This window comes from Eretmochelys imbricata, chromosome 2 (genome assembly GCF_965152235.1).
Source record: "Eretmochelys imbricata isolate rEreImb1 chromosome 2, rEreImb1.hap1, whole genome shotgun sequence".
NCBI lineage: Eukaryota > Metazoa > Chordata > Testudines > Cheloniidae > Eretmochelys > Eretmochelys imbricata.
This window is the reverse complement of record NC_135573.1, coordinates 205,018,939-205,273,680: the sequence shown is the minus strand read 5'-3', so window position 1 is coordinate 205,273,680 and position 254,742 is coordinate 205,018,939. Positions and strand designations below refer to the sequence as shown.

Sequence of the window (254,742 nt, the reverse complement as noted above, 5' to 3'; positions counted from 1 at the left end):
TGAACAAGAAAAAGTTTATCAACCACACATTTGTTTTATTTTTTTCTTTAAAATAGCTAGATAGATTCTTCTTCGGATAGTTTTAAATGACCTTTTTACATCAAATTCTGGATTTTTCTCCTTAAGAAACATTTGGCTGCAACATTGGTATAGTAATAAAACATCAAGACAGAGGAATGTCAGTGCCACATCAGCCAGGAATGTTGGCACAACGCTTCATGTCACCGTATCTTTGTGGAAAGATCAGGTCACTGGCCATTTGTCTCAGCAGATATAGGACTTCATAATGATGCTTTGATCACAATTGGCTACATTCACGTTCATCTCTAAATGTTGTGTATCTGACAATTACTCTTAGTGGAGTACATAATACTGAGGCACAATAGCGAATCTATACGTAAGTTTGTAATAAGGTTCCATTATAGGTTTTATATTTAGGTACACACCCCTATAACTTTGACTAGATACAATTGGTTTGGCCTCAATGTTACATTTACTCTGAAGGCTAAATATGCAGGATGTTTTTTGTCTTTTTTTTTAAATGGAAAAACGTTAAGAAATTCATACACTTTTTAAAATTAAGATCATTAATAAAATGTTTATCACAATTTCTTTCTGTCCCTCTGGCACCAAAATGGCTTATTACCCATTCAAGCTTTCCACACAGTTAAATTTCTTTGAACTCATGCAAAGGTCATACATATATGAAGGAGAGAGGTTATGACTAGTGCTGGGGAAAAAATTTCAGCCAAAATTTTTTTCCCTGAAAAGTGCATTGATTGAAACATTTCACAAATGCATGTCAATTTTGATTATTTCAAAGAAAAAGGGAAAAAAATGTAGGAAATGTCTAACTGGGAGTTCATTTTAACTGAACCATTTTTTGGGCTAGATTCACAATACCAAGGAGGAGGTGATAATAGTGGTGCCCCCCACACTGTAGTTAGGGAACTCAGTAACCTGGGATGTTGGAGACCCAGATTTGAAATCCGCTCTGGAGTGAGGACTGGAATCCAGGTTTTCTCCCTTCTCATCCCAGGTGAGTGTCCTTATCTCTTGGCTATAGAGTGTTCTGGGGGTGGGTCTTTCTCAGTCTCTCCTGTTGAAGTTCATTGTGGGTGAGGAAGGGTGTGTGAAAGAGAATGTCTTTATAGCCTGGTGGTTAGGGGACCCACTGCCAGGACACCCAGGTTCCAGTCCCTGGTCCGATAAATATTTACACAAGTGGAACAACTTCAACAGGAAAGACCAAGAGCCATTGCCTATAAACCAAGAGCCATATGGCCTCACCAGAAAGAGGAGAAACCTGGATCCAAACTCTTGCTCCTGGGCAGGGATTCACACTGGATTCTCCCACATACCAGATGGCACTCCTACCTTGGTTTTGTGCATGCCAGAGGTGCCTAAGCCTTTTGTGAATAGAGCATTGTGCTTTTATCCTAAAAAACAGTTTTAAATAGCCAAAAATCAAAAAGAAACATTTCATTTGTCAAGCAAAATGTTTTGTTTAAGCTGAAACAAATTTTCTTCTAACTTTTCAATTAGCTGAAAATTAAAAAAAAAACAAAAAAACACACCCCACATTCAGTTCAGGTCAACCTGAAACAGAAACTTTTTGGAAATGCTATCAAATCAGTCAGTTATTTGCACAGCTCTAGTTATGACTAAGGTATTAGGCATTCCGATGCATCTAACGCTAATGTTAGAGAGAATATAGGAGTGGTTTGCCCTCTGGTGGTCGGTCAGTAGTCCTTATACACTGTTTATAATTACTCCTTCATGGCTGTGAAATAACTTTTTTTTCTTTCCTGTAAATCTCTCTCCTGCCCCACAAACATCATTCCACTTGTTTACTAATTAGCTGCTTCATTTAAGTCACTCAGAGTTTTGGAGGAATGTAGTAAACTTCGGCTCCAGCTACACACAAATTGCATTGATTTCTAACAGGTTTCAGAGTAACAGCCGTGTTAGTCTGTATTCGCAAAAAGAAAAGGAGTACTTGTGGCACCTTAGAGACTAACCAATTTATTTGAGCATAAGCTTTCGTGAGCTACAGCTCACTTCATCGGATCCGATGAAGTGAGCTGTAGCTCACGAAAGCTTATGCTCAAATAAATTGGTTAGTCTCTAAGGTGCCACAAGTACTCCTTTTCTTTTTATTGATTTCTAAATGGTTTTAGGTAAAATCAGAGGGGTCCGTAGAGCCCAAATTGGAGCACTCAAGTTGTCAGCAACCCATTAGAATGGGAAGGTTTCCTCTGGTGGGCACAGACAAGGCTCTCACATTGTAAGCAGGTGGTAGTGATTCATTCCAGACCTGTCAGGTAACCCCAAAAAGTGTCACAGTTGGAGACTCAGAAAAACATCTGATTGTTTGGAATAGTCTTCACATTTTGAGGCTGCCTCCCCACAGTGCTCTCTTCTGTGAGCTTCTGGCATAATCGCTCTCTTCCCTCATCCACATCTCTCCTACTGCAGTCTTCTGTAATAGCTGAAGTCAAAATATCATCACAAGGCTCAGAAAAGCCTGGCAACTTCTCTACTGGACCTCCAGTGTTGGTCAAGGCACCCTAGACTAACAGGGGCTGGAATCCTTAACAAGGTCTTTTAAAAGCTATACATGTTCAAGGCATTGGTGCATACTGATCTTTACAATGGCCTTTTGATGTGGGAAGTACAGTTCCTCCCTTGCTCTGAACAGTGTATACAGAGAGTGTATATAGTCTATACTAAAAACCAAACTCCAGGAGGGGCATTGTAAGGAACAGGCATCAGAATATAAACCTCAGCCTAAGTCTTCCTCCCCACTTTAACTGTTTGAAGTAAGTGCTTTCTGAACAACTATCCTCTCTGCCCCATAAAGACAAGCTGATCCTTTTTTAGCCTGGTCAGAGCTAACAAGAACCACCTACAAGCATGAGTAGTAACTTATTCTGCATCTTCATGCAGGGTTTAGGCTCAATCTTGGAGTAGCTGACCAGAGGAGCTCTGCATTCCTATGCAGAATTCTAGGAACTCTCAGCTTATTGTGACAAATATATGGTGACGTGTATGTCCCTGAACACAAAGGATGTCTATTTCAGGGTCTGTCCTGATGCCCCAGACAGCTCTGTAAGAAGTAGCATTTTGTCCCCAACTGAGCTGCTGAAGTTAACAGGAGACTGCCAAGAGCCTGTGTACCTCAGCAACCACCTAACATCAGGCCAGCCATGTCAGGCCACCCTTCCTCTGCTACTCAAAGAGTAATGGGTCCAGCTGCAATGGAAAAAAAAAGCCCTCAGAAATCTGTGTGTTTAAGAATCAATAATCCTTACTATCTCACTCTGTAAAAGACAAAGGGACTTGCCCAAGGTCACAAAGGGTAGCTGGGCAGAGTCAGGAACAGATCTCCTTAGCCTGGCTACACGAGTTTAGTCATAAGGTCATCCTTTCACCTATGGCACCATAAGGCTATGTCTACAGTACACACCATCTTCAGCAGCATGTAGGGTATCCGCAGCCACTCGCCACAGTGAAAAGCGGGCTGTGCCCATACTGCCAGGGGTCGCTACACGTCAGTGAAAGGCTCTGAAAGGCGGGAGACAGTGGAGTGGGAAAAGCTTAGCACCAACCTTTCCCCACAGACAGAGCCTTTCTCTGCAACAGGGAAGAGCTCCAATGGCAGGGAGCTGGCAGAAGTCTTTGACAGCTGCTTCCCCGCCACTGGGGCCTTTCCTCACTGCTGGAGTCTTTTCCTTCCACAGGGCAAGGCTCCAGCAGCAGGGGGACAGTGGGACACACCTCAGCTGTAGACAGGAAAGGCTGAGTAGAGCACCCTGTAGGGTATATACTTGAGTACACAGGGTTCAGGGTTTACTGGCCTAAGCAATGCCTCACCCTCTACACTGCTCCTTTAACCCATGCCTGACTACTAGAGTACGTAGGCTACATTGCTGGCTTCTTTCAGTTGCATGTAGAGTAAGACTCACACAACTGTTCACAAACAAAGTTCCTTCCTCAAGTTCTCCTGGTCACTAGAAATCCCTCTGGTAGGCAAAGCTACCTGTCCCCTGCCGCCTTCTCCTTCCTTCCCCAGCCTGTCCCCCTCTCCCCCAAACCCTCCCCACTTCTCTCTCTGCAAACTCCCCCTCTTCTGCACACACACCCCCCCCCCCCCCCCCCCAGTACTGCAACGCCACCAGCCCTCTGGCGCCCACCCTGCTGCTGCATTCTCCCCAACACGCCTCCGCCGCTCCTGCTGCACCCTCGCCGGCTCAATAACCCGACCCCCTCCAGCAGCCCCCGGCTGTGGCAGGCTGCGGGCCCCTGCAATGCTCACGGGAGCGGCAAATCCATCCACCATCCAACCCCCCGCAAGAAGGGGGTGAACGCCGCTGCTCCCTTCCCGGCTCCCGGCGTGCAGAGCCGGCCGCTCCCACCCGCCGCAGCACTCACCAGTCCCCTCCCGGCTGTGGGGGGGAGAAACCCCGCTCACACGCACCCCGCGGACAGTCTCCGCCAATCACAGCCCGAGCAACACCCTGAGGGAGGGGAGGCAAGAAGGTAGCAGCCAGCACCCGCTTTAAACAGATGACCCCAACCTACCCCCTGCTCTTGCAGGTCGCATCCAGCAGGGAGCAGCAGGGCCGCAGGGTCCTATAGCAAACAGGCAGGGTCACAAACGTGTAAACGAATCTGTGTATTTGCCCCCCATTTTATTTGGGGCTGTAATTCTGCTGAGTGCCTTGGGAGCTGGGGGGGGGGGGGGGAACGTGCAATGCAAGGGGAGCCGTTCTGCACTGCACAACATGTTTGTGTTTTGCTACTCCATAGGAAAATGGAGGCCCGTCTGTTTTCATCCTGGTGGTTGAAGAGTTATTATGCCAACTTTTCATGCACTGCTTTGCCAGGAACCGGTCACTTCCCCTTTTTAGTTCTTAAAGGAACCGCACTGGAAAGAACTGAACAGCTGATATGTCCGCAAATATGTAGATTTTCAAAGACCAGTTAAAAATCATATCGTGTTTTTTTTTTTACCACAACTTTGTGCTCACAATAAGACCAATATTATTGCAAATGAAAAAACAATTAAATTCAAGCTTACTTTAACACTTAATCTGTTTACCTTTCTGTTTCCCCCAACTTGAAATATAAAAATGTCTTCATTAGTTTCACTCTAATTTAGTCACTTTGCTTACAGTGACATACATGTGAGCAGGAGCTCACAGCAGTTGAGAGCTAGCACTTCTGAAATACAAAATAAATATTTTGTGATGTTTCACTTGAACAAATGTAACCCTTCTGGCAAGTGATTAATGGAAGCAAAAAGGGCCACATTCAATAGCTCTAGGGCACCTCTTGGCAAATAATCCATCCACTTATCACTCAGAAACCTGAGAAAACTAAACAATCTCTTCCTGGGTGCTCTTAACAGGCAGAACTTCCCCCACTCTAAAAGGCACCAAGACTTGTGTCTGAGGCTCACACAAGGAAATCTTTATAAACTTGAGAAAACACAGCAATAGAATATATATGAAAATAAAAAGTAAAATTAACCCCCCTCTCTCAGTAAACTTCGGCAACTCCCTTCCCTCCTGCCAGTGAGAATGCCCACAGGTAATACTCCCTTGACAACACACTTCACCCATCCAACAAACCCACCTGTGGTTGGGAATCAGTGAGTTGCAGTAAACCAAGTGTCTTTTTAAAGTTCTGTCTCCATCCAAGAAACTGCTTGTCTGGCACCAACACCTAACCCAGTTTAGTGATTCAGCTTTATTAAGGTGATGGGTGGGTGATGCCTCAGAAAAGTTCTGTTGTTGTCCTGTATGTCGTCTCGCACTATGAACTCCTCTGCAATGGCTCTCACAGCAAAGTCCTCAGTCTGCATTGTCTCTGGCAGCAAGATCCTCAGGGGAGGGGAGCAAAGAGTTCTTATCACCCTGGAGTAGAGCACTTGCTGCTTGGAAATGATCTCTTTGCCACAAAGTAAGGGGTCTTTCCCCCTCTGAGAGCCCACTACCCCAGAAAATGCGAGTCATAGAATATCAGGGTTGGAAGGGACCTCAGGAGGTCATCTAGTCCAACCCCCTGCTCAAAGCAGGACTAATCCCCAATTTTTGCCCCAGATCCCTAAATGGTCCCCTCAATGATTGAACTCAGAACCCTGTGTTTAGCAGGCCACTGCTCAAACCACTGAGCTATCCCTCCCCAAATCCAAGGGATAGTTATGGTGACTCATTCTCCTTTGGAGCTTCTGGCCATAGGGCTTACACAAGAAAATACCAGGCAGAAATAGAAACTTGAAGGAAATCCCACAACTTGTCAAGTCAGTCTGCAGTTTAGGAGTTCTTCTGGCCTTCTCACTGATGGTGAGTTGTCACACAGCAGCATCCATTGGAAATGGATTTACCGTCTCCGACTAGCTAAGAGACTGGAGTCCATCCTTGCTGCTACTGCTGACTTGTCCTTGATAATACAAGGCTGTTGCAGCAACAGCATTTCAATGTCCCTGGGCCTGAACGTATTATCCCTTAAGACAACTACAGAATACAGTAGCTTGCATTTACAATCACATCACCCTTTATTGTGCTCATTCCACTGGCTTCCCATAGCTCAAGTTTAAGGACTTGGTCCTTTATTTTAAGGTGCTCTGATATCATGGCCTGGGCCCAGGATAGGTAAAAGATCACTTTACACTCTGTCCTTGGCAGCTCCCAATAACTGACACAATAGAATTGTCTAGTGCAAAGATGAATCTCACCTCTGCTGCAAATAGAGCCTTTTAAGGGCAGGTATGGGACTGTGGAACTCATTCAATGGGAACTAAGCACTACCTCAGAACTCACCACTATTTGGTACAGATCTTCTTTTACCATGACTTCACAAAAACAGAACAGAATATTACCTTAAAACACACAAATTTCCTCAGGAGGAGGGGTATGGAGAAGGAACCGTACATGGCAAGTGTCAGGCACTTAGTTTAACTCATTCTTAAAAGATGCTTAGATATTATATGAGCATAAGCTTTCATGAGCTACACAGCTCACTTCATCGGATGCATCCGATGAAGTGAGCTGTAGCTCACAAAAGCTTATGCTCAAATAAATTTGTTAGTCTCTAAGGTGCCACAAGTACTCCTTTTCTTTTTGCGGATACAGACTAACACGGCTGCTACTCTGAAACCTGACATTAGATATTATAGTGATGGATATACGATAAGAGCCTGAACTGAACAAAAAGTAAAAGATCATTTTGGAAAGAAAATGGAGGAAAGTGTACAGCTAATTTAGGAATCTGGTCAGAACTGTCCTGATCATCCCTGTGTTACTATTTCTCGTTGACTCACTCTGTAAACAACAGCTCCACCGGCAATTACAAAACACATACAATGCTTGTTATTTAGAATGGAGTGGAAGGTTATCCCACCATATTTACTAACTTCCCACCTCAGTACTGCAGCCACATTTGTTTAAATACAAACTATAGTTTTTAGCATCCATTGTATTTTAATACATTATCACAGGGACACAGAAAAAAAACTAGATGGGAAAGGAGAAAGTGTGTGTTTAACAGCCGAGACTGTTATTGTGAGTTGTTTAGCTATTGCTTGAAGGGTAAGTTTGACAATAATTGAAAGCTAAAAGCTACTGACCGCTTGATGTAAGAACCACACTTCTCTAAAATGTTACCCTAACCCAATGAATTTATTGGATTTTGCACTGCAGCTTCTATAAAGTATTGTTACACATCAACAGTGGGGCCTGTTTCACTGTAGGAGGAACACTGCTCTGAGGCATATTGAAAATAGAACACCTAAAAATTGCTACAGTCTAGAGTGTATTGCAATTGTAGGGTAATTGCTTTGGTGAAAAACAAGGTCAATATTTTATGTCTCATTGAAAAGCAGTACTAGTATACTATTCAAAATTAAAAACAGCAACAACTTATATTTAGCTCTGATTCAGAGTTTTGGTTGCTTTAAGCTTCCTGTGACTGGATTGGCTGGTTCTTGAGCATCCTGGACAACAACTGTGTTAAATTTCTTAATACCACATTGGTCCTTTCCTGATAATCCTCCTGGGTCTTGCCTAGTTCTTTCTCAAAGACCAAAATGAGATGGAAAATTTCATTGTCCTCTGTGACCAAATTCACCCATGTATTCACATGCTACATGCTATTCTCTTTGTACAAAATACGCCTTGTGAGGTATCATTTGAAAAGTAATAACTCACTGTCAGTAATATCAGGGTGAAATATGTACAGCAACATTGTATGTAAAGTTAGGAACATAAGCTGAAATTATGACTGAAATGTATTTACCAGACAGGTTTGGGGAAGGGGTAAACCTGTTTCTCCAAGACAAAGGACAAGATGATGCATCCAGCCACATGTCATCAAAGTTGATTGGCAATCACCAGTCAAGTGACCGTCCTTTGGCAATGGAAGGAAGAAGGAACAGATCAATCTGTGTAAGCAGAGTCTGGATGAGCTCTCCCCTGACATCTTCTGGTGAGCTGTGGAAAAGAAGACTTCAGAATCTGATCTCGTTTGCATGGACACACCCACCCTGCCTAGGTGCTCAGCATGATGGGACTGCTTTCCCAAATGATCACTTGTGGCTGGTGTTGGATTCCCAGTCTCCTTGTTATTGGGGCAGGAATAATAAAGCATTGATATCCTTGTTGTGTGAACTGAGGGCAGCAGAACTGTACCTGGCATACCCCAAAAGGGGGGACTCACCCTCAACTGAATAGCACTTGCTAGGCAGGGGACATGAATTCACAAGCCCAATGAGTTGAGTGAGGGTGGGTTTTGTTTAGGGTTTTAGATGCTATTGTATGGCCAGACTTTGGCAAACCAGTAAAGTGCCTGAAACCACTATGGCTTATTGCTAAAAGCAGCAAAGTCAGCAGGCCTAGCTTAACCGAGGGGAAGGAGGTTTTCGGGTGCCACAGAGAGGACAGCTTGACCCCATGTCCTTCCTGATAAGAATTTTGTTGAAGTTGCTGATACATGCATCTTAGAAGAGCAGGATGTGCCCCAGGAATGTCTGTTGGGGCCTCAAGGCTGCAAACTCTGGAAAAACCCACACCTAGTTAATTGACAATCAGAAGGAACCTCTCACTTGACCAATGAAACTGCTTACTTAACAAGTTTGTTTTAAGGAACATGTCATTCTATTACTAATGTATAAATAAGGGGGAAAAGTTTGAGGTAGGGGGACTCTTCAGGACTGGACTCTCCCTCTAGATGCATCTTGTGTTCCCCACTAGCAGATGGGCTGCCATTGTGCCACTCGAGAGCCACACTCAGCTTTGGTAATTATCAAGGGTTGGGGGTGTTTTACTAACCTGTTGCAGGTGTGTATAAGTGCTTGAGACTAAGTAAAGTTTAGCTTTAAGTGAAAGCACTCTTGTGTTGTCCTGTTTGTGCCAGCCATCTATCAGTTGGATGGCCATGTCTCCCCTGATTTATTTCCTGACACCACCTCACACAGAGTAAAAATTACCAAGAGCTTTGGGTTGAAAGAACCCTGGGTAACACTATTTGATCTGGGCCTTTTTCATAGTATAATAAAAGAGCTAATTTAGATTCAATTGAGAGTCTTGTTACATGGTGTAGAGCTGAAATCACTGATATTTAGGTTTAGATCTTCTTTGGGACAGTGTCTATATTGTAAGAGACTGCCTAGTGTGTACCAGCAGTGAGGGTCTCCCACTAACAGCTGAAATCACTGAGAGCTGTGGTAAAGAGGGGAGGGGAGCTGAAGATATCTTGGCAAGTGGGTAGCTGGTGGAGAGGTGTGGCAAGCAGCTAGCAGTGTGGCTGGCAGAGAGATGTGACCAGCAGGGTGGCTGGTGGACACCCATGGCAAGCGACTAGCAGAGAAGCTGGTGGAGAGGGCCAGAGCAGAGCCCTGTAGAGATGTGGCAATCTGCTGTAGGGGCGACGAGCAAGTGCCTGAGCAGTGTAGAGTGTAAGGTACCTCCTTACACCCCCACCCCCACCTTCCAGACAGAGTGGGAGGTGAACTCTGCGGATGAGCCTCTGAACTCTGGGGCTGCACTGGCGAAATATAGCAACTGTGAGTGGGGTACAGAGAAGGGACGGACACATTAAAAGGACTTCTGGGTTGCTGGACTTAAGACCCTGAAGGGAAAAGGACACTGCCCAACTTACTTGGGGGTGGGTCTTTTGCTCATGGTTTGTGTTTATGAGCCCTAGTTGCAGTGTTTTCTCAAATGAATGCTGAGTTAATTCCGTCCTTTTATTAAAAGTTTTTGCTACGCTGTCTCTGTGCTTGCAAGAGGGGAAGTATTGCCTCCTAGAGGTGCGCAGGGGGTGGTATGTAATTGTCCCAGGTGACTGGGTGGGGGCTTCAGCTGGTTTTGTGTTGTATTGTTGAAAATGAACCCCTAGATACTGAACCCAGCCCTTGTTGCTGGCTTCACCTGGCAGAAAGGTCACATCTGCATTTTAGCAAACAACACCATAGAACTTCTTTCACTAAGAAACTCCATGTCTCCATCCTCGCAGCTGGAAGGAACTGTATCTAGGGGTAACCCTCAGGAAAATGCATTTCAAAGAGTGAGTGGACTATAAAAGTGAGGGGCAAAAGCAGCTCACTGTTATCGTTTTTCTCTTCCAGTTTCTCTCTCTCTCCTAAGAAGACAAAGGAACCATCCTTTTGACTTTGGGAGGGATCCCAATATGAAAATTGGATTAGCAGTGTTTCTGGGAACATGTGGTAAGGATTTTATGTTGAACCAAGTCTAGTTTGTTAAGTTTTAGCTACTAAAAGTGTTTTATCTTTATTTCTCTTGTAACCATATCTCACCTTACTGCCTTATACTTGTACTCACTTAAAATCTCTCTCTTTGTAGTTAAACTTGTTTTATTCTTTAATCTAAATGAATCCAGTGTTGTGTTTAAACTGAATTGTTTGGTAACTCCAATTAAAGTAGCAAACAGGGCCAAAGGACCTCTAATACCTGAACTGTCCAGGAGAGGACTGGACAGTTCAAAACACACTTTTTTGGGGGAAATCTGGGACTGAGAGTGTGTTGGGATCACCCTGCAAGTGGTAACCAAGGCTGAGGGAAGCCAGAGTGTGACTGGAGTGATACTCGTAGGTTGCAGCTATCCATAGACACTCAGGGTGTGACCTGCATGCTGTTTAGTCCAGGTTGAGAGCTACAGCAGCAAAGCATTGTGAGGCACCCAAGGTTGCAGGGTAGGTGGTGACACAACCCCTTGCTAATCTAAATTGCACCACACAAAGTAATGCCCTCCTTCTGTCTAGTCCACATTCATCCCTTTGTATGTTCAAACATCATATATCGTCATGGCCTCTCTATTTCCAATCTACAGCGAAAAGCTTGACTCTCTCAGTACATAGCCAGAGGTTACCCAACGTCACTAAAACTTTATTGGCCCTGGGCTTGGCTTGGTTTGGTTTGAATAGTATTGCTGAGTTTGGCCAAACAGGTGCCTTGCTTAGGTCATCCATGAGCAAGGTGGGATTTCTTCTCCTACATTGCCGGGGTAGAAGAAACCTTATTTTCTGTTCTGGTGGATCTTCCTCATCTTTGGTTTCCTATGTGTTGTCATTTGGGCTTGCTTGGATTGTTTATTCCTTTATTCCAGCCCAGAAAGCCATAACCAGTTCTTATGCAAGAACACTTCCTTTATGGGATATCATATCCAAAACCAACGAAACCATTTGCACCATGTGCTTTGGTATAGGGCATGGAATCTCCTAGACATATCTGTCCATTTTACTGCTCTTTCCTTTAGATTTTCAGGGGTAACACACCCAGATCAAGTCCCTGGACCAAAATGGGTCACATGACCCTGTATTGATGCTTCTTCTGGAGAAGGAATTCTTCTCTTATGTGCTTACAGGCAAAAAACATGCATTTTATTCAATGGGGTTCCATCAAATTATCCTCCAATAGCCATCTGTCTGACAACAGCTTTCTGATGCCCATAGTTCTCTCCAAACACTTGAACAGCAGGCATGCACCTTTTACCTATCTTGGTGATGGTATATCAGACAATGGAAAGTGCACATCCTGGACTCATGATTCTCCTGCATTAACAGATAAAGCTGCATCTCCATTGTGTCCTGTGAAGTTCTAATGCTTCACTATCACTGTAGTAATCATTGGAAGATCCCATTTACAAGGAAATACAATAGTCCAATTAATTGGATGTCCTCGTCCCTTAGGGAATCATTTTTACAACTGAGTTGAATGTTAATGTTCAGCATTCCATATTCTAAAAGTGTCAAAAGATCCATCGAATAATCTCAGTAGCTACTCCTCTGATGCCATGATAGAGATAAATATTAATTTGTGGGATATAAATACAAGCAGTTGCCCTACAAAAACCACTAAAAATAATGTAAAATCCATCTCAGCATCCCATGTACAATAAATCCATGCACAGATAATGATATAATGATAATGTGAAATACCTAGTCAAATATCCAGTTAAAATTCATTTAATTTTGTACTTACAGGCACCTAAGGACAAATCAGTTAAGACAGTTTTGATAAAGGCTGCTTGTGACAGAAACATTCATTTATCTTTAGATGCCTATATGTATAAATTAAATAAGCATTTACTGATATTAATTTGCCTGCATATGGGTTTGACTGTTCATTAGCATCTGAGGTGACTTGCTCATAAATGCAGTGTGCACAAGGCAGTATACTAGATGAGAAGGTTTTCTATCCAGCCTGACTACGGATGTAATTGGTCATATGCTAGCAAGATTGATAACTAAACATCCACTCCTGCTCCAAAGAGTTAGCCACTGATATCAAAAGGAGCAGGATTTGGCCCTGTATCATAAAGAAAAAAAGAATTCAAGACTCATTTAGTCACTAATGCCCTGCTTTCCCCATATTACAGACAAACAATATAAAAGATAATTTTAACATGGGGAAAGAACATTTCATTTTATCAGAACAAAAAAAAATAAGGACTCTAATTTCTTTTTCATCATGAAAACATAGTCACCATTGATATTCATAAGAGTTAAGAAGCCTAGGGATAGGAAAATGGATCCCTGATTGTGGTAAAATGTTTTAAGAAAATTCTCTGGAGCTTTATAATAACCACAGAAAGTGTGTATTCTTCTTTTCCAGTGGGAGGGGAGTTTGTTCTGCATCCACAAAGAGTCCTAGAACATTAGTCTTGATATACTATATATTATCAACTTAGAGTTTGTAGGACAGAATCACTTCACAATCACATTTATAATCCCCCTCCTTCCAGCTCATGAAGTGTCAATGTTATTTACACACAGCCTTTTTATTTACAGCCTTTTTATGTATTTTATGTTTAACTTAATGTGCAATTTCAGGATCACGTCATTTGAGGCACTCACCTCTAACAAATTTTACTAGAATTTGCATTTTACTAAATACTTTTGATTGTTTCAGAATGTCAGCATGATAGTGAGTGCTGGGGTATGTTCATTCTTTAACAGCACTAAGTTGGTGTATATTATTTTTGATTATCCACCGAGAAGTATTTTTATTGAAAAAACCAACACTGAGTATTTTGACCTTTGAGAACCAGGAACATTTGTCCTTCCCAATTTATTTTATCTTCCCACTAGTACATAAAACTATATTAATGTTGCCTTGTGGCATCACAATTTTTATTGTGTTACAGTGAGAGAGAAACCATGGGTAAAATTTTGGCCTCATTGAAGTCAATGGCAAAACTCCCATTGACTTCAGTGGAGCCAGGATTTCACACTCTAAATAATTAGGGACAAATCTGGCAAACTCCTGTAGAGACAGATCCTTTGAGGAGCTGAGCATGCCCAACTGGAATTTAGGATGTTCAGCTGGTACTTGGTTTATTGCAGGATGTTGCACAAGTGAAGTTTTTCCTGAGTAAAAAATCCTGACTCTCAGGATTTGATATATGGTCAGGATTTTAAAAAAAACCATAATAAAACAAAAACTGGAAGACCTTTATAGCCTATAGGATTTCTATTTAAGTATGTTCAAATTCAGGTACTCTATTGTACATACCTTATTTAAGATGCTGAAGTTAAGCCAATGCATAATTTTAAGTTCAAGTGGTCCCATTATAAACAAATCAATTGCATAAATCAATATGCAAAATTATTTTAAAGACAGCCTTTCACAATGGGGCAGATCTACGAGAGAACATTTGTTTAAAATAAAAACATGAACAGCAGCTTTCTTCTGTAGTAATTTTCTGTATCTCCCTTGCTATTGTTGCAGCTATTTGTGTCTCATTACGAAAATTCTACCCCACAGCCAGAGCTGGGAGAAATTATTCTTGAGCATTTACTTCTAAATAGACACTTTGTCGTCTGTGCACATTTAATGGCCAAAAGCAAATTAAAAGTGCCGTAAAGTTTTGGTTTTGCTAACATTTGCAGAAAGTAAATTTCAAGACTTGCTGAAATAAAATGTCTTTTGGGCAGAAGCAGAATTAATTTGTAAAGGTTTATTCCATGTGACTTAGGTAGCCAATCATACTATTTGACTGTTGAATTGTGCATATTTTAAGGAATATTTGTAGTGAACAGTTGGCAAACAAATCCATAGACTAAAATTTGTTTGCAAAAAGAATACAGTGAGTAAATTGGAATAGCAAATAAATTAATAAAAATCTTAGTATGTTTGCAGACAATTCACAAACAGGAAGAAAGCTATAATGACTGAACAGTTCACCCAACTCTGCTGTCAAACAAGCGCCTTCTCCTGTTATAATGAGAGCATAAAGCAGAGGCTTTGATATCACTGTATTGTCATGGTAATTGTGATGCCATGAATTCAGCATGATGACTTCACCGTTGGTTCAAGTAGGAGGAAATTATGGATTGTGGGAGAAAGGCTTAATTTAAATGTCAGTATAGATAATTGGCCAAAGGTCAAGAAAAGTTATGCATAACACATGACATGTAAATGTATTGCATTATTTAAGTGTGATCTATCTGAAAATTTTCCCACATAAAAATCCCTTTTCAGTATCACTGTGCAACATATTTCACGGTTAGTGTGCTTAGCACTATCAAGAGAATTAAAACCTTTCAGAAATGGAGACTGAATGGCATGAAGTATTGCACCTCCCCTCCCCACACAGACCATAATGTACAGTGATGGTATTGTTTTTGACAATCTTAGCAGAAAGCCTAGGACTAATTGGACATACAAACTCCTCTCTCACACCAAGATGTGGTCCTTTCAGGTCAGAAACAAGGTACATTGGAAGGGTGGTGTGGGGAAAATTGTATTTTCCCTGTTCATGATGTACTGGTCTGATTCTGTTCTGTGGAAAAACAGAAGACTTCACTACTCAGAGTTATTAATGTTCATAAACAGTATGTGTGAAATCCTGGCTCCAATGAAGTCAATGGCAAAACTCCCACTCAGTGGAGTAGGATTTCACCCTAAGTGCCCGATCTAACCCTCATTAAAATAATTGATTGATGATTTATAAATATTGTTCATGTATCACTTAGTCACTTTATAAAATTACATAAAATATTTTTTGAATCAGTCGTTTGTATGATATTTTTCACTTAGGCCCTGATTCAGCAAGAACCTTAGCATGTGTCCCATTGTAAGTACACAAGTAGTCCCATTGAGGCATGTGCTTAAGTATCTTGTTGAACAGGAGCCGTAGGCCCAGATCCTCAAAGATATTTAGGTACCTGACTTCCATTGATCCCTTTGAAGATCTGGCCTTAGTTTGCTTTAAGGGCTTCATCTCTGGTCTAAGTTCTTGCAGAGAAAGAGCTCTATTTTTTTGTGATAAAGGAGCCACCTTCAAATCAATTTGAATTTTAAAAATTATGTTTACTTGAATGGGACTTTTACAGATGAAATGACAGTAGGATGGAGCCAATCTGAAAGCTGTTACAGTACTTGTAATTAGAGCCTTCTTTGGGAAGAAGTAAAAAATAGCATGAAAATTAACTTTTTTTCCTGCTTGTCATCAAAAATTTTTGACAAAAATGTTTTGACTCCTTCTACTCATAATAATGTATTTGGTGCCAGTATATCAAAATGCTTTAATTATTAATATTGGTTTTGTCGTAGTGCCCAAGAACCTTAATCCAGGATTAGAGAGCCCCATTGTGCTAACTGCTGTACAAACAAACAACACAAGGACAGTCCTTGCCCCAAAGAGCCCACAATCTAAGATTAAGTCAAAACATGACTTGTAAATAAAGAGGAAAAAAAGAGAAGACATATGGGAGAACATGGTTATGAGAGGTGGGAGTGCATGGAGTATACAAACCCCATACTGGGGCAGATGGGGTTAAAGACAGTGCTAGGTCCAGGAAACCCATACACCAAGGATGCAACCCAGCTCAGAAGGGGGGAGGTTGGGGAGGACCGACCTACTCTGAAAGCTTGTGACAAGGGTGCTGAAGAAGCCTCCAGGAGGGAGTAAGACTATAAACTGAGCCTGGCTGGGGCTGCTGGTTTGGTTATCCTTTCTCTTTCTTCTCACCTTATCTGGGACTGAGAGCAGGGAGAGAGAAGCAGCAGTAGGAAATGATGCAGGGAGAGTAACTCAGAAGGCACCTCTGGGGGCCAGATACTGTTGACCCTCCTAGAGTCCTGGGTCAGAGCCAGTGGAGTGGGTAGGCCTGGCCTCCACTTCCACTGCCCCCACTGCAGAAGGGACTCAACCCACTTGTCCTTCTCACTGCACCTCTGATTAAAGGGGGACCAGAACTGTAAGACCAATCCACCAGGAGGGGATACTAGGTGTGCTAACCACAAAGACACCTCACCCCCTAAGGTCTCCATTACAAATAGAAGAAAGATGTGGGTGTATTAGTTGATCACTGGATGACTATGAGCCACCAATGTGATGCGTCTCTAAAAAAGGCTCATGCAGTCAGGCAAGGTATTTCCACTAGAGAAATGGCAGTGTTAGTGTACCATTATACAAGGAATTGGTGAGATCTCATCTGTAATACTATGTGCAGTTCTGGTCTCCCATGTTTAAGAAAAATGAATTCAAACTGGAACAGGTGCAGAGAAGGGCTACTAGGATGATCCAAGGAATGGAAAACCTGTCTTATGGGATGAGACTCAAAGAGCTTGGCTTTTTCAGCCTAACCAAAAGAAGGCTGAGGGGAGATATGATTGCGTTTTATAAATACATCAGAGGGATACTAGGGAGGGAGATTTCAGAGTAACAGCCGTGTTAGTCTGTATTCGCAAAAAGAAAAGGAGTACTTGTGGCACCTTAGAGACTAACCAATTTATTTGAGCATGAGCTTTCGTGAGCCACAGCTCACTTCATCAGATGCATACCGTGGAAGGGAGGGAGAGGAGTTATTAAAGTTAAGTGCCAATGTGGCTACAAGACCAAGTGGATATAAACTGTCCATCAACAAGTTTATGCTTGAAATTAGATGAAGGTTTCTAACCATCAGAGAAGTAAAGTTCTGGAACAGCCTTCCAAGGGGAGCAGTGGGGCTTCAAGTCTGAGCTTGATGAGTGTTTGGAGGGGATGGTATGATGAGACTGCCTATGATGAAGAGGCCCTGTGCTTTGGGGGGCCCCATGGCGGCCACCCTGAATTGCTTTACCCTAGGGACGGCTCTGTGTGTGTGTGTGTGTGCGTCGTGTGGGGGGTGCTAGGCTGGCCGGGGGGGCGGGTTTAGGGTGTGGGGGGCCAGGCTGGCCCGGGAAGTTAGCGGGAGGCCTGGTGCTGGCAGCAGGGGTTGGGCCCACACTCAGCAGCAGCAGTGACCCCAACCTGTCTCACTCCACCCCGCCCGCTCCCTGCATTGCTCAGGGGAGGGGGAGGAAGCCAGAAAGAGGTGGAGCAGAGGCAGTGCAGGGGCTTGGGGGAAGGGGTGGGGTGGGGGTGGGGCCTGGGGCGGAATGGGGGGATTGTCCCGGGCCCCACAGCCCCCCAGAGACAGCCCTGCCGCCTATAATGGCATGTAGCCAATCTAAGACTGCTAGCAGCAAATATCTCCAATGGCTGTTGTCATAAATATAAAGGGAAGGGTAAACCACTTTAAAATCCCTCCTGGACAGAGGAAAAATCCTCTCACCTGTAAAGGGTTAAGAAGCTAAAGGTAACCTCGCTGGCACCTGACCAAAATGACCAATGAGGAGACAAGATACTTTCAAAAGCTGGGAGGAGGGAGAAAAACAAAGGATCTGTGTTTGTCTGTGTGATGCTTTTGCAGGGGACAGAACAGGAATGGAGTCTTAGAACTTAGTAAGTAATCTAGCTAGGTATGTATTAGATTATGATTTCTTTAAATGGCTGAGAAAATAGCTGTGCTGAATAGAATGACTATTCCTGTCTGTGTGTCTTTTTTGTAACTTAAGGTTTTGCCTAGAGGGATACTCTATGTTTTGAATCTAATTACCCTGTAAGGATTTACCATCCTGATTTTACAGAGGTGATTCTTTTTTACTTCTATTAAAAGTCATCTTGTAAGAAAACTGAATGCTTTTTTCATTTTTCGAAGATCCAAGGGTTTGGGTCTATGGTCACCTATGCAAATTGGTGAGGATTTTTACCAAACCTTCCCCAGGAAGTGGGGTGCAAGGGTGGGAGGATTTGGGGGTGAAAGACATTTCCAAACTACGTTTTCCTGGGAACCCAGATAAAGTTTGGTGGTGGCAGTGGAAGTCCAAGGGCAAAGGGTAAAATAGTTTGTACCTTGGGGAAGTTTTAACCTAAGCTGGTAAAAGTAAGCTTAGGAGGTTTTCATGCAGGTCCCCACATCTGTACCCTAGAGATCAGAGTGGGGAAGGAACCTTGACAGCTGTTGATGGGACACTAGCTGGGGAGGACTCTGAGTTACTACAGAGAATTCTTTCCCCTTCCTTTGCAGCATGGGGTACAGATCACTTGAAAGTTTAAACTGGTGTAAATGGTAGATTCTCTGTAACTTAAAGTCTTTAAATCATGATTTGAGGACTTCAGTAACTCAGCCAGAGGTTAGAAATCTATTACAGGAGTGGGTGGGTGAGGTTCTGTGGCCTGCAACATGCAGGAGGTCAGACTAGATGATCCTGATGGCTCCTTCTGGCCTTAAAGTCTGTAAGTCTGAGTCTACAAGTGGTCTCTATAGTCACAAGTGGTAGTCAGATCAATAATGTCAAATGGTACTGGCGGAGTTAGTAGTTATCTAATATCTCTAGGCTTGCCTTCAATTAGAGGAGGAGGGACAAAAATAGAAGTTCACTGATTCTTTATTTTTGGAAAGGAGACAGAGAGACTGTTTCATCACACAGAGTCCTGAACTGCATCTAGAGCTGCTGCTGTAAGCTACTGTGACTCACATAATTAATTCATACCTGAATACAGTATGCATCTGCTGTTTACTGATGTTTTAGTGCATTTTACTCATTAAAGCTTGTGCTCATAATGAGTAAAACTTCAAATTTCTGCACAATATACAAATGTTGGTTATATATTACTTATGAAGGTCTCTTCCTCATTCCCCACACATTATTCAACCTTTGATGTTATGTATTTCCTGCCTTTCATGTTAGGCAATATAAACATCAAAAGATGGATTAGTGTTTTATGTCTTTGACAACACTCAATCATTGTGTCAAATGCCACACTCTTCTTATTCAGAGTGTTTATATTTTTATTCCTATAAGCAAATCAGTTGGCCAAACTTTTTATTATTAGTTGTATAACCGGACCCAAACATTTTTAAGTTAGGCAAAATATTTACCCTCAGCCTGAGATTGTGGGTCAGGATTCATTCTGGGAGAAACTTGTTTAGCTAGGTTATGAAAACTCCAGTTGTTAATGTATATTATGTCATTGCTACTTTGCTATAATAACTTCAGTGGATTAGATTCAGCTAGGGTAAATCTGGGTTCTACCAGCACAATATCACATTCTAGTCTCCTGTAATTAGAAAGGATCCCATGGATATGGCTGCATAGGTGCAAAGTGGCTTGCCCCGGAGGCCATCATAGCCCAAAATGGGAGAAGGAGGTGAGGGAGAGAGGCCAGGGCTGCCTTGATCCAACACATCCTCTTCACCCTCTGTTGCCAGTCAGTCCTGTGGGACCCCTTAGAAAGTAAACAGCTTCCCTCTCACAGAAACCCAAAAGAAGGAAGATGACAATTCAAGTACTTGGTTTCTTTGGGTGAATTGTCTGGGGTTCAGGGGGCCAGGTTCACATAGGGATTCATAACTTGTACCTCTTTGCACCTTCATTGGTAAATCCAGTCCAGCTTCAAGATTATCACAGTATTAAAGGGTGGAATTTTACCTACCTAGCTAATAACTTATTTCCTTTTAATCCATGCCTGTATGACTGTAGACATTGTTTTTGGCAACTCTAAATAAAGGAGATCTTTTGGTGGAGCAATAAGAGATAAGCTCAAATAAGAGGCCTTTGAGTTGGCAATAAAATTGTCTACTTTGTACAAATTACTGTAAGAGCTAGTTAGTGTTAAATATATGATAAGCTTTATTGTCAAAAGGGAAGAAAACAATGTAGGCTGTTGAGGAAAAGAGATTCTTGCCCCTCTCCTTTGTGTGACAGTAGCACTTCAAAAGCTGAAGTCAGGATGTGGCCTGTTGTCTGGGTACTCCCCAAACATAGGCCCTGATCCTACAAACACATATGTGCATAATTGTATTTACATGAGGGGTTCCACTAAAGTCCGTGGAACTATCCATAGGGGCTAAGTCATGGATGTCTGCAGGATTGGTACCATAAAAAGAAAGAGAGCCCCTATTCCAAAGAGTTTATAATTAGGGCTGGGCAGAAAATGGTTTTCCCAACCCACAAGAACTTTTGAATTTTTTTTCCTGTCCTGAATCAGGACAAAAAGTTTAAATCTCAAAAAAATCTAGTGAATTGACAAACCAAAACCAAATCAAAAACACAGATGGGTCAATTGAAATGTTTTGATTTTGAAACAGTGCATTTTGATTTTGGCCTCTTTTCTTTTATTGGTATTAAAAATTATAGTTCTAAACTAACTAATTTGAACAAAAAAAATGAAATTATTCATTGACAATTTCTAAGTTTTTTGAGCAGGAAAACTTATTGAAACTGACCCTTTCCTATTAACAGTTTCAGTTTTGACAAATAGGTATTTTTCAGCAAAAAACTTTGAGAATTTCCAAACAATATCTGTTTATAATTCTGCAATTGAATCCACATGGTTGAACCTCTGCACCTATGGGTCGTACTATTTAAATAATCTCTGATAAATCCTGGCAGACTTTGTACTACACAGATTGCAGTATAAACCTTTGAGACTCTTTTATTTTTCCCCTTTTGTTTGCAAACACAAAGTCAATTAACAATAAAAACCATTGTTAACATTAAGTTAAGGTTGCTTGGTGTGGAGCTCAAAAGCTTGTCTTTCACCAAAATAAATTGGTCAATAAAAGATATTAACTCACCCACCTTGTCTCTCTCAATTAAATAATGGTACAGAAATTCTTGGAATTTAATCATTGACTTCAATGAAAGCAGAGTATGGCCAATACTGAATGCTTCAAGAAATCCCACCTGTGTGGAAAATAAGCTTTCAGGTCATCTTCATGCATAATACATAAGCAAAAAAGGTTGATCTTTTTCTATTGCAGGTCACTATTAATGTTGATGATAGTGTCTCTGTAACAGGCTTTATTGCTGAGTAACCCTAAATTGACAAGCTGAAACCCTTTATAAAGATGCAGAGTAAATTAGTACCCTCATACTGGCAGGTGGCTTCATTTAGCTCCAATCAGGATGGGAGTGGGAACTTTTATCAGGATCAGAGAGTACTAGGATACAGGAAGTATGGATATATGGAAAATTTAGGCATAGTCCATCTCAAGATGAAAGATTAGATTGATGTTTATGTTTTGTTGCAGTTATCTGAGTACCTGATAAACCAAAACTCAGGAATGGTTAATTTTGGACTATATTCAGTGTATGCATACTGTGGAGCAGGATGGAATCTGCTTACATGCTCTTTAAAATAACATTTGGAACTGTACTGTAGAACACAGAATACATTTTGCACTTCTGGGTTTTTTTTTAAGTTTGTGTCTCCTTTGATCTAATACTTTCTAAATGTCACGGTCTTACATACTCTTTTCCATTGAATAAAGAGATTATCATGTCTTGGAGTGTGAAATAGCTCTTTTAATCTATTGGACATTTCCCTGAACTGTATTAATTTAATTTTGAACATTGTTGGAATGGATATGACATAGCCTCACATCTGCTGTATCACAAATTTCAACAATTTCTTCACCTTCAAAATCACAGTATTTCATAACCAGTTCTGTCAAGTCTCATTGATTTTGGAGAGAGACTCCCTCATTTGAGTTATTTTTGAAGACAGTTACTGGAGTATTTCGTTCTTATAAGAAATGACTTTGCTGTGTATCTCTCAATGAGACCTTTACAATCCCACTTTTTAAAAAATGTAACTCTTTCCTCACTTACATTTAAACCTGGACAAATAATGTATTATTAATTGGCAATTTTAAATTTTGTTCTTTGCAAAGTGTTTGAACAAATTATGAATTTCTTGAATTAATTCATTATTTTAATTATTTGCCTAATTATGCTTAGTCTATAGCTCATCAATGAGCAATTCATCATGAAGATTAAAATCCAAGTTGTCTTGACTTCTTTTTTCGTCTGGCAAAAGTAGAACAATGAAAGGAACAACATGACTGCATTTGGATCCTAAGATCTCTTATCCAGTCTAGAGCAGAGGGGGTACTCATGTGAATGGCTCCAACACCTCCAGGATGAGCATAAATTGGGCAATCATCCGGGATGTGTCCAACAGTTTGCCACATACCACAGTTCGATGATTCCCTCACTTTCGATCTATGAAGTAAGTGTGAGCTTACTGTTGGGTGCGGATACGGATTAGAGCTCTCTGTATACACCAGGGGGAGGAGAAGTCCGACACTTGCACATTTGGGTCATCAATTAGATTTTTGTTTGGTATGTCAGCAGCCGCCCCAGGCTTCAGATCATCTTCTGTGAACATGCTTATCTTCCACAAGGAGGGCTGTGAGATGACACCAGAAAGGTCTTCTTGATTTTAGCTGGTGGTGAGGGGGTGTTCCAGGTCATGGTGGGGGAGGAGATGATAGCCTGCTTGCGGTCTCCCCTGCTACGTGCGTAAGCACAACAAATGTCATCAAAGTGGCAACCAAATGTCTGGAAAAGGCCTTCTGGTCAGCAAAGCAATGACAAAAATGGTTGTCTTGACTGAACACAGATCACATGTAACTCTCTCTTCCCAGACTGGAATCTTAGAATAAGATTTCTGGTGTGATTACTCACAGATAAAGAAAAAAAAGTTCACTTTCCATTAATATTCTCCAACATCTGCTTAAAATGTATTAGTTTCATTAACATTCCTGTAAGTAAACCTGATCACTAGAATATTCACAGAAAGTAAATATTAATTGTATGTGAACACAGACAGTGCAAATTGATTTATAATTGTGAACAAATATTCAGAGGAAACTGTGGTGTCCTTCCAGCTCTATTCAAATTGCTACAGTTTGGGAACCCTGTATAATTCACTATTACTTTCTTTCTGGATGGGAAATTTGTAAGACTACCTCTCTGTGTCTCAGCTACTCCCTTGTAGTGCAGGTTCTGTTAATTGGGTGGGGGGAGGCAGGCAGACACTGGATCAGAAGACAAAGCGTGAAGGGAGAAGGACACCAGAATATAAGCGAGGAGTAGATACCATTGCAAAGCACTATGCATCCCTTCAGTGAACACCATTATAATCTTGATATTTACCAGTCCTATACCATGACTTCTCAAACTGGGGTCATAATCCCCTGGGGGTTGAAAACAGGTGTCAAGAGTGCACAAGAACCTCTCCCTTCTCATTTTACTCTCGGACTTTAAATTTTACATTGTGAGACACCAGCAACCAAAATGTTTGACAAATAACCAAAATGTGGAACACCTATATTTTATGTGTAACACCATAATTTACAGATTATAATTTACAGATTATAATGGTTTGTAATAATAAAACCTGCTTTAAAGTTTGTTTTCTCACTGTGTGGATTAAATAAACCAGTTTATATATATATATATATATATATATACATACACAGAGTGAGAGAGAGAGAACTGGAAATAAAAATTCTATCACATGCAACCAGAAAGCTCCCTTACATGGATCATCAGCAGAGTTTGAAAGCTGAATTTTCAGATCCCTAGCTCAGACCACTACCATTATAGGAATGACCATTATTGGTTATGTGGTCTAGCTACTCGTGGCTGGAGGTTGACAAACATTTTGCCAGAAGTCACACAACTATTCAGAAGAAAGTTGTAGGATATTGGAGTTCTGGTTCCTCTCCCTGACTCTGGGACGGGGATGTGATATAATTATTAGAGGATTTTGAAAGCACATATATTGGGCACCTTCATTCTGAAAGCTAGTATGGCCTGGAGGATAAGACGTGTGTGTTATGTGAGAAATTTGAACTCTAGTCCTAACTCTGCTTGAAAAGACAACTGCTCTGTTTATATGATGGAGGAGGCCTTCTCATATCCATTCTATGAATACAAGGACTTGGTAAGTAATAAGGTCTGTGAAATGCATGGAAATTTAAAGAGTAGCTAGAATAGATGAGATCTGAACTCATGATTTCCTTTTAGCTCAATGGATTTTTCTTTAGGCTATAGAGTATTTGGCTAAGAAGTCTCTCTCTCTCCAGATGTAGAATACTGCCTGCCTCCCTAGTGCTGCAAAATAGGCAGCACGATCCAACCAAATATGGAATATGCTGCAAAATCCAATATATGTGAGAGGTCTGGAAAAGGGGTTTGGGGAAAATGGTTGAGAACCACTGTTCTATCCCATGATATTTAGGGTATTTCCTATGCTTAGGATGGGTGACACTATACTAAATGTAACTGCCACAGGCAATCGATTTTAATGGTACCCACTGGATTGTGTTCTGTACAGATGGAAAGAGAAAGGAAAGGTGTCAGTAAACACAAAACAATGAAAGACAAAGGGGGCAGAGAAGGAAGAGTTTTGTAAGAGGAAAGAAAGTCAGGCACCTTGAAGAAAGGTAAGACAAACACTAGGCAGGAGGAGAGAGAGGGAAAGAAACAGAAAAAGGAAAACATTTGCTCCACGTTTGGAATCTCACTGAAGTCACCCAGGGTGTCTGGATTGTATTGTCTGGCTCTAGTTACAACGGGGGAGCTGACAGACAAGGTGATGGCAGCTCAGGGCGGGCGCGGGGGAAGGGGAGAAAGACTCCAAGCCAACGCGCTCTGCAGGAGCTTAGCAGATACAACTGCTACGTGAGCCACCCGGGAACAAAGACGATCCTTAATCGCCGCCGCCCCTGGCGGGTCTTCCCGTGTCCCCGGCTGGAGCAGTGAGTGCTCAACAGGCACCACCCTGCCCGCTCCTGCACTGGGCAGGGCTGGGGAAGCGCGTCCCGGCTCCCCCCGGCAGGCAGAAGGTGGCCCGCGTTTGGCACCTAGAGGAAGGAGCCGCCCAGTGCCAGGCAGCGGCAGGAGTATCGGCAGCGGGCGCTGGCTGCTTCCCCGGGCTTCCTTCCCGCCTCGGGCTGCGCGCCTCAGACCCACCCTGCCTCAGCCAGGGGCTGTCAGCCCGGCTCCGCGCTCCTTCCTTTGTGTGCGCGAGGGGGGCTGAGGCGGAGGCGGAGGAGGGGGCGTGGGGCTGCGCCCGGCTGTCAGCGCTGCCCGGCAGGAGGCGGAGGCGCGGGGCGGGCGGGACGGAGCTGGCGGGGGCGGCTCTGGGCACGGCCACCAGGGAACTCCCCGCGCCCCAGGCGGAGAGGAGGCAACTGGAAGCGCCGCGGGGCCTTTTCCCTGCCCCGCTGCCGAGCGGCGTCTGCACGCAGCAGCAGCAGCAGAGCCCTGCGACGCCTGAGCGGCGCGCAGCCAAGCCACCGGCCGCAGCTCGCTCGCTGGCCGAACAGGAAGCGCTGCCCCGGCGGCGGCGGCGGCGGCTGCTTCGCACGGTGCGGCGCCCGCACTTGGCAATGGGTTGGGGACAGCGGCGGCAGCCGGGCAGCAGCAGCAGCAGACGCCGGAGTAGCAGCGGGGCTAGGAGCTAAGGGGCGAGGAGGAGGGAGGATGGCAGCGTCCAGTAACTCCAGTTTGTCCGGCTCCTCGGTTTCCTCCGGTAAGTTTCTCTCCCCGCATCCCCGGGTTCGTTTGCTCGGCAGGAACCTCCCCCTCGCCCGGCAGCCCCCCGGTGCTGCTGCTTTGCGGCGCTTCCATGCCGCTGTTGCCTTAGTTTGTTTTCGTTTGCTAGGGCGAGCGTGTGTCTATGTCTCCCGCCCCGGCAATCTCCTGCCTGCCAGCCGAAGGGGGGAGCGGGGTGGGGAGGCGGCTGCTGCTGCGGGCGGTGTTTTCCTTTCACTTCGCAGGCGGCGAAGGGAAACGGGGGAAGAGCGGGATAGAGACACACGTTGGTCCTGGCTGGCTGCCGCGGTGCTGCGGGCAGAGCGACGGCGCCTCCCGCGGGTAGCGCGGCCGTGTGACAAGTCAGGTAGCCCCCGCAATCCTCCAGCGGGGATGGGACGCTGCGCCCGAGAGTAAAGGGGCAGCGAAGGGGCCTCCGGCTCCGGCCTCGCCGCGGTTTGTTTCAAGACTCCGCGGTTGTTCCGAGCCAGGGACATACCTGCGCTTGGGCACTCGCCGTGCAACAGGGACTAGTCAGGTCAGCTCCCTGCCCAGGCAGCGGGGTCGATGGGGCCACATTGGCAGCCCCTCTTAGTGGGCTTTTTCGCGTCCCTGTGAGCCGGGGGTGACGGGAATGGGGTAGGACTTCCCCGATCTCCTCGTGGGCTGGTGGTAATGCCTTGGGATTACTGTGAAAGGCGGATTTGTCATTATTTCTTTACAGTGTGGTTGTGCCCGGCAGGGCGTCGGCGGGTCTGAAATGCAGAGGAATACAAAAGTCCTTGCCCCAAAGAGTTTGCAATATGCAAATTACCAACTGAGACTTTTAAGAGTCGGGTTGCTTCTTTCTTGGAGTTCATGGGTTCTCAACCTTGGAGGTTGGGAAAAGGTTTCAGAAGATCATGACACCCCCCCTCCACCAGCCTTTTTTAATGGCTAGATGGGGGGGGGGTGTCTTTGAAACTTTTTTCTCTTGTGACATGGAGTCATGGCTTGGGAAGGTTGTGATCCACTGCTGTAGTTGATCATTTGGACTAGTGAAGTAGCAGAAGAACTGAGAATGATACAAAAGTAGTATCATTGCTTCTTTAAGTATGACAGTTTGCTAATCACAACAGCATATCTGGAAAATAATTCCTTCATACTTTCTTCTCAGCTCATTGAATCTTTATAATGACAAATCTTTAAATTATGGTTGACAAGAAATTGGAAATAAATCACGTCATGATAACTAAGAGAGAGAAACGTTTAGGGGTAAATGTACTCACTGTACTTGTGGTTTGGTGCTTATGCTCTTTACTCCAAAATATTTTGAAAACCAGAGCCAAAATTCAAGCACTTATTCTAACCATGAGAGAGATTTTCCAAAGACAGGAAATTTATTGAGCATGTAAGCTCTTCAGGACAGGGACTGTCTTCTGCTCTGCGTTTGTGCAGAGCCTAGCACAATGGGGCCCAGTTCTTGTTAACCATTAGGCACTACCTTAATAAACATGATTAATAATAACAAAGTCATCAATTATTGGGAGTGGACCAAAGCCACACTGACTGAATTGGCCTTCAACACTGGTTCTCCACTTGTAAGGTAATTCCCTTCTCTTCATGTGCTGATATATATTTGTGCCTGTATCTGCAATTTTCACTCCATGCATCTGAAGAAGTGGGTTTTTTACCCATGAAAGCTTATGCCCAAATAAATCTGTTAGTCTTTAAGGTGCCACCGGACTTCCTGTTGTTTTTAAAGTCATTAAAATAATCAAGCTGTTTTCATTCTACTGATAACTATAAATATTTAGCAATAAATAAACGTAATTATGATGGTAAACATGACAATTGTATTCCTGTGATATGTAAAGATGGACTAGTGTGTAGTATGTATCTACATGATATACATCACCACTTTCATAAAATAATTTACTACCTTTCACTTTTACACCTTAAAACTTTAGGTCGTTATTTTTTGTGGTTATAGTTTTAACTAAAAGATTTTTTCTGTCTTCTTTTTTTTTAAAAAAAAAGGTTCCTACATACAGTAAAGTGTTCAATATTAGCAGCACCGTCATATCTGACTGTGTGGAGCCACATTTTGGCTGTCTGTGGTTTCAGTTCTCAGAACTCAGCAAGTCTTAGAGCACTTTTTTAATGTCATCTAACCACATATGTTTGGTTTTAACTTTATTCCAACAGAATTATATTTGACTTCAACTTACCAAGATGAAGTCTTGCAAATGATATATAATTATTATTCTACACAGCGGAAGTGGGCAGGTTATGTTATATTTTACTAATCTTAGAGGAAGTGTGGTCTAGTGGTGATAGCAGAATGCTAGGGGATAAGACTCCTAGCTCTACCAGTGACTTGCTGTTTGACCTTAAGTGAGTCATATACCATCTCTGTAGCTTGGTTACCTAGCTCTAAAATAAATATATACACTAACCTACCTCACAGGAAAGTTCAAAGTGTAAATAAATTAGTGTTTTTGAGATTTACCCTAGTACTAGGATAAAATATATGTGCAATTATAGGTGAATCAGTGTTTGTCTACATTAGGGATTTTCCTGTTGGTTGTTGAACTGGTGCAACCCTCCTGAGTAGATGTGCTGTGCCAGATGGATACCAGATTCTGGCCAACTTCCGAATAGTTGTTCGGCTGGGGAGAGGGCTTAAGTAGCTTCCTTTCCCCAGCACCCCTAAATGATGGGTGCGCTGCAATCTCCATCCAAGAATTTGTCCAGCCTGGGCTGTGAGAGCACGCAAGCAAGGGCTGGCCAAAATCTGATCCATGAGGAATAGAAATATTGCATGTTTACAGAGTAATAATAGTGGAAATTACTGCTAGAAGGACAGATGGGAAGATAAGTTTGCCTTTTTAACATAAATTTTGATGGGACAATTTCCTGCTTTTCTGACCTGCACTTCTTAGAACATTGCTAGTTCTGTTCCTCAGTGGGTGCCAAACTCTGGGTACAAAGCTTATATTATAAAGAGATATCAAGTTGAGCATGGCTCTGTTGTAGAGATAACGTAGTTTATGTTCAGCTCTGAGGAAAAAAGTACTTTATACCCACCAGCTCTCAAAAGCCTAAGGACACATGACTGCACTTGACCATCTGCAGTGTAACATTTTCTCTTTCCTATACCTCCATTGCTTGTTAGAGAGGAGAAGTGTATAATAATGGCTCAAGTATGTTTTGTTTGAAGAAGCTGTGAAAGAATTTTACTGTTTTGACATTTTGCGAGCCCTGTTATGTTTTCTGATCTATTCTGTTAGCTTCTATCAACTTAATTGGGAGTTGCTGGTCAAAAACATAATTTGGGTCTTCTTTAAACAGTCAAACAGTCATTTTAAACATGCTTTACAAACATTAATAAATTAATACTCACAACACTACAGTTGTTTTACCAATGGGGAAACTGAGCTAGAGTGGCATAACCAGGGCTGCAGAGGGATGTAGTTTTAGAGCCGTAGTTAGAACTCAGAAGTTCTTTGTTCCTAGTCTTTTGCTTTAATAATTAGAGAAACCCCCCCCCCTCACAGATTGGTCTCCTGTATTATCCTCTAATATTGGTCTCCTGTAGCACTACTGTCATGTTACTAATTATAGTCTCAATATTGTTAGATACTTGCTTGGGGCCTGATCCAACTACTACTGAAGTTAATAGGAGTCTTTACATTGACTTCAGTGGGAACTGGATCAAGCTTTAATGCAAAAGAGTGGGTGGAAATGGAGACTATTTGTGCTGTATTTCCTCAAGTGTTATGTCACTAGGATCTGAGAATTATAGATGCTGTTCTTTAGGTCAATTTTTTGAAAGTACCTAAGTCCCATTGAAAGTTAATGTGACTTATGCACTTTTGAAAATGTGGATTATTAGTCACAAAAGACAACATTTTCAAAACCATTTGAGGTAAACGGTACCGAGCTATGTGAAAAGGAGGAGGTAGTGGTATTAAGCAGTTCCAGTCAATATTCTTTTCTGGAGCCTTGGTGGATCTGCACAGCATATGGAATGTCGAAATTACAATTACTTCCATCGTGAATGTCTTCCTAGCTTCCCAGCAAATCTCCCATTCAAAGCACCCAGGTGAACCGCTGCTTTACACCATTCCCACTCCTGTACCTGCTCTCCTCAGGAGTGCTGATTCAGCCATCATCAGCACCTTTTCTTCCCCTTATCACACCATCCCCTTCTTAGGCTGGCTCCCACTTCTACGCTTCAACCTCCATTCTCTCCTGCTCACTCTTTGCTCCCACTCATGGGTCTGCATCTCATCTTACTAACCCCTACTCTAACTCCTGGTCTTCCCCTCCCAACTCAGCATTCCCCTCCTCCCCCCATAGTGACACAAACCATCCACACCTCCCACTTCAATTCTCAGTACTATCCTTCCTGCTCTCCCCCAGTCGTACAGGTGGCTGAAGCTTTGTTTATAACTGATGAAGTGCAGGCTCCATTCTCACTTTCTGTGGGACATAATTTCCATGGTGTGTGAGCATCAGGTGAAGAGAACTCTCTGTTTCCTTTTCCCAGTGGGCTTCCACTCTTCTGTATTTGATCACACATGGATCCCGTCCCAGAAGAATATTTTGTACTCTTTGTCACTTATCAGCAAGAGGGTATTGCCAGCAAGAGGCTCAGCCATGTTAATTTTAATAACTTTTATTAAAATACAGTTGATATGTTTAAAAATGTTTCTCATTCTGTGTATATTCAGAATGCTGTTCTGAACAAAACTGGTTATACTTTCCTTTTTTGAAAAGAATGGATAAATTTAGCTTGTTTCTTTTCTTATTTAAAATACTAGTCTTAAAAAAAATTAATTATCCATCCTGAAGTTTGGAATAAATATCTTAAAGTTTCATTGGCCAGTGGTCCTTCATTAATCAACAATGAAATGTATGATTTATAAAAACAATTCTAAAAAACAATTATAAAAACAATAATAAATCTAAAAGGGTCAAAGGCTATTTTTATAAGTGAACTGATATATTTTGTATAAAGACAATCTGATTGCAGACGAGATGGTGTTACATATAGTGTGTATTGTGAAAAGGTGTGCAGGAAAGACTTAGCACATAAAGAAAAATATCAGGCAATTCCACTAACTTAACAAGGTCAAAATAAAATATTAAAGAATAATGACTCCCTGGGGGACCATGAAGATGCTAAGACGTGAAATAGGCATATATTGTAAAAATGAAAGTCAACATAAGCTGATTTTAATTAAGATGCTAGCAAGTGAAAAGAAATGAAGTTGGTATTGAACACAGATTCAGCAAGATTTTAATAGGGAAAAAGATTAGTGAGTGAATGTAGGTTTATTCTTAGTGATGTAATAGAGATAGTGTTATGAAAATGGAACATGAAAATTGGATATTCTGCTGATAAAGTGCTACTTTTGATTGTAAAATGGGTAGTAAAATTCATTTTCCCCCTTTTCTCCATGCAGTGCTTCTGCTAACTGTAGGGTTTAATCTTGACCTTAAGCTTAGAAGTCATTTGTCATCTGTGTTTGAGGAGACTGATGAACCTATAATTCAAGAAAAAATACAATAAAAATTCAAAAGAAAAAAGGCCTAAGTGTCTAACATGATCTAATGACAAATCTAAAATTTACTTACTAACTGTATTGATTGCTGACTACTGAGGATTAATATTAATTAGGTAACTGTTACAAGAACCTCTGCATTAGAATTTAGTTTGTATTTATTTGCTGCATAGAAAAAGTCCATTTTTCTTCTTGATCGACTTGTCTCAAAGACATATGTTTAGAATCAGACATCCAATGTTTCACCCTGTCGTTATGGTGATCACTTTGGATCCCTGTTAAATTGACGAGGTTCTTACCTTCTGTTTGGTGCTAAGGAGGTTTAGATGTGCCTGAACGCCCAGGAGATTAAAAGGGACTCTTGAGAGTGAGACCTTCTGCACTATCTCATACATGGTTTTGCCCATGCTGTTTTTCAAAAGGATTTTTTTTTTCAGTAAACCGGTTTATGTCAGTCTTAAACTGTAATATTTTAGCTAAAGATTTAGTTAGAAAACATGTTAATTGTTTAAAACAATTGTTTTAAACAAACAAAAACGTTCCTTATTCTGAAGGGCAATGATGACAATATTTTTCTTTCTGCTCTTTATGCACTGGCAGAAAATATTCTCATGCTGGGGGGCCAGTCTGTTGTTCCTCCGTGTCTCTTGCTTTGTAGAAGAGAAGAACTAGGAAAATTATATCTTCAGGAGAACTATATATTAAGAAATGCCACATAAATATTGAACAAAAAAGCTTTTGTTGCAGAAAAATGTAACCGGATTTGTACTAGAAGCTATAAATCTATCATTTCGTATACATCACTTTCTGTACAGGTGTATTCACAATTCATCTGAGAATTATATACAGCAGCTAGCGTAAATGCATACTTTTAGCTTCTATGAATAATAATCCATTCTTGCACTCTTTTTCTGACCTTTGATTTTGAGAATATAAATTTGAGTTTTGCATTTAGAGATGGTTGTTACTAACTAAGAATCATGCATAGTTCAGCAACAATAGTTTCATCACCTTGTTTTACTCAGCAATAATCCAGTTCCTGAGGTGGGAGAATTAGCAGTTTATTCCTGGTACAAGGGAATTAGTGTTGCAGTACAGTGCTACAGTAACATTGGTGTGCTTTAAGGTTTGCAGATAATACATTAGTACGTGACAATATGGACTCCTGCCTTTGGTAAGGTAAATATACAATAGAAAAGTTTTTAAAATTTAGGAGAATTTGAAGGTGTAGGGTGCTGTCTCAATATTATTTTTTAATAAAATCAATACAGTAAGATTATCCTCAGAACAGACCATTTTTTCATTGAGCTGATATCAGACATTCTGATTCTCTTTGGTCAAGATGGCTTACTTGTAGCATAATAACTGATAATATAACACATGCTAGTTGAGCGCCTGTCTAATTATAGGGAGTAATCAATAAATCAAATGCCAATCCCTGTTACTCTGTGTCAAGTCAGATTTCTTCACGTCAGTCTCTAAGATATTACAAAGTATTTTCATGTTGTTGTTGCACCTTGCCATCTCCTCAGCTCCCATTTAAGCACTGATGTTCTTAACTCCTAGAAATTGTGGTAAAATACAATTCTGTGTTTTGCTACCAAAAGAAGGAAATGGAATGGTGGAAATGGTATAGAACACCATTTTCTGACCCTCATTTGCCACCTTATGTGGCTTTCTTAAGGAAAGGCATGCTCAGCTGAGCTGCTGGAAGTAAACTACGTTTCTGGTTTAAAAAAAATGACTTGTTGATCATGCCAGTCACTCACCAGTGGACTAATTTGAAAATCCAAAAACACTTAGGTCCCTCTCCTGCAAATACTTACGCGTATGTTTAACTTCACTCATATAAGTAGTCCCATTGAAGTCCATTTAATGTAAATTCCTTAATACTGCACCTTACTGAGCATTGTGAAAAGGAAGGAAGGCTGAAAGATGGAAGACTGGTGAGAATAGGTGGGCGGTAAAATTGATTGGTTGCTCTTAATTGAATATTTCTGTGGCTTTCAGTATGTGTGTGTTTTTAAATTGAAGTATTTTGCCTGAGAATAATGTATATGAGTCTTATGTAACTAAAAGCAACCAGTAAGCCAATAAACTAGCAAAATATCTCTTTTTGAGGAGATTTTGATAATCTTTATTCTCTCTGTCATTTAAGCTTTAAAAATTCTGATGTCAGTTGTGGTATGGAGAAGAGTGAGTGTATGTGTAAAAGAAAAGCCTGTGTTTCTCATGACATATTTGACGTTTAACCTTCCAACTGATGCCAGCAGCAAGTGATCTACGGTAAATCTATCAAAGATGGAATTTTCTGTGTAACTGTTTATAAAAAAAAAAAAAGGTCTTGTATATGTTCTGATCAAAGCAGTGTGCTTGTGTATCAATCACTTTTGTTATTTCAACTTTAAACATATTTTTATCTGCGTATTTAATGTAGGTTGCAGTGTAAGAATGAATTAGGAAATTACAATATTTTGACATATTGAAAGATTATTTGGTTACTCATTTGGGCTCTTTTCAAGGCACATAAGGGAACAGAACAACACTTATCTTGCAGACATGCTGAGAGGGATCAAGTGAAGGGCAGAGACCGCTGTAGAGTATGTTTCCTGGCGTTGTGTGGTTCTTATGCAGCACTTCTCCTGCAGAGATGCAATGTAGGAGGCATGGTCTGCTGGAAAGTGATGGGATTCAGTCACTTCAATGTGGAAAGTTTCCCTTGTAAAGACATGGAATTTGCTGAAATATTTTTCTGCTGCTCTGAGCAGTACTGAATCAACCTGAAAGCCAAATGGACCACTTCAGAGATGTCATATGTGCGCAACTGACGGGGGAAGACAGTAGTAGCACAGTGACAAGCCAGCCATTTTCAGCATTTGCAAGGTGTCCAGGTGACAGGAGAAAACAATTTGTTTATCTGTATACTGCTGAAGTTCTGCAGGATTTCCATTTTGATTTCCTGCAAGTTTCAGGCCTGTTGCGGGGATATGAGGCTATGCCTCCTGTCACTTCTGCACATCCAGCATGCCAGTCTCACTAAAGGGAGCATGCAATGAATCCTTAAGAGCACTGATTGTCTTTCAGATGAAACCTGCACAATTGTGCCTCTGTGTGTAGGAAGGGGAGGATATATCCTTGTTACTATTTTTAAATAAATGTAATCATATGTAACATATTTTTGCAAACTTTATTATGCTCTACTGATAGTTTAAAAGGCCACAGATATACTGCAATATTTTCACTTGATATTAATGTAGGATCAAATTCTGTCTTCCATAATGGCACAGAGGTACATGACAATGGAAGATTATTTATGCCTGTATTCTGGCTGGCAGTGCCCCCCGCACCACCCACATACATATTATTCCAGTTAGCAGGGCCGGGCACGTGGGGGGGGCAAGCAGGGGCACAGAGCTCCTCCAGCCCTGGGGCCGTGGCAGGGGCACAGAACGTGCCCCTCAAAAAGTGGTCAAATATAAATTCCTGCACATATCCCTGCCAGTCAGGAACAAATATAATCTGTGTGTTGTGTAAAGTGCGTAGTTGCTATTGCCGGGTCAGGTAGCATGCACATACAACAAATGGGCAAACCCTGCCATGATATAGTCAACAGACCCTGAAATATGGAAAAAGGTTCTTGGGATTGAAATGTGGGATTTAGAAGTTCTGTCTTGCAGATCACACAACATACTTTGTAGTATAAACAATACTATAGTATGTAATATAGAATAGCCTTGTGGTTAAAGTAGGGGCTCAGGAGTGCTCCGCTCCCTCTTCCTAACTCTGCAACTCACTTTGTGTGCCCTTGAAAAAGTTACTTAACCTCTCTCTGCCTCCATTTCAACCTGAAGTGTAGAAAAAATCATAATAGGCCCCTCCAAATAATGATATATGCTTACAAATAATTAAATAACATCTGTTTATTTATTTTCACTCACATTTAAGTGCACTCAAGTGACTTTTTCAAGCTTTTTCCTGCAACCATGAGGGCTAAAAACTTACATGAAAATTTCTGCTTTCATTTTAAAAATACAGTAATTACAGGATTTCTTGTAATCACAGCTGGGACTTTAAGAAAAATGCTAAATATTGTAAGACCTGTAGTAAAAATCATGGGAGTTGCCAATACCTCATTTACTCCTCTGTAAAATTATATTTACATATTTCACAGAGGTGCTGTGAAGCTTATTAATTGTTTGTAAAGTTATTTTGGTGAAAAACCCTATATGAGTGCACATTGTTAGGGCCTGACCTGTAAGGTGTTGAGTTTCTTCTGCTCCCAATGAGGCTGAAGTGGTAACTCAGTTGTTTGTAGGATTGGGAACATATTTATCTATTTTTATACAATCACCATCATAATAGTATCTACTGTTGTTAAGGGCCAAATTATTATAGGTTTTATGGTGAACCAAAAAGGGAATACTGGTACATAACACATTCAGTATTTCTTGTATTCGCACCATGTGGATGAAGAATAAACCAGTTCCTCTAATGATGCATTTTCAAGAATTATGCACAACATTTAAATTATACATAATTTGTATAAATGTTTGCTTACTGAAAAAGCAGGTTCTTTTTTTTCCCATTTCCAGGCAGGCAGACTGAGATGATGGACAGCTTTTAGTGACATGCTATTTTTATTCTACAGTTGTTTTATTTTGAAATTCGAAACCTCTGGTTAGGTTGGTTTTGCTGCTCAAACCAGTTACTGGGGAAATTAAAGTATAGTGCATCCTATAATGTCTTTACATAAATTTGACTCTAATGAAGATTCAGTATTTTGATTCCAAGCTTCCTCTAGCAATGAAAATACGAATTTGACGTATCAGTGGATAGTGTAATTTTTCATTCAGCTCAGTGGATAACAGTAAATGATTGGACATGATTTAAACAAGGATGGCTGCCTTGGATAAAACTTTAAAGCTTTGGATCAAGAATGCTTGAGGCTAGGAGAAAAATTAAAGACATGGAAATGGTGATAGAAGGGCATGCTTCCCCCCACTTTTCTTTTTGCCTGAATACTACGAATAGTTCTAAAGGTGGAATACCTTTGAGAAATCAAACAGATGAACTGGAAAACAATCTAGATTACTAAATGTCAGGTTAGTTGGAGTCCAAGAAATTATGTAGAAAAAGAGAGTGTGATTTTATTTAATGCAATAGGAAGGTGAGAATACATAATTTTCAATTCCCTTTACAAAGTGGTGTGGTGAGTCAGACAACAATATTTAAAAGAGGTAGATTTATAGTTTTTAAATTATAGACTCTGGTCACCAGTTTAGTAGCAGCTGAGTATATGTGAATAAGAGAGAGAGAGAGTGAAGTCTTAAGCCTAAATATACACACTGATTAATATATTACTAAATGTGTTAGTGTAGTCACATGACCTTGTGCTCTGATTCCATCAGATCTTGCTGGGTGAGTATGTGAGTGGGAGACTTCCAAAGAACACCTAACAGCTGCAGGAAATGGTGCTGGTAGTTTAGTATGTACTCTTCTTCCCTCTGATTGAACCAGCATCAGAGTGTAGTGTTAAGGGGTACTGATCTGCTGGAGGAAGATGTGTTCTTTTGAATGAGATTTTAAAGAGATTTAAGAATCCTATAGCACTCTTGAAAGAGTAGAGGGTTATAATTCGGTGTCCTTCAAAATTCCAACTCAAGCAATTATACTCTGCTTGTTTAAATTCCACTTGAGAAGGCAGAGGGAATAGGTATTCTTCACAAACTGTTGTGTAGTGTTGATGTGCACTGCTAACATTGTTGATGTTGCATTGTTTTAACTCAGAAGTGCCTGTATTTAAATGCTGGATTAAGTGATCCAGTATCGCCAACTCCTAGTGTGGTGTTTTTGTTTTGTTTTTTTATTGCAGATTCTCCTCATAAGATTAGCTTTAAAATGAATGCTTTCATGCAACCAAACTTGGTTTGTTTTCAGCCATTTTTTTTCCTCCATTCACTTCTTTATCCTCCTCCCAGTGAAAGACCACTCAATACCTTGCTAGACTCTGATGGCACAGATTCTGATTTCAGTTATACTAATGTAAGCCTGGAGTAACGTCACTGAGATAACTACTTATAATCTGATGCTGACATTCCTTGATCAGATTTTTTCTGATAGACATTTCAGAACATATTAGTTGCTTGGTATCTATTCCAGGTAGTTTGATGCTATTAATTTCTGACACTGTTAAAGTACCACGTGGAGTGACAGCTGCTGAGGTAACTACTTGTGGTTCTTTTACTCTTTGAAAAGCAAAATATTGTAGACATGCAAAATCTTTGCAAATGAGCAAGGACATATGGGTCTGAATTTTGCATATTTTCCTTGTTTTAACAAAAGTATATTCATGGGGGAATATTATCTCATTTGTGGATATTGAGTTAACAAAAATATTTTTGGAACTTTTTTGCATATCTGTAATATTTTTGTTAGCTTCTGAATAATATTTTCTTTCCAACTCCCCTACCTTGCCATATGGAATAGAACTTTGAGAAATATGCTTCCAGTCAGAGGAGCTCTCTGATAAACTCTGTAGATACCTCAGTTTACTATATCGCATAATTGTCTTAGAACCTTCATAGTCTATGTAAATACAGGCATTGGCCCTCATTTGATCTTGCTTACACTTGAATAAAACCGAGGTAAATCCTTGGAAGTCCACAAATGAAGTAAGTGAAATCCACTTAGTCATGTCTAAATACTGGTAACATCATAGCAGAATTTTCAGAAGCCTTCTTGATCCATCGCTAACTTTGCGCACTCAGCAGCTGACCTCCCAGTGATCTGCTGCACACCATCTATCCATCTCCTTGCTGGTCATCCCCTTACTATGATGTCCCACCACTGTTCTTTTCCCGATAACATTAATCAGGTGTATAGATGAAAATAACCTCATGTGATCAACATGCATAAGTTTGTACCTGTTGATTTCCAAGAACAAAGTCTGCTTCATGCCAATATTTCTAATATAAGTATTGGTCGTCTTTTTCCATCCAGAGGATACAAGAGTCTTCACTAACTTCACATCTTAAATGCATTAATTTCCCAAGATTCACATTCATAAGTTGCTATGGAAAAAATTAAGCTTTTCACCAGTTGAACCCATGTACCTTTCAAGATGGCACAGTTTTTCCACACTTTCGTATGGGAGGCTATGGCTGAGTGAGCCATCCCCAGTCATCTTCTGATTTCTTTGGAGCAGGCTTCTTGGTTGTGTTTTGTCCAAAAACTACAAAAGGGAAAAACTAGTATATGTGATATCAGGCTCCAGATCACTTTACAGAAAAATTGGGTGAGAGGGAGTTATTTTAAAGCCAAACACACATTTGACCAGTCTATCATGACCCCCAAAAATCAAATATATAGTCTTCAAAATTTATACTCCAGGAGCCAAGTTCTCTTTTGGGAACTTCATTTGAGTTAACAGACCTACTCCAATACTCCTGTTTCTCCCCTGAGGGCAAAAAAAAAAAAAAAAAAGCCAAGTGAGACTTAGGCCTGATATAATTTTCTTTCAAATCAATGAATCTTTCTACTGGGACTTCAGTGGGAGTTGGATAAGGCTCTTAGTTGCATTCTTGTGAGCATAAGTTTTATGTATGCTATCATTAACTAGGTCACCTTGTACTAACCTAATTGGCTTTTATATTCTTTCAGTGTGACACATGGGTTAGGTTAGATGGAAAATGTCTAGGCTAATCTTTAAATAAATGCACAACCAATTACCCATTTTACTTTTGAGTGTCAAACCCTTGTATACTTTTGTTTCAAAATGTATTTGAACAGAAATATTTAGACGATGTGTTATAATCTATGGGTTACATATGATGAGTCTTTATTTTATTTCTTGTTTTGCCATTGACGTTATATATGACTGTGGCCAAATCACAGTTGCTCCCCTTTTAGTGATTTGGTTCCTTGAACTGTAAATCTGAGTAGAAGATCTTGGTTAGATAATTGTGTTTTTCTATTGAGGTTCCCTAGCAATAGCACACTGTGACAGTCTGATTCTTATTTACACTCCGGTTCCTTTACATCACTCTGGCAGTGAAAAGGTGCCTTAAAGCCATTGTTATAATTTCTTACTTCACACTGCCAGAATGGTGGAAAGGGGCATCCATGTAAATGAGAATTAGGTCCCACATGTTTAATTTAAATGAGAATTAGTAGTCTGTTGTATACAATATATACTCTATCTCTGTGTTGAGTTTTCCTTTGGACGCTTTTGATTTTTCTTTCATTAAAATATTCAGGGAAACATCAACTCTCTGTATGCGGTGAGCTGTATGGAGCAGTTTGGACTTGGTGCACTACTGGCGAGTGGGGGAAGGAGTGTGCTCCCACACCTTGCATCTCTAAGCCAAAGACCAGGCTCGGTCCTGGTCTTGCACTCCCTGCCTGTGTCAGTGCTTGTCATCCAAAAGTGGTATTGAGAGGCAGACCGGAATGCAGTTCTAACTAGCAAAGCTGGCCCAGCACAGTGCACCTGTAAAATGAGATTGCAGACATTACATTTTCCCTGCTTTCCAAAGCAATTGTGCAGACAGTGCCCCTCTGTGTGCTACTGCCAGAACCCCATTTTCCACCCATGAATTGTGGCTAAAAGCCATAGGCTATATTTTGTGTGACAATGGATTTACTTAAATACCAGTTTTCAAAGGTTTTACTGGTTCTGCCCGTATTCCCCATTTTATACGTACACAATTTCCAGTCCGTAGAAACATTTAGTGTGTGTCCACTATTGACGAGGATAGAGTTGGAGAGTTTAGCAGAAAGAATAATTTGTACATGTAGGAATCGGGAAATCAAACCAGAGTTTTTCAGATTCTAAACTAGCAATATTATGAGAGACTCCAGAGGAAGCCTTCAGTAAATTCATATCCTGTCTAGTTAGCGCCTTTTAAAAAGTGTCGATGTGTAACAGTGTGTTCACAGAGCCACGCAGTCTCGTGGTTGGTGTGCCTGACTTTCAGTCCCTTGCTTCCCTGGCTGAGATGCCTCAGTCCCTAAGGAGGTGTGGAAGGGGAATTCTTCATCTCCACTGCGTCCCAGCCCAGGGCCCTTTGTGAAGCAATGCCAGTAGGGTCTTCATAGCAGAGTCTATGTCCGCTGCCCTATGCTAATTCCTATCTGTCTCTTAAGTTTGGGGCATGGCCCCCATAGTCGAAACAGTCTGTAGTGGCTTGCTTGAGTACCGTCTCCTTGTGGACATTTTGCAGCATTCTGTTGCGGCCTCCGGCCCCTCTGGGTGAGTTGGACATAAGATTAGAGAGGCTTAACCCTGCAATGTTTCTAAAGTTAAATCAGACAGTTCACTCACTGCTGGGTGCTCCTCAGTCTCCTCAGCAGTCTACCTGGGTCAGGGATGCAGTGCTTTTCCCCAGTGGCTGGCCGGTATCTTGTGATAGCTCCCTCCGTACATAAGGGGAGCAAGTCCTGCCTCTTCACCAGTCAGCCCAGAACTGAGCCAGGTTTTCTCCTTTTCTTCCCCTTCCAGGCCTGGCATCGTCCGCAAGCCAGTTCTAGTCAAAAGCTAGTTTATAGCGGGGTGGAACTAGCTGGGCCCATAGGCTCTCTTTAACCATTTTCAGGTTGGTGTAAAGTTTCTCTGCTTCATCACAATATTATTATGTATTGATTTATTTTTATCAGATACTTATGGTAAATATTAAGTCCATAAATATCAATTGTAGTTAATTCTATAACCAAGCAAACTTTGCCCTCCATCCTTTGCCTCTGTAGTAATCTCCTGTAAGGAATTTATAATGGATAGACCATACAGTACATTCTGGAAATAGAAAACAAAGTTGAAGCAGGTTTTCCATTGTGAGATCTTAATTGATCTGAGGAAGAAATTGAAAAAGGTTATCCCTCAATTGCTACTCAGCAAGACAACACTACATTTGTTTGTTCTTTAAATCTAGCTAAGATTGCTTTTGTGTCCAAGCAATCTCAGAAGCTTGCTCTCGAGTTTGGTTTACTTTTAGGTCTCTGGAACTCTAAGATGATTCTATTAGTATGATAGTCTATCCTGTGTTGTTATCCTGTGTTGTTAGAAATATTATTCAGAGTTGAGTATGGGTATCGAGACTAATGTTTTTCTTGGAAGCATGAAAGACTGGCTCTTAACATACAGATTATTGCCATATTGATTGCTATGGCTTCAGCAGTCAGATCAGTGTCTATTAATAAGGGCCCTTAATCAGCGTGGCACCTACATGGTCTAAACAAGTTTGGTAAGGTATTGGAGGATTGTCATTTAAGTGCTCTAAATGTTTCCATATATACAAGCTTTTAGACATTTAAACAATTTGAGGATATTTAGATCAGGATGCATCTATTGTTTGTGTGTAGTTTATTACCTGACATTCTATAAAACAATTACTGTAGTGCTCAAAGAGAAGAAAATAGCAAGCCATTTTAAAAAAAATATTGTAATTCAGTAAAGAGAAAAATTTCTCAGGTACCAACTCATCAAAAGATTAAACTTAAAACACATTCTTTGTGAAAATCAAAATGATACCATTTAAACAGGAAGTGATTGCATAATTAATATGTACCCAGAGTCCTCTGCCATCAGATCCACCATGCTTAAAACTTCATGATTTTCCATTGTGGGCAAGAAACACACACTTTTTGAAACCTCTTTAAAACCAGAAACAATTTACCTAAAATTAAAACTTCAGCTGTCTTTACATTTCCACAATTGGTTTCCTTTCTAACTTGCATTCCCTTATAACTTTCTGAAACTTTCATCTTTGCAGCTGTTGTTCACAGAATTGGTCTTTGCCAGAATATGAATTTTGGTTTCAATGCTTTTAGAGCGCCAACCGATTCAAGGAAAAAAAGGGAAAATAATTAAATAATCATCTTAAGAATTTTGACGTTGTATAGATTAAAAGAACCTGAATTTTTCAAGCAATACCGTCGTCGTCGTCGTCTTCTTTTTTTTGGATCCATTTTGGAAACAGATGACCAAAAATTACACTGTTCTGTGAGCTATAATTTTGTTCGGAAAGTGGGAAAAAAACAAGATAATCAGAATGAGGTAATTGTAAAAAAATTGGGGTTTGTCTAATATGAGAACATACACGTACTTTTAAAACCTGTCAATAGTTCAACAAAATTTAAGTTTCTGGGTCCAAGTTGATCTGGAATGGCTTGATGGAATGAAGTGGGGCACATGCTAGGCTTTCTTTCTCAATCTGATACGTTCTCCACTTTGTTTCAGTGAGCCATTTTTCATGCTCTTGATCCCTGAAAAAAGAACTGCTTACAACAGTAGCAGGATGGACATAAAATGACCAGCTGGATTTTATAGAGAGAGGGGACGTAAGAGACCACATAGATATTAACTATTTAGGTCTTTTAGAAATAGAATTCAAAAATAAACTTAAAAAACAAAAAAAGTGAATAATGAAATGTGTTCCAGAAAACATTTTGCTAGACCAGTAAAAATAATTTCAGGGTTAGTAAACTTTCCTGGGAATTGCTTCTGGAAAATAGACAGAAAGGTTTTGATCTTGTCACCAGGCCATCTTACCCAGTCTGTGCTTGCATTTGCTGCTGTTTCAGTTTTCCCTTTTGGGTGCCTCAATAATCCCACAAAAGGCAGTCTCTGTCCAGTAAACCAAAGGTCAAAATGAAAACAAAATGCCCTTTGGTGATTGTGCCCTCTGACCAGGTCTCTCAGAATCCTGAATAAAGTCTGACACCACAACACAGTGTTCATGGTCTCATCTTTGCCATCGTCTTGGGTTTCCTCTTCAGTACTAGTCTCTTGATTCTCCTTTATCTCAGTAGCAACTCCCAGGGCTTTTCTGCCTGGAGTCTATCCCTGCTTGTTTGCATGAAGCTTCTTCCAGAGCTTTCTACCTGAAGTCTTTCTTACTCCGGAAGAGGATGCAAGACCTCCTTTCCCTGGCACTTCCACAGAGCCTTTGCCTACCTCATGACTTTGTTACCCCGATTGCTTTCCCTCAGCATCTCTCTTATGATTCAGATGCTAGATTCAAACCCATGTGTCTAGAGATGTAAAAGCTAGTTTATATACAAGAGAGAGCACACTGTCTAGTTCTGATTTAAGTTTTTTATATTTTTTCAAAAAAATTGCAATTGGAGGCAGAGACATAGGAGAAATAACATCAATGCTAACAACATTTGTGGCTAATCCAAGAAAACTGGCAAATGAAAGATGCTTTCAGTTGACTCAGTTGTCAGCAATTTCTAGACGTGCTGAGCAACTTTAGGTCCCAATGACTTCAATTTAAAATTCTTGCATTCCATGTTTGTATCTTGCGGGGGCTGTAATTTTAGCATTTTTAAACAATATTTGTTTAGTAAGATGATTAACTACTTAAGTCTTCCATTAATTTGTAAGATAGCAGCTCTTAAACAAAACAACTTCTATGGACAAGTCTGACGTTATCATATGTGTTGATTGATGTTAATGCCTTCCATACATAGTGGACATTTAATTGATAAGGAAATTAAAGCACCTCACTGACTCACTATACAGCATAAAAGGAATGTTGGGGTTAACTGCAGCCACAGTTTTACAGCATACAGCAAGATCATGCAACAGGTTAATGGGGAAGCAAGAAAGACTTGTATCTTATTTGAACTACAGAGGCGGGTTGTGAGTAGGCAGAATTTTGGGTAATTGGCAAGGATACTGCAGTTAACACCTTCTCTTGTGTAAAAAGAGTCATGAAATCTTTAGTGGTTCAAAGTGTTCTGTGCCTTTGTTTAATGTTTTGCTCAAAAGATTGACACATCCAGCAACACAGTGCCCTCTAATATCATGTTGTGACACTGGTTCAGTAACAAGTCAGAAGGAAAATACCACCTACTGAATCATCACCAATCCACGGGCACTGACTGGCTTGCCTTTTGTAATTTTCCATCCAAATGCTCACCAGGACCAACTATGATTATTTTTTGATATTTGGCAAGGTCAATGTTCATGGTGTTATGGCTGCATGAATAAGGTAGTATTAACTAGAATATTGGAGGTAAAAGTATCTAGCAAAGTACTCATCTATATAAGTGGCTCATGCTTCAAAACAGAAAATATGTATTTATAAACATTGCAGTACAGCATTTATTTCCAGGATATCAGATTGTAACCTCAACATTTGAATTAAAAGCATGGATACTCAGGCCCTGTAGTTCATAAATGTATGCAAACACACTCATATTTTGGCAAAAAATCCACTTACTGTACAGTGTAGGGTATTCCAGGGAGATTTTTTTATTACTCTGACAATCATTTGATATATATATTGGTGGAACATGTTTATTTTTTTGCAATTTCTGTAAAGTGCTGTATGGCTTTTCACTAATGTGTTGAATCTGATCATTAGACCTGTCGAAAGCTGCAAGGCTGGCCTGATGTTATCTCCCCTTAATAATGCCACCAGGGTATTACTTTGCTGCATTGTTTAGTACAGGAGACTGCTTTGCTTTTCATTTATAATTCTAGCCTTGCTAAATGTTTTGTTTTGAAGTCATGTTAGTTTTGACAGTTTCCTCTGCATTTTGAAATATCTACTAAAAGGGACAAGGTTATAATCAAATATTTTTTGGTAGCCTGTATTTTTCAGTTAATTCTTGCATGTGAACTTTTGCTTTAGTTACACTGTATGTTCAAGTGTGGTTATGGTCAGAAAGTAACAACTTAAAAATAGCACCTTCTTTCTCAGCAGATCGTTCTGTATTTCTTCAGGTCACGTCTACAGTTTTTACTGTTATTATCTGAAGTTTTATACTAACACTAGCACTAAGGAGCCAATTCAGGTACGTAAAAGTGAATTTAGGTCTGTTCTGTTTGCACTGAAAATAAAATAGTCAGCCATTGTGAAATGCAGAACCTTTGTTACTGGTGATGGTGGAAGAGGCAGAAAGAACAGAAAGCGCTTGACTTTCAGATTCCAGTTTGAGTCATCTCCTGATTTGCTTGCTGAACATATTTGATTGGGAAGTAATTAAGAATAAGTATGGATGCTTCAGTGCCATTTTAATAATAAGAGGTAAGAGTAATATTTTTATAGCCCATTGTGGGTGAAATTATGGCTTCATTGAAGTCAGTGGCAAAACTCCCATTTACTACCATGGAGCCAGGATTTCACTTAAAATGTTCAAAGAATTCTTTTAATTAATCTCACAAGTCTCCTGTAAGCTAGGTGGGTAAGTACTATTACCCTCAGTTTACAAACTGAGATAGAAAGATGAGGTGACTTGGTCAGTGCTGCACAGGAATCAGCTGTGGTGCTAGGATTATAACTCAGGACCTAATGACTCAATCTTGTGCTCATTCCTGCATACTACACTGTCTCTGACAGAGTAACTTTTCATAGTGTAAATGCATGTTTTCTGGCTTGTTTATTTTTCTTGACCTTTTCATTTTATCATGGACTTCGCTAACATTACTTTTTCTAGTTCATTTACAGCAGTTCTGTTTCTGACTAACAGATATACTCTCATCCTTTTATGGCCATAACAGAGAACACTTTTAAATCATTCTCCTTATTTAGTTGGCTGCCTTCTCTCTGCAAGATGTGAGCATCTTTATCCTTTCACTTTTGTACAGTTACATTTAACAAATGTAGTTTAATTGCTCTGGTATCACCTTTTCCATAAAACTTTATAAACTTTTGTTGTTATTGAGTAATTCATTTCTGAAAATAACTTTACTTATCTCAAATCTGTTTTCACATTGATAATAGAATACATCTACTAACTATGTGTGAATATTGGTTGAGGTACTTTCCTTCAGATAGAAATAAGAATTTACCCAATTTCTGTATATACTTATTGTTATAGTGCTGTAAATTGCAGACAATTCAGTTGTATAATGTGAAATTCATAGACATGGTTTGGTTCTACATTGTATCCTGTACAAGAGCCTCAGTTATTCTTATAACAAAGATACCCTAACACTGGTGGAAGTGGCAGTTCCATCCAGTATCTTCACTGTGCCAATGGAAACTAATAATTTATCTTTTAAAAATTCCTAATTATTTCTCCAACCTATGTCTTGCCCTACTAGCTCTGTTTTAATGTCCTACATTCTGCTCTATCAAATGTTGGGGTTTTTTTTTTTGAGCATACTGGCACATTACTGTGGTTTAATAGGTATTAATTGCTTTTTTGAGGAAGGAGGTTTAGCATATCCAAAGCTCTGAGGTACCTCTTTTTTTTTTTCCTGCTCCATGCTCAAGTCCCTGTTCTTCAGCAATCTTTCCCTCAAAGGATAAATGACCAGGGTGTCCCTTTAGAGCCAATCAGTCTTCTTGTTAATTGGCAGGAAGGTTGCTATTCAGTAAAATAAGGTACTCCCTTCTCCAGGGAAGAAACACAATGATCTGCAACAGTTCCAGATGCCTTTGGGGTGAGAGACCTGAATAAAGTTCTGAACATAGGTTTCTGTGTGTAGTACAAAATACTATTACCAAGCCATCCCTGCATGAGTCTTTCTAGCATTGTGTTTCTCACACATATAGCATGGTTGTGCTATAGTATGGAGTTTTAATTCATTATATGCAAATATGAAAAACTGAACATCCGTTATTTTCCACTAAACATTGTAATTAGAGATGTGCCAAAAGTGAAACCTTGATCCTGAACACTTTTGCGTTCTGGAGGCATTCCGATTTGAATTCCTGGATCCAAACCTGCCCCTGCCATTTTGAACCTCGTCAGATCCGAAACCAAGAACGGCCTGTCTCCTGATTCCAGTTGGGTTGCAGCCAGAATCTCATGAGAACAGCCATTTTTACAACATTTCAGCCAAAGGTAGTATAAATCTCATGAAAACAGACGATCCTGTGAGATTTCTGCCATTAAATATAGGGGAAGTCTCTCATGATAAACTGTTTTCACACGTTTTCTGCCACTCTGGGCTCTCATCTGTTAATCATAATTTGGCCTCAAACCTGAACCTTGATTTAAAACTAATACAGGTGAGTATTCAAACAACTCCCTTGTTCTATGTCTAATTTTAACTTGATGACACTACTAGCATGTTACTTTTCAAAAGGATGGGAAGAGGGAGAACAAAGTAAGAGCAGCCATGTGTGACCTGCTTTTTATATTTATAATATAATATAAAATAATTAATTCTATGACCATTCTCTTACCTCTATGGCCTCTGTAACAGACTGAGTCCTAATCATGATAATCAACCACATATGTGGAGACTGAGATGATGCTCATTGTGATAGTCTGCCTTCTCCTTTCAGCCTGGTGAATGCCACACAGAGGACCTATGTTTAAAAACTGGGAAGCACTTACCAAATCTGTGGGCTATTCCAGAGTCACATGCAAGGCTGTGAAAACCCCTGGGATTGGTACCATTTCCTTTCTTCCTTAGAATCATAGGACTGGAAGGGACCTCGAGAGGTCATCTAGTCCGATCCCCTGCACTCATGGCAGGACTAAGTATTACCTAGACCATCCCTGACAGGTGTTTGTCTAACCTGCTCTTAAAAATTCCAAGGATGGAGATTCCACAACCTTCCTAGGCAATTTATTCCAGTGCTTAACCACCCTGACATTTAGGAAGCTTTTCCTAATGTCCAGCCTAAACCTCCCTTGCTGCAATTTAAGCCCGTTGCTTCTTGTCCTATCCTCAGAGGTTAAGAAGAACAATTTTTCTCCCTCTTCCTTGTAACAACTTTTATGTACTTGAAAACTGTTATCATGTCCCCTCTCAGTCTTCTCTTTTGCAGATTAAACAAACCCAGTTTTTTCAATCTTCCCTCATAGGCCATGTTTTCTAGATCTTTAATCATTTTTGTTGCTCTTCTCTGGACTTTCTCCAGTTTGTCCACATCTTTCCTGAAATGTGGCACCCAGAACTGGACACAGTACTCCAGTTGAGGCCTAATCAGCGTGGAGTAGAGCAGAAAAATTACTTCTCATGTCTTGCTTACAACACTCCTGCTAACACATCCCAGAATGCTCTTTGCTTTTTTTGCAACTGTATTACACTGTTGACTCATATTTAGCTTGTGGTCCACTATGACCCCCAGATCCCTTTCTGCGGTACTCCTTCCTAGGCTGTCATTTCCCATTTTGTATGTATGCAACTGATTGTTCCTTCCTAAGTGGAGTACTTTGCATTTGTCCTTATTGAATTTCATCCTATTTACTTCAGACCATTTCTCCAGTTTGTCCAGATCATTTTGAATTATAATCCTATCTTCCAAAGCACTTGCAACCCCTCCCAGCTTGGTATCCTCCTCAGATTGAATTGCATTGAATACAAAATAGGAGTTTAAGTTCCTCAGTTACATTTATGCAATGCCACTGGCTATAGTAGTTTTGCATGGGCGTACAAGGGGGAAGAATTTGACCTTAACCCATATGTATTCCTCAAGATGTAGAGAAAGCATCCAGATAGGCACTGTGTTTAGATCCAGCATTCTCTCAATAGGTTCCAAAAATATTAGTCAGAATATTACAGAAGTTGATCACAGGTTTCATTTCAAAATTGTGAGTAATCATTTAAATCCAAGTGTACTTGATTTTTGTGGTGAAATTTAATATTATTGGAAAACCATTTACATTCATTCTCACTCTTTCTAAATTGTGAACGGGCCAGATGGTGCTATGCTATATATGAGGAAAGCAATAATTGCAGCTCTGAAAATGAATGACTACTTTTGGTGGCATGACACCAATTTTATATGAAAATGAGCCCCAGTTTATTGACTGAAGCATGCACAGGGAAAGAGGGGAGTGTACTTATGTCTCTGCTTCTCCCTCCTGTTATTCTTTATGTATTTTAAGAAATGTCTTATGTAAATAAGAACCATTAAAGACAGGTATTTTGTTTTCTGTTGACGTGTCAAAAAATCCTCCATCTCCTCCCAAACATTTTAGAAATCTGACAGTTTTGTTTCATTACTCCTGCTCACAAGTTGTACCTTTTGGTAATTTGGTAAAAAGTGTTGTATAGGCTACTTCTCTGCATTTTCAAGGATATAACCCCTCATCAGTGGCGACTGGTGCCCATATATAAGGGCTGAGACTGGAAATTAGATACCACCCTCTCCTCTTTTTTCCCCCTCTGCCCCAAAACAATTATTTCTGACCCCACACATGCAATCATTTCTGATCTCCCAAATAAAATCAACCAGCTAAAATATTTGCTCCCCCTGTAAAAAAAAATTCTGCTCCCCCAGCTCCTCTGCTGTAATTCCCACCTCTGGTCCTACTTAGCATGAGCAGGCACCCACCCTCTAGACTCTATTTCCTACCTCGCCAGGTGACAGGCTCCCGGTCCCCTTTAATATCTCCTCCCCATGTCACAGGTTGCTCCCGCAGGTCACAGCTTCCCGCTTCTTCCTCTTTTCTCTCCTTCATCAGAGGTCCCTAACTTCTGTCTCCTTGAAATTCAGGCTGGCCAGCTACTCACTCCGTCTGTCTCAGCTCTGCCCTGCTTAGGGTCTTAGTACTGTGCCTGAAGTAAGGGTGGAGCTCTTCCCTGAGGCTTCCCAGCCTCTTTGGGGCTTTCCTGTTTCACAGGAGCTTGGAGAGACAGGCTGTGAGCACGTGAAGCTCTCAGTCCTGCTCTGTGCTTTCAGTGGAAGGATGAGTTCTCATGGAAGTTAGGCTTCCACCAGCCCTGTCTGCCCCTGACTGCTCTCAATGGTGCATTTGTGCTGCAGTTGGGAGTGTGATTGCAGCATTTGTATGCATATCTGAGCTGGCTTTAGTCTAGCTATCTTGGGTACCAGTCGCAGCGAAGAAGTGGCAGCACAGACTTCAGCACAGGCTAGCTGCTCAAGTACGTACCCAGGGGCCATGACGGGCTTGTACAGCCTATGCTGCTGTGGCTTCACGGCTGTTGCAAGGCTAGATCAAGGCTAGCTCAGCTACTTCTACACGTGCTGCAGTCACACACTCCCCCAACTACAATGTTGACACACTGTATGGTGTTGCACTGAAGAGCTAGAATCTGCCATTTCCTAATCCTTTCCCTGACTCACCCCTCCTGTTCTAACCTTTGTGCTGTGCAAACGGAGGGAGAAAAGAAAGGTGTGTGTTTGTTTCAAGAGAGAGAAAAAGAAGAGGGGATTTAATATAGGGGACGAAGCCCTGTTCATTCCTCAGGACCAGGAACAACTGTTAGGCTATTTGATCTTCAGGATGTAACTTTCATTAGATTAACGTTAATCAAATTGGGTGAAACTGTGGAGTAACAATTTCAGTTTGGGAGAGGTTATAAGCCTTGTTTTTCATGGTTTTGCAAGTTTTATGTAAAAGCTGATTTTAAAATATATTTTATATGGAGCCCAAACAAAAGTAAAATATACTTCTAACTTGAACAACTTGACATGCATCACAAGTTGTATCTTTTTCTCTTGTTGCCTTTTTCAGAAGCTAGTCTAATTTTTAAACTATTATAATCTTAATTTGCTTGATTTAGCAGTTTGAACTACAGAACTGAACTGTGTATTGTAATGTGACCAAAGGGTAGAGTTTACTGTATGTATAGATTTGGAATACTCTGTTTTAGATGACATGGGGAAAATACTCTATATGGGACTTTTCTGTAAAGACGTCAACCTTCTGATAAAATTATTCAGGTTTATTAAGACTTTGGTCACTTGGAACCCAAGTTAAACAATCTTATCTACAGTTGAAAGGCAACACTGAAAATTTGAGCCACAGGCCTTCTGTTTGACCAGTGTCACAATGTTACATTAGCAAACAAGGGAGAAATTTGTTTTTGAGTTTTAACTTTTCAACAGGAGTTCTGCTTTTAAGGTTATTTGCTTGGCTGTATTTAGAAATATGTCATAGAGAAGATGTTTAATTGAATACTTATGAAATATATAAAACACCTACATGCTGATTTGTGATAGTGTAGATGTGTCTAATTATTGTGGGCAGAATTCAGCAGTGAAATACACTGTATAGCCAGATTACATCTGTTTTTGGCAAGTAACATTAAATTTCACTGGTGAGGCAGGTTGTGAATATGCAAAACTAGTGTTAGCTTATCTCCTCCTCCTGGTAATAATACAGTAATGCAAAGAGGTTAGGAGACATGAAGTAGCAGGAAAAGAATAATAATTAGTACTTGGCATGTTTCTGCTGAGGATCAAAGTGTTTTGTGAATATTAAGTGTTTAGGTGGCCACATTAGAAATGCTGATAAACAGTGGTATTACAGACGGAGAGACTGAGGCACAGAAATGTTCAGTGATCTATGTGAGGCAATAGAAGTGTACAGCAGAGCCAGGAATGAAACCCACATCTCCTGACTCCCACTCTGATGCCTTAACTACAAGATCAAGAAGGTGTTGCTGATTTAAGAGTGTGTGCCCACTAAAAATAATAGCTAAGCTCATGCAAAGGTGCTGTAAGGCCACCCAAACATGATCAGGGTGCAGGTAAAAGCACCCCTCCTCCACCTTCCCTCTTTCCTAAAATCTTTAAATGCACCATATCCTATAAACCATCCTCTGCAAACTCCCTCTCTCACACAGTTATATGCATATGCGCATACGCGCGCACACACACACAACAGGGACCCCACAAAGAAGCTTCTGTTTTCTAGGAAACAGGAACACCTTATCCCAGGAAACAACTATGATATATATACACTACCCATGGAGTAGATAAGCAGTAGGGCATAACTTGGGAAGCATTCTGTAAAGGTGGCTTCAGCAGCATCGTGGAGTTCAGTTTCTGACAAAGGAAGCATCAGTGGGCATGTAGATGTAGGACAGATGCATTTGCAGATGGAGATGATGAGTTGTCACCTTGCCTTGGTTGCCAGACCAATGCCATAGCTTGTTATAGCTCTGACATTTGCTATGTCAAGGCAGTGTTTTCTCTGAGGACATTGCCTCGAGTTTTTTTTCCTCTCTGTGTGTGTGTGTGTGTGTGCATGATGGCAACTCTAGCTTGCATCAGAGCTTCAAATATGAAAATTGTTGGGGTTTTTTATTCCTGCAAGTAGGAGCTGAAATATTAAAAATAATTATTGTGTGCCAGATCTCTCCCAGTAAAGGCTGCCACAGGTTTTTATTTTGTTATGAAAATAATTAGAGTTTATTAAATACCAGGTTATTGCATCTGGCAGTCTTTAGAAACTGGAGTATGATTATGCATTTTAGCATGTGTGTCTATTTGGGCTGTACAATATATTTACATGAATTTAACTGTAAGTGGAGACACCAGTTAATTCAATAAACAGACATCTCTATAAGATGCCTTAAGAGGGAATAAAGAAAACAAAGGCAGCTGTTTGTACTTATAATAATACCTTCATTGATATCAGTATTATTTTGCGTGTCCTTTATCTACATTACTAAAATTAGATTAGGCCTCCATTACTAAAATTAGACAGGTGATTCATTGAATTAGAAGTGCTTTTTCTGATCCTTAAATGAATGAAAGGGGACCTCTTTTGAGAAATCTGTAATAGTATTAAATGTTCTATATCTCATCTCCTAAAATCTTACGGATAGAATATTAACTTTGTTATATCCACCAGATTAAAGAACATATCAAAAGATGTGGATGGGACAGGATTTTCTGAACTGGAGTTCGTTGGGGAAATAAGAGACATTATTCGGATAGCCTTTGTTTTTCATGTCACACATGGAATTCTGTATTAGACTCAGTCCTGCAGTTCTTACACAGGCAAAACTTTCACTGATTTCAGAAGTTTTGTCTGTTTAGGGCTTGACCCTGCAACATGCTGAGTACTTAGGCTATTGATTTAAGTGGGACTACTCTGATGCTCAAAGTTAAACCTGTGCTTCAGTCCTTCGCTTGGTTGGTGCCAGAGTGCTCAGCAGTTGCTAGTATTGGCCTCTTCAGGTATTTCTACACCGCTGCTTTAAGCAAGCCTCCCATCCCTGGTCAACAGACTTGTGCTAGTGAGGTTAGAGCTAACATGCTAAAAATAGTCCAAGCCACAATGTCCACACTGCTAGTTTTAATACGCTAGCTCAAGTCAATCTACCTGGGCTGGGAGGGTTGCTCCCAATTGCAGTGTAGACATTAGGAACTGCAGATCTGGGTCCATTTTCAGGAATTTTACACACCCACAGGATGCATTCATTACAACAGACAATATATGTGTGATACAGTATGTGCACACGTTAGAACTTTTTTTACATAACTGTTTCTCTCCAAATGTGATTTCATAGTTGAGTCATGCCCTGATTGGCTATCTGGAACATAGATGCAGAGCTAATCCCCAGGAAAAATTTTACAGAAGAAAGGTCTTACCCCGGCATCTGTAAGGGAGCGAAGTCTCCTGTCTTAGTTTGCTGTCTCTTCCACCATGCCAAAATAAAAACAAACAGATATTTCCTTGATTCTCTCTCCATTTGCTACGACCATTGTAATGGTCACCGTTTGGTAGGTGAGTAGAGTGCATGGTCTCTTCTCGTATTTTGCTGTAAGTGTTACTCTGTTAATTGGCCTGCTGGTCATATAGGGATAGGACTAGCACTCAGTCTTCCTCCCTAGGACCAAGTGGCGTTATATTTGGCATGAGAAAGAAATTGGGTGTTCCATGGGCTTTCATGTAACTGGTCATCAAGCTTGAGCTGTGTTGCTAACAGCTCTCAAGTTATTATTTTAGCATTGTGCAATGTATACTATGTAACGCAAGCCAGCAACTTTCACGTCTGTTGCATTGCATTTTACACACTGTAAACTGTGAAACAAAAAATTTTATTTTGAAATTATATTTACAGTTCTCATGACTGAACCTTCTTTGATTGGTGGCTGTCACAGGGTGAGCTGGCCTTTATTGGGGGTTGGGCTCAGCTTCAGGAGTAACTCGAGCTAACTGTTTGTAATGAAGACCCAGCCCTACAGTTACCATCTCCTGTCACGTGAGTCTGATATTTATTGCTGCCACCTGGGGAGGTGGGCTAAACTTGGTGCAGGTGGGCTAACATTGCGTGGAGTCTGTGCAATGAGTATGCAAGCTGTGAAGACCCATCTAAGGGAGAGGCTTTGAGTTGGAGAGGAGGCGGAAAGGGGCAGGTGGATCAGATAACATGCATGCCTAGCCAACCCATCCTGTGGAGGAGTCAGAGGAATAGTGGCCACGGGGTTTGCTACATCCTGAGGCTGTAGTAGCTCTGCTAGTACTCTGTAACCTGATGTGAGGAGAACTTCATTCCCTGCTGCTGGCCCTAACAGTCAGACTAGTTAGGCTATGTGCTGAAAAGAGGATTTGCTCCTTAAGAATTATTGTTTTCCTTATTAGCACTTAAATATAGCATTTTAAATAATTAAGCCCCATAACCATATCATCATACCCATTTTATAGATGTGCTTACTGAGGCACATACCCTGTGGCCAAGGAACAAAAGTGAATCTATGGTAGAACCAAGAAAATAATCAAGGGGTGCAGATACACTTTTCCCTTACTAATGTAGTACAGATCACTAGAGACATCAGTTCTTCCTCAGAAGGCCCAGAAAAGACAGGTTTTGAATTAAAAATGTTATTTTCAAATATGATTTTCAGTTTATATGTATGTTAGGAAGCATTGCTTTCTTTCTTGGATTTGTGGGTAATATGAGTGCAGCTTTCTGTTTTAAAAGAAAAAGCACTACACTTTCTAAAATGTATGTTTCACAATATGTATTGTTGAAAAATTAATTCCATTTAACTTCATTGAAAGAAATTTGAGCATCTGATGGTGTAGTAAGTGTCTGTAGTGTAGTTCTCTTCTAAATACAGTTAAATGCAATCTTTTTTCTCTTTTTATATCTGGAAAAGTCTATGACAGTTGAACCAGGTATTTCTAAATAATCCTTTTTCACATATTAACTTAGCTGTTACAATAGACTGGACTACAATAGAAAATTTTCTAAGTTTCTATTTTATTATTATGAATTATAACTAAGATATGATGACAAAAATTACTAAATATTTCTAATGTAATAAACACTAATATTACAGGATTGTATGTATGTTAAAAGTGGGGAAGATTTATACCTTACTTTCAACATACTGCTGTTAAAGTTGCGATATATGTTTCTGTTTGTCAGTGACAATGTTCAAAATGAATAATGTCCACTGGTGAACTAGACTATACCCTTCTGATTTATAGAAGGGTAGGGTAACTCTTCCCTGGAAAAGTATTTTGAGAATATGTGTTACGTGGTACAACTGCTGCATCCCAGAAGCATGAAGTTGCTCTTTGGAAATACAGTAAATATTTGAGACTGTAATAAAAGCCATTTCAGGCAGATATGGATGAACTGTATCTAGAGCAGGGAAGAATTCCAAGAGATGCAACTTGTCCTTCTCCTTCAGTTTGAATACTGGTCAATGTAGTACATAATTATGTAAATTTTAGGGGAAAGGAGAGGTATGTTTGCCATACTTTATTATATTACATGGAAATCTGATTGCCTGGCTTGTGTACGCATGCTGAACACAGGGAACCTGTATGACAGCTTTTCATTTTGAAACATGCAGACTGTTGATCATGCTACAATACTTAGTCATGTTCATCCCTGGTATAATTGCTTTAGCTTCAGTAAGTTGCAGCAGGGATGACTTTGGTCCAGTGCACCAAATTCAGCTCTTGAATATACTCGCACAACACCACTCACTCGATCTTTGCATAAACACTAGAAAAACTTCTTGCATAAACATAAGGATCAGTAAAGATTCCACTGATGATGTCTTTACATAAGCGTTGGAAAATATTTCTGCAAATTGACTTTTTACTCTTAAAATATAGCTTTTAAAAATAGATATTTTTATTTACATTTTCCGATGCTTGGTGAAATGATAAGATGGATGCTAGATTGCTTTCCTTTAGTATCATCTAGCGCAGGAACAGATTGTAATTAACCCTTATGTTGGATGTCTGCTGGGGTGGTGTCCAGGTGGATGTTAGATGTCTATGCAGATGTCTAGGCAGGGATGGTGTCCCAAGCCTCTGTCTGCCAGAAGCTGGGAATGTGCGACGGGATGGATCACTTGGTGATTGCCTGTTTTGTTCACCCCCTCTGGGGGCACCTGGCGTTGGCCGCTGTCGGAAGACAGGATACTGAGCTAGGTGGACGTTTGGTCTGACCCACTATGGTCATTCTTATGTTGTTGTTATAAAGTGGTGGTTCTTGGTGTAAAAGGCAGGTAAAGACTCTCAGATCTAGTTTATTTTAGTAAACTTCTGTAAGTTCTGGTTCTTTGGTTCTAACTAAATTACAAAGTGTCCATGCAACCCAAGCATTGGGAGTTTGTCCATGGAGCATGGGTCTCAGGAAGAAAAACACTTAATGCTTTGCCAATTCAGTAACTGGACAGCTGTTGAAGTTAGACAGTGTAGTGATGTACTTGATTCTACATTTGTTTATCTTCCATCGCTACTTCTGCTATTGTTTAGATTTGTGTTTTTAGTTAGTCATAAAATAGTTATTTTTCCAAGCAGGATTCTTCCTTAGGGTAGAGTCTGTGATCATCCCACCATAAACATTTTGCCTATTACAGGAACATGAACAGACACACACATAAGGCAGTGTTTGACATATAGAAATCCATTTCAGCACAAAAAACTATTAAAGTCACTGAATCCCACAGGCCAAAAAACATTAAAGAATGATAAAATGTTGCATAACACTTTTAAAACCAAACCCAGGGTTTCATTTATAACTAGCATATTTGAGGCAAGGCGTTTTTCATGCTAGAACCTGCGGATAGGATTAACTGAAGAGGTAATAGCACTTGAGCAATGTACATGCTAATTTCAAAATGCTTGAAGCTCATTCCTTTTTCTTCCTTGCTAAGTCTTCTCAGCTGATTAGTGATAAATCACTTTTGAGCTGGTGCACAGGGGAGAGTGGTACAAAAGTAAATGAAAGAACTGCAGGCTGATTTACTGGCTTAGTCTGCCAACACATCTGATGCACTGCCATTAGCCACCTTGAGTCTGGAGTAAAGAGTGGCACTTGTCAATGACTTTCCAAAAGGATATGAGTTTCATTTTTCATGATGATGATCGTGGTGACAGCACAAGCAATGGAAACCAGAAGGGAAATCGAGCATTCTTTTTTGTGCCTCTTTCAAAGAGGGAAATATGATTTACAGATACTAGATGCAGTGATATTTAGTAGTTAATGAATAACTCTACATCACATGGCCTCTAATCAAAGATTGGAACTATATTTTGTAAGCAGAGATCTGGGGAGCAATCACCCAGACTGCCTTCACCCAAACTCCGTGTTACATACCTTTCTGTCTGTGAGGAGCTCTTGTGCTGTACTAAAGAATTCTTTTCCTATTTTACTGGAAAGGTCAAATCTGAATTATCTTCCTGGGCCTGAGGAAACAGATCAAAACAGAAAGCAGGAACCATTCCGTTTCCCTTGTTGGTGTTTGGCACAAACTGAGGCCCTGGAAACATGGAGGCCACTATATATGAAACTGACCCTTGGCTAGTGAAGAGGACTGGTGTCCAAGATCATCAGTGCTTTTTTCAGAGAGGTCAGCCACAATGTACTGTCCAACAGCCAGCTACTCTCAATTAGAGCTGGCCAAGATTTTTTCAGCCAAAACTTTTTTTGTTGTTGCAAATAACAAGGTATTCTGATCCTCATTTAAGCAAGTGACAAATCCTGCCAGAGCTCATGCAGTGTTGTGTTGATATCCTTTGTAATGTTCAACATTGTTAGAACACCCATTTCCAGGCAAATTGTTAATTTAATCTGCTTGTGAAATAAGGTTCCATGGCTGCAGGAGATCTTGGGAAGGTGGAGACTTGCCCACACTCATTCTCATGTTGGAAATAAGACATTTTTTTATGCTGTTTGCCGATTGTATTTTTCCCTGTCCAAGGATGAAGTTGATTGTGAAAGTAGAATTTTCATTATGTTAGTATACCATTAAGGAAGAATCCCTGCAGTTGTATGTTTTCTAATACTTTTACCAGACACTGTTGCTTTGCTGAACTAAGATATAAATATAATTTTGTTTGTGTCAGAGTTAGACTCTTCCTAAAGCTAAGATTGTTTTCAGCTAAAGATATATGAAGTCAGTTTTTAATTACATAGACAAAATTGGATCAGAGCAAATACAACATTTTTCCTTAGTTTATATTTAATATAGTACTTCTTGGAATATAGTGGCCAAATTTATTTCTAAGTTTCTTCAGCAAAGAATGTATGAAAATTTGTACCTTTCAGAGCAAAAAGTTAGTATATACTTTTATTAATGGAAGAATATTTATGTAAAAGCATGAAATAAGCAAATCATCAAAGAGTAATTAATGCCAAACTAAGAAAAATCTCCAAGGGGATAGAATGTGAAGAATTCCCAATAAAGAGAGTGGAAATCAAGTGAAGCCCAGTCTATGTGATTTCAGTTTTTAGTTATTTATACAAGTTATAGGAACTAGGCTATGCTAATAAGGAAGTCAGCCTTTGAAGTACAAAGCATATGCAAATGTAGAAACCAAAATATGGAGTTTGGAATATAATTAAATGAACAGAAGAAATATTGAGTGCAGAAATATTTGTGTGAATCCAGATGGCCCACTTTAGCTGTACAGTAAATCCTATTTAGAAGAATTATGGATTAAAAAAATAAAGTTTAGAGGTATGATTTCTCTATGTCCCAAAGCACTTTTATTCCTCTGGATTATAATTTCAGTTGTTAAAACAATATAGCAAGTTATTTCAGGTCAGGGATGGATCTAAAGGGTGGCATTGTTGCCAAATGCTGAGCTCCCTACTGCTTATATAAATTAAAGGGGTGCAACATTTGGCTTGCAACCCTTAGATCTGAGCAAGCACAGCTGGCTGGGGAGCTATTCCAAATTCATTAGCTCTGCTCCTTCCCAGCTCCTCTTCTCTTCCCATCATGAGACTGCTGCTCCTCAACATCAGTGCAGAGCCCCTTAGAGAATGAGTGAAAGAGGAGGAAGAGTGGAGGGAATAAAGAAACCAGGAGAATGGAAGAGAGAAATAGTTAGAAATATTTGGGAAAGGGGAAGAGACAGGAGGAGGAGAGAGGGGAATTGAGACACTTACAGAAAGGGAGATATAGAGAAGTGGAGGGAAGAAAGATCTGAAGATGAAAATGACTCAATGAGAGAGAGGAGAGACTAAAGGAAAAAGTCAATGAAAAAGAAAGAAATGAGATGTAATTTTAAGGCTAAAAACCTTTTATACTTGTCCCCAGAGTTCACAGTGGACCTTACTAGTTTATTTGCTTACTGAACCTTGCCTTTAAATCTGTCTGTGCTTCAGCTCAGGGTTTTTTTAAAAAGATTATTTTTCCCCGACTTAGGCCCACTCCCATACTACTTGCTCTTGTGAATAGTCCCACTGACATAAATGAATAAAGGTAGTGAGTAAATGTGAGGAAAGGTTGCAGGATTGAGCACTTAGTTTCTGATCCTGCAAACTGTTTTGCATGTGCGTAAGTGCTGCTCCCACAAGCAGTCCTATTGATGAGACTGTTCACAGGAGTGAGTGCTGTAGGATTGGGCCCTAACACTAGTAAGCATGAAAAGTCTACAAAAAATCAACTGAAGACGCTCCATAGGACTACTACTATGAGTTAAGTTATTCACCATGCACAAATGTTTGCAGCATTAGGCCCTAAGGAATGGTTCCAACTTGTCACCAGATTCTGCCATTGGATGCAAACACATGGCTTCAGTCTTCTTTAGTGGATGACACATGCAAGCACCTGATGGGAGAATTTGGTGGTAGGCTTTTAAGGTAACACCTATGTGAGGTGATTAGGCTAGTGAAGCAATAGATTTTATCTTTGGGGAGTAGTGTAGCTTCGGGGAGGAGTGGTCTTTGCAACTGGATGGCTGTGCATTGGTTTACACTGTAAAATCTTTTTTGTAAGATGGTAGAGACAAGAAAAAAATACTAAATGAAACCTTATCCTTCGGAAAAAGGATATATGAATAAAATACCTGGGCAATTTTTTAACCCTTACACTGTAAGTATGTTCCTTTTTATTTCATTTGCTCAGTAAAATCAAATCTTTAAAAACAAAATTGAAACAGATTGAGCAATAAATGTCTCACTTGCAGGTGTCTTACTAGAAATTTAGAGATATAAACCTCAAAGGGAAAAGAATCTTCAAAATGATGTCATGTTTAATGAGCTGATTACAAATATTTGACCTCCAGAAGAGTAGAAAGCTCCACATTCATAATCCTGGAAAAACTTCATAAGGTGTAACAAGAATGTAGATTTAAGAATAAAAAGCTGAATCTCAGGTACTAGCTGAACTAAATATTTAATAACACTGAGGGCAATTTTGTGCAATGTTACTATCAGAATGACTAAATTGTTCTGATTTTCATTACTAAATGTCTGCTCTGAATTCTAAGTGGTTAAACACTTTTTGAAACACGTGCTGCATTTGTTCTTTACTTCCCAGTTTAACGCTTTTGTGCTAAGGAAATTGTATAAAAGTTCACTCCCACATACTTGCAGTCCCCTTGCAGTACATTCAGTTTGTTTGCATCCTGTTTTGTTAAACAGATAATGATTAAACACATTTTCAGTGGAGTACAGGACTTTCACAGAGACTCTTACTGCTGCGCAGTGGTCTCTGAAGATCCAGTATTTTAACTCTGTTGAAAGAGATTTTAAAATGTTTCCATACTTCCTGTTGTTGACAAGTATTTGGGTTTAGTTGTTTCTTTTACTTCTAATGATTATTTTGTATCATCATATGGCCCAAAGGCCCCAGTTAGGATCCAGAATCTCTTGTGATAGGCACTGTACAAACACACAGGGAGGCACATTTCCTGCCTCAGTGAACCTGCTTTGTGCTTAGTCTCTGTCCTCAGAGATACATATGTGCACAGACAGCTTTCAGAGGCCAAAAGTGAACGCCTTGGATCCATAAACATGAACAGGCTGTGTTTAAAGGTTATGCTCCTTAGGAAATGAACTTGTCTCTGTCTGTAGTCTGATCTTCACAGACAGAGAGAGTGTGGAGTGCACAGTATGTTTTTAACTGCACACATTGAGAAAAGTTGACTGGACTATTCTCCCTCTCACAATCTGTGTATCAGTACTCTTCCGACCAAATTCTGTCCAGATGCTACAGTGCTATTTAGAATCTATTATGAAGTCAATAGGAGTTTTGGGTGCACAAGGAATATGAGATTGGGCCCTTTTGTGTTTGTTGCAAATATGAAGCATGTAAAAGTAAAGTTTAACAGGGCTTTAACTAGCAGAGTACACTTGTGGACTGAAAAGCCAGAGCCATTTCTTGATTTTTACAGCCATAATATCTAAAATGGGGTTGGAGAAGAGTTGTAGTAGTTTTGCTGGTATGAGCTTCCTACACAGTCCAAAGGCCTGGGGTTATTCCTTGGTCTTACCTTTATTGTCTGAAAGTCTCCAAACTTTAGTAAAAATAGTTTGGTGTAATTTTATAAAGCATCATGATGCTATATACATGAATAAATAACACACATATAATTACTTCTGGGGATATTTGTCTCTCAGCGTGCACTTTAAAAAAAATGTTTAAAAATATCCTGGGGAAAAATGAACTAGTGTTGACACACACTAATAAATTAGATTTTTGTGGAGAATACTTTTGTCACACAGTCTCAGTTCTTAAGATGCTCCCTGAAGCTAATAGGAAGCCAGTGTAGATCCTGGAGAACAAGTATAATATGTTCTTTGTGGTTGTTGCTGCCTATACTTGTATCACTTGGGGTTCCAGAGCAGATGTGGGAATGTTTTGCTTAGTGGATAACTCCCTTCACCAGTGGGACATATGCTTCTCTACAATACCTTCAGGATTTGTACACCAATCCACCTGCACTAGCACTGTTGTGTTCAAATGGTGCTTCGGTCAGCTAACTTTCAGCAAACATCCAGTCTCAAATAGGCACTGGGAGTGCACAGGCACAGCACCATTTAAGTCTGGTGCAAATAAAACATTTGGTGAAACATTCTAGCTCCTGCTTTATCGAGCACCAGGTGAATGGAGAGCTGGCTTAAAGAGCCAGCTAGGGATTCACCTTGGATGGGTGAATCCAAGGTGACTCCCCGGGTGGTGTAAAACTGGCACAGCCGGCTCTGTGCCACCTTTTCCTGCTACTTCCCCCATGTAGTGGACAGAAGGATGCATAACTGGACCACGCTGCTTCCAGGGGTCCTGGCCTAGTGGAATAACCCTTGCAAGGGGGGGTTCCCACTACTGCAGGATAGAACAAACCTGAGACTGCTCTAGTTTCGTCAATAAAAAGATTCACACTTTATTTTTCTTTGTGGGGGCAGTTAGTGCAGGCTTTAAATAGTAATTTAGAATTATTAAAGAGTTGAATGTTTATTATATTTATTATATCTTACCTCCTTCTCATTCTGCTAGAAAGATACTTCACAATATGCCACTATGCCTAAACCTATAGAGAATCAGGAGGTAAGAGATTGTTAAAAGAAAAGGAGTACTTGCGGCACCTTAGAGACTAACCAATTTATTTGAGCATTAGCTTTCGTGAGCTACAGCTCACCGATGAAGTGAGCTGTATCTCTCGAAAGCTCATGCTCAAATAAATTGGTTAGTCTCTAAGGTGCCACAAGTACTCCTTTTCTTTTTGCGAATACAGACTAACACGGTTGTTACTCTGAAAAGAGATTGTTAGTCACCCAATCCTGTAGAGGATAAAGCTCAGCCCACCACCTGCAGTTCGCATATTTCCAAAGTCAATAACCCAAACTCAAAGAAGAGATTGTCAGAGTCTCACTTGATATGGAGGTGAATGACTGACCGACTTTCTTACCTCGTATGTGTAGTCGTATTAGCACAATTGTAGGGCATCTTTCTGATAGGATGGGCAAAACCATGACAAATCAAATTCCTGGTGAATTGTTTTCCCTTACTGGATGATAGAGTGAAAAGTTCACTTCTCCTCCTGAGCTGAAAGCTTAAAAATACAGGTAAGTTGAACTATGATAATTTAGACAAAGCTGGGTCAAGCAAACTCTGGTTTTAGTCGCCTCATATAGTGTGGCTGAGGTAGTTGGCTTGGAGTTATTATATTAATCCCTACTTGTTATGCAGTGAAAGGAATGCTGCTTATAATAGACTGACTTCAAATTTCCTACATGTTTTCTATACAATCAGCATTTACCTTTAAGTCTATAATTTGTTCTTTAAAGTCTGTATTAAGGAAGCATGACATGACTGCACTGACTCTATGAGATTAGAAGTGCAGAGTGAGTATAAATGTATTGTGAAAGAAACCACCCAGTACACTTTGCAGACTAGTAATTAATTATTTTTTCTGTTATGCGGCCTATGCTTTAATTTACTTTGCACATGAAGGGTTTCTTTTTTTTAAGGAAGCTTGAATCTGAAGGTAATGAAGCAGTTTGCACTACAACATGATTGTTTTGAGAGATGCTCTGAAGGTTGGTACTCCCAAATTTTACCTAGTTGTCATTTATTTTTATGGTCTTGATCCAGTTTAGACCTGCCTCTAATTCTGCTGGCTTCAAAGCTTCCTGTGCCCAACCATTGCCGTGTTCTGCCCTTTCTCCTCAGGCTGCATGGCTGATTGAGACTGCTCTTTATTTATAGGTTGGAGTATCATAATGCTGATTTCTGTATTATACAGCCATTCAAGACTTCCTTTTTTCTACTGTTATGTGGCAATCAGGTTTATGAGAATGAGGTTAGGTACCCAGCTCGAATGGTCAGTGATGGTGGAAGGAAAGTACCCACTGTGATCAGAGGCCTACGTCTGTGAAGAGGGGTAGCGTCACCTACAGTATGAGAAGGAGCGACCCAAACCAACAACTTGGATAGTGGGAGAGCATTCCTATTACTTTAAGGTCTCTAAAATGTAGATAGTTTAAAACAAATATCAAATCCAAATATTATTCTCACTCAAGCAGAGTGAAATTAACTAGCAGTCCAATCTTAAATACTGGTGCTGAGCGTCAGAGATCCGAATTTTAGTGACTCTTACGGGGGGTCTGTTGCATGTGTACACAGAGTAAACCAAATGAGGAAACAAAACTTCAGGGATTGGAATGTGAGAGGAAGAATTCCAGTCTGGGGAAGAAGGGTGATGTGTGAATGGCAACCCTGGCCCAGCTCAGATAAGTGTGGGTTGGTTGGTGAAAAGTGCAGATATTGCATCCATAAACAGATGACATTATGCCTCTGGATAGGGAGGCTCAAATATATTGCGAGTGAAGTTACTGGTGCATGCAATGGGGAAATAAAAACTTAATGGAACAGTTTGCAAAAGTGAGTGATTTGGGGTGCCTCAATTTTTGGGTGACCAACATGAGACATCATAAAAGGGTCTGATTTTCAGAGTGAGAGTCCTCAGGTGTTTTTGAAAATCAGGCCCCTTTAAGGCAGAGGTCCCCAAAAGCCCGTAGAGCCTCATGGACAATTCTGAACCACCTCCAGTACTGCAGAAAGAAAGATGCAGACCAATGTCTCAGATAGGGGAGAGATCAGGATCTGGAAGAGTGCTCATTTTGAAAAGGATGGTTTTCAGCACATAGGGCTCTTGTGGGATCATGAGGTTCTCCTACAAGCTGATGGGCATTCTCAACTTCCTTTGATTTCAGTGGAAACTGAGGGTACTTAGCTTCTCCCAGCACTGAACTTTCTATGTATAAGTACAAAGATGTTTCTATTTCCTATTACAGTACTCAGATCTTCCACAGGGGTCCTAATGATAAAATACACAGTATGTCGAGCCTTTTTCCCCTTTCAGACATCTGCCGTCTTTGCCTTGTTTGACCCTTTTAAAAAAGCAATTATTTTAAAAGCCAAGAAGAGGCAACCCAGCTAAGCAAAAAATCCCTTCTGACATCTGCACTGCTGCTAACCAAGAGAACTTAGCCTTCCTCATGATGGGATCATTGCTTTCATTGATTTGCACTCAAAACTCCCATCACCTTCAATGGAAGCTTTTGCATATAGGGATTGCAAGTTCAGGTCCAAGAGTTAGCGTTAGCCTACAATAAAAACATATGCTTACTTGTTATCCATTTGTTCCTGAAATCCTTTTTCTTTGGAAGAAAACAAAATAGAAACAAATGGTAACATTATCAAAAGCACTGAGTTGGCCTAATTTAGTGCCTATTAAAAAATAAGGCCAATGTTGAGTGCTTTTGAAAATCTCACCCAAAAACACTACAATACTCAGAAAGCAAAACAGTTTTTTGGGAAAAAATGTCACTAAACTCATAGCCTAATATTGAAAAAGAATTTAGTCCTTTAAAATGCCATTGTTCAAACAATGTTGTTGCTTTTTATAAAAAGCAACAATCATTTTGTGAATTTCACTTGTGTATTTTGCCCTTCCTCTGTTGGCTCTGCAGCGTTTAACTAAAAGCTTTTCTAGCGCTGTGCTGATACTAAACAATTATGTCAGTGAACGAACAAAAGTGTTGTGTCAAGATAAGATGCTTACAGTACAAACAGAAGACACTGTTAAATAGAAATAGGTTTAGGTCCAGTTTTTAGACATGTTCACAAATATGTGAGCTGAACTTGGTACTTGAGAATGTTAAATAGGACTTTTTGACCTAAGTGATGCTATTAGATCTGGACATTCTAGTCATAGAGTTTCGTCATGATGACCTAGTCTGACCACGTGTATCACAGACCATTAAATTTCACCCAGTTACCTCTGCATTTAGCCCAATAAAGTGGTTGACTAAAGTATAACTTGTGTTTTGCTAAAGCTTATCTTCCAGAAAGGCATCCAATCTTGATTTGAAGACTGCAAGAGATGGAGAATTCACCACCTTTTTTGGTAGTTTTGTTCCAATGGATCATCACCTGCACTGTTAAACTGTGCCAGATCTCTCATTTGAATTTGGCTGGCTTGAATCCAGGCATGGGCATAAAACTGAAGCCATTCTCTACGAGATTAAAGACCCCTTTTAGTGTCTGTATTTTTCTCTCCATGAAGGTACTTAAACCCTGTAATTAAGTCACCTCTCAATCTTCTTTTTTGATAAGTTTAAAAAAAATGGCACTCTTCGAGCCTCTCTCAGTAAGGCATTCTCTCCAGCGTTCAAATAATTTTTGTGGCTCTTTTACTGCACCCTCTTTACTTTTTCATAGGGCTGTTAATCACAGTTAACTCATGCGATTAACTTAAAAAATTAATTGCGATTAATCACAGTTTTAATTGCACTGTGAAAACAGTAGAATACCAATTTAAATTTATTAAATATTTTGGATGTTTTTCTACATTTTCATATATATTGTATTCTATGTTGTAACTGAAATCAAAGTATATATTATTTTTATTACAAATATTTGCACTGTAAAATGATGAATAGTATTTTTCAATTTACCTCATACAAATACTGTAGTGTAATCTTTGTCGTGAAAGTGCAGCTTACAAATGTTGATTTTTTTTGTTACATAACTGCACTCAAAAACAAAACAATGTAAAGCTTCAGAGCCTACAAATCCACTCAGTCCTACTTCTTGTTCAGCTAATTGCTAAGACAAACAGGTTTGTTTACATTTACAGGAGATAATGCTTCTTATTTACGTCACCAGAAAGTGAGAAGAGGCATTTGCATGGCACTTTTGTAGACAGCATTGCAAGGTATTTACGTGCCAGATATGCTAAACATTCATACTCCCCTTCATGCTTCGGCCACCATTCCAGAGGACATGCTTCCATACTGCTGATGGTCATTTTTTAAAAAAATGCATTAATTAAATTTGTGACTGAACTCCTTGGGGGAGAATTGTATGTCCCTTGCTCTGTTTTACCCTCATTCTGGCACATATTTCATGTTATAGCAGTCTCGGATGATGACTCAGCACTTGTTCTTTTTAAGAACACTTTCACTGCAGATTTCACAAACCGCAAAGAAGGTACCAATGTGAGATTTCTAAAGATAGCTACAGAACTTGACCCAAGGTTTAAGAATCTGAAGTGCCTTCCAAAATCTGAGAGGGATGAGGTGTGGAGCATGCTTTCAGAAGTCTTAAAAGAGCAACACTCCGATGCGGAAACTACAGAACCTGAACCACCAAAAAAGAAAATCAACCTTCTGCTGATGGCATCTGACTCAGATAACGAAATTGAATATGTGTCGGTCTGCACTGCTTTGGATTGTTATCAAGCAGAACCCATCATCAGCATGGACACACTTCCCCTGGAATGGTGGTTGAAGCATGAATTGACATATGAATCTTTTCTTTAGTGCATTTGGCACGTAAATATCTTGCGACGCTGGCTACAACAATACTATGAGAATGCCTGTTCTCACTTTCAGGTTACATTATAAACAAGAAGGGGGCAGCATTATCTCCTGCAAATGTAAACAAGCTTGTTTGTCTGAGTGATCAGCTGAGCAAGGGGGGAGGGATATCTCAGTGGTTTGAGCATTGGCCTGCTAAACCCAAGGTTGTGAGTTCAATCCCTAAGGGGGCCATTTAGGGATCTGGGACAAAAATTGGGGATTGGCCCTGCTTTGGGGGTTGGACTAGATGACCTCCTGAGGTCCTTTCCAACTCTGATATTCTATGAACAAGAAGTAGGATTGTGTGGACTTGCAGTCTTTAAAATGTTATGTTTTATTTTTTAATGAAGGTGGTCTTTTTTACATAGTTCTACATTTGTAAATTCAACTTTCATGATAAAGAGATTGCACTACAGTACTTGTCTTAAGTGAATTGAAAAATACTATTTCTTTTGGTTTTTTTATAGTGCAAATATTTGTAAGCAAAAATAAATATAAAGTGAGCACTTTACACTTTGTATCCTGTGTTGTAACTGAAATCAATATATTTGAAAATGTACAAAACATCCAAAAATATGTAAACAAATGGTATTCTAATATTGCTTAATTGTGCAATTAATTTTTTTAATCACACGATTAATCGTGATTAATATTGTTAACTGCTTGGCAGCCCTACTTTTTCAACATCCTTTTTAAAATGCGGACACCAGGATTTGAGGCCGTATTCTAGTATTGGTCTCACCAATGCCATATATGGAGGTAAAATCACCTTCTGCTCATATTTATGACTCTCTTGTTTATTGATCCAAGGGTCACATTAGCTCTTTTTACCACAGTATCAAACTGAGAGCTCATGTTGATTTCCTTGTCCAGTATGACCCCTAAAATCCTTTTCAGAGTTATTGCTTTCAAGGGTCCAGTCTCCCAATTTTTAAGTACATCTTATATTCCTTGTTCCTAAATGTATAACTTTGAATTGGCTATATTAAAATGCAGTTTGCTTGAATGGGCCCAAGTGATCCACATTGCTTTGTATGACTGCCCTGTCCTACAACTGCCCTGTCCATTATTTACCATTTCACAAATCTTCATGTAATCTGCAGAGTTTATCAGAAGTAATTTTTATATTTGCATCCAAATCATTGTTGAAAATGTTGACTAGTATCAGGCGTAGTACTGATTCCTGCAGAACCCAACCAGAAATACTGTCACTGAATGGTGATTCCCCATTGATAACTACTTTTAGATCTGTCAGACAGTTCTTAGTCCTATTAAGGTCTCCATATTTGAATATTTTTTCCCTTTCAGTTTCATCTACATACAAACCACAGTGGAAAAAATAATTCACAGAAGAAAAAAAAAATGTCAGTACTTCTATTACAGACAGCGGAAGGGCTGGCTCTCCATTCCACTGTGACTCTTTTATTCTGCTCTGGCTATGTAAACACTCCTATCCCCATTCCTACCCAAGAGGACTCTCTGGTTGGCATACTGCCAGTAGAATAGCTCTATACTGAGTGCCTTCAAAGGTCATAGCAAAGACATATGCTAGGGTATGACTAGGGACAGAGAGGTGCAGCTGGACTGCAATTATTCTTTGCTGTGGAATGGCCTTAATTGGCCATTTCAGCAAAGTGTTAAGTTAGAACAGCCCTGAAGCTGCTATAACGTTCGTTGCAGCTGACCTGGCCCCCAGCAGGCCTAAGAATGGAGTGATGCACAAGGCTTACAGGCAATTTTGCACTTCCATGCCCTATGCCAAGCACAGCTCAGCTGGAGTGGAGAACTGGATCCAGAGAAGTAAATAAACTGCTGCTACTTTTCTGTACTTCATGCTTAATTTTCATCTGATGTGGTAACTACAGAGTTTGTGTTGGAAGATGGTCTAGTTTTACTGTGGCTTCTGTAATCTCTGTATCATGCACAATCTTACAAAGCAGCTTCTTGTGATCATGGTTCACGTGTGGCTCACAACAGATATTCATCCTCATACCTACTCAATACATTGAAAGAAGTTCCCCATGCTTTCTTCCAACAGCAGGGGGAAAAGCTCTCACTAAAGCTTTGCTAAATAGGGCTAACAGCCCATTGCATGTAATGATACATTGTTGATGATTTAGGCCCAAGAATGTGTAGTGCTGAGTCCTCAATTCCCATGGAAGTCAATAAGAGTTGAGGACCCTTCTGCATCTTTCAGGGTTTGACATTTGAACTGCAGACTGAAGCAGCATAGTCTAGTCTAGTGGATAAGGCATTAGATAGAGAGCCAGGTGACCTGGGTTCTAGTCCCAGCTTTGTTGCTGACTTGCCATGTGACCATGGGCAACCCCTTCACTTCTTTGTGCCTCTGTTTCCCTTTCCATACTTTGCCTGTCTTATTTAGAGTGTAAACTCCTTTTTTTTTTTTAAAGTGTTACATTAGCTACTATCCAGTCATATGGTACAGAGGCTGGTTATGTGCGATAGTTAGTAGTTCTACAATTTCATATTTGAGTTCCTCCAGAACTCTTGGGTGACTATCATCTGGTTTTGGTGACTTATTACTGTTTAGTTTATACGTTTGTTCTAAAACCTCTTCTGTTGACACAGCAATTTGTCTACCAAAAAGACTAGCTCTGATGTGGGGATCTCCACTACAACTTCTGCAGTCAAGACCAATGCAAAGAATTCATTTAGCTTCCCTGCAATGGCAATATCTTCCTGGAGTTAACAATTTTGTGGTCCAGTGGCCCTGCTGTCTGTTTGGCAGGCTTCCTGCTTCTAATATATTTTAAAAAATTACTGTTAGTTTTTGCATCTTTCCTAAGTTACATCTTAAATTCTTTCTTGGCCTGCCTTATTATACTTTTACATTTTACTTGCCAGAGTTTGTGATCCTTCCTATTTTCCTCATTAGGATTTACATTCAAAATTTAAACAATGCTTTTTTGCCTCTAATGGCCTTCACTATGCTGTTCTTTAGCCCTGGGGGCATTCTTTTGGTCCTCCTCCTGTCTTCTTTTTTTAATTTGGGGTATACATTTAGTCTGATCCTCTATTGTGGTGTATTGAAGTAGTCTCCATGCTGCTTGCATACGTTTTATTCTTGTGACTGCTCGTTTTAATTTCCTTCTACCTAGCATCTTCATTCTTGTGTAGTTTCCTTTTTTAAAGTTAAATGTTACTGTGATGGTTTTTTTGGAAATTTCCTCCCTATGTTTAATTACATCGTGGTCATTAACTAGAGCTGGACCGCTTGGTAATATCTCTTGGATGAGATTTTGTGCTCACTTGGGACTAAATCAAGAATTACCTCTCCCCTTGTGGGTTCCGGGACTAGTAAGCAGTCATTTATGGTGTCTAGAAATTTTCTCTCTGCATCAAGCCTTAAGATGACATCTACCCAGTTAGTATTAGGATAGTTCACATCCCCCATTAGTATTGTGTTTTTGTCTTTTTAGTTTCTCTGATCTCCCTGAGCATTTCAGCATCAATATCCCAGTCAGGTGGTCAGTAGTATATTCCTTCTGCTATAACGGGACCATGTATTGAGCTCTGTCCTTCTGTCTGTTCTCCTTCCCCAATGTAGTGGAACAAGCCAAAGGCTGATAGATACTCCTTCTACAAAAGATCCTCTCGGGAGCCACAAAAGGGAAGCTCTGCTAGGGATTCAGTAAGAGAAAAGGGGCTCAGTTTAGAAAGCTCATTGTGGTATCTGCAAGCCCACACAAGAACCAAGACTCCTCTAGACTCTGTGAGAGTGAGTCAGTCTTCCTCATCTCTTGAGAAACAAGTCAGACAATCTTCACCAACCAATGACTCTTCAGGGGTAAAATCAAATAGCCCCTGAAGAAGAAGAAAAAGAAAAACTCATAACACAAAAAAGAAATGCTTTCCGCTGCCCCCTCTATCAGATATTGCTTTATTATGCTGGCTTCTGGTTGCCAGCCCTTCCCAAACAGCAGTTAACTTGGTGGTTTCCCCAATAAGGAGGAGAGTAGCCTTCCATCCAGAATAAGCATTTTTCTGTCTGGTGCAGCTTGTTTCTAATCCTTCCTCCTCCTCGCTCAAAAGAGGGTTTTTTTTAAAGGTCACCGGCAGCCCCTAATAGGACTTAGGTGTCTCTAGTTAAACTGAGGTAACCGCTTTTCAGTTCATAGGGGAAAAGGCCTTCACCATTCTAGGGCTGTGATATACACCTGTTTTCCACTGCTCTTACAGCTGTTAGGTCTGACTTTGTCACAAGAGACAGTACTAAAGGAAATATCCTGGGCATAAATATCAATGGGCATAATCTAAATGTAACTGTACATCATAGATTCAGGTTTCAGAGTAGCAGCCGTGTTAGTCTGTATTTGCAAATAGAAAAGGAGTACTTGTGGCACCTTAGAGACTAACAAATTTATTTGAGCATAAGCTTTCGTGAGCTACAGCTCACTTCATCGGATGCATTCGTTATACATTCAGTTACTCTTGGTAGCATCTGGGGTAAATAAACTTGTTTTAAAGGATCTAAATAGGAAGTAAATGCAAAAGTGAGAATTCCAGTCTACTGGGTAGATTTAATGTTGTCTAGAAATTACATTGACATGACAGACTAGCAGCTCCAACTTTCCTGCAATTTCATGTTGGGATGTGTTTTTTTTCATTTGTTTTTGTTTGTTTTGTTTTAAATAAGCTAGTATTCATTGCTTAGAGAAAATGTACCCAGTACTGACCAAGATACCTGGTGGTACTACAACTACCTTGAGTGTTGCCAATTAAGAGTACACTGCTGAATATCTTCATTGTTCAGAACTGGTAGTGATGTTCTGCAGAAATATTTCAAATAACTAAGGAACTGAATTTTCAAACAACATGAAGAAGTTTCAGGAAATGGAAGGTTGACTGCACACGCAGAAAAAGCAAGTGCATACCAAGGTGAATGCTGGTGCACACCCTTTTTAAATCAAGCATAAGTCTGCTTTCACTTTTTGAAAATTTGGCCCTAAGGGTCTGACTCAAACTGGCAAAAAACAATAACCAGAGTAAACACTATGATTTCTATCTTTAACTTCTCAATGCTGCTACTGCACCCAATATGTTAGGGAAAGGCATTCACTGTTCACATTTATTAATGTGTTTAACTTGAATAGAGTAAGTCACATTAACACTGGAGTTTCATACTCAATTTGCTAGCCTTTGTAGAGTTAAAGTAGGCCTTTAATCTTCACTTAACATTCCCTTAACATCTGTATACTTTTGAATGAGCTGAGTCATTATCTATCAAATGTTGCTCACAAAGGAAGCTTCTTCAACTCAGGATATAGAAATTAAAACATGGTTTCCTGTCTGTGTGTCAAAAGAAGTCACTTCAATTATTTACATTTCTCTTACCATTTCCTACCTTTGTTTTAAATATGTTTGAAACTATTTTCAAACTGAATTAAGTACAGTTCTAAAGATACACTTTGAACAGAGTTATACAACAGCCAACTTTCAGTTTTTAAATATGACCCAGCTAAGTTCTTCAGTGAACATGTTGCTAGATATTTAAGGCAAAATTCTGCTATTAGAGACAGCTTGTGGAACTGTTCTGCATATTTTCCATTCTGCCTTCTTGCAGATCTACTTTTGATGTCAGTGGGTAAACTTTGCTTCCTAGGAACTGTAGAATATGCAGCAGAGATTGTACATTGTGGATTGGAAACAATTTTGCCTTTGACAAGGAACAGCAAAAAAAAAAAAAAGCGGCCTCCTTTTCCCCCCCCATTACTACATGTTAGACTCCATTCTCAGGGGATGTTACTGAACTTTCCAAATGACTATTTATGAACAGATTATTTTTTGAAAGTACTCTTATTATTTATTTTAAAAAAATCAATCTTCTTTCCTTAGCATATTGAAGACCAAATCTTGCACTGAGGTGAAATCAATTGTATTCAAATGCATATGTCTAGCCATAGAATTTAACCAAAACCTGCTACCACTGAAATCAATGGCTAAATGCTTAAATGAACAGGGTTTTGGTCCTACGAGATTCTATTCGCCATCAACATGCCTTAAATTAATTTGTGAATCTACAATACTTGTGCCATATTATATCACATCAGTATTTCAAACATGTCTAAGAACACAAATCCAGCCCTGAGCTATATAGTTACAGGGAGCGGTGCGTGTGAGAGATTGTCTATTACTCCTGTGCAAATATTGGAGCAGCATCTCTTCCTAGCAGTGTAAATGACCATTAGTGTGTCCTCTTTATATATTTATGCACAACAGTATTGCTGTCAAATCAGCCATTGTTCCAGATAACTGAAGATTTCAGTGATCTGTCCAGTGGCCATTTTACGTTTTCATTTCATGAAGGCCCACATCTTCCCTTCAATGTATAGCTAGAATATCAGACTCCGTGATGAAGAAGCAAGCAGATGGAATCTACCTCCAACCCTTTCTCACCAACACCTATCACTTCTGCAGCTCAGATGCTCCAGTAACCTCTGTGTCCTTAAGGAACCTCCCACAAAGGGATAAGTAGAGGAAGTGTCATGTAGCAGTGGATCCCTGGGAACACTTTAATCCATCCTTTATGTGTTAGTGTACAAGGAGCCACCATAGTACTGAGCTCCGTGCTGGCATATGGGAGAAACAAGCACGCACGTCATTGGTGACACTTTGCCCCCAAATCCTACCCACCACAGCACAGCAGAACCAGTCACGGCAAGGGGCTCTCCCTTCTTCCCCTCTCCCATCCCTGTGGAAGAAAGGACAGGATTTGCCCCAAGATGGCTAACATATATCAGACATTTAGTTAAATGTCAGATAATAAGGAGTAAGTAATTGATTACAGGCCTAAATTATACTACATTCAGCCCTCACAACTTGCACAACCCCAAAGCCAATGGAGATGTATGAGATGAGGTTGGGGTAAATTAGTACAGAATTTGCCTGAGTCACTAAATTACACCACCAAAGGAATAAGTGTTGCATTTTAGATAATGCCATAAAGATCCTCTGTTATCCAGTAATTGCAAAAGCCAGGTGGGTTTGTATCAATATGTAGCTACGTACTGATGTAGGCAGGTGTAAATGACGTTCCCCCTGCAAATACCTGTCAGCTTGACCTTGTTTCTCTGGCAGTTTCAAGAAGCCACGGTCACTGCTGCCTGTACTCCTCTGGAGCTTCTACCATGGAAGGGACTATTTAAAAATCCTGTGGGGTCTTTATAGGAGTCATGTTACTGATGCTGCTCAGGGAATGTACTAAGCACTGCATTCTTTGGTGGCTTCCAGTGGGCTTTCTTCCTTGGAGGCTGTCTGCCAGTGTTATACTTCAGAAGCCAACATAGACTTCAGGCTAAATTTAATTAATTATCTGCTACAGTGCAGCAGCTTTTAGAAGCATTTACACTTCCTGGCATTTTGTCCTCAGCATCTACATTTAGCAAGTCCTTGACCCACAGGGGAAGATGCTTGTTAAACAGTCTTAATCCTACTTTATCTATTTTAAATTTTTCTATAGCATCTATCTAAGTGTGCTTGAAATGAAAGAGCACAAAAGTCCAGTGCAAAAGGTGGTGTTCTCTCTCTTTCTTCAGGGGAGAAGGGTGTTGAAAATACAGTCTTCTCAAGATTTACATAATTTCAGTCAACCACTTCTGAAGGCGTATCTCAAACAGGTTATGAGAAAGCATTACTCTCCTTATCCCTGATAGCGGTATGATATATTGTTTAATCTATTTCACTGTGCACACAATGAGTACTATATATTATTATAGAATGGTAATGTAAATTGGGCCTATTACTCTGAGCTTGATTCACCACTGCACTACTCCATTTTACCCCAGTCTAACTCTTGATTTCAATGGAGTTACACTTGCATGAAACTGGAGTACCATGGTTGTAAATCAGCAGCAGGGTGCAATTTGTACCTTTTATTTAAAAGGCTGCTAATGGCATTGGATCATATTTTGATGTTTAAAAGTAAGGACTGACTCTACTTAGTGGTACTGAATGCCACTAAGCAAAAATAATGCAGCCACTTATTGATTATTCCAGGCAGAAGTTGGGGTGGAGTTCATTTTGTCTTATGCCTGGGGAGATTTTTTGAGGGATATTTATAGTGTCTTATGGGTGTGTTTTATCCTGTGGATTCTAGTGGGGGGTTGTGATTTAGCTGTTCTGTTTTAGGGAGGGAAGAACCTTTTAACTGTCTCTGATGTATTTGATTCAAATGTATTTGGTTTCAGGTTCCTTTTATTCATAACTAGATATTACTGATATTTCCATACTATTTAATATTTATTGCACCACTTTCAAGTCAAACTTTTGGCATCTTCGGTTTTCTCTCTAATGCATTTAGTGTCCCTGATATGTCATCTGCAAAAATGACAGCACAACAAATATGCACGGTTTCATTCAGTGTATCTGCTTGAAAAGAAACACGACTTATTCCTGGATTAATTCTATTACTGGGATGCCCAGAAAGAACTGTTGACCTTGACCTTTTAAAATTGTTCAATTTACCCAGTATGTCATCAGTGTGTAAAGTCTATTGCACAATTGTATTTCAGAATTATGTCTCTCAAGAAGATATCTCAAAGGTCACCTGGCACTTCTCAAAAGATTTTTCAGTGACAAGTTGTTTACAAGATAAAATACCAAAGCCATAAATGAATAATGAATAGAGAGAGACTTGAATTCATAATAATTGTGTAAAAAAAAAGTGTGTGTGTGTAAGATCTTTTTTTTGTATTTAAAAAGAAAAAAATGCATCAGATGAAAAACTGAAGTGACACACAGACATGTAGTGCAGCAAGCTGAGAATTCTGTTCTTGAATCAAAGATAATCTTCTCTTCTGCTGCAATCTCTCCTATCCCTGAAATTCTTTTCTCTTTCTTGGGTGCTTTGTCCTTGCCATGTCCATTCCCCACCTCCCTTAACTTTATGAAGAATCCTCAGGTGTCCTACAAGGGTTAAATCTTTTCTCCTTCTCTTTGGTCCTGTATTGCATCACTCCCCATTTCAGATGAGCAGGACTGAATGTAACTCGGAGGTTGTGACAGGGGACACTCACCTCCTGACTGCCTCCTGGCAGTTGTGTGTGGTATTGCAATCTTTTCCCCCACTCCTGTACTCCCTCTATAGGTTGCTGACCTCACTAGGCAGGTCTTCGGTAGCTCAGCCCACCAGCCAAGTCACAGCCTTTCTAGGATGGCCTGGAGGACCCACCTTCATTGTTCCTTTCCTGGGGCAGGGTGTGGTAGGACTATGAGGCCTCCAGCAGGAGGCCATGAAGGGCCTAGCACAATGTTTCCAAACCTTTTTTATACCAGGGACTGGCTTGCTGCCTTCCTAAACTGTGTCAGGGAAATCTCAAGGACTGGTGCTGGTCCATGGACCAGTCATTGAGAAACACTGCCTAGTGCACCCTGTCACAGAGTCCTACAATGATGTTTGTTAATCTCTTGGGGGATGGAGATTGCTGAGTGGAGGTTTAAACACCTTATGATTAAGTGGTGTTTTTCCAGGTAAATTTCTTCAGTGCATATAAGAGCTAGACTTTGAAGTTTAAATATTATTGCAGTGAATAAGTTTCTGGGTAGCAGACTTCATACTTTATTGAGGTGAATTAGAGAAATTGCTTTTCATGCATCATAACTCATTAGTAAAGGTACTGCACCTACACAAAGGTATTGGACTTCAGTAGTGTGGTACAATGAGCACTGAGGGCATTATCCAGGCCCCACTGGCATCAAAGGATTCATTGATTTCTGTGGAGCTGGACCAGGGCTTGAGAACATAACTGGAAGACAGTTGTATTGCACAGGTATAGCTGAGGGCTTAATTTGGCCTGCAGCATCTTACTACTAGAAATGATGCATGAGAAGGGAAGGTACTCAGTTGGAATTTGCAGGGCTGGTAGTTAATCTCTCTACTGGGGGATGGATAAAACTTGCTATGGAAACTGTGAGATGCAATATACAGTGAACTCCACAATACCAGTTTCAGGTCACTTGTCAGGCTAGAACCGTGCTTTAAATTTAATAGGATTGAACAGTTCTGTGAGAAGTTGCTGACATCTTTTCCAGTGTGGTGTTACATATTCTATTCAACTCCAATTTAGTCCTCTGATGGCATTAGAATCTGCTATCTAAGACAGTACATTAATGTTCATTTGTCTAATCAGTACTATACAGTAGGATCCAATAAATCTTGGTTTAGTTTAAAATCAGAAGGTGATGTTTTGAACATGAAGTTGCCATACTTTTTATTATAATATTGACGTTTAAAGGAGTAGTGCACTTCAGCCAAAAAATAAGTACGATCAAGTAGTTATTTTATTTTATTGAACAGAAGTGATGGGCTTGTTTGAAGGCATTTTAATTAATTGGTTTGTTTGACTAGTGAAAAGGCTACTTAAAGCAATATTAGCCTTCAATGTAAGGCAGATGTAGTAGGGTGAAAAGGTACAGCTCAGGGGTCTGAGGTTAAAGCCACTGAAGGTGAGCAGCCTAATGGCAATAAGTATATGTGCTGAAATGTTTGCAAGACCAGGCCCTAAGACAAACCATTTCAGCATGATGGCCAAGCACATTATTTCAAAAATATCAAGGGGCCATAATAAACAGTTAGTGGCAGATTGCCTACCCTGACTTGCTGACAGGCAGCATTAGGCAAGCAGAAACCCTATGAAAGTCTCCTACTAGGTCTTAACCCAGCATTCAATGGGCATAGATTTTGCACAGCCACCTCCTTACACCTTCCTCTGTGCAGCCCTGGTAAAGGCACAGCACCTACACAAAAGTATGGGACTTCAGTGGTGGTTGCACAGTGAGCACTGTGGGCCTGATCCAGTCTCCACTGGCATCAGTGGAACGACTCATTGATTTCAGTGGAGCTGAATCAGGGCCCGTAGGGCACTCTGGGTATTCTCAACTGGCATATGGGTCTTGAGGGAGAGTTGCCAGCTGGAGTAAATTAGAATAGCCCTGAGACTGTTCCAACATGAACCAGCACTTTGGGCAGAGAAGTAGGGTGCTTTAACTGGTTGGTAGTTCTCAGACTCTCTTTTTTTACCCTGACTCTCCAGGGTTGCCCTGTGTGGAGAGGGGAGCCATCTTCACTAGATGCTCCTCCAAGTTCAGGTACAGCCAGTTGAGCTACTGTTCTGCTCTCCTTGGGACATCCACATCCTGGCAGGGACGCAGCAAATGGAGCAGCCAGAGCTACAGTCTCTCCTCCTTTTCCCATGCAGCAGAAGACCAGCTGAGGAGCTGCTGAACAGCTGCAGCCGGGAAGGGGAAGCAGCTGTTGGGAGTGCTCCTCCTGGGGCTGCTGAGGAAGTGATGGAAGCCAGGGGTGGATGGATGAGGTGCTACCACCTACCTCCTTCCCACAGTGGTGGCCTGATTCAAAGACTTCAGTTTTAAAAAATATCAAAGGAAGGCTCATTGACAGTTCTTGTAATCAAATAACAATTTTCTTCTCCATGCAGTCACTCTCAATTGTGACAGTTTAGAGTTGTGATGGTCACTGTGGCCCTAAAATATTATTTTTATGGAATTTTATATATTTAACCCTATGTTTAAAATATTATTGAATGAGCCTTTCATTGAACATCGGGTTTTCTCCCCTTCTGTACTGAGTGGCTTGTTTTGAAAATGCTCATTATTATTAATAGCAGTAGTAATATTTATTATTGATATTACTGTAGGACCTAGAGGCCTCAACGGTAATCAGGTATCATTGTAGTATGTGTTGCACATATTCATAGTGAGAGACAATTCCTCTCCCAAAAAGTGTACAGTCTAAATAGATGGGAGAGGGAGGGAGAAAGGAAGTGTTATCTCCATTTTACAAAAGGAAAACAGAAGCACTAAAGGATTAAGTTACTAACGCAAAGTGATACAGTGTGTTTCTGGCAGAACCTGGATTTGAACCCAGATCTCTTAAATCCCAACATAGTCCCTTAACTGCAAAACCATCCTTCAAGTCTTAGTGTCAAGGTATTCCTTGTTGATAAGTTACTGGGCTTTCTTTTTTTGTGCAATTAAGGATGTGAAAAATTAGTTCAAAGCATTCAATAGTTATACAGTGATTTTACTGTTGTACAATTTATTTTGCAAATCAACTTTAAAAAGAGAGGAGAATGTACTGATTCTTTCAGCCAGTCAATTGTCAAAAATCGACTTGAACTTAATTTTTTTGTTCCAAACAGCAGCATTTAGTGTGGTATAGCTTATATCTAAACAATATTTTCAAGAATAAAAACTGAGGAACATCTTGTATGTATTCACATGAGTGTGTGTGTGTGCGTGTATATATATATATATATACACACATATATACTCTCATTGGATATTTCTCCATTTTTATTCTTAAAAAACAAAATGTAGTGTGTAACTGTTCTTCAGAGAATAATTAACAAGTTTTAAATTATTGTAGTCCCCATTGATATAGGTTCTACTTGTTAGAAAGAATATAGGTCTTGCTGCTTGATATGCATCTTTACTTAACTTAGGATGTATTGCTCCAGCAATGGTCTTTAGAGCTGTAACATCAGGGAAACTTAATTCTGTAGTTTGTGTCTGTGATTTAAGGGATAAACAACTTTTATTCTATTTTCAGCTCCAATATTAGATGTAGTTCAGCACAGCCTGAAGACTTTTAAATGTCTTTTTAATTCTGCCTGTGGAGCAGTTTACTTCACAGACTAATTGCTAATATTGTGATCCACATTTATTCAAGTTGTGCTTTAGCCACGATTGCTGAATTTTATTTCTATTTGATATGAACAAGAAGTCTTCTCATTTCTCAGAAGGGAAAATTCTTATCACAGTATTGATGTAGAAACAAGTCTTACACAGGAAGTGAATTTAAAAAGTGCTTGGTACTGCTGCTTATTCTGGGGTGCAGGTAATTTTAGATTAAGATTTCCCTAGAGAATGAATAGATTCTCATTAGCTCAGATACTGCAGTGCTCAGCAGAATCTGTGCTCATCAGCTGAATAGGCTGAGAAGTACTATTGTATTGTGGACAATTTTAATGATTACTAATACAGCAATTATTAATTTAATCTCTCACTAGAAGAGAGTGTGTGCTGTGTGGAGCAGCTGTCATTGCTATGCAAGGCTGTTGGGTGTGGCTGCAGAAACCAAATGCTTTCATTCTGGAAGGCAGAGCTCTAGATTGTGGCAGGGAAGGATCAGACAGTGGCATGTTGCAGCTTACAACAGGCTCTAGTTTCTGTTACAAAATACTTGAATACAAATAATATTATTGTTGTGTAGCGCCCCCTCTCCACCTGGTTACCTCCTTTAATGCCAATCCGCTTACAGGTTTTGATGGACAGGTCTGGGTTCTTTTGGATTCCACCACCCACTCAGCGGGGTGTATCTTCTTTCTTTTTTTCCTATGAAATTCTTTGGCGGTGCCTCCACCCCCCTCGCTCCTTCCTGGCAGGGTCACCAGGGCAGCTGGGGCGGAAAATTCTAACTACAGAGTAATCCCAATTTACTTGCCAGATAGTTGGAGACTTCCAAGAAATAACATGAGCACATAAAAATATATTCAACACAATAATTATATTAAACAGGAGACAAATATAACATAACAGGGTAAAACACAATTTTTAGGGTCACCGGTGCCCACACTGCAAATACCCGTGACTCGATGTAGCAAATGTAAAATTAGGGTCCCGTTGGTACGCGTACTTTGCTGGGGCCCTTGATGACCTATAACCACAAAATTCTTCTCTGCAGTGGTTTAGCAGCGTGGCTGACTGGGTTCAGTACAGCCCAAAGGACTCACAAGTGGGAGAAGGTGGTAAATCCATCCACATGTGTAATATGCAGCGGGTTATAAAATCCTCAAACCCTTACTCCCTGGCTTGAGGACACAGTTCAGGGAGTAAGGGGTCCCCAGAACAAATTCCCTGACTAACTAACTAAACGATGGTGCACTCACAAACTCCATGAATGATCCTCAGGTTCGAAGATGACTCTGGACTCCTCAGTCACTGCAGAGGGGCTGCTCTCTGCTGGCAGGGATCCTCCTCAGGCAGGAATCGGGCTGCGTCGGGGGTTACAGTTGTTAAATACAAGGTCTTGCAAAGAACAACACACCTGATCACCAACCCTGAGATCCTTGAGAGGAGTGTGGGAACCTGCTCATATTGATACCAATGGAGTATGGCAATTTACACAAGCTGAGGATCTGCCTCACCCACCTCCCCAAGTTGAAATAATGAACCAAACTTCTAATGTGGTTGGGGTCTAGTTCAGTAGCAAGTTACTCATTTTGCATACCCAAGAAATGGCAGTTTAATGCTAGTTACATTTTACCACTTACTCTCATTTACATCCAATTTCTGACTAATTTACATCCAGTATCTAATTTACAGCATCATTAAATCATCAGTGAGAATTTGAGTCAGACTTTGGACAGAGGTAAGTAAAATCAGTGATCAAATTAATGAGACAAATTCAGAGCTGCTTGAGCATGGAGCTGCAGAATCTGTACTGGTGGTAGGAGGAAGAAAGAGTGGCATGCTGGCTGGGTGGATATGTACAAGAGCAGAAGCTGGTGTGAGAACATTTATACCAAGGGTGATATCACTGACATCCAGGGATGCAGCAAAGGGTGTGGCTTCATGGAAATGTTCAATGGTTGGGACACAGCCAGGTAGGTCACATTCAGAGTTAGTACAAAAAGACAGCTGATACACAAAGGCTGCTGAAACTTAGGTCTGGCTATTTTTACAGGAGTCTAATAAGTGCAAAGATCTCATTCATAGCAGACATTGAACACCATTGATTCTGAATCAATCATCTATTGTTACAAAACCAGTGGGGCATTTTTTAAAAGGCAAGTGAGCAAGTGGTGTTGGATTAGTATAGCGCTCTTATTAAAATTAAAAATGGTGTTCTGTACTGTGACAGGGTCAGGCCAGATGGCTACAGGAGAGTGTTAGAAGGCAGATATATTAGTCCCAGATTAGGCAGGTCCATTTTCCCTGGGTAAGGTAACAGGGGCAGTTGCAGAACGAGAAGGAACTTGCTGGAACAAATTCAGGCAGGCAGGCTAATTAGGACACCTGGAGCCAATTAAGAAGCTACTAGACTCAATTAGGGCAGGCTGGCTAATCAGGGCACCTGAGTTTAAAAAGGACCTCACTTCAGTTTGTGGCATGCATGTGAGGAGCTGGGAGCAAGAGGCACTAGGAGCTGAGAGTGAGAAGGTATACTGCTGGAGGGCTGAGGAGTACAAGCATTGTCAGATATCAGGAGGAAGGTCCTGTGGTGAGGATAAACAAGGTGTTGGGAGGAGGCCATGGGGAAGTAGCCCAGGGAGTTGTAGCTGTCATGCAGCTGTTCCAGGAGGCACTCTGGACAGCTGCAGTCCACAGGGCCCTAGGCTGGAACCCGGGGTAGAGGGGCGGGCCCGGGTTCCCCCCAAACTTCCAACTCCTGATCAGACACAGGAGGAGTTGACCTGGACTGCGGGGTTCTACCAGAGGGGAAGGTCTCTGGGCTGTTCCCCGACCCACATGGTGGATCAGCAGAGACTGCGGGGATTGTTCTCTTTCCTTTTTCCCATGCTGGCCAGTGATGAGGTTAGCTGAGTGAACGGCAGGTTTGAGCCACTAGCAAAAATGGCCAAACTGAGGGCTGCCGTGAGTCTCTGAGGCAAGCAAATCTGCCAATAAGCGCAGGACCCACCAAGGCAGAGGAGGAACTTTGTATGTATTGCTGTACATGCATCTTTTATGGCAGACTTGTAAAACGTTACTCGTAACTTTGTATTTAGAAGGCTGGTAAACATTCAAAAGGGCTGATGCGTTAAAATAATCTAAATACCTAAATTAAATTGATCTAGCCCAGTGATTCTTAATCGGTGGTACACATACCCCTGGGGGTATGTAGAGGTCTTCCAGGGGGTAGCTCATCTAGATATTTGCCTAGTTCTTCGAGTGCTTGCTCATGTCCATTCCATATTAGGTGTGTATGTTCCCCACATGCACCGATGCCAGAAGTTTTTCCCTCAGCAGTATCTGTAGGGGACCGGCTCTGGCATGCTCTGGAGTGGCGCCCGCATGGCGCGGTATAAGGGGCACCGCCGACTCCCCCCACCCTCAGTTCCTTCTTGCTGCCAGTGATGGTGCTGGAACATCTGCTGCTTCAGCTAGCATTGATTTCTTCTCTGTTCTTGCAAACTTTGAAATCCTGTAAAATAGCTGTATATAGTTAGTCATTTTCTTAGTTACCCTTAGTAATAGTTCTCAAATTCTCTGTTAGTCCCCAACGGGACCCAGCCGAGGGTCAGAGCATGTCCTGGTCCCTAGGCTTTAAGCCCTGCAATTGCTGCAGTCTATGCCCGTCAGCGATTCACATACACAGCTGCCTAAGATGCTTAGGCAAGGAGCACATAAGTGACTAGTGCCGTTGACACCTAAAGCCCTTCAAGCAGCTCAGGAGATCTTGATGCTCCCAGTGCCGCCCTCACCTGCTCCTGCGGTAACCTGGTCTGGGGGGAAACCCACGTTAAGACCTACGTGTGTGTCCCTGTTCAGTGGAACCATTCCCCATCGAGAGAGACGTCCCACCAGTGTTCGCCCACCCGCAGCCGTCCCACCTCAGGACGGGAGAGGCAGACTGAGCAGAGCCCTCTTTGGTCCCCACACCACAGGGGCACTGATCGAGGGACTAGAGGTGTACCTCGCGGGTAGTTTGGCGGAGACCCTCTGAGGCACATGTCACCTGGCAAGAACTTTGGGACCAGCCCTGACCATCTTCAAAGGCTTGGTACCGATCCCGGTACTGATCAGGTACCAGAGACCACCCATCGCTGGGCCGTCATCACCCGTATCCAAAAGGAACGTCGCCGTACTCAGGACGATCCTCCTGGCAACCGGCTCATAGTAGCTCCTGGTCCTGCTTGGATGTAAGGTTTATTTGTCTTCCAGCCTTCAGTTGAGAGTGACCAACCACCAAGCTCTCCATGACTTCAATATGTGGCAAGCCATGGCCAAGTTCGAAGGGTGGCTCCCTGAGGCTTCCAAGAAGGAGTTCCAATCGATCCTGAATGAGGACATGAGCACAGCCAGGGTGGGCCTCCAGGCAGCGTCCAATGCCATGGACGCTGCTGCCTGCACCATGGCTTCTGCTGTCTCCATGCGGCGAGCCTCCTGGCTGCTCCTCTCTGGGTTGTCCACTGAGGCTCAGCAGTCATTGCAGGACCTGCCCTTCGACGGCCAGGCCCTATTTGCAGAGCAAACAGACAGCAAATTGCATGGCCTCAAGGACTCCCGCACCATCCTAAAAACCCTGGTCTCTACGTCCCAGCCGCGGTGCATAAGTGGTTCAAATTGCAGCAGCTGCTGAGCCAGGGGAGTCAGCCACAGCAGGACCAGCCCCATAAATGAACCAAGGGCTAAAAGCACCGCCCAAGCCACCTGCCTCCACCCTCTGCCCAGTCAGGCTCAACCCGTAATAAGCAGGGGGTCAAACGGTTGTTTTGAGGGTGCGCCCAAGGGCGACCTACCAGACTATTCCCCAGATCCATCCTTCCCTGTGTTCTCCAGCTGCCTTTCCCTCTTCCTGCCTGCCTGGAAGGCTATAACCTCAGACGAATGGGTCCTCAGCATGGTGGAACAGGGTTATGCCATCCAGTTCCTTTCTACGCCCCCTTCACACCTGCCTTCCCTATCCCTTTTCAGGGACCCCTCTCACAAGAGTCCTCGCGCAGAAGGTAAAGGGCTTACTACAGCTGGGTGCGATGGAAGAAGTTCCTCTCAAGTACAGGAACAAGAGGTTCTAGTCCCGGTACTTTTTTAATCCCAAAGGCCAAGGGCAGTCTATGGCCCGTCCTGGACCTGCGAGACCTCAACAAGTACCTAAAGAAGTAAAGTTCTGCATGGTTTCCCTGGATCCAGGAGACTGGTATGCTGCCCTTGACTTGAAGGACGCATACTTCCACATAGCGATCTTTCAAGGACACAGCTTTTTCCTCCGGTTTACAGTGGGGCCCCACCACTACCAGTTTACAGTCCTCCCATTCGGCCAGGCAACAGCACCAAGAGTGTTTATCAAGTGCATGTTGGTGGTAGTGGCTTACCTCAGGAACCGGGGTATTCAGATCTATCCATACATTGATGACTGGCTTGTCAAGGGCAGTTCCAGGTCTCAAGTCCAAAGGGATGTCATGTCATTCAGGCCATGTGCTGCTCTCTGGGCCTACTGGTAAGCAACAAAAAGTCGCATTCATGCCAGTGCAGAGGATAGAGTTCATTGGAGCAGTCCTCGACTCGATCTGCGCCAGGGCATACTTGCCACTGGAAACGTTCCACACATAGACGAACCTCATCACAGAAGTCTCCATGTTCCCTCTGCCTGCAGCCAGGGTCTGTCTGTGTCTCCTGGGTCACATGGCAACATGCACTTACGTGGTCTGCCATGCCAGGCTCCGGGTGCGGCCCCTGCAACAATGGCTGGGGATGGTCTATTACCAGTCCCGGGATCCCCTGGAAAAGATTGTTACCATTCCTAGGCTATGCTTACCTTGCTGCGATGGTGGAACGACTGCAGGACAATTCTGGAAGGGGTTCCGTTCGATAACCCCCCTCACTGCATCGAGCTGGTGTCGCACGTCTTGGACCTCGGCTTGGGTGCACATCTTGGCAACCGCCAGACACAGAATGTGGTCCCCAGAGGAGGCAAAGTTGCACATAAACGTCAAAGAGCTCCAAGCAGTCCGGCTGGCGTGCGGTGCCTTCCTGCCCCACCTGTCAGGCAAGGTGGTACAAGTCCTGACGGACAACACAGCCTTGATGTTCTACATCAACAGGTAAGGGGAAGCAAACTCGTTGACTCTCTGTCAAGAGGCACTCCATCTATGGGACTTTGGCATGAGCCACGAAATCCACCTGGAAGCTTGTCACCTTCTCGGTGTCAAGAATACATTGGCGGACCAGCTCAGCAGGGACTTCTCCTCTCACCACAAGTGGTCGCTCCATCCAGGGTAGCCTGCATGATCTTCCAAAGGTGGGGAGTTCCCCACGCGGACCTATTTGCTACCAGGCAGAACAGGAAATGCCACCGGTTTTGCTCTGGGCAAGGTCTGAGCAATGGCTCCCTCTCTGATGCTTTCCTCACATTGTGGTCAGGGAGACTGATGTACGTGTTCCCTCCAATTCCACTCATCGGCAGTGTCCTGGCAAAGATCAAGAGAGACAAAGCTCAGGTTGTCATGATTGTCCTGGCATGGCCTCACCAACATTGGTTCGGCACGCTCATGAGCTTGTCCCTGGCCCATGCCCAACCTCCCGGACCTGCTGTCACAGGACCATGGTCGGCCCCTACACTCCAACCTTGACTCCCTCCACCTCTCAGCATGGATGCTGCGTGGTTGAACCCCAAGGAACAGACCTGTTCAGAAGGAGTCCTGGGGAATAGGAAGCCCTCAACCAGACTGATTTACTTGGCCACATGGGCGAGGTTTTCCCACTGGGCATCCAAGCATGGCATCTCTCCCAGATTCCATAATGTATTTAATTTGTGTTCGTAACCAATTGACTTTAAACTAAACTGTTTTGGTAGGATGAGTCACAGGGTCTGCTGGAATTTGTAGCTTATATGCCTATCTTTTTTTAAAAAAAGCAAAACAAAACACATCTCACAGGAAGAGGGTATTTTTCTTGCTGTTAACTAAACTAAGCTTATGATCAAAAATCTGATAACCTTTTTAAATACTTACTTGGCAGTCTTTTGAGTATATGTTCAGAATGTACAAGTTTCTTTTGAGAAACAACTTTTCAGTCACAGAAGTGTTTTATTCAGCGACTCACAAGGGGAAAAACAACCAAAAAACTGTTACCATGAGAAATCGTAACTTCTGTTTTCTTTATAAAAATAAACAATTACTCTCTAACTCATTATAAAAAAGCAAAATCCAGTTGTATAGTTGAGGACCTTACTTTGAGTCCACTTTATTTAAATGTAGTCATCTACCACAGAGAATCTCTATGCATTCTAAAATAGCTAAATGCGTTACATACTTGGCCTAGATGCACCTTTTTATACTTGCAAAACAGGGAACTAGGATGTTAAACTGACTTCACACTGCATTTGCATATTCATAATGGCCAGATTCTGCCCTCACTTGCTCTCATGCATGCTACTGAAGGCAGTAGTATTACATAGGTACAACTGAGGATTGAATTCAATCCTCTGAGTCAAATTTTGGATATACTTTGGTTTGAAGTATAGTATTATATCATGCGGGTACAGAAACATTGTTCAGGCATCTCCCTTCATTATAAGAAACCAATCTAAATGAACGAATAGAGTCATTTCTGACTTTGAATTCTATGGATGATGAGCACCTTCAATTATCATTGAGTAAATGGGATTTGAAGGTTCTCAAGACCTTGCAGGATTTGTCCCTAATGACTTTGAAATACATTGTGTCATTGCTGATACAGATGAGAGTTGATCTGAAGCATTTTCTCAAGGTGACATAAATTAATTTTCACTGTGAAATTTTAGGCACGTAACTCCCATTAAACCAGTTAACATTTTGGGTAGCGCTTTGACAATGAGCTCTCTGTAGCAAGTGACTAAAACAAGAATGAATGGTGTTACAGTTCAGGGCAACTGCATCTGTATTTCCCCCTCTATGGTCCAGCAAGGGCACCCAAACTAGGGTCCCAGCTCCTCAGCTGTCATCTCTCTCAGGCAGAGACCCATGTCTCTCTCCCTTTTGACCAGGGTTTCTCCAGGATGAACAGTTCCCTGCCTACACTGTGTTATTTCCCAAAATCCTTCTGTCCTCAGAGATGTGAGGCAAGGTAATTGCCAACAGTTATAACTTACCACACATCTCTTTCTAAGCAAACACTTCTTTTCCTAAGGTGAAAACATATTAAAACAATAAAATAACCTAAATTTATGCTAATAAGCTTAGCACAGATCATCCGTGAAGTCCAGCGAGGGCTCTGATTGGTTATAGTCCTTCCAACCCTTCCCTAGGATTGGGTCCCCCCTTTGACCAGAGGTCCTGTCCATTTGCTGGATCAGAAAGCAGGCCCTGAGTCCATTTTAATTCCGGCTATTTAACCAAAAATCATTCTGGAGAATTCAGTTTGAATCTGTATATCCAAGCTTCTCTTCAGCTGGTGGTAGCTCTCTTGAGGTGTTACAATTTGAGTGCATTTGCTTAACCACCCCGCCACTTTTCTTAGAACCTGGAGGGCTCCCTTCCCCATGGAAATACATACAGTCTCTCAATAGTACATAAATACTTGCATTTTTGATATAATGAATTCCTAAAATACTTAAACTTTTTTCAATAAAATTTAACTTACTTCAGTAGGGTTTGTCAAGGATATTGTCATATCTGTCACAGATGGTTGTGAAAAGTATGAGAATATTGGTTCCTTTCAACTACACTTTCAGAAAACGTTAAATAAGTGTATTCCAAAAATTTTTCTGTTCAGTTCAGATGGCATATTGCTACATTATGATACTATAAGATCTCTTTAGCAGTAATAAAAGTGCTGTTCAGTTGTAAAAGGTTTCTGAAAGAACTACAGACTTTCATAAGGCAATTAAAATTACTACTGAGTAAGGAAACTATGGGATAAACTATGTTTTTTCCAAAAGGAAATGATGTGTAATGCTATTCCAACAATTTTCCAATATATTAGTAGTTTGATTGCTATGGTTGTATGGAAGAATGTGTATTCATATTAATGTTTTTATGACATATGTTTATATTGACCAGGATCTTATTACTGGGTTTAGGTTTAACAACAGGATACAGAAATTTTACAGGTACTATACCGGGGTGGGCAAACTACAGCCCGTGGGCTGGATCTGGCCTGTCAGGGCTTCGGATCCGGCCCACGGGATTGCCAGCCCCGTGGTGCTGTGGGGCTAAGGCAGGCTTCCTGCCTGCCCTGGCCCCGTGCCACTCCTGGAAGTGGCCAGCACCACATCCCTGCAGCCCCTGGGGGGAGAAGGGGGACAGAGGGCTCCATGCACTGCCCTCGCCTGCAGGCACCACCCCCTGCAGCTCCCGTTGGCTGGGAACAGGGAGCCACAGCCAATGGGAGCAGGGCGTGGGGGGGTAGCCACAGATGAGGGCAGCGCTTGGAGCCCTCTGCACTCCCTCCCCCAGGGGACACAGGGACATGGTGCCAGCTGCTTCTGGGAGCAGCACGGGGCCAGGGCAGGCAGGGAGCCTGCCTTAGCCCCACTGTGTGCTGCTGCCACCCCGGAGCCACTCAAGGTAAGCAGCTCTGGGTCAGAGCACCCTGCATCCCTCCTGCACCTCAGCCCCCTTCCCTGAGCCCCCTGCTACACCCCTTCCTGCTCCTCACATTCCTCCTGCTCCCCAACCCCTTGCCCTGAGTCTCTTCCTGCACACTGCACCCACACCCTGAACTCCCTCCTGCACCCAAGCCCTTGCCCCAGCCTTACATTCATGGCCCTGCATGCAATTTCCCCACCCAGATGTGGCCCTTGGGTCAAAAAGTTTGCCCACCCCTGTACTATAGGAAGACTTGTAAAATCTTCATTTCCATCTAAGAAAGTATGAAGCACGGCTCAGCTTCAGTGTTAGCTGATAATGATCAATCAAATACAAACATTAACGCCACATCAACTAATAATTAATTTAATTGGCTATCAACTTGATTGATGCACTTATACAAAATTGTACATAAAGAAGAAGAAGAATTCCATTTTAATAAAATAAAAAGGTAAAGTGTGCAGAAAGGTATTGCTAATTTAAGATTCATGAGAATTCATCTCATTTTAATAAGTTATGAGAGCACCTGCTAGAGCTTTTCTCTTCCTAACTATTACAGGCTACAGATAATAGGCTACTATTACAGCCATGTTAGTCTGTATTCGCAAAAAGAAAAGGAGGACTTGTGGCACCTTAAAGACTAACAAATTTATTTGAGCATAAGCTTTCATGAGCGATGAAGTGAGCTGTAGCTCACTTAAGCTTATGCTCAAATAAATTTGTTAGTCTCTAAGGTGTCACAAGTACTCCTTTTCTTATTACAGGCTCGTTTACAGAAGCAATTTCAATCAAAAATTACAAGATATTCCCATGCAAAAGAAAGTCAAAGGAGGACTTCCTTCTGTCAGCCTTAACTTTTTTTGTTTTTAAATCCATTAACTGTGAGGAGCGTGGGGGGTTGTACCTTTCATCTCTGAAGACCTAGGTTTGAATCCTGATTAAGCCCCCCAGTTCAAAAACGTACTTCAGCATGTGAGTAATCTCACTGAGGTCAGTTGTTTTTGCCAAGTACAGTATATTTTGTGATTGTTGCAAATTGAGTGAACAAACAGTTAAGCAAATTCACTAATTCATAATGGGTCTCCCAGTCTGTGTGAATTAGCAGATTTCTACTGTATTCTGATTACCCTAAATCTGCATTGCAGGCTTTTAAAAATATTTGTGTGTGCACATCTAAAAAATGGTAAATGGATGGGTGGGTAGGAGAGAGTAAAAGGTTCATAATCTTTGAAAAGCTGTTGGCGATCTTACACAATCCAGTTACAGGAATAGGACGACCCCATCATTTACCCTTGAATAGTAAGAAGAAAGAATGCGCCCTTGGTGAGAAAGCTGATAAAAATGACACATGGCAGACATAACAGAGCCACCAAAAGCAATGATTTGGATTTTGCTAAAGGTTAATAACTTTTCAGGGAATGTATTGGCTCCTTTGAGTCAGATAAATGGGCACTGTGTCAATTTATGAGTGCGTTTCTGGAACAGGAAATATGCTGACACTGTTTCAACAGAAACATGTCTAATTGCAATATTTCACCCTGACCATTGTGAATATTTGTTGGCATTATTGCAGTTATTTCAGTCACAAGTATTTCAAACAGTACATATAATATTTTTATAATTTGCCTTAGCATGACGGTAATTCTGTATACTGAATAGTATGAGTAGAACTTTCAAAAGCTCCTAAGTCACTTAGGATTTTAAATTCTGTGAAGATCAGTGAGACATAGGCTCCTTAGTGCCTTCGACACTTCTGAAAATGTTACCCTCTGTTCGTTCTTTCTATCCATCTATTGAGGCTTTTATAAAGTCCCTCTCACCATTAGATTCTCAGTGTTGTCTTTGACACTTATACACTGAAAGTTCAACAGTTCTCCATAAACTTTATTATTTATGCAGAAAAGCAAGTAAGATTTTTAAAAAGTAAAGAAAATATTTCTCTCTTGAAAACATTTTTACAGTCAGGTGGATATGATCATTTGAACAAACAATGCGTGCACTAACACTTCAGCAAACAGATAATCTTGCAAATCTTTTTCTGTCACAGCAGGGCCTTGTTGCCTTTCCTTCTAGTAGGTTTGTACCATTGTTACTTATTTTACTATTCAGACATTGACAGCATTTTGCTATTTGGTGCTTGGTAATTTTTATTGTTGTTGCATTTAATTCAATCACAAAATCCGTATTTTTAATCTGTTTTTTTGTGAAATACATCTGATCACTTCAGATTAAATTCCCTATAGAACTGGTTAGCAGTGTTTTATGTAAGCGAAAATACGTTTACTTTTTAAATCTGAAGCAGAAGGATGACAAAGTGAATGAGAAGGGAAAATCTAGAAAGACTGTACTTAGTAGAATGAGCCAATAAGCATGATATATACAACAGTATAATGCTAAGTTTATGGTAGGCTTAAAAGCAAAAGATACAAAATAGCTGTCATTTTATATTATTCTTATTAAAAGCTTATCGTTTCAGCATAATTACTATGCAGAATGAAACTCCACGCCTTTTGCTAGCATTTTTGACACTTTCAATTATACATTATTGCTGATTTAAAAAAAAAAAAAAAAAAGGAAACAGCACAGTAGGAAACATCTAAAGTCAGAAGGAACATGCTAATTTTTAAACTGTGCTGTAAGTAAACAGATTTGGCGCTTCTTGTTTGGTACATTAGGCTGGAGGTCAAATTCTCTAATAGCCCAAAATATAAGTTAAAGCATGTTCTCATAACTTAATTTTTAAAAAATGGCTGTTTTCTGATGAAAATGAAAGTTTTCCAATAAATCTCACAACTGCTGGTTTCTGCATGGGCATCTGTGTTCTGCATGAAACATTAAACAGTGTCTGTGACACATTGAAATCTTTCAACAGCTCCATTGCTAATTATTAACTATGGGGGGGAGTTCATTTTGCTCTTCACAACAGTCTGATTTAAGAATTCAGTGAGACTCTCATATGATTGTGTGGTTTATTCATTATTTAAAGAAAAGAACTGCCTTTCTTAAAATGCAAGTCAAATAGGATTATAACAGCTGCTTTAATGTAAGTAAAATAACCCCGCAAATGACAAAGCAAAATCTGAAAATATTACATATTTAAAATAGTTTCCAATATTACTGCAACTGGTGCAGTGATATGGTGAACTGAGGTAGTTTTGTGTGTGTATACAATTTGCCAGAGGCTCTAAAACAAACAAAAGTATAATAAGCACTCACCACCTTCTGTACTCTCATTAGGAATTTAGATAAGAAGTGAAAAATGAACATTTGTTGTTGGTAAGTAGTAAGTACACAGTGGAAAACAAATAATGCAATGATGGCTTACGTGTTGGAAAAATTTATGCAACTGTCTCCTCCTCTTCACTCCCCAGCCCCCTCCAGTCATTTGTATATTATAATTGCAATTACTTTAAAAAAAATCTGTCAATAAATAGTGTTGTTTAATCTCACTATTCTGAAAGACAGCCTTTTAGTTAGCAGTTGCATGACAAGGTAGATATATATTTAATGTGAAGAACATTGTAAACAAGAAACCATGAGTTTAATCTTCATCCTCATTTTGAATAACACATTTTTTAAAGAAAACCCCTAGATTAAATAATACACTGTTATAGTAGAACTGTATAAAATCTATCATTCATTCACAGAAAATTTATATTCAAAAGCTGAATCTTTGAGATTGAACAAAAAATTTTTAGCCCTGGTTCAAAAGACAACAGTAAAAAAACAAAAAATGGTAACCAAGAGACTGAAGGAGTGGATTGTGTGGGTTGTTAGAACTGCACACTAGCCCCAGTTATTGACCCAGTGACTCCTAATGGCCTCTTTCTTACCATTGCCCACATGTCACTGTGGTTCTCAAATTATTTGTCAGAAAAAGAGGAGGACTGAAGTTGGAGCACTGATGGCAGAAAATTCAGGTTTAGGCAGACAGAAGTACAAAGATTTTCTAAGCCTGCATTGAAGCCATGGCAAAGACAAAAAGATCCTTTTCCTCCTCTTCCATAGTAGCTGCCAAAACATGGCCAACAAGCTATTCAGGGTGACAAAACCTTGATCAGACAGATTGCCCGTATTCCGCAACAGAGCCCAGCCCTATTTGCTGGGGAAAAACTAAGATTTCAGAGTACCCAGGTTTGGACACTGCACAGAGCCACTGTTAGTTGGAATGTAGAAAGAACGATATTACTATGCCATTTATATACTTGTGAGAATGATACTGTCACTATCATTTAGACAGTATTGTCAGTTTTTAAGCAATCCTATTGACAGGACCTCTGGATAGAAATTAGATAAATTGTAGAACTATTTTGAAGTGGAACTGAAATAGTTACAGTGGATTTCTCTTCAAAGCTAAGAGGCCAGTGCACTAGAGAGTAAATCCTGATTCTATGATGATAATCAGTAGTAGTAACTGTAGAATTTAATTTTGATCCATTACCAGAAGCACTGATTTTAAACTGTCAATATCAAACTATTTGGAGGAAGTACACTGAATTCTTTTCAATACTCCTGACAAGCTCAATGGCAAGACATCTTTAAGTAAGAAATGCTTTCACTCACTACATGTCATATATGGATCTTAGCAGTTAGAGCTCTTTTCCAATGGGTCATCAGTCCTAAAGTTTAAAACAATCAAGAGTATAGCTTGATTTCCATTGGATTAGATGTACTTTGACTACACGGTGCTCGGTATTTAAACTCCCGTACACCAAAATTGAAGAGCAATAAAAAAAAGCTGATGGACTTTTTTCTGAGACTTGACAATTGATCACCATCTTTGTGAACTGCAGTAATTGATTCAGACTAAATCTAGATTAAAATAACCCTCAAATTTTCTTCTTCAACCACATTCCAATGAATAATAGGTGATGTCTTTGGTGGCATAATAAAAATCTGGTCCATGCATGGAAAAAAATGAGACTTGAAGTCCATGCATTATAGCACATACACAGTTGTGTGTCTTGCATAATTACTACAGTTGCAATAAAATAATTATTTAGGTCTATAATTTGTAGGGGTGGTGGTTGCTGCGCAAATAGAATTTGAATATGGACCTCAAGTCTTATTTTTCACAGGTTGTCCCTCATTTACCAAACATCATTTTTTAAGATGTTGGCCCTTTGTCTTTAGTTTTCTTTAATTTACAAAAAAAAAAAAACCTGGTTACATGGATCTTGTAGCTTAAAGCTGTCTAAAACCTTTCATACGCTCTTTCACTGTAAGCTTCATATTTATTCAACTGCTGCTATTCTCCTTCAGCCTTACATGAAAATATCTTTCTTAAGCAGTTTTTTATTCTATTTCTTCTTTGTGAAGACTAAAGCAAATTAACTGTAGAACTAATCTGCCGTTCCTCATTCTCATTTTCCAGTTTTCCAGTATCATTTTTATTTGACCAATTTTCTCCACTATTTTTTCTGCCTTATATGACTGAACTACTGTATATCGAGAATCCTTTGATTTGTTGAAATATTTTCTGAAGTCAGCATTCAGCATTTCTTTTGTTCTCTCTATTATCCATTTAACTAGTTCTGGATAGTTTTTTAGTTATAATAAATATTTGTCTTCCAAATTGGTCGTATTTCAAAGCCTTTGATAAGCAATATTGTTGTTAGTATTCTTTATGTGAGTATCTGTTGCCATTTCTAGTCTTTCCAGCTCTTTTTATTAAATTTATGTTCCCCCTTCTGTAGTACATTCCCAATATAATAAAGAATTCAAATAAAATCCTCTGGACATTTTTTAGTCTTTCAAAGTCAGCTTTTCTAAACTCCAAAATGTTTGTATTAGAGTTGACCCTCTGACATTTTGTGATTGTTTCACATTTCACTGGTTTTTAAGTGATGTCTAGTGTCAGCCTTATTTGTAACACAGTACTTGGCTCATTTTCTGAAATTAGGTCCCAAATACTTATTGAAAGTGTGGGTCATTCAATAAAACAGCAATAGAAAACAAGCATTTACTACCTCTAGGAATATGTCAGCACATTTATTTTTGCATATTATTATTTTTATTTATTATCCAATCAGCACCTAATTACTGTGATCAAAGCTCACCTTCCTTCAACTTGGGCACTATTTAAAAAAATGACATGAAACCTGGATTCAGTGGTCTCTCTTCAAACCACCTGCATCTATAAAAAATAGACAGAAACAAAGAATATCAAATTGTCATAAAGTAACTGAGGGGATCACCCAAAATCTGATAGACGATCTCAATATTCCAGTGATCCAAACCAGGTTTCACCTGATGGTGAAAAGTGAAGAACAACCCAGGGTATTTCACTTCACATATGAAATAAGAGGGGGGAAAATCTGCAATACGTAAGGTCTTACATTTCAAAATTTGATTGTTGATTATCTCTTGGCTTGCTTACTGTTTGTGGAGAATGGATATGACCAGTTTTCTATTCTGCTAAATAAAGGCAAAAATGAAGTAGCTAATGGTATGAGTAGCATCCATGGGGCCAGGAAACCAAAAAAGGAGTGGATTACAATAATCTAGCTTGCAAGTGATGATGGGAATTGTATGATTACAGTTAGGTACATGGGGGGAGACACTTTCCAAATAATTCAGAGATAGCAATAGATACCCTGAGCCATGTTGAGAGCAGCCTTGCATGATACCTGAATTCTGCACTGTCCTATTAGTAGTGGATTCACCCCCTATTAATGGACAGATTCTACCTGTGAATTCCATTACATGTATCCCTGAGCCAGAAACAGGAACATTGTTGCTCTGGATTGAGTTTAAACCAGATGTCCATCTCTTCCTCAAAGACCTATGCCATGAAATATCATCCATCATGGTTTGACAGTAAATAACACTGATAGTATTTACACTGTGTGAATGTTAGGCATTATTATATGAGTCATGTATACTATATGATAAGCACCTGGAGGAGCAGGATGGAACTCTGCAGTGTCATGCATTAGAGTCTCTTAGTAAAGGGACGTAGGTGCCTCTCACCACTTGCTGAGAGCTCCCACTCAGGAACATTTTCATCCACTGAGGAGTGAATCTATCCCCCTCCCCTCAGGGCCAACAGCCTGACAGATCTGACATAATCAGCAAGTGAGAAGATTGTCCTTTACATTGACTAATGTTATCGCCATACTACAAATCTGTTTGAAACTAGACTGTACCGTGTCAAGCAGTTTATAAACATTTATAGCCTTTTTTATGTATAAGAACATTACCTGATTCACTTTGCTTTTTCTGCTGCTACAGCTAACATTTATCTGTAAGCAGAGGTGATGGAACAATTTGTATTGGGAGGAGGGGGGGTTGGGTGCTGAAAGACATACTGTAAACCCTGTATATAATGGAAACCACTTCAAGCCCTGGGGTGCTGCCACACCCCCATCACCCCTAGTTCTAGTACCTGTGTCTTTCCATCTGTCCAAACTGTGTATACTTTCTCACCCAACAATTCATAGGCTTTCTTTTTCCCAGATCAATATCATAGATAAACCAATAATTGCTACCTTAATGGTTAAAGAGGTTAATGGAAAATATTGCTCAATTAGTAAAGCAGATTTTGTTCTGGGAAATGCAGAAAATTTTTAGGAAGCAAGCCGTGGAGGTGGATATAAACTCAGTAATAAAATGCATGGGGCCAGATCCTCTGCTATATTGTATGTCAGATTTTGTTTCTCCACTGACCCTGTGTATGCAAAGACCAGAGAAAAGAATAAAGTTTTTGACAAAGTATTGTATGTGATTCATGTTATTAAGTTGCATTGTGTTGAACAATATGTGAAGAACCAGTTATACAGAAGACCTGGAAAAAGAATGTATTTATAAGTGTAATCTCATAGGGAAAAATGAGTGTTTTTCTATACTTGCAAGTTTAAATAAAACTCACTGTTTTCATATTAATGTCCTCACATAATATAAAAAATAATTACCAATTATTAATGAAGTAGAAAGCTAGTTACCCTCACATTGCTCTAATATATGCACCTCTTTTGATCTGAAAGCCCTTTAAATTTGGCAGTGTTATCTACAACAGATGAAGTGGATTTATTTGAAATTCAAGTCTAGTGGACTTCATGAGCAATATATCTGCAAATTGTTGCAGGTTATTATCCCAGGCAATAACTGTGATAATTGCTAGGTTTTCTCTTTTTAAAAACAAAGTAGTTAAAAGTGGCATACTGTAGTTAATCATTAACATTGCCAGTAAACAAACTTTTTCATGGAGGTATATAAAATATGTGTATTTATAAATAGACAGGGAGAGTGAGCTGTTAAAATATAACTTAATTACATTAGCATAACTCGAGTGGGAGTTTAGTAAATATCAAATACTTTAATTAGCTTGCATCTTTTTATTTGGAAGATTAATGACACCCCTACATGAATGTTTACAGTGTTTAACAATATGACAGTTTTGTGCCAAACTAGTATACATGACCCCTTTAGAAGTAGCTGTATATTTAACTGTTAGTCTTCAAGCTGGGTAGGTTGTTGACAGTGGGGTACTTTGGGATCTCTGGATATTAAAGCATGAACCTTTAAAACATGAGCTAAAATACACAAGTCTGTTAGCCCAGGGTGTAGCAGGCTTGCCCAGTCAGTATGACACTCTGTCCTCTGCTGTTGGTGGCTGGGATATTTATATGAGCCTACTACAGCCTTTAGTTCAAGTAGTAAAGGCTCATGCCTTTAGATCTCGAAGTCTAAGGTTCAATTCCCACTTCCAACAACTTTCCTGGGGGCATCATGTAATGCTTTTGGTAACACAGAACATCAGCTTTTTGTCTCCTGTGTTGGTCTGTTCTTTGCATCAATGGATAATAATTTTAGTCTTTTACATTCAGTTGCAGTTTTTCCACTGTACATTTTTTTTATTGCTGATGCAGTTTCTGGAAAATTTGTAAATCACATTTGATTAAATGTAAGAAAATTAATTGAATCATCCATGCTGGAATCATTGGATCTGAACACATCAGAGTCCAGTCTGAGTCACACATATTTATTGGCATGTTACTTACTTTAAAGCCATGATAAATAGGTTAAAAACCTGATCTGAAATCAAATTATAATTTGTTTTATTATGCCAAGCCAAGTAAGTACTGTTTGAACTCCCTCCCTAGCTGACCAATCAAGTTAATTACTTTAAATATATTTGTGAGAAAAGGAGCTGTGTGAAAATTGGTAAGAAATTAATTCTGTCATATTTTAATAATTTGTAAAAATGATATTGAGTCCATAAGTAGTGAAAGTGATATTCTTCTCTAACATCTAGAAGTGTACTGTAAATAAACATGCAGTTCTCTTGAGAAGGAAATGGGAATATTGCTGAAAAGCTGTGGTCTCTACAGTTTGACTGAGTGGCCAATTGATTTCTTCTTCTTTTTTTAAAATTCTAGATGCTGAAGAATACCAGCCTCCAATATGGAAATCCTACTGTGAGTATATCAGAAATCAGAATAAATATCAAAATCCTCTTAAAAGAAGTTTCAATGGAAGTTGTTTTCCCTCTCTTTAAAACAATTACCTACGTCCGTTCAGCTCTTGTGAAAGTAGGTGCATTGGCAAACTGAAGTTTTCTTTTTATTCAGATAACAGATACAGTATGGGTTGCAGCAATGCAAACTCCTGCACACTCCCTCATTGATGTGATGTTCTATACAGGCCATTTCTGTGGGTGATAGTTTGATCTCCCTATCCATTCAGATTTTGTTTCGTAGCTGAGGCTGCCAAAAAGGATTCCTGTTATGGCAATGAGTTCTTCACTGAGCATACTTGCCGAGCCTGAATTGACCTGAGTGAACCAAATTTTTTTATACAGGCCACAAAGCTACCTTCAGGTGATGATTGTTTTGATCCCTAGCAATTTAATCTGGTTTTAAATTGGTGGTTTAGAAGTAAAAGGCCCAATATACTATTTTCAGTCTTCTGGACCATCCAGTTCTCCTACTTAAATATCATTTATATGAAGTGTAATGCAGAAATACGTTGTTGTATGCTACTTTTATTCCAGTTACACTGTACTATGATGTAGCACTGAGCTGAGACAAAGTAGTTGGCTTTTAAAATCTTGATTAAAATTTGATTGTAAAATTAATCATTTATTTTAAAACTTCACTGAAAATTTTAATGAAACTGTAGTGTTGTTGTTGATTACCACATCATTATCAAAATGAAAATGCGCAAAAGTACAAAGCCATGAAGTTGTGGGAACTTAAGGCACTGATTCACCAAAGTATTTAAACATGCTCATAACATGCTCATGACTTTAAGCACACAAGTAGCCCCATTGACTTGAGTTGCATACAATATTCAGTACCTTCCTGACTTCAAAGATGTCTCCTTAGAATCTTAGCGCTATGCATGAATGATCTTAGAAACATAAGAGTTGTAGCCCTGTTGATCCCAGGATATTAGAGAGACAAAGAGGGTGAAGGTACTGTCTTTTATTGGGCCAACTTCTGTTCATGAGAGAGAGACACTTTTGAGCCTACACGAAGAGCCTACACTAAGCTCTGTGTGGCTCAAAAGCTTGTCTCTCTCATCAACATAAGTTAGCCCAATAAAAGATATTACCTCACCTATCTTGTCTCTCGTACAAAAGTAATACAGCCCCAAAGTGCATTGTTTTCCACAGATTTGGTAGAATTATAAGATTATTGCTGGGAATACTTCTCCCTAAACTTGTGTTTTGCCACTGCCTTGTTTTTTCTGAGGAAAAACTAATTTGTTCTAACTTAATAGAAACTGACAATGTGATAAATTAAGCCTGAGCAAGATTATATTGACTTCAATGGAACTAACGTATGCATGCTCTAAATTGTGCACACACTTAGTAGCTTGCTGAATCGAAGCCTACATTTGCTACTTCCCCCCCTCCACTAATCAAGCTGTACTGAATTTTATTGTTTTCAGAGACAAAATCCTTCTTTTAAAAAAAAGGCAAAATTAACCATTTTGAGAGAGGTAGCCTGACTATACTTGTGAGTTCTTTAAATCAGTGATTTTTAGAGTGAAATCTTGTCCCCGTAGAAGTCAATGGAAAACTCCCGTTGACTTCAGTGGTCTCAGCCATTTTGGTGTGTGTGTGGTACAGCCTTTTTTGGAAGAGTCCGGACAGAGCATGAGCTTTTCACATCACCCCAAAACTGTATCACTTGTCTTCTGTTGATCAGATTAGCACAGTGCAGTGAAGTATTTTTTCTTAGTTTTTGTTTTCATGAAACAGCCCATGGAAACTTTTAAGCAAACATATCTAATTTACAGAGCATGATAAATAAGTTATTGTTCAGATATATTCAGAATCCAATTTTGTGGTTGACGACCAAATCATCTCAGCTTCTAAACTTCATGTCTGAATGACTCTGGAGTAATTAACACAGCCCCAACTTGCATTGTATTTAAACACAGTTGATAGTAGTATAAAATTACAAAGATTACTGTTGAGAATATTTCTCTGTAGACATATGTTTTTCATTGCAGTCTTGGTTTCTTTGAAGAAAATCTTTTTCTTTATTCCTTCCAAGAAATGGACAATATGATAAGTTAAACATCGGGAAGATTATGCCCAGTGGCGGTATTAACCTATGAAATGATCTATCACTGTGTCACATCATAGTTTTTGTTTAAATTAGTGTATGTATTTCTCTTGAAGTGTCTGTATTCATTGATATTGATCATTATTCATGTATTTGAGTTATTTTTTCCCTTTTTTTTCTATTTGTCAGAATACTACTAGAATATCCTGTATACAATTTTTAGTTTAAAATATCTTTAATTACTGAGACAAGATAGGTGAGGTAATATTGGACCAAATTCTGGTGGCAGAAGTAATGTTCAGAGCTTTGTGAAGCTCAAAACCTTGTAGCTTCCACCAACAGAAGTTGGTCCAGTAAAAGATATTACCTCACACACCTTGTCTTTCTCATATCCTAGGACAGACATGGCTGTAACACTACTGCATGCAACATTTAATTTCTGTATAAGTTTAGAGGCACTATGTTGTCTCTTGATATTTATTGACATAAATCAAGCTCCCAATCCTGCAATCTGCACCACGCTGGTGGAAGAGACCCATTTAAGTTTACACTGCTCACGTGCGTGCAGAAATCCATCCATATGGAACAGCTTGCAGGATCCAGGCCTTACTCAATGACATAGCCTAAAAGATTGTTTTAACAATATTTGGAATCACAGCTGTGTAGGTCTGCTGCAGAGAGGATGCCTATTTCTAATCTCTGAAAGGTCTTCAGTCAATGATTGTATTGTCAGAAGATGCACCAGACTCCGTTCCATCATTTTATTAGGGGATGGAGAAGACACATGATCATTACTTTGATATTACTAGTGGGAGCCCTGGTACAAGTTAGGAAGTAGCTAGAAGCCAGTGAACACTGAGCTACATCTTGGATTAAATTTCTATCTCAGTAATCAGTCAGTAAGTAAACATGTTTCCAACCGCTAAATTGTTTCTGTGTTCTGTGGCACATTAGGAAGATTATATTAAAAAATGTCTTTTCCCTTTCTGTCATTACTGAAGAAAGGAAGATAAGAACTGTAGTGTAAGCTAAACTAGTCTCCACTCTCTGTTTCATATGTGAAGCAGACAGTTATTTTTATATTTGAAGTAGAATAGGAACAATTTTTGTTTTGGCTCTCTAGCAGCACTGTAGGTGTGCTTGTCTCTTGGAGAAGAAGAGGACCCAAGTTTGTTCTATTCTTAACTTGTTCAAGATTGATATGTTCTTAGGGTATGACTACACTGCAATTATACACCTTTGGCTGGCCCATGCCAGTTGACTTGGGCTTGTGGGGCTTGGGCTATGGGACTGTTTAACTGTGTTGTAGACATTCAGTCTCAGGCTGTAGCGCAAGCTCTGGGACTCTGCCACCTTGCAGTGTCCTAGAGCCCAGTCTCCAAACTGAGCGCAAACATCTGCACTGCAATCAAACAGCCCCTTAGCCTGAGCCCTGTGAGCCTGAGTCAGCTGGCACGGGCCAGCCAGGGGATTTTAATTGCAGTATAGACACATACTTTCATTCGGGCTAGCTCTGTGACTAGTTTCAGCATTTGAAAAGATTGTCCTTGTCATGTTGGTGTTCACCACACAAGATGCAGAGGGCATATCCTAGCACCAGCAGACCCCAGTAACCAACTCCCTCTGAAACACTTACTTCCTACCCCTGAACAGCTGGCAAAGGGAGAGTAATGAGGTAGAACATCTGAGTCAATGCTCAGTCAAAAACTAAGGCTCCCTTTGTGTCATGTTCTTAAACATGTGTCTGAGACCATATCTACAGTACCACTTATTCTGGAAACACTTACGTCGCTCAGGGGTGTGAAAAAACACCCCTGAGCAACTTTAGTTTCAACGGTATAAGTGGTAGTGTGCACAGCACTATGTCGGTGGGAGAGCTTCTCCCACCACATAGCTATTGCCACTCATTGAGGTGTTTTTATTATGTTGTTTGGAGAGCTCTCTCCCATCGGCATAGAGTGCCTACATGAGCGATCTTACAGCTGCATTAGTACAGCTGTGCCTCTGTAAGCTCGCTAGTGTAGACAAGGCCTAAGTCTAAGTCAGTGAGTAATCCCACTAAAGTCAGTCAAACTACTGATATGCTTACAGGTAGGCATGTGCTCAAGCACTGCTTAAATTGAGGCCTTGCGGCATAAATCAAGGATCTTTTAAAAACTTCTCCAGAAAGGAGGCAGTGGTTTCTATAGGTCCTTAAGTAAAAGCAAAGATGCACATATTCTCTACCCATCAGAGTGTAATTGATCATTAATCTTGTATACTTTAAGAGGGGAGTCTTGAGTTCTTGACACATTACAGAATTTAAAAGGCAGCTGGAAATCAGTCACTCTTTGCCTAACAGAAGGAGGGTGAATATAAGGTTTTCAAGTGCCACCTGGGAAGGGATCTACAAATATTACACAAAACGCAGGCAGGCAGTGGTTGAGAATCCACCTTTCCTGTAGACAGGAAAATCAGCCATGCCACTGCTCAGCTGTGAGAAATTTCAGTTATGGGAGAAACCTCTTGGCTACTGTGAGCAAGCCCAAGTATAAAGAGGGAGAAACAAGAAGAGAGAGGGCTGAAGAGTTTTGGACTTCAAGGGAGCAACAACTCTCTGCCACAGGAGCAAATGTAACACCGACAGACACCAGTCGTCGTCAAACCTGCGACCTTTGGAGCTAAATACATGACCCTCTACTGTATGAGCTAAAAGCCACATGGCTCTTAGCTAAGGCTGTAGAGCCAACTCATTAATCTCTCTCTAAGTGGTCTCGGTGCCACTAGATCGGACAGAGCACCACACCCAGGAGGTGTGAGAGTTACACTAACACCAGGCTGGCTCTGAGCTTCTTAAAGGTTCCTGAGTACAAGAAAAGAAAGTACATGGGGATGAAAGCCCTGAGGGTCAAGGGCTTTCTTTGGAGTTCATTTATATTCTATTTATATACTCTGCCTTTCTGTTGATTTTAATTTTAGCCACCACTGCCTGGGTCAAGGATTGACCCAGACCATTCGAATTAGGATTTCACCCAAAGCGGTGGTATCCTTGACCACTGACACCATCATTTTGTTGCTTGACCGCAATAGGTTTCACAGTTAGAGAACAGGCTCTCTTGAAAAGGAACTCCAGAGTTTCCCTTATTCATTCCAAAAGACAATTCAAGCCCTGTTCTCCAGCTGTAACAAAACAAGAGATGCGCATGCCCTCTAGTGCCTGTACAACAGAGCAAATGATAATTTAAAGTTTTGTTGACCCTTAGAAGGTGCTCAGATTGGCTGTAGTGCATACCAGTGTCAACACACCACTTACATTACAAAGTTATTGTTCAAATGCCCGCTTAAAGCCATTTTTTTAACTTTAATATTGCATTTTACACCCATTATTTTTGTGACATCAGTGTGAACTTCATCTGTGTTTGATGCTGGAACAAAGAGCCACTGCCAGTCTGTGGCAATCTCTAAGTAACAATGAATCCACTTTTTCCGAAGGTTAATTTTTCCAAGGCAAAAATAATAATGAATCACTTGGTTGAAAACATCTCCTTTTTTTGATCAAGGAGAATTTGTCTCTGTCTGTCAGCTCTAAAGGTAGAGGTAGACTGGGTCAGATGCAATCATATATTAAATACTATCACCAGCAATTATTTTGCTGGCATTTCAAGGCACCGTCTTCCTATATATTTCAAGACTTTCAGAAAACAGATGTCTGGACTTTTCTCAAGTTCTGAGCACTGAGCAGCTCCTGCTAAAGGGAATGCCGTCAGAGTCCTGAGTGCTCAGCACTTCTGAACATGTATTGAAATGAATGGGAGCTGCCTAGTGCTTATCACTTTGGAAAATTAGGTCACTTAATCAGCCATCTAAATATGGTAGGCACCCATTTTGTAAAATCATGGCCATAGTATTTTATTTGTATTTGAATCACATCCATAGACTTAAAAACAATAAATATTTGATATGTGAACAAGGTAGAACACCTATAGAAAAGGACACAGCTTTTGATATCCTTGATCACTTTCACTCTCCTCCTTAGCTTCTCTTTGTTTCTGAAATGCTGTCCTTGGCCTTGACACCATCAGCCTCTTTCTCCAGCAGTTCCTCTGGGTTGTCTTGCTGTCAATTTAAAGTTAACGTGACCAAAACTGAACTCCTTGCCTTTCCAGTTTGCAACATTTCCTTGTTGAATTCGCTTGCTTGCCATCATCCAGCAAGTCATTCAGGCCTATGGCCTGGAGTCATTTGTTACTACTGCCTCTTTGTGATGGGGTCCTTTGCTCACCGCTGGAATGCCTCCTTCTCCTGAGGTTTAGTGCTGTATGGCAATGCCCCTTCCTGCAATTGCACACCGTTTCTCTCTCCATCTGCAGCCTCACTCTCACTGCAGGAGATGCCTCTTCATGACTCAGCCCTCTGGCCAGGACCCTCAGAGTTTTTCCCCCTTCTGGGATGGAGTCATTCAAAGTCTCTTTTTTTCAAAGAGCATCCAGCAGTCCTCGCATGTGGTGCCCTGACCCTGTCACTCCTGCAGCGACCCAGGCACTCTTCCAGTTCACTGCTCTGCCATTACAACTTTCACAGTGAACCAGGGCCTGCCCTCTATTCTGGGTTCCAGCCCAGGGACCCTACAACACACAGCCAAGGTCTGTTCAGTCCCAAAATTTGCTGCTTCCTACCCTGCATCCTATAGGCTCTTTTCTCCACCCTGCTCTCTTCAGGGTATGCCCTTCCTTCAGGCCCAGGCCTCCAAGTTCTCCTCTTTCCCTGGGTTTCTTCCATTGCTCTCTACTAAACAGAGGGTGACTACAAACTTCCTCCCAGCTGCCTTTGCTGCTGCCAGCTTCCTGGCTTTATACTAGCCCACCCACTTCTGCACAGGTGAGCTTCCCCCTAATTAGGGCTTTTCTCTCACCCTTAATTCTCCTGCCTTGCAGCCTACTTGGCTGATTTGGCCCACCTGGCCAGCTTAGCCCTCTCAGAGCCAGTGTGGGAAGTACACCCCCACCACACTCTTCCTCACCCAGAGGGAAGATCCATTCTTTGCTATTCTGAGCTATAGATCTACACCAATAACTGCTACTAGATAGAGTCCAATACAGCTCCTGATGGGAAGACAATTCAGAACTACTGTTCTGACTTTGGAAAAGAATCTATCTCCAAAGTGGCCAGACATGACGAGAGTAGCCAAATTGGGTAAAAATGCGAAAAGGACTTACAAACACTTCGATACTAGACATCACTCAGAGAACGGCCAGATCTAGAACCTGGTGACTGTGTTTGTGACAAACTGGATGGAGAACTCCAGCTGTCAGAAGGAAAAGGAATTCATTGCCCAGATCATATGTGATTGAAACTGATGGTGGAGAGTTCAACGGAAACCATCAACATCTTCAGTTTGTTTCTCAGAAAGAACAATCAATGGAGAAAACTCTACAGATGACAGATGCAGAACAAGAAGAAGACTAAATGATTCTGAACAGACCACACCCAGTCGTTGCAACTAACGGACAGCCGGATGGACCAAGTTGTTACACATTCAGGTCTTGTATAGAAAACCAGTAAGATTCTGAGACACTTAATAGACTATGTACTCAACATTAAAGATAGCTTGACCATTTAGTTTTTTTTAAATGGGGGAAAGGTAAAACTAAAAGGGGGAGACATGATGGAATGCTAAAACTATATTACAGTATTCACCCATTAGGCTGCACCATGTGCAACATAACTTACCTGAGCTGGTAACAGCCATACTTGGCAGTGCATTAAAGTATCTTAAAAGAGATAGCAGCCCTGTAACCTACTACTTCGTCCATGTACAAGGAGCACATGACGACATTAAAGCAGTTATTATTAATTATTATTGTGTGTTACAGTTGACTTACTGCTTCTTCCTCCATGACATTTTTAAGACCAAAGCTCTTTTCTCTCCCCACCCAGATAAATCTTTTCCAGACCCTTATCTTCCATCTGATTACTGCATAGATGAATTACCTAAGGCTCTCTGAAAACCACATCTCCCCCTTCCACTCTGCACAAAACATAATCTTTCTTGCTTTTCATTCTGATTGAACCTCTCCACTGATTATTCTCACTCCACCACATCAACCTCAAGTTTCTTATTTGGCTTTCAAGGCTTCTCATCACTCTGCGCCTCTCTCCTGTAATTATCCTCCTTGAACTGTGTTGCGTCATCCCCCTCTCTTTCCCTTCTGCTCTGCCAATGATGTGAGCCTGAAAGCTTCATTTGTCTACTTCATCCCAGCCATTTCCACACTGTCTTCCAAACTGCTTCCTATACATGGAACACCCTTGCTGAGCTGTTCCGCAAAGTCATTACTTGGTCATTATTTAAATATTTCCGGAAGACCCACTTCTTGCACAATAGGTACAAAAAACAAGCTTTCTAGGTCATGTTATAAATTGTTTCTTTTATTTACCTTGTTAGTATGGCTGATTATTTTTTGACAGATTTTATTTTTGGAGTTGAAAAATGGAATTTTATCCAAGACTAAATTTGTGTTTGACAAAATTTTGATCATTGGAAAAAAAACTTGAAATGAAAAGCTCTGGAGAAAAAAATCCATTCCACCCATTTTGAAATAGTAGGAAAATTTCTATGTTCTTGTAATATTTTACTTTCCTAATTCCCCCCGCCCTCCCAACCCCCCACTTCCCTCCTTTTTTTTCTACCGGAGGGAAAAAAACATTACTTCCCTCTTGCCTACATCTACATGCCTCAATCGTCTGTCTTTTTAGACTGTGTATTCTTCTGTTCTTTTTAGGACTGTGTCCTCTGTGTTTGGAAAGTGCTTAGCCCACTGTGGGTGTTAGCACAATCAAAGTAAATAATAATAGGTATTAAATAAAGACAGACATTCAAACTTGACTTACTCCAAATCATTTCCCACAATGTCAACATACTATTTTTAGATACTTACAATCAATATTCAAATATAAAATCTTTATTTAGTGCTCAACAGTGTTATCCCATATCAAGTTCAGTGCCATGCCATTTTTAAACATGCATCTTAAACTCTCATAAGGCCTTGGTTCAATAAGGAGTGTATGCATGTGCCTAACTTCAAGCACTTGAATACTTCCAATTAAAGTTAATGGGACTGTTTACGTAGATATTTATCGTTAGGAAGAAGTAGCTTGCTAAATCAGCAGTATCTTCAACTCCAAGCATTTAAAATCATGAGATTTTTTTTTAGAAGACACAGTTTAGGTTCTTTGTAGTTTAGGGAATGCTGGGGGCCACAGTTTTTCATGTTCTGTGCAACCACGAAGTTTGCAAAATAGCTTTTTTTCTTTTTAAATGAAAGCTGAGATCCGCACTTATTCCCATGACTCAAGGAGCTTGGAAAAATGCCATTTATCATGAGACTTGTAAAAAAAATTATGGGAGCTGGCAGCACTGAATCAGGCAGGTCCATATATTAATTCATAATATTGGATATATATTTATGGCCTGATAATACCCCTGTGCATAAAAACCTCTATAGAAGACAGGAAATTGTGAAGAGTTCTCCATTTTCATTTTCCATGTGATTGCCTAACCAGGGAGGGGATAGGGTTTTTCGTTCCCTGCTTCAAAACTAGCAGGTGGCATAACACCCAAAACTTGCATGTTCCGGAAGATTAGCAAAGAAGTCAGAAGTTACAAGTGGCAGAGGTGACTGTGTGAAAGTCCAGTACCGCCACGCTTCCCAAGTTTCTTCACAGCTTTCTTCATCCCTCTTTTAAAGGGTGATCCATGGTGCAAAGGGGCTCTGAAAAAGAGGTAATACAACCACCAACCATATTAGCTTTTCAGTAGATACTCCACTGTTTTCCAAGGCTGAGGGAGTTTCCCATCACTCGTCTTCTTCCCACAACCTGCCATCTTGCTGATCCACAGCCCACTGCGATCTTGGACTGGGGATCACAATATCATAGAGATGGGATGCCCATCTTCCCTTTATATGTGTATAGAGGTCTACATACAGTGGGTTTATTTTCAAGGGAGCAAGCCTAGCTTTGGGATTTTTACTAAAGCTGAGAAGAGAGGCACTCTATTTGCATTATAATTGCTTGCTGTCATCATGTGTCAACCCATGTTCACTACTTGTGGAATAGTAAGAGGAAGGAAGAAGCCTCCTTGAATCACAAAGGGAGAGTGGTAGGGGTCAACTGTAAGGAAAGATTGAAGAGGCGAGACCCAGAGTTCACTCAGTTGCTGTCCCTCATCTTTGGGAACCCTTGGGATGAGCAAAGTTGATCTGAAATATATTTGAGAATCTTAGGTAGCACATTAAAAGGAAAAAGAAAGTGGGAAAATGTTAGCATGTGGAAGCACTAGGGGTCTAATTTATTCTTAAATAAGTTATCACTTGTGTCTTCAGTATGCATTGATAAGATTCTAGTGAACTCTTTTGGTAGTTTGTTGCAGTTCTTTCCTAGCCAATTCAAAGATACTGGAATTTTATTTAAAAATTCTATTATTGAGCTTGTCAGTAATACTGTATGCAACAAAGGAGTTTTATCTTGAAACATTCAGAAGGATTTGTTATGTTTGTTATATGTCTTGCAAGCAAAGTATGGAAATACACAGTGCCAGCACCAATATAAAACTAAATTGGGATTATATGAATTAAAAATAAATAAATGTTACCAGTGTACAATTGCATGACTAATTTCCATATAAATGACTTGACTTGCATGCATTTTAAAAACGTCTCTGTACCCCACCCTTTTTTATATATGTTTGCATTTTCTCTGAAGCATCTGACTAAAAATATCTGAATAAAAGTTTGTGTATATTGCAGTCCTCTAATTATTATTGCTTTTTTATATTTGACAGTGTATCAGTTACAACAGGAGGCACCGCGTCCCAAGAGAATCATTTGTCCTCGGGAGGTCAGTTCTTCTTTAACTGTATCTTGTTAAATCTGATGAATTGTCAGTAGTGTATTCATATTAGAGATCTTTCCTATATGCTGAGAGAGCAACCGTCTATTTCCATTTTCTAAAATACTGTGAAACATATTATATATAATTGTTTTCAGATTATAAAGTGGGTCTTTAAAAATTGATTAATATTTGTTAAATCACCACAGAGATGGGAATACATAAGATTTAACCATTGCAGAGACCCCTTTCCTTGTGCAGATGCTAATCAGGGCATTGTATGACTGTGCTCTATGCAGTACCTAAATGCTGTGATTCCCTTTTTTCATAGTGTTGTAGGAGAAGATCCATATATCTACATATTTAAAGATATGCAATGTTTTCACTCAATTCATGCAGTTTGTTCATAAAAAGCACTTTTCATGAAAGAAGGTTCACCTGTCCAATGTTAGCAAGAGCATTCAAGATAAAATATTGAATTAATAGCATTGGAACTCTTGTTCTGGCATGTCATGGAAAATTTGAAGTTTGTAGAATGTAAGAAATCTATGGAGCTGAAAGACTGCTGAATCAACATTTTCCTGCTTGTCTGCTTGCTTTTTTTTTTTTTTTTTTTTTTTGCCAGTCATCTCTCCTAGTTTATCTAGTTGTCTTTTGAATATGGTAATACTTCTTCCTTCCGTACTGTGTCTTGGTAATTATAAAAATAGGATACTGTAAGTATATATTGATTTCTCCAATAAATCAATAAGATTGAGTTGTTTTTGGCTTCTAACATGTCAAGAACAAAGTGGCTGCAAACTCTTACAACACATATAGTTACAATAATAAATATTATGATTATTACTAATAATACTGAGCTCTTAGCTATATAAATTTTATACAGTAATCAAATGCAATTAAAAATATACGCGCTGTGATGTTAAAACCCCCTGAATATATAAGGAGAAATACATAGAAATTAATCAGTGTGATATTCCCAAATGTCTTAATTATCTGCTTTGCCCTCCCCCTCATGCTATTGTCTATTTAAATAGCCGATATCATGTAGTATCTGAGTACCTCTCAAACATTAAAACATTTATCCTCGCAACACTTCTGTGGTGCAAGGAAGTGTTGTACTGAGGCATGGACAGATCAAGTGACTTTCCCAAGGTCACATAAGAAGTCTGCATCAGAGCCAGGAATTGAATGCACATCTCCTGATTTTCAGCCCAGCGCTTTAATCATAAGACCAAGCTTTACACTTTCTTTCATAGACACCAGGTAGCAATTACCTGAGAATAGGGCAAAATTTTGGCATAAGAAGGAAAGCCTTCATGCTCTGTCAGCTAAGGGTGTACTCAAGCTGAGCATACAAGATCATAAAAGGGACAAGCAAAATGCTAGTGTGGTTAAAGTCTCTCTAACTCTGTCCCTGTCAGAAATGCTGCTCAAGAAAGTCACCAACATGGTGATCCTCTGGGACTCCAATGCACATAGGCCAAAAGGCTTTAACAGAACTTTTCTCTCTTATTTTCCCATACAAAACTGATGATAGCTAGTGCTCCAGGGCTGTAGCAGTTTGCAAAAGGAGAGGCCATTAAGATTTTTATGAAGTGAAAATCCAGATAATCAGTTCTTTCATAGTCATTCAGTACCATATCTTCAAAAGAGCCATGGGTAACAGGCATGGAAGAGTATCATTCACTCCCCACTTCTGCCTTATCTACAAATACTACTCAGTTGTAGGGTGAAGAAATACAACTTAATCAACAAGCATAGCAATTAAAAGGATACTGCCCGCGGAGTAAATGTGTAGGTAAACAGGCCAATCAAGAACTCTGCAATAGCATACTGTCTCTAACATAGTCCCTTGCTTTGGTGGCTGATGACTTTTTTTGACAGGTGAGGCGCACATCACAAAGTCTCATAAATTCCAGTATACATCTTCCTCCTTATAGTCCTGGCCGGGGGTCTCTGCTCTGCCCCACCAGGACTGCAGCCTCCCTCCTGCACCTGCAGGGATCCAGTGTCACCTGCCCCAGGGCCATGCAGGGAGTTCTCTGCAGCTACACTGTCATGGTCCCAGCTCTCTCACTCACCAGCCAGGTGTTTGGGAGCCCTCCCCAGGCAGGAACTGTTCAGCAGAGGGGTGGGCTCCTCTGTGGCCAGGGACTTCTCCTTCTCCTCATAGTCCTGGCTGGAGGTCTATGGCTCTCCTCTGTCCCACCAGGACCGCAGCCTCTCCCCTACCCATTGCACCTGCAGGAAGTAAACCATCTGTGTAAAAGTTAAGACAGGACTGTAAGTAATTTATGGCTCTGTATCTTTGAGCTTTTCTACATTATACTCTTTTCACTACTACCTGGATAAGAATCTTGTCAGTGAAAACAGGTCATCACTCCAGTTCAGATACATGCTGAACTGTTGAGAGTTGGGATATCTACATATTTCTAATTAATAACCACCGGCAGTGTGAACACTGTGAATAGCCCATCTTTCCAATAATATTGGATTTCTGCCAGTATCCTTGTTTTTTCTAGATTCCTTCCACAATATTTTAATGATGGGTTTCAGAGTAACAGCCGTGTTAGTCTGTATTCGCAAAAAGAAAAGGAGTATTTGTGGCACCTTAGAGACTAACCTTAGAGACTAACAAAGCCCGTTGCCAATTGTGCCCACATATCTATTCAGGGGACACCATCACAGGGCCTAATAACATCAGCCACACTATCAGAGGCTCGTTCACCTGCACATCCACCAATGTGATTTATGCCATCATGTGCCAGCAATGCCCCTCTGCCATGTACATTGGTCAGACTGGACAGTCTCTACGTAAAAGAATAAATGGACACAAATCAGATGTCAAGAATTATAACATTCATAAACCAGTCGGAGAACACTTCAATCTCTCTGGTCACGCAATCACAGACATGAAGGTCGCTATCTTAAAACAAAAAAACTTCAAATCCAGACTCCAGCGAGAAACTGCTGAATTGGAATTCATTTGCAAATTGGATACTATTAATTTAGGCTTAAATAGAGACTGGGAGTGGCTAAGTCATTATGCAAGGTAGCCTATTTCCTCTTGTTTTTTCCTACCTCCCCCCCCCCAGATGTTCTGGTTTAACTTGGATTTAAACTTGGAGAGTGGTCAGTTTTGGATGAGCTATTACCAGCAGGAGAGTGAGTTTGTGTGTGTATGGGGGTGGGTTTTTGGAGGGGGGTGAGGGAGTGAGAGAACCTGGATTTGTGCAGGAAATGGCCTAACTTCATTATCATGCACATTGTGTAAAGAGTTGTCACTTTGGATGGGCTATCACCAGCAGGAGAGTGAATTTGTGTGGGGGGGTGGAGGGTGAGAAAACCTGGATTTGTGCTGGAAATGGCCTAACCTGAAGATTACTTTAGATAAGCTATTACCAGCAGGACAGTGGGGTGGGAGGAGGTATTGTTTCATATTCTCTGTGTATATATAAAGTCTGCTGCAGTTTCCACGGTATGCATCTGATGAAGTGAGCTGTAGCTCACGAAAGCTCATGCTCAAATAAATTGGTTAGTCTCTAAGGTGCCACAAGTACTCCTTTTCATTTTAATGATGGGCATCCTTTACAAATAAAAAGATTTATTTGGGCATAAGCGTTCGTGGGTAAAAAATCTGCTTTTTCAGAAGGATGGAGTGAAAATTACAGATGTAGGCATTATTATACCTGAAGAGAAGGGAGTTTCTTCTCTACCCCCTGATATTTGACTCAATATATATATAGTGTGTCTCTGGGATTGTTTTACTGAAATGGTGGTTGAAAATGGCACATTTGCAGCAAAGAGTTATAGCAAGATGTGCCACTTCTTGTTTTTATACCAGAATAATATTTTTAATAGCATTCAATTTGAAAATGCCATTTCAACATGTTGTTTTTAATTTAAGTGAGTCTTTATTTCAAAAACATTTTCGTGTTAATAAAGTAAGAAATTACAGGATGAATGCTGACGGTGTTTGACTTGGGGACACTTTCAGTAACTATGGATAAACCAAGTTTTCTTTCTTTTCTTTTTTTTTTTTTTTTTTTTTTTTGAAGTGGGAGATGGGGGTTGTCTTGCAATGAGTCTTGAAATATATTATATTTGATAATAGGCTACATTTTTAGAGCCATTCAGTATAGTTAGCTTCGACTGTTCTGCTCAGAGCAAGTCTTATTGACAGTCTTGATAGCAGTGTGCAGGTTAGTGGGCTTATCTACATTAAGGCTTTCAATATTGTTAACAGTAGTTCCACCAAACCAGTGTTAGCAACAGTGAGAAATTTGTCTGAAATTTCCCTAGTGTAGACAAGGCCTTAGAGCTTTAACTTATATTATTATGTAGAGAAATGTCAGCTAATTACTATGTTCATTGTTCTGAATTCCAGCTGGGTTGTGTCTAAAGCAAGCAAAAAATATGGTTCCTAGAAAAAGCAATTTCCTCTCTAATTTTGTATGATAATGAAAGGGAGAGGCTCTTTTTTTCTCTTACAAAAATGCCTTTTTCTCAGCTGAAATGTGAGACCTAGGATTCTAAGGGGAAAAAAATGTCAATATCCTCATCATCATCATCAATAATCAATACTAGAACGGTCAAACAAATTTAAAAAAATTATCACAATTGAGATTGAAAAGGTAGCTGTGATTAATCACAGTTTTAATCGCACTCTTAAACAATATTAGAATATCATTTATTTAAATATTTTGGGTGTTAATTGCTTACTTCTGTGCTGCTGCGGCTTGTGGTGCCTGGCTCTTGGCCTGCAGCTCAAGGCAGACTCTGTGCTGTTGCACGAGGGCCGCATCTTGCTGGAGCCAACAGCCATCCCATAGCCCTCTGGCTATTCCTGGCTCAGTCCAGGGGTGCCATTTCAGATTTTGGTTTGGGGTGGGTGTGTGTGTTTGGGGGTTAGGGTGGGGTGTGTGTGTGTGTGTGTTGGGGGGCAGGAGTGCTGTCTCTAAGCTGAGCACTCAGGAGCCTGAATGCATTTTCAGCCAGCAGCAGCTGCTGGCAGAGCACTCATTCCTGAGCCAGCAGCAGACAGGTTCCTCCAGCTCAGTGGGGACCAGGTACACAGGCGAGGCAGATGGACACCTCGACATCAGCCTACCCCATCCCTGCTCTGCACAGGAGATAGGCTCCCAGTCCGGCGTAGCTTGGCCAGAGGCGGTTCCATGGGGTAAGCGGGGAGGTAGGAGCAGCACGGAGCAGGGCGATGGGAGGTGAGTGGGCTCCCCTGGGTGGTGGCCCCCCTCACTCAGCCCTAAGGACAGAGGTGTCTTCCTCCCCACCTGGCCGCCGCCGAGTCCTGTCTCCAGAGGTGTGTGATTAACACTCATTTTTTAAAAAAAAGTGTTAATCTGTTTTGAGTTAATCACATGCATTAACTGAGATTAATTTACAGCCCTAATTAATACATAATAAAGACCCAGCCATGGAGTTTTAACTGTACCACCTAGAGTGGCATTTTGGATATTTGGCTTATCTTGACCCTCTGGATGTTTCAAAGTGTGTAAGTTGTAGGGTGGGAGGAGAGCAGGGAACTTTCCTCATGCCATCCTTTTTGTCCAGATGGACCTACTGAAGGTGGAGGCCATCTGTAACTAGACAGAACCCTGGACTGTTTGAGAACTTCAGGTTTTCCTGAGTTTTGCAAATTTTTATAGGAAACTCATTGCCAACTTCTCTAACAAACAGCCCCCCTGACTTCCCTCCTTCATAAAGCCATTCGTTTCACGTGGTCTCCTGATATCCAGCATGCTTTTGACCACCTCAATACTGCATTCACCACAGCTCTGATTCTGGCACATGCCCCAATGTGACTCTCCGGGCAGTACTCTCACAGTGACTTGGACCCCAGCCAGTTCTGCACACATGTTCATACTATGCTTGAAAATTCCCCCCCATAGTAATGAACTATGAAATACTGGGCAAGGAGCTGCTTGCAATCAAAATTGCCTTTTGAAGAACGGTGTCACCACCTTGAGGAAGCTTGGCGTCCGGTACAGGTTTTTACTGACTAGAAGAACCTCATGTACTGCTGCAAGACCCAAACTTTGAACTGGAGGCAGATAAAGTGGGCCTTGTTCTTGTCTCAATTTGAGTTTACTATCCCCTACCGCCTGGGAAACCAAAGTGGGAAAACTGATACTCCATCACAAAAAGGGGAATACTACCGGAAAACAAGGTACCTATCTTCAAGCCCCTCTATGTCTTCAAGCCTACTAATTTTGTCAATGCCGCAATTCATCAAGAACTGGTCTCCCACATCCAGTCCACCTCAAAAGAAGACCCATTCACCCAAGGGACCAAGTCGATGCCATTAGGGGATAATATGCATCATTCCATGGGGGACAGGATAACATCCTTCCCATATATGTTCCCCTGGGATGCCCCCAACTGGAGGTCCTAGAACTGTGCCACAACATTCCATTGATCACTTTGGCTGCCTTAACACCTCCTGCATGGTTGCCCTTTTTTTTCTGGTGGCCCCACATGCAGGTCAAAGTCCAAGTTTACATAGACTCCTCTGAGTGCTGTGCATGTATACAAATGCCCCGGACTAGACCCCATGGCACATTAGTCCCTCTGAAGACTCCAGCTAGGCCTTGGTCCACCATCACCTCAAGCTTAATTGTGGAACTCCCAGGATCAATGGTCATACCAAAACATATAAAACTTATCATTTAGTTACCTAGGCAGGATTGCTTAGACTGTAAACTCTTACTTTGATCATAAGAACTTTGGGGCAGGGACCATCTTTTAATTAAATGTGTGTACAGTGACTGTGTAAAATGAGGCACTGATTTTCAGTTGTGGCCGCTAGGCATTACTAAAATACTACTAGTACTAATTCAAATATTCTGACAGTGTCATGAGATAATTCTTTTAGCAAAACCAAGAGTGGATATTTTGATCCCTTATTGACTGACTGACAAGTAGGTAACAGTTCAATTATAATAAAAAGAGGTAAGTAGACTCAATCACTTGCTAGAATTGTAGTATTGTAGATACATTTTTTTCCAAGGTTAAGCTGCTTAGGAATCACTGTTGTAAAATGAGCTCTCCATTTCTTCATTTATTATGTTTCGAAGGACACTTAGTCCTCTAGGTCTTGTGAACATGAGGTTTCTAAATAGGTGTTTAAAATGATTTGTTTGAGGTGAGAACTTTACATTAGCCAACTGCTGAGATACTACACAAGACTTTTCCATTTTGATTTAAAGGGGCTTACAGTCTTATCTAACCTGTTGCGTTGATGAGTCTGAGGTGCAGTTTGTGCTCAGTTTATAGTGGTAATCCAGCCATAACATGAAATAATCTAAAGATTAACTCCTTTTTCTGAACCTTCACATCTTACTAGACTGCTCTCATGGGGTCTAACTGAACTGAGAGTTGTTTTTATGGATGGTAGACTGGAAATGATTATAAAATCATTAGGTATAATTCTAAGTGCAAAAGATATCTGGTTAAACATGTAGAGAAACTGTCTCCATTGCCAGAAATGAGCGCACTGACATTGCTGAGTCTAAGGTCTTGATTCTCCACCCTGTCCATGGATTGGAGGGACATGTGAACCAGTTCCATTATTTAGGACTGTCTAGCACTGGTGTAAGTTAGGGATGCAGAGGAGCAGCCCTAAATTTCACAGATGCAAGGTCCATGCAGGCTCCTGTGCCATTGGTGTAAAAGATTAGGCATAATGGAGCTCCACTCTGTTATGGAACGAGGAGGACTTGTGGCACCTTAGAGACTAACAAATTTATTTGAGCATAAGCTTTTGTGGGCTAAAGCCCGCTTCATCAGATGCATGCAGTGGAAAATACAGTAGGAAGATAGATATATGTGTAAAAAGAAAAGGAGTACTTGTGGCACCTTAGAGACTAACAAAGTACTCCTTTTTCTTTTTGCGAATACAGACTAACATGGCTGCTACTCTGAAACCAGATATATGTGTGTGTATATACAGAGAATTTTAACATTAAATTTTTTCATGGTGTGTGTGTGTGTGTGTGTGTAATATATATATCTTCCTACTGTATTTTCCACTGCATGCATCTGATGAAGTGGGCTTTAGCCCACAAATACATTTTAATCTCTAAGGTGCCCCAAGTACTCCTTGTTCTTTTTGCTGATACAGACTAACATGGCTACCAATCTGAACTCTGCTATGGGTTTCCCCCTTCCCTTTTCTGCCATTGATCCACTCCCAACATATGATCACTGATGCTGTGGGGTAGTGCCCCAGAGAATCAAGTCCAAAGCAGTTGTTAATCTTGCCACACACAAAGGATTGTCTGAGTCAGCTGGAATATATGTATTGCTGTACCTTTTTGGTATGCACATAAGGCCAAAACTTGCAGTCCTTACACAGTTAAAACTCCCATTGACATCAGATGAGGGTTTCGATAAAATAAAGACTGGAAGATTTGATCAATAATGCAATTAAAGTAGCATTATTTAATCTCTATGATTTGAGAATAAATGGCTCTTATCTCCCTGACTCCTTTTTACTTTAAACGTTTAGCTCTTTTTTATGCATAAATTAGTGTCTTTCTCATAGAATAAAGTAAAGGAGAGAGAACATTTATTGAAATTAGGTGTGTGTTATTTCTGTGACAGTACTTAAATGGAAAGAACTCTTCAGGGTGACTTCTCATTTCAGTGCAGTGTGACTTGGATGCAGATGATATACTTGAAATGACAATCTGCCATTTTAGGACATATTCATCTCCCACATGCATGATTCCCAATAGTTTTGTGGAGAATTATCCTGCACAGTGGCATAGGACTTTATTGCAATATGCTGTACACTGAATATCACTCTGGGCAAAGTATCCTGGAATCACAAAAGGAATCAAATTTCAAGGATATTAAAATGTATTAAAGCTTTAATATTATTTAAAAGAACTATGCTTAATTAGCCAAGTTAACAAATAGATTTAATGAGAAAGAACTAAATTAACCTAAGTATTGAATATAAACTCCTGGTACTACTCCAGACTGTGTTTTGGACAATGTGCGGTAACATAGCGAGGGAAATCATGGAAACCTAGAATAAATGTTCCAAAAAGTGTTTTGGTAGGGGGATGGGGGAATGTACTTTAACAGTCTAGGCGTCAGGGTTGGATTGCCCAGACTCTCTGAAACCTGATCTTCAGAAGGACAGTTCAGAAGTGCGGTGGTTATGTTGGTTTAATTTGAGTTTAAGCATGGGAAGTCTCTGACTCTAAAATTAGATTTGTTTGTCCAGCTTTTGTATGGATCCTGGGATAGTTATGTTTACAGGCTACTCCACTACAGCTCTGATTTCCTGTTTGATTTAACAAATTGCTTATCTACCCTGGTGTTGGAGTCACTGAGGCTTATTGCCCTGAGTGATTTTAGCATCCATGCAGATGATGACTCTTCAAGGATCTCATGGCAACAACAATAATCTTGAAACTATTCAGTGTGGTTTCTGGCTCAGTGGACAATAGTGGTCACTCTGAATTGTGGGAGCGGGATTGGTGATTGCACACTTCTTAGATCAGACCATTATTGCCTGCAGTTGGAGGTTAGGGCTCACGTTTACTCTTTTGTAGAGAGGTGACCTTTTTTATTGGTCCAGGCTGGGTGATTATCATAATCGCCATCTTTGTCTATTGGCATGGTGGTCCTGAGTACTCCCTCACACTGCACTCTCCTCACTGGTCAACACTTTATAATGCTGATCTGGCACAGATGATGCATGAATGGTGGAAATCGTGTTGGTCAGTTGTGAAATGCAACTGTTTCTTCCATAGAGAAACTGTGGAAAAGTATGTTGTGGCTCCAGTGGAGATGGTAAGAGCTTTCTTCTCTGCTATGATTTCTGTGAAGTCCAAGTAAGCAGAATGGTCCTCAAAGTGAGTTTATTTATTTTGGACTCCTTCACATCAGGTGGGGAAAAGTAACCCCTGGCTGAGTTTCAGTCAGTCTTGCTCACTGAGATGTATGGAACTTCCCTTGAAGTTCATGCACAAATTTCAGCTAGTACAAAATATTACTACAAGATTCCTCGGGAGTGTAAACCTGTGCTCCACACACATCACTGGCTTCCTATTTGATTACAGGTGTAAGTCAGCTTGTTGATTTTGATCTATAAAGTCTAATATGAAATAGCTCTTAGTTATCTTGAAACTTCCAATCTCGTCATGCTCATTTCTGGTGGCTGAAATCAATGAGGATCTTCTCAGTGATAGGCCATAGATTGATATAGCTGCAGTAGAACATTTTCAGCAGCTAGCTCACCATTGTGATTTCCTCCCTGGTCTGACAGAACCTGAGTTTATGGGCCTTCAAGATATGTTGCAAGATCTGTCCGTCTATTCAGGTTCCTGTCTAAAGAAATGGCCTGGCAGGAGTTGAGAGTCTGTTGAGGTTTGTGGAGGTATTTTTAGGTTGATTGTGTCATTCTAGTGTGTTATGTTCTTGAAGATGATCCTGAGATTCTACAGACAACTGGAAATAAATGAAAATCCCAGCCTTGCTGTCTCAGCCCTATAGCTTTCTGTGATAAATTGAGTGCCATGATGTTTACTCTGCGTGTGTCTTTCAGATGAAACTTTAAAAACTGAGGTTTTGGCTTCTCTGTAAGAACATTAAAGATGCAATTTCATTTTTTTTTCTTTTTTCTTTTGCCAAAAATGTCTTCCTTGCACGTTTTGTGCAGTGCCCTGCCTGCTGTAAGGAACTCATGCAGTGGGGCTGGGCTTGTAATTATGAATTAGTATTGCTTACATGCTATTGATTATTGTGTAGCAGTGGCCACCCATACTGGTTATATAAGAATTCAGCAAATGCTGGTCAGTGTTTGCTCAACACAACAGGTGCCTGGCTCTTTATCTGCTAGGTGCAGTGCTTCATTTGTGGGATAAAGACTGACATGGCTTCAGCTGAACCGGAGTCTGTTGTGAGTGTTATCGTGTTCCATGCTGACTAGCCACTGTGTCCACCTAAGAGATTGTATTCAGGGGCTTCACATGCACCTGGGGCCACTTTCTGAGACCCTTACTCAGGGTGAGTAGCAAATCATCAGTCTGGCCCATAGGTTTATTAAGATCCTCCAAGAAGAAAGGTGCTATATGTCATAGTTCAGGGAAACTGCACATGTATTTCCCCTCCATGGTCCACCAAGGGCACCCATTCTAGGCTATCACCTCTCTTGGGTGGAGACTCGCATCTCTCTTTCTCCTGACCAGGATTTTTCCAGGCTGCAGAGTTCCCTAACTACCCAGAAAGCCAGAATGCCTAAACAGACTAGTGTCTTTGCTTTCTGTTTGAAGGCTATGAACAGCTGTAATAGCTAGCGGTCACAAGCTCCACATAGTCCTTTACAAGCAAGCACACTTATTCTTAAGGTGAAAGCATTAGGGAAAAAACATGAAAAACAAAGTTCCTGTATACATGCTAAAAGCTCACCAGAGGACACGCATCAGTCTTATGGGGCCTCAGTCGGCCAAAGTCTTTCCAATCCTTTCCAGGAAGGAATAGGGTCCACCATGGGCAGGAAGTCCTGTCCATTTGCTGGATCAGAAAGCAGGCCCTGAGTCAATTTAAACTTAGGCTATTTATCCAAAAGTCCCTTGGGGGTTTTTTTGATCTGTTGGTCTCTGGAGAGTCCAGTTTGAACTAATATACGTGAGTGTCCACAGGTAGGGGTACTTCTCCAGAGGTTTACCACCCAAGTGAAGTTGCGTAATCACCTCATGCTGTTCTTAGTTCCTGGCAGAGCTGTGGTCGCTCTCCCCAATGGAATTACATACAGTCCCTGGCCCACAAATGGTACATAAACTTAACAGTAAGATCTCACAAAGATATTGCATGAAATTGCCGTATCTGTCACACTATGTAAATGCAAAATATGTTGTCCTTCTCTCATTATCAGGATTATATTACTTTGAGATTGACTTTTCTCTAGTTTTATGCTTAGGTGCATGGGTGGTGCGTGAATACCCCTTTCAGGGAGGCTAGCTCACCTGGTCTTGTCCCTTCCACCCGATTCCCTCCACTCCCCCATCTCCCCACACCGTGGCCAGAGGAGCCTGCCGCCTGTGCTTAAGTGTATGTATATATGGGTTTCACATGACTAGGTTTGAATGGTAAATATTTAACAAAAGAAGCTCTCAACATCCTGCACATTTCTGCATTTTGCTCGTTACTTTAATTTAATAAGGGTAATGCCTCCCCACACTCCTTCTTTCCCTTTCATTTAACCCCTGTCTGCAATCTCATCAGAAATGAGCTAGGGAGGTTAAAACCAAAATTCTAACTGGCAATCCTGCTAAAAATTATCTGACCATTCACTGTTTACACAAGATGTTTGTAAGTGTCTAGAAATTGAAAACTTGTGCTCGGACATTCTTCAGATTTTGCTCTGAGTTCAATGTATGAGATTATTCTTTCTTTTATTCTGGCTTCTTAAATATCCAAAGTGTTCCTGTGCTCTGTTGTAGCAATTTACTGTTCTGAAGTAGGGGATTCAAGGGCTTGATACTGCTGTTGGACTACTGAAAGGAAGTAATTTCTAACACTAATTTCTTTATATCATGTCTGAGATGCCTAGTCTCCATGATCTCAGGGTACCAGGTCAGACGTCTCAGTACAGCAGTGTATGGATTATTGCACCAGCAGAAAATTACTTTTTCTGTAATTTCATATATTTTTTGTTTGGAAGTATGGTGCCAGCTTCCGGTGCCCAGTAGAGCTCAATTGAAAAAAAATAGAGCTTAATTGATTTTTATTTTAAGTTTACAAGCCTACATTCTAGTTCCAGTTGTATTTTTCGTGCCATGTAAGAGAGCAGTATCAAAGGCTACAGCTAAAGATCATAGCTGGAGAGAAATTATAGTGCCAGTCATGTAAAAATATATATATATTCCAGCTATATGAAATAGCCTCTGAGAATTTTGACATAAATTCAGGTAATAATTGGGCAGTAAAAAATTGACATTTTGTAAATTAATATTCAGAAAGCAGATATTTTTCTATAAATGTTGAGCAAACATTAAACAAAAACCATGTGTATGAAACCTTTGAAAGAAGTGCCCCCTGCTGGTGTAGTGTTTGTTTCGCTTGTAAACAACTGAAAAATGTGTGTGTACTTCAGGTTTCTCTGGTGCTTTTTATGCTGCCTTATATTTCTGCTGTCTCCACAAAGTCTAAGATAAACTATTTTGCAAATCTGTTCTTTTTGTCTGTATAAACCAAGTCCATGAACTCTGAGGATTGAGGATTTTTAACTTCATGGAACTTTTTTGTGGAACTCAATACCTAGCTTACACCACACAGTGGAACATTCACAGAGTAATACTATATCAGTTTGTTTACAATTGGTAAAGAAAGTCAGAACTGAAATTGGATCCTTCTGATTATACAGAGCCACCATGCACTTGTCTGTGGATCGCATGCTGAAATTGAGATAATGTAATAATTCAAATAAAGCAGGCAATTAAATAATACAAACGATTAAAACAAAGGCTTTAGATAAATGAAGGCACCCCAGCTCAGAGTTCATTATAGGACTGCAGCTTGAGTGGTAAACCAACATGTCAGAATAGCTGAAGTTTGAGTATAGGCGTGTTACTCTACTAGGGCTTGGTCCAAACCCATTTGGAAGTCTTTCCATCGACTTCGGCAGTGTACTTCAGATCAGGCTCATGCTTTGCTGAGACCTGAGGAATTTCAGACTAGAATTAAATCCATAAATCCTGGTGGGTTTTTTGTTTTGTTGGGGTTTTTTAAAATCTTCTGAGAACATTAAATTCTTCAGCTTTAGACATTTGCCATTTATAGGCAACAATGGCTAAGAAACAGCATGGGACAAAAATAGTCTTATTATGTAATATAAATAATAGATGAGAGAAAAATAGTAAATTCTTCATCTGTTTGATCACATCTAGTACAGTTGACTTACGTTGCCCCATTTGTTTTACCATTCACTATATTTATAGTCATCACAAATCCATGAAAATAAAACTGCTTATTTATCTATTTTATTTTATTTTTCACCATATGTTCTCTGTGTACTATAACTTCAGTTTAACATACCTTCACATACCATGGTGCTCTTGTTTATCTTTTTTTGATAGTTTAAGCATATGCTCTGAATTTGATGCCGCAGTCTTAATTGATGATCAGTGTTTCATTTGCTTGACCTTTATTTTAATGTTACTGGTGTAATTTTGAGTATATTGTTAATATTTTTCTTTCTTTTTATATTTAGGTGGACAACAGACCAAAATATTATGGAAGAGAGTATGTATTATACTATTCTATTTTTAATTCTTTGATAAGTAATCACTTGAGGTGTCATGCATTCCTTTTGAAATTATTAATACAGAAATAACAATACCATAGTGGAGATATTATGGCAAAATATTTCATTTCACTTTCCATAGTCCTAGCATGAAAATGTTTTGAATGTCTAATATTCCAGTTGCACGTGGATTCATTATTGTTGCCCAATAGTGCATGGCCTGTACCACCACTTCAGCATGTATGTCAACTAGAGATGGACAAAACCATGGATGGTGTCTAAAAACAAATCCGGGGTGATTTGGGGAAGAATGGTTCAGACTGTTTCAGCTCTCCCTTCCTTGATCATTTTTTGGTTGTAACTTTTAACCCCCTTTTATTTTTATGGTTTTTCTCAATCTCGCTCATCCTATTCTTCCTTCTTTTTGGTGTGTGCTTTCTGTACTTTCTTCTCACTACAGTGTCAGTGAGAGTATGAGACTGCTTCAGGTCTAAAGGCTGCCTTATCCCATGGGCATACGAGGCTTGAAGTGGTGTGTTTCCAGTGCAAGGAAGGGAAAAGGGCAGGCAACTCTGAGGCCTCAAAAGAGGAACTCCATTCTCCCGCTATGCAGTGGGAGTGTTATCTCCAAATGGCTTGCATGTCCCTTGACCCAGAGCCCTGTATAGATAGTGCTCAAGGGCCACAGCCATTGTTACAGCTCATTCGAGACCCTTTACTTCAGCTGTGTAAGAATGAGAATTTTCCCTTCAATATGGTACTTTTCTGAGGCCTGCTGTTTAGCTTGCAATAAGGATTAGCTATATAATTTCATATTTTAGGGTTTTTTCACACTTAGGGCACAGCAGCTGTCAAATTATTAAAGAGCTCCTAATTATTATAGTTGCATTTTTAAAAGATAACCTGTGACAATACGGAATTCAGTCATAGCCACTCCAGTATAGAGTTTGAAAGATAGCACCTAGCTAATTGAACCACCATGCTTTCTAGCTCTAGATCTTTTAAAACTATTATCACTGTCTTTTGTACAATAAACTGGTCATTATTGACAGTGTGTGTATTACAGCTAACAGCCAAGAGAAAACTAAGAGCCTAAACTCATTCTTGTTAACTGGACTTGTTTGATATTAATGACAGTGAGTTTATTAATAAAGATGCATTTAAATTGTGTAATTTTAGAGCTGTTCATTCTAATTGGCTGACTTAGAAAATGCCTGTGATTCATCACCATAGTAGGAAAGTCCAAATCAGTCATAATTTTAAAAAGGAAGTATGCCTAGTAATGCTTTGGAAAGATCACCTTAAACCGAATGCTTCTTACACGTATTCAGCATGAAAAAGTGACAAGTGCAATTGCTGTTCAGTTCTCTTTACATCTAAAATGTTTTTCTTCTTCTTTTTCCCTACCAAACCAGAGGCAGCATTTTAAACCTACCATTTCTGACATATTATGTCAGAGAAAAGACAATGCTTAGGGCTAGAAGCTTTTAACATATTTACTCTATTTTTAGATAGCAGCATTTAAAATAGAAGCTTTTAAAAGCTCAAAGGGAAGATTTAGTGAATCAGCTAGCAAAAATGTGCACAACATAGTATTTAAACTACTTTAAAGACTGTATTTTGTCCTTGTTTAAAGGTCATAGCTGAAGAACTGATCAATGTAAAGTCAGCTGTTTGTCTTAGGGCCTGTTCCTTTTGTCACGGGGGGATGAATCACAGAAATTGTTGCTTTCTACAGAAACTGGCCAAGGAACTTTATTGAAATAAGGAAAACAATATTATCCCTTAGGCTACTCTTCATCTATTTCTCTATGTCACTATAGTGCACCTGACTAGAACCTTCACCAGCATCTTCCTGCCTTTCTGCCACACATTTAAAGAAGCATTGCAGATATCCTCACTCCTTTTAAAAACCATATGTATAAACAATAAAGGCAGATTTTAATAAGGATACTATCTAGAATATGTGCATTAATTTTAATTTATCTCTTTTTATTTGACAGTGCCTTCATTACGGCTCTTGTTTCATTCCTCTCATATAAAGTAACCATTGTAGGAAACTCCAAGCCTGATCATGCTCCCTCTTAGAGCTGGCTTAAAAAAAATGCTCAGAGTCCAACTGATCGCCATATTTGGGGTTGGAAAACATTTTTCCCCCAGGTCAGATTGGCAGAGACCCTGGGGGTTTTTCTGCCTTCCTCTGCAGCATAGGGTATGGGTCACTTGCTGGTTTGAACTAGAGTAAATGGTGGATTCTCTGTAACTTGAAGTCCTTATATCAAGATTTGAGGATTTGGCCTTAATGTTTTTTTCTTGTTCTTCTATATCTAATTGTTCCTGCTCCTTGAGCTGCCAAGTATTGTGATGGTAGGAACGTCAAGATTCACACATCATTTTTACCTGCTCTAAAGTCTTTGCTTAAATTCAGATGGTCAAGCCCACAGTATTTTCCGGTAGCTGGGATAAGACTTTCCTGGGCCAAATTGAAAGACATTATTCTAAAATCATCCAGTGGAGTTACTCACGTAGTGAACAACTTTTTCTCTTTGCTCTGTCATTTCTCAGTTCAATCCCATCACCTGTGTGAAGCTTAATGTCTGTCGGCCTGGGATTTGGGGACCTGAAATTGTTTCCAGGTTGTTCCACTGATGCAGTATTTAGTGTTGCTATCCTATTATGGTCTACTACTAATCACATATATCTCACTTAAATCAGCCATGATTTCTTGTAGTTTTATTTCTACTTATTATTCTGTAAATTGCTGAAATTTCTCCCCTCAGGTTTCATGGAATTATTTCTCGGGAGCAAGCAGATGAAATACTTGCAGGTGTAGAAGGAGCATATATTCTTAGAGAGAGCCAGCGGCAACCTGGATGCTACACTCTAGCTCTCAGGTAAACTCAGTTTTAATAAAACATTTCTAGATTAACTAGACATTTGGCAGGGATGGCGGAGATAATACCAGTCCCTTTGATTGAGAGACTGTCTGCCTTTAATTGCTGGGGTTTGCAACGAAGCATGATTTTAAACCTCCAGCTGCTGTTTGACAATCACATTTCTTCAGTAACCTAGTAAGCTTTTTACCATTTGCATCTGGCCAAGAGTTTGCAACCTTTCTCTGTGGATGCGTACCTTGCCATTGTTATGCATGCTTTTGTTTCCTCAAGCTTAGACCATTGCAGATGCTCTGTACATAGGACTACTTCTTAAAACTATGTTGAGACTGACACTGGTGCGGGATGCAGTAGCTGGCTTACTGAGCAGGGCATCATGCTGGGAACACACGACACTAAAGCTTCTCCGGGATCTGCACTGGTTGCTCATTGGTCTTTGGGTGGAGTGTAAGATCTCTGTTATGACTTACAAAGCCCTAAATGAGTTGGAACAGGCCAACCTGAGGAGTTGCCCCTCTCTCCCCATGCCACAACTGTGGTCAGAAGGGGCACATGTCTGGATCTCGCTCATTATAAATGAGAGGGGAGCGGTTGGCATGATGCCCTCTGTAAAGGCTTCAGTACTCTAGAACTAGCTTCCCCCCTCCCTTGGTCTGAATTTGGTGACCTTCCAGGCATACTGCAAAAGATACCTGTTTGATGGGGTTTTTTAGAGGGCTAAAGGTGTGTTCCCCCAATGATGGCGTGGAAAGGAGTCTCTGTAGGTGGTTCGCTGAATTCCTGTGAAATGATTACTTTTATGCTGATAGTTTTGATTAGGTGAGTAATAATGGTAGGCTGCCTCAAACCTTGGATCGGGGTCCTTTTATATATTGAATCTAAATAAAATTATTAGAAATCTAAAGTTTACTTTAGCATCTTTCTTTTTAAAGAGACATCAAGCTACTTAAGTGCAAAATTGTGTACATCTTAAAACTGTTATAGTTTGTTGGGAAATATCCTCCAGATCCTATCACCTTTAACAAAATTAAAAAAATTTAAAGTTTGAAAAACATTACTATTTTTGTGGGACCTGCAAAAAGAGTTTCCAATTTTTTACTCCCTTTGGTATGTCTGTAACAAAAATTTTCTAGAAGAGATTTTCCACAGCTATGAACATTATACTGAGATCATCCTGATCAGTTATATTGGTGCACAAACAAGGCCGTCAGCAGAACCAAGAGTTGGTGGTGCTTGCTGTATGAAAAGTGTAGGAAATGAATAGCAGTGTTTGTCCAGAATAGGCTTTTGTCAATCAGTATAAGCATCCCTCTGATGTGTTGTGCCAGCCCCCTCAAGATGAGCACATACTGACTAACTGCATGCATTTCTGGGTGGCATTGCTTGTTAAACACTAGGTGGCCTTAATCCTTCAGTCAGATCCACATGAGCACAATGGGGTTCTGTGGGAGACTCATCCACACAGATCCATTTGCAATATTAGGACCTAAAAATGTATGTATAATCAGCAAGACTGTCTCCTGGTTGTTCTGATATTTTGTATTCTCTTTCTCTCTTTTTTTTTTTTTTTTAATGCAGGTTTGGTAATCAGACCTTAAACTACAGGCTTTTCTATGATGGGAAGCACTTTGTGGGGGAGAAAAGGTTTGAATCTATCCATGATTTGGTAACAGATGGCTTGATAACGCTGTATATAGAAACCAAGGCTTCTGAGTATATTGCCAAAATGACCAAAAACCCCATCTATGAGCACATTGGATATGCTACTCTGCTTAGAGAAAAAGTATCCCGAAGGCTGAGCAGAACCAAAACTGAATCAAGAAAAGCTAGTGTAACAAGTGAAGAAAATACACCAGTTGAAAAGGTAACTATTTGGTATTATATGGCAACCAATCTACTGCTTTCTGTATATTTTTAATGGTTTGAAAATCTAAACGGAAACAAGTGTTTAATAATAATTAATTAATTAATAACTATTAATTTTGCTGTCATTAAAGTGCTCCTGAGCCATTGAAATGTTTATATCCTGTTAACTGACTGATAACCAATCATGTGTACTTGAAATTACGGTTCAGTTGGGGCTTTTGAAAAGATAACTTCCCATCCACTACCAACACAAATGATTTTATGCATGTAGTATGGGACCTGACTACCATAGGAACAGCTTTTCCTTTTGCACCAACACAATGGCTGGGACAAGCTGAGGTGTTGGCATGGCATTCTCAGTGGCAGGTCCCAGACTGTGGAACTTGTGCCCATTGGCCATTCACCAGAGCTCAAGTTTGTTACCTTCCAGTGCATGGTGCAAAGCTCCTCTTTTCTGCCAGTCCTTTGGTGAATGGGTCTGAAGTGGGGTATTGTCTTTGCCTTCTTTCTTTCTCTTTCTTTCTTCTGAGTTAAAATGGATTTTTCTTGCCATCTCTTACCTGACGATATGCTACAGCAGTATGTGAACTAGAACTTAATACTTTGAGAACTCCATCCGCATAGTAACCAGGTAAAAAGATAAAATTAAGAATTACACTAAATATGATAAACACTGTTGTAAACAGTGACGTGTGGTTTTTCCCATTTCTAGGTGGACTATGCACTAAGTAGCCCAAACAAAACTTTCTTCCTGATGCAGATGTTTTGGATGGATTAGCTCATTCTCATTTGTGGGGGGACTTCTGCATCCTGTTTTAGATTATTTTAATGTAAAGGGAGATAGTTGATATTTGGGAAGCAGTGACTGTATTTGTTGGAAAATAACATGTATCACACATGAATATAGCAGAGATAATTATTTTCGTGATGACTCTGTCTGTCCCACTAAAAGACATTTCCAGGCAAGTTACTTTGTGTGATGGGTTACATATCAGCATTGACTGAACAGTTACTGGTTTGGATTTCTGACACACAGTAAAACAGGACAGATATAGGCAAATTGCAGCAGTATAGGAATTGTTCTCTGTAGTAGCTCTTATTCTTGAATAAGATGAAGTGGCATCCAAATATAGTCATCCACAGTAGCAAATGAGTTGGATTAATAATGCTGGCTTTTTAGTAAAATCGCACAGCCTAGAGAAGATCTTTGGACAACGAGGTTGTGACAAAGCCCTGATTCAGATTCTATTTCAGCACAAATCCAGTGACAGTAATACAGTAGAACCTCAGAGTTATGAACACCTCGGGAATGAAGGATGTTCATAACTCTGAAATGTTTGCAACTCTGAACAAAACGTTGTGGTTGTTCTTTCAAAATTTTACAACTGAACATTGACTTAATGCAGCTTTGAAACTTTTGCAGAAGAAAAATGCTGCTTTTAACCATCTTAATTTAAATGAAACAAGCACAGAAACAATTTCCTTACCTTGTCAAATCTTCTTTTTAAACTTTCCCTTTTTTTTAGTAGTTTACATTTAACACAATACTGTACAGTATTGGCTTTTTTTTGTCTCTGCTTCTTGATTTCATACTTTCCGTTCCAAATGAGGTATATGGTTGACTGGTCAGTTCGTAACTCTGGTGTTTGTAACTCTAAGGTTCTACTGTAGTATTTGGAATAACTTAGATGGTGGGGGTTTTTTTTGTTTGTTTGTTTGGTTTTTTTTAGGGGAACAACGGAAGTTGGTCCAAATAAGAGATTACCTCACCCACCTTGTCTCTTTAAGATATGGGAAGGAATTGTTTAGAGACCGATGTTCTGCTCATTCTGATGATTCCTGTGATTGGATGCTGGCTGTTTTTGAATGCTAAATCAGGCACAAGAGTTGATATTTTGACTTTGTTTGGGGTACAATGAGTAATAAGAAGCAGAGTTTAGTACAACATGACTTTTCTCTGTATGAGTGGGTCAGCAGTTTCTTTTGTGTTGAGAATATATTTGACAAATAGTATGGTGACTTTAAAACATTAGTATGTGCCATTAGTGTAATATCAGTAACCACTACAGTCCTAAATCCTACACACATTCCTTAACTTACGGAAATATGGTATCTCTAATTAGAAACAAAACCAAAGCTATTAAAAAAAAAAGTTTAATCTTAGTTGCAATTCTTGTCATCTCTGATTTTTCATATGCTGCAATGCCCTTGAGCACTTCAAAGGGTTTTATTTTAATCTACTTCTCTTCATAACTGATCATATTCTCTTTCATACTGGGACTTTGGCTGAAATTTTCAAGTTTGGGTACTTAAGGTTAGTTACCTAAATAAAAATGGCCTTTTAGAGGTGCAGAATGATGAGTGCTTGCTTAGCAGCTCTGAAAATTGGACTACTCTGATTTAGAGGCCTAATTATGAATTTGTGCCTAAATCTGAACATTTCTGACTTTGGGTCTGATCCAACTCCCAGTGGAATCAATGGAAAGACTCCTATTGACTTCAATATGGGTTGGATCGGGCCCTTTTTGTACGAAGACTCAGCTAAGTAAAAAGAGGTGGGGTGGGGGGGAGTCAGGAAGCATTATTTACATACAAAGTCCCCAAAGTGTATCCATAAAGGAAATGCTTGGGATCTTAGGCCTCATCCCATAAATATTTGTATGCTTCTGTAACTTCATGGCAAGTAAGTACTGTAGTAAATGCCTGCAAGGTTGGGACCTTCAGTGGCTGCATTTGCAGATTCCTGGCTAATGGATAAACAGCAGGGCTTGAATTGGGCCAGTATATGCCCATTCACCTCTCTCAGCTGCCTGCCGGGGGATCAAGAATGGGAGCTGCTACTACTGAGAGGGAGCAGGAGGAGGAGCTGCTGTCAGAATCCTTCCAGCTGTCAGGAGCAGGAGCCATTAGTGCTAAGGAGTAGAGGGATGGGGGCTTCATGAGCAGCAGGGTTCAGGAGATGCTGTTGCAGCAAAAGAGTTCCTGCTCTCTGTGTGACCCCAGGCATGCCCATAACGAGGTAGAAGTTTCCTCTATGCTCCCCCAGTGCTTTTAAATCTGAGATCCCCAACATGGGGGATTTGAGCTCTCCAGCAGAGGCATTCATCCTTAGGTGGAAAGCAAGTAGTATTCCCACCATGACCATCACATGCAGGGTCCACCAGAGAAGGCCACTTTAATTTGCTACCTAATCTCTAGTGGAGGAAATCCACCCCTATTCTATTTTGTTTGTGTTGAGACACAGTGCCCATCACAGTGACATCTGCTCATCACTACATTATTTGGACAAGTTGATGGGCATAACTTCAATTATGGGTGGAGTTTGGAGGAGTACCACTGCCTATTTTCCTCAGTCTGACCCCTGATAAAAAGGGATTGGGCTGTGAAATAAACCAGAAAAATATAAGTTTAGTTTTGTAGAAGCACAATAATAAGATGCTAGATTCCCTTTGGCTTGCTCGGTTTATTTCCATGCTACACCTAAAAAAAAAAAAATATTCCAGGGAAAATTTCTTGGGGAAGTAATGGCTCATGGTTGGTTGTACAAAAGACTTCGCTTTTGTTTGGGGTTTGTTGCACAGCATTATAGATACAAGGCATATGTCTCAGTCACAAATCAAAACCCACCCAAAGCACTAATAAAAGATAGGCAACCACAAAGAACTAAAGTAACATTCAGGTTGACATATTTCTATGAAGTAAATTACTTGACTTGTATGTGGCTATAATTGAATTTTGCACAAGATGAGTTTTCTTTGGCATTTTGGAGTGAACAGGTGAGGTGAAAGTTTTGAATAATTGGGCTGCCTGGAATATTTTGAACATTTCTGAAATGCTAGGAAAGAAAATAGTGGAGAGAGACTTTCATTATTTCCCCAAAAGGGCTTGAGAATTTGGCACAGTACAGGTTATGCCCCAGTACTCATAGATTAGGTTTTTTTGAAGTGAAATTTCACTTCATATTGATACCATTTCCAAAGCTGTGAAACTGGTGCTCAAGGCATTCATTTCTTTAGTAGATTTGTTATGCTATTTAGGAGATCTATCCATTCTTTCTTGTCCTGTGTTGACAACAGAAATTATTAAACATCTCAGTCATTCCAGAGGCCCTTTTCCCCTTTGGGTAGGTCAATGGAAGGTTGTCACAGAGGCACTATCTAGAAAGAGGATTCACAAATTTGAATAGAATGACTTGGAATTGCCTGAGGTACCTGTCTACTCCCGTGATGTGGATTCTGGGAGGTTGTAATTGGTGGAGTACTGCCCATTACAGTACAAGAGAGGTGGTTCATGTGCCAAATTAAGCTGTTTTTGTTTGTATATTTTTACTAATCCTGTTTGGAGTAATCCTGAGAGAATGTTTACCTTTGAGATACCTGATAATGACTAAGTATCATGCAAACCTCTTTCTGTCTATTTGAGTAGCTGGAAGATTTGTAGACATGCACTCGCCACATTTTATTTAGAGTGGGTTAAAACATGTTTAATCCAAACGGAGGTTAAATACTCTTTAAGAATGAAGAAGATGGGGACATAAATTCTGCAAGATACTAGTTTAGCAAAATAGATAATATTGACAGTCATTTTAACCTGTTTGGACTTACATAGGGATTGTGAAGCTTTATTCCATGAAAAAATGAACAAACCCTTATTGGAACGTTATATAATTGAGCATACTTAGGGTTCCTCTCCAACCCATACTGGGGATTGCTATTGCATATTCTGCATTTGTTCTATTCATCGAACACTCTTCACATTGGGCAAGTACAGAATATGCAATAGCAAGATGCAGATAAACAGCTCACAGTATGAATGCTGGAAGAAAAGTTTGCTTGCTATAAGCAATTAATCTTCTTTTAAAAAAGAAATTTACAGTAGTCATTCATTAGTAAAATATACGGTTCTGAAATTGTGTGTTGCCATGATCACATGACAGTTTTTATTACTCTGTTAAGTGCTCTGTATATTACTGACCAGGAGAACATTTTTTCCTCTAATACTGTATAGGTCATACGAAATTTATGAAAATATCTTCAAAAGGTTTTGCATTTCAAAATGATGGCAATAAGTTTAGGTGTCTCTTTCCATTATAACTATCAATTTGATAGAGGACTAGTTGTAAGTAACTGCAGCAGGACAGTGGGGTGGGAGGAGGTATTGTTTCATATTCTCTGTGTATATATAAAGTCTGCTGCAGTTTCCACGGTATGCATCTGATGAAGTGAGCTGTAGCTCACGAAAGCTCATGCTCAAATAAATTAGTTAGTCTCTAAGGTGCCACAAGTACTCCTTTTCTTTTTGCATTATTAGAATGTGTCTGCAAAGTTATAATGCCCAGTCCTCCTCTTTTGCACTTGATGGCAATACACCTGTTGACTTCAATGAAAGTAGGATCAGGCTCAGTGTGTATAAGTTGATTCAAACGTACGCATTGTTTGTATATGGAATGTATGTTTGTTAGAGTCCAATCACAAAATGCCTACACAGATTGCTCTATGATTATAGGCAATTGGTGAGATGTGCTTGTAACAATAAGGAGCCCACATAATCTGTGAGGAAAAACTTGACATTTGGAGCAAAGATGATGAAGGGCTGTGCTCAGAAACTTCATTAAACAGCAGGATCGTAGCAGTCCCTGATTGGTGCTCTGTTTCATAGAAGCTGAAATATTGCTGCTTGACATCGTAACTTTTTTACCCATTTTGCTGGAAGGAAGTCCCAAGCATTTATGTGCAAATGACAGAGCCCAAAATTAATATTGCAATAAGATTGAAAAGCTGAAATGACAATTATATTATGGAATCTGGAAGGTCTTAGGTTACTGCAGGAAAAAAAATCCCAGTAAAATAATATAGTGAGACAGATAAGAAAGTTGTTCCTATTCAGGAACAGGTGACAAAAAAGGAAGAATAATTTTGCTGGAAAAAATAATGGGTGCTATTGTAGTCATTAGTCATGCTGCTCTCACATGCTTTCCCACAGAAAATAATCGGGCAGTTTGAGACTGAGGTATATTGTTCTCAAAGTATATTTGATTTTAGATGTAATCTGATTATGGAACTAGATCTCACTGAGATCACAGCATTTCATTACTGTAAATCAGAATTAGCTGGAGATAGCCAAACTCGGGAAACCTCTGGTTTGATTCAGTTTACAGAACATCCACACATGTGCATTATTATTCAAAGCTCAGCTGACCCATTTGAAAGCTTCTCCACCCCATCCTTCTACTCCTCTTTTCCCCACCCACCTTCTCTGGACTTCTCCCAAGTCCCACTCCTGACCAACACTAAACAGGACCTTCTAGCCTTCTCTTCCTTCTTTATCCTTTATTTTCTGCAGCCCCCACTAGCATGGGAGTCTGTCACAGGATTCTAGCTGGTCTCTAGTGTCTCAGCTGGGACAGATGTCTGGATAGTATTTCATGTATATTGAGGATTTCCTTTCAGAAGTGTACCAGAGTGTGCTGTATGTTGCTAACAGGGGAACCCTCTTCTGCGCCCCCGCCCCCACCCCGCCCTGCCTTTATTAGATTTGAACTGTTCTGCCAACCGGGAGCCACAACAGACTCTTTAAAAGACCAAGAGGGAGTGATCTTCACAAGATTGCACAGGAGGGAGGAGATGCCTATCTGAATCTGTCAAACCTTATAAAAAGTTCAGATGCAATTTGGGGAAGGAGCTGATTTTCAGAATGGCTTGCTAGCTTTGTCTTAGGTACAGTTAGGACAATTGTCTTAGGAAAATTCATGTCTTAGGACAATTCATGAAGAAATGAAAATCTGGTAACAGTGTGAATAAAACCAGTTTCTCTAATTTTTAAAATATTTGTTGTTGATCTAGTAAAATATATAGAACTAATTTACATGTTATGAGCAAAACAAAAACAGATAAATGATAACACATCTACAGTATATTGATCAAACATTACCGAGAAGTTGATAGATCTCTCCTATGCAGAAGAAATAAGTGTCATAAACTGATATTGACTCAAACTAATGTCGTGATATTGTGGAAGAGAGAAAAGATCACTTTAAAATATGTTCTGCATAAAGGTAGCTACTAGTTTAGCTTTGAATTAGAAGTTCCTAAACTACCCCTATATATGTAGCAAAACTCAGGTATAAGACTAAAATCTGTCAAAATTCCTGTTTTTGAGGTCAGTTCCCAAACTCACCTTCGTCCAGTTTATCCTGCATCCCATTTCTTAAGTCTCACTTTATTCTCCATTGCCATTCATCTTCCTCCAGTGGAAAGTGGGTGTAAAATTCTACCAAATTTAAATGGTTTTGTTTCACACTCACTTTGCACATTTGTAAATCACTTCACAGAATTTGGGACAAGGCAGAATCAGACCTGAGAAGGTCCTCACTCCCTGCTCATATAAGAGTTGCTCCTGTGGGTGCGATTGCATTCAGACTAGCTTCTACAAATATTTCTATCTCATCAATACTACAACCATTTCAACACACAGTACTTATATGAACAATAACTTGTCTGAGGTTCTGATCCTGCAAAGGTCAAAGGGTCTCCATGTGAGCAGAAGGGTCTGTGGATGCAGATCCCTTTGCAGGCTCTGGCTCAGAATAGCATTAGTTATTTGAGCCCAGCATATTGTTATAGTTCCTTAATTCCCCTCACCTCTTGACTCTGAGCTACCTAGTAAGAAGGATAAGTTAAAATGATGATAGAAACTGTGAAGACAGGCCATCAGCGCCTCTTTTATTAGGGGTACATTGTCAACTACATATGCAAGTCCATGAAGTTCACTAGGACTTTGCTGCTGCTATTGATTTTTACATGGAGGATGCTCAATTACTATAGTGATGGGTGGCAATAGAAAACCCTTAGACAGATATAGCCGTCAGCTGCATATTTTCTGTGATTGTAGTGCTGTTCCTCTGAGACCTAGTGAATAAGAAAGAGAATATTATTATTATTTTATTATATACAGTGACAAAAATGTATTTGGCATTTTTACAGCTGCCAGGAGCCTACAATCAAGCTTAAATATCAAAAAACAAATGGTGACTCTTTGGTGGGGGGCAGAAGTGGAATTAAGTTCTCTTTCCTTCTGCCTATTGTCATTACTACTGCTCTGCCTATAACAACAGTATTATAAAGAAATACACACACTGGTACCTGGTACTGCAAGATGCTACATGTGGATGTATAAGGCTGCAGAAAAATAGATCTATTATACTATTTGAGAAATAATACAGTATCTGATCATGCAGCCCTAGTTACAGTATTTCCTGATTTGAGCACTTGATCATGCAACCTTAATCTTTTCTCTACATAATTTTTTACGTTTAATGTTCATTTAATATAGCTAGATTCTCCTTTCACATTATATTACCGGATGTAAGAGGGGGTATGCATGCAGTAGTTTTAATAGTACATTAATTTTAGCAAGTCACTTTATATTTTCATTGTAGTCAAGATAATGCCTTATTGAAAACTTACTGATTCCACAGTTGGGTAGTGAATTGTTTTTTGCCTTTAATATAAACATCTTGTTTTGCATTTGACCTGTTTTGTTTTCTTGTAAAAGATGGGATATTTTCTGTTGCCTGAATTTGTTATGCATAATATTTCTTTTCATTGTTTCCGTCTGGCTGTGTGCATGCAGAAGAGGGGAAGCTTCCCTGAAGTCCTCTTCAGCACTCTATAAACAGGCAAAACTACCAGTTTTTCCTGTCTAAGGAGAGCTGAAAAGGGCCCTGTGTGACTCACATTAACAGTGACAGAAGTTAAGAGCATCAACAAGAAAAGAGATTCCATATGTATTATTTATTTGCATTACTTCCCTGAGCTGATAACCTAACTTGGTACTCTCTGCACAATAATGAAATCGGCTGCTGTTTTCATTTTTCGGGCTTAAAGATGTTAGTGCAGGGTTTGTCTCTGGTGCCTTAAGCTGAATCAGTGCTGAGATTATTCCTTCAGGCACTGTGCAAGTTGTAGGAAAGTTAATATGTTACTTTATGTGCAACCCCCCTTCACAAAGCTGATATAACAAAATGATAATGAGCCCAATCTGATGCCCATTGAAATTAATGGAAAGACTCCCACTGATTTCATTGGGCCTTCGATCAGGCTCAACAAGTGGAGCTGTACTTGTAGTACAGGTATCTACATTGTTTTTATAAAAGTCTTTCTTAATCCAATCTTTAAAAAAACTTAATCAGATAACACAAATGAGGTATACCTTCCAAACCTAAACAAATCAGCTGTTGATTGATATTTCCTGAAGTCAAAATATCGAAATAATTCTGCAAGTAAACTGATAAATCTACAGTGTTGGCTTTTTATAAAGCTGTTAAACACAAGTCCATTGGCCATTGTTTACCTCTTCAAATACCAGCACTTTATCTGCCTCTGTGCTCTGTTGAACACATTTATTGATCTTTTCCTTTTGGCCTTTTTCTGTTTCAAACACATGAGTGATTAGAAAGATTCCTCAAAAAGTGAACTGTACATTATATGCAAATATGACTACATTGGTGATTTTAAAATAAAATGCACACCTGAGGTTTTAATCTTGACAAGGGTGACATGCACTGGGCAGCAGCCTCCAGCTTAAGCATTGCATTTGCTCAGTCACTGGAAAGTAGAATGCTGCTTTGTAGCTAAAAATCCATATTGACTCTCGTGCATGAATGTCTGGGACATTGTATGTGACTATTCACTAAACTTTTACAGGTGTCCCTGAACTGCTGCCTATTCAGATTTAGGGCCAGATCCTCAGTTGGTGTAAATTGGCATAGCTCCATTAAAGTCATTAGAGCTACCCTTGTTTCCACCAGCTGAGGTTCCAGCAGTAGTGTCAAAATGAGCATGTTTGAACAATGGCTAACATTTAGATACTTCTGATTTTATTTTGAAAGCAAATATTGCCAATGACTTTTTTTTTGTCGTAACTTATTTGGCTATCCTGTAAGTATCTCAGTATAATGTTCTCCCTGATCCAACTCCTGTGCAGTTACTTATGAATATTCTTAAACTGTATGATCTTTAATGTCGGCTTTCCATGGGGTATTGCCATATTGCCATTCATTTCATCACTTGCTAGATGTCATGAGTTTTGGTCCTAAAAGATGCATGTCTAGTTCACCATATTGTGAACTGAGACTTTTTTTTTAAACTCAGGGTGCTTTAAACAACTATTGATAAAGCTTGGGGAAAGAGGAAATGGTGGAACAAAAAGTAAAAGTTCAAGAAAAGCAAAACATAGTATCAATTTTCAGAAAGGAAAGGAGTAAACCTCTTGTTTACTCTTCTGTAAGGCTTATTCTTCTTCCTTAAGAAAAAGCAATACCATATTAAAAGAAAAAATAACTAGGTCTCTGATCCAATAGGCTCCTGTTTTTTAAAACTGTTGGCCCTACAGAGTTACAGAGCTGTGAACAGAAAGCAGCAAGTGTTTTTAAAGAATAAATATTGCAAGTCAGACTTGATTGTTTTGGGGTTTTTTGATAGAATAACAAAACTAGTAAACGAAAAGAATGAATGAGATACAGTCATACATCATGTTCCTCTGTGTGTATGTGTGTGTGTAATCTCTGGAAATTTATAAACTATCCATAACAACTCTGAGTATGTCCTCCTGATCAGTATAATTATGCAGAAGCAATGACTAAGTTGCTAGATTTTATGAGTATGACCCAGGCCACAGCATACATTCCCAGGCCACACATATGTACTACGCAACATATCTATTACTTGTATTGGACTAGTCAAGATCTGTCTGTCCTCCTATATCTATAGGAACAGATTGTAGTGTTTGAGCCACTTGCCACTATGGGGTGAGGAGGGAGAATGCTGCAGCAGCAGCCCAGAAAGATTCTGGCTAGATAGAGCTCTAAGGACAACATTCAAGGTCACTCTTTGAAAGGCCCCTTCCCTATCTACCTGTCCTTTCATCCACCTTGGTTCTTATACTGGTGCCTATCGCCATGGTACCTAGTCATCCATGTTCAGAAAGCTGGCTGCCACAGCCAGGAGCAGTGCTGCTACTTCTGAAAATGATTGTGCTCGACCCTTATGCAGGGATGAAGAAGTGGAGAAAAGCTCCTTGAGTCTCCTGTCCTCCTTCCTTCCCCCTGTGCATCCATGTACAGATGGACACAATTTAGCTCATGGTATTAGTGACCCATGCATAATGCCCAATCTTTTATTAGTTACATCCACTGTCTTCAAGATTCTTGCTTCTCACAGTGGAAACGTTGGCAGCCCTACTGCCATAATTGGTCCATCATATGTTTAAAGAGACTTCTTTAAATTGCTAGCCACAACTTTTGGCCTAGAAAGAGAAAGCTAGATTGGGGAGTTTGGATTGACTGTATGGAAGAGGTGTAGTGCAAGTCAGTCAGCCTTTAGGAAAGAGCCAAACAGTTGCAGAGGACAGCCAGAGAAGAAGAAAGTGAGCAAGGAGGCCAATTTTGATGATAATACAAAAGTCTTTCTAGATACATTTATTAATTCCCACATGATGCACAAGACTGAATCTCCTATGTAATAGCTTTGTAAGAGTCAACTGAGATGACTTATGCAAAAAGAAAAGGAGTAGTTGTGGCACCTTAGAGACTAACAAATTTATTTGCGCATAAGCTTTCGTGAGCTACAGCTCACTTCATCGGATGCATTCAGTGGAAAATACAGTGGGGAGATTTACATACATAGAGAACATGAAACAATGGGTGTTACCGTACACACTGTAACAAGAGTGATCAGGTAAGGTGAGCTATTACCAGCAGGAGAGCGGGGTGGGGGAGGGAGGAGAACCTTTTGTAGTGATAATCATCACTTGCCCCATAACCTCAGCCGTGCAGAACACAATGCCATCCACAGCCTCAGAAACAACTCTGACATCATAATCAAAAAGGCTGACAAAGGAGGTGCTGTCCTCACCATGAATAGGTCGGATTATGAACAAGAGGCTACTAGGCAGCTCTCCATCACCACTTTCTACAAGCCATTACCCTCTGATCCCACTGAGGCTTACCAAAAGAAACTACACCATTTGCTCAAGAAACTCCCTGAAAAAGCACAAGAACAAATCTGCACAGACACACCCCTGGAACCCCGACCAGGGGTATTCTATCTGCTACCCACAATCCATAAACCTGGAAATCCTGGACACCTCATCATCTTAGGCATTGGCACCCTGACAGCATGATTGTCTGGCTATGTAGACTCCCTCCTCAGGCCCTACGCTACCAGCACTCCCAGCTATCTTCGAGACACCACTGACTTCCTGAGGAAACTACAAGATCACCATCCTAGCCACTGTGGATGTAGAAGCCCTCTACACCAACATTCCACACAAAGATGGACTACAAGCCATCAGGAACAGTATCCCCGATAATGTCACGGCAAACCTGGTGGCTGAATTTTGTGACTTTGTCTTCACCCATAACTATTTCACATTTGGGTACAATGTATACCTTCAAATCAGCGGCACTGCTATGGGTACCCGCACGGCCCCACAGTATGCCAACATTTTTATGGCTGACTTAGAACAACACTTCCTCAACTCTTGTCTCCTAATGCCCCTACTCTACTTGCGCTACATTGATGACATCATCATCAGCTGGACCCATGGAAAAGAAGCCCTTGACGAATTCCACCATGATTTCAACAATTTCCATCCCACCATCAACCTCAGCCTAGACCAATCCACACAAGCGGTCCATTTCCTGGACACTGTGCTAATAAGCAATGGTCACATAAACGCCACCCTATACCGGAAACCTACTGACCGCTATGCCTACCTACATGCCTCCAGCTTTCATCCAGACCACACCACACGATCCATTTTCTACAGCCAAGCTCTTCGATACAACCGCATTTGCTCCAACCCCTCAGACAGAGACAAACACCTACAAAATCTCTATCAAGCATTCTTACACCTACAATACCCACCTGCTGAAGTGAAGAAACAGATTGACAGAGCCAGCAGAGTACCCAGAAGTTACCTACTACAGGACAGGCCCAACAAAGAAAATAACAGAACACCACTAGCCATCACGTCCAGCCCCCAACTAAAACCTCTCCAACGCATCATCAAGGATCTACAACCTATCCTGAAGGACGACCCATCACTCTCACAGATCTTGGGAGACAGGCCAGTCCTTGCTTACAGACAGCCCCCCAACCTGAAGCAAATACTCACCAGCAACCACACACCACACAACAGAACCACTAACCCAAGAACCTATCCTTGCAACAAAGCCCATTGCCAACTGTGTCCACATATCTATTCAGGGGATACGATCATAGGGCCTAATCACATCAGCCACACTATCAGAGGCTCGTTCACCTGTGCATCTGCCAATGTGATATATGCCACCATGTGCCAGCAGTGCCCCTCTGCCACGTACATTGGTCAAACTGGACAGTCTCTATGTAAAAGTATAAATGGACACAAATCAGATGTCAAGAATTATAACCTTCAAAAACCAGTTGGAGAACTCTTCAATCTCTTTGATCTCTTTGATCACTCGATTACAGACCTAAAAGTTGAAATGAGAGACTGCTGAATTGGAATTTAATTTGCAAACTGGATACAATTAACTTAGGCTTGAATAAAGACTGGGAGTGGATGGGTCATTACACAAAGTAAAACTATTTCCCCATGTTTATTTCCCCCCTCCCCCCGACTGTTCCTCAGATGTTCTTGTCAACTGCTGGAAATGGCCCACCTTGATTATCACTACAAAAGGTCCCTCCCCCCCCGCTGGTATTAGCTCACCTTACCTGATCACTCTCGTTATAGTGTGTGTGGTAACACCCATTGTTTCATGTTCTCTATGTATACAAATCTCCCCACTGTATTTTCCACCGAATGCATCCGATGAAGTGAGCTGTAGCTCACGAAAGCTTATGCTCAAATAAATTTGTTAGTCTCTAAGGTGCCACAAGTACTCCTTTTCTTTTTGCGAATACAGGCTAACACGGATGCTACTCTGAAACCTGAGATGACTTATGAATGAGACAAGGTGGGTGAGGTAATATCTTTTATTGGACCGACTTCTGGCGAAAGAGGCAAGCTTTCAGGCTCCACAGAACTCTTCTTCAGATCTGTGGAGCCTGGAAACCTGTCTCTTTTACCAACAGAAATTGGTTCAATAAAAGATATTACCTCTCCTGCCTTGTCTGTCTCAGAATCCTGGGACCAACATGGTTTTAACAACACTGCAGACATGATTAATGAGTGTAATTGCACCAATTAAACACAAGGTGGCAGCTTTACTTAAGAGTTTTCATAAACTTGACTATTGTTTAATTCATTTATCAGTTGATATTAGTAGGTGCTTGCCCATTAGCACCACAGATAGTACAGATGTAAAAATATGAGTACTTGGAGTTGTGGCTACGTTACATTTTTACCAATGATCATCCCTCCACATAGCTTATTTTGCTCATCACTGACCCTGCTTAAAGTATAATGCTTTGACAAACAAGAATTGAAACAAACACATAGTGCCTTGCTTTGACCTTAAGGTTACTGTTCAACCTCAAAGTTGGTTCTAAATTAATTTTTAGCTATTTAAATATACTACGATCAGAGATGTGGATGGTAATCATCTCATGCAAGAATCCAGCCCCCAGATATTTACTTAAACAGTGAGGGCAGTCACACACACAGGCATTGCTGTAGTTGATTCATTTAACTTGTTTGCAGGGTTGCATGTGTGAAGATATAACCTGTCCAAAAGGGCTAAATGAAGGAGACTTACTTGCCCTCCTTAATTCACTTCACTGTGAAAGGAAGTTACAACTATTTGGTTTATGATTGGATGTTTAAGATGGTGTGGTCTAGTAAATCCAGTACAGTACTATGAGTTGGGAGACATGTATTTTATTCCAGGTCTATCACTGATTCATGTTAACTCAGGAAAGCACTCAGCCTTCCTGTGCTACAGTTCCCTGTCTATTTAAAAATGAGAATAAGTACAGTAAATAATTAGCTTATCTTTGGAAAGTCTGTGCATAAAAACTGATCATAGGAAATACCTTTTCATAGTGTGTGCAAGCAGCCTGTGAAACCATTGCCACAATTATCATGGGGGCTTGGAGCGTAGCCAAATTCAAAAAGGACTGGGTGGAAGGAGTAGTAGAAGGAGTTAAAAATAACCTTTTATAGTAGTAGAAGGAGTTAAAAATAACCTCTTTTTGGCAGGGATATATAGGCACATACTTCAGGGCATAAGCCAACTTCCCATTAATGGGGATTAGGAAGAAACTCCTTATAGGCAAATTGCTCCAGATCTGCCTTCTGTAGGGGTACTTGCCCCTTCTTCTGAAACAGTTGATACTGGCCACTGTTGGAAAGAGGCTGTTAGGCTGGGTGAATCAGTGGTCTGTTCTAGTAGAAACATAGGAATTATCATACAGTCCAGAATAGTGCGGTTGCTTTATTAATATTCGTCTTTTAAAACCAGGTTTGACAACAGCATTTGACGTGTGCAGTGCTGGCTCATACGAACAGAACAGGCTACTCTAAATGGGAGTAGAAGGTTTAGGGCTAACCTGTGGCTTTGTCACACTGTGTGTATATGTGACAATGTGTTTATTGTGCTGTCCCAGGAGCAGAATGGGAGGTAGACCCTGCTGTGGGAGAGGGTTAGAGGGTGACATACCCTGCAATAGCCCTGTATCTGACACAGCAAACATTCCCTGGTGCTCTGGCGAAGGTACACTGGCCATTGCTTTGTAAAGGCCTGGTCAAGGCTCTGCCCATTCCCCACTCATTGCCTGGGGTGGGACATAGCTACTATGGGCAGCTGACACAGGGGACTAAGAGGGTGTGAGGACTGAACATTTTCCACTTTGCTTAAGGACATCACAAACCTTAGAATTGGTGGTCTCACTGCATGAGAAACCAGAATGGTTCATATCACAAATAGGAATTTATGCCAATTTTCAAGCAAGGTTTTTAGTTCATGTTCAGGAGGTTTTCTATGTGTATTATTTTACCAACTGATCAATAAAGCTGTAAGAAATAAAGGACTGTAGCAGACAAAGGCTAGAATGCTGACAGTGAAATAACATCTGCTCCCCTTCACACACATTTCACAGATCCCTAGTTGCTCCTGGAGCACAATGCTTGCTTGCCTTCATAAGACTGGTGTGTTTAAATATATGGAGAGAGATCTGGGGAACTTCTGCTGTTATAAATAATCTCATTTTTAAGCTTTTTTTTTTTCGTTAGGTACTAGAGAAAACATCTTCCTTCAATTCCACAGTAGTTCAATTAGTCCAGTTTCGCAAATCTATCTGGTCTGTAATGCACTGACAAACTATCTGTCCAGCCGAATAGTTTTAGTTCTAGAGTTTAGAGCAGAACCAGTATGGCTGGAAATAAAATCTGCTGGCAGCAAAACAGCAGGATCAGAGCAAAGAGAACGTGCTTTTAAAGGACTGTGGTCTAGCCATCTGGTTACTTTTAGACTTTGAAGTAGTAGTAAATAAGAAAGTGGTCTGTTCCTTTGCTTACTTGTAGAATCTAGAATGGATCAAATAAGCAAAGTAATAATTTGGTATAATCTAGTACACATGAGAAGTTGTATGCAATGCACTATTTGTATTGCTTTGATATAATGCTGTTCAGAAGATTGTTAATGTGTGTTTTCCACTTTAGAGTAAAGTGGCAGAAGTTCTATTTGGTTAGTAACATAGGTGGTACTTAGATCTTGTACTGTCTCTCTGCGCTTATTTCAGAGTAGCAGCCGTGTTAGTCTGTATCCGCAAAAAGAAAAGGAGTACTTGTGGCACCTTAGAGACTAACAAATTTATTTGAGCATAAGCTTTCGTGAGCTACGAAGTGAGCCGTAGCTCACTTAAGCTTATGCTCAAATAAATTAGTTAGTCTCTAAGATGCCACAAGTACTCCTTTTCTGTCCGCACTGAGTGAATTTCACACGGAAAGCACTAGATATGAGTAACTCACACAGTCTTCTTTCTGCCCTCTCACCCACCAACTTAATGACCGAAGCTTTACATTGCAAGGTTTTTGTATTTTTTTTCCCTATCGGTTGCGGTGTGTATAACATGCTCACTTCTTTTGCAGATATGTACTAGGCACATGACAACATGCTATGACCCATTATATTGACTGATTTGATGCCCTAACTTTTTTACCATCTATTAGGTAGAACTAACTTGACAGTTTTGAAATAGATATCTGTCAACCAGTTAGACTGATTCCAGAATTCAGAGTTTTATTGATATAAGTAGAATATAACATTCCTTTGAGCTACAGTTCAGTATTATACTTGAGAATGGAGTGTTATAATGTCCAGGGTTGGAGATAGTACTGCGTAGTGAATATTTATATGTACTCTACTTCAGAAGACTCCTTTGCAGTGCAGACACATGACTTTCCAGCCATTCATAATTATGTTTGAGATAGAGAATTTCAAATTAAAAGAAAATAGCCACATTTTAAATGTTTTCAAACCTTATTGCTCATCTGCATTACACCTAAAATGTGAGTCCTTATTTTTAAATAAAGATAAACATATGAACATTCTGTAAATGAGGAATATGGGATTTTAAAATTTCTTTTACCCAAAACCTGCCATTTTCCATTACATGTAATATTTGGATTATAATTATGAATGTCTGCAAAATAAAAACAATATAAATTTTTCTTACCAGGGTCGGCTAAGGTTTTGAATAGTAGTATTGTTACAAGTACACACAAGAATCCAGTAAGGTACTGATATATTAATTATTCTAATAATCACAGAAAAAAGTAAGGTATTCTGGTCATTGCAACCAATTTCACATGAATATACAAACGAATAAAAAGCTAATTAACTGAATAGCTAAAGTTATTCTTGAAGAACCAGCTGGAAATGTGTCTAGAAAACTAGCATCACTGTTCTTATCCAAATACTATTGAAAACTCAGTTATTGAATATTAAATTCTGTGTCCTTGTCATAAGCAACAGCCAGAAAGGAAGTCAATGCTAAATATATTGAAAAGGGCAAATATAGGGCCCATCTATAATAAGGGAAATAAGGACAACCCGGGGAATTACAGTCCAGTCAGCTTAATTTCTGTACTGGAAAGATTATGGAGCAAATAATTAAGCAATCAATTTGCAAACACCTAGAAGATAATAAGGTGATAAATAATAGCATGGATTTGTCAAGAACAAAGTATGTCAAACCACCTTATAGCTTTCTTTGACAAGGTAACCAGCCTTGTAGATAGGGCGTAAGCAGTAGATGTGGTATATCTTAACTTTAGTAAAGCTTTTGATACTGTCTCGCATGACCTTCTCATAAACAAACTAGGGGAATGTAACCTAGATGGAGTTACTATAAGGTGGGTGCATAACTGGTTGGAAAATCATTCCCAGAGAGTAGTTATCAGTGGTTCACAGTCATGCTGGAAGAGCATAATGAGTGGGGTCCCACAGGGATGAGTTCTGGGTCTGATTCTGTTCAATATCTTCATCAATGATTTTAGATAATGGCATAGAGAATACACTTCTAAAGTTTGTGGATGATACCAAGCAGGGAGGGGTTGCAAGTGCTTTGGGGGATAGGATTAAAATTCAAAATTATCTGGACAAACTGGAGAAATGGTCTGAAGTAAATAGGATGAAATTCAATAAGGACAAATGCAAAATACTCCACTTAGGAAGGAACAATCAGTTGCACACATACAAAATGGGAAATGACTGCCTAGAAAGGACTACTGTGGAAAGAGATCTGGGGGTCATAGTGGATCACAAGCTAAATATGAATCAACAGTGTAACACTATTGCCAAAAAAGCAAACAACATTCTGGGATGTATTAGCAGGAGTATCATAAGCAAGACATGAGAAGTAATTCTTCCGCTTTAGCCCATGCTGATTAGGCCTCAACTGGATTCTTGTGTCCAGTTCAGGGTGCCACATTTCAGGAAAGATGTGGACAAATTGGAGAATGTCCAGAGAAAAGCAACAAAAATGATTAAAGGTCTAGAAAACATGACCTATGAGGGAAGATTGGAAAAAATTGGGTTTGTTTAGTCTGGAGAAGAGAAGACTGAGAGGGGACATAACAGTTTTCAAGTACATAAAAGGTTGTTACAAGGAGCAGGGAGAAAAATTGTTCTGCTTAACCTCTGAGGATAGGACAAGAAGCAATGGGCTTAAATTGCAGCATGGGCGGTTTAGTTTGGACATTAGGAAAAACTTGTTGTCAGAGTGGTTAAGCACTGGAATAAATTGCCTAGGGAGGTTGTGGAATCTCCATCATTGGGGATTTTTAAGAGCAGGTTGGACAAACACCTGTCAGGGATGATCTAGATCAGGGGTGGGCAAACTTTTTGGCCCGAGGGCCACATCTGCATGGGGAAATTGCATGCAGGGCCATGAATGTAGGGCTAAGGCAGGGGATTGGGGTGTGGGAGGGAGTGCAGGGTGTGGGAGGGGGTATAGTGTGCAGGAAGGGGCTCAGGGCAAGGGGTTGGGGCAGAGGAGGAGTGCAGGGTGTATGAGGGGGCTCAGGCTAGGGGGTTGGGGTGCAGGGTGTGGCAAGGGGTTGAGGTGTGGGGTGGCAGCGGTGCTGCCTGCCTGCCCGCACTGGCCCTGCGTGCGGTTCCCGGAAGCGGCTGGCACCACGTCCCTGCGGCCCCTGGGGGGGGCAGAGGGCTCTGCTGCTGCCCTTGCCTGTGGGTATGTTCCCCAAAGCTCCCATTAGCCACGGTTTCCCGTTCCTGGCCAATGGGAGCTGCGGGGACGGTGCCTGCAGGTGAGGGCCACACACAGAGGTCTCTGCCTCCCCTCTCCCCCAGAGGCTGCAGGGACATGGTGCCTGCTGCTTCCTGGACTGGCTTGAGGCCCAAGGCGCCACAAAGGTGGCAATCCCGGCGGCCGGATCCAAAGCCGTGATGGGTCGGATCTGTAGTTTGCCCACCCCTGGTCTAGATAATACCTAATCTTGCCTTGAGTGCAAGGGACTGAACTAGATGGCTTCTCGGGGTCCCTTCCAGTTCTATGATTCTATGATCCATTGCAATAATGAGGATATATTTTTCATGAGACTCTTCCCATATCCTACTTGGACTATAGTTTTGTTAATAATAGTCTTTTTTTAGCTGCAAAACAGAAGTCAACAACTATGAATAGGTTTATAATAGCCCATGTGGGACCATGGAAAATTTTGGATTAGCTATGGGTAATCCTAATTTATCTTGTTGTTGTTATGTATTTTAAGATGCTATCCATGGCCTTCTGGTATAATTATATTTTTCACTGGATGTGTAATTTAGTTTCTGGAATAACAAGACAAAAGGTTATTTAGAATCTGAACTGACAACCAGGAAGCTGAAGTACTGGCATCAGTCTACCTCCTGACAGGTCTATAGCTCAAAGTACATTTAGAAGAAAAATAAAAAAGGTAAGAAGCTTGGCAGAAAGGATTTTCAGCCCAGATGTAGGTGCAGGTTCACAGCAGAGTACCCATCACCCAACAGTCTGTTTGTTTTATTTTCAGTTTCATGATTGTTTTGTTTGCTCCCTTCAGATCTAATACGAGTACTTGTCATGAATAGTGCCAAAGGATAGGCCCTTAATGTTGAAAAACCTATTTAACTTGCTCACTCTCATTTTTCATTGTATTGCTATAGTATAGTACTCTAGTAAATATTCAGTCATAGGTTTCAGAGTAACAGCCATGTTAGTCTGTATTCGCAAAAAGAAAAGGAGTACTTGTGGCACCTTAGAGACTAACCAATTTATTTGAGCATAAGCTTTCGTGAGCTACAGCTCACTTCATTGGATGCTATAGTTCTGTACTTACTGTGATTGAGCCAAAAATGCCAGAGATTTTACTTTATTTTTTCGCCTGGTATTCTTCACTTCCTGTCTTTTATGGATGTATAGATTTCTGTACCTTGTTAAGTAGCTGCTGCATTTCAGTAGTGAATGAGGTGATTCCTGTGGGCCTGGTTTTTATTGAGGCCTTGCCCCAACTTTTGTTGCATGTGCACAAGTTTGCACAAATAGTTTTACATATGAAAATTCTCTTGCCTGTGCATACAGACACGAGGGCTGGAAAAGAGCAGATGTGTGAAGGTGTACACACAAAGGGGAGCTCAGGATCAGTGCCAGTATCTTTTTAGAGTGGTAAATCTCTACAGTGCTTGGGGATTCTTAGTGATGAATGTGCTATGTACATTTGTGATTGCAATAATTTAAGTTATTTAGAATGCTGATATAGCTAACCTGAGGTGCAATTGATTTTCTTATATTGTGATGCTTATTTAGTTACATTTAAACAAAACCCTTGAAGAAGCATGAGCCCTATCCTGCTAATAACTTCAATTGGAGTTTTATGTGCAGTTTGGCAGGACTAGGTTTTAAATTCACACTAAAAAACAAGGACAGTTAGGTTTTCAGATAAATTATTTGGTCTCTGAATCCAACTGCCCCAAAGGCCTGTGATAGATGAGATGGCATCCAAAATGGAAATGTAGAATCTCCAGCAACTTTTCTTCTTGTTGTGCCCCTTTACCAATTTCAGTGGCAAATACAGAAAATTACTATGAGAAAGCTGGAGACAGCCATTGGTAATATACCTAATGAACCTTTTTAGTAGTAAACTGTAAAATATACACTCTATTTACCCTGGGCAATTTGCAGCCTCCGTCATCAAAGATTCTGTTTTATCACTACATCAAAGTCCACGATACTTTAAGGCTTGACCATGACTTCACATAGCATTTAGAGCAGTCTTGACACTCGAATCTACTGAATCTCATTAGATTAAACAACCTTTCTACAAACATCTTTAAATGTAGTATTAGAACAAATCCAAAATACATAACTCTAGAACTGTTCCTAGATTTATTTTTCCAAAGCACTGTACAAATAATAATGAATCTTCACTAAGACCTTTGTGAGGTAAGTACATTACCTTCATTTAAGAATAGCAAAATTGAGACACAGCATAAGTGACTTGGCTAAAGTCACACAGGGAGTCAGTAGCTGAGCCTCCATTAGCACACAGGAGATTTGGGCTCCTAGTACTATGCTAATTCACTAGATCACACTATTTCATATTTAAATGTTTTTATCAAAGTGTCGCAGAATCAAAGGGTGAGGTTAGAAGAGCCATTCAGTGTGATAGCTTGCATTATATGGCATTCTCACTTGCAACTTACCTAACCTCATCTTGGGTATATCTCCAGTGATGGTTCTGCAACCTGTATTTCCTTTTTAGCCCAAACTTCTCCTTCCTTTGCTTTGGGCTATTTCCTTCAAGGTTTTCTTTCCTGTTTATATTGCTTTCCTTTTCTCACAGAGCCAAGCTTGAGAGCTTTTGGTGATGTAATAAAGGAATTCAGGGAACTGGTTTGGCAAAGGTGGCTTTCCCACCCAACAGCTGATGAGTCTTTTAAAATTATGGCCTCTAGGAAAAATGTTAAGGGTATGGCTAGATTCAATCAGATGAAAATTTAAAGATTTTAAAATAAGGAAACTGTGTTGGATCTACAGACCGTTGTGGTTTGTATAGGAAAAGAATATGTTGGGTGGGTGGGTGGGTGGGGATGTGTGTGTGTGTGTGTGTGTGTGTGTGTGTGTGTGTGTGTGTGTGTGTGTAAAATAATACATTTTTTTTATTTTGTTCTATTTTCAGTCTTTACTGATCTGTCCCTCTAACTTCCTAAAAAACAGCAGCAACCCAGTTGTGACTTCAGAAGAGGTTCCTGCTGCTCAGCTCACCAGTCACAGGAATGAGAAACTTAGCTTTACCTTTTTGCAGCTATTGCTGCTGCCACCTCCACTACCCCTCTCTTTTCCATGGTAGGTTGAGCCCAAAGAGATGAGATGGGATTGTAATCAGTCCATCTCCATTCCCGAGCTGAAGGATGGTAAGTATCGGGGCAAGACTTGAGGGACACCATGAAGCCCCATATGTCTAACTTCTGCCATTGTTCACTTTGACTTTTCCCTGTGGGGGGTGGAGGCGGGGAGGGGCGGAAGTAGGAGTACCAACCAGTCCTCCCCAGAACAAGAGCTGCTCGGTTACTGATTCCCATGTTGAAAAAGAAGCCACTCCCTGTGTTAGCCTGCCACCATCCCTCTTCAGCAGAGTAGGACCTCTTGGCAGGTGGAGAAGGAGCCATTACTACCACAGCCTTGTAGCCGATGAAGAACGACCTGCCTGCTCAGCCTTTGGGGAAGAATTGGCAGCCAGGTGTTCCCTCCTTTTTCTCACGCCTGGGTACGCAGCAGTACATAGCCTAGTATGCACGCAGGGAGATAATCCATAGCTCCATTTGGTATCACTCCTTTCCGTTCCTGGGGAGTTAGGGTTGTGGTGGCAGCAGTTCCTGCAGGATCCATCACTGCTGCTTTCAGGTTGTTCCCACCATCTAGATATAGTCAGCAGCATGATCCAATCCCCATTCTGCAACCCAAAGCCCTCCTAGGGTCTGAGTTGCTGAGGGAAAGAAAGGGTAATCTTTGGATAAAGTGGCATTTTTCAGGTTTACCCGAGTTCCATGGAAGTAGAAAAGCACCATCAATTAGAAACTGAAGTTCCTACTACTTCTACTGGGGAACAGAGCAGCAAGATCCTCTTCTGATCTATTACAGCAGCTACTAAAAAGCAAAGAGGATAGAGGAGTAAACACTGAGAATTTATAACAAACCCCAAGATATGCCCTTATACATCGAGTGACGTTTCCTAATATTTAAATGTTCATATAAAGTAAACAAAATCTTAAAAATTAAAATTGCACAATGCCTTTTGCACACTTTTTTTTTATGCAGTCAGAGTACAGGAAAATATTCTTATCATATGAACTCTGATTCAGATAGTTAATGAAGATGGCATCTGCCTTGTTAATCTGTCATTAGTCTTGAGTGACCTTACAATGAACTTTCAATAAGGTTTGAAGGGGGGTGAAAGTTTTCCAATTTAACTGCACAATTTTCATGTTTAATAGCTAAGCATTGGCAATTAAAATAACAATAATAACTACAGGCTCAATCCAGAAAATATTTATTACGAAGCACATTGTTTGTGATCAAGAGTAGTCCCATTAAATTCAGTGGGCATGGTAGTAAGCACTGTGCTCACTCGTGTCTGAAGGATCAACCCCCATAAGAAACTACATTGAGTCATCCTGATAACATTACAGGTGAAAGAAATTGTGCTTTAAAGAAATATTGGGCCTGATTCTCCATGAAGTTACACCAGTTTTAAGCCAGTGTAATGTAATCTACCAGCACAAACCTAATATAACCGAGTGGAAAATTGAGTGGAAAACATGTTTTAAGGGCATTTTTAACATCTACAGTAAAGAAATATTTACTTAGAAACTAGAGAATTCCACCCCCTAATGTTTTCCTTCCCTGGCAAAGTGAGGTGTGAAAAATCCTTTTTAAGAATTTAATATTCAAATTATGCATCTGTGGGCACTACAGAAAAAATATTGGTGTAGGTGGTATCATGTTTTTACTTCCCCAGCACTTTTTATATTGTAATAGATTAACTGTAGGAACTCCTCACTATGGGTGATGTCCAATAAGTTACTTTGGTAGTTTTATTGTGCTTTGAAGATGATGTTTTATAGTCTGTCCCCTCTTCCTGTTAGGAGATGAGGATATTGCTCTGATAGCATCTGTATCAGGGTAGATCCAAGCAACACCAGAGGAAGAGACAGGCAGAAACACATCCTAGAGACTCTCCCTGCCAAAAGAAGCCTAGTCTTGGGGCCAGAGGGGCCCTGCCTTCCCACAAGTATTGGGCTGCTGCAAGTGAAAAGGCAAAAGAGAAGCAGTGGAACTTGGGGCATAGCTGAGAGTCAGAACTGAAAAGGGCTGCAGGGTGCCTAGAGCACAGGGAATACAAAGGTGCTGGAACTAGGGGTGCTGCCTCACCCCCTGGCTTGACGTGGTTTCGATCATATATAGGATTTACAGTTTGTTTCAATGGCGCTCAGCACCCCCACGATACAAATTGTTCCAGCACCCAAGTGGGAATAGTACGTTCCCCAGCATGTCTCTTGGCCTTCTTCCCAGACATTGGGGCTCACAGAAGTCGTGCCTGCTTTCCTGCTCCTAAAGCTGGTGGCTGCAGCTATTCTTTTGGCTCCCTTGGAAACAAAGGAAATGGAAAGGAGAGGAGGAGAGCTGGTGAGCTGACAGCCATAGCATTTGAATGAAGGAGGCAGTTCCTGGCTGATCTATGAAAAAACACTATTCCTATTCCCTTGGAGGCTGCTTGAGTGCCATCCCAGAAGGTATTAGGAGCCTTCATTGACATCAATGGGAACAAAAGGTGCGTAGCATCTCTAGGATAGGGCTCCCGCACGGCATCTTGCAGGATAAGGCCCTTTAGTACCATGCAGACCCACGCTGACGTTCACTTCTGCCTCAACCCCCCAATACCCATAGTTTCTCCTCAGTCTCTTCCATTGCAGCAGTGGTACGCTCCCAAGGAGCGTTTTTGGTCCCACACTTGGATTCTACCTGTCAGTCTCCCTGGTGTGGCTCTAAAGAGTCCAGATATAGATGCTATTGGAGCAATATCCTCAGCCCCAGTCTCCTACAAAAAAGGGGAGGTAGAGACTGAGAAATGTCTAATTCAATCACGAATTAGAACAATTAATTTTTAAAAGCATCCCCTATTGGGGAGGCTCACTGTAGCAATCCCTCAGAATTTAAGAAGGGCATTTTTTATTAAAGTAACACTTTAGAAGCAACTGTAGTGTTCTTTTATCTGCTTCCTTCCCTCTATTTCTCCTTCAGTCAATACCTTTCGGTACCCAGGCAGGAAAAACCCTCCCATAAAAACTCCATACCACCTTTGTTTCCTCATTATTTCCCATCTTCCCTTCCCAGGACAAGAAAAAGTATTTCTCTTGGCTTGTACCCACTTTATGCATCTTCAAAAATTCCACTACAGATACTCTGGTTTCTACCAAAGGGACGTCAGCACCGCAAAAGAAAACAGTCACGTTCCACCACAGCACAGAAGATACAGCAAGGACCAGCAGCAAAGAGGCTAATGGAAGTCCCTTAGCAAAAATTTGCAGTGCTTTGAAAATGTAGGGGTTAAACTGCAGGCTCCCCTGGAAGAACAAATATTCTAAATAGAATTGTTCTTGGCCAATATAGTACTCTTGGTACTGCTTGTTTAGGAAAGAAAGGGATTGAAATTCTCATTTTTTTTAAATAATTAGGTTCCAAATTTCAGAAGCAAAGCAACCCATAGACTCACAGAGCTTTGCATCATTGTAAGTGCAAAAGTAGTTGTAAAACAGAGTATTTAAGAATCTCTGGGGTTATTTTTTTGCCAATATGAACAAACCCAATATTATGTGTTTTACCTAGATGTTTTAGCATCCATGCAAACTACTTTATTGCAGTGGTTCTCCAATTGTGCCACCAATGCCACACAGGCCACTTACTGGTGTTACAAAGAGAGGTGGCTAGTCATATGGCACCACCTCATCTTATAACATTAGATTGTGTTAAAGATGGCTAAAAATATGGTAAGCACTGTCCTAACTTCACTGCTCCACATGAGCAATTGCTGCAGTTGATGGCAATTACTGTTAGTTGCTGCTTATTGGCCGGGGATGTGGTCTGCACCATTGCAAATGAAAGGGGAGATGATCCATAAAACAATCTCACTATTCAGATGAGATCCATGCTATGAAAGAGCCTGGGGATCTCTGCTCTGAGGGTCTCATTTAAGCCTACAAGGAGAAGGCTGCTTGCAGTGTGAGGAATTCTGCTCTGGAAGCAGGTGGCTGTCTGAAGGGGCACCCAAAATCAGCTGCTGCTATTTGAGTAGGCCGAGGGAAAGGAGTTCCCTCACCCACTGCTAATGCTCCTTGTGTAGCTGGGGAATGAAGGTGGCTCCCAGTCTGCCCACACTGACTCCTTTTTGAGTAGGCTAGGAAGGAGGGGGCACCCCCTTCCCTTGTCTGGGTAGTTGGGGGGGGGACCTACCACTCCTTGGTTGGTTGGAGACAGCCCCTACCTCCTGGTGTATAAGACCCAGTGGAGGAGGTTATCTCCTGGAGCAGAGGTCCCAGCAAGGTGGCCCTACTGTCACCTCCATGCAATAAGGTGAAGGCTGAGTGTATGTCGAGATGACACCACTCTGCTATCCAAGCAAGGTGCTATACTGGGGAGGTGGGATGGTGGCTGGGGTGCATACAAACACAAAAAGTCCTGTGCTGGGGTGACAGTAGAGCCTCCAAACAAGGGACCTCATATTTTTACTCATCTGAACAGATGTGACAAAGTTTGGGGTGACCTATTTGAGAGCCTTGGGCACAATTTTCAGAGGCATTGAGCATTCACAGTTCCCACTAACTTAAGTAAGAAATGCATGTGCTCAGCAGATCTGAAGGTTAGGTCCACTGAGATGGAAATTCCTATTAAATCATCTAATATATGTGGAATAGGTTTTAATCCACCTACAGGATTATTTCCCTTAAGCATATTCTCCAGTTCTCAACAACTGATATGGTTGGTTTTCTACTACTTCTCCTAGAAGACTACTCCAGATTGATTACATTATAGGTAGTGTGGTGTAGGAAAGCTGCCTGACATGATCCATTAAAAGACCCTGTTTTCAGCTGCTTATAACTTTGCCCAACTTCAGCCATTTGGACTGAAGTTTTCCATCTCAGCTGTCTGTGCCAGGCTGAATTTTTGGGGGAAATGTTCAGCAAAAACAGCTCCTCTGTTTGTCAGAGTGACATTAAAGAAAAACACATTATTTTGCCTTTGTTAAAAAATTCTTATAATGAGGGCTGGTTGGGAATTTTTTCACAGATTTCTTGTTTTGAAAAGTTTCAGAAGTGTTGAATTGGGCTGTTTTGACATTTTCTGAACAAAATGTTCTGTTTTTTTGGTTCAAAATGATCGTTTGTTTTGAAATTTAAATTTAGCTAAATTGTTAAAAAAAATTAAAATGTCAAAATAAAAATGAAATATTTTGAATCAAAACGATATGATTAGTGTGATCCAAATTGTAATTTTTTTCAGTTTGTGAAAAATTTTGAGATTTTGATACGTCATCCCAATTTAGGGGAGGAAAATATTTTGATATCTTGAAAGTATTCCCAGGATGGGAAAACTGTTTCCCGCCCAGATACACTTACAACCATTTCATTGAGAAGCTCTTGCACCTCCATGCTTTGGAGCACGGTTTGAAAATTGGCCGGGGGATGGCTTTTGTGTCTTGGATGTGACTTTTGCCAGCCCTGTGAAAAAATCAACCCAAATTTGATCAAGTTGTAAGCTTTTGAAAAATCACACATGCTCAGTAGAGACTGGTTAGTTTGGTAACTAAATTTTCTAAAAATTCCATCTGCACTGAAGATGTTCAGCCCGGAGTTGCAGGGACTGAGCAAGACTTGGCCTGCAATTGCTTTTTCAGGTTGCTGCAGCATCAGAACTGAGGGTAGGGAGAGTCTCTCTGTTGTTCTCAGTGGTCTCCCTAATGGCGCCCAGAAAGCAAGGAGGGGGAGAAAACAGCCTGACTGAAATGAAGAGTGGAACTAAGCTAAGAGGACAGGAAGGGGGTAGACTGGGGCACAGCTCTTGAGGAAACTGGGATGAGGATGGAGCACTGGGGAAGGGACTGAGAGCTGGGGCATAAAGAGGATATTGGAACTGGGATGTGGAACTAAACAGCAAGAGAGACTGGGACAAAGAGCTGAGAGGTGTTGGAAGGGCATTGGGACACAAGCAGTCTAGAGGCGCCATGGGTAGAAGGGGTTGGGTGTGGGGAGGAGGCAGTGAAAACAGTGCAATCTTAATTCATTCCCTGTGTGCATATGCATTATGATACACTCTTTAATTACGTGATCGTATATTTTTTTTCCACCAGACCCTTACCTCATTCAGTGCACAGATGGATGGTGCTCAGGTAGTGAATCAGGGTTATGTGGTTAATGAGCCTCCCATGTCATTTGTTGTGAAGCTGGAACATGCACAGTGAATGAGGCAGGGGATTGCAGGAAGAAAAGGATGATCTCAAGGTTAAGGGGGATGAATGCTGCCTAGAGAATTCGAATCTATCCCTGCCTCTGCCACAATGTTACTGTTTGATGCTGGCCAGGTTACTTAAACCAAACTTTTCACAGGTGGCTACTAATTGTGTGTTCCTCCTTTTCTGAATGCCCACATTGAGATCCTGGGGTCTGATTTCCATTAGTGCTGAGCCCTCACAACTACAGCTGAAGTCAATGGGAGCTGTTCTCTGGACATATGAAGTGCTATAAAATGCTAAATTCTCTGAAAAATTATGCCCCAGGTTTTCAAATTGGGAGTGCAACATTAGTGGACACTTTTGACATTAATCTCTTTCTGCTTCAGTTCCCAACCTGTAAAATGGGGATATTATCACCCAGCCCCTTATCTCACAGGATTGTGAAAATAGATGAATTAATGTTTGTGAAGTACTCAGACACAGTAGTGATGAGTGCCATAGAAAGGCCTATGGGGAAACTATTGATTCTGTGTGCAGAACAGGGTTTGGATGGTGTGACTATATACATTGAATAATGAAGATAAAATGAAATACTGAATAGCTGCTCATTCAGTGAGGACTGTCCATCTTGTACACTGAATGAGGCAGAAGTGCTGTGGAAAAAATAGTCTTTCATTACATGATCACAAACTATCTTAATGCATAAATGGTTGAATTAAGGTAGATTATTTTGGATGTACAGCCAATCGGTAAAATCCTACCCCCATCAAGACAATTACAAAACTCTCAGTGACTTCAGTGGGACCAGGGTGTCACTCTAGGTCTGGAAAGTAAATAGCAAATTATTTTGCTTTGCAGAAATTTACTGGCTTGACAGTGAGTAATCAGTTGTTCATTGAGTGCACAACAGCATGACTTTGGAAAACAGCCCCTGGTCTATTTCATTAACCGTTGGAAAGAAACAAAAGAAATAGGGAGTGTTTGGGTTTTTAGATCAAAATGTGACTGGATATAACATTCCTTACTACTAGGACAGAGGCCTGCCAGCTTCATGGCTCACACAGGCATAACTTTAAGAGTCCTATTACTGTAATAAAAAGAGAGGGAAATGAATATTACGCAGACCTCTTTCTCAGAAAATGCTTCACAGGTTTCCTCCATTAGACAAAACATATCCCCTCTGTGGTCAGTTACTTTCCATCAGCCAGAGGCAGGAGTCTTGTTGATATGCTGAGAATTCTTATTAACAGTTCCTCCTTACTATTAATAGTTATTATGGGTAAAGGTCCCAGTGTGTACTAGACACTTTATAAACAAATAAGGGGACAAGGTACTTGCCCTGGGCAGAGGGAACTTGCAGTCGGTAGGGGTTTTCCTGAAGTAAAATGAATATCACTAGGCCATTTTATTTATTTATTATTATTTTTAAGGATTTGTCCAGCATGCATAGCCTTAGTAGTTACTGCAGATGTTGTTTTCCAAAAGTTAGAAATTTCATAGGCAACCCAGAATGGAATGCAAATATGACCGTGGGTATGTTAAGAACTAGATTTTGAGTAAACCAAAAAGGAAACCCCAACAACCAAGAAAACAACCTCAGAAGTTAAAACCAAACAGATGTACCATTATAATTCCCTGTGGACTGCCAAATTCCGGCTCTAGAAAACCATGAAAGAGACTAAATTCCAAACGTAGGGAGACAGTAATGAGAAGTTCCCACTGCCAATACAGAGGAGTTCCACCCTGGAAACTGACAGAGCATTGTAGCTTATTTTAATTGTCATGATAGGGCAAAGAGTGAGGTATAACTGCACTTTAAAATTAAAAGGAAGCTAGAACAGAGATTTCTTCAGCATAGATGGTAGGTGTTTACAGCAGCCCACGCCCACTGAAGAGGCTGGCAATGACATTTTTTATCATATGGAACTTCAAGTTAGCCTTCAAGGTTTAGCCCTAAGCAAAGCACGTTAAGTTAGTTCAGCTTGTAGGTGACCAAGGCATTGATGACCTTTGCAAAGTCTGCTTTAGAGAGGTAATTTCACAGTCTCGTGGCCAAATCAAATGAAATAAGATGTTACAGACCAAAGTTTTTACCTAACAGTCCAGGTGCAGTATTGGGGGGAAAAAAAAAACATTTTGGCAAAAGCTACATATGCACCCTTGATAGACAGTGCAGCACCACTGCTGCCCTTTTCCACCATGTGCTTCCAGTGACTGTCAGTACAAGCAATAGAACGCAGTCACATGCTTCTGCTAATTCTGAATACAAGCACTAGCATCTAGAGCTAACACTGTTTTAATATTACATTTTCTAATATCTTTTTCCAACACCCTCTGGTATTTCAAAAGTACAGTGGAACACTTAGGGTGGCACTCTGAGTTAGGCCAGGGCTTTTTTAATCTTTGGAGACTTGGTTCAACAATGAATTAAATACAAATGAAAAATTTGTTCAGTGCTTTCAAACTGCCATGCATATCCTCTCATATCCTCACATATCCAGTCCAGGTTTTAAAAAAATGATTCTGTTAAGTGAATATAAAATCATTATAACAATCAGATTTTGTGAATCTGAAACTTGTTATCTGAATGTTTCTGATATTCCATGAGACATTCGGATGATGATAGTTTATCTGTACACAGTTTGGCAATGTTACATCAATCCAGTAACCTCTGCTTTAGAGAGGCCCAGGACTCTTGGTAGCCTGGGCGTTGGAAGTAAGGATGAATGTTCTTCGGCAGATCCATGGAGATGCATGCTATGCATGGCTTTATCTGGCACAATTGGTCTTTCACTTTCATTAGCCCTTTACTAAATTCAACAAATGTATCCAACTAATTAAATATATATATATTCTTGTGCTGTGCAAGCCTATGTATTAAAGTAGTGAAACGCTATATTATATGGACATAATAGTGCATAAATAGTAAATACTCTTATTATACTTTATTTTTCAAATAGATTGGTGATGCATCACATGGACTAAGCCTCCCTGCAAATTGCACAATGAATGAAACAGCTGTTCAATATTTATTTTTATCTTCACTGTTGAGCGAGTGGACCCCCTGTTCATTCAGTACACAGTCCTGGGCTCATATATTGCAGGTTGTCTGTCCTGTCCTAAGAGCCCAGATATGAGCTCAGTCAAAATTAGGTGTCTGTCCACAACATCTGTGCCTTAATTATTGCACCTCTTCCACCCTGTACGCTAACTGACAGAGGGATTCTGTAGAAAATAAACTCTGCGGTACACTTAAAGTCTGTCTTGTCATGCACACAAGGGGGCAGAGTTCAGGTTGCACAAGTAATCTTAACTTAGGCATTTCCTGATTTTGGAATGCTTCACTTTACAACCTTACAGTCATTTTTTAAATTTTAATGTCCTAAGTTAAAACAAATAAGAAAACAGACATTCTGTGATATGGAAGTACAGCATTTTTTAGACAGCAGTGCCACTCAATATTGTCTAAACCTTTTTTTGGTCAAAGTTCCAAAAAGCTTTACCGAACAAAGTGTTACCCTGAAAGGTAAATGTTTGTCAAAGTTATAAGCAACTGAAAAGGCGGTTTTCAGATGAAAATGTTCGGCAACTTTAACTGTGGCTGTCAGTCTAGTCTCCAGTAATATTTTCTCTTTTATAAACTCATATTTCATGAATATACATATGTGGTGTGGACTTGAACTTTTACAGCAGCAAGGTTTGTTTCCCAAGTAGGCTGGGGTTTGGCAGGAATTACAGTTGAGGGTTTCTGATTATAGAATATCTAAAGTTCCAGTTAATATTCAAGGAAAATTCTAGACTTTAACAAACAAGCTAAACAAATTCTTTCTGTTTTTCAGTTTATAAAGGGTTGGGGTTTTGTTTTGTTTTGTTTTTATTAGAGCCAATAGATTTTCTGAAGAAATAGGGGGGATTTGGTTACAGTGGGTGAAACATTGACTGTGGGCAAAATCTGACTGAAAGGCATACTCCGCAGTCAATTGGAAGCAGGGTTCTCCCTCCCCACACCCCTTTTTACTTCACATGTTAATCACTTCATCACTAAATTCATGTTAGTCTGTTCTTAAAGGAATTTTAAGACAAAGTATTTTATCTAGTATACTTTTCAGAACACTATGAAGTATTTTTTGGTATTCTAGTGCTAGGTCCTGATGCCAATGTTTGTAATTCTTCATTAAAATCTTGAAAATAAAATGTCTTGTTCTTGAAGGGTTTTTTTGTTCCATTTTATTAATTTTAACTCCTACTCCCCTTGATTTTAAAGAGAAAAACTTATTTGTTATAAAAATAGATGCTGAAAATAGGGGCTGCTTGCCAGCCTGTCTGCTCTCTGGGTCTTTTTGTTCAGTGTTTGTACAACACTTACACAGTAGGAACATGGTCTATGACTGGGGCCTCCTGCATGCTATCACAGTATAAATATACAGGTTGAACCTCTCTAGTCTGGCACTCTCTGGTCCAGCAACATCCGTGGTCCGGCATGATTTTAGTTAGCCTGATGTCCGCTTATTGTGGGCGAGGCCAAGTTTCCTGCAGTCTGGCAAAGTTTTGTTTACAGCTGCCAGTCCTGGCTTTCAGTGTTCTGTGCTGCTATTTAGCTCTAATTTACCCCTAAATTTAAATTACCCCTAATTTACCCCTCTTACTTCTAAGAAACCAGCAAACAGTGGAAGTGTTGGTAATGCTGCTAAGCGTAAGCATGTGTCAATATCCATATAGCAAAAGGTGGAATTGTTGCAGAAATTGGAAAAGGGCACATTGGTATGTTGTTTCATTTATTCACCGAGGTGAATAAAAAATAAAAAGAGACCTGCTCGCTACAATACTGTTTTGACCTCCCGTGGTTTGGCAAATTCTCTGGTTCGGCACCAGTCAGGTCCCGAGGGTACCGGACTAGAGAGGTTCAACCTGTGTAATATAACAATAAGGGTCTGACTGCACAGTGAGTGGGAGTTTTACCTGAGTAAGGTATGTCTGCCCAGTGCAACCTGTGCACATGGTTCAACGCTCCACATTATGATCTATTTAAATCACAGTAAACCAGTGTGGTTTCTAAAATGAAAAATACAGCTGGCTAGCAAATTCACAATCTCTGAATACTAATTGATAATAGATTACTTTGAAGTTGATGGGGTTTACTGTTCACAGTAAATCTGTGGTTTACTATGGATTTAATAACACAAAGCAAAAATCTTCTCACTGGGTGATTCTACAGTTTCAAAAAGCAAGTGTCCCCAAAAGTTGAAGTGCTCCTATAATGATGATATGCGTATAAATTGCTGAACAGCTAACGACATATACACTGAAGTACTTCTATTAGAAGTGTTCTGATCACTCACTTCACACTGTGTCACTATATAGTTAACAACATCATTTCACTGTTGGAAGGTTGTGTTTTATTTATTTATATATTTTAGAATAGCTTCTTTAGGCAACAAGTCAGTGTGATTAGTGATTCAAGATGTGTTGCAGATTTGAAGAATAAAAGGATAACTCTCCTAGAGGCATTAGCTAACTAACTATTTTATCCTTTTATGCAGTTGTAATAGGAGTGCCATCTCAACTTAATGTGATCAAGGAGTGATTGGAATGTTGATAATAATACTATGTTAAACTTTGTAAAACTATAGCGAAAATACTGGTCTGAATGTGCTCAGTCGGATGGCCCACTCCCAAGAAAAGACAGGCAATTACACAGAAGTGAGAAGCAGATGATGGAGAGCACAAGGTGAAAGCTTGTTCCCATGGTGGGGACTTACACTAAGAACCATCCCAGTGATTCTGAACTGTACTAACATGTCATCAGAATATTCACTGACTTCTTCACGTCCAAGACCAGGCTTTCTCAGTCAAAAAAAAAAAAAAAAAAAAAGAAAGATGTAAATTTTCTTTAACATTGCATTTTTATGGAAAGAATATTCACAAACAGATTTATTGAGATGCCCAAGAAAAATTCCTAATTGTCAATTTGTATTTTTCTGATTCAGAGATGCATTGGAAAGGTTTACTAAAATCTTACCATTTCTTTTAACTTGGAGTATAAACTTTGCATTGTTTCGTGATAAATTAGTGAGATGATCTCTTTATCTGTCCCTGTTTGATCTCTAAGACTCTTTTGAGCTGATTTGGTATTAAGCACTCAGCACAGGCTTTAAAAAGCAGTGCAAACTCCATTAGAATGCCTTGCCAGAATCTGGTTAGGTGACCCTACCAGACTGGTACAGACAACTGGACATCTGGATGTCACATATCTCCTTGGCCCGTATGAATCTGGGCAAAGATCTGTGGGTGTCACTGATGCCCCCACTGGTAGTATTCGTAGAAGGTCTACTTCTGGTGATAGATGAAGACCAGATATCAGATTGCGTTGACCTACCTATATGAATGCTAATAGGAGTAGGCAGAGGTGCTTTTTGGTGGCATCATTTTCATGTATCTGAGAGAGGCTAGTGGGAAAATTTCCAGTAATTACATCTTTGCCCCCAAGCACTCCCTCAGAGAGGCCTCCACAGGGCTCATCTTGCCCCTCCTCTTGTTCCATGAGTGTGTGGGATTATTGGGTTAATGAGAAGCTGTAGGCTACAGTGCTTTCTCTGTCCTGGTTACGTCCAGTTCTTTTTTGTTTCATCTGATCCAGCCAGTGATGTAGATCAGGAGTTCCCAACCGTTTTCTTTCTGAGGCACCTGCCCCAACATGCTCTAAAAACTCCATGGCCTACCTGTGCCACAACAACTGTTTTTCAGACAGCATTTGAGGGTAACAAGCAGAGCAATTGCCTGGGGCCCCACACCACAGGGGCCACCGTGAAGCTACATTGCTCAGGTTTCGGCTTCAGCCCCAGGAGGTGGGGATCAGGGCCCCGAGCTGCAGTCCTGTATGGTGGGACTTAGGCTTTCTCCCCTGGACCCTAGTAAGGCTAATGCTGGCCCTGCTTGGTGGCCCCCCGAGACCTGCTCGTGACCTGCCAGGGGGCCCCGGACCCCTGGTTGAGTACCACTGTTGTAGAATACCTTCCTCTGTGTTTGTTAGATTGGTAGACTGGGTGAAGCAGACAGAAGGCTCACTGAGGAATACATCTGTCCCTGTTGAGGAGTATATTGGTGTGGCTGACATTTGTTACTAGAATCTGCAGCCTGAGAGTGGTGTTGGATGCTGAGCTGCTGTTTGACATTCAAATATAGCCATGTCTAGCAAAGCTTTTTCTCACCTACTTCTAACCTGGACGTTACAATGGGTTCCTTTGGAAGTGGGTCTTGCTAACATGATCCATGCCTTTACCACTGCCCCATTACATTATTGCAATGTGCTCTGCATTGGGTTACACCTTAAATCAAGCTGGAAACTGAAGCCACAGCAGAATGCAGCAGCTCATTCAGTAGGTCCATGCGCTCCAAGACCACATGACATAGGTGCACTGAGAATGGCATTGGCTGGCTGCCTGATAGTTTCCAGGTAGAATTCTTAAGATTTTGAGTTTTGACCTCTGAAGCCCTCTGGGTGTGTCCACACTGCACCTGACAGCTGTGATTCCCAGCCCAAGGTAGATAGGCTGGCCCTAGCACTGCTTAATTTTTTTTTAAAAAAGCAGTGTGGACATTGTGGCACTGGCAGCAGCTTTGGTAGCTGCCCGAGTCCCAGTCTACCCAATCCTCTTGGTCCGAAATCAGGTGGCTTGCCCAAACTGCGCCAGTGCTGCAGTGTCCACACTGCTATTTTTAGCGTACTAGCTTGTGCTGAGCTAGTGTGAGTCTATCTATACAGTGTAGACATACCCTTAGTGGCTTTCTTGCCCACTAAAGAGATCACCTCAGTCCTTGTGTCACACTGCCAAATGTGCAGTCGGCTAAGATGCTTGAGCTGGATTTTCTTTGGTGGAAAAAGAGAAGGAGCTCACAAATGGAATATACTGCCCCCTTTTGGTCCAAAACAACCAATATCTGACCCATAGGGTGTCTTCTCTTTACCCAGCCTTTTGGGTCAGGGATGGGCATGATATGAGCTCGTAATTATGGAAAATGCGGAGTATAGTTTGTGTGTGATTTTAGTTGGCTATTTTCTGGTTTCCATAGGAGCTGCTGGCTTTCTTTTGTCGTTGGTCTTTCAGTTATGTCAGAGAACTTAAGAGCTAAAAAACTATAGGTTTTTTCCAAAAAATATTTATTATAGGTTAAAATAAAACAAGGGTGAGACAAGATGGCAGTCCCTTTACTGAAATTCCACTGTATTACAACCATAATAGGCTAACATGTTAAGCTTCTTAAAGCAAAGCAGATGGTTTTAACTGTAAAAAATGCACTTGAACCATGAGGGAATTAGCTTATTTGAATTGTATCTACAATATAAATTTTTTGCAGCCTAGTTTTAAAAAATATTGCACCCAGGGGTTGTAATTCCTAGTGCTGTGGTCTTAAAAAAATGTTTTTGTTTTCCTCCTAATTTATAAATTTTTCTTGATGTGAAGAGGGGTAATAGATATAGAGTGAAAACATACTATCCAGTGAGAATGTGCATACATCTAGAGTTTTCTTTAAATGCACTGAAGTCTGATTTTAATTCCTTTCTTGCACACTGGAATGCTTTTGGTTAGTTTGTGTCAGCCCCATGCTGAGTAAATCCTTCATTAATACCTTCTATAATAAGTATGTCTCCTCTGTCCACCAAGGCTGGTGTGCTATATGTTACAAACAGCTGAGAGTCGAGGACATTGAAGCTAGGAAATGTATCCTGAATAGGCTCCAGCAAGGACATGACTGTGGTGTGCCTTTCTCTGGTAATGTTTAAATTAAGTCTGTCTTTCAGTTGACATCTTTGGAGAGCAAAAATGAAACCAAGAAAGGGCTATGATTCATATCAGACCACTCAAGACCTATTTCTTTTCTTATTGCTCATTTTCAGCCATGAAAATAAGCTTTTTATTTTGTTTCCAAACATACTGTTAACTGTTTAACTAGCAGTGCTAATAAATTCTAGGCAAGACTGAGGTTTTCTTTGTAGTTCAACAGAACATCATGGAACACATGATAAAACAAAATGTGTGTTTGTATGAAGAGTGTGTAATTGAAAGCACAATCTCACTTGAAATTCTTCAGCAGAACTCCTCTTCTAAAACTGAGAGTTTATCAGAGCAAAGTACTGTAGTATGTATTGCTTAATGTGCAACTAAGTAAAACTGACACCACCTTACTGAACAGATCCTGATCCTGTGTGCATACAGTGTCATATCTACTGGCACATATCTATGAGATGCCAAGCACACTCAATTCCTATTCGCTTCATTGAGAGCTGAGGGCACTCTCCGGTAGGATTAGACCTTTAAAGAGACCAAAAAAAAAAAATCCCTAAGGTTTGCTTTGCTTTGTTTTGTTTTCTCTAGCTCCTGTTAGCACTGTAGAGACAGTACAGTTAAGAAGGAGCTTGATGCACTCTGTTACTTTTTGTGTTAAGCACTACCACAATGTCAATGTTTAATAATAATAAACATGTAATTCCACAATGCCATGTTTAGAGTCCAATAGAAAGAAAGACAGCTAATTTTACAGTTGCTTGTGTCTTAAATCTGCTTGCCTTCCTGATTCATTAATAGTGAATAACTTTTTCCAGTGGGCTATAATTAAGGTGCCGTTACATCTAATGAATCATTCTGCATATTTTTATTCTCTGAAGGGAGGCTGCCTCTTCTTCATTATATTACTTAGTACATATAGCACTACATCTGTGATTTACAAGCTTGGGTGAACTTATGTTTCACTAAGTTCAGCAGAATTCAATAAAATCATCTTTAAGCTTTGTAAATAATGGCTCACTATGATGCTCAGTACCCTGAATAGAAAGAGGCAGGAATGGTGGATCATTTCCCTAATCTGAGATACTGGGTTAGGATCTGATTCTGAGTAGTAATGTGTGCTCTTAACTCCCAAGTGGCTCCAGAGGAAGCTGAAGATGCTCAGGAGGCAACCAGTGGCTCCAAGGGTTAACTTTTTATTTGCTGTGACATGCACTTCTCTCCAAATCCCAACATTTCTTCACATTTACTGTCTGGCAATTGTTTTGTCAGTGGTGATGCAGGACAGTTACGACCATCCTCTCGTGATAGATCGGTCTTATAGCAATTTTACAGATGGAAAAATGGAGGTGCAGAGAAGTTAATTAACTTTCCCCATGTCACACAGCCAGATACAGAACCCAGGAGTCCTGGCTTCCAGCCCCTTGCTCTGACCACTAGGTAACACATCCATTCATTACAGCATCATATTTTAAGAAGTCCTTTTACATGTCTTACTAATGTTTTTTTGCAAGTTGTCCTATTAGAAATATCTGATTGTTAGGTCACATTTAAAATCACTGCCTTTGATTTCATGATTTCTTGGTTTGTTTTTGTTCAGAGCAAATCACATATGCAACACCTACACACACATCTTTTGCTGAAGAAATATGCAGAATATAATGTACTATGTCTAAATAGGACAATTTTCTCCCAAAGAACTAATTAGTGAGATTCTAAGAAGTATATTGCATTTTATAAATATTGCCTGTATAAAGCTGCTAAAATACTTTAATTGGACAAGATCTGGTGTTCTGCTATCTGCATTGCCTCCCCACTGAATATAGAGTCCAGCTCTAGGGGCCTGACGTGATATTCAAACCTCTCTAACAGACTGAACTTCATAACCTGAAAGATAGTCTTTCCCTTTGCAGCTATGACATCCTACAATAGTTGCATTCCATTGGAACAGGAAAACTATTGACCAATAGTGGGAGGCTCATGAATGCTGAAGACATATTAGGAGTTGGACCTAAAGTATGTAACTCATTCTCACAAGTGAGAAGAATGACCACAGAACTAATGGCTTTCAGAACTGAGGCACCAATTGTGCAAAAACCTAGGCACTTGTTTAACTTTACGTGCTGAGAGGGGCTAGTCCCATTGACTTCAGTGGTGCTACGCATAGTGTATAAAGTTAAACACATATGTAAGTCTTTGCAAGATTGCTGCGTAAGTGCAAAACTAAGTTTAGTTTTTAATTTCCCTTAGTTTCCACACACACACAGACACAGAGAAACAAAAATCAACAAATAAGCTATAAACAAATCAAACTATCCTCTGGGGTGGAAAAGATGAAAACTAATAACCTCAAAATATGTTTTTATATATTTGAAAGGTATTCGGATAGATACTATGGTCACAGGACTATATAAGTACCTAACCAGATTAGATAGAGCAGCTGCACAACTATATTGGAATGGTGGCAATTATGTATTTCAAAAAATGTTTCTTTACATTTGCTGAGTAATTTAGAAATGTTTGTGTTGAGGAGATGGAATTTACTGCGTTTTTATTGTATGTTGCTGCTAGCGCTATAGAGGTAGTGGAATAAATTTGAGGCAGAGTAGTGATGTCATTCTCTCCTTTTTTTAAAAAAAAAAATCCCTTTTTTGTATTGAGAGCAGCCATCTGTCCTTCTTAGAACAATCACTGAAGCAGCTGTGCATGAAGTGCCATCAATAACAAAAGCTGCTACTTCATATCAGAGGGCAGCAGACTAGAGGTCGCGGGGAGTTATAAGAACGATCAGGGTCAACTGACACCTGATGCCACGTTGTATGGAAAAATAAAACTAGGATTATACAGCCTTTATGTGCGCATTGACTAGTAGATCAGTAGGGTCACCCTTTTGTCTGTGCTTTGTCTTTAGAAGCGATGGGAATGCATGAGTGTGTTAGGGATATTTCCCTATTACCACCTTCAGGGTTAAAAAAAAAAAAAAAAAAAAAAAAGGCAGGAGGGGGAGCTGCAAGCAATGAATAAAGCAAATATTACACCATTTCTTTTGAAAGGACAGAAAAGGGGCATTGGCAGTCAGTACTTTATAATAGTTCAAAATGTACACTGTCAAACATTTTGAGTATTCTATAGCAAGCTGTGCCATGCAGTGCAATGAATCATGATTTTGATGTTGCATCTGCAGCATAGTGTAGTTCCTTTGGCTGGATATGGGAACAGAGAACCTGATCCAGGTCCTGCTTCTGATTAGACATTCTAGAGGTGCAGAAACCTCAGAGGGCTACATAAATAGTCTGCATCTCAGGCTCACCTGTCCTGGGAGTTGGGCTTTGTGCATAATTGGGTGGAGGAGAGGAAGTGAATGCGTATGTTACACAGGATGGGCTTGCCCATTCCCCTGAGCAGCTCTTCAAATCAGGTAAGTGAGGCCTTCTTCCCCCTAAGAAGCCCCAATCTTATGGCTAACTTTTACACTCCTTGTTCTGGGTCCATATAGAGAACAGGCAAATAATACAAATCTGGACTGTAATAACCTCCTTATATACCGCCAGAAGGAGGAGAGGAATCTATGGGACTCGGTTCATTTTTATTAAAAATAAAAAATATATACCTTGTGGAGTGAGTGCAGCAGCTACCCTCTTTTCCCTAAAGCCAGATTGCTAAATGGGGGGCAGCTTTTACCTACCTTGTCATGTTTCTCAGGCTGAATTCCAGTTTTAAGCCATCTGCCAGAGATACAGCCATGCAGCCTTGCATCTCCTTGGATGACAATCATCTAGGTAGGAGTCTGCTCCTTACCACAGACACAGGGAAAACATTCAATGAAGCCTGGTCGGGTGGAGTGTCAGATTCCACATCTGGAAAGCTACAGACACCATATGCAACCACCGCAGTAGGATCCATCGTTGGACACAGAAGAGTGTCCATAGATGCAGAACGCAGGCTGGCCACATGACAACCACAGCTGCAGAGGCTAATAGGCACAGGAATAGGCCCAGAATAATAGTGCAACCCTTGGCTCTTCATCTGCCTGTCTTCTCTACATAGACTTAAAATTACATGTATGCAAAACAGTTTCCCATGGCCCTCCCCTTGCTTCCAGGCTGTAGAAAGATCCTGAAACAGCAGGTTGTGATCATATCATATAAAACACACCATTCTGCAGCAAAACTAATCTCTCCCTTTCTCTAGAGACATGACTGTATTAGTCTGAAGTTGTTTGTTTTGTCAAATGTAACGGTTAAGGTTTGTTAAATTGCTTTTGATGACCATACTCCTTCCAGCTATGTTCTCTGTGTCTCTGATGCATCATGTTCTGCTCTCCACTAATTGTCCACTTCATCTCCTAATTTGTATGTGTAGTTGATGTCCTCATGTACTTGGCTGCATAGTTTGCAGTTTTATTACAAGAAAAAATCACAAGACTTTGTGGAAAAAATGTGAGCAGCAAAACAGAATAGAAATGTATAACGTGATGGAAAATGTATAAACAGATTTCTAGTTCACACCCTTGGGTATTATACGGTGACACCACAATCTATGTAGGCTGGGTAGGTTAACGTTCGTATAAGGTTTACAAGAATAAGGCTGACATTTTTTTTTCTCTAATGCACACCCTGAAAATAGCGAAAGCTGAAAACAAAATCAAACAGCACTTGGTGCTAATCATTCTCAGCTCCCAGTGAGGACCATAAGGGATAAGGCCTGCAAGAATCATCTCCTGATAAACTGTGTTTTATAGATTGCCAAATCATATCGTCTCAACAAGCTATTTTACTTTATATCAATCTTTCCTTCAACTTGTGGCCTTCAAGTTCACTCACATTTAGCTACCTTGCTCTAGGGGAAGATTCATGGCAATATTTGCTGTTAGTTCCAGAGAATGCCCCAACAGGCTTTCCATTCAGGCAGCTCTGCCAAAGTTACTTATGCAGTCATTTCAGAGGTCAACACACTCTGATGAGTGGATAGTGGCTCAGAACTTAATGGCTATTTTTGTCTGGCTATGTGATTTGTGGGAAACTTCTCTGAAAATTATCCTCCTCCTCATTTTGTCATAAACCCACAAAGACTGGATTTTTGGTTCTCAGCATGAACAGCAGCACTGACTTTGGCACATACTGTTCAAAACAAGCCTACAGAATTAGGCTGCAGTATTGATTTCGTCTCATCTCGAAGGAAGATTTCCCGCATCACAATACAGTATTAGAACTGCTATGACAAGAAAGTGAAATAAACAAAAGATTTTCTTCAGCTACGGAAATTTACATTTTAAATGTCACTGTCTATGCCACAGCCAACAGATGATTACAAGCCGCGTGTTACTGTCTGATAACGCATATCTCGAGGGCATTGTGACCCTTGAGATAGAGAAATGAGAATTATCCCATAAGCAATAATACATGACTGGGTGTGGGCTTATGGTGCCACATCTTAAACATGTGGTGAGGAGGTATGAGGTTAAACATCCAGTCCCTATGTCCATTGAGCAGACATGTTAGCTATATACTCTGGAGTTTATTATTGAACTCACTTGTTTTAATGGTCTGGCTGGCTGAGCTGTGCTCTATTCAAATATCTCATGATGTCATAGCTCTGAAATGTTGTAATTCAGAGCTTGATCTGTGATTTAGCTCAGTGGGAATTGAGGACTATCAGCACCTTACAGGATCTGGCCCTCAGTTAGATGGCTTCTTCAAATCTAAGACATTATCTAATGACATTATCTCATTATTATTCATGACAACTTCAACTTTGAATTATCCTAAAGGACCCTAACACTAAAACATAAACGTATCAATAACCAAATATATTCTACCAAAAAGGAGATGTGATTACTAATACTTAATTTATTTAGTCCAAGCTTATAAAATACAGAAGTGCTTACTTAATTTACTCTAAAAGATGTATAGAGAGATACTAAATGTCTGTTATTTAAAGAAAATACTGTCACAGCTTTGGCACCTCTAGAGAACATTGCCAATAGGATAACATCATCCAGGACTTTTGGCAAAATTTGGGTTAACTACTGTATCTGGATTCTGGTTAAACTACAGAAATAATGATCACTGGTGCTTTTATTATTTATAGCTGCAATAACTGTACACTGCTTTACAGATGCATTAATTTGAAATGTGCCTGTCCCAGGGAGGTTACAGTCTGACTCACTCAGATGCAGTACACAGGATAATAGTTCAATCACAATAATATGTGCTATGGGCCCCTATAGAGAGCAGGAGGGAGTACAGATATAAATTTAGTGAGAAAGGCCCAATTTTCAAATGAACTGGGATCCCAAAGGTAAAGTCTTCTATTAAGATTGCTTCAAAGCCGCCCCTTCAGGACTTAGGAGGAAACATGGGAGGTTTATTTTTGGATATATTGAATTGGAGGTGTCAGAGACAGTCAGATGTGAGACTGAGATGTTTGGGAGGTGAAGGAGACAGATCGAGCACAGAAGGATAGATTTGGGTGTTCTGAACATCAAAGTGGTAGCTGAAACCCTGGAAGCAGATTGGGTTGCCCAGGGAACCGTATAGAAGGGCCAGGAGAGGGGCCTGAGGGCAGAACCCTGAGGGATACTGACACGGGACGGGATCTAGACCCACCAAAGGAGATGCTGAAAGAGTAGCCCATGAGGTAGGAGGAAAGCAGAGACTCTCAGAAGCCTGGGGAGGAGGAGTGATTCACGCAGTTAAGGTCGCAGGTAATAAACACTAAGTACAAAGAACAGGCCCATCAGCTTTGCCAGGTCATTAGTAACCTTGACAAGGTTGGAGCTGGATTGGAGAGGATAAAAGAGAGAGTGGGAGGAAAGGAAGTTGAGACAACAGGAGAAAATAGGCTAGATCTGCTGTTACCATGTTAATCTTGTGCTTCTTCAGGGCTACTCGAGGAGAGCATAGTAATAATTTATATGCTCCTTCAGATCCCTATTCAAGACCCACATCTGTCATGATACCTACAAGATATTAGCTGACTTGTATTGGCTAGTTAGAGGGGCAGTAGGAGCTTGATGATATGTTTTTCAAACAAAATAAATATATATTAATGATTGTGTTTTACTCCTGTCTTGTACCTTTTCCTCTTAGATTATGACAGGGACCATGTCTTCATGTATATGTGGGCAGTATCTAGCGCATTGTTGGGACAACCATAAGATTTATAATGAGAACTTTGCTTGTGTCAACCAATCTAGATTAGAAAATACTGAAATCTCCTTTGGATTAATTAGAATTTAACACATGGCACATCACACCTTCAAAGTGCTGAATATAGACTTTAATGTAATGTTTGTAAGAACTAAACAATGTTTGGTTTATTTAAAAAATACCCTTAGAAATGAAAATACTATAATAGACACTTGCATCCTTTAAGGGGGAGCTCACAGCTTGGAGGAGCTCAGACCATCTTGCATTCAGGCAAAATTTTTACTGATTTCAGGAGTTTTGCTTTAAAAAAATCATTTAAATCATTTAAAAAAAGGACTGCAAGTGAGGGCATCAGCTGATCAGTGTTCTCAGTGCCACAATATTTGACTACATAGTTATTTGTTCAATATTGTTTTGTGCTCCTCTCACAGCACTGGTGGAATCTAGGCAAGTTGGTGTGCAGATAAATTATTTCCCTTCTGATGGAAACTTCCATCAAAAATATTCCGGGAAAAGTATGTTCTGTTTTGATTGATTGAAAAAAGAAGCAGCAGCAGACAAAGTTCCCTGTCCTCTGTCTGCTCTACTTTCCTAAACTGGAGCTCAGTTCTGCAGAGCTTCACTCACATGAGTAGTGACAGGTAGTCCTGGTGACCCTCAGTGAGAGTAACAGTTTCTTATATTATTAAGATGATTTCAGGATCAGGCCCTGAAGCACCCCACCATGTACATCATGTAATGCTCAATGTCTATTACAATGTTTCTCATGCAGAGCTTGTAACAATGCAGAAGCCTCTTTTTAACTTTCTCCTTTCATTCTCTTTTGCAGTAGGGTCTATGTACTGGTTTAATATTTTGTAAACACAGCCTTTAGTTCAGTAGCCCTCACGACCATTTCCCCGGGCTCCTTTGTGGCTTGTGGCTTATGAACAGCCTGGAATACTGTAGCATCCAGGCTTCTTTTGAGGTGGCTGCTCTGAGTGCCACAGACAGAACTCTTAAGGAGGAAATTAGAAAAAAAAAATCAATACAGTTTGCAAGATTTACACAGTGTGTGTCATCTCAACATTGTCTTTTTGACTCAGGCGAGAAAGTACCACCCTGCACACTGTGGAGCATATCACACCAGCGAGGAAACAGGCAGCGCTTTGTTTATTAAGGGCTCAGTTGTGGATTTGCCACAACACCTGGGCATGGAGCAAGAGGTTGTTGCACCGCCCCAGGAGAGGCCCAGAAAAACAGATCGTGACTCAGAGGCATGATCTGCCTTTGGGTTCATCTCCTCCTTGAAGGCCTGCACTGGCCTTATAGCTGAACCAAAGTATGCCCCTTGGCAGACTAGCGGGTGGAGCCAGGGCTCCCCCACCTACCCACCCCTCCCTGCCCATCCCATCCACTTGCATGGGGGCTGTAGAGGGCGATGCAGCAGACCCCTGGGGGCTGTTCTCCTTCCCAGGCAGCCACCCACAGTATGGCTATCTGGTGCAGGGGGATAGCAAGGCAATTTTTTGCTCCTTTATTCCCCTGCACAGGCATGCTGGATGAGCCAGAAGGTGGCCTTTACTTTCAGCAACTCTTGAGTGCTGCCCACACAGCTAAAATTGAATTTATGCAACAAGAACAACAACAAACTGAAGATTTTTCTATAAATATTTATTCTTTCCTAGCCCCCAAATCCTTTTGGTAGCAAACAAAGTTAGTTGTGTTTTGTGGAGGATTCAGTTCAAATCATTCAATAATCTCATTCTAAAAAGGCATGCTGAAAATGCTGCCACAGCTAAACAACACTTTCCCTTCCCTTACTATCTAATTCTGGTTTAGTGATATTTACTTTACTGTACTGTAAATGCCCAACTTACTGTACAATGCACATGGCTTACTGAGCGACTAAGCAGCTAAAATCCTACAGTCCATGGAGATCCCCTGAACCTCTCTACATCTTATATTCGGTTTTCGATTGTTATCAGTGTAAATATTTTGTTAAAACTAGCAACATATTTTCAGCCATCAGGAACCTCCATGTTAGCCAGAGGTATGTCAGCCTTAGCAAGAAATGATCTTTAAGTTAGTTGACACAATGTCCTGTATAATAGATCTTTTAAAAAAGAAAGGGGGAAAAAAGCAATGAATAAAATGAATCACTTTTGAACTCTTGGACTGCATTGGAGCATGGGGAAGGAACAGAGCATCAGGGCTCATTACTTTGAGAACAGTTCAACTTGTTTGATTTTGCTGCTATTTGTTCTTTAAGTAGGGAGGGAGGGAATTTGTGTCCTATAGTATTTTGCCCTGAAGCAGATCAGTTTTCAGCATCCTTTGTTGGACATTGAATCTAGTGTGTGGCTTCATACGATCAAGCCTGTTAAGAGAATACATTTACTGTGCACCTGCCTGTTATACATCCTGTGTTTGTAGTGAATCCTATTAAACAAATACCTGACAAAGGCGTCAGCATGATGGATAAAGCAACCTAGTGGATGAATACAATTTCAAATACAATAAACAACAAATACTGATCTGCCCTAGACATACATATGAACTGGATTAGCTTGGTTCTCCTTCTTTAAGTCAATTAGCTTAAACAATCCTATGAGAAATGCCAGTATTTCCACTAGGTACTATATGTCTGTCCTTAAAATGACATGTAATGTTTTAAAAGTAATATATTCTAATATGTAGATATTTTAAGATGTACACTATATCATCATAATCCTGTAGTTTGAGTGTGGCATCCACAATGTTATGTAAAAATATAGCTTATAAATGGGATTTTTATCAGTCCAGTGGCATCAATGCAAATGCTAAAGCATTATGAGGAAGCTGACCTCGCTGACTTTGATTCAGTCATGTTGAATATCAGAGAGGAACTATTTCATGTTTATGTTGAGGGTTCATAGCTACATAAGTGTTTTAAAAAAAAATGGCCAAAGCTAGTTACTGGATTATGATTTTCTCTGTCAATGTGACAGATACATTTGAACTCATTTGAAGCTGAAGTACTGAAATATAACATGCTGAGCATTTAGGACAAAAGCCTTAAAGTGATGTGCTGATGCCCTAAGCTTTCATTCCTAAGGGCCTTATCCTGCTCCCATTGAAATCTATCCCTCTGAGAAGAAAAGGAGTACTTGTGGCACCTTAGCAACTAACAAATTTATTTGAGCATAAGCTTTTGGAGCTGTAGCTCAGGAAAGCTCATGCTCAAATAAATTGGTTAGTCTCTAAGGTGCCACAAGTACTCCTTTTCTTTTTGTGGATACAGACTAACACGGCTGCTACTCTGAACCCTCTGAGAAGGTCACTGTTATCCTCATTGAACGGGACCAAGAACAGGTCTTAAACGAGCGTTAACGGGACTCCCTGAAGTAGAGCGGAAGATATTTGGGACAGGGATAACATTCCTCTGGATCTAAGCCCCGAACATCTGCTGGGGCTAGATACATGTATCAAATTGTACATCCCGTCCTACAACACTAAGCCCTGGTCTACACTAGGATTTTAGGTCGAATTTAGCAACGTTAATGTAAACCTGCACCTGTCCACACGATGAAGCCCTTTATTTAGACTTAAAGAGCTCTTAAAATCGATTTCCTTACTCCACCCCTGACAAGTGGATTAGTGCTTAAATCAGCCTTGCCGGGTCGAATTTGGGGTACTGTGGACACAATTCGACGGTATTGGCCTCCGGGAGCTATCCCAGAGTGCTCCATTGTGACTGCTCTGGACAGCACTCTCAACTCAGATGCACGATTGTTTGCCGTTGCTCTGACGCAGGGAGGGACGACAGACGACACGGCTTACAGGGTTGGCTTACAGGGAGCTAAAATCAACAAAGGGGGTGGCTTTACATCAAGGAGTATTTCAGGCAGGACTTCACGGAGGGTTCCAATAAGAAATGGTGCACCTAAGTTATTGTTCTTATTGGAACAAGCAGGTTGGTCTGGCCTCTGATTGATACATGACTAGATTTACCTCGCTGCACCTTCTCTGTGAGTGACTGCAGTGTGATCTAGAGGAATGAGTCCCCTAGACGGGGGGCGGGGGAGGGGTTGCAAATGAGTACAAAACAAATCTGGTCTATTTCTTGTTTTGATACACTCCATCTATCTTTTACATCTTTGGCTGGCAGCAGACGGTGCAGAAGGACTGCATGCCATCCACATCTCTTGCCTGCCCGGCAGAAGATGATGCAATAGGACTGCTAGTAATCTGTATCACCTGCCTGCTCACCATGAGATGGTTCAATAGGACTGACTGCAGGACTAAAGAGAATGACTTGATCAAGTCACTCCAAATTTAGTCCCTGCGCCCATGTCTGCCCAGGCGCTTCTGATCGACCTCACACAGGTGACCAGGAGCACCTCGGACATGACGATGACGGCTGCCAGTCCTATTGCACCGTCTGCTGCCACAAGGCAATGGGTTGCTGCTTCTGTGTAGCAATGCAGTACCGTGTTTGCCAGCACCCAGGAGACATACAGTGACAGTGAGCTGAGCGGGCTCCATGCTTGCCGTGGTATGGCGTCTGCACAGGTAACTCAGGTAAAAAGGCGTGAAACAATTGTCTGCCGTTGCTTTCACGGAGGGGGGAGGGAACGGGGGCCTGACGATATGTACCCAGAGCCACCTGCGACAATGTTTTAGCCCCATCAGGCATTGGGATCTCAACCCAGAATTCCAATGGGCGGCGGAGACTGCGGGAACTGTGGGATAGCTACCCACAGTGCAGCGCTCCGGAAGTCGACTCTAGCCTCGGTACTGTGGAAGCACTCCGCTGAGTTAATGCACTTAATGCACTTAGAGCATTTTCTGTGGGGACACACACACTCGAATATATAAAACCGATTTCTAAAAAAACGACTTCTATAAATTCAACCTAATTTCATAGTGTAGACATACCCTAAATGTCTGATTAAGAGCCGATCCACTGGAGAAGATTTTTTGGGCTCAAAGCTCTGATTTCTGATCTGGCAGTGAACAGGATGTATTAATTGAAGGATGCACAGAATCGCACCATGCAGCATGTTTAGAACTCCCGGCTGATCAGTTAACAGTGCCACTCACAGGGCCGGTGCAAGGATATTTTGTGCCCTAGGCGAAAGTCCACCTTGCGCCCTGGAGAGCTGCAGTCGCAAAGGGAGCGCTCAGGACCGTGCAGCGCAGCCTCGCTGGAGAACTTTCCTCCCCGGGGGAGCCGGGAGGTGAAGGTCCCGGGGGGGGGCAGTGGTGGTTAGTGCTTGTGCTGTTGATTACACATAAATCACCAAATTCAAGCCTCATCATGGTGAGGAGCCCAGGAAGGCAATCTCACACACACTCCCCTCCTGGGGAAGATTGCAGCCACCGCAGCAGCAGCGAGGCCGGGCTGGACGCGAAGCGGGATCAGATGGAGCGCAGTGCCCTGGCGGCGAGAGGGGAAGGCCGCGGCAAGGCGCAGGGACCTCAGCGGCTCACTCGCTTTCTCTTCCCCGCATGTCGGGGAGCTCCAGGGGGAGGGGACGGGACGGGACAGAAGCGCAGCCAGAATGGAGAGAAGCAGAGTTCCACGGGGAGCGAAGGCGGGGGGCAGAGGCACACCCTGGAGGGGCAGCCTTGCACGCTCCACCTCTCCCCTTCCGACCCCGCGTTCCCTGTCCTCTGCGTTCTCTCCCCCTCCCCTCCATCGCTGTGTCTCCTTCCCTCCTCCTCCTCCTCTCCAGCGTTTTCCTCCCTCACTCCCTCCCCAGAGACAAGGGAAGTGCCTGGGAAATGCAACCAAGGCAGGTCGTCGGAGAGCCAGCCCCACTCTCCCATGAGAAGATGCACCCTGCCTCAGGTCCAGGGCACGGGCTTCTGATACAGTGCGAGCAGCACGCCTTGCCGCGGACCTCTCCCCGGCAGAAGGAGGCTGGAAGTGTCCCGGGGGGTGAGTCCCAAGCCCTCTGATTCTAGCTTCTTGATTTATTTACTCCAGGCAGAGGTTTTCCCTGGCAGGAAAAAGGAACAAAGATGAACCCTCCTTGCGTGCACGGCTGGGTCGCCATGAGGCAACCTGTGCACAGCATGGGACAGAGCTGCCCAATGTAGTGTGTGGAAGAGACAGAGAGCGAGGGAGAACCCGGTTTCGAGGGAAGGCGGCTTGGGGAAAGGACCGAACTGCGCTTCGTTCCATTTTGGATGAAGCAAAATAAAAATTTGGGGCACCGCTTTTTGGTGCCCCCAAACCTTGGCGCCCTAGGCAGCCCTCTAGTTCACCGAGTGGTTACACTGGCCCTGGCCACTCAGTTGTGCTTTCAGTTGGAAAAGAGGGTGAGCGCAGCACCTGTTTATTTAGCAAGAGGAGCCTCAGTGGAAAAGAAAGAGTAACTAACTACCAAGGCTTCTAAATCTGATAGAGAGAGAGAGAGTTATGCTGCCAATTAAGTGGAAAAGAAAGGGAAAAGAAGTACATTCAGGAGAGAAACAACTAGGTCATGTCATATTTGAAAAGCTGATTTTGCAGGTTACAGGACTTGTTAGTGCACTGTATGAAATTACACAGCCTGATCTTACTGATGGTTGGCCATCTGTCCCTGCAGGTTTTCATATCGGGAGAGCACAGTTTTTACTAAGAGCATGTAAACTATGTAGTGGTGTTGTTTTAAGTCAGTGCATTAGATGAACCCCCTAGGATGTCTAAGGTATTGGGGTGTGGTAGAGCCAAAGGAAGAAACGACTTCACAAATTAACAACAGTAAGTCTGTTTAGATCATTTAATTTGCTATTGATTTTGGGTTCAAGTGTGGAAAAGAATGGGCATAAAGGGAGAAACAAAGGGTGGCAGGGCTATTACTTGTCAGTTTCAGAAGCAACTCTCTGGTAATATTGTCCACTCCTGTAGTACCTTCCCTCTGAGCATGTCAAGCATGTTACAGACACTAGAGAATGAAGCCTCACAATATCCCTCTGAGGTAGGTAACTATTATCCTCATTGTACTGATAGAGAAACAGAAATGAAAAGATTAAGTGACCTGCCCAAGGTCATTCAGAAGCCCGTGGCAGAGATGGGATTAGAGCTCAGATTTCCTGTACTGGGCTTTAACCACAGGTTATCCTTCCTCCCAAACATACATACTGCAGAAACTAGAGTGGGGGAACAGCTGGACTGGTGCCACTTAGGCCCCAGACCTGCCATCTGATCTGTGCAGGATGCACCCCTTGCAACTCTGCAGAGCTCCATTGTCTTCCATGGGCCTCTGCAAAGGCTAAGGGGCTCCCCCTGTGATCTGATTGAATGGCTGGGGGCTTAGTTTCCAATTTTTACTGAATGTGATCTAATTGCTCACTGCTAAGTGGACCCCCAACCAAATGCAGGCCACAAAAATGCTATTAATCCTTGGAGTACGACTGGATTTTTCACTTGCACAGGATATGAAAAAGAAGAGATTTTAGCCCTGCAAGATTAAACAATCATCAGGGTTTAACGGATTTAATCCAGTGGTGTTCAGACTGGAATGACTCATAAGTCTCCAAGTCTGAGTGTAATTGGATGCAGCATCAGAGCCTTTTTAAAAAAAAAAAAAAAAAAAAAAAAAAACATGCTACCAACTAGAAGTGATCTTTCCTTTGAAATTTGTTGTGGCATGAGGCCATAAAGCTGTCGCCCTGCCTGTATTTCTTCAGTCTCGCTGGATACCGTTGCTGGGGGAGTGGGGGAGGGGGAGTTTTGTTCAGTACATGAATTCCGACTCTTGTTTCAGGCACACGTCTGCCTTAAGAAATAGCACAAAGCAGGCTGTTACTTATTCAGATGCAGAAGCTCCTTCCATCACACAAGACGGCCCATTCAAGTCACATGCCAGAGGTCTCTGCAGAATGGGCTGCAGCTGCTTCAAATCTGCTGTCTAACATTAGAAGCAGTTGGACAAACCTGAGTACAGTAAGCCTCCCAGCCTCAGAAGAAGACAGGAAAAAGATCTGGGATCCAAGCACTATGTTCTCTGAGGAGCTGTGGCTTGAAAATGAGAAAAATTGTGCTGTTGTTCACAAGTCTAAGCGAGGAAGGAAACGTCAAGAGCTGCTGGCAGTGGCATTGGGGGTTAAGGCGGGAGTAAAGGGGGCAATATTATGGCAACCTCTGAAACTCTTTGCCTATTCACAGATCACCTCTTTGGTCAGAAGAGCAGCTTTAACTCAAAACGACAACCATTGCAACTATGAAAAAGCACACAATTTTAAGGTAAGAACAGCTTTGGGATGCTTCTGGTTTAAAGGTTGATTGGTTTTTCCTGTGTAAAGTTTTGCACTGTGATTATATATTTCCATATAACTCTTTATGCCACATCCAAGAGGAGTATTTCAGAAAGTAGTTTTCTTCCTGTGTTAAAATCCATTGATTGTGTAATTCTTAACACATGTCGACAGGGCTATTTTATATGAATAACAATCTCTCTCAGAGCACAAGCAAAGTCAAGAACCTGCTGGATCCTGCCAAATGACAGATTTATATTTGAGCTCCTTAGACCCAGATGTATTTTATTTGTTTCTTGGAAATGTTACTTCAGATTGATCACCTTAATCTTAAAATGTGTCAGTTTTGATAATAAAAATCTGACTTCTGAAAATCTACATTTTTATAGTGTGGTGTTAGTGCCGTTTTAACAATACACATTTGTGCTCTTTCTGTTTGCACTAAGTCATGAAAGCCCAGTACCTACTAACAATAAAACAAAGTGCTGTGGTGGTATTGTCTGATATCTTTTATTCATGCGAAGGAAATGCTCCTTGAGTCCCACTGAGCTATTGGATATAGGCTTGTGCTTGCTTGTCAGACTAAAATGAATAGCTATACAAACTCAAGGATGCTTAAACGGATTGTCTTGTTGCTAGCTTATAGATACAAAATCAGATTCTTTTTTCAATCACAGCATCTGGAATGCTGTGTGCACTGGGGAAGTGACTCAGCCTTAGAAACTAGACTTCCAGTCATCTTGCTCTAACATCTTTTGCCAGAAGGACTGAGTTAGTTCCAGAGTGTGCCAATCCCCAGTTATCATGGTTAGAGCTGTCAAAAAGTAGTTTGATGGTAATTGGGGGTGGATACAAAGTGACTGAGAGGAATGAAAAGGAGATAAACAGGAGATGTGCATTATACTCCCTTAATTCCTCTATTTTCTTAATGCTCCCTGGAGGTGATAATCTAGGTCATTGTCAGAATAATTTGATTCATTATCAGAAATAGTATTTTATCATGCTGACTTCTGGCCTTTAAATAAAAGGGAAATTAACGTTCATTAAAATTATTTAGCAAGTATGCTTTTCTCTTTGTTCCTCTATTATGCTTTTCCCTTAAGACATTCAGTGTCTGTGCTGTGGTTGGAATTTATCAATAATTCAGTATTCATGAGTAAAACTTTACCTTCAACATTTTATGCTCCTTGCCATTCCCCCTCCTTAACCCAGCACCCACATAAAAGTTAATATTTTTCTCACTGCTAAATACTGAAAGAAATAGGAGAAATATTCTGTACTTTTTTCTTGATTAAAGAATCTTTTATGCTTTCTGGTTTTAGCCTCATTATCATTTAAATATGAAAACTGTTTTAGGTTAACTAGAAAATATTTTCTCATGACTGGGACTTTTTTCCACTTTGACCTATACATTCCTTCCTTTCCTCTTCAAAATTCCCCTTGTTTTGGCTTTGATTTATAACTGGAAATGTGCCCAGCAACATTGGATTTGCACAGTCGAGCTGTTATACACCCTTTATTACTTTCTTTTTGAAAAGAGTCATAGTTTAGCTGAAAGAAAAGGAGTACTTGTGGCACCTTAGAGACTAACAAATTTATTTGAGCATAAGCTCACTTCATCGGATGCAGCTCACGAAAGCTTATGAGTCCATGCTGTTCTGCTCGATAATGATCCAAAGCAGAACAGACCGACATATTCATTTTCATCATCTGAGTCAGATGCCGGCAGCAGAAGGTTGATTTTCTTTTTTGGTGGTTCAGGTTCTGTAGTTTCCACATCTGAGTGTTGCTATTTTAAGACTTTTGCAAGCATGCTCCACACCTCATCCCTCTCAGATTTTGGACGGCACTTCAGATTCTTAAACCTTGAGTTGAGTGCTGTAGATTTTTAGAAATCTCACACTGGTACCTTCTTCGCGTTTCATCAAATCTGCTGTGAAAGTGTTCTTAAAACATACATGTGCTGGGTCATCATCCAAGACTGCTATAACATGAAATATATGGCAGAATGCGGGTAAAACAGAACAGGAGACAATTCTTCCCCAAGGAGTTCAGTCACAAATTTAATTAATGCATTATTTTTTTAAAGAGCATCATCAGCATGGAAGCATGTGCTCTGGAATGGTGGCTTAAGCATGAAGGGGCATACGAATGTTTAGCATATCTGGCACGTAAATACCTTGCAACACCAGGTACAAGAGCCATGTGAACATACTGTTCTCACTTTCAGGTGAGATCGTAAATAAGAAGCATGCAGCAGTATCTTCCATAAATGTAAAAAAAACTTGTTTATCTTAGCGATTGGCTGAACAAGAAGTAGGACTTAGTGGACTTGTAGGCGCTAAAGTTTTACATTGTTTTGTTTTTGAGTATAGTTATGTAACAAAAATAATCTACATTTGTAAACTACACTTTCATGATAAAGAGATTGCACTACGTACTTTTATGAGGTGACTTGAAAAATACAATTTCTTTTGTTAAAAATTTTTACAGTGCAAATATTTGTAATCAAAAATAATAATATAAAGTGAGCACTGTACACTTTGTATTGTGTTGTAATAGAAATCAATATATTTGAAAATGTAGAAAACATCCAAAAATATTTAATAAATTTCAACTGGTATTCTATTGTATAACAATGTGAATAATCGGGATTAATTTTTTTGAGTTAATCCTGTGAATTAACTGCAATTAATCGAAAGCCCTACAAAATATGAATTTTAAGAAAGAAACATTTTAAAAATAAAATGTAACCTAGAAAGTTAGGTCACTCTGAAGTATTATATTTACATAACACAAATATTACTCACCACTCAAAAATCTACAGTCTTCTATAGGATGATTCTAAAATGCATATAGTAGCTAAAAAAAATGAACAATGTGCTAATAGTGGAATATTTAGATTAAACAGTCACCCACTTTAAGTTTTAAATCTATTGACATGTTCATAAAAAAGTTAAGTAGTGCAAAAGAAAGAAAATTGTTGGAGGGTTTTTGAAGCTTAAGTCCTAGTTGTCATAGACATATACACAATACTAATATGGTACTGTGGAACATAAGTAAAATCTAATGGGCTATTTCATAGGGTTGCAAAAAGGTGTTTTGCCCTTTTTTGTTTTACTGAACACTTAAAATGTGTTGTACTATATATTTTGCTGTATATGGACAGGGATTTCATGACAGAGTCCATCAGAATGTTTGGCATGCGTTAGTGTCAATAAATGTACACTAAAAAATCTTTACCTTGGCAAATTTGAACCTCTTGGGATGATGAGTCTTTTTTTAAAAAGGCTACGTATTTGGTACAACTGATTGGAAACATTGTGTAACAAAGTAGAACTGGCGGAAAGGGGAAAAGCACAAAAAAGAGATGGGTACAAAATTCAGAGTCAGATCTAGACTGCCTTGTGCCCTTTTAAAAAGGCAAAGTTCAACGTGTGCACGCCAAATAATTAACTAAAGGGATCTAGGATGTGTTTTGCATGTTTAATACCCATTTTGAATTTTAAATCGCTATATGGGGGGGTTGGTATAAAAGTTACAGCCTCTCGGGCACTTTGTATTTGAATAATATTGTGAGGAAGGTCATTCCAGATGCTAGTGGAGATATGTGTATGTATAGTGGTGGAGGGAGTAGAAAAGAGCAAAACCAGACTTTGTCTTTGCCCCACCAAAGTAACTGCACGCCCTAAACCTCAGGAGCAAAGGGATGACTTCTTAGTGGCCTTGGAGAGGCACAATTGACCCTGCACAGGCTGGGGAAAATTTAGAACCAAGACCCTGCCCTCCTACCCATAGGCCAGCAAAACTGACCTGCTGTGTGGGGCACGCTGCACTATGCAAAAGGATGGTTTAGCATGCACAGCCCTTCCTTTGCTCCCTGCAGCTCCTCAAGGGATTGCAGGCACAATCTCTTCCAGAACTTGCCCTGGAGCAGTGCAGCTTTGTAATGCCACAGTGTGGAGCAGTGTAAAAAGCAGACCATCTAGCCCTGTGTTAGGGCAAATTGTTGAAGTCCTTCCCATGACCATTCTTTTTGGTCCTAAATTATGACAACAAACGTTCTATATATATATATATTTTTATACAGTTTACATTGTATCACACTAGTGTTCGGAAACTGAAATTAAAAAGGAGTAGATTCATTAGCTGGCACATCTAGGAGTGGACAGGACTTATAAATCCGTAAAGAAAGTAAGTGCTTGGGGCCAGGTCTTGATTGACAAAAAGATGCTTTCTTCAGTTGTATTAGCTCATTCGAATTAGTTTAATGTAACTGGAAAGTTCCCTTAGCTCTCATTAAGGTCCTGATCCTGCAAATACTCATACAAGTGGTTAACTTCACTACCTTGAGTCGTCCCATTAACTTCAACAGCATTACTCGTGGTAGTAAAGTTAAACAGGTACGTAAATATTTGCAGAATCGAAGCCTAAGGGGATGGCTACACTGGAGCTGAAGGTGTAACTTCCAGTTTGGGTAGACATACGGATGCTAGTTTTGACAAGCTAGCATGTTAAAAATTGAAGTGTCTCTGCAGCGGCATGAATGGCAGGAGTGAATCCTACCCTGAAACCTGGGTACTTATTTAAGCAACTAGCCTATCTTGCTGCCCATACCACCATGGCCCCGCTGCTATATTTAGCATGCTACCTCGATCAAAGCTGGTACACATATGTCTACGCAAGCGGGAAATTACACCTCCAGCTTCACTGTAGACGTACTCTAGAGACACAGGCTAGCACCTTTTAGAATGTTCCCGCTCCTTGTGATATAGACTCAGGAGGGAGTTAACTCAATTGAATTAACGTAACTGAAGAAAACATACTTTTTGTCCATTGAGACATGGCCTGAGCTAGTCAAGTCGCAGCAAATGGGGAATCGCATATATTCTAGAGTTACCTTTTACAAAACAGGATCTCACTTTTTATAACAGAAATTAACATAGGACCAGATTTTGCCCTCACTTGTTTTTATTACTACACAGTCTTCTGCATTTCCCATTACCACAGATTTCAAGTGGTGTCGTGCTGGATTCTATATTGATAGTAATGTTTGTTGAACCTCATGCCAGCACAGAGTCCCAGGAACATCAATGGGGACCAAAGGAGATGCCTCGGGACATCAGCATGCAGTTTATTGTAGGATCAGGGCCCAGTGCAGGACAGAATTTGGCCCATTATTATTGTAGAACCTTAGAAGTGATCTCAGTTTTCATTGCAACATATAAAATTTAGAGACACAGTGAGGGTTTTAATTATGGCATGTACACTCAGTGTTTTTTTTTTTCATAAGTCTTTTGTTTTTCTTAAAATTACACCTTTGTGAGAAGTGGAATTTTCATTGTCCCAAAACAAAACTGGTAACGGATTCAATTCTGTTCCCACTGAAGCCATTGATTTCAAAGGGATTCAGTTGAGGCCCCAGAGCTGAGGTAAAGTGTTCCTGCTTTTCAACTGAAAGTCTGAAAAATCTCTTCTTCTCTTTTGATACAAAAGAAAAAAAGCTTCAAAACCAGGTTAGGTAACCAAAAAATTGTCTGAAAGCAGCTCTGCATATTTCATATGAAGAGCACACGTGTCAGCCCAAGGCAGTTCTTGATTTGCTGCTGTAGCATTGTTATTACTGGATTCACTCTGTGGCTTTGGTGAAATCACTTAACTTTTCTGCCTTAGTTTCCTCATCTGTGAAATAGAGATAATACCTACCTCACAGTGGTATCACAACTATTAATGACTGTGTAAAGCATTGTACACCTGCAGATTCTCAGAGGAAGATGGAAGGGACATTAAAGAGACCATATGGAAGCAATGGTAGTTGAGAGATGTAAGTAAAGGAAACAGAGAGGAGCATCACTAATGAAGACAAAATGTAATATGTGTGTAAGAGAGAGAGGATTAATATGAAGAAGAAACTACTTTTCCATGAAAGAATGGGAGAGAAAGAATAATACAAAGAAAGGAAATATAAATACGGAAAATGAAAGGAGATGGCCTGGAGATAAATAGAGTGAGTCAGACAGTGGGAGGAGGGAAACGAAGAAACTAAAGAAGGGAATAAGCAGGAAAACACATTTTTAGACTAATAAATTTTGTTGAACTATCTCACAGACAACTCAGATCTCTGGACAGTAAGTTTGGAGCAAAGGGATTGCATTTTGAGCACTTACGCAATATTAATATTATTGAGTCCCCTGCATTCTATAGCTAAATAGTGGTGGGAAAAGACAAGAAAAAAGTTTACCAGAATGTACATCAGACCCCTTCATTATTGGGGTGAATATTGACCCCAAAACCTCAGGTCATATTGAGAATTGTCCCTTGCTGTTTCTTTTGAAAGATTGGCAGTATGCAAGGACACCAGCACAAGCAGTTCAACGCTATTCTTTATACACAAACGAGTCTCGTGACAGTCCAAAAATTTGAAAGGGTGCGGGGGGACTCAAAAAGTTGTCTTGATGATTCTTCAAAAAGCCTATGCCCGGTTCAGTAGGTAGTGGTGTGATCATACGGACGCGGGTACAAGACTAAAAATATAATCCTATCTCCTATCTATGACTGCCTCGGAACCCTTGCACAGTATAAAATAACTCCAGGATCAGTTCGGCAGTCATTTCTCAGGCAAAACTCTCATTTACTGTGACCAAAGTCTTACTTTCAGCATCAGCCTTAAGAGTCCATCTGAGCTGAAGTGTTGTTTTTAAGAATACAGAGCCTTATTTTTTATGAACATTGAAAGTAATGGTCAGCCAAACTTCAGAGACAGTTCAGATATGTATCTTAAGTTACATTAATGCTTATCCAAACTTCTTGAAATTTCATCTAGAAAATCTCAAAAGATCACACTTTTGACTTGTGAGATAACAGTATTTCTCTGTTTCAGCTCGACCAGAAATGCTGCAAAACCAGCCTTTCTCATGGTATTTCATTTTGGTACATGTAATTTCAGCCAAAACATGGAGATGTGAAAGTAACATTAAATAAATAAATTTTAACTGAAATTTTGGGGCCTCAAAATCAATGGTAGATGAGGGTGCTCAGCAACTCTCAAGTTTGGGTCTTCGGTGAAAATAATAATGACCATTTCCCATTGTGCAAGAAAAGACAAAGATATAATCAGCTACCAACTTCTAAATACTCTACAGTGTGATCAGTTAAATGATACCTTTATGTGAGGTGAACAAGCAGGCCTTTAATATCCTAGAAACTGTGGTGTAGTCTAACCAGGATGTAAAACTGTGCAGTTTTAATAATACCGAACAACCTTTTACAATTATCTTTCATAAAAGATTAGCTTTTGTAACACTTTGTGAAGCAAGAGATACTGAGAATCTAAAGATTAGCGATATCCCTCAAATAGACAATTTCGCATTTGTAGTTAAATGTAGCTCACGAAAGCTTATGCTCAAATAAATTTGTTAGTTTCTAAGGTGCCACAAGTACTCCTTTTCTTTTTGCGGATACTGACTAACACGGCTGCTACTCTGAAACCACAAAAATTGCATAGTTACACATCTAAAATTGGTAGCATTGCAGTCATAGATAACTGTCTGCAATTTTGTATCCACAAATTATGTTGGAGGCCACATTTTAAAATGTAAGCCTAAAACTCCAAGGGCAATGTTCTCAGTTGATGTAACCTCAGTATCAATGAAGCTATGCTATTTGCACCGGCTGGTGATCTAGCTTTAAATGAATGTTAACTGATCCCTGTAAGACAACCTCTGAATGGAGCAAGAAGTGATAGAAACACATATATATCAGCAAGGCTTACCACCAATAAGTGTTTCCCATTAGTATATGTTGTAGTGAGAGCTAATACATTTCAGAAGTATAATTTGAGTTGGTCAAATGTACCTGTTTAAGCATTTTAATACCAAAAGAGATGAAAAAATTATCATTACTTTAAGCTAAATAGCGACTGCTTTACAGCTGCAATTAGTTACATAATTATTGACTACATGGATAAGTAGGAGTAATTTGTTGTCAAGCTGTGCTAAGTGAAAATGTAGTTTTTAATCATCAAACTAGAAAGATAGTAAGATATTTAAAAATACTTCATTTTGCCAAGGAATAGCAATGTTATCAGTTAATACACACTCATTTCAGAAAAAAGTAAAGTGAAACAGGAAAATGGGAAAAAAGCATTAGTTTGGTTTATTAATTAATACATGTTTTCCAAGACAAATGGATGGAAATATTTAAGTATGTTTGTAGTTGTTACCACTGAACTTGAGAGCAAATGGTGCAATACCATTGAAGCCTTTAGTTACACAAGGGATTAATTTGGCCAAGACAGTTAGTAAGTAAAATCTATAACGTATGTTGTATTTTTGTTCAATTTTGTTTGGTATTATTTTCAGACAGATAGCTCTGATTTCATAATATGACAAATCGTTGAATTGCAGGAGCTGTGATTTCTTGATGCAATGCAATAATGCTGTGAGTGGTGCTGTAGACATAGCAGGGCCATGATATTAGCAAGCTGTATGCTTGATTGAAAATTGTATATCGTTTATTTGGAAAAGGGCAATAACTGCACTTTCCCCAACTAAATATACTTGATGAAAATTTAAAATAATAAACTTTTTCCCCAGCCAGTAGTGACCTTTCAACAAAGTACCCAGGGGATTAAAAAAAAAAGAAAGGAAAGGGTTAGTCAACAGAGAGGAAGCATTAGGAGCCTCAGTGTGCACAATTTATTTTGTTAAATAAAGTCTCTAGGCAGATCTAGCCCATTTACACAGGACTATACTCGACTATTTACTGTGCTGTTCAATGAAAATTAAGTGCATGCTGTATCATGCAAAGGGCTCTAAAGGTGCCAGTGTTAATTTTGCACTATATAGCCATATTTTAAATAACAAAAAGATCACCGTTATAGGTTCTTTAAAATGCAGTTGTTGAAGCAAGTGTTTTGTGCAAAAGGCAGCTGAGGAAACTGTTCTGTCTGTTCTTTTCATGCCATTTTACCATTCTTGTACTGATATGGGGATTGTAGTAAAATGAGACTGACTGTGACTTTATTGAATAAGGATCTATTTATTTTTTTTGTTTTGTCTGTGTGAGATCAGTTTAGTTATTTAGGTGGTTTGGTCGAAGGAGTAGTTTGCCTATGTCTGTAATTGATTCTGCCGTGCAAAAGCAGATGATTGCCCAACTTTTGCCTAGAATGTCTACACAAATTATTCCTTTTGATTCCTTTGGCTTTTGTTTAATGATTCTTTTTTTTTTAAAATGGTGTAAATGCCCACATGATGGAGCCATGCCATAATCCTACTGTACTAACACCTATGGGATATTCAAAATATTAGAACTTTGAAGCTGCATGGGGGGGGGGGAAATTTTGCCCTCAGTACCCTAGTCCAGTCCCCTGAAATCAATAATAATTGTGCAAGTGTATTGGAAAGCAGAATTTGGCCACAGCATGAGAGCAGAGATTTTCTTCCACTGAATTTTATCTCCCTCTCTTTCCAATAGTCTGTTGCAGAGTGTGTGACTCTCGGAAGCTTTCTGATTTTATTTTAGCTAGTTCAGTAAAAGGAATGACTACGACTGCTTGAATTATTTGTTTTATTTTTGTCCATTTTGATAGTGGACGAAACCCAGTTACCACTTCTGTATCTGCACTGAACTAAATGTAGATGACACAAAAGAAACACATCAACTAGCAAAAAAGAAAAAAAAAGTTTTAAAAATAATTTGTTTCTATGTCATACAGTATCCAGTTCTGCATTATGATAGGCCTATTGTGAGATAAGAGAACATAAAGATCAAAGCACATTTATTTTCCCAGGATTTATTTCATACAGACTTTGGAAAGAAGTGTATACTGTATGCTGAAGACTTACTCCTACTGAATCCTTTGTCGTTTATCTCTTTTACTTGTTCCATCTGTCAGACCATCTGCCTCCTGATGACCCCATTTTTTTTATTGTATTACAGGTCTACACATTCCGAGGTCCACACTGGTGTGAATATTGTGCCAATTTCATGTGGGGGCTCATTGCTCAGGGAGTCAGGTGTTCAGGTAGCTTTATGCATTTAATTTATCTTGGTTCTTTCTTCTGAAAAATAAAAGTGTAAGATCTGGGAGGGAGGAATGGGGGACAATTTCATAAAATGTAACAAGAAATTGCTATCTAATTAGTCCAAAGGCTGAATTTGCTGTAGTTTAGCCCTTTCCAAGAAGTGCTGAGCACTAGGCACACATTTTAACAATAACAGTAAGGAATGGGAGTTGTACAGAAATCAGGATCCAGTCCCAGTATTAGCAAGGGAGGATAATGGGGAAGACGGAGGGAGATCTTTCTACTTTTCATATCTGAAGAACAGAGAAATTAGCAGCACCAGTTTTTTGTTTTGTTTTTTTAACTTATCCTGTTTGTTTCCGGACTCCTGTAGAGCCTTACAAGAATATGTAAACATATTGGGAAGAAGATGGTGCTATATTTTCCCTTGGAAAACTTGATCCTTTTTTTCCCTAAACAAAGGACTTAGAAATATTGTCCTGTTTATTTTTCCTGCTTAGTTGGCTTAGAAGTAGAGGCATCTCTCTATGGACATCTTTATAACAGTACGTTGGCAATGTGTAGGCCCCACTATTTTGGTTTAGGTTTTTCATCAGCATCTTGTAAATCATCTTCCTTATGGTAGTGCCAGGTTTTGTTTTATATGTTTTTACATCTTCAGAAACAAGATCTGAAGATGGCACAAAGCCAGCCTGCAGCTAGACTTCATAATTCATCCTTTTGCCACTCACTGTTGAAAAATGTCCTTCTCTGGGAAAAGACGATCACCTTTGACCAATAAAAATACCATATGTTGCTACAAACCTCAAAATATCCTACCTCATAGAAAAGAAAAAATGTTACCCTCATTTCCAAAAGAATTAATTTCCTGGTTTTTCTTTTTCTTTGTTAACCTTTTAATAGATTTTTTATTTTATTTTTTTTCATTTCTTTGCTACATTGCTACAATAAACCAAGAACCATTATTCCATGATTTTGTTTGTTGCAGGAATGGACATTTTTTTTTGATACATCACATGCAAATTTTGGTAACTAAATTCTGCTAACCGAAATTCTCCTTCCGCTTTCAGCTGAAGATAGTGCTCCCTCTCAAATCCTGTCCTAAGCTTATGAGTGTTACTGTGCACTGATTAACAGTGGCGACTTGCAACCCCACATCAGACTGAATCTGAGGGGTGGGTGAAGTGACGCCACATAAATTTTGTATAGCAATTTGAGGGTCGTTTAAGATAAAAGTTGATTTATAATTTTAAAGTATTGATATGTGCATGGCCCACTTATTATTGTACTTTACTACTTCATCTTCTCTAGCTACAGATGGGTCAGAGGCAAGACAAAGAGTATAAAAATGAAATTAAAAAAAGGAAAATTAATAACCATTTACTGATCTGGTTATTTAATCCTCAGTGTAAATTGGTAAAAATTGACCATGTGGATGTAATGAATATTGTTGGATTTGTTCCCCTAACTTAAAATATCTAACCTATGAAAAGGCTTACTTATTTAGTATGAAGCTTAACACTTTCCCGTATTAAATTACCAACATTTAACTCTAAGTAGACAAACAAGGGTTTTTTTTAACCTCACATGAAATGTTTTGCAAGAACATTGAAAACAATAAAGGGAGTATCCTAAATGCAGCTGGCCAGATTTACTTAGATGTCACTGAACAATAATCCATTATGCAGTAGTTTCTGTCTGAAGAGACCAAATAAACTAAACTAATTCCATTAAGGTTTGTTGTTGTTTTTTAGGGACAATTTGATTTTGTTTGATTGACATTTTATGGAACATAATATTGAGATGTGTTTCAAGTAATTCAGAGAGTTGTTTAAAATTTTAATAGTTCAGCCAGTAATCGATATGCAAAAGGTATATTTGCCTAACCAGTGATAAGTTCAGGAATGTTAAGGAGCCCTGAATGATTATAGCATAAGGGCCTTGGTTAATAACAAGCACACTTTTGCTTTGCTCCTCTACACACACTATCAGTGAGAAGCAGAACTAGAAATGCTTTACAGTAGAAAGCAAACTTCTGTGAAAAGTACATTGGAGTGCAATGTTTGTTCCTGACCCTGGTTTTTCCTAACACCCTTTGGGGCTGATGCAAGATAGTCATCTGGGCTCTTCTCACTAACTTTTTTCAGGGATCCTCCATCCTCTTCCCTCTTCAGAATCTCAGCATTGCAGTGACCCTCTCTTCGGGGTGCTGGATGTCACCAAGTCCTGTCAATGTTATTGAGTGAGTCAGCCACAGGAGTCACTAGAGAGCGATGTGACGAGTTTTTGTGTTTGTTCTGGTTTTGTCTGAGGGATGAGGGTTTTCCTGTTTGTTTATTTGTATAGGCTCATGAAATCATTACCTAGCAAAACCTATCAATGGAAGTGTTAATTCTGGCAAAACTTTGTTCACAGACTGTGGGTTGAACGTACACAAACAGTGTTCCAAATATGTGCCCAATGACTGTCAACCAGACCTCAAGAGGATCAAGAGAGTCTACTGCTGTGACCTCACTACACTAGTGAAGGCCCACAATACACAGAGACCAATGGTTGTGGATATATGCATTCGAGAAATAGAAGCAAGAGGTTTGCATGATTTTCTTTGTTAGACTAGAGTGGAGTGTCACCAGGTCTATAATGTTACATGAATTGTGATCGAGGATTAACAGATACACATAAAAAGTAAATCAACTTTGAATTACATGTTAAGTTGGGAGAAAAAAATAGGCCCAAGTAAATGGAAGAGTGGACAGGAGTAGGTTTTTGAGTAAAAGTTCTACTGTTTTGCATTGGCTAGTAAAGTCCAGTTCTGTCATTTCCAAATGCAAATTATTTAAATTGCTTTTAAAAAAATATATTAGATATATCTTCTAAAATGCAAACTATTCATGTCATACTTTTTCAAAGGACAAACTTTAAACTCACCTGTGTGTCTTTTCACTTGGTTCATTTCCCTTTGACAGATATATGGACAATATTTTCATTTCAAAGCAATCAGAGTTTAATTCCATGCAAGTTACGAATAGTTTTAAACTATTTCAGAACATCATGTGCAAGAGAACACAAATGAATGGAAATGGCTCATACAAAACATGAAAGAGGAGTGCAACATTTTGTGACCTGTGGCAAGCCTCTCTTTTACATTACATTCACATTACATTCTGTTTCTGACTGATGAATGACATAGCCAAGCAACGTGTCACAGCCAAAAAGCCAGCTTGTGATTTGTCTTTTACTGAACTGACATGCATTCCACATTTACAAATTACGATAACCCCAAGTTATGCAAAATGATTACAAGCTAATGATCATGTATATGTTATTGGTGGCTTACATGTGAGTTGTGCCACCTGATAAGCCACGTTTCCTCTGTTAGTCATGTTTTGCACAGAGATCCCATGATGCTGAATTTTTGACATGATAGTAATCTGCATGGCAACACACTGCTGCCAGACAGGGGATTTCAAAGCAGTGTAGGGGATTTAGCGACACATCTTCCATTAAAATTAATAGAAGATGTGCAGCTAAATCCTCTGTACTGCTCTACAAATCTCAGCCAGGATTATATCATCACTGCAAGAACAAGTGGAAAGGGAGGATGGGTTTGAGAGAGAACAGTTTTACTGAAACATAAGTATCTATAATGATAGCAAAGGACATATTAGAAAGCTATATTGCATTTGATATATAAATATTCTTTCTTTTACAAATGTCAGTTGAGACTAAATTGGTTGTCCTCTTTCATTATCAATACCTTAACAGCTGTAAGAACTCTAAAAATCCCTCCTGTTGGGATATTGGTTTTGGTCATGATACAGCCTCAGTAGCTAAAAAAGGCCAGTGTCTCTTTGTTGGGTGATCACATGGGCATGGTCACAGTAAGGAACCAGTGAGTTAAAACAAGTAACAGCCATGTAAGCCACTTTGACTAGTTGTATCTGCTGCTGTCTTGGACCACCCTTCTTTCCTGTAGGGATGGGAACAGTGCAAGTAAGATTTGTGGAGGCTAACAGCAAACAGGCAAAGGACAGTGGGAGGGATGGGTTGTGCGAAAGAACAGTGTATGCTGCACGTACCCGTTAAGATTGACAGCAAAATCAGAGAGGAAAAAGGACCACAGGAAGGTAGAGTTAATTGCTGGCATCACTATAGGTCATTAAGAACACAGACATAGGGAAGGCAGAATTTAAAGCTATAGTAATTACAGACCGAGAAACAAGAACTGAATAGGAAGTTATCATACCATATGTTGCCAGTATAGGCAAATTGTAGTATTTTGTGGCTGATATTGTGTATTCCCCACCAAACTAATAAAACCAGAAAATGTAACCAACTTGTAGTCTTTAAAATTTACCTTAATTCTTCTTTAAAATACTCAGAAGTTTAACATGAAAATTATTGCTCTTGTCACATTTCATATATGGGATTATTAGCATAACATAAAATAACTGTGATGTTATTGATTTTAAGATTTGAATAGATTGAATATTTGTTGATATATATATATCTGTTGATAGCAGAAATAAAGCTAAATCAAGTGTTTACCTTGCAGGTTTAAAGTCAGAGGGTCTTTATAGAGTCTCGGGGTTCACTGAACACATTGAAGATGTCAAAATGGCCTTTGATCGAGGTATAGTGCGTTTTAATATTAGATGGGTTTTCAGCTGACCTTTTGATTTAAAGAGACACTGTTCTTATTGATCTCTGGGAGCTCAAATACCATGGTGAGGAAACTGATCTATAAGCAGAAGCCCAAAATGTTACCTATCTTTTTTCTGATGTTATTATTTTTTACCAATTTCCGTAGCACTTTTCACATGATTAAAATCATATTTCATAGTTGGAATAATGTAGATAAACGCACAACAAATAAATGTAGATAGGGAAATGAAAGGTTCAGGTGACTGCTAATGGTCTAGAGCCTTTCACCTCTAGGTTACCACCTCGGACCGAGGCATTCCTGAAGGTCTGGAAGGCATCTAGCACATCGTGAATGCTACCATAAACAAATAATAATAACAATAATGATCTTTGTTCAGGAAGGCAGTCTGCAGTTGTCATTGTGCTGAATGTTATACTCAGTGCTAAAATGGTCAAAGTGCAGTCGTCTTAATAGGCAAGCGGATTTACATCATATATGGGAATTCACAACAAGGTCCAAAAAACTCTGCAAAATCTTTAGCTAATTTTATATAAAGAATGTTTACTTAAAAACCCACAGGATCCTGCAAACCACATAGGCCCCACCACTTAGCTAACAGCACTGTGTCTGTCTGTATGTGTGTTTCATAGGGAGACAAAATGGGTGAGGTAATATCTTTCATTAGACCAGCTTCTGTTGGTGAGAGAGACAAGCTTTCGAGCTTATACAGAGCTCTTCTTCAGGTATTCAGCTCAGTGTAAGCTCGAAAGCTTGTCTCTCTCACCAACAGAAGCTGGTCTAATGAAAGATATTACCTCACCCACCTCGTACCTCTAATATCCTGGGACCAACACGGCTACAACAACACTGCGTACAATGTGTGTGTAATTCTCACACACACAGGCTACTTCTGTGTTTCCATGCTTCCCTGGAAGTTGCCTGTGTACTGAATTGCACATGTATCCCATACCTGTGCTGAGTGTCCACATATGCTGAATGGGGAACGGGTACATGCTGTGTACAGGGCATATACCCCTGTCCACACTGCCTCTTTTTTTGTCCACCACATTAGTGCTATCATTTCAGGGGCAGTAACCCAGAGTCCTGTGCATCACAGGAGACACTCTGGGAACCGCCTTATGTGTTGCTGGTACTGTACTCCGCCTTCACACATTTGGCAATGGCAGCTCCCTCTCGCTTCCTCCAAACTGTGTTGGAGACATGGAGCACAGGTATGATGATGTGGTTCTGCTCTTGCTCACTGGACAAATGTTCCTGCGGTGCAGTACTGGACACTAGACAGAATCGGCCCACACCAATTTGAGATAGCTGACTGAGTCTGGGGGGAATGAAATCTGGTAGAATCCCAAGAAACAGGTGTGTTGAGTGCTGGGAGTGCAATGGTATGCCCACGGGAGGGCCACCGCTTCTGGTCCTGGAGAACCATCATGGTGTGCTGGGAATCCTGCTGACTCCTCCCTAATGTGTGGAAAACATGTTGATCATACTCAGAAAGCAAAGTGCACACACAAGAGACGGGAACAGTAACTTTTATTTGACAAACATACATCAAACATAGAGCTAAAACAAGATCAAATACACAACAACAGGTCAGATTCCCTCAAAGGTGGTCAAACGTTAACTTCTTCGAATATGTCTCCTTGCCCTTCCCCTCTCCCTAACAAGGGAGGAATGGCAGAAAAATATTGGAGGGTGGAGGGGAACAAATAGGGTTGTCTCCTGTGTGGGATCTGGGGACTGTTCACAAGCTGGACTACAAGAACTGGATCAGGCTCATCATTCCCCTCCTGAATGTTCTGGGGGTTCCCCTCTCAAGGGGTTTCAGGTGCCTGCGGAGGATGTTGTGCCAGGCATCGAGCATGTTCCTTCCTGTCAGGGATGGTGGTGGGATTCACTGCCTCAGCAGCAGCCTGGCAGGCAGATGGAGGAGGACTAGGAGAAGGAGGAGCTGCTGTTTGTTCATGCAGAGGAGCAGGTGCTACAGTGGTGGGCAGGGCCTAGAAGCATGCTGGTTGGACTAAGGATTTTCTGAGTGCATGATCTTGTTTCCTCTGATGTACTCCCATTGCCTGTGAAACTCTCCATTTTCAGGAAAGCCTTAACTATGCCTAAGAACCCAATCCTTCCTTGCTCTAAGAAACTTGAACTGCTCCTGACTTCCATCTATGCCAATGAACAGGTCTTTCTGCGTCTTCCTCTGTGATCTCTGTGGAACTCCTGCCTTTCCACCAGAATGGCTTCTTTGTTGGCATCAGAATATCCTGCCAAGTCAAAGACAAGGGTAACAGTATATTGCATTTTTCCTTGGAAAGTAACTAAATTCCCCAACATCATGCAATTGTACTGTGGAAGCCACAACACTGGTACATTTTAGAATCCCAGGAATGCAGCTTTACACCCCCCTCCTTCAGACTACTTTTGCAGCCCATTAGGAAGGAGCTGAGGTTAAAAAAAATGGTAAGATGCCTGCAGTACTGTTGTTAAAGTGTTTTAATGTTTACAGTGTATGGATGGACCACTTGAGGTGGCGTTTGGTTCCCTTAAGGGTAACGTTACCAAGTCATCTTTCTGTTCTTTAAAGGCTCGCCATCGCTTTGAGAACATAGCAGTTTTTGAGACTGGAATGGAAAAGAGTAGTGGCTTTCCAGTCCTGTGGAGGACACCTGGCCACCTATGTCAGAGATATATTTCTGATAATGGTGACCTATCTACATATTAATGAGTGGTGGGGTTTAGTGAGCTACAAAGTTGGACCAAGCACATTTGCCCTACTGAAAAACCATTTGAATTTCTGCAACACCAAAAATTTGCTGAATTATGCTTACAGGACTGGGTGGCAATTCAAGAGAAAATTGACTATTCTATGCTAGCAGATGGAGTTGCCATGGAAGAGGAATGGAGAACCACAGAAAACATCCACCCACCACTTAATTCCCCCTGTGTCGCAAGAAAGTCCAGTCCCTGTGTCCAGTGAACAGCATTGAAAGGGACAGAGAAATAGAGAGTGACTCCAGAAGTGTATTTTCTTCCCTAAACTTCTGGATTAACAGCACAAGTCAATCACCTCTCTGCTGCTAAGGGGCCTGGCATTTGTGCAACCACTGGAGTGGATGCTTCACTCACCCGTGCTTCTCCTGGCTTCTGCAAAGCGGCTCAGCATAGGGAGAGGCCAGACACCAGGTACTGGGAATGGTACAAAACATTTGAAGTGATCACAGGGAGAATGGACTACTCTGATGTTCCTTGGACAACCGAACAGTTCCCTTTGTCTTCCCGGACGTAGGCAGGCCTGCACACAAGGAACTAAGCATCCCCATCCCCCCTCCATTCGGCTCCCATTCATAAGAGGAAGGAAAGACAGGATATGTGGTGGGAGAGGAATAATGTTGGATCATTGCACAACCATATGTGTCATGAAACTGTTCTTTCCCCACCTGGGGCCTTATAGCACTCAGCCTGCCCCTTCTTTCCCCCACTATTTTGTGAAGCACCTGGACTATTGCTGTCAGTGATAGCCAAGAAATGCACAGACACAAGGGCCTGTTATGGCTTCTGTTAAATGCTTTCTAGTGGTTCATGGGATTTCAATAAAATCATTGATTTAAAGCTGTGCGCTGCTATGGGACCATGCTGAGGTGGGCTGGAGGGCTGGGCTGAGGCATATATCACCAGAGAAAGGGTGGGGGTCCATTGTAAAACTTACCAATATCAGATTCTGGTTCCTACAGCAGCTCTGGGTCCTGGTGGGGGGGCTTCTTATATAACCATAGAATATCAGGGTTGGAAGGGACCTCAGGAGGTCATCTAGTCCCACCCCCTGCTCAAAGCAGGACCAATCCCCAACTAAATCATCCCAACCAGGGCTTTGTCAACCCTGACCTTAAAAATATCTAAGGAAGGAGATTCCACCACCTCCCTAGGTAACGCATTCCAGTGTTTCACCACCCTCCTAGTGAAAAAGTTTTCCCTAATATCCAACCGAAACCTCCCCCACTGCAAGTTGAGACCATTACTCCTTGTTCTGTCATCAGCTACCCATTGAGAACAGTCTAGAGCCATCCTCTTTGGAACCCCCTTTCAGGTAGTTGAAAGCAGCTATCAAATCCCCCCTCATTCTTCTCTTCCGCAGACTAAACAGTCCCAGGTCCCTCAGCCTCTCCTCATAAGTCATGCGTTCCAGTCCCCTAATTATTTTTGTTGCCCTCCGCTGGACTCTTTCCAATTTTTCCACATCCTTCTTGTAGTGTGGGGCCCAAAACTGGACACAGTACTCCAGATGAGGCCTCACCAATGTCAAATAGAGGGGATCGATCATGTCCCTCGATCTGCTGGCAATGCGCCTACTTATACAGCCCAAAATGCCGGTAGCCTTTTTGGCAACAAGGGCACACTGTTGACTCATATCCAGCTTCTCGTCCACTGTAACCTCTAGGTCCTTTTCTGCAGAACTGCTGCCTAGCCATTTAGTCCCTAGTCTGTAGCAATGCATGGGATTCTTCCGTCCTAAGTGTAGGACTCTGCACTTGTCTTTGTTGAACCTCATCAGATTTCTTTTGGCCCAATCCTCCAATTTGTCTAGGTCCCTCTGTCCCTATCCCTACCCTTCAGCGTATCTACCACTCCTCCCAGTTTAGTGTCATCTGCAAACTTGCTGAGAGTGCAATCCACACCTTCCTCCAGGTCATTTATGAAGATATTGAACAAAACTGGCCTGAGGACCGACCCTTGGGGCACTCCACTTGATACCGGCTGCCAACTAGACCTGGAGCCATTGATCACTACCCGTTGAACCCGAAAATCTAGCCAACTTTCTATCCACCTTACAGTCCATTCATCCAGCCCATACTACTTTAACATGCTGGCAAGAATACTGTGGGAGACCATGTCAAAAGCTTTGCTAAAGTCAAGGAGCAACACGTCCACTACTTTTCCCTCATCCACAGAGCCAGTTATCTCATCATAGAAGGCAATTAGATTAGTCCGGCATGACTTGCCCTTGGTGAATCCATGCTGACTGTTCCTGATCACTTTCCTCTCCTCTAAGTGCTTCAGAATTGATTCCTTGAGGACCTGCTCCATGATTTTTCTAGGGACTGAGGTGAGGGACTGGCCTGTAGTTCCCAGGATCCACCTTCTTCCCTTTTTTAAAGATGGGCACTACATTAGTCTTTCTCCAGTCGTCCGGGACTTCCCCTGATCGCCATGAGTTTTCAAAGATAATGGCCAATGGCTCTGCAATCACATCCGCCAACTCCTTTAGCACTCTCGGATGCAGCGCGTCCAGCCCCATGGACTTGTGCTCGTCCAGCTTTTCTAAATAGTCCCGAACCACTTCTTTCTCCACAGATAATTCTTCAACCAGGACTGTCCAGTAGAGGTGCAGAATCACATGCTTCTCTTCCTCTGTGTCTCTTGGGGCTTCCTCTAGGAATTCCTCTGAGGTCTCCGCTGCCTCCTCACCCTGCCCATCATCGGTCCCATCCTACGATGAGGCCAGCAGGGTTGAGGAGGGGCTCATGAGTCAGTTCAGGCTCTGTACCTGCAACCCTGGAGAGCTCCCAGTCCAGCTCATCTCGTAGCATGGGTATGTGCTAAGTCAACTCCTGGAGCAATTGCTGGAGTCCTTCACCCTCCAGTACAAGAGCCTGATGTGTTTCATGTGCACCCAGCATTGGGATGGAATCTGGTGAATGCCAGCCATCTCCAGCCTCTGTGAAATCTCCTGGTACAGGTGAGTGTACCTGCCACCTCCCTGGTGAAGGACAATCTGCTCCGAGCACACAGTGAGCACCCAGGTGTGCTCCAGAGACCAGGTAGTTGCTTTCGGACCACAATCACCTGTACTGATCAATCAATTTTAGTAGAAAACTGTTCTGTGGGAGTCAGGATAGGTTGCTACCACTGCTGGCAAGTGGGTTTCAGGGACTTTCCATTAAGGGTCATGCAGCAAAATGATCAGTGCACTATGGGAATCGCCCTGGAGTACTATCGCTACTCGTGTCCTGGTATACGGCCTTTGCCCCTGTCTACACTACACTGTAGAACAAGTACAGAACAAGTACAGGGTCATGCCACAGCAGAGGTGCTTACATACCCACACCCCTCGGTGCATGCTAGCTTTCATGCACTAGACTGTCCATCAGGAATGTGCCTCAGGGCTTCAGATTTGGACAATATGGGGGTTATGGTACAATAGCACACATGTACCTGTGTTCAGTCTCAAGTGTAGATGGCTCTACATACACACACAAAATGCAGCTTTCCTTGTATACCTATCATCTGACCGTATTTGGGAGGATATTTCCTTTCTTGTGTGTGATATACCATCCTGCTCCTCTCCCATATATGGTATTTCCCTCCTGCTTTGTTTCTTCAAATATTATTTTTGCACTTTATACTTTAAAAAAGTTTCTTTAAAAAAAACAACATTTAAAATGGTGTAGATCACATTATCTTAGAAATACTTTGTATCTGAAGTTTTCCTTGTTTGGAAGAAAATTCCTGTAATGGCTACACTGGCTAAGGAGAACTAACCACAAAAGTAGGGATTCTGAAGTGATCATGCTCAAAGTATAACTTAGACATTAAGAGGATGGCATATTGTTTCTGTGTTGGATGCTGGCATCTTTTCTGCTGCCACTGTTCACACACATACAAATCTTGTTGCTCTGTGAGCTGTGTCTCCACATCATGACTGTAGCAGCCTTTATGGAACTTGTAGGGAGAAGCACAAGTTGCAGGAGGGAAGAGTTTGGAGGAGGCACTAGGAAGTCAGTCTGTGTGCACCTGGATAGAATGTTAGCTGCAGTTGCTGCATCTCTGTAAATATTTGTCTTAAAAAACAGTGTTAGTTTACACCCATGGAATCTGTTCATTTAATTACCCAGCACACAGTACTAACAATGATCTAAGAGGAAACTATTTTACTAAAACTTTTAAGACACACATCATCTTCATCAGGCTATAGGAAATGAAATGCGATAGAATGTTATAGAAAATCTTGTTTAACACTATGTATCAAACTCCGCCATAGAATAGCAGAGTTCCGGTTGACTTAAACTGGATTTGCAGGAGTACAATGAAGGCAGAATTTTACCCCCAGTGCCGTAGGATTCTTAAAGGGACAGTGACTTGTTCCTACAAAAGCATTACAATATAAATGAGAAAGGAAACTGAAACTTAGAAGTTAGTCACTGGAAGAGAATGTTATCTCTGGATATATTATCTCAGGTTGATAAATGCTGATGAAGCTGGGATGTTAAACAGGAGATGTGCCTAGTTCTTACATACAGTAAATTCCTTTATACAGCCAAATGGTGTAAATGGGCCTTAGTGTACATGAGAATTAGGCTTATTGAGGTTGTGACAATGTTCTGTTTCAGCTATTTTTAACTAGAATAAGAGGAATAATAAGGATTTATTTAATCTAATGAATGTGGATGCTGTAGAGCAACAGTCGTTCTCTGTACTGCTGTTGACCTGCTGCATTCTGATGGCATAGAAAACACTCATTGTGCAGTTTGTCCACAGAGACGCCATTGTAGTAAATGCATTTTGTCCTTTTATTTGTTGTTGTTTCTTTGATTGTCTGGCAAACATGTCTGTTATAATATTATGCAGTTAAATATTACATTCAAAAGTACCCTGACTTTTATTGGCATTCGTGTAAACTGTGTGCAAGTGTCTTTGTTTTACTGGATTTGGAGTTTGACAGTTTTTTCAAAGGATCAAATCCTAAAGTCTTTAACTTGGGCAGTTCTCACAATGACGCTTGATTTGGCACAATAAGACCATTGGGTCTGTCAAGGTTCCTCCCCCACTCTGAACTCTAGGGTACAGATGTGGGGACCTGCATGAAAACCTCCTAAGCTTACTTTTACCAGCTTACGTTAAAACTTCCCCAAGGTACAAATTAATTTTATCCTTTGTGCTTGGAATAACCACTGCCACCACCAAACTCTAAATGGGTTTACTGGGAAACGTAGTTTGGACACGTCTTTCCCCCCAAAATCCTCCCAACCCTTGCACCCCACTTCCTGGGAAAGGTTTGGTAAAAATCCTCACCAATTTGCATAGGTGACCACAGACCCAAACCCTTGGATCTGAGAACAATGAAAAAGCATTCAGTTTTCTTACAAGAAGACTTTTAATAGAAATAGAAGTAACTAGGAGTAAAGGAATCACCCCTGTAAAATCAGGATGGTAGGTACCTTACAGGGTAATTAGATTCAAAACATAGAGAATCCCTCTAGGCAAAACCTTAAGTTACAAAAAAGACACACAGACAGAAATAGTCATTCTATTCAGCACAATTCTTTTCTCAGCCATTTAAAGAAATCATAATCTAACGCATACCTAGCTAGATTACTTACTAAAAGTTCTTAAGAGTCCATTCCTGTTCTATCCCCGGCAAAGCAGCATACCAACAGACACAGACCCTTTGTTTCTCTCCCTCCTCCCAGCTTTTGAAAGTATCTTGTCTCCTCATTGGTCATTTTGGTCAGGTGCCAGCGAGGTTACCTTTAGCTTCTTAACCCTTTACAGGTGAGAGGATTTTTCCTCTGGCCAGGAGGGATTTTAAAGGGGTTTACCCTTCCCTTTACATTTATGACAGGGTCCAAGGACCTTTGAAGGAAAATGTAGTTTTAGTGTAAGTGTAATTCAGCACTGAATGTGCATAGTTTAGATTTGTGGAAGGTAATACCAGTTCTGATCTCTTTCCCTATAAGTAATTATTTATAGCCCATCTAAAATGTGCTGTGCCCTTTAAACAACAAAGAAAAAACATGGTCCTTGACTTGAAGAGTCCAAATTTAGACATAACAGGTGGTTTGGGAAGAGCAAGGGATGGGAGGAAAGAACAGAAAAATGTAAGTTGTGCTATATTATTGTGTGCTAAATGAATTACATTTTTACAGATTAGTACAGAAAAGCTTTTGGTATTGACATCATAACAGCTGCTATGTGGCAATTTATCTTATTGCAGAGTTGTGGATAATTTTGGTAATACAGAAAGAAAAAGGTATCGTAAAATCAATTAGGTTCCTTTAAGTTAATAGCACTGATGCTCCTCTGTTTTACACTTTGTCCTTGACTCCACTTGCTATGAGTTAACACTTCTTCCTTAAGTGCTTTGAATGTTTCTAAAACTTTTAAATACAAATCCAGGCATCCTGGGAAAATAAAAAATAAGTGTAGCTTGCCAGAGTTGCTTTAATAGGGGAAAAAAAACATCAATAGGTGTATCTGTTGGAGAATATTTTAAATTTGTGACTTTCCATATAACAGAAAGTGTATTTTTATTCCCTTCCAAAAATTTTCTTCAGTTGCATTTTTTATAGACATATGTTTATTTTTGAAGTGCCACAGTCTTTGGAGACAACTAATTTTGTGATTCATGAACTAATACACTTTTGTTACAGTGATCTTCAAGCAAAGATATAAATAAAATGTATGTTTGTGTGGCATTTGATGCAGCTAGAGTGCCAGTTTAAGGATGCTTGCTATACTACACTGTAAAAACATTGAATAAATAGCACTTCCATTTAGTATACTAGTGACCTTGCTGTTAAATAAAGACAAGTAATGGATGCAACATTCAGATTTGCCATATCTGTTTGATGCAGCTGCTGTCTTCTTGAAAGCATCTGTTTTCAGTGTAGCATTTTTCGCATTCCGTGTACAGCAATTAAATAGAGCTGTCCAAACAATGTTTTATAATACTAATGCTACTGTGCCAAGTATGTGTGGATAAACAAGAGATTGGGGCAGAGTAAATGTTCTGTTAGGGGTATGGATGCTGTGTTAAATTAAATACTGATGTATGTGTTCAGACTACTCAGCTATATCAAAAAAGGCTGTTTATTTTAAACGCTAAGCATATAATCTTCTCTTGATGAGTACATGTAGGTTCTGTTAGTGCTAATGAGCGTTATGCGCATGCATTAGACAGAAGAACCGATTCCTTCAAGATTAATGCCATAGGTTTGTACAGAACATCTAGAATCAACACAAGCTGTTTTCTCCTGCAGTGAAAAAATAATCTGAAGCATGTTTACAGTACATTCCCTCTTAAGAAAGACTGTCACCAGCACCTTAGGAGCAGTACACATAACATACACACTTTATCTATTTTAGGTACTTGTATGGCCCCCATTACCCCAGTATCCGAGCTCCTCACTATGTTTCATGTATTTATCCTCACAACACTCCTATGAGGTAGGGAAGTAATACTGTCATTACAGATGGGTACTGAAACATGGAGAAAATAAGTGTTTTGCCCATGGTCATATAGTGAGTCTGGGTGGAGCAGGGAATTAAACCTGGCCTCCCAAGTTCCAGGCTGCCACCCTAACCACTGGCCTATCCTCTCTCTCTTGTGGATGGGCATACTGGGTATGGCATATTCCCTTGCACTGGGGCTGGTTGAAAAAGGCAAAGAGAAGAGCAAGCGTGTCACTTTCAGCTGCAGGCAGAGAGAGAATGCCATGAGTCCTGAGCAGTTCTCAAAGTGAAGAAAAATGTGGACATTGTGGTACTGAAAATAAGGGTGGAGAGAGGAAGCTATACACACCCACACACAGAGGTGTCCATATAATCTGACACGGGTGTGGCCAGTTTCTGAGAAAAGGAAGGGGTGTTTCTGATGCACAAGAACTAGCCCTTTTCTCCAACTCTTCAGTGGGATGGAAGGAAAAGAGGTGTTTACAGGCATAACAAATGCTGACTTTTGGAAAAGGTCAAGTCAGTGCATAATGGAAAAATGTCTGCAAATAGTCATTTGAACTTGAAAACTAACTTTGATTCAGCTATGTTTGAAATTCGTTCATTTTCCTTTTCGGCAGGCATTTCAGTGGTCAAGCTTTACTAGCATCAACTGAGTGTTAAGCTAAAATGATTGAAAGGGAGTTTTGAATTATTCTGCTGCAATATATGAAATTCAAAATTCATGTAAGTTTGGTTACATAAGTCACATAATCATTTAACAGAAACAGTACCACATGACTTGCATAGCTAAATGCCATGGCAGGACTATTTAAATTGAGATATTTACCTGAAACTGTTCACATGCTGTTTGGATAGGAAAATAAATTTAGAAGACAACAGAAAATTTCAAAGCAACAAGAGGATTCTGTGATCTGTTTATCATTGTGGCCCACATAATCATGTGATTGATTCAAAAGAGCAGGGTTCTTTTCCAAACTGGTGTTGATCTGCTTGGTAACCTTGAGCAAGTCACTTCACCTCTGTGTGTCTCAGTTTCCCCACTTGTAAAATACAGTTATCTCCTTTGTAAATGGCTTTGAGATCTGTATGTAAAAAGTGCTATATAAAAGCTAGCTATTAGAGTGTTATTGTCAACATTTAACGAACAGGCAGAATTCAGCAGTTCCATTATTCATCCCTGAATTTTTGCACTCAGCATTAGAAATCCTACATGGGATGATATACTGTAGATTTTGGTGTTGTATTTGCCAGTCTACATTGAAGCTATAAACAGCCAACACTTGAAAAATAGTGGAGGAAATACTACTCTCATTGATATACTGGAGAATTGGTGGTTATATGTTTGTTTCAAATGCTGTCTGCAGATTATTTCTTGTGAGGATGGAAGGAATAACCCTTAATCAGTATTAAGGAGGCCAAGTCTTGCCGAAGTAAAATTATGCTATTTTAACAAGAGATTTCTTGCTTCTCTTCTAGATGGTGACAAGGCTGATATCTCTGCAAGTTTATATCCAGACATAAACATTATTGCTGGAGCACTGAAGCTATATTTCAGAGACTTGCCGATTCCTGTAATCACCTATGAGACCTACTCCAAGTTTATAGAGGCAGCAAGTAAGAATTGCATAACAATTCATATAATTTTTAATTACATTTTCTCCTAAAAAAATGTTTTTATAAAAAATATCAACCTTTCCAACAAAGTGGAAGGAAATACATTGCTTTGTTCATTGCTCTTTCATCATTTTCCTCTTTTAAATGGAATGTTTACGTCAGTGTTGATATAAAGCTGTTCCCCCTGCAGCTATGTATGGCTGTGTAAATCAGTGTAGCTTCTCTGGAGTCAAGGGAGTTACAGCTTACACCAGCTGAGGATCTGAGCCAATCTGTTTGCTGTAATGGGAGCTGTTTATGCGGTTGTCTTAAAAAATACAGTTCTGCTTTAAGGGATTAAACCTGCTTTAAGGCATTGGGAGATCCCTAGGGACAGGAAAGGAAGCATCTTTTCTCTATTCTACGAGCTACAGAGTAGTAACGGAGCTGTTCCTCAGCTACTGTTCTATTCACAGGGCAGAGGAGCTGCGATAGTGCTTATTCCTTTACACAGCCAAGACGAGAATAGTCAATGAATCCATCACATACTGCTTTTTGTACCCCAGGCCCAAATTGCCATTGTGAGGGAGCATGCAGTGAGCCCCTATGAAGCTGGACTTTATGGGAAGCAGAGGATGCACATCCCCTATATTAGTTCTCATGTTCTCTGCTCCCCTTGTGCAACAGAACAGCACTGGCTCCAAAGCAAATCTGGCAGAGGAAGAAGCAGGATTTGCCCCCAAGTTTCTTTGTTAATACTACTTTGTTACACATGATGATGTTCTGTTATAAAAACTTGCTGAAATGGAATTCCACTGGAACTAGGTGAGTGCGCAACTCTGAAAAGATTCCAGAATAAATCCATTCAAGATTTCAAGTAAGGAATCATGCATTTTTTTAAATAACTGAGTCCCATTGATTTTAAAACTATACTTTAGAGCAAAGAACAGAAGAATGGACATACTGGGTCAGACCAAAGTCCATCTAGCCCAATATCCTGTCTTCTGACAGTGGCCAATGCCAGGTGCTTCAGAGGGAATGCACAGAACAGGTAACCACCAAGTGATCGATCCCCTGTCGCCTATTCCCAGCATCTAGCAAACAGAGGCTAGGGACACCATCCCTGCCCATCCTGGCTAATAGCCATTGATGGACCTATCCTCCGTGAAGTTATCTAGTTCTTTTTTGAACCCTGATATAGTCTTGGCCTTCACAACATCATCTGGCAAGGAGTTCCACAGGTTGACTGTGCGTTGCATGAAGAAATACTTCCTTTTGTTTGTTTTAAATGTGCTGCCTATTAATTTCATTTGGTGACCCCTAGTTCTTGTGTTATGAGCAGGAATAAATAACACTTCCCTATTTACTTTCTCCAAACGAGTTATGATTTTAAAGAGCTCTATCATATACCCCATTAGTCATCTCTTTTCCAAGATGGAAAATCCCAGTCTTATTAATCTCTCCTCATATGGCAGCTGTTCCATACCCATAATCATTTTTGTTGCCCTTTTCTGAATCTTTTCCAATTCCAATATATCTTTTTTGAGAAGCGGGGACCACGTTTCAACTCAGCATTCAAGATGTGGGCATATCATGGATTTATATAGACACAATATGATACTTTCTGTCCTATCTATTCCTTTCCTGATGATTCCCAACATTCTGTTAGCTTTTTTGACTGCCGCTGCACATTGGGTGGCTATTTTCAGAGAATTATCCATAATGACTCCAAGATCTTTCTTGAGTAGTAACAGCTAATTTAGACCCCATCAGTTTGTATGTAACATTGGGATTATGTTTTCCAGTGTGCATTACTTTGAATTTATTAACATTGAATTTCATCTGCCATTTTATTGTCCAATCACGCAGTTTAGTGAGATCCCTTTGTAACTCTTCGCAGTCTGCTTTGGACTTAACTATCTTGAGTAGTTTTGGATCATCTGCAAATTTTGCCACCTCACGTTTACCCCTTTTTCCAGATCATTTGTGAATATGTTGAACAGTATTGGTCCCAGTACAGACCCCTGGGGGACATCTCTATTTATTTATTTCCATTCTGAAAACTGACCGTTTATTCCTACACTTTGTTTCCTGTCCTTTAACCAGTTACTAATCAATGAAAGGGCCTTCCCTCTTATCCCATGACAGCTTACTTTGCTTAAGAGCCTTTGTTGAGGGAACTTGTCGAAGTCTTTCTGAAAATCTAAGTACACTATACCCACTGGATCATCCTTGTCCACATGCTTGTTGACCCCCTCAAAGAATTCTAATAGATTGGTGAGGCATGATTTTCCTTTACAAAAACCATGTTGAATCTCCCCCAACAAATCATGTTCATCTATGCGTCTGATTATTCGGTTCTTTACTATAGTTTCAACCGGTTTTCCCAGTACTGAAGTTAGGCTTACCGGCCTCTAATTTCCGGGATCACTTATGGAGCCTTTTTTAAAAGTTGGTGCCACAGTAGCTATCCTCCAGTCATCTGGTACAAAAGGTGATTTAAATGATAGGTTAGTAGATCTGCAATTTCACGTTTGAGTTCCTTAGGCACTGTGGACTCCAGGGCTGGAGCACCCCTGGGAAAAAAATGATGGGTGCTCAACACCTATGAGCAGCTCCCATATCAGCACCTCCCCCCCCCCCCCCAGCCCTTCCCACCTGCCATGGATCAGCTGTTCCACAGTGTGCAAGAGGCGCTGGGGGGGAGGGGAGAGGAGTAAGGGTGCAGCCCGCTCAGGGGAGGGGGTGGAATAGGGCGGGAAGAGGCAGGGTGAGGGTGGGGCCTTGGGGGAAAGGATAGAGTGAGGGCGGGGCTTGGGGCAGGGCTCGGGGGCAGCACCCTCTGGCACATTAGAAAGTCAGCACCTATGCCTGGGTGAATACCATCTGGTCCTGGTGTCTTATTACTGTTTAGCTTATCAATTTGTTCCAAAACCTCCTCTAATGACACCTCAATCTGGGACAGTGCCTCAGATTTGTCACCAAAAAAGAATGGATCAGATCTGAGAATCTCCCTCACATCCTCATCCATGAAGACCGATGCAAAGAATTCATTTAGTTTCTTCGCAATGGCCTTATCGTCTTTGAGTGCTCCTTTAGCATCTCAATCATCCAGTGGCCCCACTGGTTGTTTAGCAGGCTTCCTGCTTCTGATGTACTTTTTTTGCTTTTACTTTCTGAGTCTTTGGCTATTCTTTACATTCTTTTTTGACCTTTCTAATTATATTTTTACACATCACTTGCCAGAATTTATGCTCTTTTCTATTTTCCTCAATAGGATTTAACTTACACTTTTTAAAGGATGCCTTTTTGAAGCATGGATAAGCAAAAAGTATAATATTCTAAACTATTCCCCTTTCCCTTCCTCCTCGCCACACACTCTTAATAATATCACAGTCCTCTCACTTACGCTCCTCTCTCTTTCTTTCCACATCATATGAAATTCTTCAAGCTTGTCACTAATCTTATAAATAACATGCTAAGATCAATTTACCAGCATCAATTTACCAATCTTTTAAAAAGCATGACAAAGATTTGTAGCCTTCTAAGGTTCAATCTGTTTGTGTTCCTAAATTTTGATGAAAAATTATGTAGCAAATATAACTTTGCCTTGGCTTGGAATATATAATGCCATATTCTTCTTATAGAATTCCTGTCTAGATAGTTGGACATTGTCAAATATTTTAAATTACCATCACAATTCCCACGTCACTATTATCTACAATACAATACATGATTTTGTGATGTTGTTTGATTTTAGTTTCATTAGCAAATTTTTAGTACCATCCAATATATTTGACCGCTGCCTCAAAGGATATATTTAACTTAAATTCCCATTGTAAGGAACTCATGCAACCTGTGTAGAGCTTGGATGTGAATTAGTATAGCTTACCCCTATTGGTCATTGCATATCAGAGGCCACCCAGGCTGCCTATATAAGAACTCAGTGAGTGCCCATCAGCATCTGCTCAGTGCAACGGCTGCCTGGCTCCTCACCTGCTAGGTGTAGTGCTGTGTTCTTGACATAAAGTCTGATGCTGCTTCAGCTGAACCCAAATCTGTTGTGTTATCTTGTTCCATGACACCCATCTTTCTTTGATGGATAGTCCAGATATCACATAAAATCAGAGGTGAGATGAAGGGTAGATGCAAGTCAGAATATTAAAAATACTGTAAGAGAAGGTTCAGGTGCTGTAGGCAGACACGCAGGCATAAAAGTAATTACACAAAGTCTCAGTTGTTGATTGCTTCACAGGTTAAAACCATTTTATTAGCTACCTTGGCATCCTTGCAAAAACACTCCATATATAAATGTAATATTTATCTTCAGCTGCACATTCAAGAACTGGACTATACCATTTGTCCTTGTAAATGATTCCGTAACATTATTGCAGCTTCTTGCATTATTGCTATTTATATGTGTAAAACTACTGACATTAATTCTGTTGTGTTTTACAGAAATCTCTAATCCTGATGAACGATTAGAAGCTGTCCATGAAGTACTGATGCTACTTCCTGCTGCGCACTATGAGACACTTAGATATCTAATGATTCATCTCAAAAAGTAAGTTAGTTTGCATGCAGAATAACCTTTGAACAGCTTATCTCTTTCTACTTTGAGATATAATAGAAAGCAATTATAAGCCTCCATCACAGCCCAAAGGTTAAAACTACACTGCTACAAATAAGATGAGAATAAACAAGGAAGAAGAGTAACTTTGCACTTAGAGCATAATGCCTTCCATCAGCAAATCTCACTATATGTTAGAAATGTTAATTTAGTTTTGTAATATGACCACACACAGTCACAAAAGAACAAAATACAATAATTTTACTATGTGAGACAATAAATAATTAGGTTATACTTTGCATTACAACTGTAGTTACAGATGTAGTTAATGACAGTTCTTTGCATATGTGTCAGGGTGGACCCCATTGTAGGGGATCCATGCAAGACTGGAATTTCTCTGAATAGCGGTGTCCATCAGAGCCACACAGGGTCTCCTTGGGCTTCCATAAAAGTGTATTAAGGGTAAATCTCCCTCATTTTCCTCTTTCCACCAATGGGAATGAGATGGAACCTGGCAAGTATCTGATCCACTAATTCTTATTTTTGCCTAAGCCGTCTGAAAATCCTCTTTAGAACTCTTCTGATGACCTTGATTTTTGACTGCTGTGATCACTTCGACCCAACTGGACTTGGTATTGACTGACAGCTAAACCCCCTGTACAAATCCCTCTGTAGAGGGATCCTTAACATGGTGGACTCAAAACCTGTGGGCTTCACATATTGTCCATCCTGTGACGGCCTAATTCTCTTAAAAGATGGCCATGGAAGGTGCCTCAGCTGCCTAGGAAATCACACATTCTCAGCAGATGCTCAGGATGCATGTCATTCTCTGCTAGGACATGTGAGACACAAGGCTGAAGCTCCATCTTCTGGAACAATCCATGAAGGTCTCCTCTGACTCTAAGGTGATGAGCTCTAAGATCCTGCTAGTGGACCACCCTCCCTATCACTCTCCCTATCAGTATCTCTGGCCAGACCCCTACATTGGAGTACCAGGAGGAACAAGATCCAGGGACAGAGCAACACCAGTGCCCTATATCACCACCAAAGGCCCTCATCTTCATCTCCTGACAAAGCAGTATCCTCAGCACTGCTACCAGCATCTCATGACTGTAAACATTCCAAAATCTCCATGTGAAGACTGTTGAAACTCTGGCGATAGAGATGGTAGTGATCATCAGAGAAATCCCACAAGCTATTTGACATCCTGTCAGCTTCTGGTCCAGCCAGGGTTGTCTTCCCCATAAACAGAGGACTGCTTGACCCACTTAAGGGATTATGGCAGATACCGTCTATGATAGCATCCATTGTGAAGCATGTCAAGAAGAGAAACCAAATATCTCCAATGGGATTTGAGTACTTCTATACTCACCCAGCCTGGGCTCTTTAGTTGTGTTGGAGGTACAAGAGAAATCTAAGCTGAGCAGGAGTACCCCCAAGGATACCCAAATGGCTCACCCTATTTGGGAGAAAGTCATACTCCTTTGCTTCTTTACAGCTACGTGTAGCCAACTGCCAGGGATTTCTGACCCAGTATGACTTCCTAACATTGGGCAGGGTGTCACTCTTCCTTGAAAAGGTCCCACACAAGAGCAGGGAGGAGCTAAGAGACATAGTTAAGGAAGGTCAGTTAGCACCTATGATGGATGCTTCCAACACCTCAGCAAGGTCTTTGGCCATTTCATTGACAATGCAGAGAGAATCATGGTTCCAAGCATTGGGTATTCCAAGAGAGGTACAGGACCCATAAATATATAGCAAGTGCACTTGCTAAAAGACTCAAAAGCCAGAGATTGTCCCTTACAGGTTCAGAAAATTCTCATCCAAAGCAGGAATTCAGCACCAGGAAGACTTACTCCTCCAAACAGAAAAGATGGTCTGGAACAATACAGACCCAGTAGAGGCACCAATACTGAAAATCCTCAATTATATGCAGCTCCTAAAACAGGCTAGACTAGCATTTGGTTCTCTCAAGGTCCATCTAGCAGCAATGTTGGCATGTCACATGCCAGTACAGTTGCACTCGATCTTCTCTCATCCAGTGGTATCAAAATTCCTTAAGGGTATCCTTCGTATTTACCCTACAGTTAGAAACCTGACCCTTGTGGGATTTCAACATTATTCTGCTATAATTCATGGAGTCGCCCTATGAACCATTGTTGGAGTCTCACTGCATCATCTTACCATCAAGATGGTATTTTTGGTGACCTTCACTTCTGCATGGAAAGTCAGTGAGCTCCAAGTCTTCGTGGCCAGACTGCCTTACAGATCTGTCCATGGGGACGTTGAGACCACAACCCAAGTTCCTTTCTAAGATGGTCTTGATGTTCACCTGAACAAGTCTGTTACCTTGGCTGTGTTCTTTTCAAAGCTGCACTTGATGCAGGGACAGAAGAAACTGCATGCCTTGAATGTATCCAGGGCTTCGCTATATTACCTTGGTAGAATCAAGCCTTTTGGGCTGCCTCTCTACCTGTTTGTGGCCATTTCCAGCCCATCTAAGGCCAAGTCATCTGTCACAGAGGATCTCCAAGTGGATCACACAGTTCATTTCCACCTGCTATCAGCTGCCTGGAAAGTCTCTCCTTCTGAACATTGAGGTGCACTCTACCAGGGCACAGGCTGGTAAGCATTATACCTTTGACATGGCAGTCAGGGCAGACACCATGTTCAGGAGGGCAGTGCTACAATCATTGTGTGACTGATATGGCTGGAACTCCTCACTTCAGCCGTTCTGAGAAGACACTGCTTGCCAGTCACCTACTGTGGGATCCACAGACACATACTTGAAGAAAGAACGGTTACTTACCCTCCAGTAACTGTTCTTTTCTAGATGTTGTAGTCTGTGTCGATCCCACAACACCTCCATCACCCCTTTTGAAGTCCTAGGCTAACAGGTTTTGAATTGTGAGGGAACTGAGGTGAGGATTGCAGCTGCCACACCCTTTATGCCCTTGAGGAACGAGTACGAGGAGGCACAGGGCTCATGTACGGTCCTGACAGACACTGCTATTCAAAGAAATTCCAGTCTCACGTGTCTGGGCACATGTGCACTGATGATGGGATCCACACTGACTACATCATCTCAAAGGACCACAATTACTGGAGGGTAAATAACCATTGTTTACATTGTAATTATCCTATGATTATTCTTTTTGATAAAATAATTACTACTAATTCCTTCTAACTGGAAGTTTAACCACATGACTGAATCACATCAATGTCGTTCCTAACATATATTTTAAGAATCCACATATGTCAACTACATTGTATTTATACTGGAGTTATCAGTTTTGTGGTAAATCTTCCATTTATATGAATAAGTAGCATTTAAAAGTTTTCCATAAGCAAAACCACAGTGAAATTGCACTGTAATTGCTGTGTAACTACAGTGAGATTACAGTCACTAAAGTGTAACCAAGATTGTATGTTGCAACAATATCATTATCTAACAATGCTTGAAGCAAAACAATCCCATAACATAATGCTACTATATATTAGATTTTTCTAGTAAAGAAATTGCTACTTACTAATTTTATTTTTTCCTACTTTAGGGTTACCTTGAACGAAAAGGAGAATTTTATGAATTCTGAAAACCTGGGAATAGTGTTTGGACCTACTTTAATGAGACCTCCAGAGGACAGTACTCTTGCTACCCTGAATGACATGCGGTACCAGAAGCAAATTGTGCAAATTTTAATAGAAAATGAAGATGTTTTGTTCTAAACAATGAAGCAGTAACTTCATAGCCACCTGCTTTGAAATTATAAGTTTAAAGGAAAACCAACATTTCTTTATAGTTTAAAAAAAAAGGAAGAGAAAGTTCCTGGGCTGCACTTCATTTTGTGCAATATTGCAGATGAATGCCAAAATGTTTAATAAAGCCTATGTCTTATAGACATATGCCTCTTTTTTAGAAAAAAAAAAGTCAGAAAAAAATCCTTTTACCTTGTATCTTTTGCCTTGCCTCATATGTATATTTGTTTTGAGATGTTGCAAACACTTTTACTAAGGAACACAAAACATATTTTAATATGGCTAGAGAAGCAAAAAGGTACTACTTAATCAGTGTTACTTGTATACTGCTATACATTTCCCCACTCTGTAAGACATAATTATATGTGTCAATCGTGAAACAGAACCTATATTATCAAGATATTTTACTTTAATTAGCTGCTAGAATGGCATTTTATTTTAGCAAACAATAATTCAATGTGATGCATTTTTTCCATATATCCTCTCCTGCATTTTTGCTATGATATAATGAAAACATTTACCACTAGTGCAGTATTATCCTGACATACCTCTTTTATTGCAAATGTTTTGAAAGAAAGAGACTTCTTTTTTTAAAAAATGTGTATTCTCACTTTCTTTAGGTTTTTGTTTATATTTTAGGCATTATAAGTTTGTATAGTACATTTTTAGTCATTTGATATTTTCTAACAAGTATGGTCTTATCATTTCTTTTTCCCATCCAAAATGTGGTGTTGAAAGTTTTCAAAAGTCTGGTGGTAGTATCAGTTTCACAAGCCAGACGTTTCTTGGAGTACAGTCATGTGTAAGTTAAGTGATGCTGGGACACTGGATATTTTCTGGCTTTGTTAAAACGTTAGCACTTTTGTTTTGCTTGATTATTTTTTTTTTTGTAAAAAGCAATTTGTCATGTTTCTGTATTTATAAATGTACAGTAAATCTGCTGAAAATGTGAGTGTTTCTCTTGAACGTGTTTTCTGATGGTTTGTTTTTAAAAACAAGAATGTGTAAGAAGTATGGGAGTTGGTAAATTTAATTACTACCAATTTTTTTTTATTTTCCTCCCCTCACAAATGTTGACCTACATGGTTCATAATCTAACTGAAAAATTTTCTAATGTTAAAATGATTTCTCAGCATGAGATTTTTCTAAAAACATAGACAGACAGCATACTTTACTACCAAACTGAATTTTCAGTACAAAAAGCTATAATCTCTCTTTGTCATTGTGTGGATCACATGCTTGGTAACTCAGTGATACAGTTTTCTGAACTATTTCAGGGAGCATAGCTTTCTATTCAAATTGAAAAATGTGTGTAACTATGATAATGAATGGGGGAAGGAATACTGTAAATTTGTTGTTCTTTAGAGAAATTTTTAAGGCCTAGGTAGATTAACCCAGATTGCACAGCAGATGCTAAATAGTTCTGATTTGCTGATGCTACTATAGATTTGCCTAAATTGTACAGGTTTATTTGTTGTAGGTGCTGTACTAAATACTGTCATAAAAATGATCTGGAAATGGTTTTATTTTGTGAAGTAAACTATGCTTTGTAATTTATGATAGTGTAAATGGAAGGAAAATCCTATTAAATGTGTTAAGAGTTCTGGCATCTGTTGTTTTGACCATATAGCAACCTGGGAAACAAACCAAACAGTTTCTATCAGTCCTCCCATCATTGCAGAAAAGTTCATTGCTGGTAAAACTCAGAACTTGTTTTACTGTCAAGTTTTGAATTGGTAGTGGGATGTTAATACTTCTGCAACTTCTTTACTGAGCTCTGCCACCAAATTTCTATTCTTAGAAGGTCAAGTAAGCAGAGAACCAATATATCCCAATCAGCTATACCACAATGCCTATTCCATGACACCAAAGCAATTTTTTACTCTACTTGCTTGCATGCAAGAGTTTGAATATGACAATTTTCCTTCATTTCTTTTCAGTTGGGACTTTGTTGTTTAAGAGAGAGTTCTGTTTTACTGACAGGTTTCAGAGTAACAGCCGTGTTAGTCTGTATTCACAAAAAAGAAAAGGAGTACTTGTGGCACCTTAGAGACTAACCAATTTATTTGAGCATAAGCTTTCGTGAGCTACAGCTCACTTCATCGGATGCATGCATCCAATGAAGTGAGCTGTAGCTCACGAAAGCTTATACTCAAATAAATTGGTTAGTCTCTAAGGTGCCACAAGTACTCCTTTTCTTTCTGATTTACTGATACTTTTGAGTTGGAGGAAAGGTGAGCGAAGGTCTGCAATCCTACCTTTGACTGCTTCACCTCTCCCTGTGAAGCGTGAATTGGTGCCTTTGATATACCTTATGCCCTGAATGTTCAACTACTGTAGAAGGTAGTGCCTTTAGAAATATCCGTTTAAAAGCAACTTTGGCTGGAGAAGACCTCTAATTGATACTATGGATGGTACTTTAAAAGAGAGAGGGAGGTGGAACCAGAGGGAGAGAGGAGTGCAATTATTCTTCTACACACTCTTAATGCTAATCTGGAATTATGGTTAGTCTCTGCCTCAGCTGGCTGACAGGTAGCATCACCTATGGAATGTGAAACTCCAGCTCCCCTCCTGCCATGTCCCTGGTTCGAGTTCTAACTGAAGCAGACGAAAAGCAAGCAGAGCCTGCTCCTGTGAAACAGAATGTCTGCCTGCCAAAGAACAGGGCCAGGCAAACAAACTTCTGGAAAGCAGGAGTATGCACCAATGTGTAGAGTGAGCTGGGTCTGACTGGATTATACCAAGTCTCTTGGTCTCCCCTCACAGAATACAGCAGAGCCTGATGCTGTGATGGCTTTTTCCTCACCAGACACTGCTAAAGAGTGGTGAGAGTAGTTTGCAAGATTCCCCTGTGGCGTGCATCACTTCACTTTTGGACCATGTCCCCTCAAGGGACACTAGAAGCAGATGAAGCCTCTGCTCTAACAAGAGTCCATTTTATCAGCAGTTGTCCCGGAGGTGAGAACAGTAGTGTAGCTGAGGGTAAACATAGGTAAATGGAGAGCACCTGCTTCTCACTGCAGGTGTAGGGACTTTAAATTCGATTAGTTTATCCACTTTTTTTTTTTTTTTTACCACAGCACTACTGGGCATGAACCTTGCTCATGTCCATGTCCCTGAAGGGAGCTGTTATTCAACCTCCTTCTCCTTTAGTTCAAAGCACTCTGTCAGCTCACTGCACATGCACCCTCGAGTTTCTGCCATTCAGATGCCCTTGTGGCTTCTTCTTGTATATGAGTGCCGCTACTCTGCCTGCAGCCTATACCACTCACCAGCCGCAAGTGTCTTTCCTGTGTGTTAGCAGACGGGGCACCAGTCACATGACTCCCTACAATAATACTAATGCATCTTGGACCTACTTACGTTAGCAGAGAAACATTCCATTTTTCTTCTTTCTGTTTCTTGGTGGTGGTTTGAAGGTTAGTACCTGCTATGGGTCCAGTAGAACAGTGCTGAATCCTACTCTTTAACCCCCTCTTGTGAGGCTCACAGCCAGCTAGTTCCAAGAGAGGGAAAACTGTGGAGGCGGTTGTATGAAGAACTAAAAATGAAGCTACTTAGCAATAAATAGTATTCACATAAGATACAGGGCCCAGTTCTCTGCCAGTGTAAACAACCGAGCTAGTTTTAAGATGGAACTCGATACATTTATTAACGGAATTATATGATATGGTTGCCTGCGTTAGCAGGGTACTAGACTCAGGGACCCAGAAGATCCCTTCCCTTTGTTCCTAACTCTGTTCAAGCTGCAAAACAGGTGTAACAGAGTGCAGAGAAGGGCTCATTGGCTCCACATTCAGTTTCTCCCTGTTTTCAGTGGCTAATCTACCCCATCAGCAGAGGAAAACTACAGACCAGAGTGAAATCTGAGGCATAGCTGGAAAGATAAATGACCCTGTGACACATGGGTTACAAAGAGAAATATGACCACAAATCTTCCTTTAAAATCCCTTGTCTTGCTAGGATCAGTGACACACCACGTTTACTACAATGGGTCACACCACAATTGTATGGGCCAGGCTGGGGAGAAAGTAACTGCAACTCATCAGACAATAGACCAATCAGATGATGGTAGGTAGAATGGCCAATCTGCTATAACATCTATAGCCCCCCACCACCAGAATATCTGAGCCACTCTGCTTCCTCTGGGCCAAATCCTCAACACTGCCCACAGCCCATGTAACTAGGAGTGTGCACAGAGGAGACTGTTGGGGAAAAAGGAATACTCCAAGCCCACAGAGCCTCCCCACAGCTACTACTGTACCCTAGGAGCTACAATAGCTCCCAGCAGCTATTGCATCGCCAACTCCATATGGAGGGAACGGCCATAGCTCTTGATCCACCAGCCATACCTAAGTGCCATGCTGAAGCATACCGGAGCCCCTTTAGAGTTTTGTTCCATAGAACATGTGGGATGCAGACCGTTAGCTGAGGCAGTCCCCCGAAGCGCTGACACAACAGAAGACTGAGTTTGGTCCTACATGCCCACAAAGAAAGGGCAGGAATTACCTTTTTTTGTATCCAGTAACATATCTAGTTACATTACTCTAGCTAAAATACACTAAAAGAATTAAGGCATCAGCTACTTTCCTATTTCTCTTATACGAACTCCACAACAGTATGCAGAAGCATGCTGACTAACTGCAAAGAGAAAATGCTCTCTGACCATGTAATCAGCAAATGCCTCAGTCAGCATTTTGGAAGAGGGGAGTAACAGCAGCATGTAAAGTTTTCACTTCCAAAGAAGCTGTTTCTATGTAAACACTAACCTTTGTAACAATCTTGTGTCAGTCAGTATTTTATGACTTTGACCTGCACTGACGACTTTCAAATACAGAACAAGTTTTAGCATTCCTTTAGCCAGCATGCAACCATACACATGCACACAGAGTTCATTTCCTTCCCCGCCCCCTATTAGAGAAAGGTGTGTGCCTCAAAACTTCATAGAAAATTTCAGACCGCCTGTGTCTTTCTCAAGAATGGACAGATCTCTTTCACTATATAATTTTAGAAACAGACCTGAATCAAAACCCCTTGTATGAATAACTGAATTGTGGGGAAATTTGAATCTTTATCTGAATTTAGCAATTCAGGCCCATAATAATCATAAAATAATAAAAGTAGCATATCACAATTTCTCTGAGAAAGGTATGGAAACTATTATTACTGGTCAATTATATTCATATAATACAATGGTCAGGTTATCTATCTGAATGCCTGGGGATTGGGAGTAGGATATTCTCATTGGAAGGCCCTTGACCCTGACATGGGTCTGATGGAACTCAAAGCCATGATCCTACAAACACTAAAACAGGTTAGTTGATTGCCATGTTATCTCTCAGGTTACTTAAGGGGAGACTCCCTCTTGTAGGGAGCATTTTATAAAGGATTACATATACACACTTGGAGTCTGCCCATTGCTTCTCTCCCTCATTAATACATACTTATTAATGCCCACATGCCTTATCCTGATGGGCAATGCGGGGAGCAAATGAGCCTTAATCAAGCATAAAATCATATGGGGAGACTATGCAGAAGAGAATTGGGCTGCAAGGTAGTATTCCATGCCACCATGCAGCAATCACAAGCTCATCCACATGATTCGTATTCCATGGGGCAATGAGGGAGGTGGACAGCCTGCGTGGGGAAGAATCAAAGGACACATGCCACATGGCATATTCCTCCAGACAACATCACCGTTTTGAATCCTAAAAAATGCTGCTTGAGTTCACCTTACTGTACTTTCCCACCCTACCTAAACCCTGACCCTTTCAACAATTAGGCATGTTCCTTAAATCATTGGAACTAATCACAATAATAAAGTTAAGCACGTGTAAGTGTTGAAAGGATCAGGGCCTAATGAGTCCCACTGGAGGTGTCACATGGGCAGGATTGTTAGAGGTGGGGAGAACCAAAAGATGACAAGGAAGATAGTCTCTCTCTTTCACCAGCAGTCTGGCTAAAGCCAAGTTAAGCCATATGGCTGAGATCCTTCTGATTTTTTACCAATGGATTACAGTCTACACAAGCGTCCTGTTGCTGCCATTCTATTGGGTAGGATAATGTCTCTTACTAAGCCTGCTTCTGCCAGGTATGATTTCTAGCAAATGTTCTCCTTCCCATGAGTTTTAGTGTGGCCTATCCATATGGGTCTAATTCATTACTTGGTGACAATGACATTGATAAAACTCAGAAAACAAATATTGGTTAATTGATCCTCACTACAACCAGTGGTATAGACAAACAATTTCCCTTTCCCTGCTGAGTAAACTGAGGCACAGGTCAACTTCCTACCCAAGGTTATACAGCAACTCAGAATCCTGATTCCCACCCGCTCTGCTGGTATTACTAGATTGCATGCTTTCTCTTATTTTTGGGGTGTTAACTGCAGTAATTTTTTAAAGAGTGAGAGTGAATGGATTTAGAGATTTTCTTCAATGCTACAACATATTAATTTTTCTGGAAAAGCATGCCATGTGCATATATGCACTACATGTGAAAAGCTGACTGGGATCTATAGCAATTCAGGTAATTTAGCTGACAACAACTGTCCATTGTTCATAGCCATGTGTTTTGTTACAGACCTATAGAGCACCTGACCTAATCCATAAGGCAACTACCCTCTTCTCTTTCAAATCCTTTTTCTAAGATACACTTTTGCTGTGATGCCTGCAAGAAATCTGCCAATCAGTAGAAGGAGGCATTGGGCCGTAGTAGAAATTTAACCAAAAAATAATGTTTGTGCTTAACCGGTCTCCTCAAACCCATCACCTGTGTTTGTCTTGATCCTAGTGCTGCAATCGGATCTACATCTGCCATCAATAGGGCTTTCAAAGGTCCACTCACATTGATCCAATTAAAGGACTGGGGTAAAACCACAATTTAAAAGATTGTGAGTTCTTAAGGGTAGGGACAGTGCCTTTGTATATGCCTATATAATGGCTAACACACAGCGAGACTTGAATGGAGCCACTGTACTACTATACATTGTAATCAAGAGCATTTTCATTCAACATTTGGGGGGGGGGGAGAAGGGAAGGATTCTACTTTTAAACCAAACGTTGGGCTTTAAAAAGAGAAAATTCGTCCCTGCCACTGGCGGGATGCGTCCTGTCGCCGTGACACCAGGGCGTCCGCGGAGCTGCACTGCCTGGCGGCTCCAGTCCTGCCTCGGGCTGATGTGTCACCTTCGGCCGGCCACATTCCTCCCCCCGCCGCCTGTCACAGCCGTGGCGGGAACTCTGTGGGGCCGGGGCGCTCTCTCCCCGCGTGTTTGCCCCCTGCTTAGAACTGGGGCCCTGATCTCCCCGAGGCCAGCTGTAGGCTGCGCGGTGCCGGCGGCTCTGGGGGGCAGCCCGCGAGCCACAGCCCCTCTCCCTCCCTCCGGCTCCCGGGCGCGGAGAGCGGCCCTGCTGCCGCTGTCCCACCCCGCCGGGCCGGGCTCCGCAGCAGCCAATGAGCTTCCCCGCCGCGGGGGGAGCGCCAATGGGCTCACCTCCACCTGCCTCCTGCCCACACGCGAGGTACGCGGCCGGGCAGGCTGGAGAAAGCGAGGCGGGCGGGCCAAACCAAGTGTCCACTGAAACGCATCCGCCTCGCAGCCTGTCTCCGCCGCCCTGGAGGGATGGAGAGGGGCCGGGCGGCTCCTCCGGCGGATGTTGCCCGAATGGCCAGTTAAGGAGCGGCTGGGAGGCTCACCTGCAAAGCGGGCGGGCGGGCGGGCGCCTGAAGGTCTGCCCCGGGCTCTCTCCCCCGGCGCTGGCAGCAGCCTGTTGCATTGGCAGCGGGAGTTCCCCTGGGAGCCGGCTACCTGCGCTCTCCGCCCCGCAGGGACACTCGCCGCGGCTCCCCCTTGCAGGCGCGGGCCCTAGGGCGGAGGGAGCCTCGCCGCCGGCCCTCGCAGATTCCCGCCAGGTGAGAGCTCGGCCCGGCTTTGCCCCGGCGCGCAGGTGCCTCCCTCTGCTTCCCGCCGGGCTCCTTCCCTGCTCTGCCCCGGCCGCGGGCGCCCCGAGCCAAGCGCTGCTGTGGCCCCGCAGCGGGCGGCTGCCAGTGGGGCGCTCGCGAGGCCGGGGGCCTGCGCTTAGCCCCACGCCCTTCCCGGCCGGCTTCGGCCCGGCCCCTCTACAAAACTTTCCCCGGCGTCTCCCCCCAGCTGGGGCCCGGGCACCCTCCGACTTGTTGCCTCCCCAGGTAACTCGCCCCATTGGAGCCAATTGCCGCTGGTGGCCGAACTCAGCGGCACTTGGCTGGTTCCCGGGCACACGGGGCCCGCTGGCTGCCCTGGCCCGCGCGCCCTTACCTAGGAATACGACACACGGCGCCTGCAACCCCCCGGGGTCTCCCGCTGCGCGCGGGGGCAGCTGCTCGGGGCGCCAAGGCTGCAGCCACTTAGCAGCGGGTCCTGTTCTGCGCCTTCCCTATGCCTCGCTGGTGTCCGGCCTGCGCTGCTCTAAGCCCGGGCTAGCGAGCAAGGAACCTGTCCATTCTTAACCTCTCTGTTCACGCCACTTTTAGAGGCAAGCCTCGTGTTGCGGTCCTGGCTCTGAGTTTGGCTGTGTGCGCGCTTTCTGGTTTAGGAGTTGGGGCTAAACGGGCACTGTCTGTAATAAGAAAAGGAGTACTTGTGGCACCTTAGAGACTAACCAATTTATTTGAGCATGAGCTTTCGTGAGCTACAGCATCAGATGAAGTGAGCTGTGGCTCACGAAAGCTTATGCTCAAATAAATTGGTTAGTCTCTAAGGTGCCACAAGTCCTCCTTTTCTTTTTGCGAATACAGACTAACACGGCTGTTACTCTGAAAACTGTCTGTAATGGCTCTCTCGCCCTCTCTCTCGGTGGCTTTGGCCTTGCGATGTAAAGCAGGAGGGCAGGATCTTGTGGGATGCAGACCCTCGGGGCATTGGTGGGTGTGCAGTTAACCCTATGTGAATCGAGGTGAATAACCTTTGGCGGAGGATCAATTGCACAGATAGGGGAGGGGAGAGCTTGGCTCGGATAAAACCTGAATAAGAAGTCCATCTAAACTTCAGTTCAGCGTTTATCTGGCCTGGTTCTGCGCCTGGCGCTCTGGTTTAGTGGAAGTCCTGAAGTGTTGTGAAAGGAGCTATGACATGTGAAAATAGTGGCACTGTCACTAGACCTTTGGCTTCGCTCTCCCAGAATAAAGAAGCCCTCCTGACTTCTGCTACGTGTCTGACTCTCTGGTTGAAAAGTTAAAGCAAAGTCCCCTCCCCAGTTACTAGTGATCTGCACACGTGCAAAAACTTGGGGTAGGGTTAATTCTCCAAAGCAGGGGCTTTTATGGACTCCAAATGAATAGATTACTCCGCTCTTCACTACTTTGTGTTTAGGTTAGTCAATCTGTATCAACCCTATCTTTTAAATCAGGGAAATGGTGGTGGTTTGCGATACTAAGACTCTGTGAGAACTTCTAGGGTTTATGACAGAATAGCAGAGACTTGTCCGTCCTCAGTCTGGAGTTGTTTGCAGCAATGCTGTAGCCCTGCTGATCCCACGGTATGAAAGAGACTAGGCAGATGGACGAATTGGTCCATAACAAAATAGTACCTCGCCTACCGAGTCTGTCCTGACTGTCATACGAAGATCCCTGCAAAATAGGGACCGGTCTGGAAGCCTGGTGTGCTCCTAATGACCTAAGTGATGGTGGCTTGATCCATCAGAAACTGCAGGGGCACGCTGGAAATAAGATCTTTCGTTGCGTTAGCCTTATTTCCAGTGCTGTGATCCTGAGTATCTCTGGAAACCACAACCCCCTTCACTGAGACAGCTCACCCCCGTCTGATTCCCGCAGTTAGTGTCCCCACCCACTCAGGTGATAGAGCCACCTGGGGCAGAAGGGGATCTCAAGCCCAGCCCTGTTCCTGTGGCAGCGGCTGGCATCTAGTCAGCAGGTAGGTTCGGGCTCAGAGCCAGCCCCCGGGTAGAGAACACCCTGTGTGACTCGGAGCAGGGCAGGCTGCCTGCCAGCCTGGCCTCGGGCCCTCTCCGTCTCCTCCTGCCCAGCCTGGTCAGTTTCTCTGCTCTCCTGCCCTGGCAGCTGTCACTCCCTCTCCTTTCCTCCCGCACAGGAGCCGCGCCGCGAGCGCCCCGGGGAGTTCCCTGCCTCGCAAGTGCTCGCAGCCCAGGTGAGCCGAGCCGGAGCAGGGAGCGGCTGCCTCCTGCCCCGGCGGCGGTGGCTGGGCGCCGGGAGAAGATGGCTGACAGCACCGCGACCACGGGCTCCTGGTGGAAAGCGCTGACCAGAAGCAGGAAAAAAGCCAAAGAGGGGCTGGTGGCCGGAGCGCCGCCGCCCCCGGCTGAGCCCGCCCTCCCGCCGGCGCCCCCCGGTCCGGACTGTCGGGAGAACCAGCAGCCCAACTTCAGCAGCAGCGAGCCCAAATTGGGCGAGAAGCCTGGCGGCGGCGGCGGCAACCGCAGAAACCTGAAGATCTCCCACTCCGGCCGCTTCAAGGAAAAGCACAAGGTGCGAGCCCCTCTGCTGGCCGAGAGCCCCAAGCTGTTCGAGGGCAGCGCGCCCAGCCACGCCAGCGAGGAGAGGCAATAGCTGAGGCTGTGTGCTGCCGTACAGCCTCCGTCTGACCGAGCCTGGCCCCTGCAGCCAGTCCCCCAGATCTCGCTTTTCCACCACCCACAGAGTCACGGCTCCTTGGGGGCTAGAGGAGGAGACACCTGCTGCTTTGGAAACGCCTTGGGTGCCCCTCGTCGCTAGGAGGAAGCCATCTCTCCCCGGGGGGCGCGGTGACCCCGCTGTAACCAGGCCAGGGACGAGCCTATTCTCTCGTTCGGATTCCGAATTTTGGAAACAAAAATAATCCCAGCGCCCCTGTGTCTCTGTTCCTGGCTGCTGCACTTTGGACTGGACTATCACCCTCGCTGGCTGGAGTTGAAAAGTGCTGCCCTGCTGCTTATTTTAGGGGGTAGAGCGGGATACCTTTCTTGATCAAAAATAGCTCGAGCAAATGGGGATAGGTTTTAATAATGAAATAAAGATGAAGTGTAAATGCAGATTTTCTTGGTCGGAATTGAAGGTGCAAAAACGCTACAAACTGAGGAAGACAGTGCACTGCCATAAATTACTAGTGTGCTGTAGATTAACAACGCTTATAAACCAAAGTCTAGAAGGAGCATAGGAACATGGTCAATTACATTCACGTCAGAATATAATATGTTGTAGTGTCAGCAACAGGGCAACCTATGTCCCTCTAGACGGCAGACTCCCCTCTTTGCAGTAGCTTTTCCAAATAGGTGGCTATCCTTCCTCAGTTTTCTGACCAAGGGGATTGTTCATTGCTCTAAAACACTAAGATAAACCCTCTTTTTAAAGGGAGTGAAACCGAAGTACTCTTACCTAAGTTCAAGGCCAAGGACTTCCCGGGGTACCTGTAGATCTCTAACAATCATGGTCCTGTTTGCCTCTAATAGATACCTCAAGCAAAAGAGTAAACAAATCCCTGGTACATTCAGTGAGTTATAAGTGGGTTATTGTAAGTGAAAGGCACTTGGGTTCCCCTGGTCCATTAAGTGTTAGGATTTGCCTCTTGCATATTTGAACAGAATTTCTCTCTCCTTTCTTCCTCCATCCCACCAAACTTCTAGGTAATTATAAGCAAGTGCTCAAGAGGTGAATCTGTAGTTTTCTTGTAGAGAAGAGCTGTTCAGATTTGTCATTCAGCTCCCTAAGGAAGGTACACAGTGCATTAGTAGCATGGTTCTCCAGTAACTGATGGTTTCAATGTAATGAAACTCAACCAAAGAAAGTAAGTGATAAAAGGTAAATACCTTTTTAGGGAGAGAATAACGCTGCTGATGCTCAACAGAGTTGTGTTTAGTATGATTGCAGCCAACACTGAAAGCAAGAATGCCCATGAACATGTAAGGGGTTATTGGTAGTGATGATGGTAGTCTTAGCCTTTATCCCCATGCAAACAAGCTCAAGGTTCCCAATGTTTCTGCTGGTTGCAATCAAACATGAAGTGGAAGTACTGATTCTCCGAGTATTTGACATCTCAAACTTCCCTTGAGTTTTCAGAAAGGCCCTGTTACAAAGCAAACCATGAGCCAAAACACATCTACTGAGATGCTGAGATGTAAAGAGGAAAACTAAATAGATAAGACATTTTTCCACTCTATAGTATCTAAGGTAAATAAAACTGGTTTTGAAAACCTAAAACCAAACTAAACTATGCATAGTCAAAATCACTTTCCATAAGTGAGACTAAAGACAAATCAAGGTGGCAGAGACTGAAAATTCTTTCCCAACATATTAGAAACTTCTAAGAATTAATGTATGGTTGTGATATTTAATAGGCTTTAGTCAGTCCTCCTGAAATTCCATGTACTATGATTTCTGAGTACCCTTAGTCTAGATTAACCAAGTAATTTACTGTTCCTGAAGTGGGACAATAGCATACGCCTCTTCAGAAGAGTAAATAGTGAATGTTGTAAGTAGGTGGTCTGTTAACCTTCAGATGGGTTATGTCTGGAGAGTGTAAAGCTATGTCCTGCTGAAAAAAGGCCAGGAAAGCCAGACTTCCCAGTTCTATTGTGACAAATTTAACTTGCTCTGTCCACTTCTGGGGATATTTAATTTATAGACTTTTAGAAATCTCTTGCCTGAGTAACTCTTCTACCATCACACAACTTGGTCAGATCAATGACTTTATAACAGTGCACTCTAATATTACTTTATGCTGTTAAAGTAATATTAACATGCACTGTAATAGTGCAGCATTTGTGGAAAAAAGGCTTAAATGGGAGTTTCCCTTCCCGTCCCATTTACTGTTTCTAGATATAGCAGCCCCTCCTTCTCTCCCCCATCCCTGCCACAGCCCACCCTTCACACATATGGACTCTAGTTGAAAAACAACCCCCCTCCACTGACTTACAAAGAGGAGTCCTTTTACTACAAGATCATAGAACTCTCTGGGTTACTCAGTGAATTTTGACACGTGGCCTGCTGCTGTTTAGAAGTAGAGGTTTTGCAGTGCCAGTGCTGGCCTATTGAGGGCCCTAACCAGGAATATTTCCCCTCCCATCTCCAACACATAATAAAAAGTGAATGGGGGCCCCCTTGAACTGCTATCGGGGCCCCAAGCAATTGCTTAGTCTGCTTATGCCTAGTGCTGGCTCTGTTCACCTTACCTGAGCTTATCAAATGGGCTCCTTGTCCTTGTTAAGGTGCAGCTGGATATTGAGAGAATGTAACGCTGTGTCCTGCTAAAAAGAGGCCAGGAAAGCCAGTCTTCCCAGTTCCACTGTCACTCCTCTATTACAGGAGTGGGTAGGTGAGATTCTGTGACCTGCAAAGTGCAGAAGGTCAGAGTAGATGATTATGATAGTCCCTTCTGGCCTTAGAATCTATGAAAATAGCATCAGAGTACAGCTAATTCCTGCACTGCCTAGGAGAAGTCAGAGAAAGGAGGGAGAGCCATTGCTGATCATTTGTATTTAAGGCCTGGCAAATCCTTTCAGGACAGCAAGAAATTTAACGGGATGTAGTGCTGATCAGTGGGGCTTCCACTTCTGACTCTACAGCTGGCTGACTATGTAATTTCTGACAAGTCACTTAGGGCCTCTGTGCCTCATCTATCTTGTCTAAAATGAGAATAATCCTACAGTTTGTACAACATTTTGAGATCAACAGTTGAAACTCCCTAGACAGCCACAAAATATTATGTTTGGATTCTTTGTAGTTGTTGTTGTTAGAATTCAGCTAGGATGTTCAAAATGTTGCTATTAGTGTTTAATACTAGCACTGGTCAATATCTGACCAATTGTCAAACATCATGTCATCAAATTTTTAAAGTCCCATGTTATAAATGAGTAAGAGCTCAGAACAGGGTCAGACTGTGAAGTCATTTTACCCCCAAACAGCATGGATAGCAAGAATCTTCCTGTCTTTAGACTGCCCTGGAGCAGGGGGTGGGGAAGAATAATTCTGTTTTCCGGCTCAGTCAAGCCCTTTGCTTCTCCACTGAAACTATCAAAAAGAAAAGTGCTGTCGGTGTTGATGGTGGCTTTTGACAAACTGGATTTATCCATTAGAAAATGAGCTGTGACCATCATTTCATTGCACAGAGGCCATCAGCTTCTAGGTGGTAATACATTTGGGCCACATTTCTAGAGGCAAAGGGTTCCATATCCTATTACTAACCACCATAACGAATGAACTCACTGGTTTAATTAGCCTAAGTGCATCGAGATTTTACACAATGCTAGAAAATATGTCATCATATTAATTATGCAATAATTGTATGGAATTCTTGTCACTCCAAAGGAGGCTTTCTTTCCAGTTTAGAGTGGGTGAGTGGGCAGTGTTGGAGAACACTTGGTCAGAGACAATGTATTTCTATGCAATAAATGCCTGTGGGGGGAAATTGTGTTCAAGATACTTATATATTCCCCTTCTTCCTGCCCCAACTTTTTATAAAATGTATGTTTAAGAAAAGAAATCCAGGAAGTAGGACAACTTTAAAAAAAAAAAGTAATTGCAAAGAGACAAGAAGATGAGGTTCAATTTAACTCTGCATGGTAGCGTTGTAATTACTCCTAATCTAAGTATCATTAAGAATTTGAACTGATTAAAGAAATGAACTTTTTAGGATGAAAAATCAACATTCAAAAAACGAAAAGAAGCTTTACTAAGAACCTTGCAAAATGTTACCTTAAAGCCTGATCAGTCCTGCACTGGCTGAACTAAAGACAGAAGGGGAAGACAGGGTTTAACTAGCTGGTGACTCATTCCTTGCTACTATATGCTCGTCAGGTTGCTGCTCACTCTTGTTGCAAAGAAGATTGGGTAGGGCAGTTGGAGGCTCCCTTCTCCACATGTGGAGGGTGACTTCACCTGAAAAAGACATATCTGGCTCTTCTGAAGCCCCAAGGTCTGCAAGAATTTAAAAGAATCAACATCTAATGCTGCTGAGATGTTTGTACCTGAGGATCTAATGTAAGGTGAACTGCAAAAGGATAGATGGGACTACTTGTGCACTTTATTGCTTCTAAATTATATTTGTATAGTTCAAATTCGACTTGTTTTACATGAGAAATATGAGGTCTTGTTTTTTTGTGTGGAGAATTAGTGGGATAATATCACAAGTGGTTGAAGTCTGAGCAGCTATATTCCCAACCCAGAATTGAACAGAAGGATCAATATGTCCTGGCTATCCTTTGAGAGCAGCAGCTCAGCTTTCAGCCTCTTGTGATGTCATGCCCTATAGTCCTCCAGAGTGTTTGGCAGCAAAGCTGGGAAGCCAGCTCCCAGTGTTTTGTTCTTCTTTCTTAAGAAAATCTTTGGTGCAGAATTTCTACATTAGGAGGCACAATCCCCCTCCCCGACCCCATAATATCCTCCTTTATTCCCTCTGATATTCACCTAAGGGTCCTTCCCCCCTGCCCTACCACTAACCTATGGTAAGCCAGAGTGGAGTTTTGCAGGGTTCTGACATTTCCCAAGCATCTTAAAAATAGGAATAGATCTTTGGATGTAGACTTCAAATAAATTAAAATGATCAGTAGCTCCATCCAAAGAATTGAATTTAACACTCACATTTAAATACTTTATCTCAACAAAGCAGTATGTGTGCATTGGAATACAAACTTATAACAGCCTTAGGCCCTGATCCTATCTGAGTACCTTTACTCAGATGAGCAATCCCTCCTGAAGTTAATAGGAATCCTCACATGAGTAAAGATAAATGTAAGACTTTGCATAGTTTGGGATGGCAGTTCATAATAGTTGACACTTGATACATACAGTTTATCCATTCCAAAAGTATTTTGCTCTTGTGTGCATGGCTTTCTTTGCCATGTCTCCTTCTGTTTTGTATCTGCAAGAACACCTCTTTTTCAGTTTTGATCCTTTCCCTTATTCCTAGGGACAGCACACTATTGCTTAAGTAACAACTGCAGCCTCTAGCTCACCCTTTGCCCTTATGCTCTGAGCATTCAACACTGAGTTAAAAACTCAGTCCTTTGGGCCAATAACAGTTAAAGAAATACAAACCTACACATTTGTTCCAATCAGGAAATAGGCATACTGTCCATTCTACTGTTGCAGACACATGGCCTTTTCTTTACACCACTGTTTTTCCATTCCAGGCCTAGAACTCAATTTTGCAGGTCCACGTTTTGTCCCCAGTCTTGTAAATGTTTACACAGGTGAACCATACCATTGATTTCAATGGGGCTGGTCAAGAGCACAGAGTTATTTACATGCATAAGTGTTTGCAGGATCTGGTACACAATGGCCAAGAAAAAAAAAAAGAGCTCAATTTTACCCTTCCTTATGGAAACTGTTTTCCTTATAGAAAATTTTGCCAGTGATTTACATAAATGGAAGCTGAATTGAGACTTAAATTAGGTGCTGTAAATACACCTACCTGAGACATATGAATATTTTCCCAGGTTTGCAGCCCCTTGTAATTGCGTAACTCCAGAGGTGTTCTCCATGACTGGAGCTTCTAAAAAAGCTCAGTGTTGGCCCCAACTGCTCTAACATAAGTGGGAGCAGAGTTAGAACAATGTTGCGTGCTTTTGAAAAAAAAACCCTTTAAATGCTACCGGCAGACTCCATACTCAGTCCTGAAATTGTTTAGTAAAGTAGAATTTTATTTAAATGCAATAGTTACAGGTACAGGATAAATTTTCAAGGGCAAAACTCAGAGCAGTTCATTTCAAATCGTTTTAAAAAGGACCAAGAGAAGTTTCTGGAAACTGACTATTGTGGGTGCAACCACTGTCTAAAAGAAGGGGACAGACTAACATGGTTTTTGGTTTGTTTCTTTGGTGTGATGTCAAGATTGAGCATGGTGCATGAGGTGATGCTGTCTTTAGCAAGAGGCATAAAACCACAAGTAGTCCTTCTCTTGTGCATGAAAGAGAGTCTTAGCACTTCCTGCAAGATTACGGTGGTATCTCCTGTGTCCTGCTTGATTCCAGTTTGAATAACTATATTCAATATATTGAAATTCATCTTGTTCATGCGTTAGCTATAGCAGGTTTTAATACCATCCCATTGTCTGAAATGGGAAACTACTATGTCAAGAAAGCAATGTACAGCATTATAGTTTCAAACACTACTGCCCGCCTCTCCACAACTTCTTATGTTGATTTGAAAGCTGAAACCTAGAAACACTATCTTTGCAATTACAGACAATCACTTTTCCCTTACGCATTATGTAGAAGTCAATATTATTTTGCTGTGATTATGGTTTACTGTACAGGCGATTTTGACAGTTGATTTAATGCACTATTCATCCATTTGAATAAGCTTTCCAGTTGCTTTTTGTTGTACCAAGGGAGAAATTGGCCGTGTCCATCAACTGTAAAATTTTAAGCTTCAATAAACTTTAAGGATGCTTATACAACCCACCTCACACCCACACACCCAACTTTAATAATACTTAGCAACTTGCATAATTCGTTACTTCTCCATAGCACAGTGGTCTGAACATTAATCCTTATAACACTCCCAAAAGTAGATAAGTATTATCTCTATTTTACAGGGAAGTCTGTAGGGCCAAATTCATATCTTATATAAGTAGCTGCATCTCCACTGGCTACGCGCATCTTGTATTTGCTATTGTCTGAGAATGGAAACTAGACTAGATGGAAGGTTGCCTCAAAAAACCAACTTCTAATAAAATGTGGATTCAGAGTCAGATGAGCATTCTAAAATGTTTGGTCTCTACCTGAAGTGATTATCCAAACCTCTTGAAGTTTGCCCATCACTTATCCACATAATAAAGTGCAGATGCTGCATATCTCTAGCAAACAGTTCCTGATAGACCACATATTATAAAGTATGGGTGTGATTTTAAAATGTGCCTGAAAGACTTAGGAGAACAAGTCTCATTGACTTGCAATGGGACTCATGGTCCTTAGGTCTCTTATTTAAAAAAAAAAAAAAAAAGGTTTGGTATAATCTAGGCTGAGAATTTAAACTGATTTAATTATACCAATATAACCCTCCTTGCAGATGCTCTTATTCCAGTATAAGGCTGTCTCTACATACTACACAGACTATGCTGGCAAAGCTATGTTGGTATTGCTATGATGCTAGCATAACCTACCGGGCAGACAGAGCCTACACTGATGGAAGAGATTTTTCCATTGGTGCAGGAACACCACCTCCTCAAAGTTACCTATGTTGATGGAAGCACTCCTCCATTGCCAAAGCTACATCTCCACTGGGGGTTAGGTTGGCATAGCTGTGTAAGTGAGGGGTGTGGTTTTTCCCCACCCCTGACTGACGCAGATACCTTGACCTGACTTTTAAATGTAAACCAAGAGGGCCTTTTTCGGGGGGTGGGGGTTAGTTTATGTCTCTTGGGTAGAGGGTTAAGCTTAAATTGAAAGAAGGTCCTCTTATTCTGTCTGGAATAAGTGTGTCCACAAAGGGGGTTATACCAATATAACTAAGCCTATGTCACTTTAGTGCTGGGTATGACACCTTTCCTATCAAAATTATCCTCATGACAAGTATGTTAATAAATGCTACAGCACAGAGCAGTCACCATTGGGTTAATAAATAGCACATGATAGTTTACCATAACGGCACATACCAGACGACTGCATGCTAATGTATGAATTTCTTTTTCTGTGTTTTAAAGCATCCATGCTCAAGGGAGAGTTCCTCCCCCTCAACAGCTATTCTTGCCTTCCAGCTGCTACTTGATCTTTTCCAGCTCTTGTTCAGAATTCTTCCTTAAAGAATCTTTCAGTGAAACTTTTTCAATCAGGCTGTAGTATAACATTTCTGCAAAGCCACTGTTCCTTTGTTCTCTTTCTCCAGATCGGGTTGTACTTGTAAGCAGCTTTCTTCATAAACCCAAGAGAAATCTTCTTTTTCCTTTTGTCTCTATTGAGAGAGAGAGACCAAAATCCCAAGTCAGTTATAAGCCCTGAAATGTGTGTTTTTCCACTGTTTTGATATTGGTTACTGCCATGGTCTTTACCTATTCCCCTGGCCAGCCAGGAAAAGACACACCCTCAGTCAACACAATCGAAAGCCATTTAAGTAAAAGCTCTTCAAATGCTTTAAAAATGTTTGCTTCCAGCAAATCCCAGTGTCAAGCAGCAGTCATTTGACACCTTTCAAAAGCAGCCAGTGTAGAGTAAAAACAGCAGCATGATTCTATTCGTAAATCATTTTTAGGTCTGAACTGCTATCATAAAGGCCTATGTTATGTTTCTGAGGGGACGTGAGGGGACACTTGCACAGGCTTCATTGGTTCTTTCTGCCATTTTCTGATTGTATAGTGGCTGCAGTATATGGTACCAAGGATTGTAAGAATTTTACTCTCTCACATAGACACACACACACACACACACACACAGAGTAGTGCAAATATAGGGCTAAATTATCTGGAGTCCTTGCAAATGTGGTATTTGTATGCCCACATAGCACCTAGCTGGTCAAATCTGTATGCAAATACTTCACTTGTCAGTACACATTGGGTATTTGCATGCGTGAGCTGACATGTGCAAATCCACATGTGATATGGCACGCATGTAACCTTTGAAAATCTGGCCTTTGATGTCTCAATAAATGCTTTTAGGTTTGAAGGTTTGAATGGAGAATCCCTTGAGAGTTCAAGGTGAAATACAACCCAAGCAGGCTCTGAATAGAAAGCCCAGTGTTCTGAACCTGCCATACCTCGTCCCAGGCTGTTACAGGAGTTCTGAGAGAGGAAGACGTACCTGCTCTAACAGCAAATTAAGCATAAAGATTTTAATCTGACAAAAAGCTGTTCAATGGAAAGTTTAAAAGTCATGGGGAGCCTGGAGAGCACAGCTCTATCTTTTCTGCTAAAATCAGAGGCAGGGCTCCTCTTCTCCTCGGTTTGTGGGGGCAGTGCTGTGGTCAGCCCGTGCAGTGCAAGCTCCCCAACCTGTTTCAATCTATTTTAACCCATGATTCAGTAGCCTCATTTTGATGTGTTATGGTGAGGTTCACTCAGGGCTCAACTCACAAGGCACTTGGAGAACTGCCAGTTCTGCTTGATCAAACAATTGCATTAGCTTATTAAATATATGGAGAGGCTGAGGGCAAATACAGACGGGATTCCCCTTGCCCATGCAGTAAGCATCTCTGAGTGTGGGATTGGGCTCTGAAACTCCCCCTTGACTTCAGTGAGACTAGAGTTGGGCCTGTGCTGAGCACTTCTGAAAGCTTCACCTTTAATGTTTGCACATTATAGAGCTCAGATGAAGATCTGTTTCTTTTATGGCAATTTAGTGGACCACACTTTCTTGCTCCTACTAGTAGGCAAGTCACTTGCATCTTGGTACTTTGAGGGGAAACATACCCTTGGGATTTCAGGGCATACAATGAGCTGGCAAGTGGCAATTGCAGCTGTAGTGAGCCAGTGTCTTTTGCTTTAAAGAAGGTAAATCCTGGAGTCATTCTGCTGGAATTCTGAATTGGAAACCTCATTCTGCATCCTAGATAGGGACTGGGGCTGGAAGAAGAGAGGTCATTCTTGGTGGAGGGTTATCATCTCTGGAACTCATTCTCCTTTGTGGTTTTTCAGAGGCCAACATGATGGCCTGCAGGGATGATGCAAGACCAGTCTGTTTACCCAAATATTTTGCTTGAGCCAGGCAAGTGGGTCATCTTTTTTTCCCCCTCCTGATATTGGTGGCTAATAGTCCTTTCTGGGTCATTTCCATCAGGCTCAGTGTCGGGTTTGCTCTCTTATTGGTCACTGCAGGCAGGTGTTTTTTTCACAATGTGTTTTTGATCTTTCCTGTGACTTTGCCTAGATGCTCTAAAAAATAACTACACCTGATGATGTGGCTGCGTTGCTTCACCAGGTAGTTGTGCAGTCTCACCCATCCCACAGACTGAAAAGGTTCGAACCCAGTCAGTACATAAGTGAAAGACTGCCATGGAATAACTGTCAGAAGAGGACCGAGTCATTCAGTAGGTGGCACTCCTCCATCCTCCGTTAGTACTGAAGCATGGAGTTGAGGACAGAAAGATGTTATCTGAAAGATGAGATGTAAAACTGAGGTCCTGATAATGTGAGAGACAGGGTGAGTGAAGTAATATTTGTTATTGGACCAACATCTGTTGGTGCGAGAGAGGAGCGTTCAAGCCATACAGAGCTCTTCTTCCTGATAAAGTGTCAGTATTATTAAAGTTCCAGTAGCTTGCCTATGTAAGGTACTTACATTGCTCCTATTACCATAGTATTTGAATACTCCATGATCTTTAGTGTGTTTATCCTCTGAGGGGAGGAAATACTATTATTCCAATTTTACCCATGAGGCGCTGAGACACAGTCTGGCTCCTTGACTTGGCCCCAGGAAGTCATTGGCAGAGCAGGGAATGCTTTTCACAAAAAGAAGGACAGTCCTGGTCTGCTGCAGTTTCCACGGTATGCATCCAATGAAGTGAGCTGTAGCTCACGAAAGCTCATGCTCAAATAAATTGGTTAGTCTCTAAGGTGCCACAAGTACTCCTTCTCTTTTTGCGAATACAGACTAACACGGCTGTTACTCTGAAACCGGTCCTGATTAAATTCCAAATTTGTCTGATAATTTCTTGGTGCCCTCCCTAACTTCAGATGAATCTTGCCACATCCTCTTTCCTCTGTCATGTAGTGCTGCTGCATGCTGTTATATTTCTGCTACGTTTCACATCAGAGGTGGCTGTGTTTCTGTGAATTGCGTACCGATTCCTATGCAGACAATCTGCAAAGTGTTTTGGGATCCCTCTGGATAAAAGATGCTGTATAAATATAAGTTGTCACAAGAGTGCCTATTAGGTTTCTGACAGTGGCTGTGGTCTCATGGCAGAAATGCAGGCACATGCACTGGGTCACAAAATACATTTTAAAAATTATCTTTGCTTGCCTGGTGTTTGATAAAGTAGGTCTGAGATGGCATGTCACACAGTGCAGGCTGGCTGGCATGTCACACAGTGCTGACAGATATATAAGATTGTACAATGTTCAAATAATATAAATATTCATCACAATTATAAAGCAATAAAAGTGATCTCCCCACCCCTGGGATAGGCTGGTCTGACAAGCTCTTAGGTCTGCACCCTTAATTGGAAGGAACTCATGTCCTATTGAAGATTCTAAAGTCTGTTCACCTTAAGGGACTAGCTGGTTCCAGTGGGTAGCGCCTCTCTTGTTCCAGTGCTGTTTCTAGTGGCTCCCCAAGCTTGGGCCTTGTCTACATGGGAAAGTCTTTGGGGTATGATTTTTAAACCAATAACCACTAATAAGAGTGTCCACACAGGAGGAGGAAGGTTATGCCTGTTTAAGTATATCTGTGTAACTGGTAAAACCTTCCTGCTAGACCTAAAGCCTAAGATGGCTCACTTGGAGTGGGGTCTGTGAGGGTATGTAGACACAGGGATGAAAAAACCCATGACCCCGACTCAGCTGACCCAGGCCAGCTGCGGCTGTGCCAAGGGGCTTTTATCCCCCTGTAGATGTACCCTAAGTCTCTAGTAAACAGTGTTCTTCAACGAAGGACACAGTCACAAAGGAAATCACTGAAAATGGATCCTTTCACAGAGGTTGTTAAAAGAAGGCCAAAGAATGTAGGCTATATTTATGGGATGGGGGATTCTATCCTGGGAATCAGTGACTCTGAAAAAGATCTGGGGGTTGTGGTGGATAGTCAGCTGAATATTAGCTCCTAGTACAACACTGGGCCAACAGGGCTAATGCGATCTTGGATACATAAACAGGAATCTTGAGTAGGGGTAGAGAGGTTATTTTACCTCTGTTTGACACTGGTGAGACCACTGCTGGAATGCTGTGTCCAGGTCAAGAAGAATGTTGATAAATTGGAGAGGGTTCACAGAAGAGCCATGAGAATGATTAAAAGTTTAAAAATAATGCTTTGTATGGATAGACTTAAGGACCTTAATCTATTTAGCTTATCAAAGAGAAGGCTAAAAGGTGACTTGATTACAGTCTGTAAGAACCTACATGGGAATCAAATGTTTGATATGGGCTCTTTGATCTAGCAAACAAAGGTATAAGATGATCCAATGCCTGGAAGTTAAAGATAGACAAATTCAAACAGGAAATAAAGTGCCAAGTTTTAACAGTGAGGGCAATTAACTATTGGAACAATTTACCAAGGCTCATGGTGGATTCTCTATTATTAGCAATTTTTAATCAAGATTTGATGTTTTTCTAAAAGAGATGCCTTAAGAATTATTTAGGGAAAGTTCTGTGGCCTGTGTTATACAGGAGATCAGACTAGATGATCACAATGGTCCCTTCAGGCCTTGGAATTTATGAATGTCTGGAAAGGAGAAAAAAATCACCAGGAACAGTTAAATTAAGAGTGAAGAACAATTTCCTCCACTCCTGGGATTATTGGGTGAAGCTGGGTCATGCAGGAGGTCAGGTATCATAACACCCACTTTTGCAACTTATGGGCTCTTAACATCTATGAACTTTGAAATGGAAGCTCAGTCAGCCCCTTACCTTGGCACTCTCCTCATCATCCTGACAAACCAGTTTAAAAATACGCTGATTACAATTTTATTTGTTGGACTACGAAACAGACTTTTCTTATTGATACTCTGCCAAGGATGTAACTTGCCCAAAGTTTTTCCCCCTCACACTTCATTAAGTTTTTCCTCTCTGAAAATTCAGGAATGGAATTCTCTCTGTTCTTCAAAGTCCAGGAATACATAGGGTGATCCCACCATCTTGGTACCTTGAGGGGACACCCTTAGCATCTCAGGTACATTAACTTGACAATTGCAGTTGTACTGAGTCAGTGCATCTACTATCAAGAGCAGGGTATGACTAATAATTTTGGCACATTTGGGGCTCCCTCTTGGCTTGTTGGGCCCAACAAGAATTTACAGGTTTCATGGGCATTCTACAACCATCTCTCATACATTGGTCACTATAATAATATATTGGGGTGAGGAAGAGAATATTTTAGCTCTTCTGAAAATCAAAAGCATGGTAAAATAGCTTAATAAGGGGCATGCCCAGGCTCATTGATTTTGTTAGATTTCACATACAGGGATTTAATGTGAACGTTATTTAACTTGGAGCTTGAGTCATTAAAATGAATGATTTTTACTATGTCAAAATATTAAGAGCATGAGACCTTTTAAAAACAGTAACTGGCCTTCCATCCTGCCCAATATGCTGGTCTGGTTTTGGACCCCACTTTCCCCAAATCTAAGTGGGCATTTATACTCATTTATACCCTCTGTTTCATTCATCTTCCCTGGTAACTTATTTCATAGTGTGTGTTTACTATTACCCTCTGTTCAGTTCTACTGTAGATTCCTAATGTTTAGGTTATAGGTCCCCTAGTTTTGATTCTTTCAATGGTATGACTTTCTCCCCAGGATTTTTAAAGGCAATTCAGATGTTTGAATAGCATATGTTTCACTTACTGACAGCCATTTTTTTTTTGCTTGATATCAAGTTTTGGTGTATGTAATCAAGGATAATCCTCAATACATCCAAGGATATATGTCTTAAGATCTATTTCCAGTAGAAGAAGCTGTTCCCACAAGACAGTAGTGAGATACATTATGCAGCCTCCTGATCAGCAAAATGACAGAATCTGAAGTCTTCAGAGAAGCCACCTGCAATGGAGATGAGAAATCTTGAGAGAGAATTCCCTCCACCCCAACCCAAAACATGAAGAAAGCTAATTCCTCAGTACATTCTTCATGCACTTGCTTCGAACGTTCTGAACGCTGTAGAGTGTTAGCTATTAATTGTACCATTGCTAAAGGGTTCATTGAATAGGAACAACGGCATCTGAGGAATAAGACATAATGTGCTGTGAAGTATTTACAAGTGTGGTAGTTATAAGCACACTAGTGAGGTACAAGACATAACGGAATGTCTTCAAAAGTACATCTGTTATAAAACACAGCTTTGGACATACACATTTAAATGTGGCCTTTACACTCTTTGACGGACAGGCAAACTGATTTGCTGAGGCTATAGCAAATTGGCAACAAAATGGTGTGCTGAGCTGAGACTCACTATGTGCTTTATTGTGTATGCATTATGAACCTGAACTAGTTCCCACTGAAGTCAACTCCTGTATTAGGATTCTAAGGAATATTTGGACTACAATAAAGTTGATTCTGATTCTCAGCTGATAGGTGACAGGATGTTTTATTTCCCAGTTGAGAAAAGCTGTTGGAGCAAATCGGTCTTCCTGCACAGTTGTTCTCTGGTTTTTGAAAATCTGTGGGGTGGAGTTTTGCCAATAAGTTCTAGGTAAGCAGAGTTAGGCCAATGCTGAGCACTTTTGAAAATCCTATTCTCCATGTCTAATCACTGAAACAAGCATTAATTTTGAAGTCAATGGTAAAACTCCCCCTGATTTTCACAGAATCAGAGTTGAACGCTTTTGAAAATTTCACCCTGAAATTGACGCTGTTTTCTTTTATTCTATTCATTCTCTTCTCAGAGAATCTAGATTTCCTGGTACTTCTAGAAAATGAGCTGTCATCAGTGCAGGTCCCTTATGCCACTTCATGTTTCTTGGAATATATGATATCATTAGACCACAAGATTGCATGGTCCAGCAACCTGCTTTATGTGAATGTGCAGTTTGTCAGGTCATACATTTAAATGAGCACACATTTGAATGTGTGACTGAAGGCTGTACATTCAACGACAGGCACTGGGATATTTATCAGTATTTTCTTTTTCTTCTCTTCATTCTTCTTCTTTTAAAAAAAATCAGAACAAAGCGTTCAAAGAGAAAACACCATGCTAATGTGATGATTGAGATTTTAAATGCACAAAAGGTCATTAAATTCAAAAGTTAGGATCCCCCAGCAGCCATATCTTATAAACATTGGGTGAGAGGGAGAGAAACAAAATTGATGCCACACAGAAATATGAAATACTCCTTATGCACATAGGTGCCAAGTTACAGTTGAATCCTGTAGGTCACAATGACATGCACTGCAAATCAGATTTATTTATTTTTTTGGCAGTTTAACAAATTGAGATTGAGGGTTTATCCACCCGATAATGGATATCTCTGGGCACTGTTTTATGAAGATTCCATAGAACTTGTGTGCAGTGTGTCACTGTATGGCAAACATTGCAGGAGAGCTATTGTAAAGTAACATGATTTGCTTATTATCTGCACACAGTCAGCAATTAAGTAGCAGCACTGGTATATTGATACATCATGTTATTACTATGGTAATAAAGGTAAAGCCAAAGTCTAAATGCTAGCACCTCAGATGTTTCCTCAGATCCTGAGTTGAAGATCCGACTATAGGTCTTTTGTTAAAAATTGGCCTGATTTTAAAAGGAATGAATATAAAACACCCTAAATCTTAGGGATGGGCCTAAACCAATATTCTGGGCCTGGTTCACTTTAGAGTTCATAGTTGAAATGTATCTCTAGAAAAGGTAACTCCAAACAGCTCGATATTGGAAGGCTCAGATCTGGATCCATATTTTTGAATTCCCAAGTTTGGGAATGCTCAGAAGTAGAGCTCTGGTTTGGCCAATTATAGAGAGATGCATTCTTGATTTAGATTTAATTGAGGCTCATCTCTACTAAAGAGCAATAATACTTTGCATCTACATAGCACCTTTCAGCTGGGACTCTCCAAGTGCTTTACAAAAATTAGTTCAGGCTTGCAATCCTCCTGTGAGGTAGGCAAACATTACACCTTTTTTGTTTTGTTTTGTTTTTGTTGTTTTTGTAGAAAAGAACTCCATGTAATTTGCTAAAGGGGTTTATGCTCTTCCATTAGAAAACAAGACTTGGGAAAAGGCACTTTCTGTGTGTTTGGATTACTCCTCTCCATGAGGCCCTGGTACCCACAATAGCATGTCAATTTCTCACTATGCAATTTAAGGATAGCAGTTGTGGAAGCCAGTAAGCTGAAGGAAAGGCTGGAACAAAGGTGGCCTTTACCATACTCCCACTTAGCTGTCAGCTTCCAATTCTGAAAATGTATGTTTTGGCTCATCTAGAATATCAGGCGTTGATATGTTGTTTTAACAAGCAGGCCTAGAAGGTGGCACCAACATGCCACTTTCCAAAAATGTGCATGGCCAAAGCCTCAGCACAAGCTGTCTGACCTAGTGTGAGATTGTAAGCAGCATACAGGGAGAATGAAGATTGCAGTGTGGAAAAGGTGAAAGAGGAAACAAAGATAAAGCTAGTATGATCTTGTCAGCTTTTGCATGCTAAGCAGGGTCATGACTTGGATAGGATATGCCCCAGAGAAATCAGAGAGCAGATCTCAGCACTGAAACAACCCTGGAGCATGGTAGTAGGGGGCACGGTGCTACTGCAGCGCTTGGCCAAAAGTGACTAGCGATTTTAGGTGCCTCAATTTCTAGGTGACTATCAAAGGGCATGATTTCCCTGCAGCACCCTTCTGGATAAATGTGGGTCTGCTGAGGGCTGCCTCAGTCTCCCTTTCATTCAGGATCCCTTAAAAAGTCCACACAGTCCACATATTCAAACCATTCCCCCTTTTGGAGTCCAGTTTACTAAGTCCTGCACAAAGTCTTTCAAAAGAGAAAAAGGTACAAAGCCTTCATCCCAGTTTCAGATGTGCCCAACCCCTCCTCCCTGAGGGTCTTCCTACCAATCTCTCTTGGCCTTTTTCACACACCTTCCCCACTGGTGTTTTCTTTACTCTCTGCAGTGCCTCCAGGCATCTGCCACCCACATGCAGATGTCTCACCCTTTATAAGGCCCAGATGCCTTCCCTGAAGCCAATAGTGCATCAGAACCTGCTGCAGTGGACCCTGCTCCCTCTTAAAGGGTCCTGTCATCCTGCAACAGTGGCCAAAATAAGGTACTTTGAACTGAAGAGGCCTGATTTTCTGAGGGGGCTTCTCAGCACTTTGTGAAAATCAGGCCCCTTTAAAGTGTCTCAAGTTGGGCATCAAAATCTTGAGTCGCTCTTGAAGATATAGGCTGTTGTCTTGGCTGACAGGTAAAATCGATTTCTCTCTCTTGCTCTGAGGGATTTCTCATTTGCTCATCATTGTGATATGTATCTACAGGATGACAGAGGATCATTCAAGATCTCCATGCACTATTTCCAGTAAATATGTCAATCCCCTGATGTTCTGATCAAATTCTAATTTTGGTAATTACATTTTGATTACCTAAATTCTACTGAACTGCAGTTAGGATTAGTATTCTTCTTCACCTCCGAACTGAAACTGTTTTGTTCTCTTGCTGCATATGGCTACAAAGTTGCTGTGTTCCACTCTAGAAGTGGCTGCATTGCATTAGCTGGTGAATGACTCCTGAATATATAGTGCGTTTGGTATCCTTTGTGTTATATTTTCCACACACAAAGTATCATTATGTGCTTCCAGTCAGGAGGCTTAATTTTAGATTAAGGAAAAACCCCCAAATGTCTCAGGGGACAGAGAGAGGACAGTGTGACTCCTTCCCTTTTTAAAATCTTCTATCTGGAATGCTTCTACTTAGTGGAAAGTATTCAAATTTACAGGGGCAGTGCACAGAAAACAAATGAAAGTTGCATAGCTACAAACACCATAATTTGGGATAAAAATATATAAAAATAAATATAAATAACATGACAGCATACAGGTCCTAGGCGGGGTACTGTACAATCAATTTAACAGAGCTCTAAAATAATTTAAAATGGCAATTAAAAACAAACAAACAAACAAAAACCCTTGCTTTGAAAGTCAGCGCAGACTTTGTATTATGAACAGTCCAAAACTGAGGATCACAATTAGAAAAGTTCAAGGGTAGAATTTTCAAAGGCACTTAAGGGTGTTTGACACCCCACTACCATAGACTTTCAACAGGAACGGGGTACCTAAATCCCTTAGTCACTTCTGAAAATTCCATCTCTGGCTCCTAGTGTCTCAAGATTGTTTTCAGGACAAAACTAAGCAGCTTGCTGCTTCATAAGGCATTCAAGGAACGTGGTCCGGTATGCTGGTCCACAGCCATTCAGGGCCTTGGAAATACTGTAACTAAGAAGACTTTAATATTAATAAGAAACTATTCAGGAAGCCAGTACAAAAAGTTTAAAATAGGAGTGATAGGCTGGTTAAGATAACTGAATGCTTGTAACAATGAAAAATGCTGCATTTGGAATAAGCTGCATCATAGAAATAACAGTGAAAATGAAGAGTTACAGTAACTTCAATCTCTTTGGTCACTCGATTACAGACCTAAAAGTGGCAATTCTTCAAGAAAAAAAACTTCAGAAACAGACTCCAATGAGAGACTGCTGAATTGGAATTAATTTGCAAACTGGATACAATTAACTTAGGCTTGAATAAAGACTGGGAGTGGATGTGTCATTACACAAAGTAAAACTATTTCCCCATGTTTATTCTCCCCCCACTCCCCGCCTTCCTCAGACGTTCTTGTCAACTGCTGGAAATCACCCACCTTGATTATCACTACAAAAGGTTTCCCCCCCCTTCCCCCTCTAGCTCTCCTGCTGGTAATAGCTCACCTTACCTGATCACTCTTGTTACAGTGTGTATGATAACACCCATTGTTTCATGTTCTCTGTGTATATAAATGTCCCCTCTGTATTTTCCACTGCATGCATCCGATGAAGTGAGCTGTAGCTCACGAAAGCTTATGCTCAAATAAATTTGTTAGTCTCTAAGGTGCCACAAGTACTCCTTTTCTTTTTGTCAGATGTAGCGTGATGGCTTTATGAAAAGTGTTCACCCACAGGTGATAGGGTGTTTTTGACTTTTATCATTTTCCTGTGTGATTTCATCTGAGAGCACAGTGTTTGTCTGGTTTCACCCACGTAGTTGCTATTGGGGCATTTAGTGCACTGGATGATGTATACCACATGTTGTGATAGGCCAGTGTAAATCTCCTAGAACTTGAAAGGTGTGTTGTGGGGGATGTTGATCATTGTTGATCATTGGTCAATCTCCCCACTGTATTTTCCACTGAATGCATCTGATGAAGTGAGCTGTAGCCCACGAAAGCTTATGCTCAAATAAATTGGTTAGTCTCTAAGGTGCCACAAGTGCTCCTTTTCTTTTTGAGTAACTTACAAATTAGTCTATATCCTCAGTGAATGCAAGATTCCTATAATTTTACTGACAATCCAATTGATGTGCCTTGATCTGTCAGGGTGTTTGTGTGAAAACAAAAAGACCAAAAGCCAAATGAAAATTAATTGACATCTTTAGTTTGTCCAGTCCCTTAATTTCTCTCATCCCAAGAGCTGGATTCAGATCTCTCCCCAGGGATATTGATGTACTTCCAATACCTTAACTGTGGGGGATCTCTTAAAAACTATCCTCCCTGAACCCAGTGTCCCAGGTCTGTAAGTGTTCCTGGAGAGGAGAATTTAAGCAGTAAGGTCTCTATTCTTTTTTTCCCAATTTGAACAAATGACTTTCTCATAGCCACGGAGGAAGGCAACATAACAGGGCAAACAAGTTTATATTAAGATACTACTTGCTAGAAAATTTACATGTTATATAAGAACGGACATACTGGGTCAGACCAAAGGTCCATCTACCCCAGTATCCTGTCTTCTGACAGTGGCAAGTGCCAGGTGCCCCAGAGGGAATGAACAGAACATGTAATCATCAAGTGATACATCCCCTGTCACCCATTCCCAGCATCTAGCAAACAGAGGCTAGGGCCATCATCCCTGCCCATCCTGGCTAATAGCCATCGATGGACCTATCCTCCATGAAGTTATCTAGTTCTTTTTTGAACCCTGTTATGGTCTTGGCCTTCACAACATCCTCTGGCAAGGAGTTCCATAGGTTGACTGTGCATTGTGTGAAGAAATACTTCCTTTTATTTGTTTTAAACCTGCTGCCTATTAATTTCATTTGGTGGCCCCTAGTTCTTGTGTTATGAGAAGTAGTAAACAACACTTCCTTATCTACTTTCCTACACCAGGCATGATTTTATAGACCTCAATCATATCTCCACTTAGCTGACTCTTTTCCAAGCTGAAAAGTCCCAGTCTTATTAATCTCTCCTCATACAGAAGTCATTTTGTTGCCCTTTTCTGAACCTTTTCAAATTCCAATATATCTTTTTTGAGATGGAGCAACCACATCTGCACACAGTATTCAAGATGTAGGCCTACCATGGATTTATATGGAGGCAACATGATATTTTCTGTCTCTTATCTATCCCTTTCTTATTTATTTCCAACATTCTGTTTGCTTTTTTGAGTGCTGCTGCACATTGAGTGGATGTTTTCAGAGAACTATCCACAATGACTCCAAGATCTCTTTCTTGAGTGGTAGCAGCTAATTTAGATCCCATCATTTTATATGTATAGTTGGGATTATGCTTTCCAATGTGCATTACTTTGCATTTATCAACATTAAATTTCTTCTGCCATTTTGTTGCCTAGTCACCCTGTTTTGAGAGATCCTTTTGTAGCTTTTTGCAGTTTGCTTGGATCTTAACTCTCTTTAGTAATTTTGTATCATCTGCACATTTTGCTACCTCACTGTTTACCCCTTTTTCAGATCATTTATGAATATGTTGAATAGGACTGGTTCCAGAACAGACCCCTAGGGGACACCACTATTTACCTTTCTGCATTCTGAAAACTGACCATTTATACCTACCCTTTGTTTCCTATCTTTTAACCAGTTACCAATCCATGAGAGCACCTTCCCTCTTATCCCATGGCAGCTTACTTTGCGTAAGGTGAGGGACCCTGTCAAAGGCCTTCTGAAAATCTAAGTCCACTGGATCCCCTTGGTCCACATGCTTGTTGACCCCGTCAAAGAATTCTAGTAGATTGGAGAGGCATGATTTCCCTTTACTATTGTTCCTGGAAAATACTGAATGAGCCAGAACCCTGCCACGGAGCTATGCCAGTGTACACCAGCTGAGAATCCGTCCCTAGACTAGTTTATTGAAAATATAGTTTAGTACTATCCCACTTGTGCAAAGGGAAGGTAGAATGGGAAGGGAAAGCACGTCTTCTAGGGGGACCCAAAGGAATCCTCCTCTGGGAATTTTTAAAAAAATATCTGTAGTCTGGTGGAACTTGGTCCACTCCAAAGTAAGTATGAAGAAGGCAGCAATCTAGCTTGCTGAGGATAAAGCCATGAATGACCACTGCAAAATCTGCAGTAAAGAGCAATGCCAAACCTTGTGAAGAACCCAGAGATAACAGCTACTCTAGAAACTGTCCCAGCAGTGGTTTGCATGGTGAGAGAGAAAGCCAGAGTAACTCAAATGCCAAGCTGGTCTCCATGGTGTTTTCCTCACCCTCTCAGCTCTCCTCAGTGCCCACAAAATCCATTTGTCCTATGCAGCCTGAGCTGGCCAATCATTCCTTAATCAAATAGAGATGCTAATCACGCAACTTGCTCTACAAATAGTCAACTGTAAAGCAGGCATTGCGCAAAGCCAGTGAGCAGGAATGCAATGAGATTACATACACAGCAGAGAACAATACAGTTATAATAACTTACTGCAAATGGCCACATAGTTTGGAAAAGATTTTGATATACGGGAACCCTACCCAACAAAGTTTCCAGCTGAGACTAGGATTTTCTTGCTTTCACTATTGCTTTTTCTTGTTTAATACCTTGAATACTGTGTTGTCACATCAACAGACTAGGACCAAGCCCTTTAGGATAAATAAGGTATAATGGCATCTGCTTTCTAAAGACACTTGCCCGGTCAGTATTATCAGTCTCTTCAGTATGTGTATTGTGATCACTATTCTATATGTTCTAAAAGAACATGCATTACAATCTGTTCAGATCTAACCAGACTAACTAATAAGAAAACAAATGGGTAACTGGGTGTGGTGCCAACCTTTGCTCATGCTTTGTTTGTTTGCAGTTGTCAGGAAGCAGGCTGAACCATTTATCTTGTTCAGTGAAAACCATGCACTAATATTTAATTGTAGTCACAAGGAAATGGGCAAGTTCTTATAGTCACTGCTTTGGTTATGGAAAGGTAGTAGTCACCTGGCGTGTAATCTGCATTTCATTGGTGGGGCTGTGGAATCTTTAAATTGTACCTCAAATATAGCTGTCAAAGTGTTCTTTGTTAATATTTCAGTATTCATACTAATTATTATTATGTTGCCCTGGATAACTGGGAACCTCCCCAAATATGGTAATGTGCATGTATCAGGTAGTTTTATATTATGATCATTGATTCTTTTTTTGTAAAAAAAAATCTTCCTAATATGTTCATTTATATTTTGGGATGTCTGACAAATGTTACTAATAGCAAATGTATTTTATTATGCAGGGGTAATTACAAAAAAAGGCTAATCAAGAACTGGAGAGACATGGTGGGTGAAGGAATATTTTTCATTGGACCAACTTCTGTTGGTGAGAAAGACAAGCCTTTGAATTATATAGAGCTCTTTCTTAGATCTGGGATAGGTACTTATGGTGTCACAGCTAATACAAGATCTAAGAGATAGTTTAGCATAAGTAGTTAGCTCATATTCTAAGGAACCATTCAAGGTGAAATGACAGGTTTCAGAGTAGCAGCCCTGTTAGTCTGTATTCGCAAAAAGAAAAGGAGTACTTGTGGCACCTTAGAGACTAACACATTTATTTGAGCATAAGCTTTCATGAGCTACAGCTCACTTCATCGGATGCATTCAGTGGATGCATTCAGTGGTCAACTGAATGCATCCGATGAAGTGAGCTGTAGCTCACGAAAGCTTATGCTCAAATAAATGTGTTAGTCTCTAAGGTGCCACAAATACTCCTTTTCTTTATTCAAGGTGAAGTGATTGGTTAACACCCCTGTAGTCAAAAAGAGGGGGTTAGTGGGTTACAGATTGTTATAGTAAACCAGTGTCTTTACTAGACACTAAAAATCATGGTCTTAATAGAGTAATGAATTTATGCTCACAAGCTCAGCTTTTGAAAGTGTTGTGTGGGTTTCCTTTGAGGATAAGGACTGATAGGTCAGCAACCACACAACAAAACCACTAACCCAGGAACCTATCCTTGCAACAAAGCCCATTGCCAACTGTGTCCACATATCTATTCAGGGGACACCATCATAGAGCACAATCACATCAGCCACACTATCAGAGGCTCGTTCACCTGCACATCTACCAATGTGATATATTCCACCATGTGCCAGCAATGCCCCTCTGCCATGTACATTGGCCAAACTGGACAGTCTCTACTTAAAAGAATAAATGGACACAAATCAGACATCAAGAATTATAACATTCAAAAACCAGTCGGCGAACACTTCAATCTCTTTGGTCACTCGATTACAGACCTAAAAGTGGCAATTCTTCAAGAAAAAAAAACTTCAGAAACAGACTCCAATGAGAGACTGCTGAATTGGAATTAATTTGCAAACTGGATACAATTAACTTAGGCTTGAATAAAGACTGGGAGTGGATGTGTCATTACACAAAGTAAAACTATTTCCCCATGTTTATTCTCCCCCCACTCCCCGCCTTTCTCAGACGTTCTTGTCAACTGCTGGAAATCACCCACCTTGATTATCACTACAAAAGGTTCCCCCCCCCTTCCCCCTCTAGCTCTCCTGCTGGTAATAGCTCACCTTACCTGATCACTCTTGTTACAGTGTGTATGGTAACACCCATTGTTTCATGTTCTCTGTGTATATAAATGTCCCCTCTGTATTTTCCACTGCATGCATCCGATGAAGTGAGCTGTAGCTCACGAAAGCTTATGCTCAAATAAATTTGTTAGTCTCTAAGGTGCCACAAGTACTCCTTTTCTTTTTGTCAGATGTAGCGTGATGGCTTTATGAAAAGTGTTCACCCACAGGTGATAGGGTGTTTTTGACTTTTATCATTTTCCTGTGTGATTTCATCTGAGAGCACAGTGTTTGTCTGGTTTCACCCACGTAGTTGCTATTGGGGCATTTAGTGCACTGGATGATGTATACCACATGTTGTGACAGGCCAGTGTAAATCTCCTAGAACTTGAAAGGTGTGTTGTGGGGGACGTTGATCATTGTAGCAGTGGAGATATGTCTGCAGGTTTTGCATCTGTTGTTCTGGCGGGATCTGGTGCCGCTTTGAATTGGTGTGGAGATTGCTTCTGATGATGAGCTTGGAGAAGTTGTGGAGGGGGTGTTGATTGAAGGCCAGAAGAGGGGGTTCAGGAAAAAATTCTTTCAGCAGTCCCCATCGAGTATGGGTTGTAGTTGTTGATGATACCTCATATGAGTTCTAGTGTGGGATGGTAGGTGACAACAAGGGGTGTGTGGTTGGAAGGGGTTTTATTTCTGTATTGAAGCAGGTTCTCTCAGCATATTTCGGTGGCCAGTTCCCTGATGTGATCAACTTCTCTGGTGGAATGTCCTTGTCTGGTAAAGGCAGTTTTGGGTGTGTTAAGGTGTATATCCTAGACTTTCTCCTTGGATAAAAAATATTACCTCACCCACCTCGTCTCTGTAATATCCTGGTACCGACACAGCTACAACAACATGGCACACATAATCAAAAACTAGTTATTTTTACTAGAACATGGACCGCTCTTGCAGTCCTGCTAAGGCAATGCGAGGCTTGTCTGTACAGGCGCTGGAGGACGGGCTCCTAATTGGACAACTAATACTTAAAAACATGTTAGTTCAGCAAATGCAAGAATCCTGAGGGAATACAGCACTGCTTCTATGTGGACAAGGTCTTTTAAGGCTTACCCCATCTAGATATTCATAAATTCTGCCGCAGACCCTATGATCACATGGAAACTCTGCATGCTGAAACTCAGAATTTCTAGTCCCTTCTAAAGGGATTTCCCCATATCTGTCTGCCTAGTTAGGCACTTATTGGGCTTCCACCACTGTAATGCCCATGGAAAGGTTGATTTGTCCCAACAAATGGACTTGAGAGCTCACCTGTAATGAGGCTTATTCCCATCACCCGTTAGGCAAAGGGGTTAAAAGCCAATTAGGGCACCAGTAATTGATTGTTGCCTGGGGGCAGAGGTCGGCAACGATCACTAGGCACCTTCCCTTATAAGGGAGCTCAGGAACGCAGAGGCTGTCATGGAGAAAAACCAGTAGAGTGTAGGTTAGTGGACAGGTGGAAGAGTGGTGAGTTCAGCACAGAAAGGAGATGCTAGGAGGGTTGAGGGAGAAGCCAGAGGCCTCAGAACCAAGGGGAGGTTGTGTTAAGCACAAGCTGTGGGGAAGCAGCCCAAGGGAGCTTGGAAACAGTAGCACATCTGAAGAAGCAGACTAAGCTGTTTAATACAGGGCCCCTGGGCTGGAGCCCAGAGCAGAGGGTGGGCCTGGGTTCACCTACCAGTCCCTGAGGAAGGGGCATGGAAGCCACCAGCAGGAGTATTGAGCCCAGGGTGGGGTGGAAGACTGACACCAAAGGCTGAGTGGAGGAATAGCCCAAGGGGATGGAAGGCTCTCATGTGTTGGGATATCTTGTGATGTTTCAGTTTAGACCTTTCCTTACCCTGGAAAGGGATTGAACTTTGTGACTTGGCTGAGTCTAAGCCACAGAAGACCTGGTGAGAGGCAGGTGGCCTGAAGGAGGTACTAGAGATGAGGGCCCCTTGTGGTATTACACCCTGACACAAGAGGATGCAATGGGTAGTGAGTACGCTACCTTATGCCATCATCAAATGTAAAACTATGCTGGCCTTTGTTCTTTCCAGATCTGGGCAATACTACACAGGCAAGAAAGAAAAAATGATCCTGCCCTTGCCTACTATGTAGTTGAGATTGTTGGATTATATTTTTAAAGTACTGTAGATTGAAATCAAACGTATTGACAGTGTGGGTTGTACTGCTAACAAGTCTTTGTTGGCTTTGTGTTTATTGGTCAAATCTTCTTTTTGAGACGATATCTATATAGTTCACTTACTATTACACCGTTTGCTGTATGGAAGTAAAAGAGAGAGAAAATCAGAGAGGGGTGAGAGAGAGATTAGCTAATTTAAATTCTCTCACCTGGATAATTTCTTAGGTATTTCCATATATATTTACTTTCTTTATCATTCTTACAGTAAAGCAGCACACATTTGGGACCTGTTGACATAGTAGGGTCTCTTTGGAGAGCAAATAACTATACAGCGAGAATAATAATATTTGTACATGCACCAATTTGTTGGTATCAACGCATCTGCTGCCAGCCAAAGAAAAGCGGTTAGTTCTAGCTTCAGAATGGATCT

General features: G+C 40.9%; 2 protein-coding genes across 4 annotated transcripts; both read left to right on the top strand.

The window, feature by feature from the left end:
* The first annotated feature begins 25,881 nt into the window (after positions 1–25,881).
* On the top strand, positions 25,882–219,192 carry CHN2 (chimerin 2). Of its 3 annotated transcripts, none has more exons than XM_077811337.1 (13): positions 25,882–26,163; positions 99,604–99,642; positions 110,564–110,619; positions 124,859–124,890; positions 127,672–127,785; positions 129,364–129,649; positions 182,679–182,756; positions 192,710–192,794; positions 195,211–195,384; positions 197,351–197,428; positions 209,165–209,302; positions 213,740–213,845; positions 217,406–219,192. In XM_077811337.1, exons 1-13 carry the CDS (start codon positions 26,115–26,117, stop codon positions 217,575–217,577), a joined length of 1,407 nt encoding a protein of 468 aa, XP_077667463.1. In that variant the 5' UTR covers positions 25,882–26,114; the 3' UTR covers positions 217,578–219,192. The 3 variants fall into 3 exon arrangements, with proteins under 3 accessions (XP_077667463.1, XP_077667465.1, XP_077667464.1); XM_077811338.1 differs by lacking the exon at positions 25,882–26,163 and adding an exon at positions 54,520–54,590; XM_077811339.1 differs by lacking the exon at positions 182,679–182,756.
* Positions 219,193–227,822: 8,630 nt separating this feature from the next.
* PRR15 (proline rich 15) lies at positions 227,823–228,173 on the top strand. The gene has a single exon (XM_077809317.1). It carries the CDS (start codon positions 227,823–227,825, stop codon positions 228,171–228,173), a length of 351 nt encoding a protein of 116 aa, XP_077665443.1.
* Positions 228,174–254,742: the final 26,569 nt, after the last annotated feature.

Excerpts from the sequence above, each read along its gene's own strand:
- CHN2 (XM_077811337.1), top strand. The coding sequence starts at position 26,115 with ATGGCAGCGTCCAGTAACTCCAGTTTGTCCGGCTCCTCGGTTTCCTCC. Across the intron at positions 99,643-110,563 it reads TCCAATATGGAAATCCTACT|TGTATCAGTTACAACAGGAG; the intron begins GTGAGTATATCA and ends TATATTTGACAG. Across the intron at positions 195,385-197,350 it reads TCGAGAAATAGAAGCAAGAG|GTTTAAAGTCAGAGGGTCTT; the intron begins GTTTGCATGATT and ends TTTACCTTGCAG.
- PRR15 (XM_077809317.1), top strand. The coding sequence starts at position 227,823 with ATGGCTGACAGCACCGCGACCACGGGCTCCTGGTGGAAAGCGCTGACC.